This window comes from Marmota monax, unplaced genomic scaffold (assembly GCF_021218885.2).
Source record: "Marmota monax isolate L192 unplaced genomic scaffold, Marmota_monax_Labrador192_F-V1.1 WCK01_AAM20220418_F8-fsc00011, whole genome shotgun sequence".
NCBI lineage: Eukaryota > Metazoa > Chordata > Mammalia > Rodentia > Sciuridae > Marmota > Marmota monax.
In genome coordinates, this window is record NW_026693082.1 from 18,425,295 (window position 1) to 18,679,612 (window position 254,318).

General features: G+C 35.7%; 3 protein-coding genes and 2 pseudogenes across 10 annotated transcripts; 3 read left to right on the forward strand and 2 right to left on the reverse strand.

The window, feature by feature from the left end:
* Positions 1 to 1,048: 1,048 nt before the first annotated feature.
* On the forward strand, positions 1,049 to 47,909 carry Rcbtb2 (RCC1 and BTB domain containing protein 2). Of its 6 annotated transcripts, none has more exons than XM_046454009.2 (15): positions 1,049 to 1,184; positions 10,214 to 10,316; positions 13,006 to 13,103; positions 13,561 to 13,625; positions 15,280 to 15,435; positions 15,813 to 15,963; positions 18,229 to 18,395; positions 19,175 to 19,333; positions 19,464 to 19,571; positions 20,661 to 20,803; positions 29,329 to 29,519; positions 30,046 to 30,172; positions 32,235 to 32,374; positions 35,354 to 35,484; positions 46,633 to 47,909. In XM_046454009.2, the coding sequence occupies exons 4-15, from the start codon at positions 13,584 to 13,586 to the stop codon at positions 46,771 to 46,773; spliced, it is 1,656 nt and encodes a 551-aa protein (XP_046309965.1). In that variant the 5' UTR covers positions 1,049 to 1,184; positions 10,214 to 10,316; positions 13,006 to 13,103; positions 13,561 to 13,583; the 3' UTR covers positions 46,774 to 47,909. The 6 variants fall into 6 exon arrangements, with proteins under 6 accessions (XP_046309965.1, XP_058438556.1, XP_046309964.1 ...); XM_046454008.2 differs by lacking the exon at positions 1,049 to 1,184 and adding an exon at positions 1,364 to 1,502; XM_046454013.2 differs by lacking the exons at positions 1,049 to 1,184; positions 13,561 to 13,625 and adding an exon at positions 1,364 to 1,502.
* Positions 47,910 to 51,772: 3,863 nt separating this feature from the next.
* Rb1 (RB transcriptional corepressor 1) lies at positions 51,773 to 212,852 on the reverse strand. Of its 3 annotated transcripts, XM_046454007.2 has the most exons (27): positions 212,579 to 212,852; positions 209,154 to 209,280; positions 184,510 to 184,625; positions 181,412 to 181,531; positions 173,472 to 173,510; positions 172,012 to 172,079; positions 168,683 to 168,793; positions 165,534 to 165,676; positions 163,231 to 163,308; positions 156,830 to 156,939; positions 155,329 to 155,406; positions 151,613 to 151,700; positions 149,000 to 149,116; positions 147,449 to 147,505; positions 147,326 to 147,357; positions 147,164 to 147,240; positions 145,907 to 146,103; positions 77,532 to 77,650; positions 74,631 to 74,776; positions 72,643 to 72,788; positions 64,945 to 65,049; positions 63,761 to 63,874; positions 63,502 to 63,665; positions 61,380 to 61,410; positions 58,099 to 58,241; positions 55,601 to 55,650; positions 51,773 to 53,675 (listed from the first exon to the last, which is right to left on the reverse strand). In XM_046454007.2, the coding sequence occupies exons 1-27, from the start codon at positions 212,710 to 212,712 to the stop codon at positions 53,602 to 53,604; spliced, it is 2,784 nt and encodes a 927-aa protein (XP_046309963.1). In that variant the 5' UTR covers positions 212,713 to 212,852; the 3' UTR covers positions 51,773 to 53,601. The 3 variants fall into 3 exon arrangements, with proteins under 3 accessions (XP_046309963.1, XP_058438555.1, XP_058438554.1); XM_058582572.1 differs by lacking the exon at positions 209,154 to 209,280 and having other exon boundaries at positions 212,579 to 212,713; XM_058582571.1 differs by lacking the exons at positions 209,154 to 209,280; positions 212,579 to 212,852 and adding an exon at positions 185,760 to 185,831.
* Lpar6 (lysophosphatidic acid receptor 6) lies at positions 111,026 to 112,976 on the forward strand. Its single transcript, XM_046454016.2, has one exon. The coding sequence runs from the start codon at positions 111,756 to 111,758 to the stop codon at positions 112,788 to 112,790; it is 1,035 nt and encodes a 344-aa protein (XP_046309972.1). The 5' UTR covers positions 111,026 to 111,755; the 3' UTR covers positions 112,791 to 112,976.
* On the reverse strand, positions 188,706 to 188,854 carry LOC124099273 (U4 spliceosomal RNA; annotated as a pseudogene).
* A 20,598-nt stretch (positions 212,853 to 233,450) lies between the features above and the next one.
* LOC124099012 (thymosin beta-15A-like) lies at positions 233,451 to 234,140 on the forward strand (annotated as a pseudogene).
* The last annotated feature ends 20,178 nt before the right edge of the window (positions 234,141 to 254,318 follow it).

Genomic DNA, 254,318 nt, shown 5'->3' on the forward strand with positions numbered 1-254,318 from the left:
ACACAGGAAAACAACAGAGTGTGGGTTCAACTGGAGGGCACTGTGTCATGCTCCTGCTTAAAATCTTCTGTGGAATTTGGTGATACATCTTGCTATTACATTGTCAAGGCTTTTCATTATTTGACCCATTTACGATTCTAGTTCATTTACATGGCCAAGTGAAAAGTTACAGACTGGAATAAGACATGAATTTGAGTCCTGGCCTCATTCTTACTATTTATGTGACCGTAGGCAAGGTACTTAAATCTCCACTGTCTTATCTTTAAAACAGGGCTAGGTTATCTGAGGATTGAGACAATGTATTATAAAGAGTCCAAGTTGAGAAAGTACACAAGAAATTACCGGTACTGTGTGTGTGTGTGTGTGTGTGTGTGTATGTTTTATACAGGGGAATTAAACCCAGAGGGGGGCACTCTACCCCTGAGCTATATCCCCATAGCTTATTTTGAGACAGGTTTTTAATATATCACTAAAGATCTAAGTTGCAGAGGCTGAGTTGCTAGATGACAGGTGTGTACCAACTAGCCCAGCTGGTACTTAACCCTTTAAAAAATTCATTTAAATGTTATTTTTAAAATGATAAATCAAAATTGTCCATATTTATACAACAGGTTGTATACATTTGGGGGGTGGTAACTGCAGATGGAACCCAAGAGCCATTACCACTGAACTCCATCCCCAACCTTTTATTATTTTTGAGACACGGTTTTGCTAAGTTGCTATCCTGTCTCAGCAATTTTTGTATATATTAGAGTACCACGTTGTAAATGGATCTCTTGAACATGTTCCTCCTACCTGAAAATTGGTATTCTCATGATATCTCCCCTACCCGCCCCCTTACAACCCTGATAACCACCCATCCACTCTCCGCTTCCATGAACTCAATTCTTTCCGATTCCACGTAAGTGAGATAACATGGTATTTGTCCTACTGTGCCTAGTTCTCTTAATATGTCCTCCAGGTCCATCCACACTGTCAAAACTGACAGAATTTCCTTTTTAAAGGCTGATTGACTTTTGACAAGGCTGCCAAGCACACACAATGAGCTGCAGTCTCCTCCATAAAAGGAGTTGAGAGCCCTGGATCTCCGAATGCAGAATGAACAGGCCCTTTACTCCAACCCGAGTAAAGCCTTACACGTGAAACGACAAAGTCCCCAAACCTTGGACTACACCCCGGAGAAGGTGAGGGTGGAGGTGGACCCTGCGGGACACTCGGCGTCCAGTCCCAGGGGTCCGCTCAGGGGAGGGGACTCGGTGAGAGAGAGGGGCGGGGGCGGCAGTGGGCACCCGGGGAGGGGAGGAGGGGCGAGGCGCTGTCGCCGGCCCCCTCCCCTCGGCTGCGCTCCCCTTCCTTCCCCTCCCGGCCGGGCACCGGAGCGCATCCCGCCAAGGCCTGGCCGCTTCAGGGGGAGGCGCCAACTCGTCGCGGCGCTGGGCCCCCGACCGAGCAGTAACCGCGACCCAGGAGGCGGAGCGGACGCGGCTCCGGCCCGCGCTGAGGTACGGAGGTGCAGGGGTGGAGTAGGAAACCGAGGGGAGGCGCCGGACAGGAAGCGGGCGGCTCTCAGGTACCCCTGCAGCGGGCTACCTCTCCCCGCCCCCGCGGCCCGGCATCTTCGACCTTTGGGGAGGGGCCCGGGGGCCAGAGCTGCGCCCAAGCCAAAGGCCAAGGCGTCGCCGCGCATGCGTAATCCGGCCGGTGGGGGCTGGGTGCGAGTCTGGGAGGCTGTACCCTCGCCCAGGCCGCGGACCGAGGCTCCCTTGCGCCTGCGCGAGTCCGCGCGCGAGGGCTGAGTTCTTGGTTCCGGGTCTACGTCCTGCCCCAGACTTGGGCCAATGCAGCACTGCGCACGCGTCAATTCCCCAGTCTAGGGTCGCGTTTGGTGTCGCCCGGTGACAATCACCTGCTCGGAAGCTACTCCCTTCTAAGTTTACGTGTCCAAGTGGACTTCGAGCTGATACCCAGGCCTTGGGAGGCTCCTGCCTTAGCGTCCCGCCTTCCGTCTACTCTCTCGGCTCAGCTTAGGCTGCCGTTGTTTTCATTTCTGTCGCCTCGACCCGTGACTCCCGTCCCCAAAGCCTGACCCCCTGGCACCCCGGCTCGAAACGGTCGCAGACTCTGTGATAGTTTAGGCTGTGGACATTTGGTCCTGATGTGGAGGGATATTGTGAAAAGTTTCCTTTGCTAGGCGAACTGTTTTGCAACTGCTGTGGAGGGATGGGGATATGTCACTGCACACCTTGAGCTTGAAGGTACTGCTCTGCTCAGCCCCGGAAGTTGAGGTTTTCAGAAGTTGAAAACTTTCCAAGTGTTCTGCCCTGGCCGAGAAAGAAATTCCTGCCTTGAGTTGGAAGGCGAGTTCAGAGTGGATTTTTTTGCTTCTATTCTTTGCAAAATTGCAGAAAAATGTTATAACAGAGCCAAAGGCTGTAACAAAATGCATGTATTGCAGCTGCTTTGTACCGTGCCTGGCTGAATAAAAGTGGTTGAGTTTTACATAAGGTGCTTTGGGACGATGCTCTTTCTACTAGACTCCGAAGTGACTGTCACATTAAATAATGTGTTTGAGGCTTTGAGGAATCTGGCTTTGCACTTTTGTAACACTGAGTTCCTGTTTTACACCTTACCGGTTGTGGTACTTGATTAATCAGTTTCGTGATGCCTGGGGCTACTGTGAAGTGTTTTTAACAATGTCATTACTGTGTGCTTCACAATCTTATGTAATGTGCTGGACAGACATTTGGGAGCTGGAATAGAAAAGCCACTTAGAATCTGAGTACTCTCAGTGAAATGTAATCCCTTTATTTCCTTTGTGTTTGGCACATACATGTTGTTAAGTAGTAGGTAAGGCAACAAGAATGAGACATTTTCAACACCCCACTCCCACCAGACCAGGCCTATTGTTCTTGTCACACCAGGTCTTGTGCTTTTGCTATTTCCTCCATGCTCACTTTACTACTCCACCCAAATCATCCTGGCACCAGACTTTATTCAGTTCTTGAAACAGTCGTGATCAGTTCAGAGAGGTGGCTGCCTCATCTAAAATAGCACCTGCTCTGGCTCTCCAACATCTTATTCTGTAGCCCGGAATCACTATCTGATTTTTATATATTTCTTTGGTTATGTTCTGTCTTCACCATAATTAGAGCACAGAAGGTATTTGTTAACTGTATAAATGCAACTGAAATCTAACTCCTAATTTTGTACTGAAGGTGAATTCATTCAGCAAACATTTTGTATCAGGTGCTCTCCTAGGTGCTTGGGATTTATCAGTAAACAAAAGATCCCTTGTTACTGGAGCCTGCATTCTAGTGAAAAATGATGAACAACCAACATTTAGTTATTATTTCAGAAAATTCTAGAATGAATGAATGAAAAATGGAGAAGAGAAACGTGATTGGGAGTTCAGATATGGCATGCAGTTAATTTATTTATCCATCAGTTCTGGGGATTGAACCCAGGGACTCTCTACTACTGAGTTGCATCCCCAGCCCTTTTGATTTTGAAACAGTGTCTTCCTAAATTGCCCAAGAACTCGTGACCCTCCTGCCTCATCCTCTCAAATAGTTGGGATTGCAGGTGTGCACTGCCACGCCTGGCTGTGGGTTACAATTTTAAATAGCATGGTGATAGTTAGTCTAAAGGATAATTTGAAGGTGGTGCTCAAGATGGAGAACTGAGGTTTAGAATTAAATATATTTCTGGGAGAATATATTCATTACCTTGCTCTAATATGTCTTTCATGGGGCCTGCAATATGACCACTGTGACAGATGGTACCATCCTTTATAGGTTAAAAATCATTTTCTCTAAATAGAGTTCAAATTATTCAGAATTTTGCAGTTTAACTCATCACATCAAATGAAAAGCCTGGATTCTTACGTGGAAGAGACTCACCAACCACTATAGATGTGCTGAGAAAAATTATACAGTCTGCTGTCCATATTCTTACATTCCATATCCAGTTATTAAACCAACCTCAAATTGAAAATATTTTAAAAATATTGAGAGTGTTGAACATGTAGACTTTTCCTCTTATCATTATTCCCTAAAAATAGAGGATGTCAACTATTTAATGGCATTTACATTGTATTAGGTATTGTAATATTTAGAGGCGATTTAAAGTATAAGGATGAACATAGGTTATAGGAAAATGATACACTATTTTATATAAGGGACTTGAGCATTCACAGACTTTCTTATTCATGGGGTGGAGGGGTCCTGTGGACACCAAGAGACATCTGTGTTTTCTTCACCATTTACTCTGCTTTGCAGTTCTTTCTTAGTGTCCTTATGATGTAAGTCATGTGGATGGCTAGTGAAGCTTTCTTCTAAGAGTGATCATTACTTTTCTTTATTTGAAACTGTGCTGGAGAGGAGCTTAAAGCATCTGGTATGATATCATACTGAGATACTAAAAGATATCTCTTAGAAATATTTGAATGAACCTAATCAACTTTTAGGTATAATTAAAGGAGGCTTAGTGAATGAGGCTGACAGGAATGATTCTAGAAAGTAAAGTGTGGTTCCCTGAAGCCCTTTGCTTAAGTAAAGTTGGTTCAAAAATCGAAAAACTGTTTATCTAGAAGTTTAAATGTAGGGAACCCATTGAATTTATTCATGCCCTTAGGAAATTGTCATCTTCAATTTCAATTTTATCAGTAGATAAAGTGAAATTTAAATGCCCCCAAGATACTGCTGCTTTTGAAGTTTATTTGGAGTTATTATAAGTTAAATTGTCCAGGAAAGGGAGGCTGGGAACAGAAGTATTGGGGTTGCAGAGTGACAGTAAGGATCCTGTTCAAGGCTGAAAATGGGAGTATCCACTTCAAAGGAAATGACAGCTTGCCTGCCTGTGAGAGATATTCTTAAATGACCATCAGTGGAAGGCTAGTATGATCCTTAATCTGTAAGGAACATGTGTCTCGTAAACATGGTGACCCTGTCCTAGCACCACGAGGAACCCCAGTTTTTTATTGCCAGCTGGGTTTACAAGAGCTGGCTACATCAATAACTAAGAAAACATTCAAGGAAGCATGCAACACACAAATACTTTTGCTTACAGGATTCAGGGACAGCTCTCAACGTTAAGGGTCCATTGGAAAGAGAGAGACAGCATGTCTAAAACCCTATTTATTGAAGGGAAGACACCAGAAAGTTCCACCCAAATGAGGCAAGGGATTGGGTTTCAGGGGGGTTTAGCCCAGTCCTATTGGGTGACGCCCACTCCCAGAGCTTCACTACCCTGCCCAGCAGAGGTGAGGTCTACCTACTTTCCAGCACACAGAAGCCAGTTCCATACCCCCATCGCTCAAGGCTAAAGGTATGTGCTCAGCTCCTACATGCCCAGCTCCTGTTCATGGCACTCCCTGGCAGTTTTTTCAGCATTAATCAGACTTTGGAGTGTTTCTAAGTCTTCTGTCTTGTCATCCATCCTGTGTATACTTCCCAATGGAAGACTTTTTTGAGCTGACAAGTACTAATGGGTGATAGTATGTGACTCAAACCTGACTTATGACCACTGTAAGAGTCTGTGTCATACAAAATGTCTGTTAAACTGAACAAAAGGAATGCCAAATGGAAAGGAGCCAAAGTCAAGAGGGCCTGCCATGTTGGAGGAATTATGTGTCATGGGGGCCAAGATCTTTAACAATTAGGATTCTATTAGTAGATACGTTTAAATCTATTGAAAAATTGGATTGGATCTATAAGGAACTAAATTTTAAATGAATTTTAAAATGTCTCTTAAGTACCAACTCATATAATATTTGTGTAGTTCTTCTTATTTTTTCATATTTGAAAGTGACCCTTGCTATGTGGCTGAAAAGGCCAATGTTGACAAGCTCAGTAATCTCTTCAAACTAAGTTCATCTTTGCTTTGTACCTCTGCCCCAACACTCTTGGTGAAATTTGAAAACCTTTTGACAAACATGCAATTAAAATAGCAACTGTGTTTCTGTGTTCTACAAGTCAGTTTGCTGGTTTTCATACACACGTGGCAATACCATTTCCTTTGAGGTTGTGCTCTAGTTTTCATTGTGCTTTTACACTTTTTTAGCTTTATTCATCCTGTTTATAATTATTTATTTTAATTAGCTGCTGTTGGTATCTTACTATTATTTGTTGATTTCCAACACCTCATTCAGGAGGAACTAAATTATTGCCAACACTTTTTTGTTTTTTAAAGCACGTGACAGTGGGGATCATGTTTCACACACACACACACACACACACACACACACACATATATATATATATATATATATATATATATATATATATATTAACCTATTTATATTATATTACCTATAACTTCAGAATGACACTAAAAAAGCTGTTGTCAGTAGTGACTCAGCAAAGCGTATACCTGGGAACTGTCATTGTCGCATTGACTTTTATATGATCTGCAGCTCATTAACACACTGATGCTGCAAACTATGTGCTGATGTCCTAAAAGATATTTGGTTTTGTTTACTTTTCTGTTACTTTGATTAGATAAGCATCATTTAATGTGTTGACTTTGTTAAAGGCATTGAATTCTATATTGCAAGGAAATATTTTTATGTTTTATGTTGCTTAAATGTGATCTTCAGAGTTGACCTCGTATTATCAAGTTGAATTTAAAAATAACTAACACTAGATTTCTCTGTAGAAATTTCTTTAATTTTTCCCACTGGGAACACTTCTAAAGTACAGCTGCCAGCATTTAGAAGCCCCCAATTAACTGCCAAGTACTGGCTCTTAAGGCCCACTGTTGGGTGCATTAATGTGGACTCAGGCACTTGAGAGTTACAAATTCCTTTGCACTACATTATTGGTTTTCTGTTTTACATATTTGCTTTGCACTCATTGTCTACTACAGGCAATAAACCAATATTTGTTGAATGAACCAGGCAAATGAATGTTATGTTCTATAATCAGCTTAATTCATTACTTATGTCAGAGGCACTACCAAGTAATATGGCACATTGTGTGGTAGACACACTGACTTCTATTGATTACTTTGCCAAGAATAATATGTACAGACTGCCTATCATATGCTTTGTACAGAGAAATGGTTATTTGATTTGTTCTCTGTATTTGGAATGGATACATTTTCACATTTTCAAATGACTGTCTTCTTGTCTGCTTTAACTGTGTAAGTTACTAAGAGTACAGAAAAAAACTTTCTGAATACAATATGTCCAAATAAGGAGTTAATCTTTCCCAAACAGGGGTGATTTGGAAATAAAGTGTTGAACTATTTAAGTTTAGGAAAACATTTGGAATAAGAAACACGATATAATAGATTACCTTACTTTGATATGTATTTGGTCTTGAAAAATTAACTCTTCCAAAAACTCATAACACTGACTCCTGAGTGACCAGTTTTGGTTCCTCAAAAGGCAGAGATCAGTGGCTGGAGAAGGTCCTTATCTTACCATTTTTCTGTCCATATTGCAAGGCAGTATCAATAAGTATGAGTCTGTATCATCTTTTTATTACATTAAATAAAATGAGGAAATGTATAAGAAACCATTTTGCAAAACACAGAACACTTAATATGAATAATTAACTATAGACATGAGTCAAGCCATATATCCCAAAACAAATGGGAAAAACCGATGACCTTACTATCATCCAATAAGTAAATTTATATAAGATGATTTTATGCTATAACCCTATCAATGTGAAGAATTGTCCCAATACAAATGCCAGCGTCTGCCCTGGGTCTACAAGAAACATTGCCCTCCTGTGCAGGAAAGGCGGGGGAAGTTTGCAAGTAGAATTAGACCAGAAGTACAAAACATACTTTTGCCATTCTAGTACACTGATATTAAATATTTGTTTCTATTTTAGGCTTTTCTTCCATGGCATTTAAAATGCTGTTCTTTATCTATGTTATTATCTTCCTGTGGTATTGATTAGATTTTATTTTAGGGATGCCAAAAGAATTTATGGTTTATGAATTATCATTATCAATACTTTATTCAATTCCTATGTCCATGGTAAAGGAAAAATTAGAATAGTGATATTCTAAGATTTTGCTTTCTTTCATATTGGGTAAACTTTTCCTCTCATACTTAGATGATTAAGCTTAAAATCTTGAAAACCATCTTGTCAATGGAAAAGCCATTGTGTATGAATTCATTGATAGAATTACATGGAACCTTTTATCTTTAGCGTTGCCTATTTTCCTATGGGAGCAGGGTGTGGTGGTATATGCCTGTAATCTCAGCTACTGAGGAGGCTGATGCAGGAAGATCACAAGTTTGATGTCACCCTCAGCAATTTAGTGAGACCCTGTCTCAAAAAATAAAAAAGGACTAGAGCTTAGTGGTAGAGTGCCTCTTAGTTCAGTCCCCTATGAAACACACACACACACACACACACACACACACACACACACACGCATTCACCAAAACAACAAAATGTTCCTATGAAAAATTTCCATCAAAGTCCAGCCAGGCATATGTTCACATCCACAATACATTAAAGTAGTATTGTTCTCTGAATGTTTTTACACTTTATCAAATGGTATGCCATGTATATCATTCTTTCACTTAGTAGTTTTGGTCAACATTGTTTTGGAGATGTAACTGTGTTGATTCTGGATATGCCACAGTTTGTGAATTCCACTGTAGACTCTGTTGGTCAACTCTGCTTGCTATTTCATGTTTTATTGCTATTGTACACAATTGTGTATTTGCTCTACAGTTCATCTTGGTGAGTTTTTCCAAACTACAGGATGTGATTGATTTATTAGTGATGTTGGAATCATTTAACTGTCGTTTCCTATTTATTTATTAATTTGCACCAGGAATTGAACCCAGGGGCATTTAACCACTGAGCCACATCCCCTGCTCCTTTTTTACATTTTATTTTGAGGCAGGATCTTGCTCCATTGCTCAGGGCCACACCAATTTGCTGAGGCTGGCTTTGAACTTGGCATCCTCATACCTCCCAAGTTTCTGGGATTACAGGTATGTGCCATTTAGCTCTTTTTCTTTTAAATTGGAACAGAAAAGGATAAAATAGAATAGTGGAGGATAGAGTAGAAATAGACAAAATAAAAAAGAAAATATCACCAACCATCTCATGTAGAAAGTGTAAGACAATTATTTTGTGAAATTTTTGTTTGAGTTACATATATGTGTCAAAAAAGATTGAAAGATGCTGTGGTTGTCCAGACATTGTGGAGTTATTCTCTAAAGTGATTATATCAATTTACATCTCTTTTGGCAGGATATGAGAGTGCCTTTCAATCTATATCCTCACCAATACTAGGTATTGTCCCTCTTTAAATTTTACAGATCTGATGGATAAGATCAACTTTATTGTGGTTGCATTTCCATGATAAATTCAGTGGTGAATTTTAATATCTTTTAATGTGTGCATTAATTCTGTGAATAGCCTGTATCCTTTGCCTGTTTCCTAATTGTGTTGTTTTATTTATTTGTAGACATTCTTTGTATATTTTAGATACTAATCCTTTGCCAGTTGTCAGTTTTATATGTTGCAAGTATCTTCTCCTGTAGTGTCATAGTTTTTCTCTTTGCTCAACATTACTGGTCTTTGTTTGTGGTTTATGCTTTCATGTCTTATTTAAGAAAATTTTCCATGTCCTGAAGTCATAAAGATATTTTTTATACTTCTAAAAGTTTGAAAGCTTTTTATTTTTATTTTTTTAAGGATTCCATATGAGTATTCCATAAGTACTGGAGATCAAACCCAGAGCCTTGGGTATGATAGGCAAGCACTTAACACTGGCCCCTTGAAGGTTTCCTTTTCTGTCTCATCCTAACTGAACACCTTTTCCATGTCTGTCTCAAATTTAATGGAATAAAAAATAAAAAGAGAAGAGAGGAAGACTGAGGATATGACTCAGCGGTAGAGTGCTTACCTAGTATGCCTAAGTACTTTGATCTCCAGTACTCATTTTTCTATGTTGAAATGCTACAGTTTAAATTTTTTTTTTAGTAAGTGTTTTTGCATATGGGTCAGTGTCCAAATTGTTGAAATCTTGTCTCAAACTTACCAAATAAAATATATATCCCAGTTATATATTATAATCTTAATATTTTTATAATTGAACATCTCTACTGCTGATTTTTTCATAGGAGTTCATCCAATTAAAAGTATTTTTCCCAGATAAATAATGGATTCTTAAATTTGCAAGATAGTATATTTTTTTTCTCTAATAGAATTTATTTATGTATTTGTATTTTCAGTTATATTAACCTTGTTTTAGAAGACAACGTACAAGGACAACTTTATAAGGCAACAGGATTAAAGATGACCGAATACTGGGCTCCAGAAATTTAAAACAACCAGGTACAAATGCATTTGGAGGCAATGTTCTTAGATATTTGGATATATATATATATATATATATATATATATATATATATATATGCATATTTGGATTGTACACAGGAAAAACTTAAAATATACCTACAGCACAGTAGGGGATCTAAGAGTAAGGACTTTGGAACTAGTCCTGGGTCTAATACTAGCTCTGATCCTGAGTGGTGACTGTTGGTCAAATTATTGAAACATTTTTATCAAAAGAGCCAATGATTATACCTTATACTTATGATTGTTTATTTAGGTATTATACAGATTAAATGAAATACTGTCAGGCATAGGATAACTGTTTTTTAACTATTATTATCATACTGTTGTTATTTAGAATACATGTTTAGCTCATCATGAATGTGGTTTATACTGTTGTTATTTAGAATACATGTTTAGCTCAGCATGAATGTGGTTTTCTATAGGTATATTGTGGATTTTTAAAATGTATGTTGATATACTACTACAATATTGATGATAATAGCCTGGTGAAATCATGTGGATCTCAGGATAACTAAAATCTCCACATATTTTCCAAAAACTATATCCCTCAAATAGCACAAATTGGGAAAATTAGTTTTTTTTTTTTAATCAAGTATGTATCATGAAAAACAAAAACAAAAAACAAGCCAACCATTTTCTACAGAGCCAGGGAATTCAACAACAATTTTTTTTATTGTAGCAAATGATAGTAATTAATCTTAAATCATTTCTAAATATTGAAAGACTTTCTGACCAACAAACATAAAATTATGTTAATCTTATATTTAGTGGTAATTGAGTCTTATGAATGTCATTTCTTGGGAGGTGGCGATTTCCATATGCCATCCATGTAATTATGCCTGATCAGCCAATAAACAGAATGCCTGTTTTCCAACCTTTCCTATTTAAAGAGTTTATTATGCTTAAAATTGACCAAGGACACCGAAAAGAGCCATTTATTTTCCAACTTAGAAACCCAGGATACTGTTCCCTGATCTTAGCACATTTCCCTTCCATTGGAACAAAGGTGCCTGAAGTTCAGTGAGGTGAAGTCCTCTTTTTCCTTCTCCCCATTATATCCTTTCCTTTCTCTTCCTTCATTCTTTCCTCACTTTCCCCTTTCCCTCTCCCCCCTCCTTCCGCCCACTGTATAACTTTTGGATTCTTTCCCTCTATTCTTCTCTTTTATTACCCCCTCCCCCATTTTGTGGCACTGAAGATTGGACCCAGTACTTGGGCGTGCTAGGTAAGCACTCTACCACTGAGTCACATCCTCAGTCTTCCTCTCTTCTCTTTTTATTTTTTATTCCATTAAATTTGAGACAGACATGGAAAAGGTGTTTTCAGTTAGGATGAGACAGAAAAGGAAACCTTCAAGGGGCTGGGGTGGGGCCCAGTGATAAGTGCTTGCCTATCATACCCAAGGCTCTGGGTTTGATTTCCAGTACTGAGGGAGGGAGGGAGGGAGGGAGGGAGAGGAAGGAAGGAAGGAAGGAAGGAGGGAGGGAGGGAGGGAGGGAGGGAGGGAAGGAAGGAAGGAAGGAAGGAAGGAAGGAAGACCATACAACCCTGGGTTGGCAGGTTCCAGAACACAAGAGCTTTATTCCAAGAATGCTTCCAACATAGACCTTGTGTTCACTCTGAGCCATAGAGTTGTAGTGCTTATAGCCACAAATGAATCATGGTCCCCTTTTAAGAAGTTTCAAATTAATAGAGAAGATAAATCATATAAGAACAACTATGACATGAGGCAGAATATGAAAGGTGCCATTAAGAAGTTTTAAAAAAAATCCTATGGAAATACGTAGGGGAAGGTGTGTCTGCCTATTTGAATAATTAGGAAGCACACAGATATGTGAAGTTCAGTGGTGGTCATACTGGGTTTTAGAGAAAATTAGGATTTAACACATCTGCCAAAATGGCATAGATGATGTGTAGTATTAAATATGGCAAAATATCTTTTCATATTGTCAACTAGATCAAGTTTTATAGATTTACAAGTGAGAAACTTCTAAGTGATCCTGTTTAAAAACAAGCATGTCTTTTTAAGTTTGCTTTCTAAATGCGAGAGATAATGATTTATTACTAATTGCCATAGTTTTGAATTATAATTATTCTGTATATATTACTATTCCTCGTATTCTGAGAGACTATTTACAGCTGAGGAAAAAAGATTACTAAGATTCTCAAGGGTATGTAAAACATTGGTAAAGAACACTAGTAAAGAATGGACCTCATTTGTTTTTTATCTTTAAGTTTCAAAATCTACTGTAGCAAATACCAGATAAAATTTTCTGATATTAGTACTTAATGGATTGCATATAATAGCACCCAACTTAATAAATTAGAGACAAATCAACATTGTTAAATACAGTTTTATTAAATTGCTTTTGGAGGGGACAATATTTTGCTTATATTCATTTTTAGTGGTGAGGTAGTGAACCGTGAGCCATGGCGCAGACATGCTGGTGTCTTTCTGTAGGGCTGCCCTTGCTGTCACTTCTGCATGGTAGTGAGAAGTCATTGTGCAGATGGTTGCGAAGGCAAGACCATTCAATGCTGCTATTTCACACTTGCTGGCTCTCATTTCAGATTTTTTTTTTTTTTAAAACAAAGGAAAACAAAGCCATATTCATTCATTCACCCTTTCATCCATTTCATTCATTTCTCCATTTTTTTTTTCCAGCTTAGCAAACTACATATTCTTCAGTGGAGCTGAGAATTGATAAGTCTGCTCTTCACAGTGATTTGGAACTTTCCAATCCCAGAGAAAGGTTGACCAAGGTCTAAAATTTATTTTTCCTTACCTGTAGATGACAACTCTAAAATGAAAATTTTCTACTCATTTTCTTATAGACATAAGGATCTCTGTTTTATCCTGGGATTACTTTTCTAGAACTCAGCAGAACGATTCCCATGAGAATTCCAGAACAGTTAAAATACCCTGTGGGTTTTTTTTGGAGGTTAACTTCCATGGCCAGAGCTTAATTTCCTTCATCATATTTGAGCTCAGCTTATTTTCTCTGATAATTAAAAGTAATTTTTTTTTTTGAGACGAGGTCTTGCTGTGTTGCCCAGGTTGGTCTTAAACTCCTGAGCTCAAGCAGTCCTTCTGCCTTGGCCTCCCAAATGCTAGAACTACAGGGGTCGAAACCATCCCTGATTAGAACTAAAGTGATTTTAACCTGCCTTACTTCATCTGACATATGGATCCTGATTTTACCACATACTTTTTCCTCAGGGACTACACAGAATTGAGTCCATATGGAAGAAGAACTTCCTCTTTTCTATGGAGAAAGTGGCAAGGTTAGAAAAAAATCATGCCCTTGGAGCATGTGTATTCTGTTGCATGAAACATACTTCATCAAGTTGGTCAATGATAGGAAGATCAGTGAGATGGTATCCATCTTTGAGGTGCTCACTGTATGATGACTGAGATGTCAACAGATAGTTATTATGGGGTGTAGAATGCTGAAGGGGCCAGCAGGGAACTGATGACTGTCTGAAGGATGGAGAAAAGGGCTCCTAGGGACAGGTGATCTTTGACCTGGATGAGGAGGAGCTCAGGCCTCCTGTCATAGATGACACTATCCTGCAAAAGGTTCTGAGATAAACAATGTTTAGTCCTTTCTCAAAGAGATTTAAAAAATATTATAAAATATGTAATCTTAGAAGAAGGAATGAGAGCCTGGTAGTGTTTGTCTTTAAAATGGCATCTCTAGAATTAGGTCCAGGTTTGGCTCAGGCACCCTCCTGACTTCCCATACCACTGCCGGGGGCGATAATTTATTCCAGGCCAGCTTTCTTTTACTGTTTGGTTCACATCAGTTTCCCCTCCCCCACCTGTAACTGGCATCTGAGAGATGTGAACCACTTCTGCATCCATTTAAGATTTTAATATTAGCTTAAGGAAAACATAATGAAGAAAACGTATCTGTTGTATAAATTAGAAACCAAGATAGATGTTATGAGTCCTTTGAATGTGTACCCGTGGAGCCATGCTTCTGCATCTCTGTGAGGAATCAAGTGGGTGATTCTATCTTCATAGGCTGTATTTTAAATTGAATTGTGATAACTTTGACAGTTATCTGTAATTAAGTGAAGTATCATTAGTGTCTCCATAAAATGGAGAAATTCAGACACAGAGGTACACCTACAGGCCAGACAACGTGAACAGACAAGGGGAGAAGACAGCTATCTGTAAGCCAAGAATCCAGGCCTGGAATGGATCCTTCCTGCATACTCAGGAGGAAGCAAACTAGCTGACACCTTGATTTTGAAGTTTTAGTTTTCAGAACTGTCAGATGATAAATTTCTGTTGTTTAAGCCACCTGGTTTGCCATACTTTTTACAGCTGTTCTAGAAAACTCATACAATGTTTTTGGGGTATTTGTTCCTAATAGTCCCAGACCCAAGTAGACAATGAGGAAAGCCAGCTTCTCAAACTGAAGTTCAGGTAAAGCTTGCCCAGGGAACAAAACATTTGGACCACTTCCCTGTTGTCACCTTCAGCATTGTTCTTTTCCAAGGCTTTGCTTTGCTAAGACTTAGGCAGCAGATGAAATGGCAGTCCTCTCTCCCTCCCTTCTCCCCTCCCTCCTCTCTCTGTCTTTTCTTGCTTTTACAACCAGCCTAGTTTCCACAGCTGCATTGAAGACCTAGCCGATATTTAAAGTACTTGTTAAAACTCAGCTCCCCAGAGTTCAGTTTGGATGATTCCTGTGTCCTCGAGGAAAATTAATAGGTGAGATCTGATGCCACCTGGGCCTTTGGCGCCTGCTTGCCGTGAGAGCAGTACTGAAGCCCTTGGGCTTGAAGGCAATTCCTGCTGCTGTGAGAGGCCTCTCAGAAATAGACAGGACTTGCTCCTCCTTAAACTGGTTTTAACTCTCTTCTGCAGAATGGGGCAAAGAAATTTTATTAATAGTCTCAATATATACATTTTTTATTTCCTTTTCAGCCAGTACGGGCTACTCTGTCATCTTTGAAGATGTTAGATGTGGGAAAGTGGCCAATTTTTTCCCTTTGTTCCGAGGAAGAATTGCAGTTAATTCGTCAGGCTTGTGTCTTTGGCAGTGCTGGCAATGAAGTTTTATATACTACAGTAAATGATGAGGTAATTCTCAAGAAAAAAAATTACCCACCCATGTTTTTAGTAATGGATTTGTTAAATCAAAGATCTCAGAGGAGCTAAGGAATCAAAGTTAAAAACAGCACAGAAAGTCAAATTATATTTATTCTATAAAAAGCAGTTTTGCGGGGCTGGGATTGTGGCTCAGCAGTAGAACGCTCGCCTAGTATGGGCGGGACCCAGGTTCCATCCTTAGCACCACATAAAAATAAAGGCATTGTGTTATGTTCATCTATACCTAAAAAAATAAATATTTTTTTTTAAAAAAGCAGTTTGCTTTCAGAAGACTGTACCTGTTTAAGTGAAATTTATAGGCTCATCAAAAATAGAGCTGTTTGAACCAACAGTTGTTTTTCCCACAGATCTTTGTGCTTGGCACGAACTGCAGTGGCTGTCTGGGGTTAGGTGATGTCCAGAGCACCATTGAACCTCGAAGACTGGATTCTTTAAGTGGCAAAAAGATAGCTTGTCTCAGCTATGGAAGTGGTCCACACATTGTCCTGGCAACAACAGGTAACAGATATTCAGTGGAGAGTTTTAGCCATTGCTCTATTTGTTGAAAAAGAAATCGAGTCCCGCTCCTGAAATCTAGAACGTATTGTCATATTGGGCAAGCGTTGCTGGCACTGTCCTATGAACTTGACCATGAGCTGGACAACACGAAATGGGAATATATCAGAATATCAGTGTAAGATGATCCAGCAGATAGAATCTAGCATTTACTGGCATGTGTGAACAACAACACATTAGGCCCAGTGAACCCCTTCTGTTTAGAGGTGTGATCACTGTAGGAGGTGCTACACTCCCTGTGGACCTTGGGAAATCTACATTTTGAGCTTTAAATTCCTGATCTATGAATTGAGAGACTATCCCTTGATTCCAGCATCCCCTGTAATGCTTCATTCTGTGCTGCTTTTACACTGAATAGTGATGGATGGTTTTAGTTGGCATTAGTAATCCAAGGAATTGAACATGCTCATGGCCAGCTCATGGATTCTAAATGAGATATTGTAATTAAGTGACACTGTGGAGTTTTCTTTAAGTTTAGTATTCATTTTATTTGTATTCTTTAAACTGAAAATAAATTTCATAAATATTCATTTACATGTTTATTTCACATTAAAAATTATGTTTTAGGGATTTCTTTTTTTGGTTTGCAGTACTAGGTTAGATTATTCAGACTGCCTCTTCACTGAAAACTACCAAATTCTAGATAAAATATTTTCTTTTTAAAAATAAATTTATAAAGCACTGACAAGGCAGAAAGGAATTATCAGACTAGATTTAATAGAAAGTGTTAGAACTACGAGGTTAGAAGAGAACTTGAAGCCATTTTTCTCTTAAGGCTTCTGCCACTCCACTGCCACTGAGCTGTGGTTTGGCAGTACTCAGAAGGGAAGGGACTTTCATCAAGGTCCTGCCTCACAGGAGCATGACAGAATACCGCCCAGGCAGACTGGGACCACAAAAGGTGCCGGCTCAGGAAAGTACTGACCACTTCCTGAGGCCTGAACAGAATTACTTGCCCTGAGCAAAACAGGCAGGAAAAAAGAGCAATGAAATAAACCCTCCCCCTGCGACTGTGTACCCCCATGGATTTGTAGTTTAACTCACATTAGACTAGATGGTTCAAGAAATCTCAAATTGAATTTATTAGAGGTCCTGGACTGGTAGAAGTTAATTCCTCTCTAGAGGAAGGACCTTCATCTGCGGCCTGAGGCAACCACAACCTTAAGGTCAATGGCAATGAGCAGCACACGGTCTAAGAGAGCCAGGCACACAGGAAACAAGGCACCAGGATGCTTTACAACTAGTTTAAAGATCTTGATTGGCTTTTCTTTCCGATTTTAGAATCAGGTAATAATTCTTTCCATAAATTAGCATGTGTGTCCTGGTGAGCTGAGCAGAGGAGGTTGTTTAAGAAAAGGGCTGAAGAAAACAGAAACAAAGAACAGACTGATCATTTCAATGAGTATACACCATATGATTCCATTTATGTAAAATTTAAAACCAGGAAGTCAGGTGCAGCAGCACCCACCTGTAATCTCAGCTACTCAGGAGGCTGAGGCAGGAAGATTGCAAGCTGGACACCCATCTGGGCAACTTAGCAAGGCCCTGTCTCAAGATCAGATTTAAAGAATAGGGACTGGGGGTGTAACTCAGTGGGACAGAAGCCCTGGGTTAAATCCCCAGTAAAATAAATAAAGTCAAAAAACATAAAAAACTAAATTTTTTTATGCAAGAGGCATATATGAGGGGTCTTTAGGGGTAATCATAATTTATATTTTGACATGAGTAGTCCTATATGGATATGTGCTTTATAATTATTCATAAAACTGTAATATTTGTTTAATGAACTTTCCTGTGTATGTTGCACATAAATAAGGTAATACATTTTTTTAAAAAACTAACTTAGTGATCATTTTATAGATAAGGAAACTAAGATCCAGAAAAGTTAAGTAGCTTTACAATCTTTTAACTTTCAATCTAATATTTTGTCCATTATTTTTAGAAGATTTTTCTTTGCTGATTATTAAAACCCATATTACAGCTATTATAATTGTGTGAATTTAAATATTATCTTTTTTTCTTTGAGGTAGAAGGCAGTTTATACTTTCCAAATAGATTCTTTTACAGAATGAATTTGGTAGACTAAGGAAATTGATTAGCTCTTTGCAGCTGAGTTTTTAGTTTTCATTTGTAGCAGTTGTGCAGTCTATAGTTTCATATAATGAAGCAGATGTTTTAAGAGCTGGTTTTTGTCTTTTTTATTTGCAGAAGGAGAAGTCTTTACCTGGGGTCATAATGCTTACAGCCAGCTGGGCAACGGGACAACGAATCATGGCTTAGTGCCCTGTCATATCTCTACTAATTTGTCAAATAAACAAGTAATTGAAGTTGCCTGTGGGTCCTACCATTCTTTGGTCCTAACAGCTGATGGAGAGGTGAGAACAGTCAGCATAAAAGCTCATTGATTTTAAATATATATATATATATATATATATATATATATATAAACATTCTATAGATCCCTTTAGCAGTCGTGGAAATGTGATGGTTTGATTAAAATAATTGCCCCCTTCAAATTCAGTCTTCTTCTTGGTAACAGTTCTTAGTCATGGTATTTATATTATGAAGTTTACCTGTATGTATTAAGGACTTCCATCACTGCAAAATTTATTTATTTTTTTATTTTGTGTGGGGCTGGGGTTTGAATCCAGCACTTCACACATGCTAGGCAAGCACTCCACCACTGAGCTCTATCCTTAGCCCTGCTGCAAAATTTAAAAGGATGTGTTTTTTTCTTCTACATAGTGAAGAGATTATTTATTTATTTATGTGGTGCTGGGACCTGAACCCAGGGCCTTGTGCATGCAAGGCAAGCCCTCTACCGTCTGAGCTATATCCCCAGCCTGAGTTTATTTATTTTTAAAAATTCAGAAATGTCGAAAAATGTGGCTGAAGCAAAGTAGATATTTTTATCTTATGTGACATTTGATTGTAATTATTACTGTTTAGGTAGATAACACCTATTATCTAACTTCATAAAATAATACAATGGGTAAGAATGACTTTTCTAAGAATTTCTTTGCCTGTGCATGTGAGAATTTCTGGTTCTGAGGCTCTTTTGGAGAAATGGTGAGGTGCTGTAAGCATCTGTCAGCATCCAGCTGAGACTCTATAAATTAACATGTTTCATTTGTCAACCTTTTCTTTCACATAGGTATTTGCCTGGGGTTATAATAACTCTGGGCAGGTAGGATCTGGGTCAACAGCAAATCAGCCAATCCCTCGAAGAGTCACAGGCTGTTTACAGAATAAAGTAGTCATGAACATAGCGTGTGGACAGATGTGCTCAATGGCAGTAGTGGACACTGGGGAGGTAGGAAGTTTATTTCACATTTTGTTTAAAAAGCTTTTTCCACATCAATGTGGTGAGCATTGGCATGTTTCTCCTAACAGCATTGGGCTGGCATCTGTCTTCCGTGAGCTCTGTGTTTCTCGTCTCCTAGGTCTACGTCTGGGGTTACAATGGGAATGGGCAGCTGGGACTTGGCAGCAGTGGCAACCAGCCAACCCCCTGCAGGGTGGCAGCTCTGCAAGGCATTCGTGTCCAGCGGGTACGTCCACTGTTGGTCTGAGTGCGCATGTTTTGATCTTTGGTGGCAAAGATACTGGTATATTAAAATGTAGTGTTCTTAGCAGAATGAAAAGATCAGCTGCTTGAATATTTTCACTGAAGTAAAAGTTAAGGCTCTTTTTCCCTCAATTAAGTTGTACCTGTCAGGAAATGTCTACTTCTAGGGTACTGTCATGCATAGCTTCTGGAATACAAGTTGTTACAGCTTTTCATGAAGAATCTTTGGCACGATGTTTCAGAGCCTTAGAAATCTTAAGATCTCTTAACTTAAAATTCTACCCCTGGGGAACTGTCCTAAGGAACCAAAGAGAAAATCTATTGAATTAGTTAAGAAAAAGCAAAAAATTTAAAAAAGGACTAATAGAACAATAAGCTGATTAGAGAGGCTATTCCAAGTCTATATGATGGAAATGATGTTTACAAAGAATTCTAAAGGATAGGAGAGTGTCTATTTGTAACAGTAAGTGAAAAGAAACAAGATACAGAACTGCATATACAATGTCATCATTAAAAGTTATGATGCATACATCTGTCTCTATGTAAATAGGAGAAAAAAAGCAACCCTGATCTTAAGAGTACTTTTTCAGGGGCTGGGGCTGTAGCTCAGTAGTAGAGCACTTGCCTCTCACATGTGAGGTACTGGGTTCGATCCTCAGCACCACATCAACATAAATAAAGTGAAGGCATTGTGTCCATCTACAACTAAAAAGAGTACTTTTTCATATTTATACTTTATTTTCTGCATTGAGTACATTTCCTCTAATAATCAGAAAAAGGAATAAAAGTATCTCTTTCTTACATTCAGCCCACACCCCTTGGTTTCTGTGAGCATGAAGAAAACCACATGAAGGTCATAGTGAACTGGGCTCTGGCCTCTGCTGCCTGCCCACCCCCTGGGAGGCCCATGCGAGTATTGGGAGGGTAGAGTATTGGTTAGCTTAACATCTCCCTTATGGGCTGCCTGCCTTTTCCTTCACTTTGTTTTTTGATTTTTAACCTAGTGGGTGGGAGTAGTGAGACATTTCTTTCTCTCTGTAGGTCTGAGAGGATTGTTTTGTTCCCCTTCCAGGTTGCCTGTGGCTATGCACACACGTTAGTATTAACAGATGAAGGTCAAGTGTATGCTTGGGGAGCAAATTCTTACGGCCAGTTGGGCACTGGCAATAAAAGTAACCAGTCCTACCCTACCCCTGTCGTTGTGGAAAAGGACAGGTAATGTGTGTGTTTTCAAAATAACCTGCTGGTCTCCCGAGATTAGATGGGACTTAGATGTGATTTAGAATTGTGTGCCATTTACTGCTACCATCACAATATTCTTTAAGCAGAGGAGCCACTCCCTTTTTAAAGCCAGCTTATGAATTGTTGGGAAGGTTGACTGTGTTAACTAGCCTATTTTCACTTACCTGTATTTCATTTATTCCTCCAGTAGCTACTCTGTGCGAGCTAGAATGACCAAACTTACAACAGCTGTTCTCTCTCCCTCTCACACATACGTTTTCTCCCCTCTGCTACTTTTGGTTTTCATTCTTGAAGGGAAGTTGATAACATTGGAAGTTTGGTGTGGGGCAATGAGTGCCCTGAATGGGCTGTGAGGCCGCTCCTCAGCTGCTTATGGAATTTTCCAGTAGAAAACAACTGGGGCAGTTCATCACTTTAACTCCCAAGCTAAAGCTATGGGAAGAGTAAAATGGTTTAAATATTAAGACTTCGTGTTGTACACTTGTTTATAAGGTTGAGTTAAGTCATTAGTGCATCCAGAAGTAGTTTCCAAATTATCCTAACGTTTTTGTAAGCCCTCTGAATTTCTCAGGTGTGGCCATATCACTGGCTTTTTTTTTTGCTCTTTGTTTCTTTTTAAATTTTTATTTGTTCTTTTTAGATATACATGACAGTGGAGGGCATTCTGACATATTAAGCATACATGAAGTATAACTTATTTTAATTAGGATCCCATTCTTGTGGTCAAACATGATGTGGAGTTACACTGGTCATGTGTTCATGTACGAACATAGGAATGTTATGTCCAATTCCTTCTACTCTATCATGTGCCCCTCCGCAATTGTGTGCTAGCATCCTCAAATCAGAGAGAACCGTCAGCTCATTTCACTTAGCATGGTAATCTCCAGTTCCACCCATTTACCAGCCAATGGCAAATCTCATTCTTCTTTATGACTGAGTAATATTCCATTGTGTATAAATACCACATTTTCTTGACACTAGTGTGAAGCAAAAACATTTCATTATCTTTTCTTTTAAACCAGGGTTGTAGTTATTATAGAAATTTTTACTTTTTAAAAAACTTTTGCATGATTTTATTATACTTGCTTTAAAAATAGATGTATGGATAAATAGATTAGTTGGCACTTATATGCAGTTCTCTTATATTTTTCTGTTGAAATACTTAACAAAAGTGACCAAATAGTGGTTTCTCAACACCTCACTTTTCATTTATGTATGTGAATTCAGTTGCTATTATTTACCCTAAGTTGAATAGGTTTTTAAAAACTGTTTTCACCAAAACTCTTAGAATAAGACCCTTGACCCATTAAAGCAACCCTGGTAGGAGCTGATTATCCCGTGTCATTTGCTTTATTTATCTTGTAAAGGAGCCAGGAAGCTCTGAATAGCCACAAAAATGCCAGTCCAGTCAATGGGGACATTTAGCATTTAGCCTAAACAACAAAGTGTAGTTTGAAACAAAAACAATGTATTTATATGACTTTTACCACTTCTTCTTTTTTTGGTACTGGGGATTGAACCCAGGGGCACTCTACCATGAGCTACATCCCCACCCCTTTTTAATGATTTTTAAATTTTTTATAAGAGGCTGGCCTCAAGATTGTGAGCGTCCTCCGTAGCTGGGATTATAGGCGTGCATGCCTGGCTGGTACTGTACCACTCTTTATGGTATTTCCACATTTATCAAAAACTTAATCCACCTATCCCTGGGATCTGTTGTCATCGTCTACCAGTGACTTGCTCATGTTATACTGCTTGTGCAGAGTGATGGCCCAGGTCTTCTGTGCTGGGACAGATTATGGGGCATCAAGGTGGGAAAAAGAAAAGAAAGCAGAGAAGCAGGGAGCGGAAGTGGTGTGAGGCAGGTTGCTTATCTGGACCTTGAGAGCTATTGTTGCCTTTCTGACGTTTAAAACTGCAATTAATTTTTGAATTGTATTTGTAAAAAAGGTAGAGCTAGATCTGTATTTGTGCATTTGCTGTTGTCTTCATAAACATAATTTTGGCTTGTAAAAGTCACAGAGATATAAATGAGATATCCTTGTTTGTGAGTTTTCAAGGTTTGAACTTCAGGCAGTGGTTTCTGAGCCTGAACCGAGTCAGTGGGCCTGACTGTGCACATAGCAAGGGAGGAATTTCTAATCCGAGCTGATTTGTTCTCCACCTCTCCACCTTTCCAGTGACTGAACTTCCTGGACAGGTCAAGACTTCTTTCCCAAAAATTCTCTTTCTGACTCTGCTAGGGCTTGTCCCAGGGAAGCTTGACTAATTAAGAATAAGATTGAATTTGGGTGGGGCAGGGTGGGTCTGTGATTTAGGTGCCTATTCACCAAAGTGAAAGAATACATTTTTCCCAGAGAGGTCTATTTTGGAAGAAAAATACTGGTATTTGTCAGGAATTTATGCTTACCTAAAAGTAATTTTAATAATTAAGATGATTATCTGCTCTCTAGCCCAGTCATTCCCAGTCTTTCTCAAGTTTCAATACATTGGTACTTGGTTGACTGGCATCTGTACCTTTGTTCTTAAAATAACATGAAAGCATATTTGTAATTAAATTGATGTAAAATTAGCTTGAAGTTTTCAGAATTCTGCAACACCTTGAGGTAATTGGTAAAACTTTGGGCTCTTAAAAAACTAAGAGTAGGAATCACTGCTCTGGGTCTTTTACAAGAATTATTGTTCTTTATTCTTCCTATTCTTCTCCCTCATAAATTCCCTTTGCTCATCCTTGTTTTCTGTTTTTACATTTTTTTTCACTAAATGGTGTTTCATTTCTAGTACTTCACAGCTATTAAGCTATGCAGTTGTTGCAGATTATTCTGTCAAGATGACACAAAACCTGTTTATTAAGAATATGTAGTCTTTTTTTTTTTTTTTGAGCTGGGTGTGGTGGCACGCACCGTGTAATCCCAGCTGCTCAGGAGATTTGAGTCAGGAGGATCATAAATTGGAGGGCACCCTCTGCAACTTCACAAAACTCTGTATTAAAATAAAATAAAAAGGACTGGGGGTGTAGCTCATGGCAGAGCACTTACCTAGCACATGTAAGGTCCTGGGTTCAATCCTCAGGACTAGAAACAAAACAAAACAATAATATGTAGTCATTTCTTTTCCATATTAAGGTTGGCTACAAAATAAAATGGGAAATATGCCAGCTACTCTAAAGGTGAAAGTTAGTGAGTTTGTAGTCATTGTTGTTTGTAACTCTGGAAAATCTGAGCTTCAGAATTTGCTTCTGGGCATGAAATCATACTCACAAACCACAACCCAAGGCAAAGGCCAGGTCCCTTGGTGGTTGCTTGGGTCCCAAGCCTCCACCTGAAAACTCCCTCTAAACCTTCTCCACTTTCCTGCTGTCAGCCCAGCCTTACCCCTCCCCCTGCTCCCCCCTGCCCCTCCCCATTGGGACTCCCAGAGGCCAAGCCTAGCACAGCCTAGCACTGTCCTGTGCCCCTCCCCATCCTCTCTATTCTGCCTGTCCCAGCTCCTCCTGGGTCACCAGCTGTTGTGTGATCAAGGCTGCTCTCGTCTGGGGAGGCTCAGAGACACTTCAGAAGGGAATGCAGGGACTAAATTATTTCCATTTTCTAGTGTTGGGTAATTTTGTACAGAAGCACACTACTTTGTGTGTCTTGGTGACATTTTTCATGAAGCATCATCAGGGAAAAGGGAATCTGTCCTTTTTTTTTGTACTGGAGATTGAACCCAGGGGTGCTCTACCACCGAGCTACATCACTGGCCCTGTTTATTTTTATTTTGACACTAAATTGCCCAGGTTGGCCTCAAACTTATGATCCTTCTGCCTCAGCCTTCTGAGTTACTAGGATTACAGGCCTGTACCACTGTGCATGGCAGGAATCTTCTGTCATTTTAAGTGGTCTCCCAAAGTACACAGAATTTTTTTTTTTTCCCTGAAGAAAAGTCTTTGCCTAGCAGGTGATTGCAATAGTGCTTGTATAGGGGGACAGCAAGCGCACTTCATTAATGTTCCTGGAAAGGCCATTGGGCTGGCCTGAAAGCCTCACCCACCCAGAGACTCCCACAAGGTTTTACTACTGAGGTGGTTAAAATGCCCGAGGCCTTTTTTTTCTCTTTTATTTACTGTTTAGCCATCAATATGTCCAGCCCACCACTGCTTTTGGCCCAGGGCTGCTTCTGCTTCCCTCAGCAGGACCAGGTAGGGGTTTTCTTAGGCTCCCACTCTGGGCCCATCTTGGTCTCCTCTCCTTCCTCTGCCAGGCCACCCTGAATTCTTGGCAGCCTGACTTGGATGTCATAGTGTCCTGCCATGGGCCTCGCCTTCCCAATCAGCCTCATAGGCTGTTCTCTCTTTCCTTTCAGTTTTTCTTGCACTGCTAGTCAGATTAATCCTTCCCAGAACACCATGTTCCTCACCTCACGGCCTGGTTCGCAGAGCTATTTCCCATTTCTCTGTCACATCATATCAAAACTGAACTTTGGCTTTGCTTAGAATTTCCCAGCAAACTCTAGGCCCCTGCCCCCAGTGTCACCCACCTGTCTCTTCAGGGAGCACTTCCCTCCAGTCTTGCTGCCCCACCCTCTGCTTGCATGCAGGCTGCAGCGTCTCTGCAGGTGCTCAGTCCTTGTTGACAGGCCGAAGGACCCAGCAGGTGCTCGGGTTCCTTCCTTGCTCCTGCAGCTCTGGGACACACTCTCCTGTTATTTGCTGGTTGTCTTGGTGCCACAGATCCGTGACTTCTCAGTTCTGTACTAACTGTGAACACACTTTTGTCATGGAAATAAGCCATTTTTCATGCCTAACTCTGCTGGGTACCTTACTTCATTTCCTCCACACCACAGACCTGTGAGGTGGTGGCTACCTTGGATCCTGCTCCTTCTACATCTTGTTTTTTCTTTAAAAAGATGATGAAACTGATAATAAGAACTTGTAACTTGCCCTCTTCAGACCAGCTGCTTCGAAGCTCATTCCCACCACCCCAGAGGACTGGTGTCGCTGCGCTCACATTGGGGGAGTGAGGATTGGAAGTGCAGCTGGGTGGAAGAGCTCTTGCCTAATATCCGAGAGTGACACAGAGCCTTGCCTGTAAAATAGATAGGAGCAGTGGACCTACTTTCCTTTGATTAGATGAATTTTTCTACTTCCTTCTCCCATTTTCTTTGTTTGTTAAAATGAATGTGCCTATTGGGAAGCCAAGTAATATGTATCATTTTCCCATCAGGCAAAGCTCTTTTGCAGAGCACTGGATTAGAGTTGGAGCCAACTCTAACCATGCAAATGTTAGAGAAGGATTCTTTTTTTCTTTATTTTCTTTTTCTTTCTTTCTTTCTTCTTTTTTTTTGTGCAGTACTAGGGATTGAACCCAGGGACTCACTTATACTAGGCAAGCGCTCTACCACTGAGCCACATGTGCAAGCATTTTATTTTGTCATAGGGTCTGGCTAAATTGGCCAGGCTGGCCCCAAATTTGCAATCCTCATGTCTCAGATTCTCAAGCAGCTAGGATTACAGGTGTGCACCACTGTTCCAGGCTAAAAGAGGAATATTCTAGGGAGGGTTTACTAATCTTAACTGATCATTTGATATGTATATAGTCTAAGGTGGACACTGTCACTTAAAATGCTGAATAGTAATAGTGTTAAGAAAAAATACAGGCAGCCATTGTTTAGGACTAAGCTCCCACCCAGGACCCCAAGAAAAAATACAGGCAGCCATTGTTTGGGACTAAACTCCTGCCCAGGACCCCAGCAGACCAGACTAAAAACCAAAATGGAGACATGCTAACTTTCAAGTCACTAAGTTGAAATTACACTATTTATCTGATTTTCTGAGAAATTAGAATCAGAGAGATAACAGCCAAATTTCCTGAACAGGCCCATTTCCTGGTAATGCTTAGTCCCTACACAAAAAAGGTAAGCTGAAGTAAGCCAACATTAACCATTAATCTTGCTCCTACATCTTTTTTTTTTCCCCATTTTTCTGTCTGTGTCCCAACTTTACGAGGATAGTAATTTTGGAACGATCAACCTACTTTCTGCTTTCTACAACCTTCTCTGCCTGTGAAACCAGCCCCCTTTGCTCAGCCCATTGGAACCCTTACTGTATATTGTGAAGTGAAGTATTATCCAATTCTAGAATTGAAAATAAAGCCTATGAATGTTGTTTCAACTAAATTGTTGTAACCCTGTCCTTTGACTGTGTTTCGAGTATTTAAAAACTTTTTAAATTGTGTTCCCGTTTGCATCCTAGACTTCATGCTTGACACTTAGCATCTTATTTATTTATTTATTTGGTTCCTGGGATTGAACTCAGGGCCGCTTGGCCAGTGAGCTACCTCCCCAGCCCTATTTTATATTTTATTTAGAGACAGGGTCTCACTGAGTTGCTCAGCACCTCGATGTTGATGAAGCTGGCTTTGAACTCATGATCCTCCTGCCTCAGGCTCCCAAGTCGCTGGGATTATAGGCATGTGCCACTGCGCCAGCTACTTAGCATCTTATTAAGTGATTCTTACAATCATCCCTGCAGTGTGATGAAACTGAGGCCCCCAGAGGCTAAGTGACATTCTCTGAGCCCCACAGCCTAGTGGGAGAGCTGGGTTCAAACCTTGGTCTATGTGACTCCAAAGCCCTGGCTCTCCACAGTGGTGCTTCGTAGCTTCTTTTCCTCTAGTATCCACGGGTTCTCAAGAGCTGAGAGCTGCCCTCAGATAAATCTGTGAAATTTCTTGGCTTTATGAGGATAGCAGCCGGATAGCCTCCAGGATGTAGGATGCACACCTTCCCTCTTGATTGGAAACATCTGTGTCAGGCAGGTACTAGAGGATTTCTCCACTCTTCCATGGCTAGCACTTGGCCAGCGGGGTCTTACTCAACCCTCAGCTGCTGTGTGTGGTTGGGTCGTCCTCAGTTAGCCAGTAAAATGACCTATAGATAGTATTTAGTAAGACACTGTGTTGAGAGAGAAATAGGCCAGCAATTTGGCCTGCCAGGAGCATGTAATCCAGGTGGACAGGTGAATCTTACACATCTGGGCCAGGATGTGCTGCAAGAGCTCAGGTGAGAGAGGAGCCTCTCCTGTGGGGCTGTTTGTATTGGACTTTATAAGATGGGCAGTTTTTGTAAGGCAGAGACAAAGGGAGTGTTTTTGAACAAGCACCACAACCAGGACTAAAGAGACTCAAGGGCAGTGAGATATTTGAAACATATGGAGTGGAGACCGAGGTGACTTGGAAGGCTGCAGAGAGTGGAAGCTCCCGTATGGAAGCTTTAGGGTCCTGTGTCTGGATTTCATCCAGTGGGAAGCCCCTGCAGGTCCAAAAGTACTAATGAGAACAGTGTCTCAGGAGGATTGTCCCCCTGCCAGCAAGATGGATCTGGGGCTGAGGAGAGACAGAATATGAAGCTGTGTGTGTCCAGATGGGGCTGGGGTGAGGGTGCCTGCCCAGCTGGGGCTGATGTGAGACATCACCAAGAAAGAATCTTCATTGTTTGTCAACTGGCTGTTTTGAAGAAAGTGGCAAGTGAGGAGGAAGTCAAAGGTGACTCGAGTCCATCTCTGAAGTTATTGGGGGCACGGCCTGTAGGGGCAAAATCCAGATGGAGACCTCACTTGAGGCAAAAGTGCTTCCTATCTTCTTTGAGTCTGTCTGGTGGATTACAGAGAAGGAATTGTTTCCAGACTAACAGAGCAATATTTTCCATCGGAAGTGTTCTGAGAACTACCTCCCTGTCAGTCATGAACTTATGCTAGTACTAGGGTCTGTACTAGTACAGATGAGCCCAGGAAACTGCTCTCCAGGTCCAGATGATACAGCCCAGTGAGCAGAACTACTGAATTTGGCCTGGGGGTGTCACTAGGTAGTAGAGCACCTGCTTAGCAGGTACAAGGCCCTGGGTTTGATCCCCAGCACCAAAAATCTCCTCACCCCCCAAAAAAAGCTATTGATGTGCCATCAGAGTTGGGAGGATTCTCAGCACGCTCCCTTTAGCCCTAAATAGATGAGTTTTGGTTTTGTTTTTGTCTATGGTGTTGGGATTGAACCCAAACGATCACACGTTAAGCACATACTGCACCACTGAGCTATGCCCACATCCCAAATAGGCGAAGTTTTGATCAAAATACTTACTCATTGACCCTGGCTCAAGATAGTGTACATCTTTATTATCCATTTCAGAGTAATGTTTTAGGAACAAAAAAATATTAAATCTTCTTTTTTTTCTTTTTGATATCCCCTTGACTTGGCTGTACTTGAATAGGGCAGTATGTGTTTTTATGGGCCTACTGGCTAGAAATGGTAACAAACAGATCCTGATAAGTGCCACTGAAATGTGGCTGAATATTTAGGAAGTGAGGTACTTAAGCTTTGTTTTGTTGATTTTTTTCATCCTGAGGCCACACTCTTCTGTCAGTTAGGTTTGTGATGCCCCAAATCAATTAAACCTAGGGGAAGGAGAGACCAGCTTGTTTCTTCTCCTGTTTACTGTGTTTCTGTGGTGTTTGCTTGTGAATTTAGGATCATAGAGATTGCAGCCTGTCACTCCGCCCACACGTCTGCCGCCAAGACCCAGGGAGGGCACGTGTACATGTGGGGCCAGTGCCGGGGCCAGTCAGTGATCCTGCCCCACCTCACCCACTTCTCCTGCACCGACGACGTGTTTGCGTGCTTTGCCACTCCTGCTGTCACTTGGCGCCTCCTCTCAGTGGGTGAGCTGGACCCTGTCCATTTGGGACATGGCCTGAAAACGAGGAAGAGAGTTCAGTGCTTTTATTTTGACATAAGGACTCCATTAGTTGCAGGATATTAGTTTATTTCCTTCTACTGGTTTTCTGTGAAAGGGAACTAACTTGAATGATAAGTTTTTCTTAGAAGTATCAGGAACGAATGCCAGTACTAAATTTAAAGTAATTTTATTTGACTGTTTTTTAATTTTGCTGGGAAACTGCATCCTTTTTTTTACTCAGACATTCTAAAATTTCATTCAAAATTAGTAAGGTAGTTTAGGACTTTTTTTGTTGTTTGGCCAGCTCTATAAGCAGTTTTGTGTGAGGTTTTTTTATCTTCACGAATTGCAGAGATGCAAATCTGTATCGAGGTGGGGAAAGCATTGGTTAGTTGGTCAGTTCTTTCGGGGAGCTGATATTTTCATCAGTGTCATCAGCAAGGCCCCATCCTGGCCTGTGTGGTTGTCATGTCTGCAGCTGAGCCTAGAAGCATGTATTATTCTCTTAGAACCCGATGACCACCTCACCGTGGCTGAGTCACTGAAGAGAGAATTTGACAACCCAGATACCGCAGACCTGAAGTTTCTGGTTGATGGAAAATACATTTATGCACATAAAGTCCTTCTCAAAATTAGGTAAGGAATCATTTGTTTTGAGGATTGAGATCAATCCATTTCATTCGACAACTGAGCTAGACACTTAATGAAAAAGTACAAGGTTCTTTTGGCTCTGCGGAGTGTAGATTGGGAAATACATGATAAGGGAAACAAGAAATAATACAGGTCAGGTGTGACAAGTGCGGGGCATGTGGTTTGGGGAATCAGTCCCTTAGGCATTCCTTAGAACACCTGAGAGAATGTTTTGTCCACCTTCATGTTAGAGAGCAGCCTCTCCTGCTGCTTGGTGAGTGTGTTCTGAGCTTTGCACATGGTAAAGTTCCCTTCTCAAGTGACCTTCCCTGCCTGGGAACTGAGCTCAGCCCGTGGCAATCACCCTCCTCAATTAGCTGAGGGACGCTTAACTTTTAGGTGCTTTAAAAAGAGAAGATCAGGCTTTTCCAGACCAACAAGATCTGGAGTAACACGAACACAATGATTTTTAGAATGAAATTTGTTTAATTTATGAACACTGAATGGCATCCATTTCAAATGTGTTGTTTGATGAGTTTTGTCATACGTACACGCCTGTGAAACCACTGCCCCGCTCAAGATATAGAGCATTTATGTCAGCCCTCAGAGAGGCCCTCAGGCTCCAGCCTGGGCAGCCAGTGATCAATCTGCCACCATAGATGGGTTAGCATTTTCTCGAAGTTCATATTAAATGAAAAGGTACAATATACATTATTTTGTGCCTGACTTTTCCCTCTTACTGTACTGCTTTTGAAATTAATCATGCTGTTGAGTAACATAATTTAAATCCTATTTCATTGAATCATAACCCAATGTGGCATTCAGTCTCAAGTTTCCCATTGGTAAGGTCAAGCTGGGCCATGTTGGTTCTTGCCATAGCACATAAATCTTCATTTTTAAGAAGGGGGTGAATTAGTTTGCTGTAACAAAGTACTTACACACAGGTGGCTTTAACAACAGGAATTTATTCTCACAGGCCTGAAGGCTAGAAGTCTAAGATCAAGGTCAAGGCAGAAAGTTTTCTTCTGAAGGCTGTGGGGACAATTTGTTCCAACCTTCTCTCCTAGCTTCTAGTGGTTGGCAACTATCTTTGGCATTCCTTGGCATGTGCCAGCTTAACTCAGATCATCATATGCCATTCTCCCCGTGAGCGTCAGTGTCCAAATTCCCCACTCTTGTACAGACACCAGTTATATTGGATTAGGGCCACACTGATGACCTCATCTTGACTTGATCACCTTTGTAAAGATGCTGTCTCCAAATAAGGTCACATTTTGCTGGTCTGGATGTTGAGATTTCAACATAAGAATTTTAAGGGGACACGTCCAAATTGTAATGGAGTGAAGACACAAAATTACTCAGATTTATAAAAATAAGCCTTACTGATTTCTATAAATGCTGGTTGGTAGGTGTGGTGTGAGAATGATGCCAGGGAGCCCAGCAGCATCTTCACCACTGCAGCCAGAGGCAGCTGCCTGCCGCCATGTCAGTGGGTTTGCATTTGCAGCCTCGTTTTACAAATGATTGTTTGAAAGTGTCGGGCCAGAAAAGAATGCAAGGAACCCAAGCAAGGATGTTGGAACTCTAACAAAATACCTAAGGTAGTTAAATTATAAAACAAAGATTTGTTTGGTGCTAGGGATTGAACACAGGGCCTCACACATGCTAAGCATGTGATCTACCAGTAAGCCTACACCTCTAACCAAAAAGGTTTATTTTGACTGGTTTATTTTGGAGGTTCCAGTCCATGATTGCTTTGGGCCTGTGGGTGTGGTAGCATATTCTATCAGGAGTCTATGGGGGAACAAAACGGCTTACACCAGGAGCCAGGAATGAAGGAGAAGGAGAAAGGGGCCTCTGCAAGGCACATACCCACAGTGAATTGAGGCCTCCAATTAGGTCCCACCTGTTAAGGTTTTACCACCTCCCAATAAACGGTGACCTAGTGTCCAAGCCTTTAATAGGGGGCCTTTGGGGGGCATTCACCATCCAAACTATAGCACACGGGAAAGTGTACAGTTAACTTAGCCTAGAAGGTGGGACCTGACCTGCTTCTTTCTTCCTTCAGGTGTGAGCATTTTCGTTCTTCATTGGAAGACAACGAGGATGATATTGTAGAAATGAGTGAATTTTCATATCCTGTGTACCGAGCCTTCCTGGAATACCTCTACACAGACAGCATCAGCCTCTCCCCTGAGGAGGCAGTAGGTAACTGCCAAAGAGTTTACCACAAAGTGGGCCAAATGTCGAGTAACTTCAGGTGGTTTCTGTAGAACCTAAAGAAAAGTCACTGTGAGGATAACCACAGGAGTTCTTTTTGTGTGTTCAACCCAAATTTTTGCTGATGTTGGTAGGTGCTGGGGATAGAAGCCAGGGCCTTGCGCATGCCAAGCTCACACTGTACCACTGAGCTGCATCCCTAGTCCCTGAATCCAAACTGTTTTCCCTCATTACTACTTCACATGAAGGTTGACTGGATAGATAAATGAGAGGTTAATGGAGCATCACAGGCAGTAGGATGGAGGGAGGGACAGATTTACAGGGACAAAGGGCAAACCCCAGTGTCTCTAAAGGAGGGTCCACTCACTCAGACCATGGACCAGAGGGGATCAAGGCTGGGAAAGTGGACATTTACAGATGGCCACGGCTCAGCCTAACATTTATGATTTGGGGAGAAAGGAAGAGAGAGAGAGAGAGAGAGAGAGAGAGAGAGAGAGAGAGAGAGAGAGAGAGAGAGAGAGAGAGAGAGGAGAGAGAGAGAGCTCGCGCGCGCAAGCATGTGTGTGTGTGTGTGGCGGGGGGGGGTGAAGAGGAAAGACAGGCAGCAACTTCTGTCACAGGGGAGATGTTTTGTTTTTAAGAGGTTGGTAGTTATACTGGTTCAGATGTGAGATGGGGTCTAGCAGTGGAAGTACTAAAAAGAGGTCAGGTTCTTGATTTACTTTGGAGCTGCACCTGGTGGAATTTGTTGATGGATGGGACCTGATGGGCGAGGCAAGGGAGGATGACTGTGCTGAGGCTTTTGGCTTGAGCAGCTGTGTTAAAAGAAGTGGATGAGCTGAGGGAGATGGAGAGCAATAGGTTTTGCTCTTGTCTTTGAGCAGCCAGAGGAATTTCAGCTGCTTCATAAACATCTGAGTGGCAGTTTCTTTCATAGGCCCATCTTTAACATTGGTAGGACCCAAGACAAGATGTCTGCATGCTCTGTGTCTAAAATTTAAAGTAATATGTCAGGCTAACAAACTTCAGATAAAATATGTTCCCTCCTCCTACCTTGAAACATTCACGTTCATTAAGAACTGAAGGGCTAGGCTTGAGTTTTGGTTCTGGCTAGAACACAGTGGCAGGAAGGATGGATCCCTGGCCTCCAGACTGCATCTATGTCCTGCATTATAAGGGGTATATGGGCACCCCAGCCTGCATGTCCAAACTTCAGCCAGCCCCAACCTGAGCCACCTGTTGGGGCCAGAGATCTGCACATCACTGGTGTGGCTTGCCAGGGGGAAAAAAATCCTCACACATGTGTGGCCTTAGGACCAACAAGGCAGGGAATCCAGGTTCTCAGATGCCCAAAGTGTGATCATGAAGTGGGCTGGGGCTCCTGAGCCACTCCATGATGTGGGTGTGCCTAGAGAAGGTGCAGAGTCCAGGCTCAGGGCAGCAGTTCAGGGCTTGTGTATGTCAGTCTGAAGTTCAAGGAGCATTTGGTATGACTTTGAGAGTTTTAAGAACTGACCCAAAACAATTCAAGCTGTTCACAACTCTCAAAATTTCATTATCTTCCTCTGACTATGGGCCTTTTCTCTTTGCTTTAAGAATATTTGCCATGGGCGGGGTTTTCCAATCAGATTCTACCACATGTATAAAAACATATTAGTGAAGGAAGGTAGACCCAAAAACAATACATTAAAATTGATGAAATCCCAGCTCTCTGTCTTAGGCTTTCTGCTGAGTACCTTTGTATGGAATGTTAGCTTAAGGTGGATATGACAATATTCTGGTAGCAAGAGTCAGCTAACCTTTTGATCAGGTGGCAGCCCAGGACTAACTGAAGACCTGACACGTGTACCGCTACCAAGGGTGTCAGACCATGAGCTCACAATGCTGGAACTGCATCCGTGCAAGGGTAGAAGGATTCAGGATATTTTAGCCAAGCCACATATCCTCAACAGCATTCATTCACCAGTGACAAACTAATTCTGCTATTCTTTATGCTATTTAACAAGATTTATAATGCAGATTCAGATAGCAACATATGAAAACAAATAGGATCTTCTAAATGTGAATAGACCATTCCTAATTAGAGGACTTCATATGCCCCTCAGGGTAGATTAAAATTAACTGAGTCTCCACTGGATGATTTGAAAGAAGATGACAGGTAACATAACAGGAAGCATCAGATCTATAGAAGTAGATGCTGGAACTCACTTGGGGAAATGAATGAATAAGTGTTTGAGGGTCGAACCCTGGGGCATCCACACATTTGGAAGTCAGGAAAAATGGCCCACCAAGGGAACCCATGAGTGGTTAGGGAGAATAGAAGAACAAACAAGTAACAGAGTGCTCCAAGGAGACCATATCATCAACCACATCAGATGTCATGTGAATTGTTGAGTAAGAGGAAACTGGAGACTAGACCTGCGGTTTGGCACTGTAGAAGGCATTAGTGACAATGACTTCAGTGAGGGGTGGCAGTGGGATTCTGCTTGGGATGGCTTGAGGACAGACTGGGAGTAAGAAAAAAGACAGCAAGTACAGAGGACTCTAGAGAGTTCTGCTGTAGGGAGGAGTAGAGAGACATGCCCATGAAAGGTGTTTCTTTTAACTACTCATCCCGGGGATTGAACCCAGAACCTTGTGCACGCCAAGCACACATCTACCACTGAGTTACCCCCACACCTCCCTTTTATCTTTAAAATGTGTGCAGATGAGCATGACCTGCAGAGAAAGTTATAGCTAATGCAAGGAAGGGGCACATTCCTTTTCTTTGTTTTTCTAGGAAAATTATTAAAGCCATTTTCACTTTGCTCCATTTGGATACTGTAAACACAGTTCAGTTCAGCTGCCTTCCTAGGGAGCGCCACACCCTCCAGCTCAAAATCATGTCAAGATCATCTGTGTATGGCTGAGTGAATTTGAATCAGGATGCTTGTGATATGTTCCCTAATAAGCATGTCTTTCCACCAGGATTGCTAGATTTGGCTACATTTTATAGAGAAAATCGTTTGAAAAAACTCTGCCAACAAACCATCAAGCAAGGGATCTGTGAGGAGAACGCCATCGCTCTCCTCTCGGCTGCTGTGAAATACGACGCTCAGGTGAGAAGAGCCCCTAAACTCAACTCCAGGTGGACTAAAGACTTAATGTAAAAAACAATAAACTAACAAAGGTACTCGAAAAAAGGTAAGTGGCTGTACGATGTCAGGGAGAACGTCAAAGGAAAAGGTTGATATGACCTGATTTCAAAAGATAAAAATCTTTTTACACCAAAATACTGCAGAGAAAATCTGAAAGTAAATGATACACTGGGGAAAATATTTGCAACATAAAATGTAACAAGTTTAAAGAAAAAGAAAATATGAGCAGCCTGACTGAAAAAAAAAATGGACCAAAGAACAAATGGAAATATGAAAAAATGAAAAATATAAATAAAAATATAAATGAAAACTAGGTATCATTTTTCACCCATCAAAGTATAGCGATATATATATATATATATATATATATATATATATAAAAATATATATATATATATAAAAATATATATATATATATTTTTTGTATAAATAATAAGGGCTTAGAATAATGGGCATTCTCCTAAAATGATGACAGTATGAATTGGTACAGTCATTCTGGGGCCAGTTAGATATAATATATGTTAAAAGCCTCATAGATGTAATTCTCATACTAAGGAATTCACTTATAGGGATTTTTTTTTTTAATTTTTTATTGTTGGCTGTTCAAAACATTACATAGTTCTTGATATATCATATTTCACAATTTGATTCAAGTGGGTTATGAGCTCCCATTTTTACCCCATATACAGATTGCAGAATCACATCAGTTACACATCCATTGATTTACATATTGCCATACTAGTGTCTGTTGTATTCTGCTGCCTTTCCTATCCTCTACTATCCCCCCTCCCCTCCCCTCCCCTCCCCTCCCCTCCCCTCTTCTCTCTCTGCTCCCTCTACTGACATTCGTTTGTCCCCCTTATATTATTTTTCCCCTTCCCCTCACTTCCTCTTGTATGTACTTTTGTATAACTCTGAGGGTCTCCTTCCATTTCCATGCCTTTTCCCTTCTCTCTCCCTTTCCCTCCCACCTCTCATCCCTGTTTAATGTTAATCTTCTTCTCATGCTCTTCGACCCTACTCTGTTCTTAGTTACTCTCCTTATATCAAAGAAGACATTTGGCATTTGTTTTTTAGGGATTGGCTAGCTTCACTTAGCATAATCTGCTCTAATGCCATCCATTTCCCTGTAAATTCTATGATTTTGTCATTTTTTAATGCAGAGTAATACTCCATTGTGTATAAATGCCACATTTTTTTTATCCATTCATCCATTGAAGGGCATCTGGGTTGGTTCCACAGTCTAGCTATTGTGAATTGTGCTGCTATGAACATCGATGTAGCAGTGTCTCTGTAGCATGCTCTTTTTAGGTCTTTAGGGAATAGACCGAGAAGGGGAATAGCTGGGTCAAATGGTGGCTCCATTCCCAGCTTTCCAAGAAATCTCCATACTGCTTTCCAAATTGGCTGCACCAATTTGCAGTCCCACCAGCAATGTACAAGTGTACCCTTTTCCCCACATCCTCGCCAGCACTTGTTGTTGTTTGACTTCCTAATGGCTGCCAATCTAACTGGAGTGAGATGGTATCTTAGGGTGGTTTTGATTTGCATTTCTCTGACTGCTAGAGACGGTGAGCATTTTTTCATGTACTTGTTGATTGATTGTATGTCCTCCTCTGTGAAGTGTCTGTTCAGGTCCTTGGCCCATTTGTTGATTGGGTTGTTTGTTCTCTTATTGTCTAATTTTTTGAGTTCTTTGTATACTCTGGATATTAGGGCTCTATCTGAAGTGTGAGGAGTAAAGATTTGTTCCCAGGATGTAGGCTCTCTATTTACCTCTCTTATTGTATCTTTTGCTGAGAAAAAACTTTTTAGTTTGAGTAAGTCCCATTTGTCGATTCTAGTTATTAACTTTTGTGCTATGGGTGTCCTATTGAGGAATTTGGAGCCCGACCCCACAGTATGTAGATCGTAGCCAACTTTTTCTTCTATCAGACGGCGTGTCTCTGATTTGATATCAAGCTCCTTGATCCATTTTGAATTACCTTTTGTGCATGGCGAGAGAAAGGGATTCAGTTTCATTTTGTTGCATATGGATTTCCAGTTTTCCCAGCACCATTTGTTGAAGATGCTATCCTTCCTCCATTGCATGCTTTTAGCCCCTTTATCAAATATAAGGTAGTTGTAGTTTTGTGGATTGGTTTCTGTGTCCTCTATTCTGTACCATTGGTCCACTCGCCTGTTTTGGTACCAGTACCATGCTGTTTTTGTTACTATTGCTCTGTAGTATAGTTTGAAGTCTGGTATCGCTATGCCGCCTGATTCACACTTCCTGCTTAGCATTGTTTTTGCTATTCTGGGTCTTTTGTTTTTCCATATGAATTTCATGATTGCTTTCTCTATTTCTACAAGAAATGCCGTTGGGATTTTGATTGGCATTGCATTAAACCTATAGATAACTTTTGGTAATATCGCCATTTTGATGATGTTAGTTCTGCCTATCCATGAACAGGGTATATTTTTCCATCTTCTAAGATCTTCTTCTATTTCTCTCTTTAGGGTTCTGTAGTTTTCATTGTATAAGTCTTTCACCTCTTTTGTTAGGTTGATTCCCAAGTATTTTATTTTTTTTGAAGATATTGTGAATGGAGTGGTTGTCCTCATTTCCATTTCAGAGGATTTGTCGCTGATATACAGGAATGCCTTTGATTTATGCGTGTTGATTTTATATCCTGCCACTTTGCTGAATTCATTTATTAGCTCTAATAGTTTCTTTGTAGACCCTTTTGGGTCTGCTAGGTATAGAATCATGTCATCTGCAAATAGTGATAATTTAAGTTCTTCTTTTCCTATTTTGATGCCTTTAATTTCTTTCGTCTGTCTAATTGCTCTGGCCAGTGTTTCGAGAACTATGTTGAACAGAAGTGGTGAGAGAGGGCATCCCTGTCTTGTTCCAGATTTTAGAGGGAATGCCTTCAATTTTTCTCCATTCAGAATGATGCTAGCCTGAGGCTTAGCATAGATTGCTTTTACAATATTGAGGTATGTTCCTGTTATCCCTAGTTTTTCTAGAGTTTTGAACATAAAGGGATGCTGTACTTTGTCGAATGCTTTTTCCGCATCTATCCAGATGATCATATGATTCTTATTTTTAAGTCTATTGATGTGGTGAATAACATTTATTGATTTCCGTATATTGAACCAGCCTTGCATCCCAGGGATGAATCCTACTTGATCATGGTGCACAATTTTTTTGATAAGTTTTTGTATCCAAGTGGCCAGAATTTTATTGAGGATTTTTGCATCTAGGTTCATTAGAGATATTGGTCTGTAGTTTTCTTTCTTTGAAGTGTCTTTGTCTGGTTTAGGTATCAGGGTGATGTTGGCCTCGTAGAATGAATTTGGAAGTTCTCCCTCTTTGTCTATTTCCCGAAGTAGCTTGAAAAGTATTGGTATTAGTTCCTCTTTAAAGGTTTTGTAAAACTCTGCTGTATACCCATCCGGTCCTGGGCTTTTCTTAGTTGGTAGTCTTTTGATGGTTTCTTCTATTTCCTCAATTGATATTGGTCTGTTTAGGTTGTCTATATCCTCCTGACTCAATCTGGGCAGATCATATGACTTAAGAAATTTATCTATGCCTTCACTATCTTCTAATTTATTGGAGTATAAGGATTCAAAATAATTTTTGATTATCTTCTGTATTTCTGAAGTGTCTGTTGTGATATTGCCTCTTTCATCCCGTATGTTAGTAATTTGAGTTCTCTCTCTTCTTCTCTTCGCTAGCATGGCTAAGGGTCTGTCGATTTTGTTTATTTTTTCAAAGAACCAACTTTTAGTTTTGTCAATTTTTTCAATTGTTTCTTTTGTTTCGATTTCATTAATTTCAGCTCTGATTTTAATTATTTCTTGCCTTCTACTTCTTTTGCTGTTGTTTTGCTCTTCTTTTTCTAGGATTTTGAGATGAAGTATGAGATCATTTATTTGTTGGATTTTTCTTTTTTTAAGGAATGAACTCCAAGCAATGAATTTTCCTCTTAGAACTGCTTTCAATGTGTCCCATAGATTCCGATATGTTGTGTCTGTGTTTTCATTAATCTCTAAGAATTTTTTAATTTCTTCCTTGATGTCTTCTATAACCCATTGATCATTCAGTAACCTATTGTTCATTCTCCAAGTTATGTATTCTTTTCCCTTCCTTCTTTTATCGTTGATTTTCAGTTCCATTCCATTATGATCAGATAGGATGCATGGTATTATCTCTACTCCTTTATATTGTCTAAGAGTTTCCCTGTGACATAATATATGATCTATTTTTGAGAAGGATCCATGTGCTGCTGAGAAAAAAGTGTAACTGCTTGATGTTGGGTGGTATATTCTATATATGTCAATTAAGTCTAGGTTATTAATTGTGTTATTGAGTTCTATAGTTTCCTTATTCAACTTTTGTTTGGAAGATCTGTCCAGTGGTGATAGAGGTGTGTTGAAGTCTCCCATGATTATTGTATGGTGGTCTATTAGACTCTTGAACTTGAGAAGAGTTTGTTTGATGAACATAGCTGCACCATTGTTTGGGGCATATATATTTATGATTGTTATGTCTTGTTGGTGTATGGTTCCCTTGAGCAGTATGTAGTGTCCCTCTTTATCCCTTTTGATTAACTTTGGCTTGAAATCTATTTTATTTGATATGAGTATGGATACTCCTGCTTGTTTCCGAAGTCCATATGAGTGATATGATTTTTCCCAACCTTTCACCTTCAGCCTATGTATGTCTTTTCCTATCAAATGCGTCTCCTGTAGGCAGCATATTGTTGGGTCTTGTTTTGTGATCCATTCTACTAGCCTGTGTCTCTTGATTGGTGAGTTTAAGCCATTAACATTTAGGGTTATTATTGAGATATGGGTTGTTCTTCCAGCCATATTTGTTTATTTATGTTACTAAACATGGTTTGTTTTCCTCTTTGATTATTTTCCCCCCTTTAGTGTCCTACCTCCCACTGTTGGTTTTCATTGTTATTTTCCATTTCCTCTTCCTGTAATGTTTTGCCAAGGATGTTTTGAAGAGATGGTTTTCTAGCTGCAAATTCTTTTAACTTTTGTTTATCGTGGAAGGTTTTAATTTCATCTTCCATCCTGAAGCTTAATTTCGCTGGAAACACAATTCTTGGTTGGAACCCATTTTCTTTCAGTGTTTGAAATATGTTATTCCAGGATCTTCTAGCTTTCAGAGTCTGTGTTGAAAGATCAGCTGTTATCCTGATTGGCTTACCGCTAAATGTGATCTGCTTCCTTTCTCTTGTAGCTTTTAAAATTCTCTCCTTATTCTGTATGTTGGGCATCTTCATTATAATGTGTCTAGGTGTGGGTCTCTTATGATTTTGCACATTCGGCGTCCTGTAGGCTTCTAGGATTTGGGGTTCTGTCTCATTCTTCAAGTCTGGGAAGTTTTCTCATATTATTTCATTGAATAGATTGCTCATTCCTTTGGTTTGAAACTCTGTCCCTTCCTGTATTCCAATGACTCTTAAATTTGGTCTCTTGATATTATCCCATATTTCTTGGATGTTCTGCTCATGGTTTCTTAACAGTCTTGCTGAGCTGTCTATGTTCTTTTCAAGTTGAAATACTTTATCTTCATTGTCTGATGTTCTGTCTTCTAAGTGTTCTACTCTGCTGGTAGTATTCTCAATTGAGTTTTTAAGTTGGCTTATTGCTTCCTGCATTTCTAGGATTTCTGTTTGTTTGTTTTTTATAACCTCTATTTCCCTGTATAGTTGATCTTTTGCTTCTTGGATTTGTTTATGTAATTCATTGTCGAAGTGATCTTTCATTGTCTGATTTTGCTGTCTGATGTCTTCCTTGAGACTCCAGATCATCTGAAGCATGTGTATCCTGAATTCTTTATCTGACATTCCATCTGCTGCAGCTATTACCTCTTCTAACGTTGAGTTGACCTGCAATGCTTGTGGTCCTTTCTTTCCTTGTCTCTTCATACTGTTCGCGTTCCTTTCTACTTGGTGAAACTGTTGTGCTATTGAATTTTCCCCCTATATATTTATATTGGTCTTGTATAGTTGCAAAGTCTCCCTCGCAGGCGCGGGCGGCGGCTCTGTCCCTCTGCGGGCCGCTAGGCTTGTTCTGTCGGTGGTCACAGTTCTGTCTACTTTGCAGATGCAGGCAGCGGCACTGCCCCTCTGCAGGCCTCTGGGGCTGTACTGCCAGTGGGTCCCAGGTCCGCCTACCTTGCAGGCGCGGGGGGGGGGGCGGCTCTACCCTTCCTCAGGCCACTGGGCCTGTTCTGTCTCTCGGTTGCAGGTCTGGCCTGTTCTGATGGTGGTCACAGTTCCGTCTAACTTGCAGGCGCGGGGGGGAGGGGGCGGCTTTGCCTCTCAGCAGGCCGCTGCTCCTCTTCTGCCAGTGGGTCGCAGGCCCGCCTACCTTGCAGGAGTGATTGGAAGCTCTGCCACTCCGCGGGCCACTGGGCCTTTTCTGTCCGTGGTCACAGTTCCGCCTACCTGACAGGCGCGGGGGGTCGGGGGCGGCTCTGCCCCTCAGCAGGCCGGTGGGCCTGTTCTGTGGGTGGTCACAGTTCCCTCTACCTTGCCGGCGCAGGGGGAGGGGGCGGCTCTGCCTGTCAGCAGGCCGCTGCTCCTCTTCTGCCGGTGGGTCGCAGGCCCGCCTACCTTGCAGGAGTGATTGGAAGCTCTGTACCGCCGCGGGCCACTGGGCCTTTTCTGTCGGTGGTCACAGGTCCACCTACCTGGCAGGCGCGGGGGGTGGGGGGCGGCTCTGCCCCTCAGCAGGCCGCTGGGCCTGCTCTGTGCGTGGTCACAGTTCCCTCTACCTTGCCGGTGCAGGGGGAGGGGGCGGCTCTGCCTCTCAGCAGGCCGCTGCTCCTCTTCTGCCGGTGGGTCGCAGGCCCGCCTACCTTGCAGGAGTGATTGGAAGCTCTGTCCCGCCGCGGGCCACTGGGCCTTTTCTGTCGGTGGTCACCATTCCACCTACCTGGGAGGCGCGGGGGGTGGGGGGCGGCTCTGCCCCTCAGCAGGCCGCTGGGCCTGCTCTGTGCGTGGTCACAGTTCCCTCTACCTTGCCGGTACAGGGGGAGGGGGCGGCTCTCCACTTATAGGGATTTATCTTAAGGAAGCAATTATAAATTTGAACAAATAATTAACTTCAAAGATGGTCACTGCAGCAGTTTATTATTTTGGAAAATTAGAAAAAGTCAATGTGGATATTAGAGGATTATTTATAAAATGTTAATAGTATGCAATTATGCAACTATTCAAGATCTAACATTAAATGAAAAGCTGTGATCCTATCATTATTATTTTTTTAAGAAGTTTAAACAGCTGAATAGAAAAAAGACTGAAATTCATCATCTATGTAGGAAAAAAATTAAAGACTATAGGCTGTGGTTATCATTGGGTGGTAGGGTTGTGGTTTTTATCTTCTTTCTTTGTTTTTGTGAAGTTTCTATAGTGACCGTGTATTGTTATGATAATAAAGAAAGGAAAGAAAACCAATTTTAAACTAAATCTTTAGGAAACAGGCCATAACTTCTTGGAGTCAGTTTCCTTTTGGTATAAGGATATCCTCTCCTTTGGTCAAAAAACAGGGACATTTAGTGGAAAAAAGGTTATAACTTATTTTTTTCTGCTTATGTAAACAATAATATACTTATTAAAGAAAATGTAAAAAATACAAAAATTATGAGGAAGGAAATGACTCATTAGCCAGAAAGCATTACAGTTTTCATTGCATCTTTCAAATCAGGAACTTCTGATTTTTTTTCTAGGTCACATTATATATGTATATATATTTCTAAATATTCAAAGTTGAGATGTTTTTTCCACCCAGCATTAAAAAAAAAAAAATCTGACCCACCTTGCATAATGTATGGGGGCCAGGAGGGTGGTCAATTAGAAGGTCATATGCTCTAGGAAGTGAGCAGGGTGGTTGGTCTGGGTCACTCACTGTGGAGATGATGGAAAGTGGTTGAATTGTGAATATAGAAGATAGAGGCAATAATTTGTTGATGGATTGGTAAGGAAAAAAAAAGAAAATTTACGAATAACTTCCAGGGATTTTTGCCTGAGCAACTATCTCATTTTGAGATAGGGAAGATGAGGAGGAGCAGCATTTCAGGGGAAGTAACAGGAGTTTGGTTTGGAGTATGTTAAGGATGTGATGCCTTAAACCTCCAGATGTACATGGGTAATAGGCAAGTTGTATAACCTCTCGAGTTCAGAGAGAAATGTATTGCAGCTGTGAGGATATCATGAGACAGACATGTTTGAGGATAATGTTGCAGGCACTCAGTATAGAGTCAAAGAAGATGTGGTGTCACCAGCCACGGGGACAAAAAGGACAAAGCAGCCTGGTAGGAGACAAACTAGGAGAGGTGTCCTAGACCTCAACCGTGTCTGATGCTGACAGTAGTCATGGTGAGCCCTGGAAGCTGACTAGTGGTTTGGGCAGTGAGATTGCCACAGGCAATCTGGTCACCTTGCTTCAATTCATGAGGGGGGTAAAGCCTGAGTGGAGAATGGAAGCAGAGGAATTGGAGATGGGAATAGAGACAGCTTTTCCTGGTAATATTGGTTATAAAGAGAAACAGGAGAGGCATGTCAAGTAAGACATTTTTTAATTGTTTGGATGAAAGAAATTGAAGCATGTTTGTATAATGATGGGAATGATCCTTTCAAAGAGAATACATTAATGGGCCTGGAGTGGTAGTGCCCACCTGTAATCCCAATGGCTCTGGAGGCTGAGGCAGGAGGATTGCAAGTTCAAAGCCAGCCTCAGCAAAAGCAAGGCACTAAGCAACTCAGTGAGACCCTGTCTCTGAATAAAAATAGGGCTGAGGATGTGGCCCAGTGGTGGAGTATCTCTGAGTTCAATCCCTGGTATCTGCCTCTCAAACAAAAGAAAACAAAACAAAGAGAATAAGTTAATGGTGCAGCCACTAGAGTGGGTCCTTGAGTAGGTAGGGCAGTGGGATTTAGTCAAAGAGCCCGGGGACTAGCCTTCCATCCATCACTGGCTATTCAGCCATGGATGTCTACCAGGGAGGCCAGAATACAGGATGGCAAGAGTTTGTGGATCCTCTTAGAGAGCTGTTTCCTTAGAAAAGTGGGAAGTTATGTTATTGGGGTTTAATGGGAGAAAGTATAAGTCATGTAGGAGAATGAGTGAACTAGGGAAATGTGGCTGAGTTGCCCAGCAGAACTAAGGGAGCTATTTTAAAAGATGAAGCTGAATAAGTAATAGCATTTAAAATAAACTACAGTTCTTTTAACAATAAATACATAAATAAATAAAAATAAAAATAAATAATAATTATGGGTGGGGATTTGTTTTACATGGATAGAATTCCCTTATAACCAGTGCCCCCATGCCAGTTCTTAAATTTTTAGATTGCAAGAACTCCTTCTACGTCCTGTCCTTATAATAATTATGGGACATTCTCATTCTAGGATGTAAAAAAAAGGTGGATCCAAGTGATAACTTGTTAGGGTCCTTTAGTTCTTTTACTAATTAGCAGTTTTACTGTGTTGTCCAGATCTCCTAAGACTCCCAGTTGCCCAGCCGCCTACCTCCGTGTGTTCATGCTGCCGTGTGAGTGGGGTGGGTATGGGATCTTCCATTCCTTGGCAGAATTCAGCCAAAGCTTTCAGTGCATTTCTGTCTTGGTTCACATGCATGTGCTGCCAGCAAAAAGGTTATTCCTAAAAGTTAAGCAAGAGACATGATTTTAAGTGGATATTGGGATAGTCAGCACATTTGTATTCAGCACATATTAGGAACATGTTATGATATCAAGCGTGGGTGTGAATTTTCCCTGCTTTACCACTGAGAGGTTGCCTCGGACTGAACTGTCACTGCTGGTGTGATCAACCCAGCTATGTTTAGGATGAAATAATAGTTATCTTCATATAGTTTGTTTCTTACTTAAAGGGAAATGTACTACAGGCATTGACATGGCTATCAATATCGCTAATTTTCTCTTTAATTGCTAATTTTGATCCATTTTTGTCTTCAGCATTTGCTGTAGTTTATATGTGCCTAAAGAATAAAAAAAGACCACAGTTGCAACATGCATATGTAATTACTTGGAAATTATTTAGGACTTTAGTTTTTATAAATTAGTTTGAGCAACATTGGAGAAGAAACTTTAAAAATTGATCACTGGGCTGGGGTTGTGGCTCAATGGGAGAGTGCTTGCTTATCATGTGTGAGGCCCTGGGTTCGATCCTCAGCACCATTAAAAATAAATAAATAAAGGTATAGTGTCCATCTAACAAAAAATATTTTTATATATATATAAAATTGATCACCAGTAGGTAGCCCCTTGGTTGTGTCAGATGGCAGCAGCCCAGGGTATGTCTGAGGCTTCTTAGAGGTCCCAGCAGACTGGCTTCATTTATCCCCAGATCAGAAAAGCATCTGGGGGCTGGGGTGCAGCTTAGTGATAAAGTGTTTGCCTGTCATGTGCGAGGTCCTAGGTTTAATCCCGAGCACTGCAAAAATAATAATAAAGTTAGAATTATTTTAGTGCTGCAGATTGAATCCAGGGCCCAGACACACACTGGGTTACTGTGCAGTTATGATTATTGAAGATAAGTGTAGTATGACACAACCCATCCATCCCATCCCCTATCCTTTGTCTTGCAAAGGAAAAACAACAGTGGCCTGTTAATGATTTAAGGGAAGCAACTTCCCACCATTACTAATTTTTATGGCTTCACCCATTTCTTTTAAAAATTTTGTAGGTAAGAAATATTTAAAGTGCCCAGGGAACATAAAAAAGGGAGTGTAGTGCTTTTAACAAATATTAAAGGTGGAATGAATGATACAAGTACTGTCACTAGAAAGGGTCCTGGAGAATTCATACACTTAGGTGTTTATCTCTGGGAAGAAAAAGCCAGACTCTGCACCAGTTGGTATGAGGGAGCTAGGTTTTACTCTGTTATTTAAATATTTACAAGCTTGGATTCATGTTAGTTACATACTTTCTGTAACTATTGCTTAGGTATCGCTCTATCAATATCTCCTCCTATTGGCTATCCAGTTTTTTTTTTTCTTATTTGAGGAATTCTTCTGCCATATTGCACTGTATTGGGAAATATGAACTTGCTAATAAGCCTTTGTTATTGTTGTTCCTAGGATTTAGAAGACTTCTGCTTCAGGTTTTGCATAAATCATCTGACTGTAGTGACACAAACTTCAGGCTTTGCAGAAATGGACCATGATCTCCTGAAGAACTTCATTAGCAAAGCCAGCAGAGTTGGAGCCTTTAAAAATTGATCCCATCTGCGGAAAAGAAGAGTTTTTGAACCTTTCCATTTCCCCTGCAAAAAAGCCGGTGGTGAATAGCTTCACTTCAGTTAACAGTATTTAGGATCAGCTACTTTTGGCTGAATACTTGTATTCTGTTAGAAGGATGTGAATCAGTCTTTTTCATATGCCTAAATCCAAAGTTTACATAGAAAGCATTGAATACTCTCATCAGATGCAACTGTGCTCAAGGAAAACAATGCAAATGTCTTATATTTACCATTTCCTCTTTTGAATCAGTTGGACAACTTTGATTCATTGGGATATTGGTATATGCTCCTCTGGCCAAGTGTTCCATTATTCAGCAGGCTGGTAGTACGCACTTCACTAGACAAAGAATGCTGTCACTACTACATTTTCAGCACCCAAAACAGTGCCTTGCATATAATAGGCACTCAGTTAATTGATTATAAATCTTAAAGGTGATCTGAGAACAGCTTTATTTGTGGAATACTGGATAAAGAAGTTACACAGGATAAATATAAAACAGCTTGTAATTATTGAGGTTCATAGTCTTCTGGTACATCATTCTGAGAAATAGTGGCTAATTTAGAGCACTAATTAGAATTCACAAAAGGCCTTAGCAATTAAATTGTCAAAGGCCCAAGGGCTAATTTTAATTTTTGTTTAGTCTGAGTTTATCATATGGGATTATTGAATATGAAGTATTACCTTCAAAAATGAATGTTATTTCTGGGTTCATCTGCCTTACATAAATGCATAACAAGGTCCTTTGCTTTTGTTTGTGTTAAGGATGATTTGCCTTTGTAAGTAAAAATGATTATGAGTTTTTCTTACAGTTGATCATATGTCACTATAAAACAGGTCTCTTAAACTGCACTGGTATAATTGTACTAGCTGAAATGATACTTACATAACAAGTGTGAGAGAAATTTATACTTTTTAGATCAAAACAAGTTACCCAATCGCAAAAGAGAAAATGGAACAGGACATAGTATCCGTTTCTTCTAATATATATCTCACAGTATGATGTTATGTAAAGAAAACCCTTTTAGAATTGTAAATCTTGTTCTGATGCTGAACTATTTGATAATAATAAAGTGCTTATTTGCAGATAATAGAATAAATGCATTTTTAATCCCTAAGCAGCAGTGAAATTATAAAATATCAACCTCACGTCTCAGATCCATGTGATATATGCTTGTTTTTAAGGAAATTTTTCAGTTATGTCTTATAGCAAAGCCTACTTAAGACATAAATGTTACTATTCATATTATTGCCTTTGACAAGGTTACTTTCTTTTAAGAGGAGTTTTAAGTTCATAGTTATACTGAGATGAAGATTCAGAGATTTCCTGTTTTGCTCTCTGCCCTCACATATGTGTAGCCTCCCTCATTACCAGGGTCCCCCACCACAGTGTGTATTTCTTACAGGTGATGATCTTGCACTGACACCTCATCACCTGAAGGCTGTTGCACATTCTATGTGTTTGGAGAAATGTAGCCATCATTATTATTCCATACAGGATTCACTGCTCTATAAATCCTGTGTTCCACCTGCTCTTCAGGGTCTTAGCTCCTCAGTGCCCCTCCCTCTTTTAATAAACATTTCATGTAAAAATTGGAACACTGAAAGGGGAACAGAGAAGTTTATTTATCAATGATAAATGAACTACCCTTTACCAGGCTTCATAACAGGTCAATAGCCATACTCCTAGGGTACAAGTTATTACTCTGGATTTGTATCCATGTTTTCTCTCTAAGTGCTCTCATATTGTAGGGGTACAATATCATCTCAGTGCTCCTTATCTCTGTGCACGGCAGAGTAATCTGTGGGACTTTACAGAATATAGGTTTGAGCATTCTAATTCGGAGTATTTAAAAAGCTCCACAAGTGTTTTTGATGTTCTGCCAGGGATGAGAATCAAGTGGTTTAGCACGTAAAACTTATGACTTCAAACAATAAGGAAGAGCTAATTTTAGACCACTGTGAGAGATGACAGATGAGTCCTGGGTGTGGTGGAAACATCTACGAAAAAACATGTTTTCTCTCTGGTCTTGGAGGACAGACTTGCCACTGACACTTCCAAAAGATTTCCTTCCTTTATTTCCTTCTGACAGATGAGTATTTACAAAGCCTCAGAATATTCTGTTTATTAGTGTTAAGTGACACATAGGTAGATTTTCAAAATGACTCTGCATCAGAAATGAATGAATCTTTTCTTTTATACAGGTTTAAGTTTTTCTAGCCTGAAGTTTTGTTTCATCTCTTACTTCCACAGAAAATTTCAATGTCTTAATGTTTCCAATATAATTTTACCCTGATGTACAGAGAAAAATCAAGATTCTGTAGGAATGAAGTAGTATCCTCACTTGCTGATAGACATTTTTTAAGATGCCATTTAATTCATTTTAAAAAGCAAAGGTTAAGAATATTAAATATCTTCTTTAGTGTACAGCTACTATAAATGGACCATAACATGTAGAGTTTTATTTAGAGGCAGAATTCTTAACCAGTGAGAATGAAAAGAAGCAACCATAAACTATGTAACCTTGCCTACTTTATTAGCCCCCTGGCTCCATTTTCATAGCAAATAGGTTGAGCAAACTGTGAAGAAAAAGGAAAAATCATATTTTACTGTTATTTTTATATTCAGTCTTTACCCAAACATTGAAATATAAAACTTAGATTTTTTTCAGTAACTTTAACTAAATAAAAATCATAACATTTTCTATTTAGGAAGTAACTGCTATTGGTCTGTACAATACATTTAATCTTTCATATTAAACCACATAGAGGGGCTGAGGTTGTATAGCTCAGCAGTAGAGCCCTTGACTAGCATGTGTGAGGCATTGGGTTTGATTCTTAGCACTGCTTATAAATAAATAAACATCCATTGACAACTAAAAATATATTTTTTGAAAAATTATCACAGGAAACATGTTGAAAAAATTATCAGTGTCACATGTCAATTCTAATATGTAAGTACAGCCTCAAAACAATGAACAGAAGAGTTGATGAGAATAGATGACTCTCCCAGCTGCATATTAAAAGAGCTTGTTTTTATCTCATTTACATATTACATAGTGTTACCATATGTATTAGTCAGTATTGTGTTACTATAATGAAATACTTAAGATGATTCACTTATAAAGGGAAAAAGGTTTATTTTGGCTCTCGGTTCTGGAATTCCAGCTTAAGATCAGGTGGCCCCATGACTTTGGGGCTCCGGTGAGGGCAGCACATCTTGGCAAGAGTACATAGTGGAGCAAATTGTTTATATCACGAGCCAGGAAACATAAAGAGACAGGAAGCATGGTATCCCATAATTTATTGGAGGGCATGCCCCCAGTGACCTTAGAACCTCCCATTATGATCCAGCCCTCAAAACTTCTGCTACCACCTCCTAACAGTGCCACCCTGGGAACCAACCCTTTAACACGTGGCCTTTGCCATATATTTGACCTACAAACTATGGCACCATAATGTCTCCATTTAAGAAACTTTATCTGTGGTAGACTATTTTCTTTTTTTGGTGATGGTACTGGGGATAGAACCCAGAAGACCTGTACCACAGAGCTACATCACTAGCCCTTTTTACTTTTGAGACAGGGTCTCACTAATTTGCTGAGGCTGGCCTCAACTTGTAATCCTCCTGCCTCAGCCCTAGTAGCTGGGATTATAAGTGTGTGCCACCACACCTGGCCTTGTGGTGTGGCAAAGTTTTCTATAAAATACCAATTTAGGGGCTGGGGTTATGGCTCAGCGGTAGAGCACTCGCCTCGCATGTGTGAGGCCCTAGGTTCGATCCTCAGCACCACATAAAAATAAATACAGATATGTGTCCATCTACAACTAAAAAATAAATATTTTTTTAAAAATACCAATTTAGTCCAGAGGGAAATTCTACTGAATATTTAACTTGATATGTACAACACATTGGTCCCAAAATGAGGAACAAAAATATGCCTTTAAAAGCAAGTTCTATGCGATCATCCAGATAATAATAGAAGGCAGGATCTTCCCCTCCACCATTTGTGCCAGAAAACTGTAATGAAAAGTAAAATACATGAATTTGAACTTGTTCCTTTTATTATAATGAATGTTTAAATAATTAGAATACTAAATTATCAGGAGTGATTAATTTTCCATCACTGAGACAAAAATGTTTAGTGTTGTTAAGGCTGCTTGATTTTTGACTTGACCTAAGACACCATTTCATTTAAGGTCCTCATGCAATATGAGTACAGCCTCTTGAGATTCACCTGCTGCTTGTCATGCTCTAGCCTCTTTATTTGCCTTTCTTCTTTCAGGAATAAATATGCTGTTCCAGAAGGAAAGCACTGCATTTTCCACCCACTTCTGAGAAATTGTATAAACTAAAAATAAACCTGTGTGCTAGATGCATTTTATATATATATTTTTTGGAGTTAAGAATAATAATAAAATGACACCACATGATATATAAGACTGTATAGGGCCTTAGCTCATGATAATCAAACATTAAATATTTCTGAGAGAAAGATGAATATTTCCAGTGAGTGGGTTATAAAGACTATAGAAAGGAATATGGCAATTTAGATAAGATTCTGATCGCATATGATTTTTAGTTCCAAACACACAGGACCACTTGGTTTTCAGCTTTATAGATTTTTAACAATGAATAAATAAGTAGTGATCCAGACAGGAATTAATAGGTGACTCCTAAGTTTTTTGCTTGATAAGTGTTTAGTAAAACTGGGGAAAGACTAGAGTAGAAACAAGATATTGTTATTGATTTTGACTTAAATTGTGAGAAATTGGAGTGGGGTAGGAATTGAGAGTTTGATTGGCTATGATAGGTTTAATTTCTGTGAACAGGTCAGGGCTGGAGAAACAAATTTGGGAATCAGCAGCAGAAAGGGTCCACTAAATACTGAATTCATCGGATGAGATAGTAGGAGACAGTTTACATACCAAAGGGAACACTGCTATACCTAATAAAAAGACCACAGCATCAAACCACTAAGACTCTTAACAACTAATTTATTTTAAAATAGACAAACTATTAGTTGTAGAAAATAGTAACATAGCAATTTTAAATGTAGTTTTAACCAGTACAAAAAAGCAATAAAGCAACATCTGAAGTCTTAAGAATCTCAATACACGATCTCTGAAATTCCTAAAATTCTGTCACTAATTCTAATGTAAATTTATGAGCAAAAGACCCAGAAATATGGTAAGCCCTTGACATAAAAACTAACTGAATTGTATGCTATTCATGCAAAAAAAAAAAAAAAAATGAAGAAATGGGATAAAGCTTTCTAGTGCCTGTTATCAAGATAACTGTCAAAATAGTAAGTTTGATGTTTAAACACAAAATTTTGTTTTCTAAGAAATAAGACCAGATTTCTTTTTAAAAAGAACTCTGAGTTTAGACAAAATGATTTTTCTAAATGCTAGCTGATGCTATCTTAAATACCACCTATTTTATATATACCATCTCTAAATAAGTTAATCACACAAGACAGTTTAAACACACCTTTAGGTGTAGGGGAAGGGGGATAGCACTTCTTTCTAATGCAGCTATTTTAATTTGAAGCTTTTGCATAAAATCAGAAAAATTAATGCCTAACTTACAAGACCTTTGATTACTTGCAATGTTGGACTAGAGATAATGTGGCTTTTAATGTGCCAGTGTTAGACCATACTGACTTAAAATAGAAGATAAATAATTGCCAGTTCAAAAGATACATGGAAGACATGTACCATTCCAGAGAAAACACAAACCTTCCCAAATTTAGGAGGGCAGAATAATTATTGAGATGCAATTAGACAAATCCCTAAGGGAAACTCAAAAAACCCTCAAGGCTTCTACAGTTAACAGACTGCTATGGAATAAAATTAATTTGTATCTTGATTTTTTAGGACCCAGAAACATTAGAAAGTGCACTTGGGATATACTGTATTAGAGTCCTCCGCAGCAAAGCTCTGACTGGACACTTTACTTTTTCAAGTACCAGATAGGTACTTAAAAAATTCAGTGATCTGAATGGTAAAAAACAAAAACAAAAACCCCAAACCAAGAGTATTACAATAATATGCATTTTAAACCATGAGTTTGGATAAAGAAAAGAAATTCTTATAAGTTCTGAGGTATGAAATCTGTGTCAGTAGTATGACAGTATCATGTTTGTACTTTGTTTTTTGCTTGTATGTAAAAGAAAATTTGTAAAACAAGCACACAATACATCAGATTCCAATACTAAAATAAAATCAAATGTGTAAAAATTAATTTTTTCCTAGTTCCTAATAATAATCTGTTTTAGCAGAAGAGTTTAAGATAATTTGGGTGAATGGACAGTCAGTCAAATTGCATTTGGAAGACAGGACACATTTTCTAAGGGTGTTCACGTTTTTAAATTAAAAAAATATACATATAAATTAATAAAACCAAGAGCAAACATCACACATATGCTACAAGGGAAGACAAAGTAGTCAGACAGGCATGGGTTATTAGTACTCCCACTCCAGAGGCAGCCTCAATTCATTCATAAAGCAAAGCAATTTTACTTTGGAAATGTGATGATCTGCTATACCTTTTTAATGGCAGGATTACACAAGATTTTCAATCTTGTATAATAACAATGCATATACCATTGAATATAACATTGAAAGTGGCTTAGGAATCACCCACACAAATATTCAACTTGTATCTGCACATTTTATATCTACAAAAAAGAGATATTAATGTGGCTGTAAACAGAACTTGGGAGAGTTATACAGTCACATCTCTGAGAGATAATGAAGCCAGAGGCGTACATGGTGTACACAGTGTGTACCAAAGTCCTGAGATCCTCACTGTTCTTCCTTGTTTGAGGTATCCATGCTATCATTCATTTTCTGTTTTTGCATTCGTGTTCGAGTAGATGCTGAAAAAGAGAAGACGACCTGTTAATAGTGTTGATGGTACTGGGTATGTTGGCAAGGGGCTGCCATATATATTATGCTCATGTCAAACTAATGGAGCTCAAAATCTTGCAAAGGCAGGGGTCTCCAAAGTTTTTAAAGTCATGTGAGTAAAACTGACTACAACACGTGAATTAAAGTGTTTCAAAGCATGTACTAATGAAATGTCCGGATGTGTGTATAAATTTTAAAATACTCTAAGCAAATATTAAAAACAATTGAGAACTGGTATTGGTCACATACTCCTGTAATTGCAGATACTCTGTAGACTGAGGCAGGAGAATTGCAAGTGTTCCTGGCCAGTTTTAGTAACTAAGCAAGACACTGAAAAAAGCTGGATATATAACTACAGGTGGTAAAGCACCCCTGGGGTCAAAAATAAAAACCACAAAAAATTATAGATAGATAAAAATAAATAAAATAAAACTCTTTTGTCTAATCCAATGAACTTCTATTCTTCCCTCAGTAATAATGAATGCAATTATTTTAAGCAAGTTGGTGAATACCTTCCTTAGCCTCAGGGGTTAAAACTCCCACTAATTGTCCAGAATTTTCCATCTGCACAAAGTCCATGAACTTTGACCTGGAAGAGGAAACTGTAACATAGCTAAGTGTGTCACCAGGAAATGTACTGATTATAGTTGTGGAACTCTTTAAGAAAATATACGTGTTTTTATAGGCTTTTGCTCCTTTTTAAATGCATACTGTGCATTCCAAAATGCTTCCAAATGTCTTCACAGCATGATTTTGGTTATAAGCTTCATGTTTATTTTCATGTATTGGGAGGAAAAACCACAACTATTTAAAAGTTAAAATAGGAATATTTCAGTTGATATAAAATCCAAACAAATTAAATGTTTGCTATATTTAGTTTTAATTGTAACGCAATACATTGGAAAAAAATGGCTTAAGAATCAACCAAAAGTATTCTTTTAAATACTTTATGTCTCCAAGTTAGTATCTATGAAGACAGTTGAAAGCCTCTTCTCAGGCTTTAATTGGTATTGTTCTCATTGATATGTCCTATGACCCAGGAATGACAATTTTAACAACCTTCATTTTCTAAACATTCTTCTTTTCCAAGTTCCAGATTCTTTTCCTATAAATGATCTGACACCACATATCAGAAACTGTCACACTGTTACAGCTACCTACCTAAAACAACCCAGCAGTGGATTGTGAACATTTATCTTTTCCTACAGAGTTGCCATCTACTATACTTGGATTAGTTTTCTTTTATAGCCTCAGAATAGTTTAGAATAGGATTCCATTTGCCTTAGTATCACCACCCCCAATAAAAAATTGGGTGGGGGCAGGGCTGATGATTGAACTCAGGGTTTCACACATCCTAGGCAAATATGCTGTAGCACTGAGTGATACTCCCAGGCCAACATTCCAATTTTATTTCCAAACTTAGAAAATGACCTGGCATTCTTTACCAAAAGTCTGATTTTTAGTAACAGAAAACTTTTGTTTGAACATGTTTTAAAGCAGAATAAGACAGTGTTTTTTAAATGAGGGTGAGGATATGCTAGGTTTGTGAAACCTTTTCCTGTCCTTCATACATAAAAGACCTCCTCACGATAGTTCTGTTGCCATACAGTATTTTCTGACCATATGCACTACATTGAAGATGTGGTCAGGCAACATTTCGCTTCTTACTCTTCCTGCACTTAAGATGTTAGGGTGACAAAGACCTTCATTCTGCAGCATACATTTAATTAAAAAATGGGTGAGGTAAATAAAATACTCTCAACCAAAATATTTTAAATGCATAAACACGTCTGCTACTTGAAAAGGAATTATGTGTATTCTTTTATGAAGCAAAAGGCTTTTGCAATAAAAATAACTGTTTTTTTCATTTTTATAAGGTGAAATAAGTACTTACTCATTTCGGCCAGTTTCTGCTGAAATTTGGACTCCCCTGGGAGATGTTTACTGCAGATTTAAAAAACAAAGTATTTCACATACATATGTATAAATGCAAAACTCAAATTTCTATGGTGATTTCAGTGATATTTGATGATATTGTTTTATTGAGTAGTTTTTAATTTCCAAAATTGATGAGTCAACCATCTAAAATAAAAATGTCACAAATTTATGATTCTATATATTTTTCAATGGTTCCTATAAAACACAGAAATTAGTATTTTTCAAGAGTAAGTTTTTTTAAAAATTTATTTTGTATTCTAATTTGTTATATAAGACAGCAGAACACATTACAATTCATATTACACCTATAGAGCACAATTTTTCATATCTTTAGTTGTATACAAAGTATATTCACACCATTCGTGTTTTCAAACATGTATTTAGGATAATGATATCCATCTCATTCCACCATCTTTTCTACCCCCATGCCCCTTCCCTTTCCCTCCCACTCCTCTGCCCTATCTAGAGTTCATCTATTTCTTCCACGATCCCCCTCCCAACCCCACTATGAATCAGCCTCCTTATATCAGAGAAAACATTCAACATTTGGTTTTTAGGAACTGACTAACTTCACTTAGCCTTATATTCTCCAACTCCATCCATTTACTTGCTAATGCCATGATTTATTTTCTTTTATTGCTGAGTAATATTCCATTGTGTATATACATACCACATTTTCTTTATCCATTCATCTATTGAAGGGCATCTAGGTTGGTTCCACAGTTTAGCTATTGTGAATTGTTCTGCTATAAACATGGATGTGGCTGTGTCCCTGTAGTGTGCTGTTTTTAAGTCCTTTGTGTATAAACTGAGGAGTGGATAGCTGGTTCAAATGGTGGTTCCATTCTCAGCTTTCCAAGGAATCTCCATACTGCTTTCCATATTGGCTGCACCAATTTGCAGTCCCACCAGCAATGTATGAGTGTGCATTTTTCCCCACATTCTTGCCAACACTTATTGTTGTGTTCTTAATAGCTGCCATTCTGACTGGAGTGAGATGAAATCTTAGAGTAGTTTTGATTTGCATTTCTCTAATTGCTAGACATGTTGAACATTTTTTCATATATTTGTTGATTGATTGTATGTATATCACCTTCTGAGAGGTTCTGTTCCTTGGCCCATTTACTGATTGGGCTATTCTTTGCTGTTTAGCTTTTTGAGTTCTTTATATATCCTAGATATCAGTGGTCTATCTGATGTGTGAGTGGTAAAAATTTGTTCTGAAGATGTAGGCTCTTTATTTACCTCAAAAAAAAAAAAAAAAAAAGGCCTGGGGATGTGGCTCAAGCGGTAACGCACTCGCCTGGCATGCGCAGGGTACTGGGTTCGATCCTCAGCACCACACAAAATAAAATAAAGACGTTGTGTTCACTGAAAATTGAAAAATAAATATTAAAAAATTCTCTCTCTCTTCTCTCTCTTTAAAAAAAAAAAAAAAAACCTTGGGAATCAACCTAACAAAAGAGGTGAAAGACCTCTTCAACAAAAACTACAGAACGCTAAAGAAAGAAATTAAAAGACCTTAGAAGATGGAAAGGTCTCCCTTGTTCTTGGAGGCAGAATTAATATTGTCAAAATGACCATACTACCAAAAGCACTATATAGATTGAATGCAATTCCAATCAAAATCCCAATGACATTCCTCATAGAAATAGAAAAAGAAGTCATGAAATTCATCTGGAAAAATAAGAGACTCAGAATAATTAAAGCAATCCTTAGCAAGAAGAGTGAAGCAGGTGGCATCACTAAACAATAATTCAGAGCAATAGCAACAAAAACAGCATGGTATTGGCACCAAAATAGACTGGTAGACCAATAGTACAGAATAGAGGACACTGAGGCTAACCCACATAATTACAGTTATCTTATATTAGACAAAGGTGCCAAAAAACATATATTGGAGAAAAGATAGCCTTTTCAACAAATAGTGTTGGGAAAACTGGAAATCCATATGCAACAAAATGAAATTAAACCCCTATTTCTCACCATGCACAAACTCAACTCAAAGTGGATCAAGGACCTAGGAATTAAACCAGAGACACTGCACCTATTAGAAGAAAAAGAAGGCCCAAATCTCTATCATGGGATTAGGCTCCAACTTCCTTAATAAGACTCCTATAATGCAAGAATTAAAATCAAGAATCAATAAATAGGATAGATTCAAACTAAAAAGCTTCTTCTCAGCAAAGATTAAGTATTTTTAACTCTAATATTGAAGCCATCAAAATTTTATTTATAAATTTGTTAAAAAAGAACAGAAAACATCTGATATCTTTATTGAATTTCAGAAAATGATATCTGATTTTTGTGGTCTTTTAACTTTGGGCTACATTCACACCTATTAATTTGAACCATCCTTAAACCTCCACATAAAATTGGCATAGGAAGGTCTGGTGGGAGTGAGGGACAGCACTGAGATTCTGGGCTTTGGGAAACATTCCAAAACATTCCTACCTTCCATCAGTTTCATCTGATCCTTCAATGTCAAAGCGTAGTTTTTTCAGTGGTTTAGGAGGGTTGCTTCCTTCAGCACTTCTTTTGAGCACACGGTCACTGTTACACACCATCTGATTTATTTTCTGGAACTTCTCAGAAGTCTACAAATTATAGAATTCTTTATTGTAAATCACTTAATGTCAGCATTTTGAAGTTAGCATCTATTAACCATAGTCTGAGGTGTGTAAAAAAATTAGGCAGAAGTACATCTTTTCATTTTAACTTTCTGCCTTATTGGACCAAATAAAAACATTTCAGAATAAGTATACCAATTCTTGTCCATTAAATACCCACCCCTTGTAAATTCTCCTATTTTTTTCCCCACGAGGTTCCTACTGTTCTTCTAACAAATCTGATTACTAGTCTGAATGCCTTGGCTCCTTGTTTTGAGAACTTACCCGCAAAGTTGGGCAGCTTTCTGGAACTCTTTTTTTTTTTAATATATTATGCTTACATTTTTTTTAATACCTTTATTTATTTATTTTTATGTGGTGCTGAGGATCAAACCCACGGCTTCGCATGTGCTAGGCGAGTGCTCTACCGCTGAGCCCCAGCCCCAGCCCCTGGAACTCTTTTTTGACAGAGGATTTTTAGGATATTTGATATTATATAACAAGAAAGAAGATCACAAGAATATGATAAGCATCATATGTTCAGCAAACAATAATTTTTTAATTTATTTTATGGGCGTTAGATTGACAAGTCATATAGTTTATATATTTAAATCACCACTGGTATGGTATTTGTTGAAATACTGCTAATTCTCAAAATTTTAAAAATAAACAAATATCCAAAAGACTTCAGAGTTTGAGTTCTGTAAGTATTATTGGAGATAAGTATTACTGAGATATCTTTGGAGGGAGAATACTGTCAAGACAAAGCAAAAAAAGCATTGGGAAAAAGTATCAAGTGAGCACATGATCTTATTTTATCCAATGGACAAATATGTGGAAAAAATATATTACTTAGCTATCAATTTTAGAAACAAAATGAGGTGAATGTCTCAGAGATGTATATTAACATGTTTACTTGAACTAAAAAGAAAGAGGTAGCCAAACTTTCTGATAGAAATTAAATCTGGTTTGACTGGTAGATTTGACAATAGAATTAGCTTTGCTGTTTGTTCTATTTTCCAAACATCAAGTGCAAAAGTAGGTTTTGATGGAAAATATACTTAGAGCACTCAATGAGCCCCTCTTTTTAAGATTTTTAGTTACTAACTTTAAACTATGGAAGTATATACAACATTTTCTCAGTGATTTTTAAGAGGTATGGCAAGCAAAGAAGTTTGAAGACCTCAATTTTATAGTCATCCAGCCCCAACCCTACTCGAACGTTTCCACATCTCCCTTGTGAATCCTGACAACTGCAGCCTATCTTAAACTAAATGTCATAGCATTGAATATTTACAATGTATATTTAGTACTTGGTCATTTAGTATATAAACTTTTACCTATCTCTAGTTATTTCATTTGGGTAGTGTGGTTAGCAGCCTCTCAAGTGACTTCTAATGATTTCCAGTTCATGGTATTCATACTCTTATATGATCCTCCTCTCCTTGTGTGTAGGTTGGGCTTGTAACCAAAATAATATGACAAAAGTGATGGAATTTCATTTTTAATATTAGGTTAGAAAAATACTAACTTCCATCTTGCTCTTAAAGCCTTTGCTCTTGGGCTCTGGGGCATATTTACAGCTGCTATATGATATGAATGAGAACAGTGGAGGATCCCAAGTGGTAAGGAACTGACAAGTTTGGCCCAAAGTATCAGCTTACAATTATGAATGACTTTGCCAGCAGATGCTCCTTCAGTTGGGTCTGGAGCTGACTACAGCCCCAGCTGACAGCTAGATCAAAATCTTATGAAAAAGCTCAACTATGTGAAGCCTAGTTTACTGACTTGCAGAAGTGAGATAAATGTTCCTTTAAGTCACTAATTTTGAGGGTAATATATTTTTCAACAATAAATAATATAAGCACTCTTCCCATTCCTCTAGAGTACACATTCTGTGGAGGGCAGGATGGTGCAACATACTGATAACAACACACTGACTGCTGAATTAGTGGTGCTCCACTAGAGATGTTAATGGAAGCCAAATAGAGTAGTGGATTCTCAGCCTAGAATCACTGTTCCAAAGCTAAGCTTTCATTAGGACTACCATAAGCCCTGCCAATTTACTAGGGAAAGTCTTATATATTACCAATTCCTAATAAATATACCAGAGAAAGAATATCCTAGAAGTCTGAGAGGAAGAAGCATCCAAGAGTGAGTTTATATATGTGTGTGTATCAACATGTATAAGGAGATCAGGATGGTGACATCTAGATATGGTGCTTCCATTTTGGAGTATCTCATTTCAAACCATATTCATATGACTGATTTCCAAAACTGTTTCGTAACCACTCCTCTGAGATTACATACATACACATGTGGGAACACAAAATGATATTTGGTCTTTCTCTTGCTTAGGAGAACAGAGTTCCTAAACTCTTGGAATTTCCTGAGTGACAAGGATGATAGGACCATCTTTTGTTCTAAGAGGTGATGCTTGTTGGGCCCCTAGGTAGCTTCAGGATGGGGGTTTGTTGCCAGAAAGACCCAGCCTTACTTAGTAACTTAGAACTTCCAGAGGGTGGGGAGAGGAGCTGAAGATTGAATTAATCAACTATGTCTATATAATGAAAACCTTCCCCTATTAAAATCCTTCAACAACAGAGTTGGCAGAGCTTTGGAGTTGGCAACTGCACAGGGACAGAAGGTTCTTGAGCTAAGGACACTTCTGGACCATGCCCTAAGTACCTATTCATATGGCTGCACATCTGTATCCTTTATAATAAACTGACAGTAATAAGTAAAGTGTTTTCCAGAGTTTTGTGAGCAATTCCAGCAAATGATAAAATCTGAAAGGGGGAAGTGTTGTAGGAACAATTTTGTAGGACAATTTTGAAGTTCACTTCAAATTTTGAATATGATTCGATATTAAAATCTGCGATAAATATAAATTCCATTTAACATGCTTGGATGAAGTACTTAAATAATAGCATTTGTAAATCCAAATTAAAGAAATCTTTAATTTCTTTTATAGTTATAAGTTGTAGACAGCAGTAGACAGATACTCCACTACAAGAACACCAAATAAAGGATGATACAAGGGCATACAAGAGCACTTGTGGCATACTGCCATTTTTTTTACTTAATATTTTGTGCCATTATACTTTGTTAGAAGAAAATACTCACCCCAAATGATTCACCAATTGACACTAAGATTCTGTCAAATTAAGATGAAATATAAATTAGTAACAGTAAACATACACAGATTCTGCAGATATGCACATATACATATCATTCTAAACTATGAGGAACACAAATCAAAGGTTTTCTCTACTCTAGAACCACTAGTAAATCACTTTAATCAGAGGCTTATTCTAATAGTGACTCAGTCAGTCTCTTTTAAGTTTTTTTTTTGTGTGTGTGGTGATGAGGATTGAATTCAGGGCCTCATGTATGCTATGAATGTGCTCTACTGCTGAGATACATCTTTAGCCCTGGTAAGTTTTTTTTGAAAGTAAAAAAAATTTAGGATACTTTGTTCCACTGCCCATACTTAAAAAGGGTAAAAGAAAGTTTTAAGTTTACCCTTACTTAGTTCTTCATAAATCAATGGATAAATTATCAAACTTCTTTCAAATTTTTCATTTAAAATTAAAGTGACATTTGGCAAAACTTTACAGTATTAAGTAACAATCAAAATTCTAATATTGAGATGTAGTAAAGGTTATTTATTATGTATCCCAGAATCAGAAATCTCCATTAGTCTGTTGTCTTTGTTTTGAATACATGATTTATGTTCTTGATAATAAAGCTGCAGAACAGCTTTGATATAACATAACACAGATTTAATAATATATACATGGGGGTTGGGGTTGTAGCTCAGTGGTAGAGTGCTTGCCTTACACACGTGAAACCCTGGGTTCGATCCTCAGCACCACATAAAAATAAATAAATAAAAATAAAGATACTGTGTCTATCTACAACTAAAAAAATATTTTAAAAAATATAAACATGGAACTAATGGCTATGTAGATTTTATTGTTCTCCATTTTCTTGATAAGTGGTCATCATTCTATTCGACTAGCCAGAATACCTAAATAGGCTATGTAAATAGAGTGTTAAGATATTACTTTCTTAATGCCCAATCAATGATTTATGGGTTAGGATATTCAGAATGTGACTTTTTTACTAAAGAAAAACAATACAAAACATCATGGTTGAAAACTACATAAGAATATATTTTAATGTGATAGCACAGAACTGTGTAAATTTACCTAAATAGACATGATATTATCTTCACAGTTTATAATGTAAGCTGTAGCTATAAGTACATGGATTTTCAATTATCAAGTGAATAAAAGAAAGATACAGGGGAATACAGGAGCACTTGAATCATATTTTCAATTATTTTTTTATTTCATGCTTTTCTTTAGAATTTGAAATTTTTATCAGGTGTGCATTACTCATGTAATTAAACCCACCACATAGTTATTTCTAAACAGTTAATACAGTCCCTTCTCCTTTTTTTATTTTTCTTGCCCATTAGGTACAACTATATAGGTTGCCCATTTCTGAGATGACACTACATTAAATATACTAGCTAATCTGCCTCCTACTTTATACAAATAAAGTCAGTTTCTAATAGCCCATGATAACATATAATTTTTCAACTGAAGAACTTCAAAGCCAGAGAGAACTTATGATTGGATTGGAAGATAATATAATGATTTATAGTTGTACAGAAGCTTTCATCTGAGAATTTAAAACAACTTTGCACTCATCACTTCCCTGATCCATAGCACCCTTCTAAAGTAGAGAGAGATCTGCCCAAAGTAATATAAAGAGGCCACTGGCACAGTTAGGGATGGGCCTCTAAAGACTTAATTGACAGTCACCTATACTTAAAGTCATATCCATGCAAAATGAACAAGGAAGGTCTTCAGACAGAGTTCACAGGAAATCCAGTAAACTGTAAAATAAAAATTTTTAACCTGAAGAATTTTTAACCTGAATCTACTTTGTTTCTCACATTGGCTACTTGCAAAAATATCAAAGTGTTTTGAAAAGGACAAACTGGTTATCAGATATTCACAAAAGAAGACACTCTAGGAAAGTTGATGACAAAATTTGCAAACCCATCCAAGTAAACAGATTTTCCCCCCTAAATTCTTGTCATGTTGCTTAACATAAAAAAGCAAATTAGAAATTCAAGAGTCTAGCTTATTTTAAACAAAGAAAGCTTTACATTATTCTTGGATCAAAATTATCCCCTTACTTCTTATCACTTTCCTAAAGAGAAAATACCAACCTTGATCTTGGAGTCATTTTTGTTGGTGTTGGCAGACCTTCTGAAATTTTATATGGACTCTTCAGGGGTGATATATAGATGTTCCCCCCAGGAATCCGTAAGGGTGAACTAGAAAACTTGTAAGGGCTTCGAGGAATGTGAGGTATTGGTGACAAGGTAGGAGGCTAGAGCAAAAACAAGAAGCAGGTTATTTATTTAATGTTGTAATAAGATCCATTACTTTATAATTAGATTTCCCCAAAGGATAATTTAAACATACCCTCGTGGAAGCATACTGCAAAATATTTGTTTTCAGTCTCTGCATGAAAACTGAATTATAGAATACTATAATGGAATCATACTCCTCTTCTCTGATCAAAACACGTTTGAATGTCTGAGGAAGAATAATAAAAACACTTATTAAAAATGAAGTTAAGAATTTTTCTCTTCGGATTTTCTTCCTTAATAGTTTGTAATACTTTTTTAACTAGTAAGAAGCATATATTATACAGAAAAAAATAATCTGAAAAAGCCTTCTTAGGCTTGGATTCTGTATGCTCAACTAGAAGTGGAATGTCCCAGAATGATTCAGAGGGTAACTACTAGTCAGTACATGGAACAAACAAACATCCCCAAAGACAGAAGTGGACAAGCTGACAGGGTGGAAAGCATTATGGGAAGCAAAGATCAGAGCTGATCAAAAGACATCAATATTTAGACTATATTCTCTGTACCTCCCTGATCCCCAACATCTAAAGGTTTCAAGAAGTGTACATTATTCCATTGCAAGAAGTAGACATTTAGTAAAAGCACTATTTCTTTTTTGACTGCTAGATTTTACTTAAATTTTAGTTCAGTAAAACCACAGGATTTTATAGAATGCCTCTGAAACACACAATTAAAATGACTGGATTTAAAAAATAATTGCTCATGATAACATATAAATACATAAAAATAACCTGATCTGTATTACTTCTGAAAACTCCAATATTAAGCTGGAAAAATAACTCACCTATCATAGGAGGGTATGAAATGTATGTCACATCAAGTGTATTTTATTAATACTACTTGCCTACAGGGGAGGTAAACTAGAAGCACAAAATGTGTTTACAAGGAAAACTTTCATTATTTCTTTATAAGGCTGCATTTACACTGGCATTTCCTATAGAGTAATAAAAATAACTTAACATCTAATATCGTATTACTTACATCAAATTTATTACAAATGTCTTGCTTACTGCACATAGTATTATTTATTAAGTTAAATGATGAATTTAGATGATTTCAAAATCTGCCTTAGCTTTCCAATTCCATTTTAGTTACAGATAATCGGTAATATAAAATAAAAAATTTGATTTGTGAATTTACACAATGTCAGAATATATAATCTCATTAATGACTTAAATTATCTATATTATAAATATGGATTTATTTTAAAAAATCTTACCATGAAAGATTACCTACCTCTTGAACAGCATGAGGAAGATCCTTGTATGCTGTTACAATGATTTTGAATTTAAGGTCTATATTCTTCACTTTGCATATGCCATACATAGAACACATCATAATCTAATAAATAAATAAGATGTGAAAGTACAATTTAATTACATGGTTTTTCTCTAAAAAGCACTCTGTTATCTTTCGGTTAGCTTCAAAAGAGGGAAATTTAATTTCTATAGGGTTATTTTTTTTTCATCCTAACCTCCATTTGAAAGTCTATATAAAATGTTTAGCCCAAACTGTATTTAAATAACAAAATGCAAATGACCAACTTTCAATTATTCAGGACTGATTATCTGATTGGTAAATTACATTAACTTTGGCTCTTGTTCTTTAATTTTTCCCCAGCATTGTTGAAACTGGAATCGGTTAATTGTATAATTACCACTTAAATTAAAAAAAAATCAGGTATCAAAGTTTCAAAGCATTGGATAAAATCTTTAATATATGTGATGTTGGTATGGAGGAATTGGTGACTGGAAGGCAACAAAAGAGAGACTTTTGAATTGTTGATCATGTTCTGTTTCTTTTCATTAGCATGACTCCTTTTGAGAGATGGATTATTTTTCTATAAGGTATTTCAATAAAAGATATTTTCAATAAAATATATTTTAAATGCAAAAATAAGATTTGAAAATGACTTTCTGTGACTTTAAAACATCACACTTTCTTAATTTGCATGAACTTTCTTGTCTAATTTAAGTATGTATCACTTCTGCAACATTTTGTTCACATCCACTATTGTCAAGAATACCTAACCACCATCCCTTGCTCAGCATCTTACCAAATCTGAACTTACTATTCCTTTCACTTACAATGCCATCAATGTATCCTCTTTGCCCATTCACATTTTTCTTTTTTTTGATACTTGGCCTCAAAAAAGGGGGGGGGCAGTGGTAGACCACCTTGGGTTCAATCCTCAGTACCACCACCCCCCCCCAAAAAAAGAAAGAAACAAACAAAACAAAAAAAGGAAAACATAACAAAACTATTCACAAACAAAAGCCCTAGCCAAAATGGCTTTGCTGGAGAATTCTATTAATATTTAAAGAAAACTTAATAATAATTCTTCACAAACTCTTCTGAAATTAGAAATGTTCCCAAGTAATTCTATGAGGCTAGTATTTATTTCTCTGATACCAAAACTAGATAAAGATATCATATGAAAACTATAAATGCATTTTCTGATTATACATGTAAAAGTTCTCAGCAAAATTATAGCCTAGACAAACTGAATCCAGAATCATATCAAAAGGATTATGTACTGTGACCAAGTGGGATTTATTCCAGAAATGCAAGATGGGTTTAACATTTGATAACAAATTAATGTAACATACCATGTCAGTATAATAAAGGAAAAAATCTCACATCCAATAGATATAAAGAAAGCACTTGATAAAATCCAAAACCTTTTCATGATAAGAGTATTCAAGAAACTAAGATAAGAAGGAAACTTTCTCAATCCATCAAAAGGCATATTAAAAACACACAGAGACACACACCCTTCCAGGGCACATCCCCACGACCTTTCTCCAACCATGCTCCACTGCCTACAGTTTCCAATACATCCCTATAGTACATTCTGTTATCAATGGATTAATCCACTTGTGAAGTCAGAGCACTCATGAGCCAATCACTTCCCCCAAAGCACTGGGGATTGAACCCAAGGCTGTTCTACATGAGCTTGACCCACTCCATCTACCTATTTTTTAATTCTGAGGCAGGGTCTTACTAAGTTGCTGAAGCTGGCCTGGAATTTGTCATTCTCTTGTCTCAGCCTCCCAAGTAACTGGGATTACAGGTATATACCACCATACCTAGCAACAACATAGTTAATGTCTTCATCTAATATCAAGAACAAGACAAGGATATCCCCTCTTAAGCCATTTCCATTCAACATTATCCTTTAGGTTCTAGCCAGGGAAATTCAATAAGAAAATGAAAGGCATTCAGATTGAAAAGAAAGATGTAAGACTATCTCTATGCACAGATGACATGATCTAATATATAAAAAGTCTTAAGGAATCTACTTGAAAATTATTAGAACTAATAAAGAAACTTAGCAAAGTTGAAGGATACAAAAAGAAATATACCAAAATCAATTATATTTCTATATACTTGCAATGAATGATCCAAAAATGAAATTAAGAAAATAATTTCATTTATAATAGTATTAAAAATAATAAAATACTTGGGAATAAATTTAATAAATACTCTGAAAATTACAAAACATGTTATAAAACATAAAAAGGTCCAAATGAATGGAAACACATCACATGTACGTGGACTGGAAAACATGCTGTTAAAATGACAATGCTCCCCAAATTGACTTTAAATTTAATGCAATTTCTTTCAAAACCTTCTTTACAGAAACTGACAAGCCAATCCTAAAATTTATATGCAAATACAAGCTTCAGAATAGTCAAATCAATTTTGAAAAAAAAAATATGTATGTTCCCAATACTTCCTTATTTCAAAACATTACTACAAAGCTAATTTAGTCAAGGCAGTGTAAACCAGGCATTGTGGCACAGATCTTTAATCCCAGAGACTATGAGAGGCTGAGGCAGGAGGATCACATTCAAAGCCAGCCTTAGCAACTTAGTGAGATCCTGTCTCAACAAACAAAAAAACAAACTGGGGTTGTAGTTCAGTCATAAAGTGCCCCTGGGTTCAATCCCCAGTACTAAAAAAAAAAAAAAAAAAAAGTATAGTCCTGGCTTAAGAATAGCTCTATAAATCAACAGAATAGAATTTAATGTCCAGAAAACACTTGAACAGTTGTAACCCATTGATTTTTAGATGCTGTCAATGGGGGAAAGAAAGAACTTTTCAAGAACTGGTGTGGTTAAGGATAGGACCGGGAGAATAGCTTAGCAGAGCACCTGTCTAGCATATATGAGGTCCTGTGTTCAATTTCTAGAAGAAGGAAGGAAGGGGGTAAGGAAAAGGAAAGGAAGAGAGATGAAAGAATGCTGGAATAACTAGTATTCTATAACAACAACAAAAAAATGAAGTTGGATCTCATACTACTTGTTATGGTTCGGCTCTGGAATGTCCCCCAAAACTCATATGTTGAAGGTTTGGCTACCAATGCTGCAATGCTCAGAGGTGCGGGAAGTGATTAGATCATGAGAGCTCTGACCTCACCAATGGATTAATCCATTGACAGCTGAATGGAGGTGTTGGGAACTGTAGATAGTGTGGCATGGTTGGAGGAAGAAGGTCACTGGGGGCATGCGCTGGAACAGTTATTTGTTGTTCCCAGCTCCTTCTTCTCCTCCTTCTTCTTTCCCTCTCTCCTTCCTGGCTAACATGAGCTAAGAAGCTTTCCTTCTCGGTGCCTTTCTGCTACAATGTCTTGCCTCACTCAGGCCTTTCAAAGCAATAGAATTCACCATCCATTATCTGAAACCTCTGCAACCATGAGCCAAATAAATCTTTTCCTCTTTAAAGTTGTTTTTTTCAGGTACTTTATTCACAGTGACAGAAAGATAACTAATATACCTACTACAAAAATTAGTTCAAAAAACCTAAGCGTAAGAGCTAAAAATGTTTAAACTCTTAGAGGAAAATAGGGATAAATAAGTCATAATAACCTCAGATTTGGCAACAGTTTCTTAGATATAATACCAAAGACCTAGTAATGAAAGAGAAAAATAGATCAATTGAACTTGATCAAAATAAAAACTTCTGTGTTTCAAAGGACACCAACTCATAAAATGAGAGAAAGTGAAACACAACTCAGAATGAGTGAAAATATTTGCAAATCATATATCTCATAATGGACTTGGGTGTAGAATATATAAAGAATTCTTGTAAGTCATTAAGAACAAAATAAATAATCTAATTTTAAAACACATAAAGGCTGTAAATAGACATTTCTCTAAAGAAGATATACAAATGACCAATCAACACATGAAAAGATGCTAAACATCATTAGCTATCATAGAAATGCAAGTCAAGACCACAATGAGGTACCACATCAAACCCACTGCCATGGCTATAATAAAAAAGGTAAGTTAGTAAAGATAGAGAGAAACCTGAAACTCATACATGACTGGTAGAATGTAAAATGGCACAGCCACTTTGGAAAACAACCTAGCCATTCCTCAAAAGGTTAAACAGAGTTATAATATGATCCAGCAATTTCACTCTTAGATACATACTCAAGAGAACTGAAAGTATATGTCTATATGAGAATTTGTACATGAATATTCATAATAATACTAGTTATAATAGTCAAAAACCATGTCCATCAATTAATGAATGATAAAAATGTGGTTCAGATTCATAAAACAGAACATTATTTGGCAATAAAAAGGAATGAAGACCAATACAAATTATAACACAAATGAACCTTGAAAACATACTAATAAAAGAATTCAAACACAAAAAAATCACATATTATTCCATTTATACAGAAATATCCAGAACAAATCTGTAGACAGAAACTAGGTTAATGTTGCTTAGGGATGAGGAAGTGGGGGTTGGGGGGTGGTTTATTCCTGCAAGATAAGGGGGTTTCTTTTTGGTGTGATGAAAATGCTCTAAAATCTCTTCTTCCTGGTTGCCATATCCTGAGCTGCTTCCCTCTACCATACTGTTCTTCCATGATGTTCTGATTCACCTTGGGCCCAGAGCTATGGAGTCAGCTGACCACAGGCTAAGAACCTCTGAAATTGTAAGCCAAAATACTCTTTTCTCCCTCTACATTGTTTTTGTTGGGTCTTTCGGTCACAACAATGAGAAAACTGACTAAAACAGAAATTGGTATAGAGAAGTAGGGTTACTGCTGTGATTAACCTGACCATGTGATTCAGAAGCCTTTGGATCTGGTTTATAGGAATTTTGGAAAGTTTAGAGATGCAAGTTGGAAAAGCTTTATAATGTTGTAAGTGGAGCTTAATGGGTGATTCTGGTGGGAGCGCAGAAGACCAGAATGCCAATAGGACTGTGGACAATAAAGTTTGGACTCATTAAGCCTAAAAGGAGGAGGAGTCTATTGGAAATTGGACTATAGGCCATTCATGCTTTGTCTGGCAAAAAAGTTGTCTACATTTTGCCCATGTCCTGAGACTTTCTGTGAGGCTGAATTTAAAAATGATGTATTAATTAATCTGGTGAAGGAAATTTCAAGACAGCACAACATGAATATTGCTGGTGTTATTTATCCAAGTTTACTGTGATAATCAGGAGGAAAAAAGTAGAAAGATTTGAAAAACTTTCAATTTGGCCAGAAAAGTCTGAATAAAACTGGAGCTAAGGAAGGTATGGTTGTTAAAGAACCACTAAAGAAATGTTAAGTATTTTATTCAGAAACAATATGAAAGATGGCTAGAGCATCTCAAAAATGGTAAGACCCATCTCAGGCTCAAGGATGTAAAAGTAAAATTTCCTTTGAGGAAAAGTGAGCACCCTGCTTGAACATGTGGCCTAGGAAGTTGTTTCACTGTGCTCAGCCACCCAGGCACTCAGAGACTGCAGCTGTGGTCCCACAAAGCTTGGCTACTGGTGGCAGACCTTGGCTATTGGTGTCAACCATGTAGTGTTGATTTTGCAGAAAAGCAGGATGCTAGAGTTAGGGGTTCATAGAGGCTTCCACAGAGATTTCAAAGGAAGGTTCTAGGAAGCCAAAGTCTAGCAGGGTCAGAATCCCTGCAGACTACCTTTAAGAGGATGATGTGTGAAGATGTGAGAAGGAAGCTGAAGCTGCAGCGGAGACCCCTGAGATTAAAGATGCCAGCAATGTGTATCAAGCTGAGGAAAGCTGGAGGAATCAAGAAGAAATAAGCCAAGAAGAGAGGCTATGTGGGCTGCAACCAACAAGGCCATAGGGGTAACAGAGCAACACATGCCTTTTGGAGAGAACTTTATGATACCATGTGCCCCCAAAGTTGGACATGGGAGGTACAGGACTCGTTTGCCTAGATGGATTTTAGTTTTGCTTTGGTCCCACCACTTCTTTCTATGCCCTATTTCTCCCTTTTGGAATGGAAATGTTTACTCTGTGCCATTATTGTAAAGGATATATGTAACTTGCTTTTGATCTTTACTCTTTTTTTAATATTCATTTTTTTAGATATAGATGAATACAACGTCTTCACTTTACTTTATGTGGTGCTGAGGATGGAACCCAGTGCCCCACACATGCCAGGCGAGCGCTCTACCTCTGAGCCACAACCCCAGCCCCTTGATCTTTACTCTTACAGCTGAGTTTGCCTTGAGTTTCAGATCAGATATTAGACTTGGACTTTTGGTAATTCTGGAACTGTTAAGACTATGGGGACTCTTGGAAATGGACCAAATACATTTTGAATGTGAGATGGGCATGAGGTTTGGCCTTGGCAGAATGTTATGGTTTAGACATAAAGTATCCTCCAAAAACTCATGTGTGAGACAATAAAAGAATTTTCGCTGGGAAAACTGTCAGGTTATGAGAGTTTTAATCTAATCAGTGGATAAATCCACAAATGTGGATTAACTGGGCGGCAAAGTAGGCAGGTAGGTGTGCCTGGAAGAAGTAGAACAATGGGGGTGTGCCTTTAGGGTTATATTTTATCCCTGATGAGTAGAGTTCTCTTCTTGGTTGCTATGTCCTGAGCTCCTTTCCTCCATCACATCCTTTTGTTATAATGTTCTGTCTCCCTTTGGGCACAGAGCTACAGAGTCAGCCAACTATGAACTGAGAACCTCTGAAACCATGGGCCAAAATAAACTTTTCCTCCTCTGTGTTGTTCTTGTTCTGTCTTTTGGTCACAGCAATGAAAAAAGTTCACTAACTCACCCCTGGTTTCCATCCCCCCAGTCTTTGACAAGCTCTAATCCACCTTCTGTCTCTATATTTGCTTATTCTATACATTTCATATAAATACAATTATATGGTCAAAAAAAGTGCTCTAAAATGAAACAACTCAAAACAGACTAAAACCACTGAATGGTGCACTTCTAATGGGTGATTTGTATACATAAATTATACTGATAAGCTATTACCCCCCTCCAAAATATTATTCTTTAACCCATTTTAAGAGATGGAAGGTGGGTGTGGTGGCGCACACCTGAAATCTCAGTGACTTGGGAGGGTGACGCAGGAGAATTCAAAGTTCAAAGCCAGCCTCAGCAACTTAGTGAGGTCTTAAAAAACTCAGCAAGACCCTGTCACTAAAAAAATATAAAAAGGGGCTGGTGATGTGGCTTGTGGTTAAGCACCTCTGGGTGAGAGAGAGAAAGTGGGGAGAGAGAAAGAGATATGAAAAAGGAGGACATAAGAAATAATTATGTTTATAAACTTCATTCATTAAATAGGCACTGCTTTAGATCAAACAATTTTAAGTTTCATGCTTTTTCTACACTAAAATGAATCTAGCTTACTAAAACACAAAAAGCTGACAATAAACAGGTTCTTCAGTTATTTTTCAAAAGATAAGAATGTATCACTAAATAAGTAGTTATAGACATATACTCTTGAACTCTAAAACTCTAATTTGTAAGGATTATAACAAAAATATAAATGGCGCCAGCAAGCGAATATATAAAATTTACTAAGTTAATCAATCTTCTTATTTCAATCCTATCTTGTTTATTTATTTATTTATTTTAAAGAAATCAGTACACAGTTAAATAAGTAGAGAGAAGAAAAGGCAAAGTGTTCAATTTTCTTACTTGATCCAAATGCCTATCTCTCATGAGTTCATACTCATTTTGCAATGTATGCTGGAAAAGGGTCCAGATGATGTGTTCTAGTTCTGGGTGATCAGACAGAAGGCGTGCACATAGGGTATTTAGTCGGAGATATGCTAGCCGGTACACTGCAAAAGTAAGGGGAAATGAACCATATTTACTGTTCATTTTCAATCACAAGTAGACTTTTAAAAAATCATTAATTTTCTATATCATTATTCTTTTTAAATAGCAACTTAACAGTAACCTCACCTCTACCACTATTTTCTTTATGAATAAATAATTCCTATTAATAGCACAATAGAAGGCACAATACTAGGAAGGCACAATACTTGATAAACAATTATTATATTATAAAACTAAGGCAGAGGTAGAAGGTAGAGGAGGATAGCCCATAAGATATTGTGAAATTAGACAAACCACATAGGGTTTGCTTCCATTCTGTTGGTAATCACTCATCACAAATGTTGGAAATTCCTACTATCAATAGTCAAGAGGGATAATTATTTTTAAAAATAATGACATTGTCAGTGTTTACTAATTTTTCTAATCCTAAAAGAAAAAATCAAACCATGTTTCATTATGAAATACCAACAAACTCTTGAAAAATGGTAGATGTGTATATTATCGAAGTAGAGCACAACTGTCACACGAAGTTTATTCAGAGTCTATTAAAATATTATTGGAAATACAGGTTTAGAGAAAAGGAGTTGACAAAACTGAATTTTTGTCTACCTGTTTTAAATACAAAGAGTCTTGGTTTAAGATGGGTCTTTAAAGAATTGCATAGGTAAACAAAAATTTTTTTTTAAAAAAATTTCTTTTAGTTGTAGATGGACACAATATTTTTATTTTATTTATTTTTATGTGGTGCTGAAGATGGAACCCAGTGCCTCACACAGGCTAGGCAAGTGTTCTACCACTGAGCCATAACCCCAGCCCCAGGTAACTTTTTAAAGTTAACCATTTGTCCTGGGTGTTTTAAAACTTGAGCATATATTCAACTTGCCTAGAGTGTTCTAGGGCCCTATCCTAGAATTTCTGATTGAGTAGATACAGGTAGATCCCCAAATTATCATTTCTATAACTTTCCAGGAAACATGGATTCTGCTGATTGGGGCCTACCCTTTGAAAACCACTGCCCTAATCTAGGGCCCAAGTCTTACAATGTTTGTGTAAGTCTCAATTTTTTTTTTTTTTAGAGAATTTTTTAATATTTATTTTTTAGTTTTTGGTGGACACAACATCTTTGTTTGTATGTGGTGCTGAGGATCAAACCCGGGCCGCACGCATGCCAGGCAAGCGCGCTACCGCTTGAGCCACATCCCCAGCCCTCAATATATTTTTAATTTGAATAAAGTCAGTAAAAATTCTTATCACAGAGGAATCAGGTCTTTTAGTCTCCTTAAGAGCGCTCTAAGATGGTATGGACTTATATGTTTATATACATGTACAGATATGCAAAATAAATTCCCCACCCCACCATATATACATTCAATCAGAGAATATAATACAAACTGGTTACTAGACTTGTTAAATGTCCTAAAAATATCCAGGGAATGTGCTTGCACTGTCAGTAACACACAAAATAATCTCAACACTAAATATGCCTGAATAGTAAAAGTAATAATTGGGCAAATATTTCTAAACATTAATTTGAAGGTATAACAATAGTAATGCAGCATTCCTAACATCAAAACTTTTCTGAGTGCTATGTGGAAGGCCCTGTTAGAAGCATTTTATATGTAATAATTTATTTAATTATCCTGAAAACCCTACAAGGTAATTTTTATTCTTATTATAAGGTAAATTTTTTAATACTTTCTTTCCATTTTATAGATGAGGAAACTAAGGCATAAAGATATTAAGTGACTTGCTCAGGGTCCAACCAAGTAAGTTGAAGAGACAAGATTTGAACCTAGTCAGCCTGGTTATAGAGCCCATGCTCTTGAAAGTAATCTTCTACTAACCTTTTTTGTAAAAGAGTGAAAGGGAGGTAGATTTCAATGGCTTCTGAGTCTGGAAGGCTGAGTTTGCTTGTGTCTCTGCATTTGCAGTAGAATTTACACGTGTAGTTGAACCTTTTTTCTTTGGGGATCTTACAGGTGAAAGATACCTAGAAGTATTCAAAAGAAAAAGTCCTCATTTGAAATTTCCTAAGAGTCATACACATACATACATGTTACACACATATACCTAGACACATCTTATGTATTTAATCTGTGGTTTTCTGTCAGTTTCCCCAAGCAGGCTATTTAAATACAAGTTGGGAACAATAGCTTAATAGGAAAACTATGTTTGTTATAGTATGTCTAACACTTTTAATAAGTGGCTTTCCCTGGAAATTACTTATTGGGAAAACAATAGCTGTATATGCACAATTTTAACAGTAATAGTGAGATTTAGACCATAAAATAACTTCAGCTTAAAAAACAAGTTACTAATACCAGTGTTGTCATGTGTCTCTGATTCTCCTGCTAAATTTTTTTACTGATAACTATGATTCATATACACGTTGACTTAAGTTATACACACACACTCTCTGAAATTACGTAGCACAGAATTCTATGACTTAGTACTTCAAATAACATGATCAAGACAGATTTATACTTGTTTACTAAATATGCCAGGAATAAATCAAGGCAGGGATATCAGCAAATATTCTCTCTCAATTTATAGCAATTCTTTTGTTTTATATTATCCTCTATTTAATAGAATAATCCATGTCTATGATTTTATTTTGTTTTAATAGCAGAGAAATAACTCTGAAGAGGAAGTAGAATTTGTACCCTAATATGAGTATTTCCACTACATGCAGTATGTTAATTAGTGCAATAGGAAGAGACTCACCAGCACAATTTTATAAGTACCAGGGCCTGGTCTCTTATTCTCTTTGGTCTTCCTTTCAGTTTTTTAACTGAAAATTATAGACTAACTTAGGCAAAGTTAGTCTCCTTTGAGTCCTGATACAAATATCCAATTACCTAATAATGGGTATCATTACTTGAATCTTAAACTTAATAAGGTCAAAGTAGAACTCTGGATTTCTTCTTCTCCGTTTTTTCTCATCTCAAAAAATGGCCACACATTTTATTAATGTCTTAAAGTAAAAAACCCAGAAGTAATTATTTTAATTTCACTGTTTCCTAAGTTCCTCAAATCTCATATAAAACTCTGTAAAACTTACTAAGTATATCTCTAAATGCACCTCATATCTTTCTCATTTCTACCTTTAATGCTATATCTTAGACTAAGTCACCCATATCCCTCATTTGAACTACTGAAATAGTCTTCCAAATGGTCTTTCCACTTTCTTTCCTGTCCTGACCCTTTTTCTCCCCCAAACCCACCTGGTACTTCAAATAGCAACCAGACAGCGGTCCTTTAAAAATACAAATAAAACAAGTTGCATTCCTGCTAAATGGTTTCCCACCGCTCTTATAAAATCCAAACTGCTTACTCTGGCCTGTGGGAACCTACAAAATCTAGACCTGGTCTGCCACTCCAACCTCACTGTGTACCATTCTCATACTCTCTATACCCCATGCATTCTGGATACCATGCTAGTCCTCATGCCAGTCAAGTTCCGTCTGCCCTACAACATGAAGATTTCTGCCTGCCCAGCATCCACTTGTCCCTCAGGTCTCAGGTCAAAATATCACTTCATTAGAGAAAGAAAAACTATTCTGTTCGTTATAGTATGTCTAACTCTTTTAATATATTCTATAATATAACTCTAAATATTCCATTGCCCTCTAGTTTCTCCTTCATATCACTTTATTCATTTCATTTATACCACTTATTATACTCTAAAATCGACTTACATGTTAGTTTACTTATTCACTGCTTCCTTCCTCCAGAACATAAAGCTCTATGAAGGAGAAAGACCATTTTACTTTTGTCTTCTCAGTGCCTACAATACTTCCTGGCATTTAACATAACTATTTATTTAATTAAAGAAAAAATAAAGCTTGATTTATTTATATAAAACTTGCCTAGCAAACAAATATATACATGAATGGAGAGTCTCTATATGTTAGGAACAGTTTGGATACAAGTTAGAATGAAAATGACACCTATGGAAAGTGGTTTCTATACCAATTGCATAACACTGTAATGTTGATTAATACACAGAACAGGTCCATAACATTAAGCACATTTCTATGAAAGGCAGTGTAGCTAGAGAAATTAAGAGCATGGGTTTTGGGGTCAAACTGGTTGGGTTAGATTCCTGTTGACCTTAGGCAAGTTACTTTATTTCTCCTATTTTATAGATAAATGAGGCAGACAGCGTATCTACTACCTTTTAAGACAGGTATGAAAATTAAATGAAAAACATGAACATGAAGTACTCAGGTAACAGCCCAACACACACTAAGCCTTCTCAATACATGTTGGCTTTTGCTTTTTGCTCATACCATCATCTTGCTCTAATCAACTGTTTCAGTCCATATCTCATACTACTCACTAGATTTACCCCATGCTTCATCCAAAGGGACTGATCTATGTTCTCTGAAAAATGTTTCCTGCTACTCTGGCTTTTTTCAGTTCATGTCATTTCTGGCTCTTAGAACACTATTCTGTCTCCTCTCACTTCCCTAATTTTGTGCTGAAATCCTATTCAATCCTTAAAGCCTATCTAAATTGCCATCTGTGCAATGAAAACTGCTCTCATTACACCAATCCTACATGATTCAGTAGCATTTGTTCCTTCATATGACCTTATTTAGGTCATATATATTACACTCCTAATTATTAAAAGCAGTAACAATATCTTATGCAAAATTCTAATCCATACAACTTCTATATAGTGCCCTTATGCTCAAGACATATCTGCAATTTCAAAGGATGACATAATGTGTTCTACTTACATATCTGCTGCAGTGTGATTATTCTGGAAAGGAAGGTTGACAGAACAAGCAGATTCAAGGTGATCAGCTGGTCCCTCTCGGTCCTTGGATTGTTTAATAAGATCAAATAAAGGTGAGTCCTAATAAGGGTGAAACAAGATGACATTAAAACATTATTAGTTAAGTCTGATTTTCTCAGGTATGTATCGAAGTCATATTGTTTGACATGTGAAGCACTAGGAATTTTAGGCACAACTAACATTGGCAATTTAGAAGTTAGAATAGGATCATTTTCTCCACCCTTGAAATTCTCAATTACCAATTTTGTACTACACACATATAAAAAAGGAGTAGGAAAATGTATAACTTCAAATGCTAGTACAAGTTGAGTATCCCTTATTGAAATGCTTGAGACTAAAAGTGTTACAGATTTCAATTTTTTTAGGATTTTAGAATATTTGAGTATGTATAATGAACTACTTGGGGATGAGACTAAACTCAAAACTCAAATAGCATTTAGGCTTCATATACACCTTTTTTAAAAAAAAAAAACATAGCCTGAAGTTAATCTTATACAATATGTTTAGTTATATTTTGTCTGTGACCTATCATATGAAGTGCCATTATGTTGGCATTCAAATATTTTTGAATTTTGGGATAGGGTATAGTTCAGTGGAAGAGACCTCTTAGCATATGCAAGTCCCTAGGTCTGATCCCCAGCACCAAAAGCATTTTTTAATTTTGAAGCATTTCAGATTAGGGCTGTTAAAACTGCATTAGAAGTTAGGGAAAACTTTTCATCAAAGACTCAAAGAAGGAAATAAAAAAGATAAAAGCAGAATTTAATAAAACAGAAAACAAAGATAAAATAACACTGATCAACATAACTATCAATCTTTTCTTTGAAATAATTAATAAAATTAAACAAACTTCCAATCAGAATAATCAAGAAAAAGAGTAACAGTACAGATAAATAGGATTAGAAATGACAAGTGGGACACTATCACACGCAAAGATTAGATAGATAATGGGACTGTTATAAATAAATTTACATCAAACTTAAAGTATGTGGAAAAATCCTACAAAACATAAACGGATCAAAACTCAACAGAAAAGAAGTAAGTCCTACAACTACTGAATCAGTTATTAAAATTCCCCTACAATGAAAAAGCCAAGTCCTTTGGGTTTCACCTAGAATTCTACCACTCAGAGGACTGATAATATCATTTTTACTCAAAATCTTTTAGAATGAAGTAGAGATATTCCTTATCTTCTTTTATGATGTTAGCATAACATTGACACTAAAACCCATCAAAGACATTACAAGAAGTAAATTATACCCCACTTTCATTCATGAATAGAGATATAAAAATTCCAATCAAGAAGTATTAACAACTCAAATCAGCAGTGTTTAAAAGAAAATTCATTATTACCAAGTTGACTTTATCCATGTTGCAAGACTGGTTCAACATTAGAAAATCTACAATGCAATGCACCTCACTAAGGTAAAATATAGTATCGAAGTAAGTGTAGAGGCTGGGACATGATGGCATATGTCTATAATCCTAGTTACTTGGGAGGCTGAGGCGGGAGAAGTGCAAGTTCCAGGCCAGCCCAGGCAATTTATAACCATACCCTGTCTCAAAACAAAAATTTAAAAAAGTATAAGGATATAGCACAGTATATAGTGCTCCTGGGTTCAATCCCCATAATAGGACAAAAAAATCAATACAAAAATATTCTCATTCAAAATATTTAATATTTTGTAATATTTAAAAAAGAAAAGAAAAAAAAAGGTAGTAAACTGGGACAGAAGAGAATTTTCTAATTTGATAAATGACATCTACAAACAAAAACCCCACAGCAAATGTTATGTGCAGTGGTGAAACATTAAAAGCGTTCCCCTTTAAAAAAGTCAATTAAAAGAAACCCATGTCTCATTCCTACTTAGCATTGAATTTGGGGGTCTCAACCAGTTAAATTAGGCAACGAAAAGAAATACAAGATCAAAAGACTGCAAAGAAAGAAACAACAAAATACCATTGCCCATAGATATTTGTTAGTATAGAAAACCAAGATGAATTTATAGAGAATAAGAAATATTAGCAATGTTGCTGTCATGATTTCATAATCAATAGAAGAAATATTACATTTCTATATAATCAAAAAAATTCAAAGTGTAATTTTTAAAATATCATTTACAAAAAATAAGACTGGCTGTAAAATCATTAAAAATACTGATTCAAAAACTGAAATTTCCTAGAGGTATATGATTGCAAGTACAAAGAGTAGATTCCATAATAGAGGAGCTTTTAGTACTTAATTAAGAAAGATTTCTAAAAAGACTTAAGTCAAAAATGGAAGTAAAAATATAAAATACTATATAACAAGTAGTTTTATTCAATATAAAGAATAGTCTAATCAATAATGTGTTGGAAAAATCCATTAACAATTTGAAAAAAAAAGTTAAATCATTATATTTTTACAAAATACACACAAAATCACTTTCTTTCATTAAAAAACAAAACTGAAAAAGTGTTAGAAGTAAATATAGGAGAAGATCATTCAAGTTTCTTGTTTATGAAGGACTTTGTGGAGTTGATGAAAATCCATAAATTACAATGATAAGTATGAACAGATCTGAAAACATACAAATTGAAAATTTCTATATGACTAAAACCACAATAAATTAAGTTAAACTGAATCTTTAAAAGATAATGCCAGTTAAAGACTGCAAACTAAATGCATACAGTAACTCTCTCTTCTAAATCCCCACTAAAATGGCAATAAAGGAACTTATTTTAAAAGATATAAATCTAATGAACAACAAGAATGGAAGAAGAAAAATGAGATACAAAAATGTGAAACTGGAAAGCAGATGAACAAATAGTAATCTACTTGGTACATGAGAAAAAGTTGGATGGACCCAACAGTTTTTTACTTAAAGCCACTATACAAACCAAATGAACCCCCAAAGGGTTTGGAAGTAGTGATACCAGATACTTTAAGCAGTGGGTCAAGAAGGGGAACAATAACGGAAGAACTGGATAGAAATCCACTGAAGAACAAGTTAGACTTTCAGATACTCTCATTCTTTTCACCTCTCTTTACTGATAGAAACAAACAAAAGAAGCCCAAAATGTTTATTATTTGGAGAGTGCAAAACATCATTCTCTGGATTGGGGGACTGAATCTAGGAAGGAGATAACATACTAAAAATGACAGGATTAAGGATTGTTTATTTAATGAATATTTAATGAATATTGTATGTTCTCTACTGCTTCCTGTCTCCCGATTGTAGAATATTTGCAGCCATGATCATATCCCCCAAGCATGAAACCAGAAGAGTCAGAGTGAATAATATGATGAATCTAAAAGTCCTAAAGACATCAAATGTAAGTTTTTTGTTTTTTTTAAGGAATTGTATTAGCAAGTCATCACACAATTAAATCCCCCAACCCCATCCTGGTACTCAGAGCTTCTAGCTAATTTTTGGTGATTTACTTTTTTATATATGTAGCAGTTAAATGTCTTAGGAAAGTCTCCAGTATGAAAGTGCCAAAACAAAACAAATAAAAAGCACCTTGAGAGATACATTTAAAGGGAGAAGAAATTTAAAAAGAAAAAGTAAGGCTAAATTATTTAACAGTAATGGGAAATTGGATGTCTAAGCAAGACATTTTAAACATCATTTTTCTTACTCATCTACTTACTCTCAACTCAAAACCACAAAAAGCACAAAGAACTCTTTTTCTTTTTTTTTAAGGTCAGTAATAGTAAAAACATTTTTCTGCAAAGCTTACTAGTGAAGTTTCTCTCTGAACCTCAGTTTCATAATCTGAAAAACAGGAATAACAGTACCCACTTTGTATGATTAAATGACATAACACCTGATGTGCCTTCACTGTAGCCACTTGGGCATTCAATTCTTTTCTCTCCTTTCAGAGATGTGATGTTTATTTTATTTCAGTCCGAAATATATATATATATATATATATATATATATATATATATATATGAATGTGTTAAAGATGTGCTCCTGACTCTTAACTTTCAGGGGAAAAACATCTATTAAAATTTTATAGTCAGGTGCGGTGTACATCTGTAATTCCAGAAATTCATGAGGATAAGGCAGGAGGATCAACAAATGAGACTAGCCTGGGCAACTTAATGGACACTGTTGAAAATAAAAAATAAAAAGGGCTGGGAGTAGCATAGGAGTACAGGGTCCCTGGGTTCAAAACCCAGAACTGCTAATAATAATAATAATAGTAATAATAATAATTTACTTTTTCCTCTCTAGATAGCAAATAGATACTTGATAAATTTTGAATAAAGAGATGTGACAATCATACAGTTATTATTATATGTATCAGTGCAAAGTTTGATGGTTTTCAACACTTTTTCAGTTCCAGTGGATTAATAAAACATATGCTACCATTTGTTATAGCAGCCACTACAGAAATCAATCAATCAACAAGTACATGAAAAAATGCTCACCATCTCTAGCAGTCAGAGAAATGCAAATCAAAACCACCCTAAGATACCATCTCACTCCAGTAAGATTGGCAGCCATTATGAAGTCAAACAACAACAAGTGCTGGCGAGGATGTGGGGAAAAGGGTACTCTTGTACATTGCTGGTGAGACTGCAAATTGGTGCGGCCAAATTGGAAAGCAGTATGGAGATTCCTGGGAAAGCTGGGAATGGAACCACCATTTGACCCAGCTATTCCCCTTCTCGGACTATTCCCTGAAGACCTTAAAAGAGCGTACTACAGGGATACTGCTACATCGATGTTCATAGAAGCACAATTCACAATAGCTAGACTGTGGAACCAACCTAGATGCCCTTCAATAGATGAATGGATAAAAAAAAATGTGGCATTTATATACAATGGAGTATTACTCTGCACTAAAAAATGACAAAATCATGGAATTTGCAGGGAAATGGATGGCACTGGAGCAGATTACGCTAAGTGAAGCTAGCCAATCCCTAAAAAACAAATGCCAAATGTCATCTTTGATATAAGGAGAGCAACTAAGAACAGAGCAGGGAGGAAGAGCATGAGAAGAAGATTAACATTAAACAGGGACGAGAGGTGGGAGGGAAATGGAGAGAGAAGGGAAACTGCATGGAAATGGAAGGAGACCCGCATCGTTATACAATTACATATAAGAGGAGCTGAAGGGAGAGGGGGAAAAAAAACAAGGGAGAGAAATGAAGTACAGTAGATGGGGTAGAAAGAGAAGATGGGAGGGGAGGGGAGGGGAGGCGGGATAGTAGAGGATAGGAAAGAGCAGAATACAACAGACACTAGTATGTAAAAACGTGGATGTGTAACTGATGTGATTCTGCAATCTGTATATGGGGGAAAATGGGAGTTCATAACCCACTTGAATCAAATGTATGAAATATGATATGTCAAGAATAACTAATAAAAAAATTAAAAAATAAGTAGTTTAAAAACAAAAAAAAAATATTTTTTTTAGTTTTTGATGGACCTTTATTTTATTTATTCATATGCTGTGCTGAAACACCAGTGCCTCACACATGCTAGACAAGTGCTCTACCACTGAGCTACAATGCCAGCCTCATAGATGTATTTTTTAAAATATATTTTAGTTGTCAATGGATCTTTTATTTATTCATTTATTTATTTATATGGGGTGCTGAGGATGGAACCCAGGTCCTCATGCATTCCAGGCAAGCACTCTACCACTGAACCACAACCCCAGTCCCCCATAATTGTATTTTTATATTCAGTGTTTCACATTTTCTAGACATCGATGAACTGAATGTCTTTATTTAACTGAAGCAGTATGGGTGTAAATATTCAGCATGAATGGCCCACTCCCATTTTCCTCTCAAAGAGATAGTTTAGAAGATCCTGAGATCTCACAAAGATGTAATAGGACTTAAATATGCTACTAAGTAGGCATTAAACTTGCTTTTTAAATATATAAAACCTGGTTCACATTTTAGAGTAGTACAACAGGATTACACTGAAGTAGTCTTCCTCTGAGGATAAGGTAGGATTTTTTTTTTTTTTTACCATTAGTCTTGTTTCATGAAAGTATCACTTTTTATTAGTTCATCCCTCCAACACAAATAATCATAGAGATATGTGAATATAGATTTATGATAATAAGTATGTCATGAAAATGGAAATTAATATAGTGAAATGGACAGGAACACAGACTATAGCCATTTCGAAAGGATTCAAACCCTGGCTGCTTATTGACTACTTGACCTCAGGCAAGTTGCTTAATCTCATTCAGATTCACTTTTCTTAACTATCGAGATACTAATGATAATAGTAACTTAAATTATAGTATTATGAGAATTATGTGAGTTAATACATGTTAATCATTTGGTACAGTACTTGCCATAGAATGTCATATACATATTTGAGGGGTAGGCATGTAGCTTAGTGGGATCTCTTGCCTAACATGTGCAAGGCCCTAGGTTCAATCCCTAGCACCAAAAAATACATAAATGAGCCAATTTGGAAAGCAGTATGGAGATTCCTTGGAAAGCTGGGAATGGAACCATCATTTGACCCAGCTATTCCTCTTCTCAGACTATACCTAAAGGACTTAAAAACAGCATACTACAGAGACACAGCCACATCAATGTTTATAGCAGCATAATTCACAATAGCTAAACTGTGGAGCCAACCTAGATGTCCCTCAGTAGATGAATGGATAAAAAAAAATGTGGCATTTATACACAATGGAATATTACGCAGCACTAAAAAAAGAACAAAATCATGGCATTTGCAGGTAAATGGATGATGTTGGAGAAGATAATGCTAAGTGAAGTTAGCCAATCCCCAAAAAAACAAATGCCGAATGTTTTCTCTGATACAAGGGGGGTGGCTCATAGTGGGGTAGGGAGGGAGATCATGGGAAGATTAGATTAATTCTAGATAGGGAAGAGGGGTGGGAGGAAAAGGGAGGGTAAAGGGGATTAACAAGGATGGTGGAATGTGATGGTCATCCTTATACAAAATACATGTATGAAGATTTGAATTTGGGGCCAACATACCTTATATACAAATAGAGATATGAAAAATAGTGGTATATATGTGTATTAAGAATTGTAATGCAAAAAAAAGAGTACATGTATAATGGCATAAATTGGCGAGAACATACTGTATGTGCAGAGATATGAAAAACAGTGCTCTATATGTGTAATAAGGATTGTAATGAAAAATAAACAAATAAATGAACAAATAAATACATAAACAAATATTTGGTAGCATGGTTGATTCTTATTTATATCTATAACTGCCATTACAAAAAGGACAATGTATTTGTTCAGATGTGTAAATGTATGCCTCCTTATCTATCCACCCACCCACCCACCCACCCACCTAGGACCTGTTGTGTATCTATTTTGTACCAGGTTCTACATATATAGTACTAGGAAGTTTGGACATAAAAGTAAACAACCCTGCATTTGGCTGATGCTGATAGACTTGAAAAATTATTTTAGAAGTATCTGCCCTCTTCCACCTCACTCAATGTCTCCACTTGATGTCTATTTACAAAATGAACTAATCACCCTCTATACTAAAAACAAAACAAAAAAACAAAATCCTGTTTCTTCCCAGGCTTTCCCATATCCTTAAGTCATTCCTCATATCCAGTTGCCCAAATAAAACAAAAGAAAACAAAACAAACAGGAAGTCATGTTTAATTATTCTTTCTCTCACCTTCTACTATCCAATCTGCCAAGCAAGGCATGTTGGTTCTAACTTCAAAATATATTCCAAGTTTAATTATTTTTACATTGCTAGAGTTTAAGCCATTATTATCTCCTGCCTGTACTATGGCGAAAGCATCCTATAAACCCACATCCATGCTTCTACTCCTGCTTCTACTCCCAATTCTCTTCAACAGAGCTCCCTACTATCCCTGGTTCTCAAAATCCTCTAATCCCATCTCAGAATAAATCTAAACTCTTTACTTTGGTTTGTAAAACACCACTGGAGGTCTGGCCCCTTGCTATTTCTTAGATCTCCCTCTTTACCACTCGTAACTTATTCCAGCCATACTGGTTGTCTTTCTATTCCCTGAGTGTGACATGAGGCTTCCAGTTTCAGAGTTTTTGTATTTGCTGCTTTCTCTGTCTGGAATGTTCTTTGACCAGAGCTTCCCAGGACTCAACCCACTCCATTATTCACATATCTCCATAAACAGCACCTTCTAAACAAAGCTTTCTTGTAACATCTTGTCTGAGAGAGCTTAATTTCCTCTATTTGCTACCCCTCACTCTGCTTTATTTTCCTTACAGTATAGATTGCTACTTTGAATTATATTATGTATTCATTTGTTTACTTGTTTATGAACTATATCTCCCTCACTAGATATACATGAGACAGAAAAGAAAGCTTTTGTCTGTTTTGTTCCTATCAGTAATCTCAATGTTTAAAACTGCCTGGCACATTTGAATCAACCAAATCACTGTTAGAGCTAGCAAAAGAGGCAGATGAATGAATGGCTGTGGTCACCATTTTTTCCTCTTGCTTTTGAAAAGAGTATTCCTTACATTTTTATTAACAATATGAACATTTTCTTGTCAAATCCCATTGCATCAACAATGCTGTGATTTACAGTAGTTTATTGATATTTACAAGCACTCATTGCATGTGCACATGTATGTGTATTTCTGAAGCAAGACAGCTTCTCAAAGCAATTTGGGAACTTTCCCTCAAATTTTAAAATCACCATTTTAAGAATATTTACATACCTGGACTGGGAATATGGCTCTACAGACTCTCTATAGACTGGGAATATAATGTTGGAACATGCATGAGGACTGGGGTTCAATCCCCTGCACTACAACAAAAAAGGAAAAGAAAAAATATACACACATGGACATAGACTGAACAGGATAGTAAGAAGCAACTAAAATTGACATTAGTTATATGCCCATCCAGTGTACCTAGGTAAAGTAACTTACATGTTTCAAGGTCAAGTTAGTATTTGAATGAAGCAGAGATTTAAATTTAGGATTAGCTTTGGGAATGTATCTTGTTTTTATTGTCTTATATTTCTTGCACTTAACTGCTTATCCCATATTATGTTTTGATTTCTTCCTCATACATCTTGATCTTGGCTTAACAAAACAAGTTAATATCAGAGATTAACTGACTGAACTCAACATTAACCATTTTGTACTTACACAAAACCTTCTTAGCATTTTGTTTTCAATGAATAACAAACTAAGTTAACTTAAGAGATAAGAGATCTTGAGAGGAAAGGTTAGAAGGCAAACATTTAAGTAAAGAATAGTTGTGGTCCCTACATTAATGTTGGCATATGCAGCAGATAGTTGTAAAATCCTGCTGAAGAAAAATTAAGGCAAGAATTTTCAGAATTGCCCTCAAAACATCTCATTTATTTAAATTTCCTTTTAAAAATCAGTTTTGTAGTTTTGCTTAATGTTCTTATTCATTGTATCAGTTATTTTAAAATATGATGGAAAGCTTATAGGTTTTACCTACCACAGTTCTTAGGCATGCTGGAAACTTACTAATGTTTAATAAAATAATCTGAAGGCCCTAAAGACAGTCCAAAATTTTGTATTTTAAGGAACTGGATATGTAGAATTCTGGATCATTTTGTATTTAAAAATTTAACTTTTTGTCTTGCCTTGGGCAAAGTTTCTGTGCCTCAGTTTACTCTTTAAATATGTAGAGAATGCCCTTTCTCACTCTCCTTCTCTCACTTTCTCACTCTCTTCTTTGGGCTTTACATCCTGAATAAAGGGCATAGTATAAGCACAAAATATTATTTAAATTATCACAAATATTACACATCTTGGTTCTTGGATGTGCAGACTTTTTCCAATGACAAGTTCTTTTTTAAAAATACTGTCAAAATTTGTTGAATTATCTTGTCTTTGAGTATCGCATCATGTTTCCAAAATGTATTTTGCAGTTGCTTTCCTGTTCTGTAGACTAGAGTCAAAATCAAGAGTATTTGGGAACTATAAAAAGCATTTTAAAACCTATTTTTTTCCAATATTTTTCACAATCTAAATGTTTAGATTATCTTTGCTTTTTCCTCTGTGTTATAAAATGCTGTCACATTGCTAATACATATAAAAGTTGTTTGCATGGGCGAAATTGATTTAGATTTTTCAAATACTATCATTTTAGGGATATTGAAGTTACTTGTGTTTTTTTAGTGTAATATGTAATTTGAGAATGTGCAATTAAATTCATTCTGAAAGTGAAAATAGTAAAGAAACTCATTGGAATTTTAGAGTACTTAGTTTCTCTGATAGTTCGGTGTCTTTTGTTACTGATATTCAACACTTCTAAAACTATTAGGAAAATATTATGAGGAATTGAAGTTATTTTTCTCAGGTAACAGTTTAAAATATACTAAATATTAAAATTAAAGGCTTCCTGAACAAAATATATTGCAAAATATAGGATGAATGTGAGGGCAAATTCGTGTTGCTAGAACTTATTTTGAGGATCTATGTAAATTTTAATTCATGCATGTCTCTTAGTTAGTAGTCTTGATGTCTTTGCCATTACAAAATAGAATTTAATAAACTGTTATATACATAAAAAAATAAAACTTCCTGGCAAACAGTAGGGACTCAATAAACACTTTTGCATAAATGAATGAAGTGATAAGCTTAAAATGCTCTAAGTTCTCTGAAGTTAATTCTGTCCTAAAGTGAGGTTAAGATTAATAGTAGAAATTTCTTATTTATATATACCTGAAATCATATTTTTAATCTATTCCTTTTACCTACTCCTTTCCTCCATGTTTTTTTCCCTCAAATACTAATCAAGCATAAAATATGCACCTTAGCCATGAAATATATGAACTGTTTCAAAATGCATATTACTTAGAAGACTTTTTTTTAAAGAGAATTTTAATAGAAGACTTTTTTTAAAAATTAAGTGCAGTAGAATAAAATGGAGTGTTTTAGGCAACCTGGAGTAAAACTGAAAGTTATTACCAATATTACTATTAATATGCTTTGGTATTACAGGAAATGAAATGTAAGACATCATGCAAGCTAGGCAAGTGCTCTACCAATAAGCTACACTTGGCCCTTTTTTTAACATTTTATTTTTGAGACAGGGTCTTGTTGACTTGCCTTGGCTGGCCTCAAACTTGTGAATCACTGCCTCCGTTTTCCAAGTAGCTGGAATTACAGGCATGAGCCACCACATCTGGTTTGAAATTTATTTTTATCAATCAGCCATTATCCACTAAAAATCAAACATTTACTAAATGCCTACCATATACCAGGCACTGGGTACAGTGGTGAACAAACAGGTGGTTCCTATCCAAATGGTGGTTAGACCTCATGGGAAGAGACAGACAGTAACAAGCAAGGAAATAAACATGAGGTGACAAATTCAGGAAAAGGCTATGAAAGAACAGTGAATATTTATGAAATGAATAGAAATCCATATTGTAGGAGGAATTAATACTAAAAGAGGAACTAATACAGTGTGAGAAACAGACATTAAAAGGGGAACAGGACATGAAAGTTCTTAAAAGGAAGCTAGCATTTCTGAACATGATGTAAGTCAAGGATGCTTTGCCAAATTTTGAAGGAAGAGAAGGTTATGACTGAATGGGTAAGCACATGAAAGGCAGCTTATAGTTCAAAGGTTAGGAATAAACATGCTTGCACTGCAGATGGAGGAGACATCAAATTATCTATTAAGAATGCCCATGACTAAGATGTGAAAATAAATTTTAAAAAACAAACATCCTACAATTAAAAGATCTCCATTAAAAGCAATGCTCCTTGAATAATTTCTACCTATTAACGAGGGCCTCTATACCAGAAAATCAAAATCACCAGATTTTTGCCTATGGGAATCTAATGGGTACACTTCACTCACATATATTATTCCACAATGGCAAATATCATGGCAGGTTTAAACTATTCAGAGTGCCCACATTGTGTGTTTAAAAAATGTTTATTGATTGAATATCATATAGTGTTGTTTAATATAAAAACAAAATAAAACAAAAACTTCTGCCTAGCATGAACAAGGCCCTGGGTTTGGTTATCAGCACTGAAAGAAACAAAAACAAAAAAATAACAACAAACAAAACAAAAAAAAAAAAAAAAGGAAAAGAGAATTGTTAGTAAACATTTCTCCAGTATTTCACTGGCTTTCAGCTTCATTGTTTCTATGTTTAGGTGCACTTATTCTTGAGTTTTCAAGATTTTATAATCCTTGAGTTTTCTAATTCTGAAACTGAAATAAATCTGAAATAGAAGGAATGTGGTCATTGGCAGGGTTTGGGTTCCTGGCAAGTGATTTTTATTGATATGCATGTGTTACTACTTCTACACCTATTCTGGCTTTGGAAACCTCCTGGCCCTTCCTGCCCTGGAGGCTTAAAATCAAAGTTTGAATGGGTACAAGAAACCTGCCATGTAAAGGTAGCATATGGCTCTCCAGGTACAACTGAGTTTCAATACACCCCTCATGATTAGCATTCTCATAAAAGAGGTCTCAGACAGCTCCCTTGTCTCTTCTACCATTTGAGGTCACAGTGAGAAGACACTATCTATAAAAAAGGAATTGGGCTCTCAACAGTTATGCCTTGATCTTATATTTCCCCTTCTAAACTATGAGATATATCTGTTGTTAACAAGCTACTCAGTCTCTTGTATTTTGTTATAGAAGACTCAACAGACTAAGACAGTGTTATAGGAGTTCAGACAATCTAATCATTAATTTTAAGCTTAGACTATCAACAGCCTGTGTCATGCCTAGAATGTCTGCAGGAATTTTCTCTCTTTCCCACTTTTTTTTAAAAATATTTTTTTAGTTGTAGATGGACAAAATACCTTTATTTATTTGCCTTTATGTAGTGGTAAAGGTCAAACTAGTGCCTCGCACACGCTAGGCGAGCATTCTACCACTAAGCCACAACCCCAGCTCTTTCTCACTTTTTAATTATAAACTTTGAATATTAAAATATAGGGCATTTTGAGCTGGGGTTGTGGCTCAGCGGAAGAGCGCTCACCTCACACTTGTGAGACCCTGGGTTTGATCCTCGCATCATATAAAAATAAACAAAATAAAGATTTTTGTGTTCATGTATACTTAAAAACATATTTAAAAATATATAGGGCATTTTTCTTAGCAATAAAGATGATAATTTAAAATTTTAAGTTTATAATTGCTTTCTCTGATAATTAGGTGCTTTATTAAACACACATGCCAGGTATCCATTTACCCCACAAGATTATTTTCTAAACTTCTTTCATTTTTCTATTCATTATGAATACATTAAATTTTTTGAAAATGAATAAAAAGTCAAACAAGTCTGAGAGATGTTTCTTTTTTCCCTTAATAAAGAAAACCCTGTATCTATGAGTATAATTATAATTTTAAATTATGGTTCTTGTTAAAAACAAATCACAGAACTAATATTGACTCTGTCCTTTGATCATAAATTCTTTTGATAGTAGAACAAAGGCAAAGCAGATCACCTTAACCTAGTCTCTGTAAACATGAAATCATAATACTGAATATTAACCAAAAAAAAATTAAACTTTGGGTCAAGCTCCTATCAGGCTATATGTATGAATAACCATGAACATTTGAATATAAGTTATAAAGAAGTATGTGTTAGCTATTGGTCCATAGGTAAATGAAAATTATCAGGGCCCAAACTAGGCAAAAGACCATCAACAAAAAAATGTCTTCCTTATCTCTAGCTTCCCTTTTCTTTGCCCAGTAAAACACAGCTTAGACTGCCTCTCAAATCCTAACCACTTCTATCCCAGGGCTCCAAGAAAAATAACCAACATTTTCTAGAACATCTGGCTTTAGTTTTCAAGTATATTTTGTAACGTAAACTCCTACTTTCTGACATGGCCTGTAATTTATTTGGAGGGCAGTATATATCAGCGTTTCTAAGAAAGCTTTATTAAACACACATGCCAGGTATCCATTTACCCCACAAGATATTTATATATTCAGGAAGGAAAGACACCTACATTTTAGAAAAGTTCTTTAGTAATTGTACCTTCTATCTTTCTTTAAACCTGTCTCTACCACTTCTCTCATATAAAGATGATGATGATGTGTGTGTATACACACAAATGTGTATGTATATATTTCTCACGTGCTTAAGAACTATTAATTGTATTTTTCTTACTCTGATATAAATTTCTGAAAAGAGACTCACTAGCTTTTCCTATACAGCAATATTGTTGTAACAGCTTTGCTTCTTGAATTCATACATTTCAAATGACCTTCTCACAAGCCTTCCTCAAATTCTGCTTTCGAGAATATTAATAACCCAGGCAAATTTGAGGTCTGTCAAATGTAAAAGTACAGTTTGTATTGTGAAACACAGATAGTCCCTAATCATAACAGTTAATTGCTGGCAGAGCACTTCTCGTTCTCCATTTCCCAGCATTTTGGCTCAAGTAATGATAGGGTACGAAGGCAGAATATAAGAACTATCTTATTAACTTTAGTTTATGAGAATTAATTTTTAACTTTGCCTGTAACCCATAGACACAAATTTTGTGTCAATCAGTGAGGGTACTCTCCCGTAAGGAAGAAAAACCATGATCTTTCTAACATGCGTAATTAACACATTACATTACAATCCTATTTTATTTCCCTCACTTCCAAAATTCTTGTCATGATTTTCTCAGTTTAATCAGAGTATTACTTAATTCCTATTGAGCAGGTACTACATACCATGTTTTATGCTAAATATTTTACATATGTTATCTCATTTAATCCTCATACATTTATAAAATATACTATTATTATTTGCATTTTACAAATAAAGAATCAGAGGCATATAGATTAAGAAATATGCCTATGTTATATAGCTAGCAAATAGGATTCAAACCCAAGTCTACCTGTTCCTAGATCTTGTGCTGTTAGCTACTATACTAGGAGGTAAGACATGTTCCTTTTTTTCTTTCATACTTTCTTTGCCTACTATCATGTTTTCCATCATGTTTCCATGACGTTGTCTACCTCTACAATTGGCTCCACCCTCACAATTCCATCTATCATTCATTCACTCACCCATTCATGTAGAGATGCTAAGAGGAATACCATGTTAATGATAGTATCTACCAGTAGGGTTGTTGGGTTGTTGTGAAAATTAAATAACACACACACAAAAGGTTTAGCACTATTAGAGTTTGGATCTGGAATGTACACCAAAGGTTCATGTGTTAAAGGCTTGGTTACTAGCCTGAGGCAATAGCGGGAGGTGGTAGAACCTTTAGGAGGTGGGACCTAGTGGAAGGAAATAGGCTATTAAGGGAATTCCCTTGAAGAAGATATTGTGACCCCGGCCCTTTCTCTTCTTTCTTTGCTTCCTGGCTGCCATGAGGTAAGCAGCTTCATTCCACAACATGCTTCCCACAATGTCTACCTCACCATAGGTCCAAAAACAATGGAACCAGAGCTGGGGTTGTGGCTCAAGTGGTAGCACACTTGCCTGGCATGCGTGGGGCGCTGGGTTCAATCCTCAGCACCACATACAAATAGAATAAAGATGTTGTGTCCACCGATAACTGAAAAATAAATATTAAAAAATTCTCTCTCTTAAAAATTAAAAAAACAATGGAGTCAAATGACCATGGACCGAAATCTCTGAAACTGAGCCAAAATAAATCTTTCCTCCTTTTAAGTTAATTTTCTCAGGTATTTTGCCACAGTGACAAAAAGCAGTCTAAAACAGGGACAGTACATGCACAAAATAAGCAATCAATAGTTCTGCCTTGAAGAGTTTACAGATAACATTAAGTGCTAGGTATAGCACCAAATGCATTACTTACATTATTTCATTTCCATAACAAACTCTAGGAAAAGGTACTATTTCTTTTAATGATTTTATAAGAGAAGAAAAGTAAGTGAAGTGTAAATTGTCCAGTCATAGTAAGCACTGAATCCAGAATTTAGCCCCAACATATTTGCCTCCAGAGACCTTGTTTTTTAATTCTTATGCTATAGTTTATAGCTAATGAATAAAACAGACAGGTAAATACAAAATAGCAATAGAAAGTAGTAAGTACCATAATAAAAACAAGCAGAGGGCACAACAGAAATCAAGGGAGAACACCTAATTTAAATAGGATGCATTCAGGAAAACTTAAAAAAAATTATATCTGAGATGAATCCTAAAGGAGGAATAAAAGTTAAAAAGAGGAGAATTAAGGACTCAGAGAAAGAGAAGGACAATTGTAGCCCTAGAGTAGCTTCATGTAGCTCGTTTATAAAATAAGAAAAATAATATTTCCTCAGAGCTTGCATTAGTTCATTTTTCATTGCTAGAATGAAATACCTAAGGCTGGATAACTTATAAAAAAAAGAAGCCTGTTTAGTTCACATTTTTGGAGTCTAAAAGTACATACACCATTGTTCTGACTCTGGTGAGGGCCTGCCTGGCTACATTACCTCATGGCAGATGGTATCACATGAGAAAAGAAGGGATCACATAGCAAGACAGGAAGCCAGAACACTAGAAGGGTTCAGGATTGTTCTTTATATAATAACCATCTAATGAGAACTAAACTCAAAGTTCCATGAGAACTATATCAATTCCTTCCAAGGCTGACCCCCCCAATGACCTCTCAATAGGCTCTACTACCTCTTAACATTACCACATTAAGAATGAAGATTCCAACACATGAATCCTTGGGGCCAAACCACATCAAAACCATACCAGGGATGTTCTGACAATTAAGTGAGATAATCAGTATAAAGTGCTTAGACTGGCACCTGGCAACTAAGGCCTTAAGAGAGAAATTATTCATTCCATAAAGCTAAAATATGGACTGCTGTCAAGGAATCAGCAAGAGATAAACTCGTTGAAGGATTCTTAAAGCAGTGACTAACAGGGTCCAAAATAGGACTTTTAGAAACTCCTTAAAATAAAATCCTAGTGCCTAACATAAACACTCCTAGTAAATATCTCTAGAATGTTAACATATAACATAGCCATATTGTGACTTAATTAAATACAACAAAGCACCAATAAGAAAATTGACATATCATGCTTTCTAAGTGATTCTGAATGAAAATGGTGGCAACCAGCTTCCAGGGTGTCCTCAATGATTCCTGACCCTGATTATTTACACCCGGTATAGCCCACTCCCAAACTGTACCAGGGTTAATCTCTAAGGCATATGACAAAAATGATGGCATGTCATTTTGTATATTAGCTTGTAAAAAAATCTATAGTTTCAATTCTAGGCACTCTTTTTCTCTAGGATCTCTTGCTCTGGGGGAAGAGGAGCAGCTGCCATGAAATAAGCAACCCTATAAAGAGGCCCACATGGCAAAGAAATTAAGCCTCTGAACATCAGTGGGTAAAGAACTGAGAACTGCCAACCGCATTAGGGACTGCAGTTGGTTGACAACTTAGGGATCTCTAATGAGAAAACCTGAGCCAAAACTAATAGTAAGGTGGCCCCTAGACAACTGACCTTTAGAAACTGTGTCAGCTAATAAACATCATTTTAAGTTGCTAATAGATAACACAGCAATCAATTTAAAAAAGAACTATAAATAAAAGACTTAATGGAATACTTAATTTTTGGAAGTAAAATGTATGAATTTCTATAGCACTGTTTCCATCCAAGACAGGCAGCACTTTTTTCCTAGACTCAGGCAAGCTGCCTCATGTCATTACTTATCTACTCAAATTAACTGTCAGCATAATTGTAGCTGTTCTCTGTACAACACTTCACTCTGTTTTGCTACTTAATCTTGTGAAGAAAACCAGACTCTCACTGTCAGTAAGATTAGTGTAAATCCTACTGAATAGATAATATTGACAGAAAAAGTAGAAACTGTAAGTGTATTCTAAATGACCTTTCATAATTAGCATGCATTTCTAAAGCAAGCTTAAACCTCTCTAGAGAGGCTATCAAGTCACATGCTCCTAAAAGAGATGCTGATTATCCAAGTAAGTACAAGGTCTCCAGGGCTAGCAGAAAACTTAACAATAGGGGAAGTGGGAAAGCAGGAATTGCTATTGTTTTCTGAATATTTTAAGGAGTATTATTGGACCTACATTACAGGAAATGTTTGTGCACTATTCTAAGCCAAATTCTAAGATTGTTTTGCCTTGCAAAAGGAAACTAGAACACAAAATAGAAAAATTTCTGTAAGGCCTTGAACTTTTTGATAGTTCTTTTCTATTTTACTTCACTGGTCCTTTAATACTGATATTCCTCCATATCCTCTTGCCAATGTATATACCAGCTGAGCCATTATCATGGTTTGAACCATAGCTATATTACTTCTAAATCTACATTTCTTTTTCTTTATTTTTTTTGGGGGGGCATGATAATTGGGATTGAACTCTAGGATATTCTACCACCAAGCTATATCCCCAGCCCTTTTTATTTTGAGGTAGGGTCTTGCTAAATTGTTTGAGGATCTCACTAAGTTGCTGAGGCGGGCTTTGAACTTGTGATCCTCTTGTCTCACCCTTATAAGTCAATGGGCTTGTAGGCATATGCCACCACACCCAGAGTAAATCTATATTTCTGACTAAAACTACTTTTTTCAAGTTCCAGGTCCACATTTCTAATTGGATATTAAACACGGCCACATGAATATGTTGCAAACACCCCAAATATAACATGTTCAAACATTACCATGAACTCATCACCTTAGTCACCTAAGTATCCTTTTTTAAACAGAAAAGCATTTAACACTTTTTCAAAAAAAAGATTGGTCTTTAAGAAGTGAATGCATCCCAAACAGGTTCATGCCACATATGCCATAGGGTACTGAGGCTTTCGTAGCTTATATGTATGTTCATGTCAGAAACTTATTCATTAAATTCTCATATTCTTTAGAATAGAAATTGGCTAAAATCACTTTGAGAAATTTATGGTAAGGCATGGTTTAAAAAGACACAGTAGGAACTGTTCTTTTTAGAGCACATAAAAAGAAAAGGCAGCATTCCCTTCCAAATCTTTAAAGTATTATTCTCTGATAATACAAAGCACAATAGCAAAGACTGAAACTAAAAATGGAAAATAATAACTGATTTATAAGATTAGTCTTTTTTCTTTCTTATTTTATTGTTTCTCTTATTGATTTTTAAGAGTCTTAACAGTGACATCTTTCCTAGATTATCATTCTAAAATTTTTTCCCACTGGGCACAGTGACACACAGCTGTAATTTCAGCAACTTGGGAGGCTGAGGCAGAAGGATGGCAAATTTGAGGCCAGCTTCAGCAACTGAGCAAGGCCCTAAGCAACTCAGCAAGACCTTGTCTCAAAATAAAACATAAAAAGGGCTGAGCATATAGCTTATGGTAAAGTACCTCTGGGTTCAAATTCCAGTAGCAAGCAAGCAAAAAAAAAAAGTTAAAAATTTCTCCCTGAGGAAAATTTTTAAAAATCGCATGGGATGATGTCATACATGCTTAGAAAGTACTGGAGTAGGTCAAAGAAAGGTGGAGTCACAGTTCCAGGAAGACCATTAGGATTGGGTAAAGATCATGTGTCAGAAAATGAGAGTTAAGGCTAAAGGTTGTGTCTTTTAAGGACAGACACAGAATCTGAAGGCTGATCCAAAATTAGAATACCATGTTATCATAGAGAAAAGCTATGATAGCTAAATATTAATACATTTAAGACCCTGAATGTTCACCCAAGCATAGGTAGGACAGAAGACAATAGATATAGGCTGTCTCTGATATTAGGGAAATTGAATTCATAAGAAGAAAGTTCAAACTCTTGAGATAACAGGGTACTATCCAAAACATCAAAGGGTAAAAGACAAAAGCCAAGTCACAGAACAGGAAGAACAGAAGTCAGGGTAGGATCTGACTTGAAATGAAGCCATTGACTTGAGGCTCCCTTTAAAAAATGACAGCTACTGGCTGTATTTAGGTTTGAATAATACTATCAAGAAGCCCAAAACAAAACAAAGTAAGTGTTCCTACTTTATGAAGTGTCATGCAAAACAAAAATCAGAAGTAGATGCACAGAATTTTATCAATTATAAATGCTATTTAAAGTTTTCCAATTGCCATGAAAATTCTGAGGACACAAATCTGCTGAGTGAATTTATGGGCAGTGAGGCTGGAAACAGAATGGGGAAGGCCTTTTAAAGAAGTTCATCAGTTAAAGGCTAATTTCCTGAGACAGTCACATGATTCACTCCTTCACTTCTTTCAAGTATCCATTCAAATACTCCCTTATAAGCAAGATCATTGTCCTCCTCAGTCTTTTTATTGTACCAGGGATTGAATCCAGAGGAACTCTTTAACCACTAAGCGACAGCCTTTTTATATTTTATTTTGAGACAGGGTCTCACTAAGTTGCTTAAGGGCCTCACTATGTTGCTGAGGCTGGCTTTGAACTTGCAATCCTCCTGCCTGAGCCTCCTGAGCCTCCAGAGCCACTGGGATTACAGGCATGTGCCACCATCCTAGCAATAAGGTTTTCTCTGATCTTCTATACAGAAGAATAAAAAAACACCCTCCTTTTTCCTAAGTGTATTTTTCTTCAGAGAACTTATCACCACATGACCAATTGTATAACTGCTTATTTACTGACTGCTTGTCTTTCCCATGTAAAATATAAACTCTGGGATTTTTTTTTATTCACTGCTATATTCCTGGCATCTAAAAAAGAATCTGGCATGCAGTTGGCACTCAATCAATATACACTATTGAATAAACAAATAAACATCATTGGAAACAGAGATGAAGATAACATAAGCAGGAAAAGTGTGTTTTGTGCAGTGCTGGGAATCAAACCCAGGGGCCTGACCACTTGGTACAACCCCTCACAACATGAAAGATTGTTTTTTAATATTTATTTTTTAGTGTAGTTGGACACAATATCTTTATTTATTTATTTTTATGTGGTGCTGAGGACGAACCCAGGGCCTCGCACATGGTAGGCGAGCACTCTACCACTGAGCTACGACCCCAGACCCAACATGAAAGATTTTTAATATGACTATCCTATCTATATTCCTAAGTATATGACCAGGACAACAATCCAGCAACCTTTTTTTTTGGTCAGGTCAAAAAGGCCTACTGATGTTTAATTAAGACAATAATATCAACAAAAGGTTGTGCTTTAAAAAAAAAAGGGCTAAATTAGGGTTCTAAAAACTACTTTTTTTTTTTTTTTTGGTACCAGGATTCAGAGGCACTCAACCACTGAGCCACATCCCCAACCTTATTTTGCATTTTTATATAGACACAGGGTCTCACTGATCTCCTTAGCACCTCAGTGTTGCTGAGTCTAGCTTTGAAATTGTGATCCTCCAGTCTCAGCCTCTAGAGCCGCTGGGATTGCAGGTGTGCACTACCATGCATGGCTGAAAATTACTTTTAAAGACAAAAATGATAAATTTCTTTAGATATTTTCCATTTGGGAATGGATTGTTAACTTTTGTTAGTTTGTTCTAACAGATTTCTTAATATAAAATGTGCCATTTAAATATTAGATAAATGACAGTACAAAAGACCGATATCTTTTTCCCACTTTATAATACTGTTGTTTAAAAAAAAAACAAAAAACAAAAAACAGTCAAACCTATATCTTCTTTTCCCCCCCACATTTTTACTGGTGCATAATGGTGGGATTTGTTGTTACATATTCCTACATACACACAATATAACTATGTCATTTGGCTGGTATCAATTCCCAGCCCTTCCCTCCTCCCTCCCACTGGTCCCTTTCTTCTACTGATCTCCTTTTGATTTTCATGAGATCCCCACCCCCACAACTTTCTTTTCCTCTTTCTTAACTTCCACAAATAAGAGAAAACAAATGACCCTTGACTTCAGAGTTTAACTTATTTTGCTTAACATAATGGTCTCAAGTTCCATTCATTTTCCTGCAAATGTCATAATTTCATTTTTACATGGTTGAATAAAACTCCATTGTGTATATATACCACATTTTCTTTATCCATTCATCTGTTGATGGACGTCTAGGCTATTTTCATAGTTTGGCTACTGTAAATTATGCTGCTTTAAACATGGGTACGCATGTTTCACTATAGTATGATGACTTTCATTCTTTAGGGTAAATACTAAGGAGTGGCAGAGTTAGGTCATATGGTAGTTCCACCATACCTAGTCTTTTGAGGAACCTCCATACTGATTTTCATACTGGTTGTACTAATTTATAATCCCACCAACAGTGTAAATGTGTTCTTTTTTCTCCATATCCTCTCTAGCATTTATTATTGTTTATATTCTTGATAACTGTCATTCTGACTGATGTGAGATGAAATCTCAGTGTTTTGATTTGCATTTCCCTAACTGCTAATGATGTTGAACTTTTTTTGTATATTTGTTGACTATTTGTATTTCTTCTTTTGAGAAGTATGTTTAATTCATTTGTCCATTTATTCATTGGGTTATTTGGCTTGTTGGTACAAAGTTTTTTTTGAGCTCTTTATATATTCTAGATATCAATCCTCTGTCAGAAGAGTAGTTAGCACAGATTTTTCTCCTACTCGGTCAGTTCTTTCTTCACATTCCTATTTGTTTCCTTTGCTGTGTAGAAGCTTTTTAATTTGATGCCATCCCACTTATTAATAATATCTGTCATTATTTTCTATAATACTGTTGTTTAAAAAAACAAAAAAAAACTATTATTGGTGCATAATGATGGGATTTGTTGTTACATATTCATACATACACACAATATAACTATGTAATTTAGGTGTCCTATTGAGAAAGTTCTTGCCTATGCCTGTATGCTGGAATGTTGACCCTGTTTTCTTCTAGGAGATGCATAGTTTCCGGTCTAATTCCTAGGTCTTTGATCCAGTTTGAGTTGATTTTTGTTCAGGGTGAAAGATAAAGAACTAGCTTTATTCTTCTACATACAGATAATCATTTATACCAGCAGCATTTGTTAAAAGGCTCTCTTTCTCCAATATATGTTCTTGGCAGCTTCATCAAAGATCAGATAACTACAGATATGTGGATTTGTCTGTTTGTCTTCTGTTCTATACCATTGGTCTATGTGTCTGTTTTCATGCAAGTACCATGCAGTTTTTGTTTTCTGTAAGGTTAAGTCAGGCATTGTAATGCTTCCAACATTACTTTTTGGGCTTAGAATTGCTTTGGCTATTGTGGTTCTCTTATTCTTCTAAATGAATTTTAGGATTGTTTTTTTCTAGTTGTGAAGAATGTAATTGGTATTTTGGTTGGAATTGCATTAAATCTGTATATTGATTTGGGTAGTATGTCCATTTAAAAAATATTAATCCTGCCTATCCATGATCATGGGAAGTCTTTCCACTTTCTGAGGTCTTCTTCAATTTCTTTATTTAATAATGTATAGTGTTTACTGTAGAGGTCTTTTGCCTCCTGGGTTAGATTTATTCCTAGTCTTTTTTGTTTTGTTTTGTTTTAGCTATTGTGAATGGAATTGTTTTCCTGATTTCTTTCTCAGCAGATTCATTGTTGAAAACCTATATCTTTTCCTTGAATCTTTAGACATTATGTCTGAGGAAGCTTTTAGTACTCTGTTATTTTAGTATTCTTTCTTGAAGTGCTGGAACTTGAATCCAGGGCCTTGCCCACACTGAGCAAGTGCTATACCAGTGAGCTACATCCTCAGCCCTACTGTTATTTTTCAAATGTGCTTCTGTCTTTTGTTTGTATGTATGTGTGTGTTAGTGGGTATTGAACCTAGGGCCATTCTACAATTTAAGGACATCCTTAGTCCATTTTACTTTTGATTTTGAGGCAGAATCTTGCTAAATTGCCCTGGAACTTGTGATCCTCCTGACTTAGATTTCTGAGTAGCAAGGATTACAGGTGCAGGTCATCAAACACTAGACTTTAAAAGGAGTCACTTTTTTTTTTTAAACCAGGAATGGGAATTGAACCTAGAGCTTTATGATCTCTACCAATAAAGTATATCCCCAGCCCTGTTTTAAAAATTTTTCTTTGAGACAGGGTCTCACAAAATTGCTCATGCTCAAACTTAAAATTTTTCTATTTCAGTCTTCCAAATAGCTACAATTACATATGGACCACTCTATCAGGCTGGAGTCACTCTTTAAAATGGAGTAATTTTTATTGAAAGTATTGATATAGGTAGAGTTTATTTTAGAATAAGTTAGAATCTACTTCTTTAGGGTTCATTCCTGGGTTCACACTATAAATTTAAAAATGCAAATCAAATAAGATACTACCTATGACCTATTAAAAGTCTGATAATTGTCTGGTTTATGTGATGGTATGGGGAAACAGTTACTATTGATAAGAATGCAAATTAGGAGGGGAAGAATTTTTCTTAGAAATGAAACTGCTAAGTTATATAACCTATGTACTTATACATTTCTGTAGGCAAACAAAATTAAAAGGGCATTCAATAAAAATGTTTTGGAATTTTTACTGGATTAGCCTTATATTTATAGATTTGTTCCAGGAAAACTACCTGTTACCTACTTGAGTGCTCTTTAATGGCCTTTGAGGTTTGTAGTCTTGCTTTGTTTTCATCTAGACCCTGCACTTTGTCTATTAAGTTTATTTCTAAAGTATTTTACTTAATTATTGCTCTAAATTGAGTCTTTGTGTGTGTGTGTGTGTGTGCGTGCTACATTTTCCAGCTGTCTGCTGTTGATATAGAAAGTATCTTGTCTGATTAGTACAAGTGCACTGAAAAAGCTGAACAGGAAGTAATTTTTAAATGATACACATAATTCCTCAAAACATTTTGTTTGAATTTAAACATGTAAAATGTACTTGTTAAAATTCTTTATATGTAGGGTCAAGTTGTTATTTTTTTTTTCTTTTCTTTTTTTTGAGTAGAGTTCCAAGTTTTTGTTCTTCTGTAAATCACACCAATAATGCATATTTAGGATTTTCAACATGTGTGGGGTGAGGAAATAAAGACAATTGCGGCAAAGAAATCTGGGAACCAGAGAATCAATTTTTCTAGTTTATGCTATCCCCTCACATCTTTTACAGACTTACACACACAACAAATGCAATGACAAAATTTTTAGAAACTCGCCTCTGAGTCATTTCAAAGCATTGAACCTTGGTTTTATTTATTTATTTTCTGTTTATTTATTTTTGCATACTGATACTGGGCTACATTTCCCAGCTCTTTTTACTTATTTATTTTTTAAATATTTATTTTTTAGTTTTAGGTGAACACAATATCTTTATTTTGTTTCTATGTGGTGCTGAGAATCGAACCCTGTGCCTCATGCATGCTAGGCAAGCACGCTACCACTTGAGCCACATCCCCAGCCCCTCTTTTTATTTTTTAAGACAATGTCCCACTAAGTTGCCCAGACTGGCCTTGAACTTGTGATCCTCCTGCCTCAGCCTCTCAAGTAGTTGAGATTATAGGTATGTACTAAATGCCTGACTGAACTTGGTTTTAATTAAAAACAACTGTTTTGTGGGGTTTTTTTGCCCTTATGTGTCATAACATTACACTAATATGTATAACTAGTAATATAAATCTAGAAGCAAACATGCCTGGACTTTTTATATGTATATAATTTCAATACTGGGAGCAAAAAAATTTAGTATTTCAGAGAATAGCTTTCTAGACACCAGTATTCATCTTTCCGAAGCATTCTGACAGAGCCATCCTACTCTACCTCCAACCCTCAGTAAAGTTTTTTTTTAAGTCAATAAATGCTTATTGAAATAAACTGAAGAATACCTGAATTTCTGATAATAAACTATGCTGCAAGAAGTTAAATTTAGCTGTACACATGCCTGTAACCCCAGCTACCTGGGAGGATGAAGCAGGAGAATCAGAAGTTCTAGACCAGCCTAGGCAACTTAGTAGATGATTCTGTCTCAAAATAAAAAGTAAAAAGGGCTGGGAAGCTCAGTGGTAGAGTGCCTGCCTAGCATGTTTGAGACCCTGAGTTCAATCCCCAGTACCATAAAAATAAATACGTATATAAAAATAAGAAGATGTTAACTTTACTGTTCATAGGAAAACCATGTTCTAATGATTTTTAAAAAACAGATATATTTTATCCTCTGTATAAAATTTGGTACAATACTATGTACAAATGCAAACAATTTCTAAATAAATGAAGAAGAAGCTAAAAATGAGAATGGTTGTCATATTATTTTAATCTACAGATAAATGGAAATTCCTGAGATTAAATTGTGGCCATAATATTAAAATTTAATGTTTCAAAAACATTTATAAAACTTACATATATTTTTAAAATCTCCTATTTGTTAGTATTCACCTAAGCTATGAACCAAATTTCTGATTTTTGTGTCAGGGAAAAAAAAAAGTTGGAAGTTACCTGTATATAGTAGGAAAACCTGAATAATGTAAAGAAACTAGAATTCTAGTTCCAGCTCTGGCAATAATCAACTATGTTTAAAAACCTTAGGAATATGTTTCTCACCTGTTCGATTTCCCCAATTGTACTTGAGTGATTGGAAGAAGAGCAGAATGACTTAAAGAAAATAAATAATGCATTGTAATGGGCGCAAAGCTACTTTTGTTCTAAAATTTAGAATCCAATGCTTCCTCCAACATTGGAGAGTACTAAGTCTAATGTGTTAACTACTAAAAAAACTCAGAAAGACTGTGTCTGTGTCTGAGATTCAAGTCTGCTGTGCATTTTCAGTGTCAAAATGTGTGAAATGGCCACTTCTCCATCTTGAATATAAAAAGCACAGGAACTCTACTTGTCAAGAAAACAAATCTATTGTCTTCCTACAATCCTCTTTACCTCTGCATCACTAAGATATTATAGCCTATTTCATCTACAATAGTATTTTTTAGAGATTTAAAATCGAGATGTATTTTCACTTAATTTTGTTCTGAAAACCACTGTAAGGTCAGAAAGGCATGTTGTATTTATTGTATAGTTCAGCATAAACTACCAAATGTAAAGCCCAAATTTAGAAATCAAAGACTTTAAATTTCAAGTTCAGAGTACTTCCTATTCTCCCTTTAGGCATGTACTTACAGAGTTGTATTTCTTCATCTGACAAACATACATAAGGAACTGGGTTGGGTACTTAAGAGTTTCTAGTTCTGGCTTCATTATTCACCATCATTTCACTCACTGTAATCCTAGACAAGTCACAACTCTTAAATTTGTTTCTTCATCATTTGTTCTGTCATTCAAAATTTGTGTGAAGATTAAATTATCGAGAAATCTAAGAACTAAAAAGAATTCCAGAGATCTAATTCAATACTCTCTTTTTTACAAATATATAATAGTTAATTATTTGCTTAAAGTCACATTAACTTTTAATAGCTAGAATTAGAATCCAGGTCATTTAAGATCTATTTATTTTGGTTCTTTTCACTATATGTTTTGCTGTTTCTAAAGTAGTTTTTGGAAACTGAAACCCATCTCGTCATTCTCAACTCTAGGAATTCAGAATAGTTATAGATTATGCCATTTTCTTGAGAGAACGGAGAGAAATAATCACTCAAATAATTTTGGCTGAGTAAGGCAACATGGCTATACTTAATGGGACTGCACTAAGAAATTGTTACCAGAATTGGCTCTAGCTTATAAGACCTAAAATTTGAAATTTTCATTCAACTATAAAGCTCTGAATGCCCTTTACTGTACTGGTAGAGTTTCATATCTATCTCTCGTATTTTTATTTATATATATAAAAATTAGTTCTCTCTTTATAAACACACACACACACACACACTATTTGTTGATGGACCTTTATTTATTTATATGTGGTGCTGAGAATCGAACTTAGGTGCCTCACACATGCTAGGCAAGGGCTCTACCACTGAGCCACAACTCCAACCCAACTTTCATCTCTATTCTGTGCAAAAATTTACTGATATGTTTTGTCCTGCAATTATTTCTTTGTTTTTAAATCTGAAGTGGATTGCATGAATGTCTTAAAAGCAAGACAAAGCAGAGTACAGAAGTACAAAAAGGACTCAGAAAACTCGACAGAACAATATGATAGGATTTTAAGAGGTGGTGCTGAGGGAAAAGGAACAAGCAGAGATAGGAAAATAAATAATAAATAAGGAAGAAGTAACAATTAAAGTGTAGTAGAGATAAATGTGCTTACTCAAGTTTTAAATCTTACACCACAACAATGTTCCTGATCCTCTTAACTTCCTTTACCTTCTTTGCTTGTATCTGCTTTAGCCATCATTTCCAACCACTTTTACTTTGCTCATTAATCATCATTAATAATCCTTTAAATCTTTCGTCTTTTACTCCCACCCAACTCTACAAACAGGTTTAGTCCTTTGAACTTGCGTAGATGACTAATGCTCCAGTAAAAAGTAACATAAAGTATTACCTACAATAATAACAGGCAATTAAGTCACTTCCAAAAGACATCAACAGACTTACAGTAATACTAAATTTGTCAAAAATGTAATAAATTTTCCAGTTGGTCTAAAAGATCTTTTCATAGAAAATAAATATATTCATATTTTGTCTACCTAAACTAAAAATGTCCATTTATCAAATTGAAAATGTTTTGTTTCTAAACCTAAATAAAAAATATATTGTAAATAAATTGGCTTCAAAAGAATCCAAATGAGAAAACTGCTTTTTTCATAAGTGTAAATTAGAAAAGAACTCAAAAGATTCACATCTCACCATGGCAAACATTTGCTTCATTCAAAACTAGTAAACATAGAAGAATTTTTTCTTACATTTAAGTTGTGTGTGTGTAGTGGTGGGAATTAAACTCTGGGCCTTATACATAATAAGCAAGTACTCTACCACTGTGTTACATTTCCAGTCCTCTCTAACATTTAAAATACTACTGTTCAACACGTTCTTTTGAACAGGAACACATTTATTTTAGCTTAAGTTTCACATACTCTCTCATCCATTTTATTTTTTGGAACATCCCCTATTCTTTATGTTATTTTGGATACAACTCCAATAATAGCTTTCAAAACTTTTAATGAGATAATAATTTAAGGTTGTGATCAATTCCACAGTATTTCCAAAAATCTCACAGTAAAAGAATATGGATGGAAGATTACTTAAAAGGAGAGATCTTTTAAGAAAGAAAACTATAGAAATATATAGGATAAACAGGAAAGGGTTTTTTCATTTAATCTTTTTTTTTAATATTTATTTTTTAGTTGTAGTTGTCAACACCTTTATTTTATTATTTATTTTCATGTGGTGCTGAGGATTGAACCCAGGGCCTGGCACGTGCTAGGCAAGCGCTCTACCACTGAGCCACAACTCCAGCTCATTTAATCTTTATAGTAATGCAAAATAGAAAATCTTCTCATTAGACTCTAGGCTGAAACAAAAAATACTTCATATACATTTCCTTGTACAGCCTGGTTTCAAAATCAGGAAATCCTTAAACACTAAGAATAAAAAATTATTCATTTGTTTTACCTTAAAGTGAAAAAACCCAATGTGGCCGCTTAAACATTCAAAGTATTCAAAGAATCAGAATCAGATATGGAAGCAGGAAGGGACCTTTGTACAGTTCAACTCCCTTCTTGTTACAGTCAAGAAAGCAGACTCCTAGAAAGGTCAAATGATGGACTATCCAGCTTTTCTGATTCTCTCTCTAATACTCTTAATACTCTTTGTACAACACTCTCACACTTTTCTATTTTTTTATATATATATATATATATATATATATATATATATATATATGTATTATATATGTATGTTTTTACATATAATATACATATGTATGTATTTTACAATCTAGAGTCTTTCTAGTTCGTCCCTTTATAGAGAAAAACTTTCAAAATATTTCACAGATATTTCCAGATACTTCAGAGGAATAGCCTGCAGGACTTGTTGAGACTACATTTCTTCAGATCTGATTTTCTTATCTGTTTTTAGTCACAGTGCTTGAGAATTTCAGAAAGGTTATGAAACCAGTCCCCAACTAGGGCAGAGGTGGGGGTCAGCCTATACAAAAGGGTTTCAGAGATTTCAAGGTTCCCAGGTGCAGATCCTATGCACCAAGACTGTCAAACTTACTTCAGTATTAAACCAAATCACCACATATAATTAATCTACTAATAAATAATGTTTCCCCAGAATTTGACATTTGGTGCTTGCAAAAAGAACTTAAAAATTATAATTGGGCCACCATGCCTGGAGACAGTATATTCATTTTCAAAATTATAATTTTTAAGTTCTCTTTGCAAGCAAGAAGAGAATAAATGCATAATTAGTTTATTCATTCATGAGTTGATCTGTGACAGTCTAGCAGGGGGCAAGTGGAAGACAGTAGGACTAGAAATAGGAAGATTAGGTAACACATTATAATAATCATATAGATAGAGTGACTGGGTTTATCTTTAAAAAAATGGCAGTGAGAATGAAAAGGGGGCAAGATAAAACTGATATTACTATCAAGTTCAGAAATAGGTAGAGAAAGAAAAGAATGGTTGAGAAACCCTTTACGCTTTATTTACACTGGTGTTCAATAAAGTTTCACACAACATAGTTTTGAACCTAACTTGGAATCCAACATTGGAAAATCATATTCTCTGTCTTATCAGAGCTACAGTTACACTAAAATTTAGTGAAGAACTCAGTAGTTACCCAAATCCTTAAATTGATAGTTAAAATTTTCTCAAAATACTGTGATTTTTTTTTTAATTACACAACTAAAAGATTTAGACCACTACTTCACTGATAAAACAGAACTACTTTACAGGCTAGGTTATTTAGCCAGCTTCTTAAGGTATTAAATTTTAAAAAGTGATTAGTTACATATTGAGATTTACTACATTTCAAATTGGTTGCTTTGAAAACTATATTTCAAATAAACTGTACATATATATTACTGTAATAGTCCTGAATAAAATTTGTCTTCACCACTGCAACTTCTGATTCTGATTTTCTTATTTCATTCTCCCCCAAAAATCCATACAAGAACTGATTCCCAGACTTCTAGAAATGTAAAAATAACAGATTGCCTATCAAATAGAAAAGCACATATTAAATATATTTAATGCCCTGGATTTGTTGAACTCTCTTTGTAAGTAATTATTTTAAAAAATCTTAACCTAAGGATTTTTCAAGATATCAGATTTCACTTTGGTTCCTTAGGCTAGAAGTCAAATAAACTAATTAAAAAAAAATCAGAAAACCAGCTTTCAATTATGTTGATCCTGTTGAAACAGCCCCTTTGCTACTGCTCTTCGTCAGTAAAAACAAGTTTCAACAAAATTCAAGTTTACTGATATGAATCATCAGCAAACATGTAAGTGTCTACTAAGGGTCAAGAATTGAGCTGAGAATCAGAAACACAAACATATACTAATATATTGATAATAATGAAACACTTAATTCACAAATAGTGATCTATTCATTTTTAAGCACCAATACTCAGAAATGAAAAAACTACAAATGAATATTTAAATAAACATCAAGTCAAGTGAATAACAACAATATGTAGAAGAATATTCAAGTTTTAGAATATTCTTTGATAAAGTTCTATACTCAAAATGAAAGTAAAAGCAAACAAGGTCAGGGCATATAACTGCATACGTTGCATTATTTAAAGATGACTAAAAAGGAGACTATAAATTTGAAAACACCTACTAAGATTTTTTTTGTTTTTCTAAAATATTAACTGAAAATTTTTCTCCAATGAGAATACAAGTTTATTAACTACTTCTTTTTTCATTACTGCCCACTCAAAGTTTCTACCAGCCTTCTAATATAAACACATACACGTTTTTCCACACCAAAAGTAATACAAAGAAATTCAGACCCTCAATGTTTTAAGTCTATTGGTTATAAATAACTCATGTTTTCGTAAATTTGATTGTAAATTAATTTCCTAGTAAAAAACAATAGAAATAGATTACAACTTATCAACAAAAGTTGCTGAGCATGAAAGCAGTTCAAATTTAAAAGGTGCAAAACAGTATAAAACATGTTACTGTAACCTTTTTAAAGTTAACTAAGTAATTTATGAAGGAAAGATAAATTTCTCTAAAATTCCTAAAAGTAAGAGTTTTGATCCAAACTGAACAAAATTAAAAAACACAACTGGATCTAGACTTTTCAGAAAAAATTAGTGGGTAGGGATACAGCTCAGTGATAGAGCATGTGTTTAGCAGATTTAGAACACTGCTGGATTCAACCCTTGATACCAAAAAAAAAAAAAAAAAAGTAGTTTAAAACAAGAAAAAAATGTGTGTTAGTTTGTGATAGCTTCAGTCCTTTGGGAAATAACATTTACAACCAATTACTATAACTCCACCATATATGTCCTTCTGATTTGGTGTGTTTTAAGATATGAATATACAAGCTGGGTACAGTGGCCTATAATCACTGCTACTCAGGAGGCGGGGGCAAGAGGATGGTAACTTCTAGGTCAGCCTAGGCAACTTAGCAAGACCTTGTCTAAAAATAAAAATAGGGCTAGGAATGTACCTCGGTGGTAGAGCACTTATCTAGCATGCATGAGACCCTGGGTTCATCCCTAGTACTACAAAAAGTAAATAAATAAGAGTATATTCTAAATATAATTATATAGCAAAACCATTTATGGGAAAGTTTAAATGAAAACAAGATGTAAAATACATTCCAACATATAGTTAATATAGTATTATGGGGACTCAGGGAAGAGTTACAGGAAAACAAACATAAAATTATTATTAGCCAAGTATTAGAATTAATTCTCCAAAAGTTATTTCAATCAATTTAGGGGTAAAACTTTGATTAAAAAAATGCACCTTCATTTGTGCTTAAATCATAGGTAAAATAAGATTAATACACCAAAATCAAAGATAAACTTTTTTGGTGGGGAAGGCTGGGTAAGGAACCCAGGCCTTAACAAGCTAGCTAAGCACATGTTCTAAACATATGCTCTACCACTGAGCTATACCTCTAACAAAAATAAACATTCTTAAATTTATTCTTTGGTGAAAGGGGTAATTTAAAAATTGAAATAACTCTAAAATATTAATTCAGCTTCATAGGAAAGAGAAATGTTAGCAAATTATTTATCAAAACCTAAAGAGACACAGGATTAAAGCTACTTACAATCATACCACTTAAGATAAATCTTAAAACGTAATTAGAAAAAAACAGAAGCCAAGAGTGGAAGCACTGTCATTGGTTTCTCAGTTAAATCCTTTATATATAAAAGTTTAAAGGTCTCTCTTTCAGACATTAAACAGTTCTTTAAAATGCCATGTTAAGACATTACTAAAAATCTGAATTTGACACATTCATATAATATTTATTTCTAAAAAAAAAAAAAAATCATATCCTAAATACAAAAGCAACAGAATAAGAGAAACAGGCTTGAACTGTTTTCCCCCCTCTCAGTTATTACCACCCCAGCAAAACAAAACAAAAACAACTCTTCAGAGGTTGCCAGAACCCCAGAAGGCATTTCCACATAAAAGAGTTAATGGGCAGCTGGTCCAACTAACTAACCAGTGACCATTTGCAAGCCTCCTAGGTATATTCCCAGCAGAAACATTATCAGATTAAAGGAACTGCAAACAAACTGGGCTGAAACCTTTCTTTGTCCAAACCCAGCCTCTTCTTCCTGTGATGTCATATTACAAATCGAGCAAGCCTTTCTTTTTTCACTTCAGAGAAAGCCCATCTCACAATACAGCTGGCAACCGTGGAAAAGGACTCAATTCAACAAGAGCTAACTTGCTTAGGAATTTACTTCAGAACTTTCAAAAGATTCTTCTGCTTGTGGCCATCTAGAATCTACTGCAGGAATACCAGAAAGGAAAACATCATTTAAAAGAAGCAAGCAAGAAAAAAGGACTAATTGGGAATGTTTAAGTCTCTGAAACTCTGCATTGAAAAGATAAATAAGATTAATCATTTAAGCTTAAACATTGTGGATTGTAAAGGAACTCTGATTCTGAAATACTCATCTTGACTACTGAAATACAAGTTTATAAGACAAAGAGCTGTGTACCCATCTTAGAACACAGCTTTTCTTTTCATTTGCAATCCTGTGGGTTGGCTTCACTGACTGCATTTTCCCATCAGTTAACTAAAGCTTGGATTCATGGATTTTCTGGAGACTAGAAAATAAAAATATTTTCCTGTTGAAGAATCTACTGGAAACTTTACAGCAACAAGTTTCATGTTTCTTTCATATATTTTGGAGAAAAAGGAAATATTTATAAAACCACCCAAAGATCCAAATAATTTGCGAATAAATTGGATGTTATAGTGGTAGCAATCTGAATATCAAAGGAGACTACAGCCAGGGACCAGGGACCTACGCAATTTCTTACTGTAAGTTTGAAGTGCCTTTATAATGGTAAGCGCTAACAGCTCTCAATGCCCCTATGATGACTCCTTTAAGTACACTTTATATGGGTGCATGTTCAGCATGGTGTTTGTGCTTGGCTTAATATCCAATTGTGTTGCCATATACATTTTCATCTGCACCCTCAAAGTGCGAAATGAAACTACCACGTACATGATTAACTTGGCAATGTCAGACTTGCTTTTCGTTTTTACTTTACCCTTCAGGATTTTCTACTTTGCAACACGAAATTGGCCATTTGGAGATTTGCTTTGTAAGATTTCTGTGATGTTGTTTTATACCAACATGTATGGAAGCATTCTGTTCTTAACCTGCATTAGTGTAGATCGATTTCTGGCAATTGTCTACCCATTTAAGTCAAAGACTCTAAGAACCAAACGAAATGCAAAGTTTGTTTGCATTGCTGTGTGGTTAACTGTGATCGGAGGAAGTGCACCAGCAGTTTTTTTTCAGTCTACCCACTCTCGGGGCAACAATACCTCAGAAGCCTGCTTTGAAAACTTTCCAGAAGCTACTTGGAAAACATATCTTTCAAGGATTGTAATTTTCATCGAAATAGTGGGATTTTTTATTCCTCTAATTTTGAACGTAACTTGTTCTAGTATGGTGCTAAGAACTTTAAATAAACCTGTTACATTAAGTAGAAGCAAAATAAGCAAAACTAAGGTTTTAAAAATGATTTTCGTTCATTTGGTCATATTCTGTTTCTGTTTTGTGCCTTATAATATCAATCTTATTTTATATTCTCTTATGAGAACACATACACTTGTTAATTGCTCAGTAGTGGCAGCTGTAAGGACAATGTATCCCATCACTCTCTGCATTGCTGTTTCCAACTGTTGTTTTGACCCTATAGTTTACTATTTTACATCAGACACCATTCAGAATTCAATAAAAATGAAAAACTGGTCTGTTAGGAGAAGTGACTACAGATTCTCTGAAGTTCAAGGCACAGAGAATTTTATTCAACACAATCTACAGACCTTAAAAAGTAAGATATTTGACAATGAATCTACAATATAAGCTGCCTGAACTAAAACCACTGGAACTTCACTGGGACAGAACCTCCAAGTTCCTTCAACTGTGAAAAGTGTTCTCTTGGAAAACTATTTCTCCTGACCTCCAAAAGACAACACATGGACATTTTAATGTTTTTAAAGAAAATTTGTACTCAATGTGTTAAGCATTAAAATATACTCTATTCTTGTATACTACATTTTATTTTTTCTGAGTCACTTTAACTTGTTCCTTCTTCATTAAAAAAAAAATCTCTAAAAAAGTTATTCAAAGTCTAAAAGTGACTATGATTTAAGTCATGTGGTGACCATCTATATACTGATTTTTATATTAAATGATTTACTCATACTAGAAGTTTTAAGTATTTAATATTTATTAAATATTTCATTTCTATTTCATTTTGAATTAAAACTACTAATCATGTATCTTAAATTATAAATGAGAAAAGAGCAATTTAAAATAATAGTTTTTATTATAGGATTTCTCAAAAATAGTTAAAAATGTAGTCTTCTGTAGTAGAAGGACATACTAACACTATTTGAAGACACTTAAGCAGTGACACTGATAGATGGTATTTAAGGGTTTTATCTTTGAAGGTAATTCATTAAAAGAAGATGCTGTCAAACTATACAATATCCTTTGAAATTACTACTTTAATTCATTTTTCTGGATATAAAACCCAATTTCAAAATGATATGTGTCACAATAATTGAGAACAAAAAAGTAATAAAATATTATTTTGCTAAGTAAATTTTTTTAAAATAAAATGCTTTTAGAGGTATATTTTTTAGTTCATTTATGTACAATAAAGAGTATGTTAGATTTTGAGTATGTTAGAGAAACACCAGAGGTAGTGAAATACAATATTTAGTACTTAGGAAAGTGATATTCAACTTATTTTTTATTTTACTTCCCTCTTCTGACCATTTGAAGCCAAATACTAAATTGTAGAAAATGTTGTTTAAAGTAGCAAAATGCTAATATATGGCAAAATAATGCATGTCAAATAGTTTTATTAAGAACAGTTTCTTATATAAAAAGCAACAAAACAAAACATATAATAAAACACAATCACATTTTCATTATAAAACAAAAAAGGCAAGGCTTTGAGCTATATTTCAGAAAAAAAAAAAAAAGCATAACTACACAAAAACTCTCAGTTTTCTCTTTTTTCCCCCAAAATCCAATTCAAAGTTAACTACAACAGAATGTCTTCTACATGAGAAAAAGGACATGTAATTGAATCCATCATTCAACCTATCTGGTTTTCACCATCTTATTTTTTCGAAACCTGGATGCAAACTAGACAAATTTTAAGATGTACATTTGATATTTACTACTCTCTGGGTTTGGGCTACAATGACTTCTGACAACTCAAAATGATTTGCTAGATTAGTAAATTCATTTTCAGTAAACTAATTGTGGGAGATTTTCTTTAGGGATCTGGTTTTAGGTAAACCTAAAGCCAAACAAAATTAATGAAAAAATTAATATTTATATTCCTTTATATTCCAAGAGAAGTGTATGTATGTTATATAAGGTTCTTTAATTTCATACCACACTCCAGAAAAGATATTCATTAAGCACTTTTAAATGTGTATTTTTGAGTTGAAAAGCAACTAACAGCCTACCCATCTAAAAGAAGCAGAGAGTTACATAACTTTGAGATTTCTCATACCATTCCTCTGCTTAAAGATCTGTGAGTAAACAGGCTGGATTCAGCCCCCCCCCCCCCCAAAAAAAAAAAAAGATCTGTGAGTAAAACCCAAGGTAAGATCACAAAGCATGAATATTACTTTAAAATATTAGCAAAATACTAACTAGAGAGTTGTTAATACTATGATTACTAGAGAAATTTTTGTTGCCTCTTGTCAATAGGAGGGTACATGAATCAAAGTTCTTAAGATTCTTCATAATTTGATACACAGCTGATACTTGTTTTCTCATCTGGAACCTCAAATATGGAATACATCTTATCTCTATAGACAGAGTACTAGAACAAAATTAAAGTTATTTTCCTTTGTTAGTGTTACAATTTAAGGTAAACTACATATTCCAAGGATTTTCTCTTTCCTCTTTATTCAGAAATATCTATAATAAAATTAGAACTAAAGATTTTACTTTTTACTTTTGAGCCCTTCCCTTCCCCTGAAAAAAACTGTCATTGCTTTTAACATCTTCATAAAAGTAGATGATTAGCTAATCTTCCTTCATATATCAACTTCCTTCAGAGGAACACAATAAGAGGAGAGTTTTTTTCAGGGTTTGAAAACAGCTTTACAGCATCCTAATAATTGGTTATGAACCTAAAAATTATCTTTTCTTAGAAAATACCAATTGAGTAACTAATCCACAAAATAAATGTCCTGTGCATAATGTATTAGTAGAAAATTAAAAGAAGGAAGAAACTGAAGACCCAATCAGAAAACCTTAATACTGAAAATAAATTTGAAGTATAAATCATAATCATACGTACTGGTAATTAAAAGAATTAGCCACTAAGTTGAGGAACAGAAAATAGAAAATGATGTTAACTTCATCTTTCCAACTGACAAACATTTGATTTATGAATGGAAATAGCTATTAAGAGTCTAGAGCAATTGCTTTTTGATGCTGCAATCTTGGACCCCTGATGAACCAGACACTTTGTTTTTTGTTAATATATATTACTATGGACTAGAAGAATTTTTACTACCTTCTAATACTCAAACTTTTAATACTTATATGCCAATCCAATTCCAGATGTTGTCACAAACGAGGGAAGATGTAACCTGGTATTCATAGTTGTGAATAAATTTTTGCATAGAAACAATTTTATAAACAGTGCTTAGATGTAAATGAAATCTCAAAGTAATCCTAAACGGTTTTTACAAAACTCAGATTGGGGGATGCAGTTGTGGTTCAGTGGTAGTATGCTCACCTAGCATGCATGAGGCACTGGTTTCGATTTCTCAGCACCACATAAAAATAAAGACAATAAAGTCCATCAACAACTAAAAACAAAATATTTTAAAAAATAATAAAAAGTAAAAAATAAATAAAAAACTCAGATTGGCATGAAAACTAATTTACCCATTTATAACATACATGACTTCTAAGGAAGTAAATTCCAAATTGAAAAGGACTAATGATATAGGACACATTTAAAACAAATATTATTAATGATCAATAATATTTCTTAATTAATATTTTCCAGAGGTCAATATGTACATAATCTTAAAATCATTAATTCTGAAATTTTGATTTTATCTCATCATTTTTACTTGTTTCCTGACCATTTTATAAAAGAACAAAGAATATCAATTAAATAAGACAACAGGTCAGATAATTTTAAAAAAATAGAAAATTAACTTAAGGCCAAATTCTCTACCAAGTCCTTCCCCCTCCCTCTCTCAAAGATTTACTACATTATCTTCTTAAAATAAGGATATGAAATTATCTCTTTCACCTGAAAAGCAGTGGTAAAATCAATACAAGAAATAGGACCCCAGAAGTAGGGGTAATTCAAAAATTTATAAATCAATTTTCAAACTCAAAATTTGCTTTACTCATATAGATAAAATCAAGTGAGTTTTTTTTTTTTTTTTTTAATGTGTTGCTGGGGATTGAACCCAGGGCTTTGTGCATGCTAAGCACATGCTTTACCACTGAGCTACATATAACCCAGCCCTGATTTTTGAAAATAATTAAAGTTTAAGAAGATGTTAAGAGTGAGAAACAAATATATACCATATACTTAGAGGTGAGTTGTAGTTAATAGCCACAGTTGTAGTTAATAGCCACAGCTGAATGTGCTGACTTCCATTATCTTCCTATCAAAATGGCTTCTGGAAAATTCACAATTTAGAACTGAAAGGGCCTGGAGGTCATTTGTACCTTAAGTTGGAGAAACTTAAGAAACTAAAAAACTAAGTAACGTGCACAGAGTCACTTAAGAATTTAAGGTAGAGACTAGGTAGGAACTCCATTGTTTTGACTGATCTAGATCTTTAATGGTGGCCAGAGCACTGGCACATGAAAAGGAAGAGAACTTGGCATACCGAAAGGATTATAGCAAAGTCAAAGCATCTGGAGTTATAAGACTGAGCACTTATATGGTTATAGCTCACATTAAGACCATGTTAACAGCTGAGGATATTTAGGAAGTCTTGAAGGATATCAAGTAGGAGACTTGATCAGATTTGTATTTCAAGATCCCTCTGAGGGGCTGGGATTGTGGCTCAGTGGTAGAGCACTTGCCTAGCACAGGCGGGCGCAATCCATGTTCCATTCTCAGCACCACAGAAAAAATAAAGGCATTGTGTTGTGTCCATCTACAAAAAAGATTCTCTCTCTCTCTAAAAGATCCCTCTGATACAAGGTACAGATGCATTTGTTTTGGGCAAAGAAAAATACCTGGTAGTTACTTTCTTATATTGGTTGTGCAATAACTGCCTAACTAGATACATCAAGCTTCTTGAGGAAAGGGACTATGTTTTATACTTCTTTATATATAATCTCTACGGGGCCTAACACAAGATTGAACCAGATTGGCATGAAAACTAATTTACCCATTTATAACATACATGACTTCTAAGGAAATAAATTCCAAGTTGAAAAGGACTAATGATTGGAAGGAAGGGGTCTAGAGTAAAGAACAAGTTAGATATTATCTGCCTGCCAGATTAATTTTAAAAAACTAATACCTATTTTACATAGTTCCTATTCTAGGTATTAAAAGTATAGTTTTAATAAAACTTCTATATCTACAAACACAAATATGTAAATAAATAAAAGACTGCCTTTTTCTTTACCAAACTGATGGCTCATTTAATTCTTCAAAAGCACCCCAACACACACAAAAGCAGCAAATTCTCTTTTGTCAAAAAGACTACAAGAATTCAACTCTTACAGTTATCAACCTTTCATTTATCAACTTTAAACTGCATCTGTGAACCCTCACTATTTAGATGAGGTCCAAAAATTGCTAAAAGAAACCATTTTGTCAGGTGCCTGCACACTTAATCTCATGGCTGAGGCAAGAGGATCACAAGTTCAAGGACAACCCCAGCAATTTAGCAAAGCTCTAAACAATTTAGTGAAATTCTAATTCAAAATAAAAAAATAAAAAATAAAAAGGACTGCGGATGTAGCTCAGAGGTAAAGCAATCCTGGGTTCAATCCCCAGACCAAAAAGAAAAAAAGAAACCACTTTGTTCTTGAAGACATTCTTCATGGAACTATCTTATTTCTTATTTGGAACAACTATTTTCCTAGATTTGCTGCATCCTAAGATTTTTTTTTCCTCCTATTGATTTCTCTCTGCACTGCTATGACAGTTTCACTTTTTCTTAGATTTCATGACTTCCCTTTTCTTGAAGACTTTTTTCATTTGCTAAAGTGTATTCTCCAGTAATTTCATTTCAAAAAGAATAGTAAAAAAATTATTTCATTTTGTCCTCAAATATTTATCCAGTAGACAAATGAGAATGGCAATGCTGATCTGAATCTTATTCCCCAGAAAAGAATTTATTATTTCTCCCTGGAAGCTTTCACAACTTTCTCATTATCTTCAGAATTCTGATTTTCACCAAAATATATTTATTCATCATGCTTGGCATGTTGAATGAGCCCTTCCCATCTGAAAACTTTTGACTTTCATTAGCTCTGCAAATTTTTGTTATTATTTATTATTTCATCTTGTCTACTTTTTCTGATTGTTCTTGTGGGGATGAACAGAAAGATAATGAAACCAAAGTGCTCCCAAATATCAAAATAAGAAACAGTGTAATAGCACAATAGTTTGTTATATTTTTCAACTAGGAAAAACTATGTTTTCTCTTTAAAAAATTTTTTTTCCAAGTTTGGATTTACCTAGTTTCTGCACCACTTCTGTCTATGGCACCATCAGGAAACCCTGTGCTGTTATGTATACACAAAATTTGGGGTGGGACAGGGTTAGGCATATACAGAAGGTCTACAACTTACAATGATTCAAATTATGATTTTTCTTAACAATGTGTGAAAATAATACATATTCAATGGAAACCACACTTCAGACTTTGATTTTGATCTTTTCCCAGGCTAGTAAAAGCCCTATGATACTCTTTTAATGCTGGAGAATAGCATCAAGTCACAGCTCCCTGACAGGCATGTGATCATGAGGGCAAACAAATAGCACTCTACAGTACACTGTTTAAGCTGTCACATTTTTATTGTTCCAAATAAGAAAGGTAAAGTATTAAATATGTTGATAAGCTATCACATCCAAATAAGGGTAGGGTAAGGTATTAAAAGCATTGGCATTTTCAACTTGGGATTTACTGGGACCTAAACCATCATAAATTGAGGATCATCTTTATCTGTATAGTTTATGTACTGCACAACAGTATGGGGTTTTAGGACAAACTCTGCATACCAAGGGCTTTGGGCTGCTGTGTCTGGAGAAGCATCATTTTCTAATTCATTAGTTTTGAGGGAGGTGCATTTTCCTGATTCTTGTTGGCTGACATGGCCCTTGGTAGGGCATGGGTCCAAGTGTTTCATGTTCTCAAAATGTGGTTCTCAATGTGTAGCACTCAGAACAGCAGCAGCAGCATCTCCTGGAAACATACTAGAAACACAAATTCTTGGACACTGCCTTGGAAACTTTAGGGTTGCATCCAGCAATCTGTAATCTGTGTTTTTATAAGGCCTCCAAACGATTCTGATGCATGTTCAAGTTTGAGGATCACTGCCAGGTAGTACTTTGGAAAATTCCTGATTATTGCCAAATAACTATTTACTACTTGGAGCTTGCAAGTTCTCCTTAGAGAACTCTATGTCCCACTTCCATCAGAGTCCTTTCCTGTGTGTATACTGTGCTATGGTCTACTATACTTTGTCATATCCAAATACAACCCTCATAAATGAATCAACACCTCCACTTTCCTCCATAGGTTTTCCAGGACACAGTCCAGGCATTGCTGGGTTTCACCCATGTGTGCACATGTATTTCTTTTTTATTATATCTGTAGGGTTGCAGGGGGAAAGATGGTAAAGGTATGTGATCAGTACTCTGCTATTATGAACCAGAACACTTCTCATTTTTAAAAGTAATTGTTTTACAAGAAAAGTCATACTATTTTAAAATCCTTTTACAACAACTAAAAAATTACAGGGGTTTTTCATCAAAATAAAGCAAATCTTTGTATTATGAACAACATATACTTCTATTTAATTCTCCTTAAAAAATGATACTTTGCCTTTACCAATTAATAATTAGTTCATATTTTAATGGACATAAAATATAAAAATCACATAATTATTTTAAAATAAAAAATTGTCTTAATTATTTGAGTATAAAATATTCACACAAGACTAAAATTTAGGCTTTTCAGGGACAGAGGTTTTATGTAGAGTACTTGATGAACATAAGAAGCAGTTTATTTAAATAAAAATGACTACTTAAGACTTAGCACTAAAATTATCCCATTTGGCTCATACGTCTCATATATAGTTTTTGCTGACAGCCAAAATAACTGGTTTCAGAACTGTTAGGCAAAAAATGCTATATTTTACATTGTGGTCTCAATACTTCTTCAGATCAAAAAGACTAAAACACACATAATTCAATATAGTCTAGTCACTGAAAAGAAGGAAAAAATATATGGACATATGTTAAAAAAAGAGAGAAAGACGTGTATATTTTCTCACAAAAGATTACAGAGTTATTTCTAGAGAAATAATGACAAAGGTCAGGGATATAATTTTTGCATTATTATGGCAATTTTTGTCATTCTCTGTCCCCTACATGCCATTAATTCTTCATTTGAACACTGTTGTTATGTGTGGTACTAGAGAATCAAACCAAGGGCCTCACACATGCCAGGCAAGCTACATATCCCCAATCCTTTAATTTTGAGAGCGGATCTTGCTAAATTGTCCAGGCTGGCCTTGAGCTTACCATTCCCCTTCCCTAGCCTCATAAGTAGCTGGGATTACAGGTAAGAGACACCATGCCCAGCTCTTCACTGAAACTTAACTGTGGAAAACTATTCTCAGAAGACTATTTAAATATGTGTGTTCAAATAAATTAGACAGTAGTCTAAAACAGAAAGTAGTCAAAGTGTCCAGTATTTCTATTAGAAAGATAATGTAAAAAAATTATATTTTCAAGAACAAATTAAACTTACTAATTAATAACAGTCTCCTACTCTGCTACAGAAATTCAGAGAGTTTATATTTTTCCTCTTTGTTTTATGGACATCCAGAATTCCAGAGCCCATCCACAGTATTAGGAATCTGGTATTTATTTTGTTTATGATTCACATACTAGTAAAAGACAAGTCATTTCACTTCTCTACCTTCCTCATTTCAATGCTTAGAAGAAAAAATCCTATAAGTAACAAAACTTAATTTTTAAAAAGTAGCATTACTTAGTTGTAAAAGAAAAAAACTTTAAGACAAATCATCTTAAAATATGAAAAGGCTAAAATGATAAGAATGACTATACACTGTAATTCCAAAAAGGAAATGAACTCAAAAGATAGTAAGATTATGTTAGTTGTTGAAGTATTCTTAAAGAGTATAATAAACACCTTAAAGAAAAATTATCTTTTATACTTTAACAAAAGTAAGGAACATTAAAACTCAGAAAGAGTAAGAAACAAACCCAGCTGTTTCCTAGTCCATATTGCCTTATCATGTTCTAAATTTAGCACTTATAGAAAAAAAAATACTTTTTTGACAAAAGTAGAAAATATTAGAAGACAGTAAGTAAATTAGTAAACCCATATATGTAAGAGCCACAAACATACATATTGAAATGACTGGGTTGTGATAGTTCAGAGTTTTAAAACCATGCCATAAATATTATGCAAAGAGAAATGCCAAAAAATTGTCTTACTTTAAAATTAAGGGTAGGTGAACTCAAAGAACAACTGCCTTTGAGTGGGTCTAAAATTTTATTAAACTTACTAATTAATAACAATCTCCTACTCTGCTACAGAAATTCAAATAGACAGTTTGTATTTTTCCTTTTTGTATTCTGGACATCCAGATTTCCAGAGCCCATCCACACTACCCTAGTTAAGAAATGAGTACAAACTTAGAAGTGAAAATTCTAAGACTAATTTAAGTAATTCTCTAACATCATGACTGCATACTAGGCTTTCTGAATAGAGTATATGTACTTCCATGCTCAGAAGTTAAGCCCAGAAGATATTTCCTGGCTATTCCTACAGTTGCTGTCTCCCTTGTTTGTACTTGAATAATGAACTAACATTGCCCTCAATGTTACCTACTGACATGAATCATAACTAAAGCAATGTAACAAATGTCAACTGCAATGTAACAGCTAACATTCCCTATATTCTGGCAACATTGGAGTTCAGTAACACCTTTTTTCCCCTAAACTTTTTCTATTTTGAGAAGGCAGTGGGGTGGAAGAGCAAGGAGAAAAATTCTCCATACATTATAGTAGCCAGGATAAACAGGTCTAATACTATTTACCTGTGTTCTCTGTTATTAAGAAATCATTGCATGGGAGAGGAAAGGAAATGAAGTAAGGAGAAATAAGAATTCTGATATTTTTGATTACTGTTCTCATAAATGCTCACAAGAATTCTGAATGGTAAATGTTACTGTTCCCATTTCACGGATAAGGAAATGTGAGATAGTGAGACAACTTGCTCAGAATCACACCAAAACAAATTACATGACATCTCTGAACCTCAGGTTTCTTTCTCTTTAAACAGGATTTACCCTTCCAGCTTCTGTGAAGATTAAATGAGATCTGGTGATCCAATCCCAGGCTCTTTCTACAGCACAGTAGTACTCACAAAGATAAAGAGACAAACAGATAAAACATGAGGAAAGAAACTAGTCATGACATTGTAAATTTCAAACAGTAAACTAATATACACAGAGAAACAGCACAGAGGTTGAGTATAGCCTTAGGAACTAGAGATCCTGAGTTAAAATTCTGGCTTTGCCAACAACTAGTTTGATGACAAGGGAAAGTTCTCAAGTTTTCTGTGCTTCTTCATCCATGAAATGGTCATAAGAAGAGTATTTCACAAAATTGTAAGAAGCAAATGAGTTAACACAACTTTTTTAGTGCTTGTACAAATATGCAAAAGCATTACTTATTATTGATATTTCTACACTGAATGCCAAGTGGGGATCATTTTGGTGTTGGTCTATATGACAATCAGGAAAGACTTCTAAAAAGTAGGCAAGTGATGAGCTTTTTCTAAGCACTGATTCTATTTATGAGCTACCTAAAGGATGTTCCTGAGTTGCTGGATTTTTTTGAGATGTCTGAATTTCTTTAGTTCTTTGTACCAATTCAAAAACAAAGAGATTGTGTAACATGTATAACACAGACGATGTGGTGAGGAGGGGCAACATGAATGGACAAGTCATAAATACTTTTCAACAGTGAACTCCAGCGATTTCTCCTGTGTATCAGAGTGTTTTAAAGATTAAACAAAGGGACCAAAAAAAAAAAGGATAGACTTAGGGTCAAACATAGGGTGCAACTACTAGAAGTGCCTTGAGCAAAGGTTTGAACATGAAAAAGATTTTACTTTTAAAACCATAAACTGATCTGGATCATGAACTTGGGTTTATGTAAGCATTTAATACAGAAGACCTACATTGATTTATTATACTCATCTTTGTTTCTTTCCATTTTCTGGGGTTTTATTTTCTTTCTTTTTTTTTTTACAACATGAAGAATCACATAAAAACATATTTATCACCTTATTGATCCTTAAGATTTATAAAGAAAAAGTGATTTTATTAAATTAAGCTTTTATCCTTAAAAGCAATCATCTATTTTCACCTCAGTGGATAATTATTCAAAGAAAAAAAGAGAATTATTCACAGGAACTAAGTTACTTTCCTCATTTTGTTCATACTTGTACTGCATATTTATATTTTAAAATTCTCCTTAGAATTTTCTTTAAATTTTGGAACTTACTCTTTATATTCTTCCCTGTTGTGCTACCTAATAGGCCTAACTACATATTCCAGTGGTAATAAAAAGAGTGTGTGCATTGTTTAACAGAAATAATGTGACTCAGCAACAGAGTGCTTTACTAGAAACCAACATGGAATTTGGAATCAAATCAAGAGGAGTTCAAATGCCAATTGGGTGATCTGACATAAATTACTTAACATTCCTGAACCAGTTTCTACTTTTGGAAAATGAAAAGTATCAAATTCATAGGATTGTTATGAGAATTAAATTAAACAGACACTTTTAATGCACAGCACACTGCAGCTGCTGAATAAATGTTATATTTCCCCTTCCATCCATTACTAATTAGTTCCTGGGTGGGGCACAGATATTCAGTGACTCTCTCCCCTCGCGTGCAAACTAGAATCACATCTACACTTTCTCCTTTGCAGAGTCAGTGTAAAGAACCAACAGAGAATTTCACTTGAAAGCCCTGTAAGAATATATGTTCATCTAGAGTCATTCAGAATTCTGTTACCCTGAAGAATGGCCCACAGATTAGCAACATCAGAATCATCCAGGAGTTTATTGGAAATGCTGAATATCAAGCCCCAACCCAGACCTACTTGATAAGAAACTGTATTTTCACAAGCTCTATAGATGATTCTAATACACATTAAAGTTTGAAAAGCATTACCAAAAAAAAAAAAAAAAAGCCCTCAACTTGGAAGAAAAAAATTTGTTAACATAGTTGTGCCAAAAACCTCAAGAGACAAAGAGCATATACCATAGTGCATATTGATTTAATTAATTTAGCAGAGCAAGTTAGAGGCAACAGATGTAAAGCCTTAGACACTAAAACACTGAGAAATAATAAACCAATAGAAAAAAAGGGAGTAAAGGTAGGGGAAAATCACTAGGAAAAGAGCACAGCCTTCTCCAGAGGCAAATGAGGAGTCCAGTTCACTAATGTTTATAATGGGTTCGCTACTTCAGAAAGTGCTTTCAATATGTTCTGTTAAAGAAGAAAGGAAGCACATACTGTATTTCAAGATTTCCCTCCAAAATAGTACATGAGTGTACACACATATTTTTAAAAATAATTACTGCATAAATTATCTGATGCACTCTCTTTTGTAGAATACCACCTTTACCAATAGAGCTAGCTCTTCATTTTAAACAAAGTTAAAAACTCTGATAATATAACTTTTAAGACTACTTTTAATATTCATCTGCCATTGCACATTTCCAAACCTGACTCCTTTTGACTTTCATGGCTTATCCATTTTCACAGTATAGCCCAGTAATTCACCTATCTACTAGATTACAAAAACCTTTAGGGACAACAAGTACAGTTTATTTAAAATACATGATGCACAGAATATCAAGTATCACCTAGGGAGAACTGAGCTAAAGGAAAACAAGCAAATGAAACCTCGTCATTGTATTTTTTTGAAATAATTTTTCTTGAATATTTTATAAACCATGAAGCAATCCAGTGGAATGTGGATTCACATTCAGTAATGACAAATAATTCCGAACATTTAAATAGTTTTGTAGAAAATATACTTAGGCTAGAAGGACTTGAATCTTTTCGTCTGTCTTAATCTATAGGGCTCGAGCTGTAGCTCAGTGGTAGAACACATGCTTAGCATGCATGATACTCTGGATTCAATTCCTAGTATCACCACCAAGAACAAAAGTACATGTCTCAATTTACGAAGGAAGAAACTGAGACATAAAGGTATTAACTTGTACATGGAAGGGCCAGGACCTAAAATCAGGTCATTTGATTCCATGTCCCATGTTAGGCCACGCTACCTGTCTTTGAATAAATGTTGTCTGCTCAAGAGATGAAAGAACTCTCTGACTATATTAAATGATGAGTAGGAAAGAAGGTCTGGAAAGTAAAGCTGTGATAAAGAGGCAGGGCCACATTATCACAGCCACAGTTAAGAGACTGGTTTTCTTCTATATGGCAATGGAAGTCACTGAAGATTCTTGAACAGGAATGTGCATAAATAAGCATTTAGGAAGATTAAGTTGGCACTAAAATATAAGATGAAGGTTAGTGCCAAAGGTGGGAGATTGAACAGAAGAAGGTGTTGATCTGATCTAGGGAAATGTAAATGAAAACAGATTTTAAAAATAATAATGAAATAAATCTGAGCATGGTAAAGGTTTTGTTTGTTTGTTTAGTTTTTCCATGTGGTACTAGCAATTAAACCCAGAGGCTCTGTACCACTGAGCTACATCCCTAGCATTTTTTATATTTTTTTTAATTTTGAGACAGGGTATTGCTAAATTTCTGAGGCTCACCTTGAATTTATGATTCTCCTGCCTCAGCATCCCCAGTAGATGAGATTACAGGCAAGCACCATTGCAGTTGGCTTAAAATACTTCTAAAAATTCACAGACTCTATACTAAACTAGAGGGAAAAAAAGCACACTCGGCATTCAAGCCTTGGAAACTTGAAAAGTAATGGAAAAACAGACATATTGGGAAGCCAAGTTGTATTTTGGACAAAATAAATTTCAATTTTGAACAGTGAAACCAAGCCTTATAAATCACTTGAGAAGCTATTAGTTACTTGCAGAAGTTAAGGGCACAATATTAGGAATAAACTGAGTAAGAGTGAGAAAGAATAAGATTTTTTTCAGAAAGAATAAGATTTTTTTTAATTAAAATATGTTTTTGCTGGAAAAAAACGTAAATGCATGATTATTTTAAAGAACTCATGAGAAGCTTTTAAAACACAACATAATTTTTCATTCTAGTATCACAGCTGTTGTGTAACTTTAAATATGGCATCACACTGCTCCACTGTCCTTACCTATATTATTAAAAAAGCATTAAATGTGGCTTAATCCTTATCTTACAATTTGCTTGCCTTCCTGAGAAATAGTTCTCTGTAAAATATAACTTGGGGGGGGGGGGAACAATGTCTCATGGTAAATACTAAAACCTTTGTACAAAGAGCACCAGAGGTTAATGATTTACCATATAAACAGACAAACAGATATCCTTTCTGGCTTTTTCAGAGTCACAGGCTTTTCTCCCTTTTGTGTTCACTTCCTGTCAAGTTTGACATTTCAAAGGAATACCAAAGAAGCTTTCAAAATCTGTTAGGACTCCAAAAATATAAGCTATTCATTACAATGGTACTCACCTAAAATAGACTTTTAAATTTTAGAAAAAATAATTTGAAAGAAATATTTTCAATCTTCTCTTACATAGAAGTATGCTGTCCAAAATTTATGTAACTACCTAAAGAAATTTGCTTATGTTTGGTGATCACAGAAAAGTAGTAGGACAGAAACAAATTTAATGAGTAAGCTATATTTGATAACATTTACAGGAGATTCAACTTTCTTGGGACTTATGGAAATTTAATACAAGGAAACAGTTAATAACTAGTAAGTACTTCAGTGTTTTCCAGCTAGTGTAATAACCCCTCCAAAACAGTAATCAGAAGACCCAATACATTTAATGTAGAAAAAAAGAATAGTTGATTGTTTAAAACAAAAATAATATCACTGTATTATAGGGTCTATAATTTACATTGAAGTAATGTATCATAAAGAATACTGTTCTAAGGCCTTGTTTTTTTTGTGGTTGGTTGTCTTTTGTTTTTGTTTTTTGTTTTCTTCTTGGTACCAAGAATTGAACCTAGGAGCGCTTAACCACTGAGCCACATCCTCAGCCCTTTTTATTCATTACTTTGAGACAGGGCCTTGCTAAGTTGCTGAGGATAGCTTTGAACTCAAAATCCTCCTGCCTCGGCTTCCTATGTCTCTGAGATTAAAGTTGTGTGCCACCGCTGCAGTGTTTGGTTGGGTTTTGTTTTTGCTTTTAGATGTGGTCTTATTATGTTGCCAAGGATGGCTCTGAACTCCTACGCTCAAGTGATTCTCTTGTCTTAGCCTTCCAAGGCATGTGCCACTGCACCCTACTCTAAATTCTTTTTTAATATTAAATTATTTATTTATTCTAATTTGTTATAGATAGAAGAATGCAATTCATTTCATATTACACATATAGAGCACAATTTTCCAAGTCACTGACTATACAAAGTATTTTCACACCAATTGTATCTTCATACATATACTTAAGGTAATACGTCTAACTCATCCCACCATCATTCCTACCCCCTGACCCCCTTCCTTCCCCCCCCCCTTTGCCCTATCTAAAGTTCCTCCATTCCTCCCATGCTCCCCCTCATCGCCATTATGAGTCAGCATCTCATATCAAAGAAAATATTCCGCCTTTGGTTTTTTGAGATTGGCTCACTTCACTTAGCAAATATTCTCCAACTCCATCCACTTACCTGCAAATGCCATGATTTTATTCTCTTTTAATGCTGAATAATGTTCCGTTGAGTATATATACCAAAGTTCCCCTATCCATTCATCTACTGAAGGGCATCTAAGGTTCTTAAGACTGTATGAGAAACAGTGCAACAGTATTTAAAGGTAGACTGAGAAGTTAAAGATGCATATTATAAATCATAAAGCAGCAAATTACAAAATAAAGCAAAGAAGTATATAGGTAGTAAGCCTATAAAGAAGATAAAACAGAATATAAAACATATAGTGCCAAAGAATGCAGGAAAAGGGGAACAAAGAAGAGACAGGACAAATAGGAAACAAGTTAGATGGAGAATTTAGACCCAACCATATCAATAATTACAGTAAATATAAATTAAAAGGCAGAGATTGTCAGACTGGATTTGAAACCCAACTACACACTACCTATGAGAAACTACTTTAAGCATAAAGACACTAATAAGTAAAACATAAAAGAACAGGGCAAATGACATGCTAATACTAATGAAAAGAAAGCTGAAGTGGCCCGGAGTGGCTTTATTAATATCAGAAAGTCATTTTCAGAACAAAGCACATTACCAGTGATTAAGGGTAAATTCACCTAAAAAAATACAATTCTAATTGCTTATATTCCTAAATTTTATATGTAAGACACTGGACTAGGCATTTTGAGAGGTTTTTTGAAAATGAGATAGGAATTTTACCTTTCAGGCCCGTTCTAGACCTCTGCCCTCCTGCACTGAAGATGTTAGTCCCTAATTCACATTCCTCCTTGCTAACATATCCTGAGTGACTGACCCTTTCTCAGTCTCTTGGTTCCTTGACTTCCCCATTCCCAACAATCTTCATTTCCATACTAGTTCAGTCATGTACTCTAAAGGACTTCCCTTAGAATATAGTAAACTTCCCAAAAACGTTGTGTCCACTTAGTTGAAATCTCTCTCTAGGACCAAACTTCACCTTTTACTCCCATTGTCACTTCAACCGCACCTATTAAACTTCATTAAACGTTCCCATTTCTTGAAACCTCTACATTATCAGTCTCTTATCATCTCTATGCAGCTGAAAACTCCAAACCATATGAGTCTAATCTCTCTAACATCCTCAATTTCCTTACCCCATTACCATTCTGCTGCATTTGCTTAGCCATAATTCAGCGGCAAGCTGTCAGTTCTATTAACTTGGTCACTTTTCTAATCTTACACCTGGTTGCTAAGCGATGCTGGGAAAAAATACCATCACATAACGCTATAGTGGCACTACAAATTTGTGCTTCTATCCTCAAATTGCCTGTATTGCTGCAGGGCAATGCTCTTCTCTTTTACCAGTCATATCATTCTATTAGTCTCCACAACAATTTCAAATCACATCCGGGCTCCTAAATTTCCAACCATACCACTCTGCACTCCCCACCTACCAAGACTAAGTAAATTACTGCAGTTCTATTTCATAAAATAAACAAGATGGACAAAAAAATCTTAAAAACCATTAAATGGAAACTTCAATTTCCTGACATCCCATGCACCTACTACCTTACTTGCAATTGCTCTTCTTCTTTTCATTTTTGACACAGAAATATTTCCCATCCCACATGCTCTTTTAAAATGTGACCTGCCTCTCCTCAGACAAGCATCCCCTGATTCTGTGACTGCTCTGACCCACAAAATATAGCTTCCAGCTACGGTTCTTCTACAGACTTTTAGAAGCCAGCTGCTATATAAGAAATGTAATTACCCCCAAAACAAAAGTGCCATGAGAAGCACAATTTCTCCTGTGAAATGGTTAGGAGGATAAGATGCTGCACAGAAGAGGGAAAGAGAGACAGGATGGGAGGAAGGGAGAGGCACGCATACACAAGAGCAGCAAGCTGTCAGGGTTGAGAGTGAAAAAGAACCTTGGAAGTGGATCCTCTGGCTCCAAACATCTGCTGACACCACACAGTCAGAGATGAACTGTCTAGTCAAGCTTTTCCCAAATTCTCAACCATCACAAACAGGAGAAAAATAAAATGGTTGTTTTAAGTCATTAAATTATTTCCTAGCGAGAGAATACTATCAATGGCTCTTTTCCACCAACATTTAATCCCAATTTTTTACATTAAGAAAAAAATTCTTCTCTCTACCTCATACTCCCCAAGCTATATCTTTACTTTTGTTATATCTGTATCTCCCTTCACAGGCAAAATTCTGGTTTAAAAAAAAAAAAAGCCATCTATAGTCATTGTCTCTACTTGACCGCTAATTCATATCTCACCCTATCATCACTTCATCTAATGGTTTTTGCTACTGTCAGCAGTGGATTCTTTGTTACAAATTTTCAGTTCTGACTAATTGCTTCTATAGTGTCTGAAACAGCAAGTTCCCTCCCAGACTTTGTAATGCTCTCTCTTCACAAAATAAATAAAGTAATTAATTTAAAAAATAATTTCTGGTTTTCTCCTATTTCTCTGGCTGCACTAATTCGATAACTTCTGTAGGTAGCAGATTTTCTTTTCTATGCATCCTTTAAATGTTGGGGCTCCTTAGGATTCTATCCTTTAAACTTCTCTTCCTATACTAAATTCTACCCTTAGGCCACCTTAACCATTCTCCCAACTTCATTTACTTAATAAGGCATTGTGATTACAGCTTTGGAACCAGAAATACTTGGGTTCGGATCACAGCTCTGTCATTTAGCTTGTGTAGTCTAGGGCAAGTTATTAAACCTCTCTAAGTATTCATTTTTCATAAAGAATATTACCACCTCATCAATTATTATGAAAATTCAATGATACTGTTAAGTGCTCAAATTGCTTGACACTAGATAAATTGTCAATGAAGTGGCAATTTTATTATGTATGTGTGGCAGTTCTCTAATCTACATTCCTAGCCTAGATTTCTTTTCTAAGCTCTTTCTAAATTCCTATTCAATAAAATAAAATGGTTGTTTTAAGCTACTATATTGTTTTCCAGCAAAATACCACTTGAATAAGCTCTTTTCTATCAATATTTAATCCTTATCTCTTCCATTAAAAAATAAATAAATAATCTATCCTCCACTTCACATATCCAACTACCACCTGACACCTCTATTTAATTGAGCAGAACTTGTCTTCCCAAGAATATCTCATCCTGGAGTTTTCAAAAGTAATTTATCTTATTTTCATGAATAACATTACTATCCACTTAGTTATTCAAGCCAGAAACCTAGATATTAGTATAAGCTGACCCTTCTCTGTCTTCTCTTATTCATACTTATATAATTAACTGCTGTATCTATTAATACTAGATACTGTTTTAAGTATTTTATATACATGAATTCATCTAATGAAAATAATATAATAAAATATAAGGCTTATAAATGACTAGTAGGTATTATAGATAATAAAAACAGTAAGACTATAAAGAGGAAAGAGATTATAAACTAGAAAGGCAAACTGAAACAGACCTTAAAATGAGGTTAAAAAAAAAAAAAAGGCAGGAAATATATTTTAAAACTCAAAGACTGGCAGAAAGAAACAGTTGTATGGGTGATAGTTGAACAGACAAGGCTAAAAGAAGAATGTAGGCAGGGGTTCTCAAACTTCCTGGACTCACAACCTTTTACATTATTAAAATTACTGAGGACCCAGAAAGCCTTTGATCATATGGGTTATCTCTCTCAATATTTACTGCATTAATAAAGAAACCTTAAATTTAATTTAATTAAAGCCAAGAAATTTTAGAAATATTTTATTTAAACCAACAACAAACACATGTGTTAACATAAATAACATTTTTATGAAAAATAACTATATTATTCAAAACAAAAAACTGGCACTGTTTTACAATCTTACTCATGTCTTTAATATCTGGCTTATCAAAAGAGACTTGAATTCTCCTATCTGCTTTTATATTTATTGTGCTTCAATATGTTGCTTTGGTTGAAAAAATAAGAGAATCTGACCTCAGTTGGAAAAAAAATTATCTTAATAGCCTTTTGAGCTATGGTTATTCTCCTTTGATACTATACTAAAACTCAACCAGTGATAGTTTCTTAATGTTAGCTGCAGTGTGGAATCAAATGATTTAATAATTAATTAAAATCTTTTGATATATCTTGAACGATTTCAGGTAATCTCTTACCTGATTTTATATGATGTATTTAGTCATTTGGAAATATTTTCACCAAATTAGATAGATCTTCCAAATGTTAACAAATCTCTTTATATAAGAACAAAAAATCACATTCATTGATAAAACCAATGATTTAATTAGAGAAGTCTTTTCAGTATTGGAAGTTGTCAAGATTACAGTAGTGGATACAAGTGCTCCAAAATTCTATTTTTCACTTGAAAACACATAATTTGTCATTGGCAGTCATCACTGTCAGTTGTTTTCCTTCAAGTGACGTGCTCAGTTTGTTCATTTTCAAGAAAATGTCTGCCCAATATCCAAGACTACACAAACAACTGCTCATCAGTCTTACAAGTAAAAGACTTGTTTCATGTAGAATGACGAGTTCAGTTCACAACTCAACCAATATACAAGCTTTTCCTCACGACAACTTTTGCACTTTGGTATGCAGCTGGAACAAAAGCTAAAAGCTAAAAAATCAAAACAAACACACACACAAAAAAAAACCCAAAGTACTTAAGTGGAGATTTAATAAAATACTTTCCAACTGCTTCAAGGATATTCTAAAATGAAACTGACACATTTTGTTTCATTTTTTAACTGAGAATGTATAGTAGTGAATGCAATGATTACTAGCCATTTTAGAGCCACTGCTTTATTTCGGGTAATGGTGCCAACAGTTTCACATCATGAGTTTAAATGTCAACAGACTGGAAAAAATAAATAACACCTTAAGAGTAATAATAAAACAGTTTTTACTATGCAGATTCCCTCAAGTGGTTTCAGAAATCGCCAGAGAATCCTAATTCATGTTTTGAACAGCTGACTTAAGAAAAAAGGAGACAATACTTCTAACAAAGAGTCTTTGAGCTTCACACAGTAGCACAGTCCTGTAATCCTAGCATCTCAGGAGGCTGAGGCAGGAGGATCACAAGTTCAAGGACAGCCTCTGCAACTTAGCAAGGCACTATGCATCTTAGTAAAACATTGTCTCAAAACAAAAAATAAAGGGCTGGGAATGTGGCTCAGTATTTAAGTACCCCTGGGTTCAGTTCCCAGTATTGCCCTCCATCCTCCCCAACACACACAAAAGGTCTTTCAGGCATCAAAGAGTTGGCGTAAAGCTCTCATTCTAAAAGCACACACTATGTTCTTCTGACCTTCTTAATATGCTAGATAATTTTAGAATTATATTCTTTGCACCATGTTATACTGTGAAGATTCTGAATTTTTCTCATATGAGATTTTTTTTTTTTGTCACTAGTTTGTTGCTGAGGCTGACCTTGAACTTACGATCCTTCTGCCTCAGCCTCCTGAATCGCTGGGATTACAGGTGTGTGCAGAGGTGCCTGGCTGTTGCTTGTTTCAACAGGCAATTATCTTTGCTGAGCTTGAACTGTACAAACCATTTATTGGGCAGCAGCTCCAGTTTCAGTTCAGACCTTCTGTCCTTTATTAAGCTGTTCTAAGTTTGAGTCAGGTTTCAGTCAGAGATGTGGGTGGACAGAATTTGGTCACCCTTTCTCTTGCAAAACTCTTCCACTTTCTTCAATAGCCAGGGTTTCTTCAGCTTCAATTTTCTAGTTTCCTTCATTGGAAGGCCCTCTTCCCATTCTCTAATGTCCTTCTGTACACATACTGCACTTAGTCCCAGACAAAAAGCTTCTTTCCTCCACAGGCTAATAGCTCCCCTCATTTCCCTTCTCAACTAGAGTCTGTCTGTTCTTCCCGTCCAGTGGTTTCAAGATGTTGCTTTTTGTACTTTATAGAGATTATTTAGAGTCTCTTTTTGTAGGGAGTCATATGGTAAGGTCTTTTTCTTTTCTTTTCAGATGGCATACTGGGGATTGAACTCAGGGGCACTTGATCCCTGAGCCACATCCCCACCCTATTTTGTATTTTATTTAGAGACAGGGTCTCACTGAGTTGCTTAGTGTCGCACTGTTGCTGGGAATGGCTTTGAACCCTCCATTATAGGTGTGTGCCACCACACCGGGCAGGAGGGTGTTTTTCTATCATCACCTGATGAATATGATCTCCGCAAATTAGCATGATAATATCTGTAATTATAAGACTTCTTTGGATGCTGATATGGTCTCAAGGTAGTATATGGTAGATCAATAGCAGTCCACAATAATTCAGGAAAGAAAGACCATTGAGAGAAGAAGTACCTGATGTAGCTTGGTTTATTAAAAAAATATTGAGTACGTTTAGAAGACTCTGAAAATAAGAAATCCAGATCTCATTTCATCACCTAGAATTATAAACTTCTTAACAGATTTAATAGGCCCAAACATCTGGAACTTACTTAATCTAACCCTTGGGTATAAAATATTCTATATCATCTTTAATTTTTTATATTTTCAGAGAATGGGATTTTACTAGGTTTTTCAATAGTGTGCCCCAGCATTATACACTTACATATTGCCTGCTAACTCTCCTGGGATGAAAAGAAACAGAAGGGTACTCTTTCCTTCCTGATCCCTTATTTCTCAAGACTGTCAAGCACAGATACTGAACCTGTTTCCCCACAGGATCATTAAAAATACAACCATGGATTCCGGCTCCCGGAACTGAGCCCGCGGGGGCTGCTTCTTGGAGCCTACACTTATAGGAGCTTACACCGAGCACGGAGCGGCCGAGTTCCGGCTCCCGGAACTTCCCTGGACCGGGGCTAGGAGCCCGCGGAAACTGTGTCTCGGTCCGGGTCCTGCTGAGGGCAGGTCAGGACTCACCCATTGCTTGGGTTGCCTGGCAAGGGGAACGAAATGCTGCCATTCGCATAGGATACCAACATGGCAGAGATCTGATGTCAGCAGAAAGCGGTGGAGGAGAGATCTTCATCAATACCAGCGGTGACATAAGCAGTTGGTCTTCTGGTAAGGGGGGTGAGGCTCAGTCACCCGAGTCTCCTCAATTTGTCCTCGAGCCGGAGGGAAGGAGCCGGGCCGCCGCCAGCCCCCGGAGCAGGCCCAGCGGCTCGCCAGCGTGGTGACCGCGTGACCCCAATTGGAGAGGGGGCGGAGCGGAGCCGCCACCCACACCCGCCAGGTGGGCAGACCCACGACCCAGTAGTACATGGGCGTGGTAGGAGGGGCAGGGCAGAGCCGCCCTTCGCGCTTGCAAGGTAAACAGACCTGTGACAGCCTGGCGGGTCAGGCCCAGTGGCCTGCCAGTGTGGTACACACGTCACCCCAACTCGAGTAGGGGCAGAGCAGATCCTTATCCCACGCCCGGATCAGGCCCTGCCGGTGTGGTGGTCACGTGACCCCAATTGGAGTGGGGGTGGAGCGGAACCGCCACCCGTGCCCGCAGGGTGAGCAGACCAGTGATCAACCTGCAGATCAGGCCCAGGGGTCCGCAGGCGTGGTAGGAGGGGCAGGGCAGATCCGCCGCCCGCGCCTTCAAGGTAGGCAGACCTACAACAGACCGGCGGATCAGGCCCAGGAGCCTGCCGGCGGGGTACAAACACCACCCTAATTGGAGTAGTGACAGAGCAGAGTCGCCTCCCTTGCCAGGAACAGACCCAGCATCCTGCAGGCGGGGTAGTCACGACACCCCAATTGGAGTAGGGGCAAAGCAGAGCCTCCACTCGTGCCCGAAAGGTGGGCAGATCTGCGACCGACCAGCAGGACAGGCCCAGTGGCCTGCTGGTACGACAGACACGTCACCCCAATTGGAGTAGGGGCAGAACAGAGCCGCCACCAGCTCCCAGAACAGGCCCAGTGACCTGCCGGCGTGGTAGCCACGACACCCCAATTGGAATAAGGAGAGAGCAGAGCCGCCGCCCGCACCTGCAGGAAAGATACGCAAGCAGTATGAAAAGACAAGGAAAGAAAGGACCACAAGCAATGCAGGTCAACGCAACTTTAGAAGAGGTAACAGCTGCAGCAGATGGAATGTCAGATAAAGAATTCAGGATATACATGCTTCAGATGATCTGGAGTATCAAGGAAGACATTAAACAGCAAAATCAGACAATGAAAGATCACTTCGACAACGAATTACGCAAACAAATCCAGGAAGCAAAGGATCAACTATACAGGGAGATAGAGGTTATAAAAAACAAGCAATCAGAAATCCTAGAAATGCAGGAAGCAATAAACCAACTTAAAAACTCAATGGAGAATACTACCAACAGAGTAGAACACTTAGAAGATAGAACATCAGACAATGAAGACAAAGTATTTCAACTGGAAAAGAACATAGACAGCTCAGCAAGACTGTTAAGAAACCATGAGCAGAACATCCAAGAAATATGGGATAACATTAAGAGACCAAACTTAAGAGTCATTGGGATACAGGAAGGTACAGAGCTCCAAACCAAAGGAATGAGCAGTCTATTCCATGAAATAATACAAGAAAACTTCCCAGACTTGAAGAATGAGACAGAATCCCAAATCCTAGAAGCCTACAGGACGCCGAATGTGCAAAATCATAAGAGATCCACACCTAGACACATTATAATGAAGATGCCCAACATACAGAATAAGGAGAGAATTTTAAAAGCTACAAGAGAAAGGAAGCAGATTACATTTAGGGGCAAGCCAATCAGGATAACAGCTGATCTTTCAACACAGACTCTGAAAGCTAGAAGATCCTGGAATAACATATTTCAAACACTGAAAGATAATGGGTTCCAACCAAGAATTGTGTATCCAGCGAAATTAAGCTTCAGGATGGAGAATGAAATTAAAACCTTCCACGATAAACAAAAGTTTAAAGAATTCGCAGCTAGAAAACCATCTCTTCAAAACATCCTAGCCAAAGTATTACAGGAAGAGGAAATGGAAAATAACAATGAAAACCAACAGTGGGAGGTAGGACAGTAAAGGGGGGGGGAAATAATCAAAGAGGAAAACAAACAATGTTTAGTAACAGAAATAAACAAATATGGCTGGAAGAACAACCCATATCTCAATAATAACCCTAAATGTTAATGGCTTAAACTCACCAATTAAGAGACACAGGCTAGTAGAATGGATCACAAAACAAGATCCAACAATATGCTGCCTACAGGAGACGCATTTGATAGGAAAAGACATACATAGGCTGAAGGTGAAAGGTTGGGAAAAATCATATCACTCATATGGACTTCGGAAACAAGCAGGCGTGTCCATACTCATATCAAATAAAATAGATTTCAAGCCAAAGTTAATCAAAAGAGATAAAGAGGGACACTACATACTGCTTAAGGGAACCATACACCAACAAGACATAACAATCATAAATATTTATGCCCCAAACAATGGTGCAGCTATGTTCGTCAAACAAACTCTTCTCAAGTTCAAGAGTCTAATAGACCACCACACCATAATCATGGGAGACTTCAACACACCTCTCTCGCCACTGGACAGATCTTCCAAACAAAAGTTGAATAAGGAAACTATAGAACTCAATAACACTATTAATAACCTAGACCTAATTGACATATATAGAGTATACCACCCAACATCAAGCAGTTACACTTTTTTCTCAGCAGCACATGGATCCTTCTCAAAAATAGATCATATATTATGTCACAGGGCAACTCTTAGACAATATAAAGGAGTAGAGATATTACCATGCATCTTATCTGATCATAATGGAATGAAACTGAAAATCAACGATAAAAGAAGGAAGGAAAAAGCATACATCAATTGGAGAATGAACAATAGGTTACTGAATGATCAATGGGTTATAGAAGACATCAAGGAGGAAATTAAAAAATTCTTAGAGATAAATGAAAACACAGACACAACATATCGGAATCTATGGGACACATTGAAAGCAGTTCTAAGAGGAAAATTCATTGCTTGGAGTTCATTCCTTAAAAAAAGAAAAAACCAACAAATAAATGATCTCATACTTCATCTCAAAATCCTTGAAAAAGAAGAGCAAAACAACAGCAAAAGAAGTAGAAGGCAAGAAATAATTAAAATCAGAGCTGAAATTAATGAAATCGAAACAAAAGAAACAATTGAAAAAATTGACAAAACTAAAAGTTGGTTCTTTGAAAAAATAAACAAAATCGACAGACCCTTAGCGATGCTAGTGAAGAGAAGAAGAGAGAGAACTCAAATTACTAGCATACGGGATGAAAAAGGCAATATCACAACAGACACTTCAGAAATACAGAAGATAATCAAAAACTATTTTGAATCCTTATACTCCAATAAATTAGAAGATAGTGAAGGCATAGATAAATTTCTTAAGTCATATGATCTGCCCAGATTGAGTCAGGAGGATATAGAAAACCTAAACAGACCAATATCAATTGAGGAGATAGAAGAAACCATAAAAAGACTACCAACTAAGAAAAGCCCAGGTCCCGATGGGTATACAGCAGAATTTTACAAAACCTTTAAAGAAGAACTAATACCAATACTTTTCAAGCTACTTCAGGAAATAGAAAAGGAGGGAGAACTTCGAAATTCATTCTATGAGGCCAACATCACCCTGATACCTAAACCAGACAAAGACACTTCAAAGAAAGAAAACTACAGACCAATATCTCTAATGAACCTAGATGCAAAAATCCTCAATAAAATTCTGGCGAATCGGATACAAAAACATATAAAAAAAATTGTACACCATGATCAAGTAGGATTCATCCCTGGGATGCAAGGCTGGTTCAATATACGGAAATCAATAAATGTTATTCACCACATCAATAGACTTAAAAATAAGAACCATATGATCATCTCGATAGATGCGGAAAAAGCATTTGACAAAGTACAGCATCCCTTTATGTTCAAAACTCTAGAAAAACTAGGGATAACAGGAACATACCTCAATATTGTAAAAGCAATCTATGCTAAGCCTCAGGCTAGCATTATTCTGAATGGAGAAAAACTGAAGGCATTCCCTCTAAAATCTGGAACAAGACAGGGATGCCCTCTCTCTCCACTTCTCTTCAACATAGTTCTCGAAACACTGGCCAGAGCAATTAGACAGACGAAAGAAATTAAAGGCATAAAAATAGGAAAAGAAGAAATTAAATTATCACTATTTGCAGATGATATGATTCTATATCTAGCAGACCCAAAAGGCTCTACAAAGAAACTATTAGAGCTAATAAATGAATTCAGCAAAGTGGCAGGATTTAAAATCAACACGCATAAATCAAAGGCATTCCTGTATATCAGCGACAAATCCTCTGAAATGGAAATGAGGACAACCACTCCATTCAAAATATCTTCAAAAAAAATAAAATACTTGGGAATCAACCTAACAAAAGAGGTGAAAGACTTATACAATGAAAACTACAGAACCCTAAAGAGAGAAATAGAAGAAGATCTTAGAAGATGGAAAAATATACCCTGTTCATGGATAGGCAGAACTAACATCATCAAAATGGCGATATTACCAAAAGTTCTCTATAGGTTTAATGCAATGCCAATCAAAATCCCAATGGCAGTTCTTGTAGAAATAGAGAAAGCAATCATGAAATTCATATGGAAAAATAAAAGACCCAGAATAGCAAAAACAATGCTAAGCAAGAAGTGTGAATCAGGCGGTATAGCGATACCAGACTTCAAACTATACTACAGAGCAATAGTAACAAAAACAGCATGGTACTGGTACCAAAACAGGCGTGTGGACCAATGGTACAGAATAGAGGACACAGAAACCAATCCACAAAACTACAACTATCTTATATTTGATAAAGGGGCTAAAAGCATGCAATGGAGGAAGGATAGCATCTTCAACAAATGGTGCTGGGAAAACTGGAAATCCATATGCAACAAAATGAAACTGAATCCCTTTCTCTCGCCATGCACAAAAGTGAATTCAAAATGGATCAAGGAACTTGATATCAAATCAGAGACACGCCGTCTGATAGAAGAAAAAGTTGGCTACGATCTACATTCGGTGGGGTCGGGCTCCAAATTCCTCAATAGGACACCCATAGCACAAAAGTTAATAACTAGAATCAACAAATGGGACTTACTCAAACTAAGAAGTTTTTTCTCAGCAAAAGAAACAATAAGAGAGGTAAATAGGGAGCCTACATCCTGGGAACAAATCTTTACTCCTCACACTTCAGATAGAGCCCTAATATCCAGAGTATACAAAGAACTCAAAAAATTAGACAATAAGAGAACAAACAACCCAATCAACAAATGGGCCAAGGACCTGAACAGACACTTCTCAGAGGAGGACATACAGTCAATCAACAAGTACATGAAAAAATGCTCAACATCTCTAGCTGTCAGAGAAATGCAAATCAAAACCACCCTAAGATACCATCTCACTCCAGTAAGATTGGCAGCCATTAGGAAGTCAAACAACAACAAGTGCTGGCGAGGATGTGGGGAAAAGGGTACACTTGTACATTGCTGGTGGGACTGCAGATTGGTGCAGCCAATTTGGAAAGCAGTATGGAGATTTCTTGGAAAGCTGGGAATGGAGCCACCATTTGACCCAGCTATTCCCCTTCTTGGTCTATTCCCTAAAGACCTAAAAAGAGCATGCTACAGGGACACTGCTACATCGATGTTCATAGCAGCACAGTTCACAATAGCAAGACTGTGGAACCAACCTAGATGCCCTTCAATAGACGAATGGATAAAAAAAAATGTGGCATTTATACACAATGGAGTATTACTCTGCATTAAAAAATGACAAAATCATAGAATTTACAGGGAAATGGATGGCATTAGAGCAGATTATGCTAAGTGAAGCTAGCCAATCCCTAAAAAACAAATGCCAAATGTCTTCTTTGATATAAGGAAAGTAACTAAGAACAGAGTAGGGACGAAGAACAGGAGAAGAAGATTAACATTTAACAGGGATGAGAGGTGGGAGGGAAAGGGAGAGAGAAGGTAAATTGCACGGTAATGGAAGGAGACCCTCAGGGTTATACAGTGGAGGGGGTAGAGAGAGAGGAGGGGAGGGGAGGGGAGAGGTGGGGAGGGGGGAGGGTGGATGATGGGAAAGGCAGCGGAGCACAACAGACACTAGTATGGCAATTTGTAAATCAATGGATGTGTAACTGATGTGAATCTGCAATCTGTGTATGGGGTGAAGGTGGGAGTTCATAACCCACTAGAATCAAAGTGTGGAATATGATATGTCAAGAAATTTGTAATGTTTTGAACAACCCACAATAAAAAATTAAAAAAAAAAAAAAAAAAAAAAAATCATATATTATTGAAAAATGATTACCATTGTTAATTACTTTGAATACAGAAAAACGTGCATTTATTTAAACTGCTTTGACGATTTTCTTCCAAATTGATATATTTTTAATGATAATTCATACAGTGACAAAAATGAATTAATTCCCTTCTATCTTTCAACTTGTAATTTCTTGTGACTTGCCCAATACTGTCAATGAAAATGCCATCTGACCAGGATTCAAGACTTAAAATCATGTACTGTTTTTTCTCCCTCACTTTTTGTTTTGTTCAGATTCCAGTAGAACTAAAATAAGCCATTCAAACTTGAATTTATCCCAGGCATTTGCTATTATCTGTTGATATCATTTAGAAATACTCCCAAGTAGAAATATTCCCTTATGTTGATGGCTCTCTAGTCCTCATCTACATTGTGCCTTCTCACTTTATTACCTTTCTTTTAGAGACAGCCTTTCCAGCTAAATAAACTATTACAATGTCCAATTTAATTTTTGTTATAGTTTAACATTAAGATTCTCTCCGGCTCAATAGTTCTATTCTTATTTCCTATTTACAACACTCTTTAAACTGACTTTCCTGCTTCTAGACTTGAACTCCTCCAGACTAGTATTCACATGCATCCAGAAGCTTAAATTTATTCATAGCACTCTACCACTTAAGGTCTGGCTCAAATTCCCCACTTCTACAGGATATATTTCAGATTCTTCAGGACGGCCTTCAGAGCCCACCATGATCTGACTTTTACTTCCTTTCTAGTCCTCACTAAACTTGAGTACCTTTTCTTCCTGCCTCACTTTGCATCGTACACTCCAGACATGATCATTTACTTCTAGAGAGCCCAGACAGCTTCACTAATTTCCTTTTCTTTTCCTGCAATATTATTCTGTTTATCTTGCAAATGTAAACTCAAATTCCAGTTTCTTTGAAATGTTTCCTAGTCTACCTTCCTACTTGAAGGCTGGACTTCTTTCAAAGGACCTGTAACACATTAAAGCATTAGCAGGTGTATTAAAAGTTCATGTGGCAGAAATTACACACTAACTCCCTCAGTCTTCACATACTTTCTGACCTGTCTTGTTAAAGACATTGGAAACAAGAAACTGTGTTAGATGCTTTAGATGTGTAAAAGTCTCCACCAACTAGACTATCTTATGAGAACTCAGAAGTCAAATGTTTTCTTTTTCCTTTCCTTTCCCTGTCCTTACCCTTCTTCCCTATCTTCCTCTTTAAAAAAAACTATTTTGCTAATAGCATGCAGGGTGTGGGATGTGAGTATTTAGATTCAATGACCAGCCTCAACATTCTACCTTAAGGAAGCCATCCTCATGCGTAACTGGAGACAATGTAGCAGTGCATCAGTAGAGTGCTGCCCTCTGTCCTGCAGCTTCATGATGTGAGCCTGAATTCAATAGTCGGGTGATGGGCCACTAATTTTGGCTCTTCAATGCCTCCCAGAGTTTTTAGAGATGCCTATTTCCCTGTGGTACATATCTTGTGTCTGACATGCCTGAGATGGTTTAGGTTTCCTACCCTGAAGTCTGATTCAGTTTGCTTCATTTAAACTGTAACTGCTTTGAAAATAGGAATAAGGTTTTTTTAAAATTATAGGGTTGATAAACTATAGTTGTATGTATTTATGGGGTACAAAAGGTATTTTTGAACACAATGTGGAATGATTAAATCAAACTAATTAACATATCACATTTAACTTTTTTGTGATGAGAACATTTGAAACTAAACTCAGTGATGTTGAAATATAGAGTATTGTGTTATTTGTATTCATCATGTTGTGCAATTGATCCAAAAAAATCATATGTATTCGTCTAACAGGCTTTGTACACTTATTTATTATCTCTATCCACCCTCCTCCCAACATGTATAAACCATAATTTTTATTCTCTGGTTCTATGAGCACGATTGTTTTAGATTCCATATATAAATGATAACATATGGTAAAAAAAAAAAAAAAAAAAAATACAACCATGTTCTTCCTTAAATTATTAGGGGCGGGGACTAAGGGCTTAGCTTAGTGCTAGAACACTTACCTAGCACATGGGCTGCCCTGAGTTTAATCCCCAACACACACACACACACACACACACACACACACAATTACACACACACAATTATTATGGGGGAAAATTAAGTATCACCTCACTTGATGTTTCCCCTAGGTCAACAACACTGTATGAATATGTTCTCAAGGATTTACAGCACTGATGAGGAATTTTTATTGTGATATTGATGAAAAGACTATGAAACCTTGCTGAGTCTTGATCTGAATGTTTGTTAGAGTGGTGTGTTTAATTTGTGAAAATTTTATCCGTCACTTGAAATATTCACTTTTGTATATAATACAATTTTGTTTCTTTGTTTCATACCAGGGATTGAATCAGTAGGCACTTACCCATTGAGCCACATCCCCAAACTTTTTATTTTTTTCTTTTGTGACAGGGTCTCACTAAGTTGCTTACTGGCTTTGAACTCACAATCCTCCTGCCTTGGCCTCCTGAGCCACTGGAATGACAAAAGTGCCAACTACACCCAGCTTTTTCATATATTTTATAATATATAATATATATATATATGCATATATATATATTATATATATAAAATACTTCAAGTTTTAAAAAAAAGTCTGTGAAAGCTTATCATGTCCCTTCTCTATAATGTCAATTATTCCCAGAGGAATACACACATATCCTGTTTGTATGGCATGACTTATTACACAAAGTTATCCACTACCACTATAGTATTTGTACAATTAAAAAGTAACATAAAATCCAAACATTAGCAATATATAACTAAAAGTCCTCTGGTTTCATCTCCTAGAAAGATTACAATTAGAACTGAAATTCAGAGGCTTATGGCTTCTACATCATCCCATCATAAATAAATTATACTCTTTTCCAAACTTTGAGCATCTCATTTTTTTCTTCAAAAATTTTCAAAATTAAAGTAATATATTCAGAATCTTTGAATTCCAGTAATTGAGCTAAAAAGGCTTGAACACAACAATTTTTGAAAAGGTAAACGTCTATTACTTTTTCTACACAAGTTTTCAGAGCCCTCATTTTTGTAAACTCACAGAGAATGTTGTATAATTATGTCCTGATGGAAATAAAGTTAATTATCTGAAAGAAAAAAGAGCCAGGTACAGTGGTGCATGCCTATAATCCCAGCAACTCAGGAGGCTGAGGCAGAAGAATCGCAAATTTAAGGCTAGACAAAGAAACCTAGTGAGACCCTGTCTCAAAATAAAAAACAGAAAGGGCTGGGCTCAGTGGTAAAGTGTCCCTGGGAACAACCTCCAATACCAAAAAATAATAAAAAAAATAATAGTAATAATAGCCTTTTTCACATGATAAAGTAATAACCTAATCTCAATTCCTGAAGGAGGGGACAGAGTTTCTGAAAAGTACTTATTTTTTTAATCAATTCATTGATTTTTGCTATTTTAGTTTAATGCCCCAGATTCCAAAAGTTTTAACTACTCCTTTTCTTATCAAATGGAAATCTGTCCTACAAGGAGTTACCAAATCCAGTAATGGCAATGTCATATTTTTCTACGAATTTTCTTTACTTCTCTCTCCATCCAATGGCTATGTGACAATACAAGAAAAGACTAGGAAACAGACTCTCAATCATTTAATATCCAGAACATCAAAAAATTAAAACTAAGGTTACCATACATATTAGGATTGTAACGTAAGAAGTCTTAATTTTCTATTATTTCTATAAATTGATATAAATTAAAAAGATATATGCAGGTGGAGTCTAATCTCAAATGCTTCATTTGAGAAGTGTTTCAAATTTTGGAGTTTTTTTTGATTTTGGAATGTTTGCATAGACGTTACTGGTTGAACACCCCTAATCTGAAAATCCAAAATCTGAAAATGCTACAAAACTTGAGAAACTTTTTGTTGTTGGAGCTCAACTTGTATATGCTTAGCATGTAACACAGTTTCAAAAGAAATGAGCTATTAGTCTAAAAATCTGATGATTCACAAAGTATAATCCAACTACGCAGATTTCATAGTAGTATAACAGAACTGCAAATAAATACTTTAAAATTAGTACACAGAAAATGTCACTTTTATTAAAACAAAATATTTATCAAAACCTTGCATGCTATAAATAGAAGACTTAGAGAATATGATTTGCATTGCTATAATGCCTTAAACAATACCTATAATTGAACTATGATGTAGATTTTTTTGTATTATCTTTAATAATGGGACAAAATGACTCCTACTAAATTGAACAGGAAAAATGTTCTTTTAAATCATATAAATAGCACAATCTCAAATTCTTAATTTTGTTGAAATTTAAGAGCATTTACGTTGTCAATCATAACACATATTTTAATAAATTACCTAACTACTTTAAAGACTTCTTTTTTACTTTAAAGTGCCATGTTTTAAGAGAAACTACTCCAAAATAAATCACTATTTTAGATGCTCTGGGGAGCTTAAAGAAAATTTCATTCTAATATTCCACTTGATTCCTGAGCTATCTATATACACTGAAATAACATTATTCATGAAATTGCATATTTGCTTTTAAAGTAGATGTTAAGAAATATGTCTCACTAATAGATACTTTTGTTATCCGTATACATATAAAGATTTTTAATTATTTTAGCTAGTTACTTACTGAGAGCCATGCAAGGGATTCCATGATTCGATGTTCACATCGTTCTAAATGTTTTATCATTTCTCTTGTCAAGTTGGCTTCTGCTTTGATAAAACTTTCAATCACTTTGTAAAAATCAAAGGCTTTTAAATTAAGTACATTCAGAATCCATGGGAAGGACAAATCTGTTCCAGAATCAAGATTCTGAGATGTACTTCCTAAAAATGAAAGAAAAAATGTATAGATATGAAATGTTAAGACCTGAACCAAGTATTTTTATTCGGAAGGTCTTATCAAACAAAGAATTAAATAATTTGTATTTAGAGCAGAATTTTTTATTCTAGAGTCTATAGGCTCCCAAATTTTTGAGTGTATGTGCATGTATGTTTTTTCTTGAGAAATGGCTCATAGCTTACATCAAGTTTTCAAAGGTTTAAATACTCTAAACTCCTATCAGGGACAGGTTTATTATTTTATCAGCAATTCATAAGCATATACATTTCAATTCTCTCATTAATCCTTGGTGGAGAGTAGAAAAGAAGCTTTAAGATTTGCTAATTTAATTCATTAGTTTGAAAATGGAATCTCTTTAAAATGTGCATTTAAGGTTATTAATGAGGATTAACAGTTTTCCATATGTGTTTATTAATTCAAGTTCCTCCTTTTTAAATTGTGTACTTGTATCCTTAAATAAATGTTCCTCTTCTGTTTCTGCAACAAAAACTTTTTTAACACTTGCAACACTATCTACAAAATAATATATTTAAAATTATATTTTAAAAACACTGTTATTGGCGCTTGTTTTGTTTATCAATAAATTATTGATTTTTCATAATTTGCTTAAAACCAGGCACCAATTAAGAAAGCGTTGAAGCTCTGGTGGATCCCAGCTCTAACCTGTGGTCTAGTGATCAAAGCATTGTTATAACAATGCTTTCAATTATTACTGTCTACTCTTTAAAAACTGCTTTGGCACTTTACAATCTTACAGATTTTTTAAAGGATTTCAAAAGGTACCTCTTCAATTTGTTCAGAATAGGATAGGGAAATCCACCCCCGAGATGGCCTGAAATAATTCAGATAAACTATTTAAATAGCAACTATTTAAATGACAACCAATTATGTTCTTCAGTATATACTCATCTACAATATGCTTTTCTTCTCTTTACCACATACCCCCTCTAAAAACAACAAACAAAACAAAAAATATAACACACCTGGAGTATTTTTTTAACTTTAAATTCAACTAAAACATGTATTTACTAAAACTTAACTTACTGCTATAGGTAGCCATTACAACTTCAAGAGCACACGCCAATAAAGACATATGAAAGATGTTGTCATTCAGAAGTTTGCTAAAAGAAAAAAGGAGAATGATTTTAAAATATTTACTTTTATAAAAAGAAGAAACTGCTGACTAAAACTAAAATAATAAATTACCTAAAATTTTGAATGGAGAGTCGTTCTTCTTCCTAAAACAGATAATGTTTTTAAAAGTTTAACTGAAACTTAATATTTGTGTCAAAAGTTATTTTTTTTTCTACTATATGTTTTTAAACTTACAGATTTAAGCATGGATTCCATTACTCGGTAGTATAATCGGACTCCAAGTTTATATCGCTACAACAAAGAAAAAGAAAAAGAAGAACTTGCTATTTTAGAACATCACAATAATCACTAATTTTTTGTAACAATCTTTTCTTGCAACATACTTCTGACCCTTTTTAGAAATATGGCTACCAAACTGGGTGCAGTGGTGTATGCCTGTAATCCCAGTGGCTCGGGAGGCTGAGGCAGGAGGATGAGTTCAAAGCCGGCCTCAGCAAAAGTGAGGCGCTAAGCAACTCAGTGAGACCCTGTCTCTAAATAAAATACAAAATAGGGCTGGGAATGTGGCTCCGTGGTTGAATGCCCGAGTACAATTCCGGGTACCCCCCACCCCAAAAAAATTAAAAAAAAAAAAAAAGAAATATGGTTATAAAAAAAAAAAAAATCACAAAAGCTAGACTATCTAAAACTCAAGACTTAAGTATAAAGTAATGTTTCACATTCCCAATAAGCTATCAAGAGGTTAGATCCATTACCTGATTCTCTAACACACCATTTCAGTCTACATCATTTATACTAAGGGTAGATTGTATGTCCAGTACAATATTTTAAGCACTTACATACCTGATTCTTATAATCTAGAACATCTATTTTCAGAACAGCTATTTAGAATTACAGAATAGTTCCTAATCAGAAAACTCTGAAAAACTCAGTAACCCTGCCACAGTCAAAAGTCAGACAAAACTAAATTTCTCAGTAAAATGTTTTAACCAAATAATTACTTCCTTTCAGTTGAAAGAATAACCAAATATTTTCAGTTACATGCTCATATATACATGCACAAACCATAGTTCTTCATTCCAAATTAAGAGTTCAAATGTCATATACAACCAAAAAAGAACTTTTTAGTTGTTTAAAGCATTATGGCATAAAACTATAATCTCATGACACTGAAATAAATGTGTAAAATGGATTATAATTTTCAAACTTATCTTTACAAAATTGCTCTCATTAATGCCACACAGCAAAGCAGAATAAATATAGAACCTGAATCTCAGAGAAGTTAAACGACATGTTCAAGATCACTCAGCTCACAATTAATAGAACCAGATGTAAACCCACTATTCCATAATTCCATAATCCATACTCTTACCCAATATATTGGTTTTAGATTATCTGAATAATATCACTCACTATCACTGAGAATTGACATATATAGTAAAATCCTATTTACATAAGTGTATGTATACATGAGTACTGACACATGTAGAAGTCACAGCATATACATCAAAAATTTAACATGAGATTTTAATTTTTTTGCTTACTTATATTTTCTAAATTTTCCACAATTGGTATGCATACTTTTCTTTTTGTAAAGGGATGGGGAATGATTTCTCTTAAGGTTTCTCATAAATAGCAACATACTCAGGCAGCTGGAATATATAATCTGCCAATTATACTACTAGACAAATACTATTATTTGTTTAGTATCTGTACAATCTGAACAGATGCTGCCTTTAAAATTATTGCTATAGACAGGCATTGATGAAAATGAACTCAATTTACCTGTGATCCAATTTCAACACATCCCTGTCCCACAGCTTTAGCAAATTTCTCTTTAAAGATGTGTCCAATATCTTTCACTCTTTTCAGAATATTTTCTTTTGGGTTCACCGTGCAATTCTTTAAGAAATATAAACAGAAATCAATATTGACAATAGAATTTAATCAGAATTAAAATTTTCTGTTCCATATCTAATGACTGAGTTTTTGAGTGTTTATAAAAATATGGAAACACTTCTATAATAACTAGGTAAACACAACCACAGATTCTAAGCAGAATTTCATTGGATGTTAGTGTCCAAGAAATTTTCAAGAACAACTAAAAAACTCTATTACCTACAATTTCTGCTGCTAGGTTTAAGGGACCTCAGATTTGTTAGCCTTTCTATTCATCACGTTTTCATAAAATATGTTCAATTAACAGTTGCATTTGAATGTATGTCACCCCCTTCACAAAAAAAGCCAGTGGAAGAAATAAAACTAAGATTTTAAGCTCAATATAATTTCTTAATTTAAAACTATGCTTTAGAAGAGTTAAAAACTAGCCATATTATTTAATAACATTTTCAGAAACTAGTATGGGAAAATAGTTACAAAAGAAGTTCCAGTGCTCACTTAAGCAGCATATATACTAAAAACTAGAACAATAAAAATAAGTTCCAATACATGCATCATTTGGAGTGTGAGGCCCTATCAACTTTAATAATTAACACACATCAGAAGATGATATATTAAAAGAAGCAGTATGATGTTCTATTTTATAATTCATATTATGCTACAGTAAAAATATATCACTAGGTATTAAAATATATTCATTAGGTACAGAAGCATAGTCCTAACATTCCAGTTAGTTGAGAGGTTAAAGCAGGAGAATCACAAGTTCAAGGTCAACCTTGGCAACTTAGCAAGATCCTGTCTCAAAATACAAAGTAAAAAAGACTTGGGATGTAGTTCAATTGTAGAGCATCCCTAGGTTCAGTTCCCAGTATGCAAAAAATGAATGAATAAATGGATGGATGAAAAAATAAATACTACCAAGCTCAAGCCTTTGGACATTTTGAAATATATAATAAAGAGGTCTTTCCTGTCATAAAATCACTGCTGCCAAATGTCAATTAAAATATGCCCAGTGTCTAAGATTTTACACACAGAGAAGATACCATTAATTTTAAAAATGAAAAAGCCTGAGTTTATAATAAAGAAGTAAAATCAAGGAAAAACGTAATGACCTTCAAGACACTCTGCCTCGCTCTGAGGCAAGATGTCATTGATATACAATTAAGAAGTTATAAAGTTTCATTAAAAGAAGTTATAAAGTTTCATTAAAAGTTAAGCTTTAAAATGAGCTCTAGAGAATGTCTCTGAGGCAGAACTTTCTGCCCAATGGAATTAATTAAAAAAAAAAAAAGAGCTCCAACATGCTCCAAAAGTTGGAAGAAGCATTTAAAAATGGCACTGAGAAGAGATTGTCAGTCTTTTAACTTCTATCATTATTACTTGCTAAAAGTTCTAGGTAACTGGGTTGATATGTTTGGGCAAATAATTCTCGTGCTACAGATAACTCATAAACAAAAGTAACTTTATATAAGTTAGACAAACAAAATCAGTTCTACACCAACATAATTATGAATAAAAGAAATTACTTTGCTAATTCCTGGACAGGACATAGCAAGACAGGACAATACAACATGACAAAGTCACTGTTAACAATTATAGAAAGTAATGACCAGAATAACCCAAATTTTTAATAAGCATCCTGGCCTTGTACAATTTCCACAGATGAGCACTTTGGTGGGTCCCAACCCTAATCATTTGAGTTTATATAAGGAGTGATGAAGCAAGCCGGCAATACTGATGCTGGTTTTCATTCTTTCTTCTTCTCTCTTTTTTTTTTTTTTCAGGGAGGGGATCAGCAGGGGCTTTCATAGATCAAACTCAGAGTCAATCGGAATTGAAAAGTGCAATGCACACAGAGCCAGGCAAGAATTTCAAATGAAAATGGGTTGAAAGTGGGATTAAAAAAACAGATGGCAGGGCTGTGGTGAGTGTTAAGTCCTACCTAACATTGTGTTCAAAGAAAAGATTTAAGATTTACGCAGGCAGAGAGAAAAGACAGATTAACTATAAAGGAACAACAGTAGGTCTACAGAAGACTTCTTAACTATTCACCTTGGGAGCCAAGAAATAGTAAAGTAATAATATCAAAATACTAAAGTAGTTATTTTAAACTTCTGAGAAAAAGTACATGTCAACTTAGAATCAAAGATCCATCTTAAAAAAAAATAAGAATAAACACATTTTTAGACAAAAAACAAAACAAAAAACTGTACTTTTATCTCAAACTAAACTTGCTAAAGGAATTATTTAAAAATATGTCTGAAGAAGGAAGAAAATGATCTCAGAAGTTAGGTCTAAGTTGCAAGAAGGAATGATGATAAGGCAAATGATAATCCTAAGAAAATCAAAACATAACACTGCCTAAATAAAATAATACTATTAATATCTAATTAGTAGGATTTTAAAAGCAAAAAATAAGATAATGGGTAAATATATGTTAACTTCTAATTTCATATTTTTTACCAAGATATCACAAAATATGTTTCATAGATGGCTTACATTGAAATAGGAAATCAAATTTTCTGATGGCTGATCACTTGCTGAATTTAAAATCATCATTAATTGTTGGATAGTATTCATAACAGTCCTAGAGGGAAGAAAAAAAGGAAGAAGCATTAAGCAAAGAAGAAAAAGAACAAATGAAATGCACATATCTCAAGTTCTTTTGATATCCTGTCTATCCCATTTATCTTTACAAAGTTCCCTGAAATAAGACTTATGGGGGAAAAAGACCCTCAGTGTACTGTGATTCATAAGAAATTATGTTCTGCTTACATCTTTAACAAGTATTCATAATAAATTTATGTTTATAGGACTGATACACTTAACTAATAAAACTAAGTATCAATAAAATATTAATTGGTCAAATTAATGATATTATATTTTGGAAAAATATATGGCATCATAAATTTTTATATCATATGGAGAAAAATTGACATCAAAATAGTAATCTTTCAAGAAAACATTGTTACAATTTAAGTTTTTTGCATATAAAAAACATTTATATATAAACCTTTACAGAGAGACTCTGAAATACACAATAGACAATATCTTCAAAATCAACTGTGAAGATTTTACAAAACAAGCAGCAATATTCTTTAAAACCACTTTAAACATCATCTAAAGATAAGACCTGATTGTGTGTTAACATATTCTAATTTTTGGTAAGCCTAGATATATAGCAGTGAGTAAGATTAAGTGTTTATTTTTAATGAAGTATTGGTGGAGCAGTTTTGAAAATACTATTACCTTAAAAATTTTATATATTCATTAACTACAAAAGATGCAAATAAAATGCATATTTATGTGAATATTTGTTGTAAATGCTATTTTGGTTTTTATAGTGTACAATTAGAACAGACTTTGAGTCTCTTGATAATAGACATCATGAGGCAATGTTTTGCTTATACAATTAAACATTAAACTCTCAAAGACAGTAAGACATTTAGTAACTTGAGTAAAGAATCAAATGATTCTTCTTTACAGAGAACTTCAACGAAACACATTTAAGGTCCTGAGTAATTTTAAGTCACCACAGTTAAAGCATAAAATTAGATCAGTCTCTTAAAGAGTCTTTACTTCTCTACCATGCATATGCACATGCACATATGCGTATATGGTATATAGTAAAGACTAATATTGCAATTTTGAAGTACAAATGAAATGTACCTACTCTCAAATAAAACACATTTGCTACATTGTTTAATCATTCACAGAACTGTACAATGTTTAGGGCTTAAAAGCTTCTCAAATATTATTTAGTAAAATATGTGCAGTATTCTTAGCCAAACCTCCCTAAACTTGTACCTATACTTTACCTTTCAAACATTGCCATGTGGCTTCAATGTTCATTAATCTATTTAAGCAACAATGACTAAAACCACAAACGACCAATTGCTAAACCCCAAAATCTGTTCCAACAACTGACTTCCTTGAAGCATTTCACCTCAAGCCCTTGTGCTTTCCTGAAACCAGAGCCCTCCCTTGACTTTCTTAATGTCTCCCTCTAGTCTCCCAAACCACCTACTCTCTCATTCTCTAAAATCTATCCAGCCCTTAAAATGCATTCTTTAGGTTTCAGCCCCTGCTACCTATTCTTGCCACTATATACCATCACCTCAGGTAACCACATCTTTTGTTTTTAAACTTTCATTTATTTTTTTTAATATGGTACTGGGGATCAAACCCAGAGCCTCATGTGTAGGCAAGTGTGCTACCGCTGAGCTACAACCCCAAACCCCAATCACATCTATTTTTTATGGCTTTAACTTTGTCTGACAATTCCCAAACCTGTAAGAGCCTTATATCCTACTGCTTATTAGAAAGTGTCTTCATAAATGCCTCAATATATTCTCAGTATGAATTCATCAAAATTATTCCTGCTCCTTCATTCCCACCACTACTCTCTTCAGATCTTCCACATCTCTCAACTCAACTACTGCAATGGGTCAGTCTAGAGATTTTTACTCACCATCTGAAGTAGTAAGACCTAGGCAAGTGTACTCCAAAAAAATTCCTCAGGTTATTTTAATTTGCACTCTGGGTTAAGAAGTTCTGAGACAGGTTTATTTCTCACTTTGTTCTGTCCTCTTCAGTCCATTCTCTCACAAACTACTAACATGTAAGCTTGTAAAAATCAAGTCTGACTTCATTCTTACCCCTGCTTATCACCCACTTATAGCACAAGTGACATCATGGACAAACTGAAGTCTGTACTTGAATATGGCATACAAGGCCCTTCATGTCTAGTACCCACTTCTCCACTCCTGCCGTTTCATTCCCTCATTTCACAATCAATACATATCTGCTAACAATTACCCAGATACACGGTGCTAATTCACACTACCATGCCTTTGTACATGCTCTTTCAGCTCCCTAAAATGCCTGTCCTGTGAGACAGATGTTTCAAAATTCAGTTCAGACATTGCTTCATAAAATCTCTTCTGCATCATTTCAATAACTGTCCACAAGTCTATAACAAAACTTATATTAAAAATTGTTTATATACCGATACAGTTATTCAAAACATGATTGCCTACTAACACCAAGTATTATGCCAGGCCTTAGTTATTAAATGATGAACAAAAAAAGCACAGTCCATATGGCATGAAATTTAAAGGCTATTGTGGGTATTGGTGAAAAACAAGCAAATACACAAATTAATTTATAATTACAAGTTGTGATACAGGCTTATGAAGGTACAGAACAGGATGCTATGACAAATAATAATAAAGAAAAATAATTCAAAGAGAAATACATCTTTAAAAAAGCAACATTTATGCTGAACATGAAGAACAGCAGTTGGAAATCCATACCCTACCACTGCAAAAAAAAGGAAGTTTCAATAAAAGAGAATATTAAGAATAAAGGTCTTCAGTACAAAAGAACTTGAAGAATACAAGAAAATGAAAGAAAACCAACACATGGCTAATGCAGGGTGAGCAACAAAACAAGATGAGGCTGGAGAAGCAATAGAAACAGGTCAGATAAGGTCTTGTAGGCATTATTAAAGAATGTGTATTGTATTCTAATTGCAAAGGGAAGCAATGAGAGAAGTTTTTTATTGGTTCGTTTTAATTATACATGCCAGTATAATCCATTTTGACATAATTATACAAGCAATGAGAGGATTTTAACAGGAGGGTGAACAGACATGATCTTATTTACACTTCTAGAATATTGTTCTTGGGGTTCTGTGAAGTTTTGATTTGATGGTGGGAAAGAGGATCAGTGATAAGAGCAGAAACAACAAGATCAGTTAGCAGTCTATTGCAAAAATCCCAAGATAAAGATGTCTAGGACAAGGGTGGTTAGAGTAGAAATGGAGAAAAGCAGATGGACTTAAGAAATACTTTGGAAGCAGAGTCAACATTTCTTGATAGCAGGTTTAGACATGTGAAGTAAGTGAGGAAACAGACAAAAAAAAATGGTTTTATTTCTTCAAGGTTATATGCAGATCAAATGGTGAAACTTTTCTTTTTTCTTTACTAAGATGGAACACATACACATTTTATATTGTGTTCCTTAAGGATAGACAGAACTATAATGATAATAACCTAAGCAAATCATTAAGTACTTGGAATACAATGAGCACTCAATACATATTTGCTACATGTATGTACAAATATAAAAAGAAACAATTAAACAAACCTAAAGCACTATAAAGCACTGAATAAACAATTATAATGAATACTAGAAGAAGGAAAATCTCATACCGAACTGGAGTATGTGGAGGAATCACATTCACCTCTTCATCAGGGTTACTTTTTCGTGGTGTTCTTTGTGTGTCAAAACTAAATGGTAAGCAAAATCATTCACATTATAAATTTGCAATTTGTGTTTTATGGGTCAAATAAAATACTTCCTGTTGCTTCATAAAATCATACAAATTGCTAAGTCAATAACAGAAGTGATAGGAAATAGATAACCCAACTGCTGCTCAAATGATTTTCTTCAGTACCATTTTAAAGTATGGGTCTCTTTTTAAAAATTTATTTATTTATTCTAATTTGCTACATATGACAGAATGCATTTCAATTCATAGTACACACAGAGAGCACAATTTTTCATGTCTCTGGTTGTATACAAAGTAGAGTCACACCATTCATGTCATCATACATGTACTTGGGGTAATGATGTCCATCTCATTTCACCATCTTTCCTACCCCCACCCCTGTCTCCTCCCTTCCCAGCCTCTTTGCCCTATCTAAAGTCCCTCCATTCTTCCTATGCTCCCCTCCCATCCCCATTATGAATCAGCATCCTCATATCAGAGAAAACATTACACATTTAGTTTTTTTGGGATTGGCTTTTTTCACTTAGCATATTATTCTCCACCTCCATCCATCTACCTGCAAATGCCATGATTTTATTCTCTTTTAATGCTGAGCAAAATTCTATCACGTATATATACCACATTTTCTTTATCCATTCATCTACTGAAGGGCATCTAGGTTGGTCCCACAATTTAGCTATTGTGAATTGTGCTGCTATAAACATTGATGTGGCTGCATTACTATAGTATGCTGTTTTTAAGTCCTTTGGGTATAAACAAAAGTGTGGGTCTCTTTCCACTAGGTTTATGACAAAGAGATGTACCCACCTTTAAGCAGATTCTCAAAAGTGAAAGTTAGATGTTTTCTTGCTGGTGATATTAATAACCAAGCAGTTGAAGTATTTTAAAATATCAAAGCTCAAGTTTTGTACCACACTGTGCCTTCTAAAAATTTTGTCTAGTTAAATTTAAAACATTTTACTCTATTTAATTTCCAAATTACATGTAATATTATAATTACTCTTGTCCATTTATATTTTAGGATCCTTCCCAACAATTCAAGAAAATAAACTTGGCATTAACTTTTTAAATGAATGAAGTGGGCAATAAGAGATTTAAAAAAAAAGATAAAAAAACAGAGACCACCACTTGAGTAAACTAATTAGTTTAAACATTTTCTTTTGGTGTACATGTACATTCAACTATCTGAAAAAAAGATAACTGTTATAGAATACAATTCATATTAAATCTGTACATTGTTAAAAAATTATATGCTTAGAATAGATACTGTTACTTTTTTCTTTAAAGGCATTTAAATTAACTTATTATAAAATGATGTTTATTTACAGGTCAGTAAGTTAATAAAAACCTATCTGATTTACCTATATCAATATCAATCTATATCAAAAGCATAACAAATAAAAATATTCCATGTGAAATACCTGTCTATAGGATCAGTCTGAAGAGTTTTATCATGATCCAAAAATAATCTTGCATCTAGATCTTTGTTTTTAAGATAAATTTCCTCATATCGCTTAGAAAGACTTTCAACCTCAAAAGAAAAAAAATACTTAATTATTCTTTATGTTATTATCTTTTAACACACAGAAGCAGATTTCATTAAAGAATGTTTATGCAATATATATTTTACAGTATACATTAAGTTCACATGCAATATAATTAAGACCTAACTAAAAGTGAAGTCTAGAAAACTGCAAATTTTTTTCAACTTCAGTTTTATGTATTTATCCCATTTATTAGAATTTTATGTAGACAAAGAATCACCAATGCAACAAAACAGAACTTAAGATAAAAAATAGGTTGAATATTTCTTACACAAAATGTTTGGAACTAAAAGTATTTCGTATTTCAAGGTTTTTTGAATTTTGGAATGTTTGCACATATAAAATCAGCTTTCTTGGGGATGAAATCCAACTCTAAACATCAAATTCATGTATTTTAATATACACATTAAATGCATAACCTGAAAGTAACTATATAATATTTTAAATTTGTGCATGAAACAAAATTTCATGGTACAGAATTTTCCACTTATGGTAATATCAACACTCAAAAAGTTTCAGATTTTAAGAGAATCTCAGATTTCAGATTAGGAATTCTTAACTTTATTATAATCAGTTAATTGCTAAAAGCCTTCGAATATCCCATATATCCTTAACTTTTAACTTTCTACTATATTTATCAATATAAAACTTTATTTTTTCAAACATATAGCAAATCCTCTTGATTATATGTCCAACCTATCTTTTCTAAACCCTCTGGTCCACTCTACATCCTTATAGTTAAATATCTTGGGCTTAATTAATAAACCCAGTTGATATACTTGTACAATATAATAAGCTCAATTAATAAACCAACTAACATGTTTGTACAAATAATTCTCAATGTTAGATATTTTTAAATGGCTATAATCTATAAATTGTTTATCAGCTCTGATCAATAATTTCATAATCATAATTTAAAAATCAATGCCCAATAGACAACTATTGGCATGCTCTCTGTTGTGACTTTTTTTTCCCTATATTGAAGGGTAACCTCAGAGCCTTGTACATGCTAAACATGGGCTCTACCACTGAAAACACGACCCCCAGCCCCTGCTTTGACCTTTAAAGACAAAGTGTTTCCAGCCTGAGAGAACTAAAATTGCATTCTAAAAGGAAGGGTATGAAGAAACCCAGTTGAATTTAAACTTTATTTTTGTCTATATAAGCGTATTTGGCAGAACAGTCTTTCATGCTCGATTAACTTGTTCCTGCCCAATCTTAGTGAGGCATTAATTATTAATCATGTACTGACTGGCAGTTGTATGCAAAATATTGAGAAAAATGTCAACTTTCTCTTAAGATTTCTATTGAAATTAAAATCCTTTCAAAGATAGAAGGAGTATAAGTGGCTAAGAATCCTCAGAGTTATGAATAGCATATTTTTTGGTACCTAAGGTGGTAAAAATATTCATTAATATACCTGGTTCCTTCTTGACTCTCCAAAACTATCTATCTCATTATTCTTCTGTCCTCTATCACAACTTTAAAGAATTACTTGGAGTTTATTGAACAGGTAATACTTTCACAAATAACTGTACCTCTGACTCTACAAAGTCCAGCCCCTGGAAATGCCATCTCTCATAAGGTTTTCTTAGCTTGGAAATCACACCACCCTCCAAATAATTTCCCAAAAAACTTATCTGCCCCAGTTTGGATTAGGTAGTTCTCCTCTAAGACATCACAGGATCTTGAGCATACTTCAAACACACTCTTATAAAGACTACTGTAATGATCTCTCTTTGCTTCTCCTAATAGCACCTTAAGGATAGTGACTGAGTTAAAATTTCTGTATCAACAGTATCTCTAGAAAAATGCTTGGCACATACTAAGCACTCAACAAATACTTCATAAATCAATAATAAACTCAAGAACTAGCTTCCAGTTCAGGTCACAGAATCAGCAGTCCAGATATCTAATTCCATGCCTTTTAGTATTACTGACAAATACTAGGTACTTCTAAAGCACTGTTTTATAACTTTAAGCAAATTAATGTAATTCTTTATATCTTATCAGATCATAATGGAATGAAATTAGAAATTAACATGAAAAAAACCAACAGAAATTACATAAAAACATGGAGACTGAGCAATACACTTTTGAATGATGAATGGTTTATAGAAGGTTAAAAACAGGAAGGGGAGAAGTTAAAAAATTCTTAGACTTAAATGAAAATAGTGATACAACACACCTGAATCTCTGGGACACCATGAAGGCGATTCTAAAAGGAAAGTTCATAGCTATGAGTGCATACAAAAGAATATCAGACAGATCCCCAATTAAAAGCCTAATGATGAATCACAAGGTCCTTGGAAAAAGAAGAACAAACCAATTCTAAAACTAGTTAAAGGAAAGAAATAAATAAGACTTGAGCTTAAATCAATGAACTTGAGAAAAAAACAGTATGAAGGGTCAATAAAACAAAGAATTGGTCCTTTGAAAAGATAAACAAGGCTGATAAACCCTTAGCCAAACCAAAAGAATAAGAAAGAAGACCCAAATTAATGAAATTAGGGGTGAAAAAGCAGAAATCACCACAGATATCATGCAAATTCAGCAGATCATTACAGAATATTTTGAAAATTAATACTCCAATAAATTGGAAAACCTAGAAGAAATGGATACATTTCTAGACACATACAATCTGCCAAAATTGAATCAAGAGGACACAGAAAATCTAAACAGATCAATAACCAGCAATGAAATAGAAGCAGTAACAAAAAGCCTTCCAACAAAGAAAAGCCCAGGACCAAATGAATCCTCAGCTAACTTCTACCAGACCTTTAAGGAAGAACTAATGCCAATATTTCTCAAATTATTCCATGAAATAGAAAGGGATAAACACTTTCAAATTCATTCCATAAAGCAGGATCATACTCATACCAAACCAGAAAAGAACACATTTGGAAAGAAAACTCAGACCAATGTCCCCAATAAACTTAGATGCAAATCCTTACTAAAATATTAACAAATTGCATTCAATAACATATTAATAAGATTGTTCATCACAACCAAGTTGGTTTTATCTGAGATGCAAGAATAGTTTAACATAAGCAAATCAATAAATGTATTTCATCACATAAATAGAATTAAGGACAAAAATCAGTCATCAGAATAGACGCAGGGAAGGACTTCTACAAAATTCAGCACCAATTCATGATAAACTAGGGACATAAGGAACCTATGTCAACATCATAAAGGCTATATACAAAAAGCCCAAAGCTGACCTCATAGTAAATGGGGAAAAACTGAAAGCACTTACTTTGAAATCTTGAGCAAAACAAGGATGTCTACTCTTACCACTTCTATTTAATATAGTGCTAGAAATTCTATCCAGAGCAATTAGGCAAGGGGGAGCAAGGGGTAAAAAGGTTAAAAATAGGAAGGGAAGAAGTCAAATTATCACTGTTTGCAGATGATATGATCCTATATTTAGAAGATCCAAAAGAGTCAACCAAAATAAACAAATCTGGCAAAGTAGCAGGTTACAAATTCAACATACAAAAATATCAATACCTTTCCTATAAACCAACAATGAATCTACCCAGAAAGAAATCAAGAAAATAATTCCATTTACAGGAGCCTAAAAAAACTAAAGAAATAAATTTAACCAAGGAGGTGAAAGATCTACACAATAAGAACTATAGAATATTAAGGACAAAAATTGAAGAAGACCTCAGAAGATGGAAAGACTTCATAAGTTCATTGGATAGGCAGAATTAATATTTTTAGAATGGCCATACTACCAAAAGCAATATAAAGATTCAATGCAATTCCCACCCAAATACCACAGAACTAAGAAAAAACAGTTCTAAAATTCATTTAGAAGAATAAGAGTCCCACAAGAGCCAAAGCAATTCTAAGCCAAAAAAGCAATGCTGGAAGCATCACAATAACTGACTTCAAATTATAGTACAGAACTAGAGTAACAAAAACTGCATAGTACTGGGTAAAAACAGACACTTTGACCAACAGTAGAGAACAGAAGACACTGAGACAAACTCACATACCTACAATCATCTGACCCTTGACAAAGCTGCCAAGAACATACACTGGAGAAAGAAAACCTTTTTTCCACCAGTGGGGATGCAGGGGATTGAACCCAGGGCCTTGTGCATGCTACACAAGCACTCTACCAACTGAGCTATATCCCCAATCCCAAAAGAAAGCCTTTTAACAAATAAGGCTGCGAAAACTAATTATCCATATGTAGAAGAATAAAACTAGTTCCTTATCTTTCACCCTGAACAAAAATCAACTCAAAATGGATCAAAGATCTAGGAATTAGACCAGAAACTATGCAACTCCTAGAAGAAAACAGAGGTTCAACATTCCAGCATACAGGCACAGGCAAGAACTTTCTCAATAGGACACCTAAAACTCAGGAAATAATGCCAGTGTTAATAAATGGGATGACATCAAATTAAAAAGTTTCTCCACAGAAAAGGCAACAATTAGGAATGTGAAGAAAGAACTGTCAGAGTGGGAGAAAAATCTGTGTTACGTACTCTTCTGATAATTGACTAATATCTAGAATATATAAAGAGCTCAAAAAAACTTACACCAACAAGCCAAATAACCTATAAATAAGTGGGTGAATCAATTAAACAGACACTTCTCAAAAAAAGAAATAGATAGCCAACAAATACATGAAAAAATGTTCAACATCATTAGCAATTAAGGAAAAGCAAATCAAAACAACACTGAGATTTCATCTCACACCAGTCAGAGTGGTAGTGATCAAGAATACAAACAATAATAAATACTGGAGAGGATGTAGAGAAAAAGGACCACTTTTAAACTGTTGGTGGAATTTCCATACTATGAAAATCAGCATGGAGGATCCTCAAAAGACTAGGCATGACCCAGTTATTTCACTTCTTGGTATTTACCCTAAAGAATTAAAGTCATGATACTACAGTAATACACACATACTCATGTTCATAGCAGCACAACTCACAAAAGCCAAACTACAAAACCAACTGGTGTCCATCAATGAATAAATGGATATAAAAATGTGATATATACAATGGCATTTTATGTATGTGATATATACAATGGAATTTTGTTCAGCCACAAATAAAAATGAAATTATGTCATTTGCAGGAAAACGAATGGAACTTGAGACCATTATGTTAGGCAAAAATAAGTCAAACTCTGATGGACAAGGGTCATAATGTTTTCTCCAATTTGTGGAAGTTAAAGAGGAAGAAGAAAAGAAAGGTGGGGTAGGAGATGGATCTCAGAAAAATCAAAGGGAGATCAGTAAGGGAAAGAGACCAGTGAGTGGGAGGAGCAGAGGGAGGGGGGAAGTGCTTGGGAGTTATACTGGCCAAATTATATTGTTAATATTATATGTATGTATAAATATGTAACAATAATTCCCATCATTATGAAAAACTAGCTATAATGCACCAATAAAAAAAAGGTAGAAAGAGGGAAGAAAATAAAACACTGCTTTATCCTTGAGTACCTATTTATCATTTATCAAAGCAGCCTTTTCAGCCAGGCACAGTGGCACATGTAAGTAATCCCAGGGGCTCAGGAGGCTGAGGCAGGAGGATCATGAGTTCAAAGCCAGCCTCAGCAAAAGCAAGGCGCTAAGCAACTCAGTGAGACCCTGTCTCATGTGGCTCAGTGGTTGAGTGCCCCTGAGTTCAAAAAACCAGGCAGCCTTTTCCTCACATAGTTCTCATCACCACAGTTCACCTTAACATCCAAAGTTCTCAGTTGTTCTATTCTCAGTGAGAAGACATTTATGACAAAATGTAAAAAGAAACACAAATGGATGGTTCACTAGTAAGGTAAAATATTTCTGCAATACAATCAAAGTCATTTCAACCATACTTATTTTCAACAAGTAGCTTTTAAAGATATTCAAAGCAGATGTTCCACATTATAGTAATGCCAAAAATGTTGCTTGAGTTCTGGATCCTATGCTTTAGAATGTCCAGCAAAGCAAATCAGAATTAAATCTGTGCATATTTAGTTGTATTTAGATACTTAATGGCATTTAGAAATTTAAAAATTTAGACTCTGATTTTCAAATAATTTCAGTATAATCAATTTCTAGTACAAAACATGAAATGATGCTTACTTATATATAGGTCTTCAAAAGTATTTTTCTATCACCACACAAAACTTGATTACACAATTCTACTTAGAGTACTTTCTTTAGGCAAAAAACTATCTGAATTGATCCTAAGAAACTTAGACAACTATCTTCCCTCCCCAAAGTCTCAAAATATACTAATTTTCTATTAAATTTTCTTTCAGATTACCTCTGGAAGTCCATTAGAAGCTACAATTCCAAGAGAATTCATAAAGGGTATAAAATTTTTGAAATAAACATTTTTCACCTGAAAAAGATATTATATGACATTAAAATATAAAACAAATGAAATTCAATTTGTCACTATTAACACTAGAATGAGAGTATTTACTCACATTTAATCAATGACACACATTCAAGCTAGTGATACTTATTTATAATTAATTCATTTATTTACTTTTTAATGTACATGAATCAGATTCTAGGTCCTAAAATGGAGATAAGTAGAAAATTGTTATTGTAATAGGAACTACTAGAAAAGAAGGCATTAAAAAGAATTTCGATATTTCACATTTAAAAAACAACAAAAAAGACAGGGCACTCAAACAAATTAAACAACTTGACCAAAGCTGCACAATTATAAAGTGGCAGAGCCAGAATTAAACTCTAATTTATCATCAAAGGTTCCATTCTTCATTTCTTTGTACTGTTTCTCATTTTTCCCCAAAGTATATTTTGGATCATTTCACACTAGGGTCATTTGATGTCTGCTAAGAAAATAGCAAGGCAATTTTTAAGTATAAATCTAAGAAAATAATTAATTTTACACACAATAATTCATTTCAAAACCAAATAAAAATGTTTTTTGGAAATATGCATTGTTTCATGGAAAAGCATCCCACAGGTAACATGGATTTTAAAGAACTGCACTCAGAAAACATGAAGCTATGTTCTAAACCTGTAATATGTTATGTAATTTAAAATGACTTGCTTTCCTTTATTTAACTTCCTTTTCCAAACTTGGAATCTACATTTACTAAGGAACCAATAATTTAATATCAATTCCTGCCTTATACTTCATAAATAAGATTTAAGAATTAAGTCTCTGAAATATTTATTATCTTTGTTTTCTAAAAAAATCCACTTATCTAGAAAATTTACAATATAATAATTAACCAATTAGTATGAATGACCAACAGTTATAGCCATAAATGCTACATTTAAATAATCACCTTTAGATAATCCAGTATCAATTAATTAAAACCCCACAAAGCTTTTAGTTAACTATATTTTCATCATAACTATAAACATTTTAAATTCTAGGAAAAAGTGCTTTACACTGATAAGTTAAAAAAAATGATTTAATCTTAAAAATGAAATTTTAGCCGAGTGCAGTGGCGCACACCTGTAATCCCAGCAGCTCAGGAGGCTGAGGCAGGAGAATTGTGAGTTCAAAGTCACACTAAGCAACTCAGTGAGACCCTGTATCTAAATAAAATTCAAAAAGGGTTGGGGATGTGGTTCGGTGATAAAGTGCTCCTGAGTTCAATCCCCAGTACCATAAAAAAAAAAGAAAGAAAGAAAAGTGAAATTTTATAAGTAGTTATGAAATCCAGAGAATTAACAATGTGGAATGAGAAAACTATATTTACTACCATTCATTATCTTGTAAATAAGCAACAAAAATAGAGTAAAAAGAAATATTTCAAACTATACTCGTCAGCTTATTTGCAAAGATAAATTGTGATTCTAGAAAAGTATATATACATATTTTTTTCACAAAGTTGATATGTCTATACACACATATCTATTTGTTGAAGTTAATAAGAACTACAATGCTAAAACTCAGATATATTGACAAATCATTCTAATCTTTCTTAAACTAGATTGTTGGGAGCATAATACCATTCCTTCCCAGCATTGCCAGAGAAATCTTTAAAATGCAACATTTCATACTACTATCTAGTAGTGTTGAATTGTGGACAATATAACAGAGAAAAACAAGCTGGTAGAGTAAAAGTAGCCCTGGTACCAGATGCCCCAAACTCTAATGTAGATTCTATTAATAATGAGCTACCTATCAGTCTCTGGAAGTCATTCCTGGATGAATATGTATTCTATACTAACCATTAACAGTCAGCTTTGTTTAGAAAGTGACTAGTTACATAAGGCTGAGGAGAAATTTAATGTTAGTATCATTTATCATTAAACCAAAACATCAAGGTCTTCTTGGCAGGGCATTTTAAAACATTAGGGGTACTGATAATATCAGTGGAATCAAAGAAGAAATACATTTGAAAACTATTATCTTTATGATATACATTTCTGTGATTATAGAGTAGAGGAGCCAATCTCTTTAAAAGCAAAGTAACTGAATATGAAAAATAATTTTTTTCTAAAATATGTTGCTACTGGAAAAGAGTTGACACTAGTCAAAAAAAGCATGCTCACCACAAAAGAAGTATATGCTATTAGAAAAAACTTTATCTAAATCTACTTTAACGGTTTAAAGAAAGCATAAAGTGAAATTACCTCATCTATATTACATTCATGTTCTTTACAGAGAACTTCAATAATTCTTGTATCGTTTTCTAGTTGTTTTGCTATCCGTGCACTCCTGTTCTGACCTCGTCTAGGTGTCCGAGGTGAACCATTAATGGGTATTATAGCTGTTTCTGTAAAAATGATAAATTAGATAAGAACAATTACACATTCCATTGAATAAAATTATGAAGTATTCTAATTATAACTAGGAAAGTCAGAAATAATCTTGTTAACATTCTATTTTTACTTATTAGCCTTCATTATAAGAATAACAATTTCTTTTTTTTTTTTGAAAGGAAAGAGAGAGAGAGAAAATCTTTTTTTTTTTTTTTTTTTAGATTGACACAACACAATGCCTTTTATATTTTTATGTGATGCTGATAATCGAACCCGGATCCTGCCCGTGCTAGGCGAGTGCTCTACCGCTGAGCCACAATCCCAGCCCTAAGAATAACAATTTCATCTTATTTATTAGATACCTATTTCAAGTTATAATACTGACAGGAGTTTTTGCCCCAAATAACACAAAAAGAACTAGAAAACATTTGTGGTCCCATAAACAGAGAAGACCAGAGAAACAACCAATTTCTAAACTAATTCTAAGTGTATCCTACCCAGTATGCAAAAGGAAAAAATGTTTTCTATCTTAGAGACCTAAAAATAATGAGCAAATATTTACAGATTCAATTTCTAATACAAAAACAAATTTTAAAAGCTTTAGTAAATTATGATATTTTAAAAACAGATTTTATAAATATAATTTCCTGATAATAAACTGTGATTTTTTTTAAAAAACTCCCTGGATTATTTTGCATACTACTGATTCAAAACGAATATAGGTTCAGCTTCTAAAAAGATTTTAGAAGATTAAGTATAAAAAGTACTTATTGCTTCTAGACATCAACTTACAAGAAACTGAGAAGACAGAAGAACATATACCATAGGATATTATCAGCAAAAACTAGACTAAAACTCAACTGGGAAACTCTGCAAGATTCCAGCATGATTGATTGATTATTTATTTGCTTATTTGTTTATTTATGTCAGTTCTGGGGACTGAAAGCAAGGCTTTGTGACTGCTAAGCACACATTCTATCACTCTGGTTGAATAAATAAATTATGAGGAAAAAATAAGAAGAGAAACATAGAGGAGGAACAACTTTATTTTTTTTCATTTGTTTTTCTTTTGTTGCAGTGGACTGAAATCAGGCCTTCATGTTCTCTACCACTAAAAAAGCCTGGAAGAAGAAATTTTGAAAAGAGTATCAACCGATCACAAAGTGGAGATCTTATTTAAACTCTGATTCAGTCAACCTACAAAAAAGTTTATACTAGGGGCTGGAGTTGTGGCTTAGTGGGCAGAGCGCTTGCCTAGCATGCATGAGGCACTGAGTTCGATCCCCAGCACCACACAAAAATAAACAAATAAAATAAAGGTATTGTGTCCATCTACAACTAAAAAAAAAAAAAAAAAAAGTTAAAAAAGTTTTAATTACAGTTATGAGATAAAAAAGGTATATTTACCAGATACTTGGTGATATTAAAAAAAATCATTATTAGATGTGATAATAGTACTGTCATTATGCATTTTAAAAACCACTTACCTTTTAAAAGATTCACACTGAAATAATAAGGTATTCAAAGATATGCTTCAAAACAAAGCTGGGGGAACTGGGCAGGGGAAGAGACAATAGACTGGTCACAGCAACTGTTGAAGCTATTAAGTGAAAAGTATATGAAGACTTAAACTACTGTCTACTTTTGTATTCATTTGAAATTCTCCATAACAAAGCAAATTAAAATTTTACCATACTCAGTCAATTCAATAGCTTATCCTTGATTCTATTTAACACAGCACTTAAAAGAATTAAATGTAGTTTTGAATTATCCCAAAAAACAAAGATGTAAACCTAAAGTAACACATAACATCAACTTTAAAGTTATAACATTGAAAAATAAGTGAAGACAACTAAAGGAAAGTTTAAAAAGTTGGGGGAAATTTGAAGCATATTTATTATTTTCTATATATAATTTTTGAGCTTTTCTCCCTTTGATTTGCATTTCAATTCTAAGTGAAGTTTCCTGTCTTCTCTGCCAAATCATGTTCAAAACATTGAAAATTCTACTTCACACTTCATTTTTCCATTAAGTTATTGTTCACAAAGATTAATTACAGCTCAGTCTTTCAGCCACTTTGAGACTTCAACATTTTGATCTGTCATCTATTACTTTTAGGATTAACACTTTCATCATTTCAGGAGCAAGGAATCAGACCACACCTTATTAAGTTTACATTTTTCTATAGTATAATAAATGATTCTGAAATCCTACAGGTAAGAGCCTCTTCTCTTCTTTACTGAGAATACCCTTCTCTAACTTCTTCAACCTAATCTTAACTACTTATTCTTCAACACTCATTTCATATATCATCTCTTCTTTATTTTTTGGCTTTTCAGAAGAAAACTTTCATTATCTCCTGAACCAACATAGCATTTCCTTTATTTTTACTCAGATTATTTCTACCAGATTCTCTGACTGGGTGCTTAACATCTCTTACCTTTCCTCTTATAATTTATGCTACCTGAGGGCTGCTTATAGTTTGGATATGGAATGTCCTCCAAAGACCCAGGTTGTCAAAGATCTGGCACCAGCTTGGTGCTATTGGGAGATGATGAAAATTTTGTTAACTTAATGATCAGCAAAAACTAGACTGTGGGAAACTCAACAGGACTCAATAGGTAGGGAATAGTCAGAGGTATGGGGCATACTTTTGAAGAGAAAAGTAGACTCCCATCCCATTAACTCTCTTTCACTCTCTCATCATAAAGTGAACAGTTTTGCTCCACCATGAGTTTCTGCCATGATGTGCAACCTCACCACAAGCCCAAAGCAACAGGGCCAGTTGTTCATGGACTAGAACTTCCAAAACTATGAGCTAAAATAAACCTTTCTTTGCTCTTAAGTTGATTATCTTGGATATTTGTTACAGTAATAGAAAGTTGACTAACACAAGAACAGAGCCTATGTCTGATTTATTTTTTATCACCCTCTCAATTTAGAACCATACTAGAGCTACCAGACATCCAATAAACAATGCTAAAGACAAAGGAGGAGCTTAAATTACTTAAGATACTTACTATATGGTTCTTTGAGCAGTGCAGGAGGTGAGAGTTTGATAAAATAGTCAAGCACACATAGCATTAACTGAAATGAGATCACCAGATCATCTTCCATTTGTAATACTTCTCCTGAAAATAAAAAAAAATCACATTTTTAAGAAACGTTAGAGATTGATATGGGTATATTCACATATTTATTCATTTTTATAAGCTTAAGAGAAATTGTGGGTATGGGTATATTCATATAGTTATTCATTTTATAATCACTAGATTCATGATAAAAAACCTTTTTCCTTTCTTATTTTCAAAAACAAAAAATCAGTCAAGGGCTGGGGTTGTGGCTCAGTGGCAGAGTGCTTGCCTCACACGTGTGAGGCACTGGATTCAATCCTCAGTACCACATAAAAATAAATAAACAAAATAAAGATATTGTGTCCATGTATAACTAAAAAATTTTTTTTAAAAAATCAGTCAAGTCTAATAGACAAATATATATAATTATGAAATTACGAATTAGTATTGTCTACCCTGAGAATTTTACACTTAAGTATTATTACTAAAATTAATTTCTTATGTTTAAAATCATTTTGCATTTTGCTTTTCTAAAACTTATTATTACAAGCTATGGAATTTATTACTTCTGAAAATAATTTTGAAGTATGGTATATGCTAACTTTTAATCCTAATGATTTATCAAACCTCATACATTTTCAATTCTAACACTTTCCAAAATATTACCAAAGCTATTATGAAATAACAAAATTAATATATAATTGTAAGGTCATCTATAAGTAATTATCCAGCACAAAATCCTAAAATTTCATATACTACATATACAGTAGAAGTATATGAGGAAATAACTACATGTAATAGATGCCTGAGAAAAACAGTGTGGCTAAATACAATATTGCATTCTTGCCTATGGTTCTAATATTTTAAAACTTTTCTTCTGGGTATCTGCTAAACTAGGAGTAATCCCAACAAATACTGATGGAACAGAAAATATGTGAGAAAATTGGTAATGCTGAATCAAGTAAGTTTTTTAGATCCATAGGTATGGCGGAAAAGGTTCATAATATACTAAGACATTATTTAGAAATACCACAGAGGTGAAGAATGATATCAAGCACTTCTAGGTAAAAATAGTAGAATGTCAGATGAAAGAATCTCTCTTCTCCAAAATCTAATAAAAATGAAAAGGTAAAAATGTACTGGTTAAATGCAAGTAGCAACATAAAATCTGAAGGTAACTAAGAGGGAATCCTCATCTTTTTCTCCTTCTGACTTGAAAGGACTAACTATTGTTAAAAGAATGGCAAAATGGAAGAAACAACTATAGTCAGTTGATAAAGATTCTTATATACTGCACTCAATTGGGAACAATCTGAATCCCAACACAATCCTGTTTTAGAAGAAGGAATTATAGACATTCTAACAAAAACTAAAAAAAACACACAAAACAAACAAACAAAAAAACATCTCTACTTTCTCCCTTACCTTCTGAATAAAGCTTGGTATAATAAAAATACCTGCTGACATACTATAATTCTCTGAGGAATACAAACACATCACAGATAAAATGCAAGGTGACTGAAGGGAAATTCACTCATACTGCATCAGAGAAAATAAGAAGTCAGAGTTAGCCACATAAAGTCCCAGCAAGATAAGGAAGAAAAACACAGACATTATGCAAACATATTCTAGAAAAGAAAAAAGTAGAATCATAACATAAGAAGAGAAAAAAAATCAGAGAATCCAATGTGGAAGAGAATCTAAAAGAGGAAAATGACCTATATGAGTTCTTGCACTAAGAACTTAATGAATTCATATTATAAAAATAAGGGACTGGACAGTTAAGAAAAAACTAAGAACCAAACAACATCATTACAAAAATAGTTTAGATGAAAACAGAAGGACTTGAGATAAAAACAGTCAACACACAAGAAAAAGACAAAAGATCAGAATAAAATAGGAGAAGATAGTAAAAAAGGAAGACAAAAACAATCCAATGTAAGACAGTTAATGTATCTGAAACGAAAGAGAATAACTTAATTGAATAGAATAATATTTTAAAATACAGGTGAGTAAGATTTCTCTGAAAAGAGCAGATCCTCCAATTTAAAAAGAAACATCGTGTTCTGAGAAAAATTAAGGTAGAATAATAAAAATCAAGAGACATCCTGGTAAAAACTACTAACCCTTTAGTTTAAAAGAGAGAGAGAGAGAGAGAGAGAGAGAGAGAGAGAGAGTAAAAATGAAAAAAAAAAACAGAATTCTTCAAGTATTCAGGAACTAATGAAGAGGGGAAATTAAGCTAATCTCATATTTAACAACAATGTTTAATGCCAAAAATCAGGGCTGGAAAGAAACAAAACCAAAAGGCCTACTGAAAACAAAAAAATCCTCAATGGTAAAATCTAACCAGCTAAGAAATGAATCAGAATAAAGAACAGAAATTAAAAAGCTGTAATAAAGGAATTATGGTAAGCTTAGGATATAGAAATGAGACAAACCAAGGTAACAATTATAATTACAGATAGAATACAAATGTTATAATCTTTGATGATGAAATAATAATAAAATTAACTAATCTTGAAGTGGGGAGATGGAAGGTGACAGGACTTTGTTCTTCAAAGTGCATTAATATACATTGCTTCAAACCAAAATATGAAGGTAAAGAAAATAAAAATTCCAATAAAAATTCCAATTTTTTCATAACTCTTTTTCATAATCTTCAGAGAAATATTTTAAGAAACAATCTCCTTAAAGTGACAAAACAGTTTGGTTAATTTAAGCAACATCTTTTCTTCTGTATAATTTGAGTAAAATTAGATTTTATATTTTAAAGATTACACTATAGTATAATCCCATTTTTAAAAACTATGTTTATGGATGCACTCACCTACTCATTTTTTAAACAAAATCATATACAAAGATATACCTGAAATAATAATTACACAATTTTAATGATGGTTATTCTTGAGTATACTTTGCATAATTTTTCTTTGCACCTTACTGTACTGCTTAACTTATTTATCATAAGCAAATATCATTTTTATAAGATAGTAAATCTTTACCCTAGAAAATCAAAGAGTGCTTGTCTACCATGCATCAGAGCTCTAGGTTCAATCCCTGGCACAGGAGGAAAAAAAAAAAGGAAGGAAGCAAGGAAAAAAAAAAGTCCAAAGTTATTTCTGTTATTATTATTACTAAGAAGTTGTAGCAGTTAATAATCCATAATACTCTAAGAATGGAGTAGGAAGTAGATTTTTGCACTTAATCCAAAAGAATACCAATTTCATTACTGCATTTAAAACATCAGCATATAATAAACATAGTGAATTTACCTTTAGCTAGTAAAAATGTGATCCAAGAAACTTTCAGCACCAACACAGAACTTACTTCAGTAGATACCCTAGTAAATAAATAGAAAGAAAAAAAATTTAATACTGACAAAGGTTTTCAACTATGCCTTTGGAGTGATCTGTTTTGTTTTGCTTTAAATTACAGGACTGAGTTAAGTGCATACTCTATTTTTATTGCTCAACTGATACCGGACTCTATCTCAATTCAATTGGTGTTTCTACCAAGATATTATATTTAGCCCATAGAACAGCATACACTTTGTAAAGGAAATACTGAATATCTGAATTGTTATTTAAAAATATATAAAAGATGGCTGGGGTTGTGGCTCAGTGGTAGCGGGCTTGCCTGGCATGTGTGAGGCACTGGATTCATTCTTCAGCAACCTATCTATACAATTTCCCTTTATATCAGTCATCTTCAATACTGTACTTCAGTGGGGCAGAGTATCTCCTATCCTACTCATTCTGCTTCCAAAGAAAATTTCTGGAGCTCTACATGGGTATACTGTTAGAGAATGCATTATACATTTTTAAAAATAATTTGGAAATTTTAAGATAAATCTTTAAATTTATTCATACACAAAATTATGCTGTCTTGTCAATAAAGTATCTGTGAGAGACCATCAATAAAGATTTAATCTAAGAACTGAATTTTTCCTCAGAGTTAGCGAATGTTGCACTGAATCAATTTCCACATTATTAGTTCTCCTTTGTAGCATGAGGCATGTATTTATTTACAGGATAAATCACCTATATAGGACTTTATGACCTTAACTTATAAAGTAGCCTTTGGGGATAAAGGAAGAGATTCTGAGTCTCAGAGGAAGTGCCCACAAACCACTGACATGACAACTATAATTCCTGAGCAACACACTCTTGGCTAGATGCCCCTGACCCATGCCCTTGTAACATGAGAGCAATGCCCAAGTACAGGGAAAACTGGCCTGAAACTATGTAACTCCACCCTAGTTCTACATCTAGTCCATCCCCCAGCAACCATCCCTCTATAAATATTAATGTCTACCCCTCTATAAATATCAATGTCCATCCCAAGGGATTGCTCTCTCTCCCTCTACAGATAGCCCGAATTCTACCTTGAATGCATACTCATTAAACCAAAGGCATCTCTCTTGAGATTGCCCCCATTCTCCCTTGAATATATACCTAAATAAATCTCTGAACATTTTCCTAAATAAACCTCTGTGTGTGCCTTTGACTGACACAAGCTGACATTGTCTTCATTCATGTATGCCACAAACCCCACTGGTCCTGAGTCAAGATCCCCCTTCTCTCTGGAAACTCCTTGGACCTTTTTCAGAGACATCTCTTCCCCCATGAAACTATCATCAACCAAACTAACCTTAATGTTATCAATGTCTGCGACTATTCCAGAAAACCCTTTTTTAAAAAAACCAAAATGTAATATGCTCTAAACTACTTACGAACTGGTGGGTTGTGTCAAATAGATACGTTCACATGTCCTAAAAGGAAGAAATAATTTTATTAACATTGTGGTGTTTTTTTAAAAGTTATTTTAAAAATATTTTCATAATACAGAAATCATAGCAATGTTATCATACTTTATTCATCTTACTTTAAGAAATACACATTTTGAAAACAAAAACACATATAGCATAATGAAACTAAGTAGGTTTTCCCAATTTGTGACATCTCATATCACTGTAATATCTAATTAGAAAAGGACTGGATCCAAATGCTCTTTTTAACTCAAAATATAATTTATAATTGATGATCTGCTTAGAATCCAGATCAGGTCATAACTAATGACTATTTAGCTAATAGTCACATATAGTCATACAGTCTACCCTGTAATAAACAGGCTTTGGTATTACAGTTAATCTCCCCAATAACTCTTCAGAAAAAGGTACTAATAAGACAGAAAAAAAAAAGTCCCTGCTGAACCAAGGCCAGTAAAGTTAAGGCTAAATTATCTCATACGAAAATACAACAAAAATTCTAAATCCCAGGCTGGGGATGTGGCTCAAATGGTAGCGTGCCTGCCTGGCATGCGCGAGGCACTGGGTTTGATCCTCAACATCTCATAAAAATAAAATAAAGATATTTAAAAAAAATTCTAAATCCCTTTTACAAAGGCCTGAATGGTCTTTTAAGACCAAATCTGACTACCCACTCTCCAGTTTTAAATCACTAAATGATTTTCCATTGCCTTCAGGGCAAAGTCCAAACTCACTACCAATGTCGTGATCCCTTCCTAACTTTCAGCCATTAGCAATATCAAAGTACCTCCTGCTTCTACTTGGGCTTTGTGCACATGCTAACTCTGCCTAGCAAGACTCAGTACCATTCCCCAATCCCATTTTGCTTGGCAAATTTCTATTTATCCTTTAAACCATTTAACAATGTCTTCTTTAATGCTTTTTACCCACTACCAAAATCAGCCCTACAGTTAACCTTCTCGATGACAATTTAATACTTTGCCCACTATATAATTTGTTGGCAAGATAAAAGTAAAGATGTCTTTGAAATTGCTAACATACACTTTTGCCTAGCTTGAGAGCTGCAAAGCCAATAGGATTATATTTGGGATTATTAACGTGTTTCCATAAACAGTTGATATAGGAAACAGTTCAAAATTGCTTTCTTCTTGGGCCTGATGCATTAAAATATAAGATTACTAAGAGTTAAAATTCTAATTAACATAGGTAATTCTATATGCAAAGCTTTTAAGTTGTGTTTTGATTTTAAAACTACAAAAAGCATAAAGCATGTTGTCATATTAAGGAGCAATTTGTCTAAATTCAGAAGTTTCATAAAATTGCTTTAAAATGTAAACTTTAAAATGTAAGGCAGAAGGAAACCAGTGAATAAAAAGAAATATAAGAAAGTTATAGGGCTGGGGATGTGGCTCAAGCGGTAGCGCGCTCGCCTGGCATGCGTGTGGCCCAGGTTCGATCCTCAGCACCACATACAAACAAAGATGTTGTGTCTGCCGAAAACTAAGAAAAATAAAATATTAAAAATTTTTTTTTCTCTCTCTCCTTCTTTCTCTCTCTCTGTCTGTCTGTCTTTTTTTTTTTTAAAAAAAGAAAGTTATAGGTATGAAAATGTATTTTGGTAAGGAAGGTTAAAAGGAAAAGGGAATGCTTTCAGATGAAAAAGGAGTTTGTATGGTAAAGCGAAAATTTTGTCCTAAAATCAAATGACTAGATAGTTCCAAGATGGGAAAAAGAAAGATAGGACAGAAACTAAAGTTGCAAACAAGTTGTACAGGGTCTAGGTGGATTACAGAGAGTTTCTGAAATGGCAGGTGTTATGGAGGGAGGCTTACATGTGATTGAATTGACTATAACTTGATAGTTATTCAAAGGATTTTTCTAGGATCAGAATTTGGTGCACTGATGTGAGGTCAGAGTCTATTTCTGTACATTAGAAGCAACAGGGTTTTCTTGAGGTATTGATCTGCTTTGGGTATCATTTTCAGATAGCTGGCTTAAAGAGCAGAGATTTTTGTACTTTATCAAGATAATTTCATGTGTTTCCTGCTGACTTTAGGTTTTAATTACTTAAGGAAACTAAGTCTTGAGAGAATTAAGGCTTATTTAAGTATCTGCTTTAAAATCTGTTAGATAATTCACTTTATAGCTCTGGTTAAATGAGCAATTATTAGAATATATTTGACACTCTGTGTGTCTAGAGATATGTATAAAACTGAGGGCTAAATATGTCGTGTATTTGAGTTTTGTCTAAATGTTATGCAAAGTTTATACAGTTAAAGCTGTAAAGGTTTAATATATGCAAGGTAACTGATCAGTGCTCTTTTTTATACAATATGCAGAGTATCTGGGCCTTCAACCTATAAAATGGCCAATGAAACTTTTGACATTTCTGCATCTGTATGCTCTGATTGAAAAAGTGTTTTGTTATAGTATACATGAGCAGTCACATCAGGTAATAAGTCTATTTGTGGTTATTAAGTACTGTTTCCTAAACTTATAAGAAGTATAAAGCTATTCAATCTTTGTCAATGTTCTTAACCTATGTAGATCTGCTAAAGGCAAAGCCTTATAATTATAGCTATCCCTACTGAGCTATGAATTCTAAATTTCACTTCAAAAGTAAAAGCTAAATTAATATAAATAAAAAGGACTTCAGTATACCTGAGATACTTATTACTGTCTTCTTTGTATGTTAAAAGTACTTTCTCAAGTATACAAGCCTTCTAAAACGCAAAGTTTAGGAGAATACTTTACCAAGCTGGTGTCCTCCAAGCTAAAATGTTTAGAGATAGCATTCTTCAAGATTATGTTTGTATGCTCCTAACTGTATTATAACTATCATCTTTAAACAAAGATAATTAAATGTGCCCAAACACTGTGCACTCCAAGCAGCATCACTCTGATAATTATGAGACTGGACACTGTTCACTCAGGCAGTACATCTGTGAACAAGTATATTCTACTTCATTTTTTAAACATTTCACTTATTCTAAAAGACAAAATTGGATGGGGATTTATTTATATCACTTAATATTTTGTAATGGGATAAAAGTAACTGGCCTTTTGGGTATTCAACAAACTGAGACTTTGAGGTTAAAATAAAGAGAATAACAAGACTAAGAGGGCAGTCAATATTTTGGCCCTCCAAAGTCAGCCAGGACCCACGGGACAACAAAATTCCTCTAAATGGCCCTGGAACACTGGTGAGTCACCCAAACTCCCTCTGGGATGTGGCTCAAGCGGTAGCGCGCTCGCCTGGCATGCGTGCGGCCTGGGTTCGATCCTCAGCACCACATACAAAAACAAAGATGTTGTGTCCGCCGAAAACTAAAAAATAAATATTAAAAAAAAAAAATTCTCTCCTTCTCTCTTTCTCTCTCTATTAAAAAAAAAAAAAACCTTGGAGACCAGGAGCCAACCAATGTACAGTCTGTAAAGAGGAGGGTAATTACAGAGAGAAATGTTCCTAATATTTCCAAGAGAAGCCACATGGCCAGTAAGACCCTCACCCATCCAGGCAGATGGTACAACTGGTAGAGGAAAAAACAAAAGGAGTCAAAAGACCCTAAAATAATCCCTGAGGAGCTTCAATTGACCTTAACAGTAAGAAGGAAAAAAGGCTGATTTTGGGCAAATGTAAGGGCTATTTTGTCTTGAATACCCAGTAGGGCAAGTATAATAAAAAGCAAATGTGTTATTACAGGGATAAAAGTCAAACAAAAAAGCCTAGATTTGACTTCAGGGATCTTAACCCCAAAGTTGGGACCCATCCCAAGACCAGTAGCATATTTCTACAAATAGACACATGCTGTGATCCAAAAATGGGCAAAGGCTTGAGAACAATAGCAGCATAGTTAATGAGTCCTCTAAACTGATTTGGGAATATCTACACAAATAACAAGGTAAAACAAACCCAGGACTCCAGTACACCCATTTAAGCATGCTATACACCTAGATTCTTGCAGGGGTTATAGAGGTAGTGACATTGCTTGTTCCCTGAGACAGCTTATTTACCATAAAGTAACACTAAAAGCTTAACTAATGCTAAACTAGGACCTTTAAAATAATAAAGACAGAGAGTGGGAAAAATTTTAAAAGATAAGGCAAGTACACTCAATGGCCTACAGTTCTTACTAAATTCCTTGGCCGTTACTTTGATCAAAAATAGAAGAGCATTAGATTTCTTATTGGCAGAAGGGGAAAGGATTTGTGCATTCTTAAACTCTACCTGTTGGATTCGGGTAACATTTCAGGACAAGCAGAGCTTAACATTAGGGAGATATAAAAGGAAATCTGATTTCCTTATATATAAAAGAAAGGATTATGGAAGACAAATAACAAATACTTCCTAATCTTATTTAGCTTCTACCATTTTTAGGACTATTAGTCCCTTACCCTATTTCTGATTTTAGGGCCTTGCCTTTTTAATATGCTTATAAAATTTGTGTCTTCCAGGCTTTACTTGTTTCCAAGTTAAGCTGACATTTCCTCTTAGTTTTCAACTCATCCCAGACTAAGTTTGCACCTCCAACTTGTGCCCTTTAGTTCAGGCAGGGAGAGATTTTATAATCTCCAGGGATAGGTAGGATCAACACCCATGTATAGGTCTAAAGTAGCTATAAGAAGACTGAGAAGATTTTGTCCTTTTCCCCTTAGGAAGAAGAATAAAATCTATCAGGGGAGAATGAGACAGACAGGGACCATTATAGGGACAAGAAAACAGATAAGATCTGAGGGTAAAAACCTTTTATTAGAAGTCTTTTCCTACTCTTCAACTCTTATAATGTATGGAATTTGCCTTTTCTTTCTCTCCTATTCTTAATAATAAATCAGAGACCAGATGTAGGATGGCACCTAGAAACCTCCAAGGATCTTTCCCATCTCAGCTACTTGATAAAAACCTGGCCTTTTCTTCTTTTGATTCTTCTGTCCCTTCAATACAGTCTCCCCCAGTCCTTAGGTAAAACTCCCCAAACAGTCTTGCTTGTATATTTGTACTCTCTGCCTAATTTTCTTTCTACTGTTGGTGGGTCAAAAGTTCCCATTTCTAGTACCATAAATACATACAAGTAGCCTGTAAGTTCAGGAAATGATGAATTCAGTAACTTTATCTCAGGTGGTTGATGTATATTGTAACTGTATAAGGAAGGGATAGAATATGCAGTGTTTCTTTAATGGGCATAAAATTTTTAAAAAAATATTTATTTTTTAGTTGCAGTTGGATACAATACCTTTATTTATTTATTTATTTATTTATTTATTTATTTATTTATTTATATGTGGTGCTGAGGATCAAACCCAGGTCTATGCATTATCTCACTATATGTATTAGAACAGATACACACTATCATCAGCTTAATATATAATTAGAAAACTAAACACTAAACTTGGATCCAAGATCATACATGACAAGTTGGAGCCTAAATTGGAATTCAAATCTGACTGACTCAAAAGAGTCCATTCTCTTCTCCAAAAAGCCCAACTACAGTTTCCCTTTTTTGGGAGGACATCATATCCCCATCCATTCATACTAGCTACTTAAACCCCTCAAAATATAGACATGAAATAAACATATGTTTTTAATAGAATCTTAACATAAATCTGAATATAAGAAGAAAAATGACAGCTTACTTGATTTACTTATTGACTTATTGATCATTGCTTCCCATTTACAGAAAAGATGGCAAACCCCTAAACTGTAAAGTGTGCAATACCTATTAGGTTATTCCACTTTAACTCTCCCTAAGTCTCCAGGAGAATCGAATACAAATTTATCAGCAGAAGGGGTAGAAAAAAAGTAAAACAGAAACTAACATCAAAGAAAAGTCCTAATCTCAGACAACAAAGTAAAACAATCTAGAAGTAGCCAATTAAAATTATTATGGCTAGCACTGGAATTGTAGCTCAGTAGCAGTGTGCTTGCCTGGCACAAGTGAGGCACTGGGTTCGGTCCTCAGTACCACATAAAAATAAATAAATAAAACAAAGGTATTGTTTCCATCTACAACTAATTTTTTTTTAAATTATTATGGCTGGAAAAAAAAATAAGGACTGTGCCCTAAACCAGCCCTAGCCCCAAAATTGTCTGTCTAGAAATAATCTGATGATTATAGATTTTTAAAATACTAATCTGTATAGAACAGATTTTTTTTTAACAACTGGCTTAAAGAAGTTCTTGCCTCCTTTTTCATTATAGAGGTAATACATCCTCCTTACCAGGGAAAACATCAATTAAAATTCTGGTCAACTTCTTTCCAATTATCTCATTCTATGCATTAGTGATCTGGGTTTCTTCCTTACACAGTTACAGAACATGACTATGACTTCATATGCATTGACTTCCTTATACATAATCATAGTATGTTCTCCTTTATTTAATTAACATTAGAAGTATGTTGGTCCTCATCAAAATTCATTTTATAATTATACTTTTTTTCCTTTTTGTAATGCTGGGGAATGAATCTAGAACTTCATGCATACTAGGCAAGCACTACACTACTGAGCTACATCCCCAATCCTTAATTGTACTGTTTTATGTCTAGATTATACTTATAATGTTTTATTGTTTAACTTCAGTTGTAAATAAACACACTGTTTCTATTTTTTCATTATTCTAAATAATATTGTGACAAAAATCTCTACAGCTTCTTTTTACATTTGGGATCATATTCTTATGATAAGCTCCCAGATATGAACTAAGTGGTTGTAAAAAAATTTAAAGGACAGAAAGAAAATTATAAGTCACTATTAAATGATAAAGGAACTATATACAAATCAATATGATAAATATAACATAAAATGATATCCTAAGAAGCATAAAAAGTGATTATCTATTAACACTAAAATTTTGGTTGACTGGTATTTTTTTACTAATACTTTTCTGTGCTAAGTATTCTATAATTAATTCACATTTCTTATGTAATTACTTAAGTCATTTCTTTAATAATAAAAAGTTCCCTAAGCAGAAAGCTTCTACTTCAAGAAGGTGGGGGATATGGTCAATTGCTATTATATTACAATTAAAACACAAGTAGAAGTAAAGACATTCCCTCAAGACCCAGGCCAATTTTGTTGTTGTTTTGTATTTGTGTTTCTCTCTACTTTTCTCATCCTTATCTCATTTCTGAAGTTTTAGTGACATACAAATTAAGAAAAAAGGGAAAAAAAAAAGGTGCATGCTTCTGAGAAGATGTTTCTTTCCAGCCTTGTCTCCATACTCATTCTCCCAGAATATTTAAGGACACACAGCTCTTTTCCTTTCTTCCCTTCTCCCTAACTATTCTATTATAGAATTGCTTATTTAGCTAAAACATTAATTTTTACAGGCACTCAAATTCAATGAGCTCTCATACAAGCAAAGGAACAGATATATGCCATTTTAAGGGCTACAGTGCTTGGATTAGAAGACTACAGTTTGGATGAAAAGACTATCAAAACTTAATTCAAGCTTATTTCTTATTCTCCAAGTTGAACAGTAATGGTGAAATCTCTTCTAGATCACCAACATGAGCACAAATCATAACTTGGTCATACAGGTCACATATACCTTCCATGGCCATTTCCCCCCCTTTCGAAATGAATATCTTGGAAAGACATTAAAATTTTGGTCACTATTCAGAACTAGGTCTCCTCGCAGATAAAGCTAAAATAGGAACTAAGCTTAAAGCTTGAGAAAATAAATGAGACACAAAGGGATAATGAAAAAATTTGGAAGAAACATTCAGAATATACGTATGACTAGATAAAGAAGATAGCTAAGAATAAGAAATTAAGAGCAAAAGGGACATGTCTAAGGGGTAATAATTAATAACTTTACTAAATATATTATCGTTATCAGATAGAATGTAATTATGAACAAAGACAAAAAATCAGGGTACAATAACCCTAATAAAATTCTTTATTACCTTTCTAATTTACTGTAGAGTGCACACAATACATCATACTTCTTCAACAGTCTTGACACAGCATTATCAACTTTCGTACTGGTATCAATTTCTTTTAGTAAGTCAAAGAATTTATAGACACTACAAAGTAAAGAATAAAAAAAATCAATCTAACTGTCAAAATTTGTTTTATTTCATTTTCAAAGAAGATACATATCAATGCAAAGGATTATTAGCTCTATTCCAAATTATTATCATGTGCTTTAGAAAGAATTATTTTTTGCATTTTACTAGAATTTAAAGAGGAAAAAACTAGCCTTCAACCCATGTCCTAACATCTACCTACCTATACTTAAATCAACTTAGGGTTGAGAAAAAAAAAGGGGGGGTGGTGGTTATGAAGGGACACATGCATTTATATTTATTTGTAAATCTATCTGTATGGATTTTTTTAAATTGAAGTTGTCTTTTCAACTAAAAACACAAAAATTATTCATATTAATGTGTACCATGTGATGTTTCAATACATATACACATTGTATAATGAGGTTAAATATATCTATCGCCTCAAACATTTATCACTTCTGTATGGTGAAAACATTCAAAATTCTTTCTTCTAGCTTTCTGAGATATACTGTACATACGTAATCACTATCTATAGTCACCCTATATTTGTACAATTTAAACATCATGAGTTTCTAGAATGCACAAGGCCTTAGATTCACTTCAATTTATCTGATTTCAACACAAAATCATATTACAATTAAAACACAAGAAGTAAAGACATTCCAAGTGTTTAGTGTTTAATCTACCCATAAGTAACCACCATCCATCTCTAAAGTCACCTACTCCCCCATGTGGACACTCTCAGACTGACTCCATTTTCTGGATGGCCCACCCCTTCAAGTGGACATCTACTTCAGCCTGGTACTCTGACTCCCCACACTAGGTTGCCCTCCCTTGTATTTAACTCTTAGACTGGCTGCCCATCTATTCTGCTTGGTATCTGACATTACATACCAAACAGCTCCCATTAGGTTGCCCCTCACATATCCATGTGGACACCCTTCCCCATGTGGATCCCTTCTTTGGCTCTGACATCTTCTCTAGGTCCCTTTTTGGCTCTGATATCTTCTCCAGGCCCCTCAATATTCCCCTGACACAGATACACACATGACACATTCTTTGCCCTACCAATGGTTTTAGGACTGAATTATTGGAGAAGGGAAAAGTAAAGCTGATGAAAATTTTAATTTGATTAAATAATGACTTTAGGTCACTCATTATTGTTTTCTATAAAAATTAATCTTTGAAACATCAGTAAATACATTTTTAATAGGGCATTCAAGATAGCAATTATCAACTGCATCTCATACACTAATTTCTAACTAATTTTGCATAAATAATTAGGCCAAAGCAGCTAAATGAACCAAAGAATTTTCACTGGATCCAATTACAGGCTGCCCAGCAACCAAAGAAAGCTTCACCTAAACCAGGTGCACACCTTTAGTCCCAGCATTTTGTGGAGACTGAGGTGGGAGGACTATTTGAGTCCAGGAGTTTGAGATAAATCAGGGCAAAACAGTGTGACTTCATTTTTAAAAAGGAGGGGGAAATAAAAAAGCTTCAGTTAATCAGCAGGTAGACCAGAATACCAAAAAAAGTTATTAAAAGTTCCCATCCTATATAAGGAATGTGGGCAGCCACACAAGTTTTATGGAAAAGCAAATAAAGATGGAGTAGAAATGATAGAAAAAAGAGAATATCAGGATGTTGATTAGAAGATAAAAGAGAATGGAGTAAATATGCAGTGTCCAGAGGAAAAAAAATCAGCTTTAGAATAGTATTTATTTTGAGATGGTCTCTGCCCAGGCTGGCCTCAAATTTATAATCCTCCTGCCTCACCATCCTGAGTTGTTGGGATTACAGGTGTGTGCCATCATGTGTGGCCCCAGAATAGAATTTATTAAAGAACCACACTCAGTTTCTGCTTTTATAAAGTATAACAGCTATCTGTCCGTGGAGTACCACAAAAACTGAGTTGTTGTAACAAAGTCTTCTTTTTATAGGGTAACTTAAGAGAAGGAGAAAAGGAAGGAAGAGAGGGCGAGAACAGAGTGTTAATGCCTGTAGTTCTGGATTTAACTCTATGAACTATTTATGTTATTTCTATTATTTTGCATATTTATGAATACACAATGCCTTTGTTTCCACATTTTATTTAAAGATAGTAAAAAAGTGTCATAATATATAACAATTTAATCTAACTCATTTAAATAATATACCAATTATGTTTAATTCAAGAAGAAACATACAGCCATCCAACTGTTCAAATTATTTACTATTGTATTCTGTAAATATGCTGCAAATGAATGACTCAGAGTCCTGGAAGATTTCTCAACACAAAGTTCGTGAATCACTGGAAACAAATTAATACACTCTTCTAAATCTTATAAACTCAACAAAATATTTATTAAGTAATTACCAAGTCAAGTACTACTGTACATACAGTAGTCTAAATACATAGTAGACTGAAAATGTATGTAATTATAATAACTACTATATTAAAATCTTAAATCTTAATAAATCTTCTCTAAATTCTTTAAAAGATATCACTTTATAAAGGTTTTAATATATAATAAACCTATTTTATAGATCTTTTCTTTTTTTGTCCAATTTATCAACAACTATAATTAAGTCTATAGATGAACAACAAGAGACAAAAATTTTGCCAGGACACAAATTACAAAATTTTTAAGAGATGCAGCATGGGCTGGGGATGTGGCTCAAGCGGTAGCGCGCTCGCCTGGCATGCGTGCGGCCTGGGTTTGATCCTCAGCACCACATACAAACAAAGATATTGTGCCCGTCGAAAACTAAAAAAATAAATAAATAAATATTAAAAAATTCTCTCTCTCTCTTCTCTTTAAAAAAAAAAGAGATGCAGCATGAATAAGCTTTCATTAAAGGATCCTTGAGAGAATGACAATTTACTATTTGACCTATTCCTTTATGTTTTACTTAATTTTAGCATTTCTTTTTAATTTCCTAAGTCTATTAAGAGTCCAAAAGTAGTTTTCTTTAAAAGCAGAGGCCTAAATTTATGTAAGAAATTTTACCTTGTTTCTATGTTTTTCTGCAGCTCAGTGAAAGTGAATGGCATCTCATCTAGGTCAACTGCTGCAATAAAGATACAGATTCCCCACAGTTCTTTTTTCTTTTGAATATAACCTTCCTAGGAACAACAAAAAAAGTTCAAATATTTCATTAACTCATTCACATATTAGATGCTCTATCAAAAAGTATTATATGTGGATTTCTTCTTATTCAGCTAACAAAATAAATGTATTTTAAAATCCTTATAATGGCATATAATGAAAATATTTCATTTTACTTAATAAAACATTCAAATTTTAGATTATAAAGCAAAAAACTTATAAGAAAGATCAGAATATGAATTGTTGGTCTCTATGATAGAAACTTCCAATTCATAGCAGCTTCATTCATAATAGCCCCAAACTGGAAACAACCCAAATTTTAAAAAGTAAATAAATAAACAAATTGTAATATATCCATACAGTAGTGTTACTGGACAATTGGAGAAGTCCTAATAAATTTAACAACACAGATAAGCCTCAGTATTATTATGCTGAGAAAAAGCCAGATACAAAAGGATATATTATATAATTCCTTTCATATGAAATTCTAGAAAAGGCAAAACTAATCTTTAAGGTCAGAAAGTAGATCAGTGCAGAGGTATGAGGGAATGACTGAAAAAAAGAACAAGATAACTTTCTGTTTGATCAGAAACTTCCATATCTTCATGTGGTGAGTACATGAGTAAATATATTTGTCAAAATTCATTGAATGGTATTCTTAGAATTGATATATTTTAGTTAAGTGCCATGGTACATGACTGCAATCCCAGCTACTTGGGACGCTTAGGCAGGAGGATAGTAAGTGCAAGCCCTGCAACTTAGCCAGTCTATCTCAAAATTTTTTTTTTATTATATTTTTTAAAAAGGGCTCAGGACATAGCTCAGTAGCAGAGCACCCTGGGTTCAATCCCCCATACTAGAAAAAAAGAGTTCTTTTTAAAATTATTTTAATGTGTGCAAATTATCTGGATTTTATTTTATTCTGGAAATATGTTACAAACTCTTTCTGAAACTGAACATAAAAAGAGCACTGCTTCATTTTTTTGACAACTGTTAAATATCTATTTTAATAAAATAAATGAACATCAATTTATGTGTATGTTAATATTAGTATAGTCAATTTCTCTGGAACTACTAATATGTGAAAAGTTGTCTCTATGATAGAAACTCCCCATGTACATGCTTTTTGAATTTTTATGCCTATTTCTTACCATGTTTTTGGTTTGCTGCTTCTCCCTCAGGTACCATTAGGTGAACTTAACTGCTTTCAATGTGTCTGTTGCAATTCCAGTCTTTTTTCTTTGTCCTAATCTTTAGGAAATGAAGTAACTACAGCTGTTAAAATTTAGTATATTGTTTATTCACTTTTTTCAAAACATCAAATTTTATTAGGACACAGTCCACAAAATCCAATACATGATAATTTGATATGTAAAATGTCTAAATGACATGTTCTATCAGATTTTTTAGGATTTGAAGAATTTTCCTAAGAGGAAAATGTGATCTTTATTTCAGATATGGTTTATCTTTTAATTTTCTTAAATAGCATGTTTCAAAGAGCAGAAGCTTTAATCTTGATTAACCTCATTAATTTTTTTCTTCCATGGATCATGCTTTTTTCAATGTAGTATCTAGCAAATCTTTGTGTAACACAATCTGTTACCTCCTAGTTCTAGGGGTCTGATTCATTTTGAGTTAAATTTTTAAAAACGGTGCAACATAGGAAATAAACTTTTTACATATAGATATCTGTTCCTGTTTGTTTGTTGCAAAATATCCTTTCTCTGTTGAATTACCTTTTTACCTCTGTAGGAAATCAATTGATTGTACACATGTGGGTCTCTTTCTGGATTATCCCTTGTGCATATGTGTTTGTTGTTGTTTAAGGCATTATAGTCATACTTAGTTTTCTAATACATTTTGACAAAGTCATATATGTATAGAATTTGATTTATTCCATTTCAGTCTCCATTCCCCCTACCTTTCTCTTCCCTTTTTCCCCTACTTTGCAGATCTTCCTTTCACTCAAATGATCATCCCTATCTTTATCATATCTGATCCCACCCTCATTTTTTCCCTTATTTTGCTCTAGCTTCCACATTTCTCTCAAACCATTTGACCCTTGGTTTTCTGAGTATGCATTATTTCACTTAGCATGATGTTACCCATTTCCATCCCTTTATGGCAAATTCTGTAACTTAATCTTCTTTATGGCTCAGTAAAACTCCATTGTGTATATACACAAGATTTTTTTAATCCATTCATCTATTGACACATATCTGGGCTAGTTCCATAATTTGGCTATGGTGAATGGTGCTGCTATAAACACTAACGTAGCAGTAACACTGTAGTATGCTGATTTTAGTTCTTTTGCATAAATACGAAGAAATGGGATAGCAGGGTCAAATGGTAGTTCCGTTTTTTGTTTTCTGAGGAATCACCATATTGCTTTTTAGAGTGGTTATACCAATTTACAGTCCCACAACAGTATAACTTTTGCTCCACATCCTCATCAGCATTCATTATTATTTGTGTTCTTGATAACTGCCATCCTGACTGGAGTGAAATGAAATCTTAGTTTTGATTTATATTTCCCTAACGGCTAGAAGTGTTGAACATTTTTCATATATGTGGAGCCATCTGCATTTCTTCTTTTAAGAAATGGATATTTAGTTCTTTTGCCCATTTACTGATTGGGTTATTTGGGGTTTTTTATGTTAAGCTTTCTGAGTTCTTTATATATTATGCATATTAATCCCAAGAGGGGTAACTGGCAAAGATTTTCTCCCATTCTGTGTCTCCCATTCTCTCTTCACACTCTTAATCATTTCCATTACTGTGCAGAAGCTTTTTAATTTGATGACAGTCCACTTATCAATTCTTGGTTTTATTTCTTGAGCTTTAGGGGTCATATTAAGGAAGTCAGTGCCCACAAGAATATGATGCAGTGTTGACCCTATGTTTTCTTCTAGTAGTTGCACGATTTCTGGTCTAATTCATAAACCTTTGATCTACTTTAATTTGTCTTCTCTGAAAGAAGACTCTTGTTTCATTCTTCTACATACGGCTAACCAGTTTTCCCATTACCAACATATATTCTTGGCATCTTTGTCCAGTATCAGATCACTGTAAGTATGTGGGTTTGTCTCTATTTTACATTCTATTCCATTGATTTTCATGTCTATTTTGATGCCAATACCATGCTGGTTTTGTTACTATAACTCTATAAAAAAAACTGGAGATCGGGTATTGTGAATGACCCCTGCCTCATTCTTCTTGCTGAGGATTGCTTTGGCTATTGCAAGTCTTTTATTCTTCCAAATGAATTTAAGTACTGGTTTTTCTAGTTCTGTGAAGAATATCATTGGATATTGATGAGAATTGCATTGAATCTGTATATTGCTTTTGATAGTATAGACATTTTAACAATATTAATCTTGTCTATCCAAGAACATGGGAGGTCTTTCCATCTTCTAAGGTCTTCCTCAATTTCTTTCTTCAGTGTCTTATAATTTTCATCGTAGAGATTTTTCACTTCCTTGATTAGATTAATTTCCAGGTTTCTGTTGTTTTTGTTTTTGTATTAGGGGCTATTGTGAAAGGGATGGTTTTCCTGATTTCTTTCTCAGCTGAATAACTATTGGAGTATGGGAAAGCTATCAATTCATGAATGTGATCTTGTATCCTGCTATTTTGCTGAATTCACTCATCAGCTCTAGAAGTCTTCTGGTAGAATTTTTTGAGTCTTCTACATATAGGATCATGTCATCAGCAGAAATAGTTCGGTTTCTCCTTTTCCTATTTGTATCCTTTTACCTTCCTTCTCTTGCTGATTGCTCTGGCTAGAGTTTCAAGAACTATATTAAATAAATAGAAGTGGTAAGAGAGAACATCATTGTCTTGTTCCTGAGTTTAGAGGAAATGCTTTTAGTTTTTTTCCATTCAATGATGTTGGCTTTGGGTTTTTCATATATAGCCTTTATAATATTGAAGTAATTTCTTCTATCCCTAGTTTCTCCAGTATTTTTAACATGAATGTGTGCTGTATTTTACCAAAGGCCTTTTCTGCGTCTATTGAGATGATCATATGATGCTTTTCCTTAATTCTATTTATGTGAATTATATTTACTGATTTGTGTATGTTGACCCAATCTTGCATTCCTGGGATAAAAACCACTCAATCATGGCATATTAACTCCTTGATGCGTTTTTTAATGTGGTGTGATATTTTCTTAAGTTTTTAATTAGCAATAGTTGCACCTCGGAAAAAACCTCATTGGCTACAATACTGCCAAAGCACAAAGCTCTGCTATTTTCTTAAGGATTTTGCATTTATGTTCATTAGGGATATTGGTCTGTAGTTTCCAGGTCTTGCTATGTTGCCAAGGCTGGCCTTGAACTCAAAATCCTCCTGTCTCAATCTCCCTGCTCACCGGATTTACAAAAATGTGCCACCTTCTGTACCCTCTTTCTGGATTTTCTGTTCTGTTCCATTGATCTACCCGTCTTCCTTTTCACCAGTAACCACCGATGTCTTGATTACTGTAGCTTTGTATTTCTTGTCCATTTTTAATTGAGTTAATTCAATATTTTTCTATCTGAAAGGCAATCTCAACTTTTATTCTTCTTGTATGAATTCAAAGACTAAAGACTAGAGTTAACACTGGCTCAACATAGACATGCAAGGTCACACACCTAAAAACCAAATTTCCTAACACTCAATTTAACATTATCCCATTTCTTTAAGTATTTTCCTTATTATAATTCTTAACATTTTCATTACTGAAATCTTTAATCTCATCACCTTCACCAAGAGGTCTATGTTCTTAACTTTGATTTTTATTTCTATTTGATTGAAAAGGTTGAAGAGTCACTACTTAAAGCCTCAAGTTATTTTTAATTCTTTTCCACATCAAGTTATTTTTAATTCCATTTACCTCCTAGTTTTCCCCAAAATGACTATGCATTTTATCTCTGAAAATTCACCTATAAATTTCTTCTTTTCTGATTTTGACAAATGGACATTCTTCTCCATTCTCAAAACTCTGAATTCCTTCCACTTTAGATCACATTGTCAGCATCCCCCTCGATTTTACTAATTCCTCCTGTCTTTTGAAATTTCTCTAAAAGTTCTCTCGGTTTCTTTCTCTGCTTTCAAATAAACTTACATCACCCTTAAAAAAACAAACAAAATAAAAAAACAAGAATGTAGCTCAGTGGTAGAGTATTTGCCTAGCATGCATGAGGCCCTGGGTTGAATCCCCAGTACCACCAAAAAAAGGGTAAAACAAACATAACATCTTTCTACTTCTGGACAGTATTTAGCCACTGTCCTTACTGCATATACAAACTCCCCCTCACTAAACACACCCACCTCTTACTATTCATATACAAAACATATACATTCTCATAGGGTACACACACTGAATCTCCTAACACACACCTCTCTCACAATACTATTTTACCAGAGTTCTTCTCTAGGTCTTCAAAGGTCTCAATGCAATATTTAACACCATTAACAATTTTTCTCCTTCAGTCCCCGTAAAACTTCTTTCCTTAGTTCTAATATCCTTATCCCCAATTGTATTTCACAACATTTTCAGTGCTTCTTAACTTCAAGGGCTGTTTTTCATCATTCTCTTTTTCTCAAGAATCTTATCCACTCCCCTAGCATCTCCATCATCCCCATTACAGGCGGTTCATATGTCTCATTCTGCTTCACCAACTGATTATTCTTTTAAGTTCCAGGCCTTATTTTCCAATTTACAACCTAAAATCCGTAACTGATGTTTTTCTTGAAAATTTATATGAAAGGCAGCTCAGAATATTAGTGTAAAATTTCTTTAAAAAAAAGCAATTTTTATTCAGCCAAAACAATCACCAAAAGACAGTAAAACTTGGGAGAAATATGGACAAAGAACAAGCATTTTGCAAATAAAAAATAGTACTTTTCAACAAACATACTTTTGTATGCTTGTATTATTATATTGTATTATATTTTGTTTGTATTTAAAAATGCCAAAACTCAGAATAGTATCAACTGAATCATGTTTTGTTAATATGTATCAAAATCCTTAAAAATTTGGTTTAATATCAAAGAACTTATTGACTTAAAATAATTAAAGAGTCGGGATTTAATGTAAAACATTCAAAGAATCATTTAAATAGTAAAAATAGTGGGAGATTCTTAAATATCTTAAAATACAATAATGAAATAAATGTTGTAGCCATGTCATAGAATAACTTAATTAGGAGTCCTAATTTTCAAAGAAAATTAGAAGAACACAGAAAAATATCCAAGATAAAATGTTAAGGAAAAAAAGGAAACAGAATACAAAATTATTTGTATATATTTATTCCAATTTTGTGGAGGGAAAAAGGTAAGAAAGGAAATGCAAAAAAAAAAAATACATATTGAAATGTTAATGTTTAGCTCTAGAGTTGGTAAAATAATCTATGGTTTTCATTTTCTTCATTAATCCTAGATATATTTTCTAAATTGCCTACAACTGTAAACAGGAGAAAAGTGAAGTCACTAAAAAAAAAAAAAAAATGCTAAATTTATTTAAAGCAGGAAAGAAAAATGAAGAACGTTTCTTCAAAATCTTTAAAATATCAAGTGTATATGCATTAAAATTTAAATAAAGAACTACAATCAACCTTTGAAGAGTTTACCTTCATTTGAACCACCCTAATGATAACCCCTAATTAGTGACAATTTATACATACTTGTTTTGTAACACACTTACTTGTAAAATAGCTCCACCAAGTGGTGACATAAATCATCATGTAAACACACTACATACTACTTAAACTATCATAATGTGAACTGAATTGAATCAACAAGTTAAAATAATATTTTCTCCCGTCTATATTTTTGAAATAAAAGAAGATAAGCCACTAGAAATATATTCTCCATGTCAGGATAAAAAGGACACATCTTTACACATAATTCACGAGACTAATGAATGACTAGCAATATGGTTCAATGTATCACAGAATGGTAGTACAACAAAATAGGAAAAGGAACTGCCTATATCCTCTATGCCTAGATTTCCTTCTCACCTAGGTTTGATGTATGAACATTATGAATAACATATTAATATGCCATAAAATCTCCCCATGCTTGTTTAGCATCATCTGACAACATTCTAATATTGGTCACAGAAGCAAAATGCAGAAGTAGCACACGAAAAGGAATGCATAAACTAACTCTTGTCTGAACTCAATTACATTTTTAACAGGACATGCTTGGGTAAACAACAGCTGAATCAACCATTCAGTTACATAATAACTTTGTGGGGAGAGTGATTATACTCCCATAAAAAATATACCTGGCAAGTTCAGATTTACTTGGACATCTGCCCAAAAGATGAGCACCTAAGACTCTTTCCTTTGAGAACACCTACAAAAGTAGATGCACAGGACTGTCTAAGCATAACTGAACTGGCAGTCACTTGCTTGTTCATTTGTTCCTACTCAATTAGTCTACAAACATTTTAAAGACAGAAAATTATATTTAATTTACTATTGTACTCTAAGAGCCTAGTACCACCAACTTGTGATAAATGATTTTTTTAAGTTTTGGCAAATGACCATATTTTGATGTAGGATAGAATGGCTTTTGACTTTTGACTTTTTTTTCTTTTTCTTTTTTCTTTTCTTTCTTTCTTTCTTTTTTTTTTAAGTATGGACAGAGAAACTAGCAGTAATTGAAACCACAAAGTGTAAAATAAGATTTTGGTTCTACTAATTTCTTAAGATCCCATTCACAAACTGATGACAAACTAGTAGTATCAGCAAGAGTAACTCACACAAAGAAATAATATCACAGACCTCATTTTCTATACAGATGATATGTAACTGACTTGGAAATTAGGGATTTTACCATTTCAGGTAATATGTTTAAGTCTTTAATCCATTTTGATTTTTGTGTGGGGTCAGATAAGAATCCAATTTCACTTCTTTCCATGTGAATATCCAGTTTTCCTAGCACCATTTATTGAAAATACTATCCTCCCCCACCCACTACCACCACTCTGATGTGTATTCTTGTGCCTCTGTCAAAAATTAGTTGACCATGTATGTTTGGGTCTATTTCTGGGCATATCTTTATGTTCTATAATATTGGTCTATGTGTCTGTTTTCATGCTGGTACTATACTCTTTTTTTCCCTTCTATGTGCACATTTATTTCCTACTGAAAATTAAAAGAGCACATCAAAATTTCCTTTTATGGCAACTCAGTTTTTTGAAAACCAGAAAATTGAATTATCTACTCCAATTATTACACTCTAATCAAACTATCCAATATTCTCTTAACATCTCTTCCAGTTCCTGAGTTTTATTTCACAGATTTCAGGCTTTTAAAATCCAAGGGAAGATTTGAGACCTATTGGTACTTCTTTGAGTCAAACAAAAAAAAATAAAACTTAAGTATATTGAAGTCATTTATGTACATTTTAACTGCTCAGATTCCTTATAAATTACTGGCATTAAGAGATGGCTTAAAGCATGAAGAGATCCCCAACACCAAAATAAATAAATAAACAAACAAACAAATAAATAAATTTTGGATGCAAAAGAATAAAGATATCACAGAACTCATACATAAGCTATTCAAAATCATTAGTATGCAGTCTAAGCATAGTGTGCCTAAAATTACCATCATGAAGAACAAATACAATTTACGCCTATATTGACTCTGTGTCATAATCATACCCTATTCTAGCATTCTCAGAAGGATCCCATCCATGATATACACAAAAACTGCAGGTACATTTGAATGGTACAGTTAGTGATTCACTCTGAACTCCCTTAAGACTGTTGTCTCTTCGTTGTTCTCTTTCAAGACTTAAGAGATATCTCCATTTTGCCACGTGTTCTTTCCATGCCAATAACAATGTCTAGACTCCTCACCGCCACCTGTTGGGAAAGCCACTCCTGACCTCCCATAAGATCCTCTCACTTCTGTCCTGCAGTTGGGGTGGACCTTCTGGCAGAGGGGAAGAGCATTTAGCACAAGGATTCAGAGTTAAGTCATGAAGTTGCTTTACTAGCATTTCTGAACTGACCAGATGAGAGTCCACTGAATTTTCTTCATTTCAGACATCGGAAAAGACTCCTGGGTCGAGGTTGGGTTAAATTTTTGCAATGGGTCCATTGGGAGGTGAACAGAACCCTCAAAAAAGTTGTTCCCACTGTTACTTGGGAGGAAAAAAAACTGTACTATACTCTCTTGATTACCATAACTTGTTAACTGATTTTTAAATCAGGAAGTATGATGCCTCCAACCTTGTGTTTCTGACTCAATCTTGCTTTTGCAGTTTCTGTACAGCAAAGGAAACAATCAACAGAGTGAAAGGACAGCCTACTAAATGGGAAGAAATCTTTGTCAGCTGTTCATCTGAGAGAGGAATAATATCCAGAGTATTTGAAAAACTCAAAAAATTTAACACCAAAAAACAAGTAATCCAATCAATAAATGGGCATATGAGCTGAGCAGACACTTCTCAAATGAAAAAGTATAAATGGTCAAAAATTATATGAAAAAAAAATGCTCAACATCTTTATAGTCATCAAGGAAATGCAAATCAATTACACTGAAATTCTAGCTCACTGCAGTCAGAATGGCCATTGTCAAGAAAAGAAAAATTAACAAATTCAGGCAAGAATATGAGAAAAAAGAATCCTTAGACTGTGGGACTGTAAACTGGTATAGTCACTGTGGGAATAAAAATAGAACTACCATATGATCCAGCTACCACTCTTGGATATATACCCAAAGGAATAAAAATCTGCATACAATAGAGATGCCTGGTTACCTATATTTATCACAGTGCTATTTACAATAGCCAAGTTACAGAATCACCCAAATGCTGAATGGATAAAGAATGGATGAAGAAAATATGGTATATACACACAATGAAATATTAGTCAGTAAAAACAAAATCATTCATTCTTAGGAAAATGGATGGAAGTGGAGATAATTATGTTAAGTGAAATAAGTCAAACTGAGAAAGACAAGTATCACACGTTTTCTCTCATGTGAGGAATCAAAAAAAAAATAATGACAACAAAGTAGAATGGGGACTATTAGGAAAGGAGAAGGGGACTGGATGTCAACAGAGAGTAAAGAAGGTAAACAAAAAACAGTATGCATATTCCTCAGAAAACTTAGAATGGAACTGGAACCACCTTTTGACTCAGCTATCCCACTTAGCATAATACAGTGATGCAGCCACATCAATACTTAACAGCGGCTCAATTTACAATAGCTAAGCTATGGAACCAACCTAGATGCCCTCCAACAGATGAATAGATAAAGAAAATGTGGTATATATACACAATGGAATATTATTCAGCCATAAAGAAGAATGAAATTATGGCATTTTCCAGTAAATGGGTGGAATTGGATACTATCATGCTAAGTGAAATAAGCCAGTCACAAAAAAACAAAGGCCAAATGTTCTCTCTGCCATTCGGATGCTAACACACAATAAGGGGTAGGGGAGGGAAAAGAGAAGTTCATTGGATTAGACAAAGGGGAATAAGGGAAGGTGAGGGATAGGAATAGGAAAGATAGTAGAATGAATCAGACATAACTTTCCTATTTCATATATGAATACACAACCAGTGTAACTCCATATCATGTACAAGCACAGGAATGGGAGATTATATTCCATGTATATATAAAATGTCAAAATACATTCTACTGGGCTGGGGTTGTAGCTCAACGACAGAGCTCTTTCCTAGCATGTGTGAGGCACTGTGTTTGATTCTCAGCACCACATATAAATAAGTAAAACTAAAGGTCCATCAAAAACTAAATAAAAAAATTTAAACAAATACATTCTACTCTCATATATAAATAAAAAGAACAAATAAAAATGTTTAAAAAATAATTAAGGGCTGGGGTTGTAGCTCCAATGGTACATCGTGTATGGCACTGGGTTCAATTCTCAGCACCACATATAAATAAGCAAAATAAAGGTCCATTGACAACTAAAAAATATATTTAAAAAAATTAGGGCTGGAGTTGTAGCTCAGTGGTAGAGCACTTGCCTAGCATGTGTGAGGCACTGGGTTTGATTCTCAGCACCACATATAAATAAATAAATAAAATACAGGTCTATCAACAACTAAAAATGTATTTTAAAATTTTTTAAAAGAGGGTGAATACAATCAAAGTGAGTTATATGCATCATGAAAATTTCACAACTATTTTGTATAATTAATATGTGCTAATAATTACAATTAAAACTAATGCTTAGAAAAAGAAAAAATATGGCTTTTTTACTGGAGTCTTTGTGGTTCCATAGGAATTTTAAGGTGTTTTTTTTCCTATTTCCTTGAAAAATGCTATTGGAATTTTGATAGGGATTATACTGAATTTGTATGTTGCTTTTGATAGTATGAACATTTTAACAATATTAATTCTTCTGATCCATGAATACAGGATATCTTTTTATTTATTTGTCTTCTTCAACTTCTTTCATTAATGTTTTATAGTTCTCAGCATACAAATCTTTTACCACCCTGATTAAATTTATTCCTAAGTATTTTATTCTGTTTGCTATGGTAAATGGGATTGTATTCTTAATTTGTTTTTTGGATAGGTCATTGTTAGTTGTGTAGAAACACAACTGATTTTTGTATATTGATTCTGTATCCTACAGTTTTATTGAATTTATTTACTCTAACAGGTTTTTATTGGAGTTTTTAGTGTGTGTGTGTGTGTGTATGTGTGTGTATATGAAAAATACATATATATATTCATGTCATTTGCAAAAAGAAACAATTTTATTTCCTCCTTTTCTATGTGGATGACTTTTAGTTCTTTTTCTTGCCTAACTGCTCTAAGACTTCAAGCACCATGTTCAACAGAAGTGGCAAGACTCAGCATCTTTCTGGGAATGGTGGTGCACACCTGTAGTCACAGAGACCCTAGAGGCTAAAGCAAGAAGATCAAAAGTTCTATGCAAGCCTCAGCAATTCAGTGAGACCCTCAGCAACTCAGTGAGACCCTGATTCAAAATAAAAAGGACTTGGGGTGTAGCTCAGTGTTGAAGTGCCCCTGGGTTCAATTCCCAGTACCCTCTTCCCCTGCAAAAAGGCAGCATTCTCGTCTTCTTCCTGATACTACTGAAAAAGCTTTCACCTTTTCACCAGAGTATTTTGAGTATGCTGTTGATGGTGGCCTTATCATACGTGGCCTGTATTGTGATGAGATATATTCCTGATATACCTTTGTTGAGAGTTCTTACCATGAAAGGATATGCTTTTTCAACATCTGCTAAGATAATTAGATGATTTTTGTCCTTCATACTGTTAATGTACAATATCACATCATCCCTCAATAATCAATAAAACACCTAAGGGATCTAAGAAACATGATCACCCAATTTAATTAACGCTTTCAGAACACTCTATATGATAATAACAGAATATATATTTCCAAATATCTACAGATCATTCACTAAAATAAGCCATTTTCTGCAATATAAAATGAACCTCAACAAATTTTAAAGAGTTATAAAGAAATTAAAAAGCACAGAATTAAATAATAAGTCAATAATGGAAATATACCCAGAAAAATAGAAAAATACTTGGGAATTAAACAATGTATTTCTAAATAATTCATCAAAAGGTCACAAGTAAATTAGAAAATATTTTTAACTGAATGAAAACAGAAACACAACATACCAAAACATGTGGAATGTGGCTAAAGTAGTACTTAGAGGAAGTTTTATAACATTAACAGTTTATAGTACATAAATCTTATAATATTAAAGGATTATATATATATGTGTATATATATGTTTATAAATAAAATGCACAAATCAAAGACATATCTTCTACCTTTAGAAATTACAGAAAATAAATAAATACATTAAGACTAGCTGGGCACGGTGGCGCACACCTATAATCCTATTTACTTAGGAGACTAAAGCTGGAGGATCTCATATCAAAGCCAGCCTTGGCAACTTATTAAGACCCCGTCTCAAAAAATTTTAAAAAGGACTAGTGAAGTAGCTCAGTGGTAAAGTGTCCCTGGGTTCAATATCTAGTACCACCAAAAAAAAGAAAGAAAAAATTAAAACCAAATCAAGCCAGGCGCAGTGGTACACACCTATATCCCAGTAACTCAGGAGGTTGGGGCAGGAGAATCTTTTTTTAATTGTTTTTTTATAACATTTGTTTTCTAGTTGTAGTTGGACACAATACCTTTATTTTATTTATTTTTATGTGGTGCTGAAGATGAAACCCAGGGCCTCACATCTGCTAGGCACACGTTCTACCACTGAGCCACAACCCCAGTCCAAAGGCAAGTGGATCTTGAGTTCAAAGCCAGCCTCAGCAATGGTGAGGCACTAAGCAACTCAGTGAGACCCTGTCTCTAAATAAAATACAAAATAGGGCTGGGGATGTGGCTCAGTAATTGAGTGCCCCTGAGTTCAATCCCTGGTACCCCCGCCACCAAAAAAATCAAATAATAAAAATATATAAATATAATAGCAAAATTCAATAAAATTGAAAACAGAAAAACAAAATCTAGGTTTTGAAAAAAATATATTAAAATCAATAAACCTCTAGGGCTGGGGTTGTGGCTCAGGGGTAGAGCACTCGCATAGCATGTGCGAGGCCCTGGGTTCGATCCTCAGCACCACATAAAAATTAATAAAATAAAGGTATTGTGTCCAACTACAACTAAAAAATATATAAATAAATATTTTTTTTAAATGAATAAACCTCTAGCCAGATAATCCAAGAAAAAAGAGACGGCACAAATTACCAATGTTAGCAGGAATGTGGCTACATATCCTGTAGACATTGAAAAGATAATTAGAGAAAAAATATGAAAAACTCTCTTATATACCATCAGTTAACTGGATTATACTGGCATCTATAAACTACTTCATCAAACAATATTGGAGTACAAATTCTTCTGAAGCTTACATGGAACACTCACTGAGACACACCATATCTGGGGCCATAAAATAAACCTTAACAAATTCAAAAGAATAGAAATCATACAGTGAATGCTCTGAGGCCATAATGGAATTAAACTAGCACTCAACAATTAAAAGATACAGGGAAAATCCCAAAATACTTCTAAAAATTACAAAAACTGATTATTGCTCTGAATTGAATGTAAATACAATTTGTCTACTTGTCAAATGCAGTGAAAGCAGTGTCAAGAGGGAAATTTATACATGAACTCATATATTTAAGAAAGCAGAAGATCTATAATCAACAATCTAACTTCTCCCTTAGGGAGTCAAAATAAATTGAACTCAAAGTAAGTAGAAGAAGAGAAGTAATAAAATATAGGATAGAAATGAGTAAAGCTGAAAACAGCAATGTGAGAAAATCAATGACACCAAAAGCTAGTTCTTCATAAAAAATCAATAAAATCAATAAACCTCTAGGCAGACTAAGAAAATAAAGGCACAAAATATTAATATTAGAAAAGAAGGGAAGTCATTACAGAAACTTTTAGCTTTAAAGGGATAATAAAGAAATATATAAACAACTCTATCCCCATATATTTGATAACTTAGATGGAATGACTACTTTATTTAAATATATAATCTGACAAAACTAACACAAAAAATACACCATACAATAAGCTCATATTTATAGACCCAAAATCAACAGTATCAATTATTATTTTCTAAAATAGAATGCTCCAGGCCCAGATGGGCTCACTGATAAATTTTACTAAACTAACAACATTCCTCAATTTCTTCCAGAAGACAGAAGCAGAGGAAATATTTCCTAATTCACTGTATGATTGCTGAGGACAGCATTACCCTAATGTCAAAACCAAACAAAGATATTATAGGGAAAAACAAACAAAAACTTACAGACCAATGTCACCATGAAAATAGATGCAAAAATCCTAAATTTTAGTAAAGCAAACAATGTATTAAAAACCTCAACTAGGTGGGGCTTTGCAAGGCTGGCTTAGCATTCAAATAATTAATGTAAGCTATAAAAAAATAAAAAAGAAAGGTTAAAAAAGAAAATTACATGATTCTATCAATAGATGCAGAAATGGTGTTTGACAAAAATCCCAATATCCATTCTTAATAAAAATGCTTAGCAAAGGGCTAGGGTCATGGCTCAGTGGTACAGCAGTTGCCTAGCATGTGTGAGGCACAGAGTTAGATTCTCAGCACCGAAAATAAAATAAAATAAATATCCATTGATAACTAAAATAATAATTAGAAAAAAATGCTTAGCAAAAGCAAAATAAGCCAATTCCAAAACACCAAAAGCCGAATGTTTTCTCTGATATGCAGAAGCTAATTCATAATAAGGAGGTGGGGAGCTAGGGAAAAATAGAGAGACCTTAGATAAGTACAAAGGAGTGACCTTAATACAGGGGAGTGAAGGGAGGGAAAGGGGTATGGGGGTAGGAAAGATAGTAGAATGAAACAGACATTATTATCCTAAATACACATATGACTGCATGACCAATGTTATTCTACAACATGTACAACCAGAAAAATGAAAAATTATACTCCATATATGAATATTATATCAAACTGCATAAATGTATTCTACTATCATATATAACTAATTAAAATAAATTTTTAAAAAACATTTAGCAAACTTCAAACTGAGGAAATGTTCTTAAACTTGATAAAGAACATCTATAGAAAACCTATAACTAACATCATACTTATTGATAAGAGATTAAAAGCTTTTCCTCTATAATTAGGAAGAAGGTAATTTTTAATTAATCTTTTCAATATCATACCACAGTCCTGGATAATGCAATAAAACAAAAGATGAAAATAAAAGGCATTTTTAAAATTTTATTTAAAAAAAATAAAATTGCCTTTGTTTTCAGATAATGATTATTTATGTAAAAAAATTAAAAAAATCATCAAAGAAACTACTAGAACTAATACCAATTATAATAAGCAATTATAACAGGGTTGCTGGAGATGGGGTTAGTATACAAAAGTCAGTTGCTTTCCTATACACCAGCAACAAAGAAGTGGACTCTGAAATAAAAATCACAACACTATGTACGTTAGCATCATAAATGAAGTATTTAATCATAAATCTAACAAAATGTACAGATCTATATGAGAAAATTACAAAATCCTAATGAAAGAAATAAAATATAAATAAATGGAGAGATATTCTATGTTCATGGATACGAAGATAATATTGTCAAGATGTCATTTACCTCAGTTTGATCTGTGGATTCAATCTCATCCCAATCAAAACCACAGCAGGTTATTTTGTGTGTATCAACAAACTGATGTTAAAGATTTACAAAGAGAGATACAAGTCACAGAAGAGCCAACACAATATTGAAGGAGAAGGTCAAAGTTGGTGGATGGTCAGCATTCAAATTCAAGACTTATTATAAAGCTATAATAGTAAAGATGGTGAAACACTGGTGAAAACTTAAACCAACAGAAAAGAAAATAGGCCCAGAAATATAGTCAACTAATCTTTGGTGAAGGAGCAATAGCAATATGATGAATAAAAGATGTCTTTTCAACAAACAGTACTGGAACACCTGGAAACCCTTGTACAAAACACACACACACACACACACACTTCCTTATACCCTTCACAAAAATTAAAATGAATCAGAGATTGGCATCTGGTAGAATTTTACATTGGTAAAATGTAAAACTATAAAACTCCTAGAAAATAAAACAGCAGAAAATCTAGTTGCCCTTAGGGATGGCATTTTAGATATAAAACCAAGGCATTTCATAAAAGAAAAAGCTGACATGCTCTACTTCATTAAAAGTAAAAACTTTGGCTCTGAAAAATACATTGTCAACAGAAAAAGAAAATAAGCCACAGACTGAGAGAAAATAGTGGCAAAAGACATATCTAGTAAAAGACTATTACCTAAAATACGCAAAGAACTCTTAAAATTCAACTACAGAAATGTGGGTACACCTAAACAGAACTGGGGGTATAGCAGTCGCTTAGCATGCATGAGGTCATGAGTTCAATCCCCAGCACTGCCAAGAAAAAAAAAGTCAGCAATAAGATAACAAGACGATTAAAAATTTAAAAAAAAAGATCTAAACACATACATTGCAAAGAAGTTATGTGAATGGCAAGTAAGACATGAAAACAATGCTCAACATCATATGCCATGAGAGAATTGCAAATTCAAATTAGATACCATACCATATCTGTTAGCATGGAAAAAATCCAAAACACTGACAACATCAAATGCTGACAAGAATGTGCTGACAATTCATTCATAATATTGGGAATGCAAGATGATGCAGCCCATTGTGAAAGTCAGTTTGGCATTTTCTTATAAAGCTAAACATACTCTTACCATGATCCAGCAATTATGCTCCTTGGCATTTACTCCAAGGAGCTGAAAACTTACAACCATACACATACACACACACACACACACACACACACACTGCACATATTATGTTTTTAATGCTTTATTCATACCTGCTAAAACATGGAAGAAGACAAAACACTCTTCAATAGAATGAATTAGTAAACTGGCATACACAAGCAATACAATATTATTCAGAAAGAAAATGAGCCACCAAGGCATGAGAAGTCATTGAAGAAACTTAAATACATATTACTAAGTGAAAGAAGTCAATTTGAAAAGACCATATACTATTTGGTTACTGTATTACATTCTTGAAAAGGCAAAACTATGAAGATAGTACAAAGGTAGGTATTAGAGCGAGGACAAAATGAATAGGCAAAGCACAGAGGATTTTTAGAGCAGTGAAACTATTCTGAATGATACTACAATGGCAAATACATATGATTATGTATTTGTCAAAATCCATAGAATGTATATTACCAAGAGTAGACCATGATGCAAACTATGGACGCAGAAGTGATAAGGATATGTTAATGTATGTTCATTAACTGAACAAATGTACCTCTCTGGTGAAGAACTTGACCAAGGGAAGGCACAAAAAATCATAAAAAAATATATAACTGAGGATTTCTGCTACAAGTTATAATAGAGTAACATGGAATATATTTATTGTTTGGCCTGAAAGAACTAAAAATCCAGGAAATAAATGAAATAAGAAACTAGACATTAGGCAATAAAGAACAGTGATCCCTAAAAGACAGGAATCATAAAATGTGAGTCCCACAAACACTACAGTTTAAGAGGAAAAGATTCTAGGCAGCAGTGCAAGGAAGAAGAAACCAAAGGAAAAAACAATGACTTCTGAATTGCCTAGAAAGAATTGGGAGTCCAGGGAAGTTGCTGTGTTTTGAATTTGGTTTGTCCCCTCTAAAACTCTTGTTGAAATTTTATTGCCATTATGGGCAATGTTGGAAGGTGGGGCCTCTAAGAGGAAATTAGAGTTTACAGAGGGATTATTGTCATTCTTGGTATTGGATTAATTCTCAAGGGAGTCAGCTTTTCCTCTTATGGGACTAGATTAGTTACCACAAGAACAGGTTGCTGTAAAGGGAAACCATTCTCATAATTTTTTCTTCTGCACGTTCCCACTTGCCCTTCTGCTTTTTCACCAGGTTAAGAAGCACAACATGAGATCATCACCAGATGTGGATCTTGGGTTTTCAGTCTCCAGAATTATGAGATGAAATTAAGCCTCTACAGGCATACCTCATTTTATTGTGCTTTGTTTTACTGCACTTCACAGATACTGAGAATTTTATAAATTGAAGTCTTGTGAAAAGCCTGCATTAAAGCAAGTCTATTGGTTCCATTTTTCCAAGGGCATGTGCTTACTTCATGTCTCTTTTATCATATTTTGATAATTCACACAATATTTCAAACTTTTTAATTATTATTTTGCCTATTATGGTGATTTTAGTATTATAAATATAATACTTTGATATTAGTATTATAAATGTTTGGGGGAACCATGAACTACACCCATATAAGATAACTTAATTGATAAACATGTGCTCTCAACTGTTCCACTGACTGTTCCCTCTTTCCCTCTTCCCTAAGACACAACAATATTGAAATTATGCCAATTAATAAAACTACAATGGCCTCTAAGTGTTCAAATGAAAGGAAAGAGTTGTGCAACTCTCACTTTAAACTCAAAGCTAGAAATGAACAAGTTTAGTTAGGAAGGCACATCAAAAGCCTAAGTAAACTGAAAGTTAGGCATCTTGTATTAAGCAGTCAACCAAGCTGCTAATGTAGAGAAAAAGTTTCTGATGGAAATTAAAAGTGCTATTCCAGTGAAAACACAAATAATAAGAAAGTGGAGCAGCCCCATTGCTGATATGGAGACAGTTTTGGTAGAACTGATAGAATATCAACCCAGCTAAATATAATCAGAACAAAGTCCTAACTCTTTTAATTATATGAAATCTGAGAGAGGTAAGGAAGCTGCAAAAGAAAAGTCTGAAGATAGAAGAGTTTGGGTCATGAAGAAAAGAAGCCATCTCTGTAACTTAAAAGTGCAAGATAAAACAGCAAGGGCTGATGTAGGAGCTCCAGCAGGTTATCCATAAGATCTAGCTAAGATAACTGATGACGTTGACTACTTTAAATACCAGATTCTCAATAAAGACAAAACAGCCCTTGTTATGATTTGGATGTGGAAAGTCATCAAAAGCTCATATGTTTGAAAGCATGATCCTCTGTGCAGAAAGGTTTCAAGGGTGGGACCTAGTTGGCGGAAATAGATCACTGGAGGTGGGTCCTAGAAGGGTTTATCTTCTCCCCAGCACTTCCTCTCTCCCGGTCTCACAGCTTCCCTACTGACTTGAGCTGAGTTTTCCTCCACCATACCCTTCTGCCATGATGCTCTGCTTCACCTCAAGGCAAGAGCAATAGAGCTGGCCAACCATGGACCTTTTTTTAATCCTCTCAAGACATGAGCCAAAATAAATTTTCCCTTCTCTAAATTATTCTTGTCAGGCATTTTGGTCAAGTGAAAAAAGCTAACACAGCCTTATATTAGAAGAAAATGCCATCTAGGGCTTTCATAGCTAGAGAGGAAAAGACAATGCATAGCTTCAAAGCTTCTAAGGACAGAGTAACTCTCTTGTTAGGGGCTAATACATTTGGTGACTTTTAAGTTGAAGCCAATGTTGATTTACCATTCTGAAAATCTTAGAACCTTAAGAATTATTCTCAAAATATACTCTACCTGTGCTCTTTAAGGGAAACAAAAATAAAAAAGTTCATATGACACCACATCTGTTTAAAACAGGTCTTACTAAGTATTTGAAGCCCACTGTTGAGAACTACTGCTCAAAAAAAAAAAAAAAAAAAAAACAGGAAAAAAAGATTCCTTTCAAAATATTATTGCTGACTGACAACTTAACAAGAGTTCCACTGAAGAGCTCTGACGGAGATGTACAACAAGATTAATTTTTTTTTTAATGCCTGCTAAAACAAAATCCATTTAGCAGCCCACAGATCACAGACTAATTTGACTTCCAAGTCTTATTATTTAAGACAGACATTATTTTGTAAGGCTATAGTTACCATAAATCCCTCTGATGGATCTAAGCAAAGAAAACTGAAAACTTTCTGGAAAGGATTCACAATTCTAGATGTCATAAAATAAATATTTCAGTGACCTGTAACCAAACTTACAGGATCTCGGAGGTAATGCTATACATATACAATCTATAACAAACTTTTAACTTTTCATTTAAAGGAAACACTTCATGGCCTCTCCCTATCAAGTCCAAATTGCCAGCATAGCTACTCTTACACTTTGGGGCTATTATTAAGTAAAATAAGAGTAACCTGAACATAAGCACCATGATACCATGATAGTCAATCTGATAACCAAGAAGGATACTAAGTGACTGATCAACAAGCAGTAGATATAGCATAGATATACTAGACAGGAATGATTCACATCTCCAGAGGATGAAATGAGGCGGTGAGAGGTTTCACCATTCTACTCAGAACAGCATGAAACTTGAAACTGGGAATTGTTTATTTCTGGAATTTTCCATCTAATATTTTCAGATCCCAGTTGACCACAGGTAACTGATACTGTGCAAAGCAGAACCTCAGACAGGGGAGAACTAATGTACAACTAAAGTTTTCTGCCTTGAAGTCCAACACCTTTTCCATTTTACCATACTGGCATTCAAGATGCAGAAAGAAAACCAAAATTCTAACAACTGATTCACTGTAAGTCACAATATAAACAGCACTCCTAGTTGATTTATTAATGAAAATTGAAACTTTATGACAGTAATCATATACCACATTAAAATGTTGTTTAAAAAGTCTTTTAGACAAAGTCTCATAAAATTTTTATTAAAAGGATCACTATATCCCTTTAATATATGCTTTCATGTATGCATAAACAGTTTTTCTCACTCTAAAGAACTTGAGGAGCTGGGGTTGTGGCTCAGTGGTAAAGCGTTTGTCTAGCACTGCAAGGCACTGGGTTCGATCCCCAGCACCACATAAAAATAAATAAAATAAAGGCATTGTGTCCAACTACAAATAAAAAAAATATTTTTAAAAAGAACTTAAAAATAAGAATTTAAATAAAAGTACCACATTAGAATCACTAAACATGCATTTAAAAATTCAACCATTTAGGGGATGGGATGTAACAGTGGTAGGGTGCTTGCCTCACAAGTGCAAAGATCTGGGTTCAACCCCCAACACTGCCAAAAAAAAAAAAAAAATCAACTATTTTAACTGATTCTTAAGTTCTCCTAAAAATTATACTAGTAATAAAATTTTCCAGGGTAATTAATTCTTAAGTGAAATATTCTGCTTGCATGACCTAATATATTAACTCACAGACACTAATAAGTGTTTAATATGCATTAATTTTATTTAATCTGTATAAAGATTCCAAAATTCAGAAATTATTATTAGCTTCTTTCACTGATTAAAAAAAAATCTTAAGAGATTTGCAGTAACTTGTTCAAGATTATAGAGATAATAAATGATATATCTGAGACCTGAGTTCAGTTTGACTCCACATCCTATATTCCAATAAGCATCATCCACTTTGAAATGCTAAAAATCCCTCAAGTTATTACATTCCTCTTCTTGCTTCAAAGAAAATGGACAACTGGATAGGCACGGTGACACACGCGTATAATCCCAGTGGCTCATGCCTGTAATCCCAGTGGCTCCGGAAGCTGAGGCAGGAGGATTACAAATTCAAAGCCAGCCTCAGCAATTTTGCAAGGACCTAAGCAATGTAGCAAGACCCTGTCTCAAAATAAGAAATGAAAAGGCTGGGGATGTGGCTCAGTGGCTAAGCATCCCTAGGTTCAATGCTTAATACCACCCTCCAAAAAAAAGAAAAAAAAAGAAAGAAAAGTGTCATAAAATTTGTGTCATATTGTATCATAACATTTGCTTCTCAGAACAAATTCTGTCTTGGAAATTATTGTGTAAAGAGAGGTTTAATTCTCAGGCCAATCCTCGAAAACTTCACTATCACTCAAAATAATACTTCAACCAAAAGTTCTGTTGAATTATAATAAGACAAAAGAACATCATCTTCTGTCACAATCTGTAAAAATATATCCCAAATCCCAGAAGTAATATGAAATTGCTTTGTTGCTTTCAGGACACAACCAGGAATGATCTGATATGTCCCATTCCCCATCATGAGTATCATCAGGAAATAATAAAGATGCCAATTCTCAGGGAAGGAAGGGACAAATCCAGGAAGAGAAAAGGGTAGGGTAAGAAAGTCCCATTTATTTGTATATGTATTCAAGTTTGAAGCACAAAAGGGCCTCTGCTATTAAAACTCTTTCTGTTACAGTTCAGTATTAAAAAAAAAAAAAAAAAAAAAAAAGTTGTACAAACCAGGATGGAAACAACTTGCAAACAGATTTGGAACACAATACACTTATATAAATTGGAAATGAGCTGTATTCACTAATATTCTCTATGAAGTAGCTAGTCCTTCCAAATTCTCTGAAAATTAAAATATTTTAGAAAGAGGAAATGGTGACAGAGCTATGACTCCCTTTAGCTGCATATACACAAAAACATCTTTATACACAAAGCACCCAAGTCAGTGGCAATATGTACTAGATACTCTGGAGTGATAATACCCAAGTCATATATCCAAAACACTTTAGTATTCTTCTTTTAAATAAGGAGTTTGAGGGGCTGGGCTTGTGGCTCAGTAGTAGAGTGCTCGCCTAGCACGTCAGAGGCCCTGGGTTCAATCCGCAGCACCACATAAAATAAATAAATAAAATAAAGGTATTGTGTCCAACTAAAAAATAAAATGTTTTAAAATAAATAAATAAGGAGTTTGAGATTATGTTCAGATCTTTAAAACTATGAAACTTATTCTTTTTTACTGGCAGAGCTTCATTTTGTTTTGTTTTGTTTTTAAGCTCTAGGGATGGAACCCAGCATGGAGCTATACTCCCAGCTCTTTTTATATTTCATTTTGAAACAGGATTGTGCTATGTTGTCCAGGCTAGCCTCGAACTTGTGATCCTCCTGCCTCAGCCTCCCAAGTTGCTGGATCACAGGCATGAACCACTATATCCAGTTTTGAGAGAACGTTTAATAGGATTTTTAAAGATGGGATATTAACATATTTTGCTGTGCTGATCTGATTAGTAAAAACAGACAGACATGTGCTTTTATACTATGATGATGATAAAGTAAATTCAAAGTGTCACTCTGGAGTGTAATTTAGCAATAATTGTCAAGTCACAAAAATATGCATAGCTTTTGACTCAGTAATCCAACTTGTAAGAAAAAATGCCAGATATCCATAAATTAATTTATTTCACAAATTTAAAAAATAATTTCAAAATTATTTTGTGCCTGTATACCTAAAGTTGGGGGAAAAAAACTAAATGTCCAATACCACTAAGAACCAAACTAAAAAATATCTATTAGATAAAATATTATACTACCATTAGAAACTATATTACTAAAACAAGTCAATAACAAAACAAAAAAATGTTCATGATACTTGAAATGCAAAAAAGCACGATAAAAAATCATGGATAACTACATATAACTATATATATGATTCTAAATTTGTATTTTGAGATCTTATTTTCTAGGGACTTTGGCCTAGTTACTTAACCTCTCTGTACAGTATCTTCATCCATAAAATGAAGATTGCACATTTAAATATAAAATGTAAAGATCTTATATTTCATATCTCAGTGAAATGTTAAATGACTTATTTGCAAAGTTCTTGGAATGTTATCCTGGTACATATAAAAACAACAGCAATTATTTTCTGTTATAATTATATATTTATACACACACACACACAAAGAAAAATTGGAAGAAATGTATCAAGATATTATCAAAGATCCTGAATTCTAACAAAACTAATTCTAAGACTGATTCTAAGCACCGATTGCATATTAGAAGATATTTTTTTAAAGTCTTTACATCATAGTGAGGTATTTACAAATAAAATCCAATACCTAAGATTTGCTTTAAAAGACTTCACTGGGAGGTTTATTTGTGGAGATTTTTTCCGAACACTTTCATGTTATCAGAAGTAGGTAACCTCTGGGTAATGGAATTATTACTAATTTTTATTTCCTTTTTTTCTATTTTCCAAATATTCTACAATGATTTGAAATTATTTTTTAAATGAGAACATTTTTTTTTCAAAGAGCTTTAAGAAAAATCCTTACCAATACTCCATCCACAGATGAAACTTTCTCCCAAGTTAACCAAGCTCTTTCTCTGACATGATCTGGTATCTTTAATTTCTGACATAAGGCAGTAAAATTAGGTTCTTCGGTTTCTTCAAACTCAAGCCTAACAAATGAAAATAATCATATAACAGGCACATACTTACAAACATTTGTTTCAACAGTTTGCACATAATAGCACTATTCTGAAAGAGAACATCACATAAGTACTTTAATATCTTATTTTATCTTCAAAAATTATTACACTTAGAATTTAAACATGTTTATCTTTTTCATAGTCTTTCCAAAATAAAGAAGCTACACAGTGAAGAATATTTCTGACATGGTTAATCAAATATACTCGAGTGCAGCAAAACAGCTTTGTGAAAGAAATTAAGTACAATAGTTAATGCTGTTTGGGAAATAGGATAATAACAACAGAAAGAAAAGTCTACAGATAATATTAAACAGTTCATTCTAAGACAGTGAGTTTGCTAAATTGTAGTCTACACTTACCAATGTTTCACATAATATTAATTATTACAGCACTTATTTCAGCTCTTACTCCTTGACCTTTTTTAACTAAGGTAAGCATTCAATAAATTCTTATTCACTAACTTCTTTTCTTTAATTTGATATCTATTTAACATCTAATAATAATAGCAACAGTGTGAGGAATAACTTAATTTTTGAGTATTCATTATGATCCTATACAAAACACTTTAGATGATGGTGGTTTCACTGAATCCCCACATTAAGTACTTCCATTATTTTTGTTTCACAGATGTCTACCAAATGAGAGAAATTAAAGCACTCACCTGAGATCACAGAAATTAAGAAATAACCACATTATGATCCCAAATCTAACTCCATAGTCCAGGTCCTTGACCACTATTCTAAACTGCCATCTCCTTCTTGAAAGCATAACGAACTTTTGATTATTTCAGTAACAAAGTTGGCAAGCTGTTCTTAGTCAGTTTTTCTCGCAACTACATCACTTAGACAACAGATAATGCAACATAAATAACACCTCAACTCTCAAAGTAAAAATGGACTTGTCAATAGAAATATAGTCAGACTGGGTCCTGAATCCATCCCTAAAACAAGTTCCTGAACTTCAGATTGTCAGGTGATAGTTCTACTCTTGTAAAGACAAGGATTTGATACAAAACAACATTTTAGTCAACAACAAACTGAGTATATTAACAATAGTACAATAAGATTATAATGGAACTGAAAAATTCATATCACCTAGTGACATTGTAGTCATTATAATGCCGCTGCACAACACTTTACTCCTGTGTTTTGGGTGGCGCTAGCATAAGTAACTTACTGTGCTGCCACTTGTAATAAAACATGCAATTATGTACAGACTATAATATTTAAAGAACTATATTACTGGTTTATATATTTACTATATTATATATATATATTTACTATATTTTTATCATTAGAGTTTACTCCTTCTAATACATTTTAAAAAAAGTTTTGTTAAACAGCATGCTGTGTTATGCCAGCAGCACCCTCATACATCTCATGTTTACTTCTTGACTGCATCAAGCCAGATCAAGTGATTGCCCTATACTATTTAGGTGTGTAAGTGCGTTCTACAATGTTCATATAAGATTTACCTAATGATGCAATTCTCAGAACATATCCCTGTCACTAAACACACATGACTAGTTTATCCATAGAGATCAACTGTGCTAATGAAAACCATTGTGGGTTTTCATGGGTATGCAAAAGTAGACTGCATCTTGTATGGTTTTAACTTAGAATTTTTTATAATTACATCATTTAAAGGTATATAAAATAATGTGATGAGGGAAAGAGAAAGAAACTTCTTTTCCAAGGTGATGGGTAGATTTCAATATTTCTGCTTACTCTATAATAATCAAAATTACTTACAAAGCTGTGTGGATGACATGGAATTCTATAGACATTACTGTTTTTTCAAAGGGAAACTTTCAAGTATTGGACTCATCAGAGTTTAATCAGAAACTGAAGCAATATTTTTCTCTTGGAACATTCCCCAGACTTTTTTGTTTGTAATATTTTGTTCTTACCAGTGAGTATGATTTTAATTGACCTATACGACAGTTCATTTAAATAGATGAATTTTAAATAGGCATGAACAGTCCATTTACAAAATTCTATTTCAATCTTTTACAGTTTAACCTGAATTCTGTTACAATCTGGGGAGTGGAAAGAAAGGTGCTATTCAGAGTGAGGATAAAATGAAGCTTGGTGACGGACTAGAATGGGAGAGGGAGTGGAAGGGTCAGAAACAAGACCTATCCCCCTGCAATGGATCTGCAGTCTCAAAGTAAACTCAATGCTGACAAAAATAATGATCATAATCTATTTAAATTTTTGCTACTTAATCATAAAGTAACACCCGGGAGAAAAATAATGTTGAAACGCAATAAATAGCTCCCTGTCATGTTTTACTGCATCCACACGAACTTGCTTAAATTTAGATTTCATTTAGTAAAAGGTGGTTGCGAAAGTTCCTTGTGAGCACAGAACACCTCTGATTTTGTACCCAAACAAAACCAAAAAAGAGGGACACAAGGATTCTTTCTGATTCAAAGTCAAAAGGCAAAAATGGAAGAAAGAACGAGGCACGCTGAGGCCGACTAACAAGCAAGAGGAGCCCTCTTCAATAAGAAAGAGAAAAAGTTGAGCAACTTTCCAGCGCTTACTCTCCTGAAACTTTTGCCCCTATATCAGTTCCTCTAAAAAGAGTTATGCTCTGCCAGTCACCGCAGATGGTTTTAAATCCCCACGGCACAAAGCATTGTTCTAAGGAAACCCCACAAAACCTTTCGGTCCAGGATCCCGTGGGCAACTGACACCCACGACCCTGCGCTTCAAGTCCAAGACGGTTTTTGGCCTCTCCGGGACCGGGCTGTAGATGCAGTGCACGCCCAGAGGGAAAGACTTCCAACTGTTGCATCGCAGGAGATCAAAACAAAAAGTCAAACGACCCCCGGAGCAATCCGTATCTCGATGAGAGAAAAACTCTCTAACAGACATAGGTCGTTTTTTAAAAAATTATTATTACTATTTTGCGTGTGAGAGGGGCGCGCAATGACCCGCCGCCTTGGAGCCTCCGCCTCGCCGGCGGAAAGACTGCACCTGTCACTTCGCTCAGGAACCCGAGCCCCACCCGCCCGACACCTGTCAAGCTGGAGCCGAGACCCCTCCGGGATGCCCTCTCCTCGCTCGCAAGCGCAGAACCCTGTCACCGCCGAGCCGACGCTCCGCCGGGGCGGGAGATGAGAGGGATGTCCTCCCGCCGGGACCGGCCCCGGAGAAGATGCGCCCGGCTCTAGCGGCCGCGACGCCCACCCGCCGGCACTCTGCGGGCGCCCTTCCCGCCGGCGGCCGCGGCGGCGGCGGCGGCGGCTCCGCTCGCTCACCTGGCCAGAGGCAGGTCCTCTGGGCCACTGTCCTGCTCCGGGTCCTCCTCAGGAGGAGGCGGCGGCGGCGGCGCCGGGGGTTCCACAGCCGCCGCGGCGGCAGCAGCCGCTCTTCGGGGGGTTTTGGGCGGCATGACGCGCTCCCAGGGCAGGCGCCAGGGAGCTATGGAGGAGCGCGGAGAAGGCGGCGCGCGCGCACGTCGGGGCACGCCCCGTCCTCTCTCGACTCCCGTTACAAAAATAATTTGAACGTCCCCTGAGAAAAACCGGACGCGCCCTCCCCCGCCCGGCAACCGAGCGCCGCGTCCAACCGCGGGAAAACGTCACTTCCGCCCGCGGCGTCACGTCCGCGAGGCTCCCGGGCTTGCCGGCGTCTGGGGGGAACCGGGGCGCCAGCGGTGCGCGGGCCGTGGCGCGAGGGCGCACGGCCTGGGCGGGAAGGCTCGGCCTCCCCGTAAGCCGGCATCGCTGCCTGGACATGTTTCCACCCGAAACGCGCCGCTCGGGGGCGGCGTACCTGCACGGCGGCTTTACAGAGAATCTGGTGGGTGACAGTGGGCACCCCTCTTTCTATGTGGGGCTGCTCGCTGCTGACCAGCGGCCCGGCAGGGGATCTCTGGCGAGCGCACCCTGGGCGGGCACGCCCCTCTCCTTTCGCGGGCGGCCCCCTCCCTCTCCACCCGGCTTCTCCCGCCCAATCCGTTGAGCACAGAAGCCAAAACAATAACAAACACCAACGTTGGAACTCGGAGTCGGAGCTGAACTTTGCCTATTTCTGGGAGTTAGAAAGTGGAGAGCTGACACTAGCGTTTTGGAGATCCCGGGTTAAGAAAAGAGGAGCGGAGGGCAATGTACAGATTGTAGTGTAATAAACGATGTTAGTATTGTAAAAACAGGAGCCACCATCGAAATGTGTAAGGGAGATCTTCAAAGGAGCAGTGACAATTAAATACAAATTTGCAAGATTGACCTAATGTCTATGGTGAATTTAATATGTACCAGGCACCGTACTGGCCGCCTCATATAATTCTTATTTAATCCTCAGAAATAGCCCATCAAAAGCATAATATCATGGGCTGGGGTTGTGGCATAGTGGTAGAGTGCTTACCTAACACGTCTGAGGCACTGGGTTCGATCCCCAACACCACATTTTAAAAAAACTAAATGCATTCTGCTGTCATGTATAACAAACTAGAATAAATAAATTTTAAAAAACTAAACAGGTATTGTGTCCATCTGCTTCTAAAACAAAAACATAACAGCATTCCATTGGAAAACAGGCTCAAAGGAGTTAATGAACTTGCCCAAATCAAATAGCAAATGAAGGCTGAGGACTTACTTGAACCCAAGTATATTTGATTCCATGTATCCATTACATTATATTGCAAAAGCACAAAGACATCAGAAAAGAGCTTACTGGAACTACCACCATCAAACATTGACTTTGAAGCTGTTTCTTCTGTCACTTGGTATTTATATTAATAGACGTCTCATTTGAGTACACGATTTTCTCTTCGGCACTCTGCCATGTGTGTACAAATACCATTGGGGTTTTACTCAGATGCTGTGAGTCAAACACAGTTGTGTTCTGATGTTAATTTCCTTATCCTGTTTTTACAATACTAATTTTTAAAAACTAAATGAGCAAGGGGAGAGGCAGCAGGAAACTTCAATACGTTTATGCCAGCAAGTTGTACAATAGACAGTCTTTTTCTCCATATGCTGACATATGCCAGGATGTGTAAAGGTTTGGCAGGTACTGGCCAGTCCTGCAGTCTTTTCGAACTTCAGAAACCCTCTATTTGGGGTCCAGATATTTTCCAGGAATTGGGAGCCAGGCCCAGGTCCTGCCACGGAGAATAAATGTGATTAAAGTGGTAGTTCCATCCACCTTGCTCCAGATTTAGGCAAGAGCTCCAGATGCAGATTTGATCTTTGGAAGATGGAGCATAATCTTCTGGTGGCCCAATAAAATGGGATACATGAATAACACAATTCTACCCCTTAACTGTAATCTTGAGAATATGATTTACCAGTTGCTGCAACTGTTGTAACCTGAGGTAGGCCAAACTAGGGAGAAGGCAGAAATGCTAAGATTGGTTCAGGAAGAGTATAAAAAGAATTGGGTTCTCAGCAAATAATAGAGTTTCTGATTTGGCCAACCCTAGAGCCAACCTTAACTGAGCTAAAGTTTTCAGCTGTCTGTACCAGAAAACATGACTGATATTTCTCCTGTGAGCCCCTTTAGGATAAAGACTAAATCATAGGTGTCATTGTGGCCTTAGTACCTAGCACAGTATTGGACACACAGTAAATGCTTGCTTGCTAACAGTAGGGAGAGCAGAAGAGCTAAGGAAAGTTCTGGGAACTGAAGTAAGCTCTCTTCAAATGTAGATATGACTTGCTTTATTTAAACTTATTTTATCAATATCAGATTTACCACAATTATGATAAATCAAAGACAAGATTTCTCAATTTACAAAAATATATGTATATTTACCATGGCTTAATTCAACCATGTTCCATAGTGCATTTAAAATATATTTTCCAGGACTGGGGCTGTGGCTCAGTGATAGAGCACTTGCCTAGCATGTGTGAGGCAATGGGTTCAATTGTCAGCACCACATATAAATGAATAAAATAAAGGTCCATCAGCAACTCAAGACATTTAAATAAATAAATTAAATTAAATATATCTTCCTTCCACACAACTCAGGAGCAACTCAGTCAAAGTCTTTATATTCTCTACCACAGTGTTCTGTGGTACTACCAGAGAAGTATTCAGAAATTCTGCAGATTCTTAAGTTGCACCACATGTCCCTCTACCTGTGTAATAATTTTAAGAAGATTACTGTAAGGAGAGGAGGAAAAAAAGCAACCTTTCTTAGGACTTTTCTGTGTATCTGAAAAGGAATTCTCTTCAGCTGGAGACCCCTTCAGTGATATTAGACATATATATCTATATGAGATATATATATCTTCACTATATATGTAAACATATGTGTCCAGTATTGCCGCAGTCTGGCTGGGCACAATCAGGAGCCACTTGTCAAAAGAAACTAACTTTATTTTTAGAACCACACACGCCAAACAAAACAGCCTCTCAGGAAAAACCCTCAGAGCCTCAACTGCCACCACCGGCTTTCCACAAGCCTCTCTCTCCCACCCAAGCTTCTCTCCACCTCCCACAATCCTCCTGCTCTTGAGGCCGATTGGCTGGGTCACGTGGGCGGAGCCAAAAAAGTCCCCCAATGAGCAGCTCCGTGGTCTGAAAGGGCAGGGAAACAGCCCAATGAGCATCACCGCAGAGGAGCCAATCAGCTAGATGTTGCTGGGGCCGAGGAGCCAATCAGCTAGATGTTGCTGGGGCCGCTGTGAGCCAATCATCAGGATGTTGCTGGGGCCGCTGTGAGCCAATCATCAGCCAGCAGCTGGAAGTTTGCTGGCAGCTGGAAGTTTGCTGGGGCCCCTTTGGCTGTGGCTCTCAACATCTCCCCCTCTCTGTTTAAACAACAAGCATGTGGCTTAGGGACCGTGCCTGTTAGGCAGTCCAATTCAACATATGGTCCTTACCCGTCATCGGATGAACTGACCTCTAGGCGTCAGCCTCCTGTCTTAGGTTGGTACCACTACAATTGGATCATACCCGTCACTGACTACCGGTCCAGCATACAGCCATACTTGTGGATAGGCCTTTGCACCTGTGGGGGGGTGAGGTTCTTTGCCTCACCTCTGTTGGCCCCCAAATTTTAGACCATCACTAGTAGAGGAGGATGCAAAATGCCATGACATTAAGCCAATTGAGGGCTCCTTTGAAAAATTGTACCACCGGTGACACCATCAGCAAAAATACTCCAGCACTACCACAATTCGCTGTACCAACAGATAGTTCACAATGCATACAGGTGAGCTCACAATTTGTCCAGGCAAGTTCTGCAAGCAGTTCAGTGATGGCTATTGTAGAAGCTGTAGATTGGTTTTATCTTTGACTTCACCAGCACTAGGATGAAGATAGGAATTCTGGCAATAATGGCTAAAGAAAAAATTATGTAACATTACAGAAGGCACTAAAAGAAAACAATTTTCTTAACAATTTACATTGTCTTCACCGGCACTGGGATGAAGATAGGAATTCTGGCAATAATGGCTAAAGAAAAAATTATGTAACATTACAGAAGGCACTAAAAGAAAACAATTTTCTTAACAATTTACATTAGCTTGAAGAGAATTATTAAATATAATGAAAAGGAAAGGTGAAAGTAAACAAACAGATCTGTTAACCTTCTTTTTTGTTTACATATTAAAACAATCCTCAACAGTTGTTTACCCAATTTAAATTAAACCATATAAATCACGTGAAAAAAAAATATTTGGATCCATTTTATCATGATCGCTCATCATATATGATATATGGACATACGTACATTCAAACATATAACACAAAACACAAGTGTGCACACATAATATAATACATACAACACATAACATTATAGTAAAGGCCTTATAACTTTTTACAGGTGAAATCTCCATTGCAATGTTTAAAAACTCTATAGTCAAAAAATAGAACTGATCAGCAAAACATTAACCTAGGTCTGTATGAGCTCAAAAAACAAAATAGAACTTCATGATATGGCAAAGGGCAATAATAAAATAGATATTGAAAAAAGCATCCTGGTTCTGTTGCAGATGTAAGAATAGCCAAACTGGAGTTTTGGATATCAGTTGTTATGGATTTGAGCCAAATCATCTTCTTTTTGGTCTGTAGAAATCGCTTTAGTTAATCTTTCTGGAATCCAAATCGGCTGCTGTTCTCCCTGTGGAAACACATAAACAGACCCCCGACTCCAGACAATCACTGGGTCAGGACCTTGGTTAATCTCTCTGGAATCCAAATCGGCTGCTGTTCTCCCTGTGGAAACACACAAACAGACCCCCGACTCCAGACAATTACTGGGTCAGGACCTTTCCATTGTCCTGTTAGAATATCCTTCCAAAGTACCTTGGGCTTATGTACATTTTTTGGACACATATGCCTTTCTGCAGCACTAAGTCCTGATGAATCCAAATTTAAAAAGTTTAGAGTAAAAAGGGTTATTTTAAGTTTATCTTTGGGGAATATATACCCCTTCCCAATTCCTTCTTTTTGCTTTAATAAGTACATTTTAATAGTTTGATGAGCTCTTTCAACTATGCCTTGTCCCTGTGGATTGTATGGGATTCCTGTTATATGAGTAATGCCAAATGTTGAGCAAAATTGTTTAAAAGAGGTAGAAGTATAACCAGGGGCATTATCTGTTTTTAACTGTTTTGGAACACCCACAGTGGCAAAATTTTGTAAGCAATGAGCTATAACATCTTTAGTTTTTTCTCCGGCATGAAGGGAGCCCATCAAAAATCCAGAAGAAGTATCAACTGTAACATGCAAATATTTTAATTTTCCAAATTCTGGCAAGTGTGTGACGTCCATCTGCCAAATATGGTTAGGTATCAATCCTCTAGGATTGACTCCAAGATTAACTTGTGGTAAAAAGGTCACACAATTTTGACATTGTTTTATTATTTGTCTAGCTTGTTCCTTAGTTATTTTAAAACGCTTTTGTAAAGTATTAGCATTGACATGGAACTTTTTATGAAAATTTATAGCTTCTTCTAGTGTAGAGAAAATATGTATGTCATGTGTAGTTTTATCTGCTAAATCATTGCCCAAACTAAGGGCTCCAGGCAATCCTGTATGTGCCCTGATATGTCCTATAAAGAATGGATCTTTTCTGTCCCAGATTAGACTTTGTATAGTGGAAAGCAAAGAGAAAACAGTAGAAGAAGGGGAAATCCTACCAGCATCTTCAAGAGATACTATAGCATTAACTACATACTGACTATCAGAAAATAAATTAAATACAGAATATTTAAACATCACAAAAGCTTGTAAAACTGCATTAAGCTCTACCTTTTGAGCTGATTGTTTGGGTACTAAAAATGTAAAAGTTTGATCAGGGGTAACTACTGCTGCTGTACCATTATTTGACCCATCAGTGAATATATTTGGAGCATTCATGATAGGTGTTTTTCTTGTCATTTTTGGAAAAATTACAGGATGCAATGACCAAAAAGACAATAAAGGATTAGATGGTAAGTGGTTATCAAATGAAACATTAGATTTGCACATGATTATTGCCCAAGTATTTAACTCATTAGCTAACTCATCAATTTGATTCATAGTATATGGAGTAATAATTTTATTGGGAGAAATTCGAAACACTCCCTTTGCTGCTTTTATTCCTTTGAGTATTAATTGTCCTACAGCCTCAGGATACCTAGTAAGAATAGTGTTAGGAGAATAAGATAAATGTATCCATAATAATGGACCTTCTTGCCAAAATACTCCTGTAGGAATATTTTTTGTTGGTAGTACAATAAATAATAAAGGCAAACTTATATCAATTCTATCCAAATGCATATTTTCCATATATGTTTCAATGATTTTTAATGCCTTTCTTGCTTCAGGTGTTAACATTCAGGGTGAATTTGGATCTGATGGACCTTTTAGGATATCAAATAAAGGTCCCAACTCTCCTGTTGGTATACCTAAATAATGCCTTATCCAATTTATGTCTCCTAATAACTTTTGAAAGTCATTAAGTGATTTGAGTTGATCTACTCGTATTTGAATTTTTGGTGGACGGACCATGGTTGAGGATAATAGAACTCCTAAATAATTAATTGGAAAATTTAATTGTACTTTATCTATTGCTATCTCTAGATTATAATTTTTTAATAAGTTTGTAAGTGTGGCATAACATTCTAGCAATGTGTTTTTATCTTTGTGTGCTAATAATACATCATCCATATAGTGAAATATTTGTAGTTCAGGATTTTGATTTCTAAGTGGCTGGATTACTTTGTTAACATAAATTTGACACATAGTTGGGCTGTTAGCCATCCCTTGAGGGAGTACTTTCCATTCATATCTCTGATTAGGACCTTCATGATTCAGTGCAGGGATAGTAAATGCAAAACGTGGACTATCCTCAGGATGAATTGGAATTGAAAAAAAACAATCTTTAATATCTATAACTAAAACATACCAGGTTTTTGGCAAAGCAGACAACTGAGGAATCCCTGATTGAGCAGGTCCCATAATAACCATCTCATTATTAATGGCTCTTAAATCTTGCAATAATCTCCATTTACCAGATTTCTTTTTGATGACAAAAATGGGAGTATTATGGGGAGATATGGAAGGTTGTATATGTCCTTCCGCTAATTGTTGTTTGACCAGGTCATGGGCTGCTTGTATCTTTTCTTTAGTCAGGGGCCACTGAGGAACCCATACTGGTCTTTCTGATTTCCAAGTAATTTTTATTGTCTCAGTGGCCCTTTCTGAAAATCCAACCCATGTCTGTCTGTTCCTTGATCTATTTGTATTGGTGCTGCTATACCTTGTTCTTGTTTTTCTAATCTTTTTCCTTTCCTAAAACCTTGTCTAGTCATAATAGTGGGTGCATTTTGGTTGATGTTATTTGTTAATGTCAAACCTAATTGATCTAGGACATCTCGTCCCCATAAATTTATGGGAAGATGATCCAATACATATGGCTGTATAGTTCCTTCACATCCTTCAGGATCCTTCCAATCTAATACCATTGCACTTCTATGGGGATTAGTTGCCACTCCTAGGCCTCGAAGCGTTTGAGGATTTTTAATGCCACAGTCTGGCTGGGCACAATCAGGAGCCACTTGTCTTCCTTCCATGTGCTTGCGCCACCAAGCTTCCACACTATTTTCATTTTTTTTTTTTTTACCATCTTGCTTCTTAAGAGTATGGTTTCCATTGATTCACACTACTTCCCCAATTCCTCAGCTTATTAATGCCTGGATTTCTTCCACTACCATCACCAGCACTCCATTGAAATCATTCTTCCAAAGGTCACCAACGTCCTGATTGTCAATTTAATGACTTATTTTTGGTCCTTTATCTCCTTGACCTTTCTTGCAGTTAACACAGTTAACTGATTCCCCTTTCTCAAAAATTCCCTAGTCTTCTACAAATCCATGGTCTCTCCCTCCCTTCTTTTACTTTGCAAACTCCCTCACTAATTCTTTTTCTGCCTGTCTCTTCAATGTAGGTGTTCCTTTGAGCAATGCTTTGCAAAGAATGGTCCTTGTACCAGTATGAGTCTGCAAAACTGCTTGTGTTTAGTCACAAGGAGTTAAATACTGAAATTAAAAATGTTTAGCATTCATAGCAGTTTGACATGTCAGTAGTATCTAAGAACATGATCATTGGACACTTCTCATTGAACAGAATATGGAACTCTTCTCCAACTTGTGTGGTGAGTTGCAGGGGGCATGCCTGTGTCTTTGTCATGCTCGTATGACCATATTTTAAGGTTATTTTTTTTCTCCTGCAACTCAAAACTAAGTAAAAATCTCTGAAAATGTAAATATTTATTTTTTTATTGTTTTACAGTAATTTTAATTTTACTTGATGCCTGGATTTACTTGAGTCTTTTTTGGCGACTCAGTCACATTAAGGGAGTAAAATTTGTGTCATTTATTTTAAGTCCTATATTGTAAGAGATGAAATAAATAAAATAAACATCTTTAATGTGTTAGTAACAGTAATAGTAAACTAAGTGATCTTATAAATGATTCTAAAGAATTAAAGAACTAAGGGTTTTTACTAGTTTTACTTAGAAACATAATCCCCCACTTATTGAGTTCATAGCCATAACTCATAGCAAAGTTCTAAAATCATATACTAATAAAGTAATAAAGCCATCAAACTTAAATGACAGTTATATGTGTACAAAAAATAAAGGTAATTATGAATTTGATAAACTATTTTGAATATTTATGCTCCACCAAAATAAGTTCACTCAAACACACACCCACAAACTCATGGATCCAAAATCCATTTCTTCTATTGAAAGATTATTTAAATATAACTATAATTTTATAGGTCAAATTTTCCCTTTTTATAAGCACATTATATATATGGGATTTGTTATAATATATTCATACATGCACACAATAAAACAGTATAATTTGATCAATTTCATTCATTTTTGAAGGCTGAGTAATATTCCATTGTGCATATGTACCACATTTTCTTTATCCATTCATCTGTTAAGGGGCATCTAGGTTGATTCCATAGTTTGGCTGTTGTGAATTAAGCTGCTATAAACATTGATGTGGCTGCATCACTGTAGTATGCTGATTTTAAATCCTTTGGGAGTGGGATAGCTGGGTCAAATGGTGGTTTCATTCCAAGTTTTCTGAGGAATCTACATACTGCTTTCCAGAGTGGTTGCACCAATTTGCAGTCTCAACAGCAGTATATGAGTGTACCTTTTCCCTCCACATCCTCACCAAGTATATGACAATTTTTGAAACTAGCTACTGACGAATTTAGAAAATAAAGCTTTGTTTCCTTCATCATGGATAAAAGTTTAAAGTGAATATCCTGAGCTTACTAAAATTGCTTTCTTCCATTCTCTTCATACCTTTGAGAGACTGGTTTCTCTGGTATTCATGTTATTAAAATAAAACACAAAAATAGTTTGGCTATGCATTATCTCCTTCAAGTAGTGTATCATCAATCCAATCAACCTACATTAGGAAATTTCACAAGGAAGGAACATACTCACTTATCAGATCAAAGTTTTAAAAATTGATACTGTGTACTGTTTAGTATGAGGAATTTCTACTTAATTCCACAACTTTATATTAATTATTATGACTGTGAAATGCCAAAAATTAAGAGTATAATAGCAATTCTCCATATTAATTACCTTTAGAGACACTTTCAATGAGCAATTGCGTTTTTGTAATTCTTTTCTTTCATACCATGTGTTTGTCTTGTTATATTTATTGAAATGTAATTTTTCTATTTAATGTGGAAAATGTGAGCTTGTATTTGGTTTGCCCTTATTGTTTGTTTTCATTTTATTCTTCTAGCACTTTGTTTTTGTTTTAATTTCCAAAAAGTATCACTTCATGACAAATAGAAAATTTTAAAGAGTGAAAAGTCCCTTCACAGATAATGTTGGAAACAACTGACCTTTGAAGGTCTTCAGTTCTCTTCTTGCTCAATTTCGACCCCATGATTTAAATCACTTCCCATATGTGTTCTTCTTGAATTCTTTCAGGTTTCAAAAAAACAGAAACATGCTAAGTTAATCTGAATTACTCAGGGTTAATGATAATATTACAGGAAAAAAAGGAAGAAAACAAAATGTATCTTGTCATCCCCAATCAGCAGGCAGCTCTCCTTCCTCTGCTTGTCAATGTTATTCTTAATCTCTTATGCTACTTCTCCTACTACACTGACCTTCTCTCCATACCACCAATTCACACTCCTCAGTAGAGAGACTGTAGTTGACTGTCCTTCTAAATTGCAATTTCCAGGAGCAGGACCAGTTACATAATTTGTAGGACCCAGAGCAAAATGAAAATACAGTGCCCCTGGTTCAAAACTAAGAATTTGAAGATGGTAACATGAGAGTATTAAATAAACACCAAGGTCCTTCTAATATGGGGCACTTTGCTACTTCTTAGCTCATATGTCCACAAAGCCAACCAGTTGATGAGGGAAGGTCTGTGTTAGCTAACCAGTATGTGCCCATGCCTAACCTGTCTCTGCCATGTAATGGACGCTTAACAAATACCAGTTAGGTGAATGACCCTAATAACCTCATTTTAACTTAATTACCTCTGTAAAGATCTTGTCTCCAAATACAGTCACATTCTAAGGTACTGGGAGTTAGCACTTCAACATTATGAATTTGGGGGGAACACAAAGAATATTGGCAGTAGTATTCTGAGCTCTCTGATAAAGAGGTTAGGTACTGCTCAAAACAGGAGAAAAAAAATAAGTATTTAAACGAATCTAGTTATCACATAAACTCTAGGTCATATCTCAGGAACAAAGATTTAAGATGACAGGCAGGATTTTGAAGAAAGAAAAGAATGAAAGCATTTCTTCTAGTGTTTGTATTGCTGTCGTAATCCAATGCCCTCACTGCAGGTTCAACTCTCCCTGGCAATGGCAAGAACCAGGTACCCAAAGCAGCGAGCTAACAGATATTTACAACTCAAACCAATGAACTGAGTAATAGCAACTCTTCCATTTTCAAGTGCATGGGTTTCTCCCAGTGAGGAAAAACAGCTGATCTGGTTTGAATGTGTCCCCCAAAGTTCATTTGTTGGAAACTTAATCCCCAAAGCAACCATGTTGAGAGGTAAGACCTTGATGAGGTGGTGAAGTCATAAAGTCTCTGCCCTCATGAATGTATTAATATTGTTATCACAGGAGTGGCTTTGTTATAAAAGCTAATTTGGCCACCTCTTGCTCTCTGTCACCATGCATTGCCCTCTGCCATATTATGACAGCAAGAAAGCCTTTGTCAGGTATAGACTCCTCAAAATTGGACTTCCTGCCCTCCAGAACTCTAATAATTAAATTTCTGTTCTTTATACACTATGTGGTTTATGGTTCTATCATAGCAACATAAAACAGACAAAAGACAGCAGCTAACACAGTGTTGACATTTTCTATAAGCAAGCCATCAGGAGTTACACAGATAGGCATCACCTAAGAACTTGCTGTGACTGAGGTACCTCCTGTTATTTACAACCCTTCAAATCCCAACCATCATCTAATGCGAAAGCCTTCCCTCATTCTCCCCACTGCCCCCTATCTCCACAATGAATGGGAGACAACCTAATAATTTCATTTTCATGTGGTTTTCCTCAATAGTATTGTTAACATGAGGTGTCCCCTAACCAAAGAAACAAAAAGTAGGAGTTGCAGCTGGGTCTTATTAAGAGTTTTTCCCACTTTGCCAGATAGCACCAATGTTTTGAATTTGTCTCTTTTGGTTTACAGGAATACAAACATTTTATAGTTTCCTCCCTTTTATCTTGTTTTCTTAATGACTTGATGATCTATACAGGTTTCTCTTAATTTGCTGATTTAAATCTGTACAATTTCTACCTGATACATTGCCCTCCTTTCCTGAAGAATAAGAGGTATGAAAATCAAATCACCTCTTCAAAGTCCCACACTCAACACTATTGCATTTGGGATTAATTTTCCAAAAAACAAATCTGGGGGACATGTTCAACCTAGAGCAGCAGGTTTCTCCTCTTGGGGAGAAAACCATGCACCTGGAAATAGAAGGGTTTCTTCTGGTGCAGTGGCTGTATTCATTGGCTTGAGTTGTAATAATCTAGCAACTTGCTGCTCTGATCTGTTTGGGGTAAGATGAGTAAAAGGTAAGGAATCACATACTCCAAGTACATTATATGTCTAAAGATATACAGAGACTGTATTTTAATAATTGGGCCAGTTAACTAGAAAGGTTAGCTATCAATAGCAGAACCCAAAATAACAAACTAAACAAAACAGAAGGTTATTTTTATCCCAGGTGAAAGTCTAGAGGTGGGAATTCAGAGCTGAGTGAAGGTATTGCTCAACGAAGTCCTCAGGACACAGACATCTGCAACTCACAACTCCACCATCCCTGGGCAATGCTTAAGGTTCAAGATTGCAGTCAAAAGTCACATGCACTTTCTAGATAGCAGGATGAGGGAAAGGGTGAAGTTTAAAAAGCCAGAGCACATGTCATTTCTCATTGAAGAGGAGTTCCTGGAAACTGCCACAATACATTTTCACTTATAGCCCATTGATCAAAACTTGGATGCAAAGTCACATCCAGTTGTGAGGCTACAGGTAAATAAAATTTTGAGAGGCCATGTGTGTGGCTAAAAATCAGGAATTCTATTAATGTGGATACAAGGGAGACCTAGTAGGAGGCAACCAGAAGTCTCTGCCATAAGTAGTAATATAAACACCCATCAATTGGACACTTTGACAAAGACATTCCCCACAGTTGACTGATACACTGATGGCCTCCAGTGAATCACGTCGACTGATATGCATGCCTGTATATAGTCTCTTTCCACATTGATGCTGGGCTTGGCCTTGTGACTTGTTGGCCAATAGGATCTCAGCAAGCTTAAAGTATATAGTACCTCCATAAGAGCTTGTGGTCTTCTGGATCCAAACCATGTGGGAAGCATCAGTGAGTCCCTATGAGCATGACAGACTACATGGAGAAAGATCTAGCATCCCAGCTGAGTTCAGACTCCCCCCATCCATCAAGTGAGGACAGCAGAAGAACCACTTAGCCAATTAATCACTATTGCTTTTACTCATTAATTTTTGGGATGGGCTATTATACAACAATAAATAAGTGGCACAGTCCCCCAAAAAAGTTCTGCAGTTTATCAAGCATTTACTGAGCATCGGACATGTACACAGTAGTGTTTAGAACATTAAGGAGGGTGTACTGTATTGCCCCAAATTCATTAGACTCATGAAAAAGAGATAGGTTACTGCTAACCTTAGCAAAAAAGGAGAATTCATTGGAAGAATGTACATGGAATGAAACAAAATGCTGAAAATTAAGATCAGAAAAGGTAGTGTGTCAGCCCCAAGCAATGTGTAAGTCACCTTTAAACCCAACTGCTTCCCCTGAATCCAGGCCCACTGAACATTTGTTTTACCCAGCTGCCTCCACAGCAATCAATTCTGCATGTGCTCTGCCCAGCCCCAGTACAGCAAGAGACTTGACAGGAAAGCATCTAGATAGTTCCCCACCCTCATTTCCAAGCCAAGCACAGCTCACCTTCTGGCCTAGCAGGAATGAGACGATGCCTAATCCTTGGGCCTGAGTGATGAGCAGCCTGGAAATGCAGAGGTGTTAATGCCCACGGGATAAACCCTTAATCAACAGAGATGATTGCAGCAGATAAATTCCTGTGCCTCCTTCCACCAAGACAGAATATTCTGAAACAGTAGTTCAGATGATCTCTCAAAATATACTCCCATGGTACTGAGCAGTCAGTTGGGCTTGACATCAAGCATTAGCTAGGTTATTAATACACTATTATATAGTGATGTATTGCTTAACAACAGGGACACAGTTCTGAAAACGTAACATTAGGCAATTTTGTCATTATGCAAACATCAAGCAGTGTACCTAGACAAACTAAGACAGCTTTAATGTCACTAGGTAATATAATTTATATAACCTCCATTGCATATGCATTCCATCATTGACCAGAACATAATTATATGGTGCATGATTGCATTAGTTTCTCCTCCTCCCTGCCTATCCACTTTATCTTCACTCCTGTTTCTCCCAAACTGCACTCAAGCTGTATTTTCTAGAATAAGTAGTAATATTAAAGTCCCAAGGTAAGAGACTTGACACCAGGAGTTATTCTACAGACATCAGGTTGGAAAACTGGGGTGGGGTTACTTACTGATCTTATGGCAATAAAAATCCAGGATATGGTAAGTAGTTAGTAATCAGGGCCACACAGCAGTATCATAGTTGGTAAGACTTCCCACATATGGCTACTTGGGATGCAGTAGAAGTAGAAAGTGGGATAGGTGGTGGCTATGATGTTTGAACAGTATGGGAACAATGATTATAAGAATTGTGGGGTGGGCTGGATTCTGTTGATGGAATTGTATACCTTACAAAAGATCCTGATGTCTCAGGACAGTCACCTGTCACTCTAAGGCATACCATGATAGCCAGATTATCTCTCCTGGCAATTTTTAATAAGACTGTGATTTCCCATAATCTAAAGCAAGCTATACTAAAAGCAGGCCTAGGGTCTGATTTTAAGAGAAAACGAGTTTTAAAGGCATAGATTTGAAGGGTCACTTTGGTCCACATCTTGTCCTGGAGAGGAAATGAGTATTACTCCAAGACTTTGGATGGACAAGACTTAGAATAGGGAATCCCCCAATCTCCCCTTGTAATTTACTGGGAAAAAATAACCAGTTTCAGGGGAAAATTGTGTGGGAAAGGACATTTTAGTACTGACCAGTTTCTGTGATGTAACATTCCTACTTTGGTCAATTTCAAGCTACCAACACAATGTCACTAAACAGAGAGTTCAGAAGAGATCTACACAATTGGTTCCCATAAGCTATGAGAAGCTCCAATCCACTGGTGACCTGAACCCTTTGGCTGACAGAAGGTGTACCTCCAGCTTGTTTTAAGTTTTCTATTGCCTGCAAATCATACAATGACAGCTTTTGGCAGATGGTTCCTAAAAAGCATTTGTGGCCATTGGCCAAGTTAATCAAGCACTGGAAAATGAGAATGGTTAGACTCAGGGTCTGAGCAGACACTGTTACCATTATGATTCTCCAGTTAGAATGGGGACCAATGGAGTTTTGGCTTCACTCTAACACAATGGATCCAATGGGTTCATGAATGTGTTCTATAGTTAAGTTACTGGATATATAATTAGAATAGATAATCTTTGCTGACAAAACTGTCACAGTGGTTCCCTGAACTGTGGAGTAATAGCCATTATGTAAGAGGGCCAGGTAGAGGTCTCTGAAACCACCACTATCATCCTCAGCAAGGATAGGAAATCAGAAGCAAGATAGCATCTTAGAAGAATTGCAAAGACTATCAAAGACTTAAAGGATTGTGTGGGTTATAGTTTTCATTACATTCCCATTTGATTCTCCTGTCTATCACCTACAAAAATGAGATCATGGCAGATGGCAGTGTACAGCCATATACTTAACTCAATGGTAGTTCCAACAGAAGCTGCCATGCAGCATGTAATAGCTCCCTATAGATACGCAGCATGTAGTTATATGCCCTGCAGCATGTAGTATCATCTTGGAGCAGATTAACTTAGACTTTGGCATTTTGTAAGTAGTTATTGATTGGATATAAGTGGTTTTCCTCATTACCATCATTAGGAAGGATTTATATGCATGAAGAGTAGGAGCACATGGTCACTATGTAGCCCCAGGGCTATTTTAATTCTTCTGCCCTATGTTCTAGTGAGCACGAAGGGGCAAGTTCTCAAGATCAATGCTTCTCAAACACTTGTGGTGACAGACCCTTTCTTTCTTTTTCTCCTTTGTTTTTTTTCCTTACTCTCTCCCTCCCACCATACCACACTTTGCCTTCCCCACCCCACACTCTCTTTCTTTCTCATCTGTCATAGAACAATATTATGGAAATTACTGAACTTGACTAGCATATACCCTACTGCACATGCAAATCACCACAAGATTGACAACCAACAAAATGACTTATATCCTTCTCACTGAGTCTTCTGATAAAATGCTTAGAAAACACAGCAATATCAAACTACTAAAAATTTCTAAACACAAAATTTTCAATTTCTGAATTTACCTTGCCATGTGAACAAACAAGTGTTCACTGTCTGTGGGCTGTAGACCCCTTGTAGACAGTGTAGACATATGTTTGTAGAGTACGCATTGAGCAGCATGGTCTAAATGGCCTAGCAAAACACACGCATACCACAAAATGGGAGATACCATTGGAGGTAATCAAGGACATTGATGAAACTTTTAGGATTCAGCACTGCATATTCTGGGAACACCATCTTTGACATAAAGGACAATTGCACCTGTCACATAATGCCACTAAGAAAAAAACTTATCATTATGGGCCTCTTTGGGTTCTAAGGGCAATATTTACTGTTTTTGGCAATGCAACTCCAACCCATTTATCAGATGACTTAGAAAGCTTCTGGTTGCAAATTGCAAATTCTGTCAACAACCGCACAAGTTTGGAAATGGATCCTTTATCAACTGAGATGCAATTTGAGAACTCAGTATTGACCAACACCTTGATTGCAGCCTTACAAAGATCCACAAAGCTGTGCCCAGCCCTAAAAAACCTGAGATAATGTGTGTTGCTTAAGCTATCAAGTTTGTGGCAAGTTTTTTTTTTATGCAACAAGAGATACCTAATAAAATGGTACAATCGCCCTGAAAATGGTTTGACATTTTCTTATAACATTAAACTTACACCGACCATATGACTCAGCAATTCCATACCCAAGAGAAATGGAAAGCAGGTCTCCCAAAAAGACCCATACAAGAACATTCACAACAATTTTATAATAACTAAAAATCAGACAAAAACTAATTCCGTCAATACAAGAATTCATGAAAAATTGTGGTGTATTATTACAATACAAAGAATGCTGCTCAGCAGTAATGTGAGATGAACTTTTGATACTCGTAAAACGTGAATGGATATCAAAAACATGTTAAGAAAACCAGTCACAAAAAAGTATTAACAGTATGAGTCCATTTATATGAAATTTTAGGACAGGCAAACCTAATCTGTGGTGAAAGAAATTGGACCAATGGATGCTCCAGAGATTATGGCAGGCATTGATTTGGAAAGGGTATGAGATCACTTTCTACAATGATTGACATGTTCTGTGTCTTAGGGTGTTGGTCATAGAGGTATATCCATTTGTCAAAACGTTGTATCTATACACTCAAAAGGTATCTTTATCACTATAGGTAAATTGCATCTCAATTAAAAAAAGAAAGAAAAAAATGAAGTACAAAGAACTATCTGTTTGTAAAAGGATAGTAGTCTATCTTGAACCAAATTACCCCAAGATGGTTTATCTTAATCCAAAGATAAAGAGAAAAATGTAGACTACCTGCTGTCATGTGAGATCTGTAAGAGCATCAGGTTCCAAAGGAAAAAGCACTTTCTAACTGGTTCCACCCTCTCAGTCAGTCTTTTTGCCTTGAGCTTCATTGATTCAATCCACCCAAAGAAAATCATCCCACCAATAAATGCTATGACTTCCTATCCCATCTATAATCAATAAATAAACACAGTGTGACCTAAACACAACCAAACCTGTTCTAAGAAGTTTCAAAGATACCTTTATCAACCTTACCACCATACTACTTAGAAAAACAGGATTGGTTTTCATAGAAGTATTACTTACATCAAAATAATATTTGTTGGGGTGCTCTGCTAAACAATGTGAACAAATTGAATTACCAATGACCTCTGAGCTTAAAACTATAAAGGGCACAAAAACCAAGTCTGAGAAACTATCACAGCTTAAAGAGTCTAAGAAGAAAGAATAATTAAATGTAATTTGATATCCTAGATGGGATCTTTGAACAGAAAAAGGACATTAAGTAAAACTAAGGAAATCTGAATACAGTATGGACTTTTAAAGGTAATAATAATGAATCAATATTGGTTCATTACCATGCTAACATAAGATGTTAATAACAAGGGAAAGTATATGAAGCAGGAGGTGGGAAGATACATGGAACTGTACTGTTTTCTCAACTTTTCTGCAAATTTAAAACTGCTCTAAAACTAAAGTACTTTAAAAAAAAAAAAAGACTACTGAGAGCAAGTTGTTTATATTATTTAATAGTAATATCTGGGAGACAAGCACCATAAGAAACTTATCACATACTGAGAAGACTGAGAGAGGGCAGGATTAAAATATGATATTAGAGAAAAAGATCAGCATCGCAGAGAACAGAATAAGTTCATTGTTTCAAATGTAATCAATGTCAATCAGGTTCCCTGCTGCTAAATTCTGTTATTTCTATTTTACCCTCTACTAATCCGGATGTGCAACATGTGTAAGTTCCCCCAAATAAATTGCTGGCATAAAAGTATTAATGGGAAATGTGGTTGGTTTTGATTAATTTGTAGAAAAAAATGGAAATGCCGTTTATGTTGAATGAGGAAACTATGTTTTAATCTCTTTTAAGGTGGAGATGTATAAGAATCTTACTGGGGCAATAGGAAAATTTGGATATGCATTAGATACTGTGTTGTATCAAATTTAAGTTCCTCAGTGGAATAACTATATTGTAGTCATAGGAGAATGGCCCTGCTCTTAGGAAATACATGCTGAAGTGTTTAGTAGTGTTGTGTCATGATGTGTATAAAGATGATTCAAAAACTATATACCTGTGCATATTTCTCCCTGTAGCTATTGATCTTTCTATCTAGCCATACAGAAAATGAATATATGTACATATTTGTACAGGTGTATACTCTCATTCTCTATATATGTACATACACATATAAGGGCATATGAGTATTTATGAAAATATTCTTGCAATTTTTCCAAAGGTTTGAAGTTTCTCAAAATAAAAAAGGTAGCAGAATACAACAGTTACTAATATGGCACTATGTAAAAATGTGGATGTGTAATTGATATGATTCTGCAATCTGTATTTGGGGTAAAAATGGGAGTTCATAACCCACTTGAATCAAATGTATGAAAAATGATATGTCAAGAGTTTTGTAATGTTTTGAATAACCAATAAAAAAATTAAAATTAAAATTAAAAAATAAAATAAAATATTTGTGAGAATCTCCCTTAATATATCTATTCTTCAAAATCTACACTTGGGAGCCAGGTGCAGTGGTACATGCTTATAATCCCCGCTACTCAGGAGGCTGAGGCAAAAGGATCACAAATTCAAGGCCAGCCTCAGTAACTTAGTGAGACCATGTCTCAAATTTTAAAAGGTGTCAGTGGTCAAGCATCTCAGGTTCAATCCCAAGTACCACAAAAAAGAAAGAGAGAAAACAATAAACTCCCAAACCAAATCCAAATCCACACTTGTTTCCCCACTCCCAAGAGTCTCTTTTTAATATTCTTTCCCCAATAATGCCCCAGTTTTGATGACACTGGAGTCCTTCATAAGATGTTTTTTTCCCATTCAAATATATTTCCTCTCTATTGCACAAAATGTTGACCTCTGCTTGGCATCGACTCCCAAACCCACAATTCTAAACCAATCAAAAATTTCCATGAAACTTCAAATGCTCTAGTTAATAAGGTGTACTACCCTCCTGAGAAGACAGTTTAATGGCCATCATGTGCACCATGATCATGCGATTTTGAGATACCATCCCTACCCCCGGTAACACAGCAAAATGTTCCTACCAAACACTACTTCACAAGAACTCCGAGGGAGGGAATTCTCTTCATGTCGCTTAACAACTAGAAGACACCGTACTAAATTTAGAAGACTACTGTTGTTTCTAACCTTAGTGCATGTCACCTGAAGCTTCACCTGAGGTGAAGCTTGCTTCCTAATTCTCAGTTTTCAAAGGGTAGTGACAAAGATTTTTCTCACAGGAATTTCGAACTTCCAGAGATGTCACAAAGCAAGAAATGCTAGTTGAACCAATAGCAGAGGCTTTTCACAGTAAGGATAATATCTAAGAAGGATTTCTAGAAGTTGAAAGAATATTAATTTCTAAAGCCCAATTACTGTTAATTTCTTATATTGAAGGCATTTGCTGACTGTCCTATTCTGAAGCTATAAGTGCAGGACAATGTAACCTGTACTAATTCTAAGTAGATCTCCAAGGCAAGGGAGCAAAAAAATAGGTGGTGCAGAGTTCAGTGCTGTAGGTACTAGACTTGAACCCAAGTTATCTGGGTTTTCCTCCCATGTCCAGATAATTCCTCCCCCCCACCCCTTCCTGTTTTTCTGAAAGACATTTCCAGAAGAGACACTTTTTAAGGCACTTTTCCTCATCATGTCTAAAGTCCTTGTATTGAGCAGTTGGTTTTACAACCCCAGATGTCCTCTACATTTAAATGATCTCTTATTGCATTGTCTCCTCCACTACATGGTTCAGGGTTTTTGTGTTTGTTTGTTTGTTTGCTTAATTTTTAAATTTTTTACCTCTTACAAAGCTCTTTCAGGATACAGTTCAATTCTATCAAGAATTCAATGGGATGTGTATAGAGATCCCTTTTATAATTGAAGAAATCGAGATTCAAAGAACTTAAGAGATTGCTCAAGGTCACACATCTATTAACTGACATAGCCAGAAATTTAACCTGATTTTAAACATAGTGTTGTGTTTTCCACACCTCAGATAAATATTCCAGCTTCAGGCCTGATCCAGAGTGAATAGGGCAGCAGTGAACAGACAGCTAGCTATATGCTAGACTCAAACCTTCAGTCTTTCTTTCAGTCAAGATGAGTGATGAACCAGCTTTGTCCAAAGTGCAGAAGTTTAACAAGTCAAAACTGAAGAAAAGTAATACTGAAGAAAAAATACTCTTCCCTCAAAGGAAACTATCCAGCAGGAGAAGGTGTGTGTCCCAACGTCACAAAATGGGGATCTCCTCCCAAGAGCAAATTTCAACTTTGCTGAAGAGTCTTGGTTTGAGGCTTGTTTTTTTGTAAACCTGTGTGTTTGTAGAAATTTTTGGCACCTATGGCTTCGTACCTGTCCTCCCTGCTAAGAGGTCAACACTAGTCAATGTTCCTTTAAATTTATTTTTAAACAACTCACTGGTACACATAAATAAGAGATGAGAGATGCCATCAATAATCTCATCACCATTGATGATCTTTGTGTGTGTTGTCTTTGCAACCCGTATAAGGCAAGCCAATTTTAACTTAGAATGGGTACCTCCATTGCTTCTTAATATTCATGAAGTTACATGCCTTTTCAGCTTCTTATAGTTTATTTTTATTTCTTACATCCAATAAAATAATAAATACAAAACAATTCCAGTGGTTTAAAGAATATGCTAGAAAATTTCACAGGAAATCCCATTAATTCTGTATAAGAATCATAATGAAAACAAAAGCAACATTGGACATTCATTTGGCTCTTTTCCTTAATTTTTTTCTCTTAACTGTCTTTTCTCTTTAAGTTAGAAAGAGGAATTTTTCCAAATCCCCCTCTTCTTTCCCCTGAAATACCCACTATTCTCCTGCTAGGTCACTCAGTACCCATGTCCCACTCAGCTTTGTTTTTCAACAATTAGGGCATGTGTTCATAAAAGAAGTACTTTGTCCACAAAATATGTTTCACATATATAAATATGGGACATTGACATTAGTGTTCTAAAAGAGGTTTGTGTAGTGGTTCCAAATTTCACCCCACAAACTCAGCTATGTAAGGAACAGTAATTTTATTTTTCTTTGATTTTTAAAAACTATTTCAAGTCTTTAATCTCAACGTGTTAATAACTTACATTTAGTCAAGACATACCAGAGGGATAGATCTGAATTGTGGAGTTTCAAAGCATTGGGAGATGGGGCATCTGGTCCTCAAGGATCTGTTACCAGTCCAGCTGTCATTTAGCCATCTATCATCCATTTAGTACTTGTTTACTGACATGCAGGTGATTGCTGCATGGTCCCCATGATCCCATTAGAGTCCCCTGCAGTTTGACAAGTATTCTTTAACTTCCATACTGCCCAGGGTGTGGCAGAAGTGCACAAGAATTCATCACACTACTCTGCTGAGTCAGAGAAACTGAGGTGCTACCTAAGACCCATGTGGCAATTTCAGGCCATAGAACCATCCACGTGCTTCCAGGTCACACTTTGATACCTGGGACTCTAGAAGCTGTTCCACATTCCTATCTACCACACAGCCCTTCTCCTGTGAGATCTGGAATCTCTTTGGGTCTCAACCTGAGAAAATTCTAGATAGCCTCTCCTCTCAGTTCCACAAACAAGTAGTTGTGTGTGTCATGTTCTTCTTCTGGACAGGGCAAGCTCAGTGCTTCTCTCAGTGACTCATCAGGGTAAGTTCTCAATCTCTTTGCCACTTGGATTTTTCTTTCCCCTCAGCTCAGAGAATTTTTAGTCTGAAATCAAAAAACTTTTCACTGATTCATATTACAATGATTTCTACATGATTGTTTGTGCTCTGAGTCCTCCTTATGGGGTTTATGAGAACTAATGAGATAAGAGAAAAGGTATCGCTTGCATATGAGCCAAAGTTGGCCATCATAGAATTTTAACACCATAAGGACTATTTAATCTAAAGCAGTTTGTGGAAAGAATTTTCCATTAAAAAGATAATTTCCGGGCGCTGGGGTTGTGGCTCAGTGATAGAGTGCTCACCTAGCATGCACGGGGCACTGGGTTTGATCCTCTGCACCACATAAATTTAAAATAAAGATATTGTGTCCATCTAAAAAAAATAAATAAATATTAAAAAAGATAATTTACAAATCTAACAACTTTCTGCTATGAAAGATAACTTTTCATAGTTAACATGGCTTTTATTTCAAGGGGGTAGAGGATAGGATATCTTCTTGTTTATAGTCATCATTTTCATTTGCTATAAGATATGCAATTATAGAATGCACAATTTGTGGAACAACTTCTTCTAAGAGTTAGCTCATTTTCTTTTCCTTTTCAATTGATTTTCTCTTTCTGAAAACAATCAGGAAAATTTTGATAGGCCCTTTTTGTGCACAGGTGTTTGGGGAACAGAAAGCCAAAGATTCATACCCTCTCCTCAAGCAGCTTAGAATCTTTTTAGGAAAAAAAAAAACTCTAGACATTATGTGAAGTTCAAGAAGATTGAAGTGTGGGTGAAAAACATTCATGCTGTTAGAAAATTATTCCGAGGGATGTGAAAGCTTGGGTTTTGTTTTGCAGTTCTGGGAATTGAACCTAAGGCCTCGAACATCTAGGTAAAGCTCAATGTGAAGTTTCCATTAAGATTTCTAGGAAGACAGACTTTCAGGAAATGTCTAAATCTTTTAAAAAGTTTTTTTTTTTCTGATTGATATTGTTTTCTGTTTTTATTTATTTATGTAGATACTGGCAACAGAACCCAGGGGTGCTTAACCTATGAGCCACATCCCCAGCCCTTTTTATATTTTATTTAGAGACAGGCTCTTACTAAGTTGCTTACGGCCTTGCTAAGTTGCTGAGGCTGGCTTTGAACTATTGATCTTCCTGCCTCAGCCTCCCGAGCCACTGGGATTACAGGCATGCGCCAGCACGCCTGGCCTGATATTGTTTTTTAAAAAACAGAATGAGGACAATCAACAGCTCTTTCTAAATAAATACAGAAAAATTTGTGTGTGTGTGAAATTTAAGAAGCCAGAGTACCAAACCTGTCATTGTGAGGTCAGGTTGTATACAAGTTCTGTGTGTGTGTGTATGTGTGTGTGTACTTGAATGTGTGTCTACTTGGAGTGGGTCAGAGGGAAGGAGACAGAAACTGAGGTGAAGGAACTGGAGAAGTCAGCCACCCACTTCTGCAGCTGTCTAATATCTGCATGTCACATAAAAGGAAAAAAAATGTCTAGCTGTCACAAATGTGACAGAGCTGCTGAAAGTGCATGAAGTTATAGAACTACATCTGTACCCACCAGCTGGTACAGCCTACAATAATAACTTTCCCAGATTTAGTTTTGTTGCTTTATCCATCTAATAAATATTTATCAAACCTCTACATGTGAATACTCAGGACCCAGAGAGTTTGGTTTTCCTTTTCCTTTTTATTTTTTAATACATATACTTTTAGTTATAGATGAACACAATACCTTTATTTTATTTATTTTCTTTTACGTGGTGCTGAGGATGGAAACCAGTGCCTCACATGTGCCAGTCAGGCGCTCTACTGTTGAGCCACAATCCCAGCTCATTGTTTTTCCTTTTTAATGTGGTACCAGGGATGGAACCCAGGGACTCATGCATGCTGACATTCTACCACTGAGGTACATCCCAGTCTCTGCAGGGGGAACCTATATATAACCATAGATCCTGCCTTCATGAAGCATGCAAGCTGACAGGGGAGGCAGACATGAAAATTACTCAAAGTTGTCACTATGAACTGTGAAGGAATGGGATGTAAAACTAGAAAAGGTGTCGTGGCAGAGTGTTTTGCTCTGGGAACTCAAGGGCAACCCCTTGAGGAAGTAACATTGGAGATGAACTTATGCAAGTATGGGAATTAATGAGCTGAAGTGTCAAAGGGACTGGCTGTGGAAAGGCCTTGAGGCTCCTGCTTGCGGGGCAGGGTACAGCAAGGAAGAAGGCTACCTGAGATGAGACTGGAGTGTCTGGAAAGGTCATGCAGGCCACGGTATGGGACACAGGAAAGGGCTTTAAACCAAGGAAGCCGCCATCAGATTTCCTGACTGCTGTGTAGAAAATTGAGACGAGGGAAGGAATGGACAGGAGGGGACCAGTTATTGGGCATTTGCATCACTGTGTGATGTGATTACACCTTTGTAGTCTCCTGTCTGGACCTCCAAGCCCAGTGTCTTCTGCATGACAAGTCTCACCAGGAGGAGGAGCCCTTCACAAAATCTTTGTGACACCAGGTCAATCCTTGGACTGATTGGCTGCCAGTCTTGCAGGACACCTTTTGGTTAATGAAGTCCCTCTGTGCACTCAAATCTTTGATAGCCTGTGTAGGATACAAAGGTTCTACATATGAATCTATACACAGAAACAGTGTCTAAGAACAAAGGGCGAAATCAGAGACAGGGACCTCATCAGGTAGAACCAAGACCATTCAATAGACACAGAGCTGGGCCTTCTCTGGGCAATAGTGCTGGGCTGCACTGACTCAAGGATGGGGACAGAATTCATGGATGTGGAGGGGTAGGGATGTCAGGCTTGAGTACTTGAGGCCCCTGGATAAAGGAAACTGGAATTGATGTCAGACTTCCACTCCAGCTGGTTTTGTTGCCTGGTTAAATTGGGGGCTTGCTGCCATTCCTGGGAGAGGGTGAGTGAATGACTTCTGAGCTTAGTCACACAGTAAAGTTTTGTGTCAACCTCTGTATGGGTCCAGGAGTTTAAGGTTATAGAATGCTGGTAAATGAAATCACCAGACTCCTACAAAAGCCTACTTAAAGGTATGTATAGGACTCCTTCAGGAGATGTGCTTATGTTCAAAGGAAGCTAATGATTTTCCTCCCAGTCCAACAGAGGATTGATTCTATGTGAGACTTTGGCCATAGTTAAAAAATAGAATATGGTATTATCAAACTACTCAGAGCAAAACACAGGGCTTGGCTATTGGCATTTTGGGCACTAAACCTGTATTAGAACAATAGATCTAAGAACAAGACTTTTTTTTGTTTTGTTTTTGATGCTAACATAGAACTTTTTCTGCATGTAGGGTAGCTAGATATGTAAGATTCCCCACCTTTTATTAAGATTCCTCCAATTTCCTAGAAATTGGAAAATAACATAAGTCCTTAGAAGAAGCAGGGCTGGTAACACAAAAGACAGATATAGATAGAAGCAAGTGGCAAGTTCAGTTTGTTGTCCAAGAAAAAACAAACACTACAGAATGCTTCAGAACCAAGACAGGAACTGACATAAAAGGATTCCAGTTCTTCATATTCCACTCACTAGGTTCTATCAAAATGAGCACATAAACATTAGACATTTTTAAAATAAAAGAAATCTAGCAAGTGGGTATTTGGATACAACCCAAAACTGAGAAAAGAAACCAACTTCTTTTTAATATCCCACTTCAGGTGGCAGGTGCTCATCCATGGATGTTCCCCCTTAGGATGGCACTGGGCCCCATTTTTGTTTGCTTGGCCTGTTATTAGGCCAGAGTTAGAAGGGGTCAGAGTGGGTTTCAAAGCATCATGTGTACAAGCAAGATATGAAACTCAGCAAGCCCACTCTTACAAGGCTCTGTCCAGGTGTGTCCATCACCTCAAAGTCAACTTCCTTTTGGTTCTTCTAGCCCAAGGTCACTATAAAAAAGTGGAGGCTCTTCAGACTTAAGGAAAGAAGGTTTGACAATAAATTATGAGGAATCAAAACCCTTTTCTGGCAAGATTGAACTGCCCAATCTCTATCATCCACTGTACTTTTTCAACCAAACATTTACTAACCTGTAGGATGTCTCTTATTTCTCTTTTTCAAGGATATTAAACAAGCTGAGATTCACTTTACTTTTTCTTTTTAAACATTATAATGAGATCATCACCTAGAACTTTTAAAAAGTCCATCCATTACAGATAACATGTAATATGTGGTTTCTCATTCAGTTCTCACAAACTTATAAGTTAATGACTCCCATGCACCTCTTTAATAGATGAGAAATCTGAGACATTTGAGGGACAAAGTAAATTGATCAAACCCAGTAATTGGCCAAGAAGGAATTTGAACCTGAACTCTTTGTGCATAGTTCTTAACCATCCTGACACTACTGCTTCCTAATAGTGAGGATTGACTGACAATGGAAACTGAGTATAGGACCTTGTTGTGACATTGGATGATGACTGGATAACTTCGAGGCAAATTGCATGTGCCCCAGAGAGGTTTAAACAATCCTAAGGTGGCAGTTCTCAAACATTTTGGTTTCAGAATCCTTTTATATTCATAAATTTTATTGAGGCTTTTGCTTAATACAAGTTATATGTATTAATATTTACTATCTTAGAAATGAAAACTTAAGGAAATTTAAAATGTACATTTGTTAATTTACTTGAAATAATAATAAGCTCATTACGTGTTAACAGAAATAACATGATTTTATGATTACTTTCTAAAACAAGAAAACTTAATGAGGAGAGTGGCGTTATATTTTAGGAAATCTCTCAGTATAAGAGAGCTGGATTCTTATATCTGCTTCTGTATTCAGTAAGTTGCAATAACACCTGTCATAGTCTCTGGAAAATTCCCACTGTATTCTTGACAGAATAAGAGTGAATAGGGGAAATGTCTTAACATGATCAAGAAATAGTCCTCAAGGACTCCTTTGAGGATCTCAGGTAATCTCAGGGACCTTCAGTTCACACTTTGAGAACCACCATCCTAGATTTACAGTGGAAATGATGGAGAACAGATGACCTTCATCTAGTTGTTGATAGGTTTGGGGGACATGGGTATTGACTAGCACTGGAAGTGCTGCCAAGTCACACAGCATAAGGGTCAAGAGAGGTGGTCCGGTCTCCCACATTCTCCTCAATATAAACTGGAAATCAAGGTAGGAATGAGTCACTTTCTTGGTTCCCATTTCTTGTCATGCCCCTATGAAAAAGCAGTAAGAAAGCTTTACCCCCTTGGAAAGGAAAATGCTGTGACATCTCCTGTCTCTATACATTCCCCATCCAACCCCACGGTTTAGGATTCACCCTGTAGTCTACATTTAAATAGAAGAAGGGGTACCTAATACTGTCAGGTTGGATATGCAATTGGATTTAAACTAACAAGAGATGGCACAGATGAAACAAAGAAGCCTTCTTTCCAATCTTTTCCCCCTTACTTTTCATCAGGGTTCTTTAGTATCCTCCAAGTGTACATTTGAATCACTATATTTATGTATTATTTAAGTGGCCCTCCATTCAGCTTTCTACTCAGTAAGTCAATGTTAAATTTTAAGACTCTCTTTAATTACTTTTTTGGGCAAGTGTCCAGCTTACAAAATTTGAATTAGAGGCTAGAGGGAGATAAAGGACCTTTAAATGTTTTCCTTCCTCCAATATCATAAATGGATTTGCCGCATCCTGATTTCAAAGGTTGTGGGACAAAGGATATAAATAACTATATCTACTCTAGTTAAAAAAAACCTGTCAGTTTTATATTTGTTTGCTTTTTTGTTTACATATGCTATTTGAAATAAATCTTAATAGAATGGAAATAATACCATATGTTCTATTGCTTTGTTTTGTTTGTTTGATTTGATGTGATAGGGATGGAACCCAGGACCTCATGCATGCGAGGCAAGCACTCTACCACTGAACTACATCCCCAGTCTTCTATTTGTTTTTGAGGAAACCTAACCAACATTTTCTAAATTTTCAAAGCTATATGGCAATGGTTCTTAAGGTACAGACCTGAACCACTACTAGCAGCAGTACCTGGGCATTGTTAGAAATGCCAATTCTTGGGCCCCATCAAAAACCTGCTGAATCAGAAACTTTGGGAGTAGTCTGTGTTTTAACAAACCTTCCAGGTAATTCGGATTCACTGGCCTAAATGAACTATAAACTATACAGTAATTAGAACCCAATGTCATAAACAGGTTAATTCTCCAAATGTCTGTTGACAGATAGATGAATCAGCAAAATGTGGTATACACATGCAATGAATATTATTCAGCCTTAAAGAAGGAAGAAATCTTGACACAGGCTACACATGAATAAACCTTGAGAACATTTTGCTAAGTGCAATAAGTCAGTCACAAGACAAATAGTGTATGATCACACTTATTATATGAGGTACTTGGAGTAGTCAAATTCATACAGACAGGGAGTAGAATGGTGGTTTCCAGGGGCTACAGGAATGGAGAGTTGTTTCTTAATGGATATGGAGTTTCAGTTTTGCAAGATGAGAAGAATTCTGGAGATGACTGGTTATGCAAAAGCAAATGTACTGAACACTACTGAACTGTATAGTTAAAAATGCTTAAAATGATCAATTTTAAGTTTTGTTTAATTTACTACAATTAGAAACTTTAAAGTTAAATAACATTATCATACAACTGCAATGTATGGATTTTATTTAGAAACAGATTCAAATATACATACTTCAAAAAGAAAACAAAGCTCTTGTGAGACTGTTCAGGAAGTTTTAATAGTAGCTGTATATTTAATGACATTAAATTATTGTTTTCTATTTTTTCAGTTTGGTGTGGTATTGTTGTATTTTTAAAGTCCATGTCTTTTAGAGATAAATACTAAAATATTTATAGGTAAAATAACTTGTCTGTGATTTCTTTAACATAGGCTGGGGAGAGCGGGTGGGGACATAGTGAAAATTAGACTGGCTAGAAGCAAATAATTATTGAAGTTGGTGGATGGATGCATCTAACTTGGTATGTATCAAATAACTTTTTGCTTAAATATGAATGGTATCTGATATTATTCTTTACAATTGGATATACATAGAAAAAAGATACTATATTTATGTCTATTTATTCTCAGTCCACAATGACATGCTTGTTTTCAACCTTGTCTAGTAAATCTGTTCCCTTCTGTCAAATGCCGTGAAGCCAAATAGTTCCCTGCATTTCAATTGCCCGGAAGCCAGAATAAATAGCTATGAACCACATGGTACCATCAGTCCCTGTACACAGTCCAGAAATAACATTAGAAAACGGGCAACTAATGCACATGTCTGCTGAAAGATATCCTGTAGCCACAGAGTGTCAAAAACCTGTGCACTGATTATTGCCCTACAAACAGGACAGCACTGGAGACACTGAGACTGATTTTCAGGTTAAATTTATCCATGAAGGAAACAGAAAGGCAATGTTTATATGAAATGGTAGGAAACTGGATACTAACCACAGCATCTAGCTGCATTAAACCATTGTCCCAAGAGCTTGTTGCTGAATGAACAATTAGCTGTTTCCTGCCATTTATTTCTAAACTTCATGGTTGCATTTTGAGGTATAGCATCATGAAAGATTTTTAGTTTTTCCTAATGAGTTTTACACATTTGTACTTTTCTATAGTTAAGTATGTCTGTTAAAAAAAAAGAGGGTATAATTAGTAGCATTACAAACAAGTTTATTTTGTTTCTACCTTTCTTTTAGAACTAAAGGTTGATTAGTTCTTTCTCTTTCAAAAAGTCTCTCTGTGTGTGTGTGTGTGTGTGTGTGTGTGTGTAACATTGGGGATTGAGCCAAGGGGTGCTTTACCACTATTTACCTAGCCCTTTTCTATTGTTATTGTGAGGCAGGGGCTCACTAAATTGCCCAGTGGGCCTCAAATTTGGGATTCTTTTGCCTTAGCCTTCTGAGTCACTGGGATTACAGGAGTGTCCACCACACCCAGCTGAATGATTCTAAGAAGACACACTAATTTAAATTTATCCATATAGACAATTATGTTAAAATAAAGAACTCAAGGAAAAAAATATAACCATTGGCTTATTTAAAATGTGTTTTCTCTCCCTGTCTGACATCCCTTTTCCTTTTCGTATCCTGGCCCTCAGCTTTCACAATAGTAGGAAACCATTCTTGGCACGTGTTTTACAAGAATAGGAAGTGCTTCTGAATCCAGTAATTCCAGTGCCCACCCTAAAGGTAATAATAAAGAATATTTAAATGTTTCCTTTTGTTGATTGAGAGAAAAATGCTCAGAACAGGTTAAGGTCACACCATGGTCACAGGTAACAGAAGGATAATGTTCAAGTCATGCCTTGATATAAGAACAGGTGGGTGACCTGCTGAAAAAGAAGTGAATCCAATGGATCTTTGGACTCTGCATTTGTATGGAGAATGTTCCAGGAGGTAATCAGAGATATCTTCCAATTCCAATATTCTGAGCTCCTTTGAACAAACTTATGTGATTAAGAGTTGGTGTAAGATTCATAGACAATCCCAAACCCAATGTCCTCCATCACAGATTTTTGCCCATATTTCTATTTCTTTATTTACTTTTAAGTTAAAAACTAACAGCCAGTATCATGAGAAAAGATCAACAGTAAGAAACAGAACATGGAAAACAGGAAAAACTTTTGTTTTCAATCTATGAAAATGGAGAACTCGCTGTACTTTGTTTTCATATGCCTAAATGAAATGGCCTGGCTAAATAGCAAATACAATCTCTCAAGCAATTAAGTCTTTTCATGATCCTACATATGTTCTTAAATGACTAGAACATTTGGGAAGGAAATAAATGTTAGGACTTCGGACTTAGAAGACTCTAAGACTCTTTGGACTCAGCATGTAAGACTCCAAGAGGTCTGAATCTCAATTTCCTTTTTTAAATAAAATGAGAATATAATACTTCTCTGACAAGGTCACTGTGAAGATAAATGAAAAATAATATAAAAACATGTACCTGCTACATGTACCTACTACATAGCAGGTACTTAAACTATACTTTCTCCCTCACTTCTTATTTCCAGAACCACAAAAACAATAGGCATCCCAAAATATTTGTTAACCAAAGGGCTTATTGGATGATATATATAAAAGGGCTGAGAAAGGCGAAAATTTCAAAATTGATTGGGAAAAACAACAACTGGAAAAGCATACACCAAATATAAACAGTGGTCATCTTTGGATTGTAGGAATATATTTGCTTTTTATTCTCATCTTTATCACTATCCATGTTTTCTAATTTTCTGCAATGAATATATTACATTCATAATTAAGAATGTTAAATAAAATTATTTGGGCCTACGTGAACCCATTAATTAAGTTTAAAATCACTTCTTATTAATTTGATGCAATAGGAAGATTGCAGCACAGCCAGTGAAATATTCTTGCCAATGAATAAATACATATTTCAAATTGAATCCCTCCTCCAGTTCTATGTTTTCTAAAAACATAGAGGATATGACATAAATATTCAATCAGAAAAATCCAGAATATAGGAAATTCTACAGGAATGTGACCCTATTTTTCCATCAGCAAGTGGCTGGAAGCAGGCTGAGGGTATAGCTGGGTGTGATTTACACACACATAAGTGTATGTGCACAGTATGCGTGTGTATATACATGCATGGCTGGAAGATGGAAAAGGGGAGAGAAACAGATTAACACAGACTTAAGGGATGTAACATAACAACCAAACGCAAAGTATAAACCTTGCTTAGACCCCAACTGAACAAACCAAGTATAAAAAGTCATTTTTTAGCCAATCAAGGAAATCTGAATGGAGATTTAGGTATGAATTAGACAATAAGAATTATTGTTAATTTTGTTGAGAATAAGAATAATAGTGTTGTGATTTTATTTAAAAAGAGATATATATTACAGTATTTATGGGTGAAATGTTATGAATGTTTGCCTTTTGCTTTAAAATACTTTAGCAGAAATAAAAACAAAGAGGCATAGAAAAATGAGAAAGACAAAATATTGTGAATAGCCAAGTTGAATGATGAGTTCGTAAGAATTTATTAAACTATTGTTTCTACTTTTGTGTCTACATTTGAAATTTTCCCACTAAAAGTAAAAAAAAAAAATGTATCTGATCCTTGAAAAACATTAAGGAAGTGCTCAATAGGAAAAGTGCGTCTTCAGTTTCTGCTTTCCCCATTGTGCTCTTGTCCTCTGTTGAGATGATATACCCTGTGACCACATTATCTGTATGTCTAGGAATGGCTGAGCGGGTCAATAATATTGAACATTGTGTTTCAATGTCATTGCCTAGGGTTTTGGAATTTTTAAGTCATTCCAGGAAGCTTGAGGCTATTGGGTAACAAATGACTCACAGGAGAAAGGACCTTCTATTTTCTGCCTAAGGATTGATTCTTTGAGAGATAAACAATCAGCAGATCACAATTTAAATTCCTCATTTTAAGTGAACTGTACTGATAAAGAAGTTTCTGCCTCTTAACCTTGGTTCTGGTTTGTTTTTGTTTTTGTCGTTGTCGTCATCATAGGACTGAACTCAGTGACTTTCCCATTCTGATTTCAATTCTTCTTTTCTGTAGTGCCCTGTATATATGGTTTTGTGATCAACCAGAGCTGGCCTCCCAACGACCTTGGCCAAATCCTGGTGCCTAGAGTCCATCCATACCAAACTTATTAAATTTTGTCTTTGTGGACTTGGTCTTTAGGTATACTTGGCTACTTAAAAAGCTGATTACTGTTTTCTGTTTACCAGAATTTAGTTAGGTGGGTGGGACGCCCCTCTGCTTGCAACAGCCCTAATAACCATTTTTCTAAGCATGCTTTTAAGTGTTAGAGGAGAAAGATCCAAATATACAGGGTTCACAACTATCCCATGCTTAAGCTCCATGCCTGACTCCAAAATGATTAGATATAATATCAAGTGTGATATTATGTCAATTGGTCAATATTAAATATATCCTACTAAATAGTGACATAAAATGATAATTGTTTCCATGTTACAAAAAGAGATGATCTCTAAAAGTTTTATTAGTAAACATCTCTTCTTTCACTGAAAGCAACACACTTAGAGAAAGATTGTCAAGCATATTATTCTCCTTTCAACCAATAACCCTAGACAGATACAACTTGCACATTCCTTTAGGGCAAAGCTTAGTGCTATAATTTGCACACATGGTTACTTGCTACAGGTTATTCATTGACCACCAGAAAACTGGATTTTCTGGGTCACCTAGTAGAAAATATTTCACTATAGTGACAATGTTGACTTTAAAAAACTAGAATTAGGGTCTGAGCCTGGTGGTGCACACCTGTAATTCTAGCGACTCAGCAGGCTGAGACAGGAAGATCACAAGTTTAAGGCAAGCCTGGGCAACTAAAGGATAGACCCTGTTTCAAAATAAAAAATAAAAAAGGGCTAGGAATGCAGTACAGTGGCAGAGCACCCTTGGGTTCAGTCTTTAGAACTGTAAAAAAAAAAAACAATAGTTTGCTAATAAGTAAATAAATAAAATTAAAAAATAAAAAATAAATAAAAGAATTAGGATTATGCATTTGAAGTCAGTGTCTAATATATTAGATACTTAATAAAATTATTTTTTTGGAATGAATCTATGAGAAGCTCTCAATTTCTATCAAGCCAGTCTATCCACTATTCAAACCCATCCAGGCCATATCATGTGTAGATGTTAAATAAGCAGAACCTTTCTCAGAATGTTGTCTCCAAGAGGACTTTTACTTGCTAATCAGTCTGAATTTCAATACACTCTGCCGTTGTTTTTCTCCAAGTGATTCAGCACAATCACACTTAAGGAATCCTATATTAGAAATAATTTGAAATTTAGACATTAAAATAAGGTAATGGAGTTTTTACATGGTGTTTACTGAAGAGAGAAATGTCCAACTCACTTTCTTAACATGCAGCATAAGAAATTCCAAGTCTGAAGTGTATGTAACTCCTGTGGCCATTCCAACCCCCAAATAAAACTCTAATGCTAAAAGGAAAGAAAAGAAAGGAAAAAGGAAGGTTTGGTTTTGTTGGATATTAGCCACCATTGAATACTACACAATAAAAGCAGGTTTTGAAGAAGAGACTATATAGAACCAAGTTAAGGACATTGGACAAAATTTGGTGAGTATATATTATTTAATATGTGCCAGGTGCTATTCTTGGAGGTAGAGACACAGCACAAACAAAAAGAATAAAATCTCTTTCTTAGGGATTTTTCATTTTACTTGGAGAGGAAGATAATAAACAAAAACAAGAATAGGTGTATATCATTTCTGGTGGTGAAAAACAAGGAAGTGTGGTAGGTCATGGCCATGAGGCCCTTACATATAAGGGAGTAGAATGCAGAAGTCTTGTAGTTAAGTTGCACAGTCACAGCTGCAAGGAAATCAGGCGTGAACCTCATTCAGCTCATTGTACAGCAGGATAAGGTAGCATACAGATTGTTTCGGATTGCTGACTAGCTGTGTATGAGGACAAGAGAGGAGGCAAGGCCCATAGTTCCATGTTGCTCTGCCCTGGTGGACATCTCCTTCCATATGGGCTGTGAGGACCACCAAACTATAGGAACCTCCATGAGAAAACAGAGGATGCTGAAGGAAAGATTGTCTCTTAGCTTATTCATTCTTTGCATTTTCTTATCAGTTGTTTAGATTTTTTTTTTTTAATTGAGGATTGAATCTAGGATCTTGCACATGTTAGCATCTGCTCTTCCACTAAGCTACATACCCAGCGCTGTTTTAGGAAACTTGAGCCAAGTCCTAGCTATTTTGCCCATTCTCAAACTTGAAGTATTCTTCATGGTTTTCCCTAGAGGGGCAAAAGAAGAATATAATACAAGTAGGAATTGCCAGTCCTAAGGGTAGAAGTGGGACTCCCTTTGTAAAAAGGTGATCAGGTAAGACCTATCTAACGAAATAACGTGAGCAGAGATCTTGGGATGTATGTGGAGGAGGGAAGATATGGAATTCTTGGCCCACGAGCAGCAAGTGCAAGGGCTGTGAGGCAGGATGGAAAATGAGGCAGTCACGCCTGCAGATACGAGAAAGTTGGGAGAGTGGTAGGAAATTATTCAAGGACAGGTTCTGGGAGGATATCTTTATATGGTCATGTCAATCATTGTAAGAACTTTGGCTTTTATTCTATGTGAAAAGATTGGGATTTGATAAAAGGAGTGACATATAATGTGGTTTAAATCTAGAAAAGATCACTTTAGTTATTCAGTTTAGCCTAGGCTCTAGGAGCTAGTATGGAAGCAAGACAAATTCTGGATAATCTATATTTTGAAGGTAGAATGTACAAATTTGCTGATACATGACATGTGAGGTTTATGAAAGACAGAAATCAAGGATGACTCCACATTATCAGTCTACGCAATGGGAAAAAGGTATTGAGACAGGAAATCATGAGAAAGCCAGGTGTGGGGAGGAAAATCCAGTTTGGCTTTGACTGTGTTAAGTCTGATAATGCCTAATGGGCAAGGAAAATGGAGATCTGAAGACAGCAACTTGTGTAGATTCCATGGTGTAATGATGAGGTAGGTGTGTACTCTATTCAACTAAAAAGACAGCAATCTATTCCTTAGGGGGGATTCAAATGAGTAGGTGTCCAAATTTCATAAATTTACTTGAAGGAATCCATTATATATATTTGGTTAGGCCTTCAAGTCTAAGATAATGGGAAGCTGAAATGTCTTAAGTTGTTCTTAATATTTATGACTACATATCTAGTAATACTTTAACTCCTATATTTTCATATATTTATTACTTATGTTTTACCTCTCTCCTCCAAAAAGATATGAGGTTACATTAATGATGGTTTCACACTGAAATCATTAAAAAAAAAAAAGAAAGAAAAAGAGCTGTCCATAAAGACAGACTAGTTGCATGAATGTTCACAGCTACTTTATTCATACCAGCCATAAACTATAAACAACCAAAATACTCATACACAGGAGAAAGGATAACTTATATACAAAAAATGAAATATTATTTAGCAACTGAAAAGAAACAACTACTAATTTATACAACATGGATGAATGCCCAAAACATAAAAGTGGAAAAAAGCCAGGTAAAAAGATTATATATGTTATTGGGTTTTGATTATTCTCTGGAAGTAGAATGGAGATAAACGAGTTTGCAAAATAAAATCAATAAAATAAAAATAGCTCTGTGTGAACTTTCTCTGGATGTCACTAGATTTGTGCTTTATAAATGTCTTTGGTTGAGAGGATAGAAAAGGAATGTCTAAATACACCAAAGAAGAGCTACGGAAACAGAATTGTATGAATTAGGTACAAAAACAAATATAAATCAAAATTTTAAAAAATCCCATGCATATCAGCTATGTATGCTACCATGGAACATGCTTTGTTTCAAGTATGCACAAATTTTATTCTCTGTGGCTATGAATTAGGACAAAAAAAAAAGATTATGTACATACGGATTACATACTATATGATTCCATTCAAATAAAATTCAAGAACAGGCAACTAATCTGTGGTCATTGTTTTGCATGTAAAATATACAACAAAATGAAGAATTACTTCAAGTCCTACTGAAAAGGTTACATACTAGAAAACCTAGTTTAAAATTAATTAATTCTAATTAAGCACAAGTTTCAGCTTTGAGTTTCTCAGCAATCAAAGCAAAAGGGAAGAAAATGAATTACCTAGATCTACTACATAATATCAGCAAGTATCAAAAGAGAAAAAAATTTCCTAACACTAAATTTTAGAATATCTAGACAAGGAACATGAGACATTAAAACGTTAAAGGAATGTTATTGACTCATTTTTATCTACCAATCCTCAAAAAAGGAGAATATTAAGTCATGATTCTATAAAGGACTTTCTATGGGGAGTTAAAGGAAGGTATCAATGCAGAGTTGTTTTCCAGAATACCAGTTAGCTGCAGGGAGAGGAAAAGAATCCTCAGATTTCACAGGTTGTTACCTTTCTGGACACCTCAGCAAGGTTCACTTAATTTTTTTTTCAGCAGGGTTTGTGATGGAATTTGGATATCAAATAAGTAGGGATAAAGTATAATGTTCTCTAGAGTTGATTAAATCTAAGTATGTCAGTTTAGCTACTAAACCAATACTTGGCTAATGATGAGGTGTTAAGAAATGTTCTAAGAACTTGCCATGTTCATACTCAAATGGAAAACCTCTATTTACTTGAAGGCTTAATGTTTACCTTTACCTCTGGCATTCTGAAAACTCCATTCTGAAACCTCTTCTGAGTCCCCTTTCACACTTATGTAGGGGCATAATTGAAATCAATAATTTGTTGTGAAGAACTCCCTACATTTAACATTTGGCTCCATCTACTAAATATAAGTGATATCCTCCAGTCCTGTGTTTAAAAAAAAAAAAAAGGAAAAAAATCCTGTATAGATGCCTTTTGATAACACTGGGTCTGGAAGAGCAGCTGGCCCAAAATACCAGTCCCTATAGAGCATGGATCTTGGTTTGAAACATTCGCATCTACTCCTGTCTTGTAAAACTCTTAATATGGCCTCAGAGAATATTTAGTTTGTTTTTGTACTGGGAATTGAACTCAGGGGTGCTTAACCACTGAGCCACATCCCCAGCACCTCCCCCACACTTTTTTTTTTTTTTTTTGAGACAGGGTCTTGCTAACTAAGTGAGACCATGTTTCAAAGTAAAAAACATAAAAATGGCTAGGGATGTAGCTCAATAGTAAAGAGCCTCTGAGTTCAATCCCAGTTCCAAAGGACAAAAAAGAGAACTTTTTGGGAAATGATATATCATTGAAACAAAGGTTACAATGGAAAAGACTAGGGTAGTACAGAAAGGAATACTTCATTCAATAAGTAATAAAGAGCTCCAACTATGTGCCAGACACTCTATTAAAATACCAGTCTAGGCACTAGAGATACAGTTCAGTGGCGGAGTACATGCCTAGTATGAGGCCCTGGGTTTGATTTCCATTAACACCAAAAAAGTAAAAAAGAAAAAGAATAAAAGAACTGGAGTTTAACGTAAAAAAATATACTAATCAAATAAGCAATGATAATGAAACAAAATTTTATATCATATTAAATGTCACGAGAGAAATATAGGTAGGATACTATGAGATTCTCTGAGAACAAGAGAAACTTTCTGATTAGTTCAGGAAAAGTTGGTTGCCACTGAGGGAGGAACACCTAAACTAACTCCTGAAGATTGAGTAGAAGCTAACTAAAGGGCCTAACAGGGAATAGATGGGAATAATTTCACAGGTGTGAGAATAGCATTCACCAAAAAGCCACCAAGAGCCAGTGTGACAGGATGCCAAGAGCATCCTGTTAGTTAGATCAAGATGTGGTTGAGAGTGAATTGAGATTAGGCTGCACAGCAGTTAAGTATTTTGGTCTAAAAAACCAGAAGTCATGACAATGTTTCCAGCAGGAGGCGTGATAATAAAAATATCAAATTTGTGCTTTGCAAAGATCAGTGTGACTGCTGTATGAAGAAAGGATCATAGATAAATACAGGGTAGGTGTAGTGAGGTGGTTAACCCATGACTATGGAAGACCCAGAAATTGTTGGGAAGACTGGTGACTGTCCAGAGTGTAGGTTTCTGGTTGGCCTTCTTAAAAAATACTCCAAGTTTGTTTGATGGAAAGACCACATCTTATGACCAGAGGAAGTAGTTTTTATTTTAGTCACTAATACAAGAACCAGGTTATCCAAAAACTGTTGACAACAGATTCTCTTGGGGAATGTGATGGAGTGAAGATGGTAGAAAGAGGGAGACAGTCATTTTTTACTTTTAACACTTCTATATTTAATAAAAAAAAATTTTAGTTGTAGATGAACACAATACCTTTATTTTGTTTATTTAGTTTTATGTGGTGCTAGGAATTGAACCCAGGGCCTCACATATGCTAGGTAAGTGCTCTACCACTGAGCTACAACCTCAGCCCCTATATTTTTTAAATAGTGAAAATGTAAATACAAATGTTGAAAAAATGAATATATGAATTGCATAATTTATATATAAATTATTTATAAATAATGGAGAGAGCTAAGGATCATCTTGTATCATGTCACCTTAGGACTGGATTTTGAGCGCTGAAGAACTCACACCCACCCCTTTGGCTTCACAAGATTGAGCTACAATAGAAAACTAGAAGAATTAAAAAGTGTAGAATCTATAATTTACAAATTGTATTTGGAAATATTTTAACTTATAGTTTCAAAATTCAGTTAATACTTCAAAATATCTTAAATTGTTTTTAATATTTTTTTAATAAGACAAAAGCCTAAAGTGATCAACAGTCAGAGAGCTGAGACTGAACTATGTTTTATCCTCAAAATCATGAACCACAAAGACCTATGCAGTAGAAAGCTAGAGATGACTGACAGGTCTGTGGACATGAAGGGTTGTACTTTTTCTAAATAGAGACATAAGAAGTCCTTATCATGGAAACAGTCTCAAAAAAGAGTTAAACAAGAAAGGATGGTGTCTAACACAGAATAGGATCTATATAATTCTGGGCAACAATCTCTTTGTTAGGTAGAAGAGGGGGTGTCTAACAAATCTTACAGATTTATTCAGCATTAACTCAGAACCACATTCAAATGTGGAATTTGGATTTTTTTCATTTCAACAATCCATTTGATTTTCATTTAACTGCCTTTGAATTTCTTTAATCTCTGTACTCCTACTTCTGATATTTGAGATAAACACTATTTAGAACACTGTGTACTTTTTTTTTGCATCCCACTTATGAATATGAGTGTAGAAAATATTTTTAAAGGATTCAAGAAAAAGCAAAGAAAAATTATGCATTAAAAAAACAAGATCAGTGTTTACTTTCTAACAGTGGTGATAAGGGTCACAAAAAGCATTAATCACCTATAAAGTACTGAGCTATATCATGTGTACACTTTCACACTCATTATTTATTTGCTAATTCTGGATCAGAGATTCTCATTCCTGTGTCAGATAATTGATCATCATCAAAGTCCTAAAAACTTGCCAAGATTTATATAATCTTATTTTCTGATTTCTGTGCTCTTTATTCAGCTAGTACTTATAAATTTCTACTGTTTATAAGCCATTCAGGTCTATATTTTGTTACAGCAGCCCAAATGTAGTAAGAATTCAAGGACAAGGAAGGATAGTTGAGTCTGTTTGGAACCCACTAGGAAACTGGACAGTCCCCTCTGTATGTCTGGTTTTCTTTGTAATCTTTTAATTTCCATTGCACTTTGGTTTTTCCAAACTACACCAGGAACACGATTTCCAAGGGAACAGCCTAGCAACTCAGCTGGAGCACCAAAACTCCTAGAAGACATCAGAATGACCAAGCTTGGGTGAGAGGCGCACTCTCTATTCAACTGACTCTAAGTTAGGGAAATTATTAGTAATGGAAGTAAAGTCGTTATGAGCACCATGTTAGATCAATCTGGCCAAATCAATTATAAATGTTATGAAGTATCCTGTGTTTTACTAAGACAATTATACAAAAATCTTTAAAAATTCTAATGAAACAATTGTGTTATAGTTAAGTACAATTATGGGTCTCTGGGAGCTTGGAGCCTGCCTGTCACACTTGACTTTGATGAAAAGGGCAAACACTTGAAGGCAGTGAGAAGTTGGGGTGGTTACCACATTTTGCTACCCTAATACCTCATTATGATCAATGGGAAAACAGAACATTTTTTCTTCTAAAATACAAACCTTTAATGGTCCATAGACTACTAAATAAAGTCCTCAAGATGGCATATAAAGGAACTGGAGGTGTAGCTCAGTGGTGCAGTACTTCCCCAGCATGTGTGAGGCCCTGGGTTCAATCTCTAGCATCACATTTTTAAAAAAGGAAAAAAATAATAATAATAAAATAGAGAAGGTCCTCCATAACCCAGTCCCATGCACTTTGCATTCTAAAGTTCTCACTAACCCTCCTGGGTCTGCTTTTCCCTTACAGCACTGATCATAGTGCATTATTGAAGCCAGATTTACAGATAGGTAGTTAGTGTAGTTAGGTAAATTGGGTCTAATAGAGTAAGAGAACTAAAATAGAGGCCATTATAGAGAATGGAGTCTGGGAAAGCAGAACAGCACTTGGGGAAATTGAAATGTTAATGTCTCCAAGGCTTGGGACCCTTCTAAGGAACTGTTAATGAAACAGCTCTCAGCAAACAGGGAAATGATAATCAAAGCTGCCCCAGGCCCTTCCTGCCCAGGTTACACCTTCAGTGCACCTATTTCCCACCTTTTGGGCCTTCCCATCTGCATTCCATCACTGAAAGATAAAGGGAAACAAAAGACATGA

Bases quoted from the DNA above. Each gene is read 5' to 3' on its own strand.
- Rcbtb2 (XM_046454009.2), top strand. From the start codon at position 13,584: ATGGAAGAAGAACTTCCTCTTTTCTATGGAGAAAGTGGCAAG. The intron at 18,396-19,174 runs GTGAGAACAGTC...TCTTTCACATAG, and splicing joins TCCTAACAGCTGATGGAGAG to GTATTTGCCTGGGGTTATAA. The intron at 19,572-20,660 runs GTACGTCCACTG...TTCCCCTTCCAG, and splicing joins AAGGCATTCGTGTCCAGCGG to GTTGCCTGTGGCTATGCACA.
- Lpar6 (XM_046454016.2), top strand. From the start codon at position 111,756: ATGGTAAGCGCTAACAGCTCTCAATGCCCCTATGATGACTCCTTTAAG.
- Rb1 (XM_046454007.2), bottom strand. From the start codon at position 212,712: ATGCCGCCCAAAACCCCCCGAAGAGCGGCTGCTGCCGCCGCGGCGGCT. The intron at 155,407-156,829 runs GTATTTCACATG...CTTACCATTTAG, and splicing joins CAGACTGATCCTATAGACAG to TTTTGACACACAAAGAACAC. The intron at 63,666-63,760 runs GTATGTTTAAAT...TTTTTGCTCTAG, and splicing joins TGCAGTATGCTTCCACGAGG to CCTCCTACCTTGTCACCAAT.